The 288,358-nt window shown below is 43.1% G+C and overlaps 2 protein-coding genes and 1 pseudogene across 4 annotated transcripts; 1 reads left to right on the forward strand and 2 right to left on the reverse strand.

Moving 5' to 3' along the window:
• Positions 1 to 24,612: 24,612 nt before the first annotated feature.
• arhgef19 (Rho guanine nucleotide exchange factor (GEF) 19) lies at positions 24,613 to 156,112 on the reverse strand. 3 transcript variants are annotated; one of them, XM_034171930.1, is made up of 17 exons: positions 155,745 to 156,111; positions 78,985 to 79,372; positions 78,628 to 78,939; positions 71,116 to 71,607; positions 67,459 to 67,591; positions 67,204 to 67,283; positions 65,322 to 65,578; positions 65,066 to 65,226; positions 64,805 to 64,957; positions 56,194 to 56,323; positions 55,967 to 56,039; positions 55,793 to 55,884; positions 37,174 to 37,337; positions 28,632 to 28,790; positions 28,483 to 28,562; positions 26,016 to 26,120; positions 24,613 to 25,886 (listed from the first exon to the last, which is right to left on the reverse strand). In XM_034171930.1, exons 2-17 carry the CDS (start codon positions 79,349 to 79,351, stop codon positions 25,732 to 25,734), a joined length of 2,913 nt encoding a protein of 970 aa, XP_034027821.1. In that variant the 5' UTR covers positions 79,352 to 79,372; positions 155,745 to 156,111; the 3' UTR covers positions 24,613 to 25,731. The 3 variants fall into 3 exon arrangements, with proteins under 3 accessions (XP_034027821.1, XP_034027819.1, XP_034027820.1); XM_034171928.1 differs by having other exon boundaries at positions 78,628 to 79,372; positions 155,745 to 156,112; XM_034171929.1 differs by lacking the exon at positions 155,745 to 156,111 and adding an exon at positions 95,010 to 95,046 and having other exon boundaries at positions 78,628 to 79,372.
• Positions 68,934 to 69,052, forward strand: LOC117513141 (annotated as a pseudogene).
• Positions 156,113 to 242,972: 86,860 nt separating the features above from the next.
• ano11 (anoctamin 11) lies at positions 242,973 to 268,160 on the reverse strand. The gene is made up of 6 exons (XM_034171570.1): positions 268,057 to 268,160; positions 249,302 to 249,438; positions 249,163 to 249,220; positions 248,947 to 249,057; positions 248,699 to 248,864; positions 242,973 to 243,098 (listed from the first exon to the last, which is right to left on the reverse strand). Exons 2-6 carry the CDS (start codon positions 249,412 to 249,414, stop codon positions 243,004 to 243,006), a joined length of 543 nt encoding a protein of 180 aa, XP_034027461.1. The 5' UTR covers positions 249,415 to 249,438; positions 268,057 to 268,160; the 3' UTR covers positions 242,973 to 243,003.
• Positions 268,161 to 288,358: the final 20,198 nt, after the last annotated feature.

Here is a 288,358-nt window from a genome sequence, read left to right on the forward strand (position 1 = left end):
GACTAAGGGATGGTTCAGGGTCACCTGATCCAACCCTAACTATAAGCTTTAGCAAAAAGGAAAGTTTTAAAAGTAGAGAGGGTGTCTGTCTCCCTGATCCGAATTGGGAGCTGGTTCCACAGGAGAGGAGCCTGAAAGCTGAAGGCTCTGCCTCCCATTCTACTCTTACAAACCCTAGGAACTACAAGTAAGCCTGCAGTCTGAGAGCGAAGCGCTCTATTGGGGTGATATGGTACTATGAGGTCCCTAAGATAAGATGGGACCTGATTATTCAAAACCTTATAAGTAAGAAGAAGAATTTTAAATTCTATTCTGGAATTAACAGGAAGCCAATGAAGAGAAGCCAGTATGGGTGAAATATGCTCTCTCCTTCTAGTCCCCGTCAGTACTCGAGCTGCAGCATTTTCAATTAACTGAAGGCTTTTCAGGGAACTTTTAGGACAACCTGATAATAATGAATTACAATAGTCCAGCCTAGAAGAAATAAATGCATGAATAAGCTTTTCAGCATCACTGAGACAAGACCTTTCTAATTTTAGAGATATTGCGCAAATGCAAAAAAGCAGTCCTACATATTTTCTTAATATATGCATTGAAGGACATATCCTGATCAAAAATGACTCCAAGATTTCTCACAGTATTACTGGAGGTCAGGGTAATGCCATCCAGAGTAAGGATCTGGTTAGACACCATGTTTCTAAGATTTGTGGGGCCAAGTACAATAACTTCAGTTTTATCTGAATTTAAAAGAAGGAAATTAGAGGTCATCCATGTCTTTATGTCTGAAAGACATTCCTGCAGTTTAGCTAATTGGTGTGTGTCCTCTGGTTTCATGGATAGATAAAGCTGGGTATCATCTGCGTAACAATGAAAATTTAAGCAATGCTTTCTAATAATACTGCCTAAGGGAAGCATGTATAAAGTGAATAAAATTGGTCCTAGCACAGAACCTTGTGGAACTCCATAATTAACCTCAGTCTGTGAAGAAGACTCCCCATTTACATGAACAAATTGTAATCTATTAGATAAATATGATTCAAACCACTGCAGCGCAGTGCCTTTAATACCTATGGCATGCTCTAATCTCTGTAATAAAATTTTATGGTCAGCAAAAGCTGCACTGAGGTCTAACAGAACAAGCACAGAGATGAGTCCACTGTCTGAGGCCATAAGAAGATCATTTGTAACCTTCACTAATGCTGCTTCTGTACTATGATGAATTCTGAAACCTGACTGAAACTCTTCAAATAGACCATTCCTCTGCAGATGATCAGTTAGCTGTTTTACAACTACCCTTTCAAGAATTTTTGAGAGAAAAGGAAAGTTGGAGATTGTCCTATAATTAGCTAAGATAGCTGGGTCAAGTGATGGCTTTTTAAGTAATGGTTTAATTACTGCCACCTTAAAAGCCTGTGGTACATAGCCAACTAATAAAGATAGATTGATCATATTTAAGATCAAAGCATTAATTAATGGTAGGGCTTCCTTGAGCAGCCTGGTAGGAATCGGGTCTAATAGACATGTTGATGGTTTGGAGGAAGTGACTAATGAAAGTAACTCAGACAGAACAATCGGAGAGAAAGAGTCTAACCAAATACCAGCATTACTGAAAGCAGCTGAACATAAAGATATGTCTTTGGGATGGTTATGAATAATTTTTTCTCTAATAGTTAAAAATTTTATTAGCAAAGAAATTCATGAAGTCATTACTAGTTAAAGTTAAACTCGGCTCAATAGAGCTCTGACTCTTTGTCAGCCTGGCTACAGTGCTGAAAAGAAACCTGGGGTTGTTCTTATTTTTTTCAATTAGTGATGAATAGTAAGATGTCCTAGCTTTATGGATGGCTTTTATATAGAGCAACAGACTCTTTTTCCAGGCTAAATGAAGATCTTCTAAATTAGTGAGATGCCATTTCCTCTCCAACTTACGTGTTATCTGCTTTAAGCTGCGAGTTTGTGGGTTATACCACGGAGTCAGGCACTTCTGATTTAAGGCTCTCTTTTTCAGAGGAGCTACAGCATCCAAAGTTGTGCTCAATGAGGATGTAAAGCTATTGACGAGATAATCTATCTCACTCACAGAGTTTAGGTAGCTACTCTGCACTGTGTTGGTATATGGCATTGAAGAACATAACAAAGAAGGAATCATATCCTTAAACCTAGTTACAGCACTTTCAGAAAGACTTCTACTGTAATTAAACTTATTCCCCACTGCTGGGTAGTCCATTAAAGTAAATGTAAATGTTATTAAGAAATGATCAGACAAAAAGGGGTTTTCAGGGAATACTGTTAAGTCTTCAATTTCCATACCATAAGTCAGAACAAGATCTAAAGTGTGGTTAAAGTGGTGGGTGGGCTCAACTGAGTCTAATAATAGATTAAATGCAGTGTTGAGGCTGTCATTCTCAGCATCTATGTGGATGTTAAAATCACCCACTATAATTATCTGAGCTAAGCACTAAGTCAGACAAAAGGTCTGAAAAATCACAAAGAAACTCACAGTAACGACCAGGTGGATGATAGATAATAACAAATAAAATTGGTTTTTGAGACTTCCAATTTGGATGGACAAGACTAAGAGTCAAGCTTTCAAATGAATTAAAGCTCTGTCCGGGTCTTTGATTAATTAATAAGCTGGAGTGGAAGATTGCTGCTAATCCTCCTCCTCGACCCGTGCTTCGAGCATTCTGACAGTTAGTGTGACTCGGGGGTGTTGACTCACTTAAACTAACATATTCATCCTGCTGTAACCAGATTTCTGTAAGGCAGAATAAATCAATATGTTGATCGATTATTATATCATTTACTAACAGGGACTTAGAAGAGAGAGACCTAATATTTAATAAACCACATTTAACTGTTTTAGTCTGTGGTGCAGTTGAAGGTGCTATATTATTTTTATTTTTGAATTTTTATGCTTAAATAGATTTTTACTGGTTATTGGTGGTCTGGGAGCAGGCACCGTCTCTACGGGGATGGGGTATTGGGGGGATGGCAGGGGGAGAGAAGCTGCAGAGAGGTGTGTAAGACTACAACTCTGCTTCCTGGTCTCAACCCTGGATAGTCACAATTTGGAGGGTTTAATAAATTTGGCCAGATTTCTAGAGATGAGAGCTGCTCCATCCAAAGTGGGATGGATGCCGTCTCTCCTAACATGACCAGGTTTTCCCCAGAAGCTTTGCCAATTATCTATGAAGCCCACCTCATTTTTTGGACACCACTCAGACAGCTAGCAATTCAAGGAGAACATGCGGCTAAACATGTCACTCCCGGTCCGATTGGGGAGGGGCCCAGAGAAAACTACAGAGTCCGACATTGTTTTTGCAAAGTTACACACTGATTCAGTATTAATTTTAGTGACCTCCGATTGGCGTAACCGGGTGTCATTACTGCCGACGTGAATTACAATCTTACCAAATTTACGCTTAGCCTTAGCCAGCAGTTTCAAATTTCCTTCAATGTCGCCTGCTCTGGACCCCGGAAGACATTTGACTACGGTTGCTGGTGTCGCTAACTTCACATTTCTCAAAACAGAGTCGCCAATAACCAGAGTTTGTTCCTCGGCAGGTGTGTCGCCGAGCGGGGAAAAACGGTTAGAAATGTGAACGGGTTGGTGGTGTACAGGGGCTTCTGTTTAGAACTACGCTTCTTCCTCACAGTCACCCAGCCGGCCTGCTTTCCCGGCTGCTCGGGATCTGCTGGGGGACAGCTAACGGCGGCTAAGCTACCTTGGTCCGCACCAACTACAGGGGCCTGGCTAGTGGAGCCAAGTCTCCAATTCGCCCAGCCTGGCCTCCAAAGCTACGAACAAGCTACACTTATTACAAGTACCGTTACTGCTAAAGGAGGCCGAGGAATAACTAAACATTTCACACCCAGTGCAGAAAAGTGGGGGAGAGACAGGAGAAGCCGCCATGCTAAACCGGCTAAGAGCTAATAGCTGCGCTAAGCTAGCGGATTCCTAAAAACATACAAAGTGAAAATAATTTAGAGGTGATTCAGCAGAGAGAGTGCTTTAGTTAAGGCACGTGAAGATTACACTGTGAAATAAATCGTTATCTAGTTATCTAGATCAATGTAACTATGCAGTTTAAACAGCTAACAGATACAGCAAAACACAGCTGTGCTCCAGAACAGGAAGTGATACAATACCGCAGTGACAGCCAACCACCAGTAGAGGTCCGGACAATAAGAAAAAGCTCTGTGACCTGCAGACTTCTTATTCACCTTAGGGACACAAAGTAGTCCTGCACCCTGAGAACGTAAAGCCCGGACCGGTACGTAAGGTTTAATTAGGTCAGCTAGGTAGGGAGGTGCCACTCCATGAATAATTTTATAGGTTAGTAGCAGAACCTTAAAATCTGATCTCACTGGGACAGGAAGCCAGTGAAGGGATGCTAAAATGGGTGTAATGTGGTCGAACTTTCTGCTTCGTGTCAAAAGTCTGGCTGCAGCATTTTGAACCAATTGGAGACCCCTAATGCTAGACTGCGGTAAACCAGAAAATAGAGCATTGCAGTAGTCCAATCTAGAAGAGATAAATGCATGGATCAGAGTCTCAGCATCAGCCATAGACAGGATGGGACGAATCTTCGTTATATTTCGCAGGTGGAAGAAAGCAGTCCTAGTAATATTTCTAATGTGGAGGCCAAAGGACAACAAAGGATCAAAAATTACCCCAGGGTTCCTCACTTTGTCAGTGTGATGTATGACACATGAGCCGAGGCTAAGCGTTAACTGGTCAAATTGATGCCAATGTCTCACTGGACCAAGAACCATTATTCTGTCCATGACAATACGTGAGATGTATTTCTTGACAGATAGCTAACAAGAAGACCCAGCAGGCTTGATTCCAGGTTGAAAGATTTACTGAAATCCTCTGGTGCCTGCAACTGCAACACAATGAAATACAAATGTTACAATCAAAATAAAATATGTGCAAAAACACTGACAGCACAATAACATTTTTTCCTTCCTTTTCAGGTTGTTAATCAGGTAAGTATAACACACTGTTACCTAAACTAAACCTCTTTCCACAGTATCCTATGCTCACACAGGAAAGTCATATGAAACAGGTTGTTGTGAAAGTGTAGTGACACGGACCCACAACAGGGGGCGCAAATGAACGGACAATAGGAGAAGTTAAATTTGAACACTTTATTGTTGTGAATGCCACAATTACACACAGCAGATTATAGAACGAATACAAAGTCAATTAATAAAGGTGTCGTGTGGGCAGGCTTGACGATAGGAGACGTCCGTCTGGAGAAGAACCGGAACCACACGATTTCCTCCGCCACCGAACCAGGAGGATACTGGAGCCGCCAGGTCCCGAGTTCCTCAGGTGGCCACCGTCTCCGCGTGTCGGATCTGGTACTGCTGGCGAAGAGCAAAAACAGTCAGGTGTGGGTGTGTGTACACCCCGTAACAAGGATGGTGGTTATTCCACCTCCACCTCTAATCACACGCTCGTGCAGCTCCTGTCTAATTACTTATCTGGCGGAATGCAGAGCGAAGCAGTCGCAGCATACGCCGGTCCTTCGGGAAGACAGCTGCCACAATGTATCAACAGAAAACAACGTTTATGAATTCTCAGGCTGAGAGAGTTACCTCCTTGGAAGAACGATATCTCGGCGACGTGGTGGAGGTGTCGTCCTGCTTTTATTTGGGGTGAGGCGCAGATGATTGGTGACAGCTGTCATAGCCGATGAGTGACAGCTGTCAACCCGGCCGCTCTTGGGAGGTGGCAGCGCCCTCTCGTGCCTGAAGCCCACACTTCAGACAGGGCGCCCTCTGGTGGTGGGCCAGCAGTACCTCCTCTTCTGGCGGTCCACACAACAGGACCCCCCCTCAACGGGCGCCTCCTGGCGTCCGACCAGGCTTGTCCAGGTGGCGACGGTAAAAATCGGCCAGGAGGGCCGGGTCCAGGATGAAGCTCCTCTTCACCCAGGAGCGTTCTTCGGGTCCATACCCCTCCCAGTCCACCAAATACTGGAAACCCCGGCCCATTCGACGGACATCCAGGAGCCGGCGCACTGTCCAAGCCGGCTCCCCGTCGATGATACGGGCAGGAGGCGGCGCCGGACCGGGTGTACAGAGGGGTGAGGTGTGATGTGGTTTTAGTCTCGAAACATGGAACATGGAAACATGGATCCGCAGTGAGGCCGGGAGTTGGAGCCTCACTGCGGCGGGACTGAGGACCTTGAGGATCTTGTAGGGCCCAATGTACCGGTCCTTAAGTTTGGGGGAATCAACCTGGCGGGGGATGTCCCTTGTAGATAGCCACACCTCCTGCCCGGGCCGATATGCGGGGGCTGGGGACCGTCGACGGTCTACATGGGTCTTTGCCCTCGTCCGGGCCCTCAACAAGGCCGAACGGGCGGTGCGCCACACCCGACGGCATCTCTGTAGGTGGGCCTGGACCGAGGGCACACCGACCTCTCCCTCCACCACAGGAAACAAAGGGGGCTAGTACCCCAGACACACCTCGAACGGGGAGAGGCCGGTGGCAGAGGACACTTGGCTGTTATGCGCATACTCGATCCAGGCCAGATGTTCACTCTAAGCCGTCGGGTGTGCGGATGTGGTACAGCGCAGGGCCTGCTCCAGCTCTTGGTTAGCCCGTTCTGCCTGTCCGTTGGTCTGTGGGTGATATCCAGACGAGAGGCTCACGGTGGCCCCCAGCTCCCGGCAGAAACTTCTCCAAACCTGCGAGGAAAACTGGGGACCACGATCGGAGACAATGTCTGTTGGTATCCCATGCAGATGTACGACATGGTGGACCAGGAGATCCGCTGTCTCCTGGGCCGACGGGAGCTTCGGGAGGGCCACGAAGTGGGCCGCCTTGGAGAACCGGTCCACTATCGTGAGGATGGTGGTGTGCCCCTGGGACGGCGGGAGGCCCGTGACGAAATCCAGACCAATGTGGGACCAGGGGCAATGAGGCACAGGAAGTGGCTGAAGGAGTCCCTGTGCCTTTTGGTGGTCCGCCTTGCCCCTGGTGCAGGTGGTGCAGGCCTGGATGTATGCCCGGACGTCAGCCTCCAGGGACGCCCACCAGAAGCGCTGCCGGACCACTGCCACGGTCCTACGCACCCCTGGGTGGCAGGAGAGCTTGGACCCGTGACAGAAGTCCAGGACGGCAGCCCTGGCCTCTGGTGGGACATACAGTCTGTTCTTTGGCCCTGTTCGGGGTCCGGGCTCCATGCCAGGGCCTCCCAGACGGTCTTCTCCATGTCCCAGGTAAGGGTGGCCACGATAGTGGACTCCGGAACGATGGGTTCCGGTGGATCCGACAGCTCGGTTTTGACTTCATTTTCATGCACCCGGGACAAGGCATCCGACCTCTGGTTCTTGGTCCCGGGGCGGTAGGTAATCCGGAAGTCAAAACGGCCAAAGAACAGTGACCAGCGGGCTTGCCTGGGGTTCAGCCGCCTGGCGGTCCTGATATACTCCAGGTTCCGGTGGTCAGTAAAAACCGTGAATGGCACTGACGCTCCCTCCAACAGATGTCTCCACTCCTCAAGAGCCTCTTTCACTGCTAGGAGTTCTCGATTGCCCACGTCATAGTTCCGTTCTGCTGGGGTCAACCTGCGGGAGAAATAGGCACACTGGTGAGGACCTTATTGGTCTCTCCGCTCTGGGATAGCACGGCTCCTATCCCTGAGTCAGAGGCGTCCACTTCAACCACAAACTGGCGACTGGGATCGGGCTGCACCAAGACGGGTGCAGTCGAGAAGCGCTGTTTCAACTCCCTGAACGCGGCATCGCACCGATCCGACCAGGTGAAGGGGACTTTTGGAGAGGTCAGGGCTGTCAGGGGGCTAACTACCTGACTATACCCCTTGATGAACCTCCTGTAAAAATTTGCAAAGCCGAGGAACTGTTGCAGCTTCCTACGGCTCATAGGTTGGGGCCAGTCTCTCACCGCCGCGACCTTGGCCGGATCCGGGGCGACGGAGTTGGAGGAGATGATAAACCCCAGGAAGGACAAAGAGGTGCGGTGAAACTCACACTTCTCGCCCTTCACAAACAGCCGGTTCTCCAACAACCGCTGCAGGACCTGACGTACATGCCGTACATGAGTCTCAGGGTCCGGAGAAAAAATGAGTATATCGTCCAGATATACAAAGACGAATCGGTGCAGGAAGTCCCGCAAGACGTCGTTTACCAAAGCTTGGAACGTCGTGGGGGCGTTAGTGAGGCAGAACAGCATGACCAGGTATTCAAAATGACCTAATTTTGAACGACGCCAATTTCGTTCTAAACACAGCAGGGAAACTGTAAACTTAATAAGTGAGTGATCAGACACCACTGATGTAAGAGGCATGATGGCAATATTTGTGACAGCAATACCACATGCGAGAACCAGATCCAGGGTATTTCCACTAATGTGCGTCGAATCCCGAATGCATTGCCGAAATCCTAATGCATCCACAATTTCCATAAATGATTTGCAGAGGGGATCAGAAGGCTTATTTATATGAATGTTAAAGTCACCAATGATCAGAATGTTATCTAGTTGACAAGTTAGAGATGAACGCACCAAATTCATCTAAGAATTCAGAATATGGGCCAGGAGGCCTATATACAGTGACAAAATAATACGACTGATTTTTATTCTTCTGACCTTGGCAATGTGTAAATATCCTGAGCAGAGCGGAGAATCGGATGCTCAAACGAGTGATATTTGTAACCCCAACAGCTAATAAGCTAAACCTAGATTAATAAATAAGAGCAAAACACCCCTGCCTTGCTTTGCATCACGAGGGCCGTGACTAAATGTATATGCTGGTGGGCAGGCCTCATTTAAGGGGAGGACAGCTGTAGGTTTAAGCCAGGTTTCACATAGCCCAATCATATCTAAGTGATGATCAATAATTAGATAATTGATCAACAATGATTTTGAGGACAATGATCTTATGTTAATGAGACCCAGTCTAAGGACCTCAGTGGGGTTGACAGTTGAACTGTTTGGGTTTAGGGGTGGTTCCAGAGTAGCATATATAAGATGCCTAGAAGTAGGTTTAGGTTTAAGACATGCCACGCGCGTTGTAGGTAGCAGACACGAAATCTTTGCTATTGCTAGAACAACCACTGGGCCATCCTCAGTTTCAACATCATCCAATATAGTAATGGGTATTAAGTTTGGAAAGCATATCCCTCTATGATTTTTATGGACACGACTACGGAAGCAGGCCACAGACTAAACTTGTTGAAATTCCCTCCCTGGCAAATAAACTGCACCAACACCATAGTGGAGTTTCTGCACTAAATTCCCCAGTAAGCTAATGGATTCCACACCCACATTTGTCATAAGCCTTGCAGGGCCTCTAATCACCTGCTCCGTGGCCTGCTGTAGATTCCTAATGTTACCCTCCCTGTAGAGCTCTATCTATGTTCGCAGACAAGATGGCAGTGCCTTCCCCAGTAGGGTGGAGGCCGTCCGGCATCAGCAAGCCACGGCAGCCCCAGAACGAAAGCCAGTTATCGATAAAGCTAAAACCTTGCTGTCTACAAAACTGCGCCAGCCACCTATTTAACGATGTCAGCCTACTAAACGGACAGCTGTGTCCTGCAGAAGTTCTGTGATGTCTCCGCCCTCATTGGACTTATTATGGACGATGATGATGCGGAGTACAGAGGACTAACGCAGGACTTTGTGGACTGGTGTCAGAGGAACCACCTCCTCATCAACGCAAGGAGATGGTGGTGGACTCCAGACGCCGCCCCACTACACTCCTCCCAGTGAACATCCAGGGATGGGACATTGAGAGAGTGGACTCTTATAAGTACCTGGGTGTTCATCTGAACAACAAACTGGACTGGACTCACAACATGGACGCACTTTACAGGAAGGGTCAGAGCCGCCTCTACCTCCTGAGGAGGCTGAGGTCTTTTGGAGTGAGGGGGCCACTCCTGAGGACCTTCTATGACTCTGTGGTGGCATCTGCCATCCTGTATGGTGTGGTCTGCTGGAGCAGCGGCATCACAGAGAGGGACAGGAAAAGACTGGATAAGATCATCAGGAAATCCTGCTCTGTCCTGGGCTGTCCTCTGGACTCTGTGCAGGACATGGAGGACAGGAAGTTCCTGGCTAAACTTAAATCTATGCTGGACCACGAGTGTCACCCCCTGCTGGACGTTCTGTCTGCTCTGGAGAGCAGTTTCAGTGACAGACTCATCCACCCTCGCTGCGTGAGGGAGAGATTCCGTAGCTCGTTTCTCCCGGCTGCTGTCAGACTGTACAATGATCAACTGTAGTAACCATAGCAACCAGGACAATAATCATGTCACTACCTGCTGTATTTATTATTAATTTAACTTATGGTGCACTCAAGTCACTTTACATATATTACACTACATATTACATATATATATATTACTTATATTTGACCTGCCCATATTGTAAATATCAGAGTAACTTGTCGTACATTTCACACTGAAGTCATTTTACCTTGTCACTCTCACACCCGACGGTGTATATCATCCCAGCAGTGCAGCATTGAACTGAACAACGGTAGCGTCAGCTTTACCCGGCACTCAGTGCTTTTTTTTTTTTGGTTCTTGTTTTTGAGAGATGCTTGTTGTTTTGTTGCATGCCCTTCTATTCCTACTGTTCTATGCTGCAATGTGACACTGAAATTTCTCCATTGAGGGATGAATAAAGGCTTTTCTTATCTTATCTTACTAAACGCCTCATTAGTACCCTGGGAGGGGAGGGTACCAGAGACTATTAATCGATGCTGACACATCTTTCTGGCAAGGTTACAAGTCCTCTCTATGTCCATTTTTGTGACCTCTGAGTGCTTCATCCTGATATCATTGGTGCCAATGTGAATAACTATGTGACTATATCTCATGTCATGTTCCTTAGTCTGTCTTCCCTTCTGCAGCGTCAGCACCCTGAGATGAGATGCAATGTCAGGAGCTCTGGCCCCAGGAATACATTTAACATCAGCCGGCATCTGTAACCTGACTTTGCGGGTGATAGAATCCCCTATCACTAAAGTCCGGTGTTTCGGCCTGGAGACAGGAGTGGATTTCACTTGTGGGCTCAGAGAATTCACATCTGGCAAATCCAAGGGGGAGAACCGATTCACAGTTAGCACTGGTGAGTGTGATCGGGGTGCCACAACAAGGGCACCAAGCCCTACGGGGCTTCCTCCGCCTAGCCACAGTCCGAAAGCCATCCTCCACAGCTGGCGTTTCTAAGCTGATGCTAATTGACTCGCTAGCAGGCCCAACACTAACCTCATCTGGAGTACCCGTAACATCTAACTCCACTGCGCTAAGAAGCTGCTCTAACTTACGGACACGGCTCTCTAAGAGAGCCACCCTATCTTCCAACATCACGCAGAATTTACGGAGGGTGTAAAGTAGAATTAGTAGTGTACTTTGTGCACTAAGAAATGCAAGAAATGTAGCCAAGCAAACACAAGCTAACCAATAATGGATAAGCTAACCACTCCTAAGGCTCACACAGACGCAAATAAATTTCTTAAAATTCACAGCAGTTACACTGAAAAACTAACAGAAGTATTAAACAAATTATGATGGGGTCCGAAATAGCTAACGCATGCTAACCACTAGCGAAATTGCTAGCCGCTCCTAAGATTTTACACAGGAGTAAAAAAATTACTTAAAATTCACAGCAGTTCAACTGAAAAATGAACAGAAGTATTAAATGGGTAGAAAAGAAGCAGCTATAAAAAGTAACAACGGAGAGAGGAGGGGTCGACCTAGCTAGTGAATGCTAACCGCTAGTGAATACTAACTGCCAGCAATTCACAACAGGAATGTTGTTAAATAACGTTCAGAGTAGATACAATTAATAACTAGGACTGCAAGCAGTCATATACGGGCCCTCGTTCAGCGCGACCGCCTACCCAGGGCAGTGTGTTCCCTTGTGACCAGATGTCGGCATGTGTGTACAGGGGCAACCACTTATCCCACAGTTCAAATTTCAAGCAAATCACACAATGCATGAAGGAGTTATGACATGTTGATGGTTCATCCACTAGGGGGCAGTCAGTGTACAAACAGAGGGGCCAGGTGTGTTGAGGGGCCAACCGTCATCATACATGTGATGTTTCAAGTCAATCAGGCAAAGCATGAAGGAGTTATAATGACTTGATGTTCCATGGCAAAGGGTCAAAATGGCGGCACCATAGCGGCCACACCCTTCAACATAGAGAAAAGCTTTCGATAACTTTTGGTCACTGTCATGTGTGGATGGTGTAAAAGAAGTTTGAAGTGCATTGGACAAAATCCCTAGGAGGAGTTTGTTCAAAAACAACATGTGGAAATCACCCCAAAATGACAAGAAAATTCAAAATGGCCGACTTCCTGTTTGGAGTAGACCTATGAAGCAAGAGACTTTTTTGTACGTCTATGCAAGTCACACATGTGTACCAATTTTCATCTCCCTACTCCAAAAAAACCCCTAAGTGGAGGGGTTTTTGAAAGTTTCAAGGGGGCGCTATTGAGGCATTTTGCCCCGACCATGGGCGACGCCCCTATGAATTGTAAGAGGTTGTCATGCTTGACCTGTGTATCAATTTTTATGATGATGTGACAAAATTAAAGCCATCAAAAGGAAGAACGTAATTTCATGGCGAATGGGCAATATTCGGCACACCGCCACACAGTTGCCGTTACTCGTAACTTCACGGTGTTCATCGCCTACGTTCACCAATTTGTTGTGCATGTTTTAGAAGTGGAATGAAGTTGATTGGGTTAAGTATGTGACATCAGGACCTCTTAAAGTAAAAATAGGACATTTCCCACCACCACCAGGGAGCGCTATGGCGCAGGTGGGAACTTAAGATATGTAGACGTTCAGGGCGGAGCCCTCATCAAGTCCAGCAAGTTTGAAGGATCTACGATGAAGTATGTGGGCGTGACAGCCGTTTGAAGTGAAATGGCGTGCTCCGAAAAGCTCGCCAAAGTTTGATGACCCCTAGCAGCCTTAATTTGACTTAATTAGAATCTTTTGATAACTTTTGATCACCATTGTGTTGTGATGATTTTGACCAAATTTGAAGACGATCGGATGAAATCCCTAGGACAAGTTCATTCAAATGTAAGTAGTGGAAATAGCCAAAAATGGCAAAAATTTGCTCAAAATCGAAACTTAAAATCAAAATGGCCGACTTCCTGTCGATATTTCACCATGACAGTAAGAGACTTTTTCGTGCGTCCTGGCATGGTAAATATGTGTACCGAATTTCGTGAGGCTACGACGAAAAAAGCCCAATGCGGAGGGGTTTTTTGAAATTTCTAGGGGGTGCTATTTCTCGATTTTTCTGCGACCATGTGCGACGCCTCCAAAATATCGAATTTCGGATCCGGACGACTTTGGAAAGTTTGGTGAGTTTTTGAGCATGGGAAGAGGCCAAAATTTCGATTTCAAGAGTGAGAATAATAATAATAATAATAATAATAATAATAATAATAATAAACAGCGCAATTACAATAGGGTCCTCGTAGGACGTTGCCTACTCGGGCCCTAATAACTAGGACTGCAAGCAGTCATATACGGGCCCTCGTACCGCGCGACCGCCTACTCAGGGCAGTGTGTTCTCTTGTGACCAGATGTTGGCATGTGGGTACAGGGGCAACCATTCATCCCACAGTTCAAATTTCAAGCAAATCACACAATGCATGAAGGAGTTATGACATGTTGATGGTTCATCCACTAGGGGGCGCTCAGTGTAGAAACAGAGGGGCCAGGTGTGTTGAGGGGCCAACCGTCATCATACATGTGAAGTTTCAAGTCAATCAGGCAAAGCATGAAGGAGTTTTCATGACTTGATGTTCTATTGCGAAGGGTCAAAATGGCGGCACCACAGCGGCCACACCCTTCAACATAGAGAACTATGGAACTTTTGGTTAGTATCATCTGTGGATGCTGTTAAATAAATTTGAAGTGCATTGGACAAAATCCCTAGGAGGAGTTCGTTCAAATACAACATGTGGAAATCATTTCAAAATGAGAAGAAAATTCAAAATGGCTGACTTCCTGTTTGGAGTAGACCCATGGTGCAAGAGACTTTTTTGTACGTCTATGCAAGTCACACGTGTACCAATTTTCATCTCCCTACTCCAAAAAAAAAACCCCTATGGGGAGGGGTTTTTGAAAGTTTCAAGGGGGCGCTATTGAGGCATTTTGCCCCGCCCATGGGTGACGCCCCTATGAATTGTAAGAGGTTGTCGTGCTCGACCTGTGTATCAATTTTCATGATGATGTGACAAAATTAAAGCCGTCAAAAGGAAGAACGTAATTTCATGGCGAATGGGCAATATTCGGCATGCCGCCACATGGACGCCGTTACTCGTAACTTCACGGCGTTCATCGCCTACGTTCACCAAGTTGTTCTGCATGTTTTAGAAGTGGAAGGAAGTTGATGGGGTTAAATATGTGACTTCAGTACCTGTTTAAGTATAATGTTCATATGGCGAAGGGTCAAAATGGCGGCACCATAGCGGCCACACCCTTCGACATACAGAAAAGCTTTCAATAAATTTTGGTCAGTATCGTCTCTGGGTGATCTGTAAGAAATTTGAAGTGCATTGGACAAAATCCCTAGGAGGAGTTTGTTCAAATACAACATGTGGAAATCACGCCAAAATGAGAAGAAAATTGAAAATGGCCGACTTCCTGTTTGGAGTAGACCCATGGTGCAAGAGACTTTTTTGTACGTCTATGCAAGTCACACATGTGTACCAATTTTAATCTCCCTACTCCAAAAAAACCCCTATGGGGAGGTGGTTTTGAAAGTTTCAAGGGGGCACTATTGAGGCATTTTGCCCCGCCCATGCGCGACGCCCATATGAATTGTAAGAGGTTGTCGTGCTCGACCTGTGTATCAATTTTCATGATGATGTGACAAAATTAAAGCCGTCAAAAGGAAGAACGTAATTTCATGGCGAATGGGCAAAATCAAAAATCAAAATGGCCGGCTTCCTGTCGATATTTCACCATGACAGTAAGAGACTTTTTCATGTGTCCTGGCATGGTAAATATGTGTACCGAATTTCGTGAGGCTACGATGAAAAAAGCCCAATGCGGAGGGGTTTTTGAAATTTCTAGGGGGCGCTATTTCGCGATTTTTCTGCGACCATGTGCGACGCCCCCAAAATATCGAATTTTGGAACCGGCCGGACGACTGGAAAGTTTGGTGAGTTTTTGAGCATGGGAAGAGGCCGAAATTTCGATTTCAAGAGTGAGAATAATAATAATAATAATAATAATAATAATAAACAGCGCAATTACAATAGGGTGCTCGTAGGACGTTGCCTACTTGGGCCCTAATAATAATAAACAGCGCAATTACAATAGGGTCCTCGTAGGACGTTGTCTACTCGGACCCTAATAATAATAATAACTAGGACTGCAAGCAGTCATATATGGGCCCTCGTTCCACGCAACCGCCTACCAAGGCCAGTGGGTGCCCTTGTGACCACATGTGGGCATGTGCATGCAGGGGCAACCACTCATCACACATTAAAAATTGTTAACAAATCACACAATGCATCAAGGAGTTATGACATGTTGATTGTTCATCCACTAGGGGGCGCTCAGTGTACAAACAGAGGGGCTGGGTGTGTTCAGGGGCCAACCGTCATCATACATGTGAAGTTTCAAGTCAATCAGGCAAAGCATGAAGGAGTTATCATGACTTGATGTTCCATGGCAAAGGGTCAAAATGGCAGCACCATAGCGGCCACACACTTCAACATAGAAAAAAGCTTTTGATAACTTTAGGTCAGTATCATCTTTGGATGCTGTCAAAGAAATTTGAAGTGCATTGGTCAAAATCCCTAGGAGGAGTTCGTTCAAATACAACATGTGAAAATCATTTCAAAATGAGAAGAAAATTCAAAATGGCCGACTTCCTGTTTGGAGTAGACTCATGGTGCAAGAGACTTTTTTGTACGTCTATGCAAGTCAAACATGTCTACCAATTTTCATCTCCCTACTGCAAAAAAAACCCCTATGGGGAGAGGTTTTTGAAATTTTCAAGGGGGCGCTATTGAGGCACTTTGCCCCACCCATGGGCGAGGCCCCTATGAATTGTAGGAGGTTGTCATGCTTGACCTGTGTCTCAATTTTCATGATGATATGACAAAATTAAAGCCGTCAAAAGGAAGAACGTAATTTCATGGCGAAGGGGCGATATTTGGTATGCCGCCACACAGAAGCCGTTACTCGTAAGTTCACGGTGTTCATCGCCTATGTTCACCAATTTGTTTTGCATGTTTTAGAAGTGGAATGAAGTTGATTGGGTTAAGTATGTGACATCAGGACCTTTAAAAGTAATATAGGACCTTTCCCGCCACCACAGGGGGTGCTATGGCGCAGGTGGGAACTTAAGATATGTAGATGTTCAGGGCGGAGCCCTCATCATGTCCAGCAAGTTTGAAGAATCTACGATGAAGTATGTGGGCGTGACAGCCGTTCGAAGTGAAATGGCGTGCTACGAAAAGCTGGCCAAAGTTTTACGACCCCTAGCAGCCACGCCTTTTGACTTAATTAGAATCTTTTGATAACTTTTCATCACCATTGTGTTGTGATGATTTTGACCAAATTTGAAGACGATCGGATGAAATCCCTAGGACGAGTTCGTTCAAATGTAAGTAGTGGAAATGGCCACAAATGGCAAAAATTTGCTCAAAATCAAAACTTAAAATCAAAATGGCCAACTTCCTGTCGATATTTCACCATGACAGTAAGAGACTTTTTCATGCGTCCTGGCATGGTAAATATGCGTACCGAATTTCGTGAGGCTACGATGAAAAAAGCCCAATGAGGAGGGGTTTTTGAAATTTCTAGGGGGCGCTATTTCGCGATGTTTCTGCGACCATGTGCGACGCCCCCAAAATATCGAATTTTGGATCCGGCCGGACGACTTTGGAAAGTTTGGTGAGTTTTTGAGCATGGGAAGAGGCTGAAATTTCGATTTCAAGAGTGAGAATAATAATAATAATAATAATAATAATAATAATAATAATAAACAGCGCAATTACAATAGGGTGCTCGGCGGACGTTGCCTACTCAGGCCCTAATAATAATAAACAGCGCAATTACAATAGGGTCCTCGTCGGACGTTGCCTACTCGGGCCCTAATAATAATAATAACTAGGACTGCAAGCAGTCATATACGGGCCCTCGTTCCACGCAACCGCCTACCCAGGCCAGTGGGTGCCCTTGTGACCACATGTGGGCATGTGCATGCAGGGGCAACCACTCATCACACAGTTAAAATTTTAAACAAATCACACAATGCATCAAGGAGTTATGACATGTTGATTGTTCATCCACTAGGGGGCGCTCAGTGTACAAACAGAGGGGCTGGGTGTGTTCAGGGGCCAACCGTCATCATACATGTGAAGTTTCAAGTCAATCAGGCAAAGCATGAAAGAGTTATCATGACTTGATGTTCCATGGCAAAGGGTCAAAATGGCGGCACCATAGCGGCCACACCCTTCAACATAGAGAAAAGCTTTTGATAACTTTAGGTCAGTATCATCTTTGGATGCTGTCAAAGAAATTTGAAGTGCATTGGACAAAATCCCTAGGAGGAGTTCGTTCAAATACAACATGTGGAAATCATTTCAAAATGAGAAGAAAATTCAAAATGACCGACTTCCTGTTTGGAGTAGACTCATGGTGCAAGAGACTTTTTTGTACGTCTATGCAAGTCAAACATGTCTACCAATTTTCATCTCCCTAATCCAAAAAACCCCTAAGGGGAGGGGTTTTTGAAATTTTCAAGGGGGCGCTATTGAGGCACTTTGCCCCGCCCATGGGCGAGGCCCCTATGAATTGTAGGAGGTTGTCATGCTTGACCTGTGTATCAATTTTCATGATGATATGACAAAATTAAAGCCGTCAAAAGGAAGAACGTAATTTCATGGCGAAGGGGCGATATTTGGTATGCCGCCACACAGAAGCCGTTACTCGTAAGTTCACGGCGATCATCGCCTACGTTCAACAAGTTGTTCTGCATGTTTTAGAAGTGGAAGGAAGTTGATGATGTTAAGTATGTGACATCAGTACCTGTTTAAGTATAATGTTCCATGTCGAAGGGTCAAAATGGCGGCACCATAGCGGCCACACCTTTCAACATAAAGAAAAGCTTTCGATAACTTTTGGTCAGTATCGTCTCTGGGTGATCTGGAAGAAATTTGAAGTGCATTGGACAAAATCCCTAGGAGGAGTTTGTTCAAATACAACATGTGGAAATCACGCCAAAATGACAAGAAAATTCAAAATGGCGACTTGCTGTTTGGAGTAGACCCTTGGTGCAAGAGACTTTTTTGTACGTCTAGTCAAGTCACACATGTGTACCAATTTTCATCTCCCTACTCCAAAAAAACCCCTATGGGGAGGGGTTTTTGAAAGTTTCAAGGGGGCGCTATTGAGGCATTTTGCCCCGCCCATGGGCGACACCCCTATGAATTGTAAGAGGTTGTCGTGCTCGACCTGTGTATCAATTTTCATGATGATGTGACAAAATTAAAGCCGTCAAAAGGAAGACCGTAATTTCATGGCGAATGGGCAATATTCAGCACGCCGCCACACGGACGCCATTATTCGTAACTTAACGGCGTTCATCGCCTATGTTCACCCATTTGTTTTAGAAGTGGAATGAAGTTGATTGGGTTAAGTATGTGACATCAAAACCTCTTAAAGTAAAAATAGGACATTTCTCGCCACCACCTGGGGGCGCTATGGCGCAGGTGGGAACTTAAGATATGTAGACGTTCAGGGCAGAGCCCTCATCGTGTCCAGCACGTGTGAAGGATCTACGATGAAGTATGTGGGCGTGACAGCCGTTCGAAGTGAAATGGCGTGCTCCAAAAAGCTGGCCAAAGTTTGACGACCCCTAGCAGCCACGACTTTTGACTTAATTAGAATCTTTTGATAACTTTTGATCACCATTGTGTTGTGATGATTTTGACGAAATTTGAAGACGATCGGATAAAATCCCTAGGACGAGTTCGTTCAAATGTAAGTAGTGGAAATGGCCAAAAATGGCAAAAATGTGCTCAAAATCGAAACTTAAAATCAAAATGGCTGACTTCCTGTCAATATTTCACCATAACAGTAAGAGACTTTTTCGTGCGTCCTGGCATGGTAAATATGTGTACCAAATTTCGTGAAGCTACGATGAAAAAAGCCCAATGCGGAGGTGTTTTTGAAAATTTCTAGGGGGCGCTATTTTGTGATTTTTCTGCGACCATGTGCGATGCCCCCAAAACATCGAATTTCGGATCCGGCCGGACGACTTTGGAAAGTTTGCTGAGTTTTTGAGCATGGGAAGAGGCCGAAATTTCGATTTCAAGAGTGAGAATAATAATAATAATAACTAGGACTGCAAGCAGTCATATATGGGCCCTCGTTCCGTGCGACCGCCTACCCAGGCCAGTGGGTACCATTGTGACCACATGTGGGCATGTGCATGCAGGGGCAACCAGTCATCACACAGTTAAAATTTTAAACAAATCACACAATGCATCAAGGAGTTATGACATGTTGATTGTTCATCCACTAGGGGGCGCTCAGTGTACAAACAGAGGGGCTGCGTGTGTTCAGGGGCCAACTGTCATCATACATGTGACGTTTCAAGTCAATCAGGCAAAGCATGAAGGAGTTATCATGACTTGATGTTCCATGGCAAAGGGTCAAAATGGCGGCACCATAGCGGCCACACCCTTCAACATAGAGAAAAGCTTTCGATAACTTTTGGTCAGTATCATCTTTGGATGCTGTCAAAGAAATTTGAAGTGCACTGGACAAAATCCCTAGGAGGAGTTCGTTCAAATACAACATGTGGAAATCATTTCAAAATGAGAAGAAAATTCAAAATGGCTGACTTCCTGTTTGGAGTAGACTGATGGTGCAAGAGAGTTTTTTGTACGTCTATGCAAGTCACACATGTGTACCAATTTTCATCTCCCTATTCCAAAAAAATCCTATGGGGAGGGGTTTTTGAAAGTTTCAAGGGGGCGCTATTGAGGCATTTTGGCCCGCCCATGGGCGACGCCCCTATGAATTGTAAGAGGTTGTCATGCTCGACCTGTGTATCAATTTTCATGAGGGTGTGACAAAATTAAAGCCGTCAAAAGGAAGAACGTAATTTCATGGCGAATGGGCAATATTCGGTACGCCGCCACACGGACGCCGTTACTCGTAACTTCACGGCGTTCATCGCCTACGTTCACCAATTTGTTCTGCATGTTTTAAAAGTGGAATGAAGTTGATTGGGTTAAGTATGTGACATCAGGACCTCTTAAAGTAAAAATAGGACATTTCCCGCCACCACCGGGGGGCGCTATGGCGCAGGTGGGAACTTAAGATATGTAGACGTTCAGGGCGGAGCCCTCATCATGTCCAGCAAGTTTGAAGGATCTACAATGAAGTATGTGGGCGTGACAGCGTGCTCCGAAAAGCTCGCCATTGTGTTGTGATGATTTTGACGAAATTTGAAGACGATCAGATAAAATCCCTAGGACGAGTTCGTTGAAATGTAAGTAGTGGAAATGGCCAAAAATGGCAAAAATGTGCTCAAAATCTAAACTTAAAATCCAAATGGCTGACTTCCTGTCGATATTTCACCATGACAGTAAGAGACTTTTTCGTGCGTCCTGGCATGGTAAATATGTTTACTGAATTTCGTGAGGCTACGACGAAAAAAGCCCAATGCGGAGGGGTTTTTGAAAATTTCTAGGGGGCGCAATTTCGCGATTTTTCTGCAACCATGTGCGACGCCCCCAAAATATCGAATTTCAGATCTGGCCGGACGACTTTGGAAAGTTTGGTGAGTTTTTGAGCATGGGAAGAGGCCGAAATTTCGATTTCAAGAGTGAGAATAATAATAATAATAATAATAATAATAATAATAATAATAATAATAATATAAACAGCGCAATTACAATAGGGTCCTCGTAGGACGTTGCCTACTCGGGCCCTAATAAATAATAATAATAATAATAATAATAATAAACAGCGCAATTACAATAGGGTCCTTGTAGGACGTTGCCTACTCGGGCCCTAATAATAATAATAATAAATAATAATAATAATAATAATAATAATAATAATAAACAGCGCAATTACAATAGGGTCCTTGTAGGACGTTGCCTACTCGGGCCCTAATAATAATAAATAATATTAATAATAATAATAAACAGCGCAATTACAATAGGGTCCTCGTAGGACGTTGCCTACTCGGGCCCTAATAATAATAATAAATAATCATAATAATAATAAACAGCGCAATTACAATAGGGTCCTCGTAGGACGTTGCCTACTCGGGCCCTAATAATAATAAATAATAATAATAATAATAATAATAATAATAATAATAATAAACAGCGCAATTACAATAAGGTCCTTGTAGGACGTTGCCTACTTGGGCCCTAATAAACAGCGCAATTACAATAGGGTCCTCGTAGGACGTTGCCTATTCGGGCCCTAATAACCAGAAGATAAAAGCTAATAACAGAAATAAAAGAAGCTTATACAACCGTGTGAAGTTCAGAGTGGCGTCACAGCAACAAACAATCCGTCAGAAGCAAGTTGCCCAAAATTTGTGAAAAAGTTATGCAAAAATTGTTTGTTTTTTTCATGATCAATTAGTTGTTTGGGCCAGAAAATGTCAGAAAATAGTGGAAAAATGTTGATCAGTGTTTTCCAGATCCCAAGATTATGCCTTCAAATGTCTTCAAATGCCCACAACCCAGTGATACTCATTTTACAGCCAGACAAGAGAGGGAGATTTGTTTTCCTACCTGGTTTTAACATTTCCAGTTTTGGGTTCCACCCCAAAACTGATGGTTCTGAAGCTGTTAATAACGTTCCATTCATATGTTCCTATCTGTGGTGCTGTCACGCTCACACAAAAAAGGAACATACTGCAGCAGGCAGCACAAACTACAACTTTCCAAAACAGGACACTGAGTAAAATAAAGCAATTTAATAGAAAGAGGTCCACACTGATCACCTTAAATAGACTTATTACATATTTAAAGTGAAGCAGTGTGTTTGTGTATTTTTAAAAGACATGGTGCTGTGTTGCTCTCTGTCTCGCAGCGAAGCCTGGGTACCGGACCCAGCTAAAGCTACAGTCCTCACATGACCATTCCGACAGTTCGACTGTTTCAAATATTAAAACCATTCACACACTGGGTAAATATAAAGTCTTATCATTTCAGTTGGATTCATCATCACAGCCCGACGATAAGATGTTCTTGTTTTGGAAGACAATGTTTGGGAAATAGAGCATCAGAGACACTCCTTATTAATCCAGAAAAAGCCAGCATTCCTGCTGCAGACGGGACAGAGAACTTTAAAAGATTAACGTGTACGTCCACGTAATTGCATGGCCACAGAGTTGCAGAAGCATGAACTGGCCTTTAGGATTTTAAGGTACCATTCCACAGCACACTAAGAAAAAGAGTGACTCATCCAAATGTAATCTTTTTAATGCACATAATTTATATGCGCTTATTTAAGACAGGTGTTTATTTTTTTCAGACGAAGTTTTGATCCGGTCATGAATGAGGCAGGTCCTGATTCAGGATTCCCTGTAGATCATTCGGCGCCTCCTGACTGTAACTAATCCATTACATACATACAGTGGTGGGCACAGTTCCAATAATCCGATAATAGATAATTATCAAAAATAACGTTTTCATTATCGGATTATCTTTTAAGATAACTTTAAAGACCATCAGACTAATTAACTTCCAACGAATTTTTGTCCAATAACTTTTAAACTGATAAACAAAACTGAACAGCAATAAGGATTTTTAAAATTAGTTCAACACCCATCTGTTAAAAGTTTTGTACCAGATGCAGTTATAACCTTTGCAAACAGAAAACTGCTTGCATAAAAAGCCTCTCAATCCTCTGCAGACAAAGGAAAAACAGCCCCAAAAAGAAAAAAAAAATATTTCCTTTAACACCATACTGATATGCTGGCAATATGACCCAAGTCATCCAGAGGCACACATCTTTAACTTATGGTTCAAATTTTAACCAAACTAATTTTGGACAAGTTATTTAAAATTACTGTCATGTCTGAAGTTGTATAAAGTAAAAATATTCTAAGTAGGAGAACTTGTATAAAGTAAAAATATTCTAAGTAGGAGAACTTGCACAATCAGGGGCTGACTAAATACTTTTTTACCCCACTGTATAATGGATTTCGATTATAGCGGACAAAATTAGCTGGGCCACCTGAATCAATTATATGAGAGTTTTACTGTGCTTCTATTTTATCATTTGATTTTTAAATGGACCATAATGGAAATAAGTGTTTTCACTTTATAGTGTCATCCATGTATTTTTTAACATATTTATATTATGTACTTACACTGAATTTACTAAATAAAATGACACACACACGCACATGCATAGGCACACAAAGGCCACTTGGCTGTTATTATATAGATGAGGTTTTCAATGGCCACAAATCTGTACTTTGGATCAGTTCCGGTGTCGTCCCCCCCTAAAAATAGGTCCGCCTGCCTTCACTGCACATGCGTCATTTTGGACCACAGCAGCTCGTCTGAGTCTGACTCTCTTCACCCAAAGTGATCAAAGGGAATAATGTGATTATTAACCACCAGCTGACAAGGTAAAACCTCTTAAATCATCCTAAAGTCAGTTTTAAGCAGAAACAAGGCAGAACTTGATGACGCTTTGAAATGACTGACGCGCACATGAACTCATCAGCTAGAAGCTCGTGTAGCTGTGGCGATTTGATCACTTCATCCATATTTTATGATGAAATAATGCTAAATTTATGTGGAAATGATTGTTGTACAAAAGCTTCAGATATCTGTTGCTGTGATAAATGATGACTGGAGTGCAGTTTGAAGCAGAATCCAGGTAATAATCTGTGAACCGCAGATAATGACGCATGCGCAGTGAAGGCAGAGTGGACCAATTTTTAGGGGAATCATTAGATCAACGACACTGGATCAGACTTTTGTCAGTCGATAAAGGATACCATGCTACATAACGCTGTCAAATATGAAAGAAATTCTATCTTTTTTGACAGTTACGAATTTCTGAAAATTCATTCAATGTTAAAGGGAATTTCCAGTATTTTTTCCTGATTTTGACCAATGACCTTGAAAATTGAATCAGTTCTTGCCAATCAGGATATGAATCCTCTGTAAAAATGTCAAAATCATATATGAAAAATTGTGGGTTCCAGGCTGTTCAAAAACAGACAAATGAGTGAAAGCATAACCTCCGCCCTACTACAATGGCGGCGGTAATAATGACCGAATAAATGCAGTGTTTTTAAAGAATTCCCTCAGTGTTTGTCTGGTCTGGGTGCATTTCTCAGCATGAAACATGGGGTGCCAGTGCCTCATGCCAATAACAACCACAATAAATGACAGAAGTGAACCTCGTCAGTTCATTGCAAAAGGAAAGTTCTTCAAGAACAACAACAACAACAAAATAATAGCATTAACGTATCACTATTTTAAATAAACAGTTCTTCCAAAATATAAAAAAATATAAAGTTTCTGGTTTTTGTTACACAAACAGGTTAATATATGTACACATGCACACAAACACACGGATCTGATTCATAGATTTTAATTTAATTCACATACAGTGTACCGTAAAGATTAGAGAAGTCACTACAGTTTCTAATTCCCATTCGTTTTCGGATGGTTGTGCTCCATGCAGAGCACTGGAGGGCACCAAAATGCTGCAGAACAGAACTGATTATAGTGTTTTTGCACTTTCAAAACGTTTGCAGATAAATTGTTTCAGGGCACAAATGAGGCCATTGTTCTCACTGTAGGAAGAAGAATTAAAAAAAAGAAAAAAAAAAAGCAATGTTTACTGTTTAAGCACTCTGGCAAAACAGTTTCCTTTCTGGATTAAAAAAGTTCTTACTCTTACTCGTATAATGGCTACAAATTACCAAGAGACTGGGCAACTTATTTTTGTTCTTGATGGTATTCGCTATTGGGAAATAAAAACAACTAATACAACAACAACAAAGCATTTCCAGTAGTGCAGAATCCATTACTTGTGGAAGCAAAAAAACAAACAAATGAACTATACTGCTCTGTTGTATTTTTTGTTTGTTTTCCCATTTTCACATTTTTTCTGCTTTAGTTTTAAAACAGAAATAAAGATGCCTTTTTTATGATTTTGAAAAGGAAAATCAAATGATATACAGGGTGATCTGCCTCCAGTGATTTTGTGATATTAAAGAAATGTCCTGCAGATTGAGTCCACATGGAATATTAGAACCTTTTGTCATCAGTCCCTGTTGCCTGTATACTCATATGAAGCAAGACGTTCAGCGATTGTCCACACTTAACCTTTGGGATTGTTTACAATTACCATTTACTGGTAAACATTCACGTATGCTAGTAAGCTTAACATTTAAGATGCTGATGTATTATTGGATTTTAAATTAAGATGCGTTCACAGAAAGCAGTCATAAATTGGGAAAAGCTAATGCTAAAAGATAAAAACAAAAGTCCTAATTTCAAATATTTTTGTCAGCAGGCCCATAAAAAAAACTTGAAATGTGAAACATCAAAGCCTCTACACTGTGTGACAGCTAGCATGCTAATGGAAGCTGGTAGTAGCACGTGCACACTTTACATCTGAAGGTAAAACTTCCACAGATGTGAACATTATGCCGAATAAACACAGGAGGATACAGTTAAAAAAAAAAGTCAGTCTTCCCCCTTCAGCTTCTGTGTGACACATTTAATGCGGATATTTTCTCGGAGGTTGCGGAGGCGCGCGCTGCGACTTGTGATTTCCTCCATGTAGGTTTTGGGGAACCAGCCCCGTTCCCCATCCGACAGTCTGATACCTTCCACCCAGCCTGCAAAAACAAAGACAACAGCTTATAAACTGACCTCCAAAAATAGAATTCCCCTCCAAAACAGAAAAACCCACATTTCATTTCACTGTCAAATTTCGAGTGTTTTTGAAATTTATCAGAAAACCTCACCATCACTGGTGATGGTCTTTGCATGAAGGATGTCGGCCTTCTCCAGCGTTAACTCGTCATGCTCTTGGGCCTGATAGCTTTTGATGCACTGAACCTGCAAGATGTCTAAGAGGAGCAAACGGGAAACAGGGTTCAGTGACAGAATCAAATGATTTAGACTAGAGGTTCACACTCGTGTGTCAGCACACCTGTGCTGTACTATTCAGACAAGACTGAGTCAACAGTGAAACAAAGAAGGAGAGAAAAATACATTTCTGAGTCTTCTAAGGCTATACAGACTGGACCTAGGATTGCCACCTTTCAGAAAATAAAATACAGGACGCCCACCATGGCTCCTCAGGACCACTACAAACCACCCAAGGAGTGATATTTAATTTTGAAAAGAGCATTTTAGTCATACTTAAAGCTTTAAGTGCTTAACATGAAACTGTTAATGATAAACTGTGCAGTCACTGAAGTGTGCAATAATAAACACAAATATTAAGGAAAACAGACCAATAATTTAAATCTTTTAAAGTGAGGACATTTTTACTTTAAGAGGAAATTTAAAAAAATACTTGTTTGCCAACAGTTTGCCTTGTACCCATTGCCACTAAGACTGTCAAGCCAGGGGTTCGACTCTTCTCAGTTATGCCTGTATATTTGCAAACGTTTTTGCTTCTTTGGATGTGGTGGAGTTTTGGGTGTAGTTATGCCAGGCAACCAGGCAAACCATGACAGGACCAGAAAGGTGGGCACATGGAGATGCGGAAACTGAAAGTCTGAGGTCTATCTGTTGTACATCTCTGTATCTCGTGTCAGGTCCTCGCTACAGGATACAGAGATGACATTGGCAGCCCTTAATATTTCCTGTGTTTTATTTTGTTCATCATTCAGTTTGATGAATGTGTGTGGGACATTTATGAAAATACGAAAGAATTTACGTCAAAATACATCCTGTTTTGAATCAATATGGGGCGCAACAATTAATTGTCAAATAAAGGACAATTCTGTATTTTAAGGGACAGGTGGCAACCCTAACTGGACCATAAGTATTTGGACAATGACACGTTAGTTTCAGTGGGATTCATCTCAATAAATAATCCACATAAAGCGTCCTTTAAAAATCCAAAACAGTGTCTAAACGTGAAGAAAAGTCCCTCTGTACACACAGCTGCGCTGTGAGAGCTCCTCTCCCCCATCAAGTCTTGGTGATTAAATTACAGCCACAAGAAATAAAATAACGCTACCCACCATTCTCCCTGTTTTGACCAGCCAGTCACGTTTTGCGCTTAATGATGACGTCATCAGCAAGCGACAGGCAGCCAGTCTGCTACAAACAGACAACAGACGGACTAAAATGTTTGATTTAAGGGTTTACAAATGTTTTTGACCATTAAACTTTGCTCACTTTACCAGCAAAAAAAGTTAAAGTTATCGGAACTAAATTTATCGGAACATAATTGGTCCGATGATGGTTTTAAAACTTATCTGAAAAGCTAAATCGCTAGCAAAAACATTAGCTTTGATAATTATCTGTTATCGGATTAGCTGAACTGTACCCACCACTGGAAAATGGTGGATTGTCTCATGTATTTATTGTAATTGCTGCATTTTATTGATTATCCTGTTTTAATGTGTACGGCACTTTGGTCAACCTCGGTTGTTTTAAATGTGCTCTATAAATAAAGTTTGAGTTCAGTTGACTTGAGATTGTCCCGTCTGTGTCAGTGGACAGTTACTGCCCCAGGTGGAGGAGTTTAAGTATCTCTGGGTCCTGTTTACGAGTGGAGGTAAGTTAGAGTGTGAGACTGATAGACGAACTGGGGTGGTGTCTGATGTTTTACGGATGCTGTATTATCCCATCGTGGTGAAGAAGGAGCTGAGACAGAAGATGAGGCACCCAAATTACCAGTTGATTTACACTCCAATCCTCACCTGTGGTCATGAACTTTGGGTAATGACCAAAAGAATAAGGTCGCAGATACAAGTAGTGGAAATTAGATTTCTCCATCCAGTACCTGGGATTACACTCCTGGACAGGGTGAGAAGCTAGCTGGTTAGTCTGCTGCCACCACAACCCAGACCCAGATAAGTGGCAGAAAATGAATGAATAAATATTTTTATTTTTTAGCTTATTCATTTTACTGGTGTACTTATTTATTCATTAGGACTGCACATAATAAATTTGTTGTGCATGCTCCATGCACTGTATAATGGCAACAAACGGAATTGAACTGAAATGGAATTCAGACAGTGTGATCAGCTTTAATAACATTAAAAATGAGAGAACACAGAGAGTCATAGCCTGGCAGGGAAGAATCCAAAGTATCACTTGCACCTCAGCACCATCACGCCACCGTGTCTTCAGCTGATAGTTGGTAGTCAGGTGGTCGTACTTGAACTGTGTACCTCACAGTTTTTAGGAAGGCTTATTGTAACTGCACCAAAAAGGAGAGGTGTTCTTTTGACACCAATTCACACTGACCGTCGTTGTCACTGGCGTGCTCGATGTCTTCCAGCGGATCCGATGGGAACATGGCGGTAATCCATCTCTGCTTCACGCTCCTTGGTAGACACACCAGAGTGGTTTGAGATGGAGTTTGCTTGAAGGAGAGTGACAGTGTTGATACTCACTCAGTGTGGGCTTTTAGCAGGATCTGGTGTTTGAGCTGTCGGCCTTCACACAGCTGCAGGTGGAAGATGAAGCCGGAGATTCCCTGCAGCTTCTGGCTGAGGTCCTTCACTTTTAGCCCTCCGATCTTTGCGTGTACGAACACCATGAACTTCCACGAGCTGCAAACAATACATCATTTATCAAGGTCATCAGCAGAGAGCACATGGCCAACAAATGTTTTATTTTTGGTTGTCAGGTCTATATATATATATATATAGTATATATATAGGCACACAAATTTTGCCAAAACTTAAAATAGACTCCAAAGAACCTGTTAGGCACCACATGACCACAGAATTTATGTCAAGAGATCATAAAGTGCAGAATTATGCCTAAAGTTGTGTGGGGGTAGTTTGGTTCAAAGCTTTTTGGTATAGGATCAATCCTGGAGTATTTGTTTAATGTGCTCACATTCAGCATTTCAAGCATTCAAGTGCTCCAAAATGCATTGTGTAAACTGTAAAGGCTATTGAACAACTGGAAGCCCCTGACCTGAGCAGCAAGCAACACCAATAGATGTTCAGTCTTTATTTACAGCTATCAGGCCATTAGCAGTAGCAGGTGGCATGTAGCAGTGTCTGAGCAGGAACAACTGGAGACATGGTCGGGAACATAATGATGTCCACGATGGCAGTGGCAAAGAGAGAATCCAGGGATGTTAGCAGAAAGTCAGTGAAACATACCACATAGGAAATCAACCGGAGGGCAGGCTAAACTCTGAAAACCAGTCAATAACTGGAGATCAGAAACAGAATTTGAGAAAGCTGGCACACAGACGAGACACCCTGGCACACAGACGAGACTGAGTAAGGGCACTGTCAAAATAAAAGCACAAGGAGAATAACATGGAGTAGATACCAATGAGATGACTAACATGGAAACAATTACATGGGGAACAGATGAAGCGAAGGCATGGAGATGAAGAAGTGGAATGTTCAATGACATGAATACGAATGAGTAGCAGAGCTGAAGGCAAAATGCCACCAAAAACAAGCTGCAATGAAAGTCTGGTAGAACATCATCAGAGATGAAACCTGTTATCTGATGACACCTATCAGTTTCACACTTCAAGCGTATTTATAGGCCTGTCCCAACCAGCAAAATACAACTCCAAATCAGTAAATAGTTGAGATGATGGTTGGAAAATGCAAATAAATAATAGAACATCAACAACAATAAGAACAATGCATTTACTTTTACATTTACTTTGTCTTCTATTTCACGGCAGACAGTATGAACCCAAGATAATTCATGTTTTGTGTGGTCAATTTCATTTAGCCAGGTACCTCAAAAAAAAAAAAAAAAAAAAAAGAAACTGAGATAGAAACACACAGAAAATATAGTGGATCCAATTTCACAGTCAAGCGTATTATTGTGTGGAGTGCACCAGATAAATAGTCTAAATGTTTTAATCCAGTTCAGTGACCACAGGTCGAGCAGAGGCAGATTTAATAAAGAGTCTGATGGCACCAGGCAGGAACAATCTCATGTACCATTATTTTAGGCAGCATGGTTGTATGAGTCTGTTGCTGGAGCTACTCTTAAGATTGTCCAGTGTCTTTGGAGAGGGTATGGACAATGCCCCCACCCTTGTATAGACAATGGATGGATGGATGAGATTTATTGTCATTGTCATTACAAATGCAACAACAACGAGATTACGTCCACACTCACATTTCCACAGACAAACAGCAATTAATCCACAATTATTACTTGTTTACCGTAAAAATGGCACACATCAGAATTAAGACAACACATATATATTTGACATTGTTTATGTGCACTAAACTTGAAACAGTCCATTATCCAAATTGAGGCAATGTGAGTGTGTGGTAGCCGCTGCAACTGGAATCACTCCGCCGCTAGCTTGGGGGGAACGGGGACCTGCCACAGCTAAAACCGCGCAGCCCCCAGAGGGAAAAGGGGTGGCGTGAGCGGTGGCCAGGATGGGGTGTGTGATGGGAGACAGGAGGTGAGGTAGAAGGGAAAGTGGGGCATGCTTCAATCTTTGTCCATGTGTGAGTCTGTCTGTCCTTGTGTACTGGAGAAAGAAAGATGGGGAGGCAGCCAATCTTCCCAAGGCCATAGAAGTTCTTCTGGAGGATAAACAATGGGCATTTTATCCTTGACAGGCTGATAAGCCTGCTGTGTTTGTGATTGAGCAGTGAAAAACACTTTTCCAGTTTCACATGAACAAACCAAAACCCAATTCTGAAAAATTTCAAGGCCTCTGAAATCTTCACTTTCTCCTGCAGGGCACGCATTTTTTTAGAGATGTTATCCAATTTGCGTCTGAGTTCAAGGGTTAACACAGTCTGAGAATGCATCACCTCGCCCAACTCATTAATCATGATGGACAAGCGAGGGGTCCTGGTTTGGCGGCAGCCGTCTTGCCAACCTTCCGGTACGTCAGGGCAGCACATAAGCCAATAAGTACCAGCCCTCCTACTATGAATCCAAATATGAATAAATCCTCGACGTCCTCCACAAAAAAAGGCGCAAAGCATGCGACCAGCCAAGTCTCCCAGGCATCGAGAACATAGCCTGCAGGGTAAGTTCCATTCAGGCACGCAGGGTCCCCGGCCCTGATCCTCTTGTAGAAAAAATGGTGTCAATAGCATTCAGAGACCAGCTGATCAATTCCATGATTAATCCAATATAGTTTGAAGAATTCACAGCCTGGTGAAGTAGGGACTTTGAAGGTTGGAGCAGAGATAGAGGAGAGAGCAGGAGATGCGACCGCCTTCGCCGGAGTCCCAATGCCCCCACCCTCAATCGAATATCGATCAAAAGCCACAGCTACACAGGGCTGTGCACGATCAAACTCCACAGCCGTACAGGGCTGCGTGCGATCGAACTCCACAGCCGTACAGGGCTGCGTGCGATCGAACTCCACAGATGTACAGGGCAGCGTGCGATTGAACTCCACAGCCATACAGGGCTGCGCACAATCGAACTCCACAGCCGCCCAGGGCTGCGCGCGATCGAACTCCACAGCCGTACAGGGCTGCGTGCGATCGAACTCCACAGACGTACAGGGCTGCGTGTGATCAAACTCCACAGACGTACAGGGCAGTGTGCGATCGAAGTCCACAGCTGTACAGGGCTGTGCTCGCTCGAACTCCACAGCTGTACAGGGCTGCGTGCGATCGAACTCCACAGCCGTACAGGGCTGCGTGCGATTGAACTCCACAGCCGTACAGGGCTGCGTGCGATCGAACGCCACAGCTGCACAGGGCTGCGCACGATCGAACTCCACAGCCGCCCAGGGCTGCGCGCGATCGAACTCCACAGCCGCCCAGGGCTGCGTGCGATTGAACTCCACAGCCGTACAGGGCTGCGCGCGATCGAACGCCACAGCTGCACAGGGCTGCGCACGATCAAACTCCACAGCCGCACAGGGCTGCGTGCGATCGAACTCCACAGCCGCACAGGGCTGCGTGCGATCGAACTCCACAGCCGCCCAGGGCTGCGCGCAATCGAACTCCACAGCCGCACAGGGCTGCGTGCGATCGAACTCCACAGCCGCCCAGGGCTGCGCGCGATCGAACTCCACAGCCATACAGGGCTGCATGTGATCAAACTCCACAGAAGGACAGGGCTGCATGCGATCGAAGTCCACAGCTGTACAGGGCTGCGCACGATCGAACTCCACAGCTGTACAAGGCTGTGTGCGATCGAACTCCACAGCTGTACAGGGCTGTGTGCGATCGAACTCCACAGCTGTACAAGGCTGTGTGCGATCGAACTCCACAGCCGCCCAGGGTTGCGCGTGATCGAACTCCACATCTGTACAGGGCTGTGTGCGATTGAACTCCACAGCCACCCAGGGTTGCACGCGATCGAACTCCACAGCTGTACAGGGCTGCGCACGATCGAACTCCACAGCTGTACAGGGCTGCGTGCGATCGAACTCCACAGAAGTACAGGGCTGCGTGCGATCGAACTCCACAGCCGTACAGGGCTGCGCGCGATCGAACGCCACAGCTGCACAGGGCTACGCACGATCAAACTCCACAGCCGCACAGGGCTGCGCGCGATCGAACTCCACAGCCGCACAGGGCTGCGTGCGATCGAACTCCACAGCCGCCCAGGGCTGCGCACGATCGAACTCCACAGCCATACAGGGCTGCATGTGATCAAACTCCACAGAAGGACAGGGCTGCATGCGATCGAAGTCCACAGCTGTACAGGGCTGCGCACGATCGAACTCCACAGCTGTACAAGGCTGTGTGCGATCGAACTCCACAGCCGCCCAGGGCTGCGCGCGATCGAACTCCACAGCCGTACAGGGCTGCGTGCGATCGAACTCCACAGACGTACAGGGCTGTGTGCGATCGAACTCCACAGCTGTACAAGGCTGTGTGCGATCGAACTCCACAGCCGCCCAGGGTTGCGCACGATCGAACTCCACATCTGTACAGGGCTGTGTGCGATCGAACTCCACAGCCGCACAGGGCTGCGTGCGATCAAACTCCACAGCCGCCAGGGCTGCGCACGATCGAACTCCACAGCCATACAGGGCTGCATGTGATCAAACTCCACAGAAGGACAGGGCTGCATGCGATCGAAGTCCACAGCTGTACAGGGCTGCGCACGATTGAACTCCACAGCTGTACAAGGCTGTGTGCGATCGAACTCCACAGCTGTACAGGGCTGTGTGCGATCGAACTCCACAGCTGTACAAGGCTGTGTGCGATCGAACTCCACAGCTGTACAGGGCTGTGTGCGATCGAACTCCACAGCTGTACAAGGCTGTGTGCGATCGAACTCCACAGCCGCCCAGGGTTGCGCACGATCGAACTCCACATCTGTACAGGGCTGTGTGCGATTGAACTCCACAGCCGCCCAGGGCTGCACGCGATCGAACTCCACAGCTGTACAGGGCTGCGCACGATCGAACTCCACAGCTGTACAGGGCTGCGTGCGATCCAACTCCACAGACGTACAGGGCTGCGTGCGATCGAACTCCACGGCTGTACAGGGCTGCGTGTGATCGAACTCCACAGAAGTACAGGGCTGCGTGCGATCAAAGTCCACAGAAGTACAGGGCTGTGTGCAATCGAAGTCCACAGCTGTACAGGACTGTGTGCGATCAAACTCCGCAGCTGTACAGGGCTGTGTGGGATCGAACTCCACAGCCACACAGACTCCGTTAGAGTCCAGTATCTGTTCGTGTAACCACGTTTTGGTGGAACACATGATACTGCACTCTCTGTACTCCCTCTGGATCCTGACAGCGCTTCCAATTCCTTCATCTTATTCCCCATGACTGCAGGAATACTGGTCCCAAACCTCCTCTTCTTCATCCTCTGTTTAACCCCCTGCTACAGCCTCACCTTCTCTCCCTTAGCTCCTCTGAAATATCGGACCTCTCCAGCTACAAAGATTGGCCGGATCTGGGCGATCAACTGATCCTGAATGCCGGCAGTGTTATCAACATGTCTGCCAGAGTAGCATGTAAAAAATAAAAGCAAAAAACGTGATCAGTGTCCACCACTTAAACGCCATAGTGGCGTATATGTAGTGTATATGTAACGTCCAGCCAACACACACAATAACACTATAAAAACACAAATAAATGAGGAAATTGAGGACAACCACAAAGTGCGACAACAGGCTGCTGCTAACACAGCGACATCTTGCATGCATTAATATGCATCCATTCCTGCATTTCAGGCCTGCTACACGTGAGGTGGAATACTTCTAATTTTGAACTACGCCTTTTCCGTTCTAGACCTCTAGCCTTAGATGCAAGTAATCAGGGGCGTGGTTTTAATAAAGGTGGCACAAACATGTCGAGTGTAGTTTTGAGCGCTGAGTTTAAACTATCCACAAGACTGTCTATTGATTGGGCATTTTCCAAACGTGAAACTAAGCTATCAGGTAGTCTAGTTTCGAGTCGTAGTTCAGTCACAGTTGAGGAGTTGATGTGTCGCCGCAGTGGTTGTTGTTCCACTAAACACGGCAGTGATACTGTAAACCTAATAAGTGAGTGATCAGAGACCACTGATGCAAGAGGCATGACAGCAATACCACGTGCAAGAACCAAATCCAGGGTATTTCCACGAATGTGCGTCGAGTCCCGAATGCATTGCTGAAATCCTAATGCATCCACAATTTCCATAAATGACTTGCAGAGGGGTACAGAAGTAGGGATGAAAGAGTACCTCTATCTGTTCAACCATCTAAACTATCTGTATCTGTATCTGTACTTTGAGTGGGCGGGGCCTAAACCAGAAGTGGGTGTGGTTTAACTGGAAATCGGTACATTATTTTAAGCTTGAAATTGATATGGATTGATCAGAAGTTGCTATATTTATTGTTTATTTGAAAACTATTTACAGAACAGCCTCAAAACTGAGATTCAAATCAATGATTTTGATCACAAAAGTAAGAGAACTATTTACAGAACAAGTTTTTTATGAACTCAGAACATGAATATTCTTAAGTGTACAAATGAATATTTACAGAACAACCTCAGAATTGAGATTCAATGTTTTTGATCACAATTGTAAAGGAATTATTTTAGAGAACAAGTTTTTTAATAAACTCAGAACATGAATATTCTTAAGTGTATGAATGAATAACAGAACAGCCTCACAATTGACAGTCAATGTAGTAGGAAATTATGAACTACTAAGTATGCATGAACTAGAGTTGTCATACTCAACACAATTTTCTTTTTTATTATTATTATTTTTAATTTTATGATCAAACTGTGATCTTTTTTTATTATTATTTTTTTTTTTACTACCTAACGTTCTTGGCATTAAGTTAAACAATGGCAATGTTGATTAAGGTGTGTGTGCATGTGTGTGTGACTGAGTGAGAGGGAGAGAGAGGTTGTTCTAAGACTATTTTTTAATGATCAGTGTGAACTTGGTGATTCATGCAAACATCCAGTGATGGCAAACAGGGAAATAATATGTCAGCCTTGTTCACTATATTCTTCTCAAAAGCACCGTGTTCAGTACGAGCAAAGTTTTCCAAACGACTTTATATCACCAAGAAAATGAAGAGCATTGATTTGAATCTCAATTTTGAGGCCGTTCTGTAAATAGTTTTCAAATAAACAATAAATATAGCAACTTCTGATCAATCTATATCAATTTCAGACTGAAAATAATGTACAGATGTAAATCCTACCCATTTCCGGTTTAACCACACCCACGTCCGGTTTAGACCACGCCCACTCCGAGTACAGATACACAGATACAGATACCGGTGTACTCGCTCATCCCTAGTTATCAGGTTACAAAAACAGTGTTTTAATTTTTACAAGTGATTATTTCTCACTCACTATTTACACACAAATGGAACCGAGTTTTGCAGCTGGCTACCAGCTTGTGTTGTAACATCCATGAAAATGTCTTGTAAATAAGTTCAGAGGTGTTATTAGGTTCCAAAAACAGTGTTTTCAGTTTTAGAAGTGTTTATTTCCAGCTAACCTTTTACAAAATATATGACAGACATGCATATAAACACACAAAACGAAGTGAGTTTGGCGAGACCAGCCACTGATGTTATGGTGCAGCTCTACTCTGATTGGCCATCAAACTGAACAGATTGAAACAGAATGTGACATTTTAACCTCTTAAAATACCTCTTAAAATAGGTCAAGGTCAGCCATCTTTGAACTTGTCCAAGGTCTGTGTCCCAAGAATGTTCCCTGTCAATTTGAAGACCCTTGGAGTAATAGGACTGGACGTATGCTGAGTACAGACAGACAGATGGATGGATGGACGTTTGGACGGACAGACGGATGGATAAAAAGCCTTCGCAATACCTGACAGGCATGTTTGATGGACTCTGGTAAAAATGAAATGAACCTGACCACACAAAACATGATTTTTTTTTTTTTTTTTTTTGGTTCATACTGTCTGCAATTGAAGACTGCAGTCTCATTTGAGAGCGAGCGCTAAAGAGGTCAAATATGATGCATATGATGTAATTTCTCTACTTCTGGGGACCAACACAACATTTTCAATGGGTTTTTGGGCAAATTACATGCAAACAAAGTGAAAATGCAAAGAAAAAGTGGCGATGCGGTGGGAAAGTGGACATGTGTCGTTTATGATCCGGAGCACAAATGTGTTGAGGCAGTTTTGTAGGCGAGAGAAAGGAGCTACTCTGGTTAGCTGTGTAGGCTAACTCTTACCGACACAACGTCTCCCATCTGCCTCACCTTTTCTTCTCCACTGGAAACCGAAAAAAAAACCAAAACCTTTCGCGACTACTTTGGTGATTGCAACCGAAAACAAAACAGTACACCATTTGTCTGTGTGAAGTTATGCTGTGTATTATTGCGCAACAGAGCTGGCGATAATTACGCAGGGCTCAAATGAGACTGTGGTGCGAAGTCAAAGTAAATGAAAGATTCCATGCAGGTATTGTTGTGTGTGTTTTTTTTTACATTTCATTTGTTTTTCTGACAATCTATCATGTTTTCACTGATCTTCCACAAATGTTTGTGGTGTTGCTCTTTCAGATGTCACTCACTCCTTCTTCCTGGACAGCAGGAGACAGTCATTAAACAGGTGGAGATACACGGGCTTGGTGGGCAACTTGAGCTTTGATCCAGAAATACTCATCATCTGAGTGTTCACCTCAAGCAGTTCACCATGTTTCACCAGCCAGCGTGACTGAGAGATCAGGGGAAAGATCTATAGACAGACAGGAACAAATGATGACCAACACGCTGTTTATTATCATAACATAAACATATCAAATTGTCAATACAAGATCTTCTGGTCTCCCTTTGGCCTTACTGCCACACAATGTGTCAGTGGTCCTTAGCTGTTTTGGGTTTATCTTGATTAGAGTCTCTACCAGATCTCTGCATGATGGAAAACCCAGAAAGTACTGGTTAAGAGGTGTCATGGTTGGAGTGCGTACAGCTGGCACGTGTGCAACCCGTTTCATTCCGTGCTGTTTGTTTGCCCCACAGGTAGATCCTCTCTCTCAGCATCGCCCAGCAACCGCATTTCTCAATGCTTCTGATATTAATTGGGCACTATAGTCTTGTTTCAGGGTGGGTGAAAAAGGGGTTAAATAAAAGAGCATATGATGCAAAAAATATACTTTTTGGGCAAATTACATGGCAAACAGATTGACGATGCGGTGGAAAGTGGACATGTGTTGCGGACTGTTTATGACCCAGAGGTCAAGCTTGTCAAGGCGGTTGTGCAGGCGACGTTGATGAGAGACCACAGCTACTCTGTCCACCTTCAACTCCTCATTATTCACATTAAATTTCACTAAAACTCACCGACACAACCTCTCACATTTACCTTGTCTTCCCTTCTACACTGGAAACTGAAAAAAACCCCTGCACGTTTCACGACTGCGTCGGTGATTGCAGCCGAAAACAGAACAGCACACCATCTTTCCGTGTGAAGTGATGCTGTGTTTGTGTTGCGCAATGGCGGTCTGTCTCTGGAAGTGGTCAAATCCTGTGATATCACGCAGGGATTCAATTGAGACTGTGCTGCCCCATTGACAGCTGTCCTTTATAAGCACTGGCTTCCTCACTCATCACTGAAATGTTGTTTTGCTTCCATATCAACCGCGCCCACACGAGTATCCTCTGACAGTTTGGTAACTAATCTCTCTTTGTGTCTGTTTCTCAGTTTTTCCCCAACATCACTTTTGCAGCAGGACTGATAGTTGCGGAGCGAGCAGAGTTACTTTTTTTGTTCATGTTCCTTTGTGTTTCAGTCAAGCTAACCATCTTATCGGAAGCTAACCCAAACAGTCAATCACCACTTCTGTCTTTGTGCACTGTGCCCCCTGCTGAAAGCTCCTGTTTACTACATATTTTGCAACAGTAAAGCAGAAAGGCGTTAAGCTCAACTCTACCACAGCAAAAGGAGCCTGACCCTCAGGTTGTCACAAAAAAAGTCATTATTCCTTAACCGCAAACAGCAGTTCTGCCGTGAGGCAGAGGTCTTGGAAAATAAAGCAGTTTTGACTTATGATTTTAATTTATAAATCAAATTAATATGGATAGAATAACTACATTAATGACAATTCTGTCATTTGTACAAAGTTAAAATATAACACATATCTTTTAATTAATTAATTAATTCTGAAATTTTGTCACAAACACACACAGATGCCAAAGGGATAATGGGTAAAATGAGCCTCCACTAACACTGATTCATTCTATGTAAAAAAGAAACACGTTAATGTGACGTGTGTGGTGGTTTACATTTAAATGTGCTTTTGTAAAATATGCTATTTTTTCATATGTAAAAAAAAACATTTTCAAAAGTCAAAAGTCAAGTTATGATTAGACAACCATCTGATATAACTGGGGTCAAAATGCATAGAACACTGTCATCTACTGGCGTCCAGACGCTCAGACCCTAACCCATAATCCTTTGCGTGCCAGAGAGTTGCTGCAGTTTAAACAGCACAGAGAGAAAACACATGATGACAATTGTAAATGAACATTATACAACCAAAATGTACATTTTTATTTCTTTTCATCAGCTGTAGCAAGAGGCTGCAGCAACTCTCTGCCGCACAATAGATTATGGAATATCTCAATACTTAGGGCGAATACTGCCATGAACACTACTGGCCAGTAGATGGCAGTAGAGACCATGAAAACCTGCCAAAACAAATATTCCAAAGAAATAATCCGTGTCTGCTACGGTTAATCTGCGTGGAATTTAATAAACGCAAAGCGAATTTCAGACATCTTATACATATTACTTTGGAACTAAGATGACAAACGATAAGCAGGACATTAAACAATAAGCAGGACATTAAAGAGCAAACAGGAAGCGATTGCAGTTCACAGTGATTCCAAATGGAAATAATGAAGAAGCAACCTGAGCTTCTTCTGGCATTTTTAAGTAGAACAAACACAATAACAACGTCTATAAACCCAGAGAATATATTCACAAGAGTTTTAGGCAGAATATACAAAAGATTTAATGCTGTTGTCTGTGTGGAGCCTGATCAGAGTGTCTCAAATGCATTTCTCCTGTCGTACCCATAATACATTGCAGAGTGCGGACACACCATGCCCACACTAAAACCTTTAAAATTAGTGCAATACTTTAAAACAAAAACATATAGCTGATATTTTCACTTTATAAAACTTCAGATGTGACGTTAATTTAAATAACTTGTCTAAAATTAGTTTGGTTAAAATTTTAACCATAAGTTTAACTGTATGCCTCTGGATCACTTGGGTGATATTGCCAGCTAGTTAGTAGGGTGTCAAGAGAAATGATTTTGTTTGTCTTCTGTGATCAGTTCTCCTCTGATTGTAGAATAGAGCGATTTCTCCTGAAACCAGCTCTCCTCTGTCTGCAGAGGATAGAACTGTACATCTACGACAAATCATTGAACAGGTAAGCTCTAAAATCGTTATCAGACTTTTAAAAAGTTTATCAACTGTTAAAGCTTTATTCAGTAAGCTTGCAATAATATGTTAGCGCTCTAAAAATTATTGGACCAAAAATTTATTGGAAGATAATTGATCCAATGATGGTTTTCAGAGTTATCTGAAAAGCTAATCTGATAATGAAAACATTAGCTTCGATAATTAATGGTTAGCGGATTAGCGGAACTGTGCCCTCCACCGGGGGTTAACATTCTAAAGATGAAATCCAGAATGATCATTTCTACCAACCAATTATAAGCATGGCCTGTTGTGGTTCTGTCAGTTTTGGTGTTCTAGTCTCTTGTATCCTCTTTGTTAATCTGTTTCACATCTGTTACCAGCTTTTATCTGCTCTGATCACCTGTCTGCTCCCATCTCTTTAGGTTCCTTTTATATTATTTCCCAGCCTCTTATCTTGTATCACCTGTTTTCTGGTCTATCATTCTTTGCATATCCCAGCTTTTGTCTTAGTCATTTTCTGTCTGTCTCAGTAGTTTGTGTCATTTCCTTCTCACATTCGCTTCCAGCTCTGATATCACATCTTATCAATTTCACCCTTTTCTTGTCTAGTATTCTCTGCATTTGGCCTCTATCTCGCCTTTCAGTATTTAGCACTCTCTGCTTCCCTCTGGTGACTCTTTATGTCTTCACAGGTCTTAGTCTCTGTCTATGAATTAAGATAAGATAAGATAAAATAAGACTTTACTGATCTCACAATGGAGGAATTCACATTACGTCAGGTCTTAATAAACACAAGATGAGTGTGAGTAGAAGAAAATGTGCATCAAACAGTGTGTGCATGGTAAAGCAATAATACCTGTAACAATACAATAAAATGAGAAAATGAAGTAGGAATAAAATATATATATACATATATAAAAATATATGCATATATCTATACATGATCGGAATTAAAAATAGGAGCATCTTATTTACAATATCGAAGTAGGGTTTAGATGTGATCAGGTGACACTAGTGCTGGAATTTATAAACAAGTTGTTATCAGTGTTGCCACAGTTACTTTGAAAAAGTAATCCAATTACTGATTATTCCTTGAAAACGTAACTTAGTTACTTTACTGATTACTCAATTGGAAAAGTAACTAAGTTAAATTACTAGTTACTTTTTTAGTTACTTTCCCCAGCTGCCGACAACAACCCACGTCAACATGACAATGATACCTGTTTTGCCAAAACTCACTTTATAGTCACCCTTTCTTGACTTCAATGAAAATAAATACTTGTTTTATAAAAAGTAAAATAAACACCTCTTTCTTGACATCATATTTAACTGTTGACAGCACTGTAACAGTAAAACTTGCAATTTCTAACCTACATTGTTTATAAATGTAACTATTAAATTCATTCTAACATTTTTCTAACATTTAAATTCTCTCTAAACATTTTACTTGTCGAAATTATTATTATTTTAAGTTGTATTAGTAGTTGTAGTAAAAAAAGGCTTCAAAACTGGACCTTTAATCTAGGGGTGTTGTGAGGGGGGCACATCCTTGCCCCACGCCCCCATTCCATCTGGATTCGCCCCTGCTTTGGCGTTTGAGCACAAAGAATGGATAACATTTATTTATGCAGAAAAAATGACCAGATTTACAGGTAAGAAAGTTTTATTGCATTTTCACATCATATGGTCCTCAGAAAGAGAGTTTAGGTGCATTTGAGTGGAAAATAGTGTTAGTTGTCGACGCAGCGCGGAGGATCAGCTGATTTTAGCAACAGATACAGAGCGGCTCTGAGAAAAAAAAGCATAAAAATGTCTTTGTAAAGCTCAGTGCAGGTGTGCTGTTGTCACCGTGCTTTAAGAGGTGAGGAAGAGTCGTAGCTGCTGCAAAAAACTGTGGATGAAAAGCTCACAGCTCGCTTAAAGTGGGCAGTTCAGTCGAACCCCGACCTCCTGCCCATGGACCAAGTTTAATGCTGCTATCGACCCACAATTCAAAAATAACAGTAACGCACAGTGACTTGGAGAAGTAACTTTAATCTGATTATTGATTTGGAAAGATTAACGCGTTAGATTACTCGTTACAAAAAAAAAAGTGGTCAGATTAGAGTAACGCGCTACTAAGTAACGCGTTACCGGCATCACTGGTTGTTATTGCACATGATTTGTGGACATATAATTGCATGTGGTTATTTCACAGTGTTATTGTACAGTCTGACAGCAGCAGGGAGGAACGACCTGCAGTATTGTTCCTTCTTGCACTGACTATGCCACAGTCTGTCACTGAAGGAGCTGCTCAGCTCCATTACAGTCCGGTACAGAGGGTGAGAGGAGTTGTTCATGATGGATGTGAACTTGGCTAACACCCTCCTCTCAGTCACCTCCTCCAGAGAGTCCAGAGGACAGCCCAGGACAGAGCAGGACTTCCTGACCAGCTTGTTCAGTCTCTTTCTCTCCTGCTCTGTGCTGCCCGGGGCCCAACAGACGACAGCATAGAGGAGAGCAGAGGCTACAACAGAGTCTTAGAAAGTCTTAAGCAGAGGCCTGCTCACTCCAAAGGATCTCAGCCTCCTCAGGAGGTCGAGGCGACTCTGGCCTTTCTTGCACAGGGAGTCTGTATTATGATTCCTGTCCAGTTTGTTGTTGAGGTGAACTCCCAGATATTTAAAACTGTCCACAGTCTCTATGTCATCCCCCTGGATGTTCACTGGTGTTTGAGGTGGTGGTTTCCTCCTGAAGTCGATCACCGTCTCCTTCATCTTACTGGTGTTGAGACACAAGTGGTTGCTCTCACACCAGTCCACAAAGTCCGTGATGACCAACCAGTACTCCAGCTCATTCCCCTCAGACACACGACTCACAATGGCGGAGTCATTAGAGAATTTCTGGAGATGGCAGCTGTCCGTGTTGTAGGTGAAGTCCGAGGTGTAAAGGGTGAAGAGGAAAGGCGAGAAGATGGTGCCCTGGGGGCCCCGGTGCTGCACCTTACCACCTCAGATTGACAGCCACGCAGCTGCACGTAGTGCGGGCCGTTAGTGAGGTAGTTGGCGGTCCAGGCGGCGAGATGTCCATCCACTCCTGCGTCCTCCAGCTTTCCCCGCAGCAGTGCCGGTCTGATGGTGTTGAAAGTGCTGGAGAAATCAAAGAACATGACTCTCACAGCACTCCCGCCAGTCTCCAGTGAGTGCCAGCTGCAGCAGGTAGATGAAAGCGTCATCTACCCCGATGTTGGGCCTGTAGGTGAACTGCAGCGGCTCCAGGATGTCACTCACCACGGTGCGGAGCTGAGACAGGACGAGCCGCTCCATGGTCTGCATGAGGTGGGAGGTCAGGGCAACTGGTCTGTAGTGGGCCGGTTCCTTGGCGTGCGGTGTTTTGGGAACCGGGACCACACAGGAGGTCTTCCACAGCATGGGGACCACCCCCAGGGTGAGGCTCTTGTTAAAGATGTGGCTGAGGACCTCACAGAGCTCATCTGCACAGGTCCTCAGCAGCCTCAGGGAGATCCCATCAGGTCCTGCAGGTTTCCTCTGCTTCAGCCGCAGGAGCTGGCCTCTCACCTCAGTCGGAGTCACAGTGGGGGGCTGAGGTGTGAGCCGAGGTGGGCTGGTGCTGAATACAGCCCGAGGAGAGGAGGGACAAAGTCCGGGGTGCAGTGGAAGTGCAAGGGGGAAGGAGGTGGGCGATCTGAGGGACTGGAGGGCTGGCTGTTGGAGACGTGGAGAGCTGAGAGCAGGCAGAGGGGCAGGTGTGGAGGAGCCAAAATGGTTACAATAACTGTTTAGCTCCTCTGCAATCCGAGAATCTCCATCTGCAGTCCTGCTGGCACCCTGCCCAAATCCGGAGGCGGTCTTGAGGCCTCTCCACACATCCCTAATGTTGTTCTGGGCCAGCTGCTCCTCCATCTTCTTTCCGTACTCCTTCTTGGCTGCCGGGATCCTCCACTGGAGTTCCTGTTGGACTCTACGCTGCTCCTCTCTGTCTCCTGAGTGGAAAGCACTCTTCTTCTGGTTCATCAGGACCTTCAGCTCGGGGGTCACCCAGGGGTGGTTGTTAGGAAAGCACAGTGCTCTCCACACAGAAGTTCATGTAGTCAGCGACACACTGGGTCAGGCCGTTGATGTCTTTACTATAAGAGTTTTGAAACATGCTCCAGTCTGTGGTTCTGAAACAGTCCCTCAGCCTCTCAGTGGCCTCTTCAGTCCACAGTTTCACTGACCTTTTCTGTACTGGCTCCCTTCTCACCCTGGGTGTGTATTGGGAGAGCAGGTAGACGAGGTTGTGATCAGAGTGTCCGAGCAGGGGAAAGGGGCGGAGGTGTAAGTGTCTTCCACATTAGCATAAAAAAAGGTCCAGTATTCTATTGTCCCTGGTTTTACACGTGACGTACTGGGTGAACCTGGGGAGGGTGGCGGAGAGGGAGGCGTGGTTAAAGTCCCTGGTGATGAGGAGGAGAGCGCGGGGGTGTTGTGTCTGCTCTGCAGCCGTGTCACTGAACTGTAAATCCGCTCACAGGCAGCGGTGGCGTCTGCAGAGGGAGGAATATACGCGCAGAGCACAGTCACACTCCCAAAGTCCCGTGAGAGATACGGCCTCATGCTCATCGCGAGTAGCTCCACGTCCGAGGAGCAGATCTGATCCTTCACGTGAATATGAGCTGCGTTACCACATCTCTCACTCACATAAACAGCGAGCCCCCCTCCTCTTTTCTTCCTGCTCTCCAGCAAAGTCCTGTCCGCACAGATGACTGTGAAATCATCCATGTTAATAATAGAGTCCATGTTCATCCAACCACGTCTCTGTGAAGCACATGAGACTGCAGCCCCTATACAGCCTCTGGAAACGGGTTAGCGCTGCTAGCTCCTCGGTCTTGTTGCGGAGAGACCTTACATTCCCCATGACCACAGACAGAATCTAAGTCCTTCTCTGCTTCATCCGGCCACCCCTGCAGCCTCTTCGTCTCGTTCGTATGTCTGCAGGTATGTCCAGGTGCTCAGCATAGTGGGGACCCAGCCAACTGTACATAGAGTCTCTTAAGCCCCTTTCACACCAGGGCTGCTCCCAGTTGCTTCCTGTTGCGTAATGACGATGTAGGAATTTCTGCCTCAGGTGCGCGCAGCAGGGGGCAGCCTGCAGGTTCTCTGCACAGAGAAGTTAGACAGACTGTGCACTCTGATTCCTCTTCTACTTTATATTTGTTCTTGTGGTGAGCTGCAGGTCTGTGCTCTGAGTTCTGTCTGTCCTTTGACCATGAAATGCATGCATGCATGCGCGTGAACAAACCGTCTGTGAGCAAATGTGGAGATGTCTGGAGTTCTACTTCATGTGGACATGTCCCATCTCTGCCAATCAGTCTGTGAGCAGGACGTTTATGGATTTTATTTAAACACATTTGTGAGAGAAGAAGCTGCAGCTGCTTCACAGTGCCTCTCTTCACCAGACAGCTCCACACAGAGAAGGATCTGCAGCTGCAATCTGTATTTTTTTTTTCTGTGCTCTTTTTTGAGCATGTAGTTTTACTGCATTGAGTACACAGTATAAAAACAATCCTGCATGATTTATACTGCGGGAACAATGGAACACAGCAGGAATCATAAATTGGTGTCAGGTAACGTTGTCTTGTGAGTGTGTGGCTTCCAGTCATGCTGAGTACCGTCCTGTTGATCTGACTTGCGCTGAAACCACTTCATTCTGCGTCGAGCAGAGGACGCAAACAAAAATTAAACTAGGTTGCTTCCACACGGCATCATCATAACAACACATGACGCACCTGGGAGCAACTGGGAACAGCCCTGGTGTGAAAAGGGCTTTAGTCCAAACAGTTGATCCCGGCTGTAAACAACGGGGCGTCCGGAGCCGGAGACAAAGGGATTTCCCCGCGTTGCCTCAAAAAGTGCCAAAAGAATCAGAAAACTAATCACAAGAGTTACAAAAGTAGGTTTCCCATGTGCACACTTGCACAGGGTACTGCACACTACAAATAAAACAATAAAGCACTATTAAAAAGTATTAAAAATAGTGAAAGTAGAAAAAGAGGAGGCAGGGCTGAAGTAACAGGCTGCTGCATCGACAGCGCATCTTCAAAAACTCCTGTCTCTGAGCTCATACCTTTTTGGAAAGAAGAAAGGACTGTTTTTGTTTAACCCTGTCATTGAGTTGGAATTCCCCATCAAAGAAATGAAACATTCCTCAGTTGAACAAAGTCTGTTTTTTTTCCTCTCATTTGAAGCAGTTTCTTCAGGTTGTGTGTCACCTGTTGTTAAAGAAGCCTCCAGCTTTGATTTCCACCTAAGGAGAAAGATTTTTCAGTTTGAATTCACTTTTATGAAGAAGCTAAACCTCAGCTTGATTCAGTCTGTGACTCTCACGATCATTGAAGAAAGGAGATGTGCTAAGTTTGAATTCTGTCTGGCACAGCCCTTCCATGAAAAGAGGTTTCTGTTCGTTCTCACTTTTCATTAAGAGTTTGTCCACTCCTTTAAGTAGATTTCCTGAGTTGGTCCACACCTTGAAGAAGAGGATTTCCTGAGTTTGTCTACACCTTTATGAAGATTATTCCTCTGTTTACTCACGCCAGTGTCAAGACTATACTGCAATTGAACTCCGGGTTGGTGTTACTCACCTGAGTAAATAAACTGTTATTTATCCTCACCCTCGTGTCTGAGCTGTCCCGCATCCCAGGGTTCTACACTGTTTACCTAAGTCCTGGTTTCAGTTAGCTGCCATAACTCCTAACCCTAACAATGGCCTTTCTTTTCCATTGTGCTCAAGGAGGCAATTTTTTTTTTTTAATGGACCACATCAGGCTCCATCTCTGCTTGATGCACTATGAGGTGTCTCAACCCAAAAAGTGACTTTTGGTTTTGTTCTCTCTGTACTGCAGAGAGATGGCTAATGTAAAGGGTTTCATGAAATTCAACTGGTTTTGACACCTCATAGTGGTACAGCATAGCTAAAATTTAAATGAAAAATTGTTCATTTTGTGATAAAAGCATGGTTTTGGCACACATATTCTAAATTAACTATTTATTTTCAGATATGGAGCCATCCTGGAGCTGACCTCCAATGAGCTACAGGGGTCAAACTTTAAAAATGCTCCAATCATGTTGAAAACATACCACATTTCTGATCATAAAGATTCCAAAAAGGCATAGTTTGGACTATCTACGACTGAATTCCATGGAGTTATGAGGTAAAAACAACAAAAATGGTGACAAAGTTAACTTTGTACAGGGGTCAAAAGTTAAGGTTGCTCCAATTTTGGTAAAAAAAAATTATGCAAATTGAGTTAATAGCATTTTAAAAAGGAATAGTTTGCACCATCTGTCTTGCTTAGTTACGTTACAGGGTAACGTATGCCCTGTCATACGTTACCATGTCATAACGGCATAGAATCCAATGGATGTCGACCTTGTTTGACCTTTTACTTTGGAGACCAAGCATTCAACACAGTCAAAACTATTCCATTTATTTCAACCAATAATTTGCATCACTTTTTACCAAAATTGGCGCAAATTTAACTTTTGACCCCTGTACAAACTGAAACTGATCTTTGTCATCTTTTTTGGCTGTTTTTACCCCATAACTCCAGAACATTCAGTCATAGTCCAAACTACACCTTTTTGGAATCATTATGATCAGACAAATGCAGTATAGCTTTCAACATGATTGGAGCATTTTTAAATTTTGACACCTGTAGCTCATTAGAGGTCAGCTCCAGGATGGCTCCATACCTGAAAATAAACATTAGCTATATGTTTGCCAAATTCCATGCTTTTATCACAAAATGAACAATTGTTTTGCTATGCTGCCCCACTATCAGGATCAAGCTCATCCTTCTCCATGGCAACAGAGACCATACTCTATATTTAGGGATTAAAGCCGCCAAGTTTGGCACTGTGTCATGCTGTAATGGGCCAAGTAACCCTGGCTGATTTTCCCCAACCAGCTTTCATCTGGCTATGTTCAGTGCTGCTGAATCCTCACAAGCAGTCAGACCACTTGTGAAAATCTGATTAAAGTTTGAACTATGGTGGCAGTGATTCTGGCTGCTGAAAACTTTAAACCTGTTCAATCTGGCTTTGAGTGAGGAGTGGTCCAGCCCCCTCATCGTTGTTTCATTGTCAGGAAATGGCGGAATGATTTGGGCTTTTTTTCCATCAGACTTTTTTCAGAAACTGTTAGAGACTGGCAGCTGGAAACCATTACAAAAATGTATCTGGCTTTCGGTGAAAATGTTATGGGCTTGGTAGAGAATAAGGAATGTTATTGTCGCTTTAAGGACGGCCCCCAGCGGCTGTGGGGCGCGCCGCGCTCCGAAGCCGCCATCGACAGGCTGAATGACCATTTCATTTCTAAACGGATGGCTGTCTGGATCCGTGACCATCGTGTGCCATTTCCCTGGTTATCACAAGAGCTGGACATCAACCATTTTCCAGCAGATTTCACTTTTAACAAGAGATTTTGTCATGGAAAGCCGAGCGGAGGCTTCGCGCGTCATGATGGATTCGCTACTGGAGCGAGACAAAACCACCTCCGTTTTGGTCTCACAGGACGGCTTTGAGATGGTGTTGAGACAGCTGTCGGTGGTTTTTCTATCGAGTGATTATCCGAGAAATTGTGGATGTGCCTGGACATGCCAGAACATGTCGATGGCGGCTTCGGAGCGCGGCGCGCCCCACAGCCGCTGGTGGCCGTCCTTAAAGCGACAGTAACACTCCTTATTCTCTACCAAGCCCGTTACATTTTCACCGAAAGCCAGATAAATTTTTCTAATGGTTTCCAGCTGCCAGTCTCTAACAGTTTCTGAAAAAATTCTGTTGGAAAAAAAGCCCAAATCATTCCGACATTTCCTGACAATGAAAATCCGCCGAGGGGGCTGGACCACTCCTCACTCAAAGCCTGCTCACAGGCGAATGACGCAACCGACAGGCGTGGAAAATCTCACGCATGCGCACAAGGGTTCAAGCTTGTCTGACGCAATCACACATGATTCAAATCCATATGGTTTTTGAAAAAAATAATAAGGTCGGATACTTTTCTAATAGACATCGTATATAAATTGTCAAGGTGGTCTGATAATTTTTTCCAAAACTGTATATTGTAGAGGATGAGCTTTTGGCCATGTGGCACATTTTTCTGTACATGATGCAGCACATAGTTACCTGAGTGTTGTGAACCCCAGTGGCCAGAGAAGACCAAGGGGATGCTCACACTTCACCTGGTGGGCATGGATCAGTTGTCTGCCTGGGTGGTTGCCATCCTTGACCCAGGAAGATTATGTGATATCAGGAATGCAGCAAAGCACGACACCAGCGCATGCTCCCTGAATTGACTTGATTCATGGAACAAGTCTTCAGAATCTTCTACACCATGTGGGATATAAATGAGGCACCTTGATCTGTCAGGATCCCCTTTGGGATACTGCCTGTGTTCCAAGATTTGTGTCAGTGGATTTATCAAAACCAGCAGCAGATGGCAGTGTCTGCAAAAACAAAGAGGAAAAAGAAGCAGCAGCAGCAGAAGAAGAATAAGAAGTAGTCAGGTGCAGGAAAGAGAAATGGGCTGATCAGTGTGGTGTGGTACTCCTCCACCTCCTCCTGAAAGTAGTAATCCAGTTCACTGCTGCTAGTCCCTCGATGAACTTCTTGAGGATGACAGGATTTCTCTGACAGTGCAGCCGTCCAGCTGTACCCTGACAATCTGTAGGGTTGACCAGTCTAACTGTTCCAAATGCAGATCCTAGAAAGCTTACTGACGTTACGGGGATTGTCCTAATCCATTGAGGATGGCTTTGTGGAGCACTCTGTAACATGAGGGAAGCCGCGGGACACTTCAGTGCCACTCCTGTAAGCAGTCAGAGGAGGTGCATGGCATACTGCATGACTAGCCAGCCAAAGGACGTAGCCAGTTCTTTGGTACAAGTCCAGGACAGTTTCTGAGTCATCTTGTTCTACAATCTTCTTCAGGATGATGACAAGGAAACATCCTGGGATGGGCTGCAGCTGCTGTCCTCTGGCTGCTAAAGGATGGCATAGTCAAAAGTGTTGGACCTAATCCAACTCCACCAGCTACGTCTGGACCTCCTGTATATGCTGAGGTACTCCAGGACGCACAGATTGATATCAGCATAGTTGCCACTCCATGTCGTCCATGGAAAAACCAACTATAAATAAGAAAAAAATCTGCTGTCTGTAACCCCTGCGTTAACCACTACTGCAAATATCTCCACTTCAGAATGTTGCTTTGAGAGCATCTACTCTTTGTGGCCTCTCACTCTCAGTGGTTTAACACAGCTTTTACTTGGCCAGTATAGGTGGAATCCTCCTCTCCTTATCTGACTCAGACGTGTCTAGATCAGGGTCTCATCAACATCCTAGCACGAGGATTTACAGACACGTGACCCAGCCACCTCCCGGCCTCGCCCCATTGCCATGCTGCCGGTCATGCGCAGGGATTCCAGCATTGTTATACATGGGGGACAAGCTTAGAGATAAACTAATGTCTGAACCCGATAGTGGAGTAAGCGAACAAACCAGGCAGCTTTCTGGTGCTGAATTACAGCGATACAAGGATAAAAATTTTTGGGCACTTGGGACCTGCAAACAGCACCAGGCGTGTTGTTTTCTTTGCTGACCGCACCTGGAGCAACATTGCCAGCCTTGGAGTTCAGCGACATCGTGGTGTACCTGGTGGAGAACCTTTCACCGTACACCTTACGGTGAAATGAAAGCCCACAAAAGTATGGACAGCTACAACTTCTTCAGAGCAGGCTAGGTGAATGACCCCAATATCTGGAACCTTCGCTCCAAGAAGCTCCATGTTATTACCACACGTGTAAGTACACTCAGGCTTAGCATGGGGAGGTGATGGTCTAGTGGTTAAAGCATTGGTCTTGAGACCAGAGGATCCTCGGTTCAAATTCCAGCCTTCAAATACCATCCTTGGGCGATGTCCTTAATCCCCTAGTTGCTCCCAATGTGTAGTGAGCACTTGTATGGCAGCACCCTGTGAATGTGAGGCATTAGTTGTAAAGCACTGCAGTTCATTTACCATTTAGCATGCTAACCTCGCTCAGTATGCTAACGACTTAATATGTTCATTGAGGACTGCAGACTGACGTGTTATAGTATTTAGTGATAATGTTCATTAACTTTATTCGAGTTTGCGTACACTGCTGTGGAGCAAAACTCAGCCGTCTCACTTTCTTTTTTTCTTTTTCGGTAACATTTTTTGTGATGTGACATGGGGTGTTTTTTTTATTTTTCTTTTAGCAACTCTACCCTTAGTGATGATGTTCGTCATTAACTTTATTGGATTTTGTGTTCACTGCTGTGGGATTGTTGAGGGAAACTCACCCGTCTCTTTTTTTTTCCACTGTCCTGTCGGTCACAAAATGAGCAACATTTCTGTGGTGAAGCAGGTTTTTTATTTTCCTATTTGTGTTCGCTGCTCTGGGATTTTGGAGGAAATCTCAGCCGAATGTTTTTCTGTGGTCCATCGTGGCTTGCATGACGAAATAAGCAATATTTTAGTGGAGCAGTTTTTTTTTATATTTTAATATTTGTAACCCTACCGATGGTGTAATGGTGGAAAAAATGGTGAAAATCATAGGAAAGACAAGTTGAGATGGCTTGTTTACACAGCCAAGAGTATTGTGACCTGCTCAAGTTGACCTGCTGCTGCACGTGGCATCGTCTTGCACGTGACCTGTGACGTCACATGCAAAGCCTCTATAAAAGCCCATGTTTGCCTTTGAGCCTAAAAAGAATCTGAACAAATGAATAACTGCTACTGGCACAAGAATGGCTCACAAACACTCATTGGTTGTTTCTCTAGAAACAACAAAAAACCATGCCCCCTCCACAGCATGTACGTATTTTCATTTGTATGTGTATTTTGATATTTGTAGCATTTCTGGATGTGTAGTACATGAATGTTTGTCCTTCTGTTCGAGCATGTGTTTTGTCTTTAGAGACGACCACAACTTACATCAAGAATGCAAGTGGCAATTATTACAGATGCCAACCATCAGGGTAGATCATATGTGATGGACCTGTCTGCCTATGTAAATGATAAAGGGGTGAACACACCTACCATAGTCTGCAGTACAGCAGTAATTAGGACACACCACCACACAAAATGTCCCCGGTGTGTCGGGAACCCTGTATGTGTCTGGGTGGTTGGAATGTCTTCCAGACACAACCACAATGTGTCCACCACATCATGTTTCATTGTGGCTGTGGCTGGAGTTTGCCAACATGTTTTTAGGACAATTGTAGGACATGCTTGTCCTTGTGTGTCAGAGTTTCACAAGGGCCAAAGGTCTGTGTGTCAGGTTCATTGTGGAACAATTTAACTTCACTATGTTGGAGGTGTGAGTAGGAGGGCACAAAAAGAGATGGACAGCTCTGATGCTGAAATTTTGGAAGGCGCTCCTTGGGCCATGATGCAGACATCATACATACAGAAACAGACAAGTTTGGACTAAACCAGAACCGTGGACTATTTTGAAAGTAACAATGTAGGTGGGCCAAAGATGCAAAGTATCTTCTTCAAATGCATGTTTTTGCATTATGCCAGACATAAACAGCGGAAAACTCCTTTGACACAGACGCTTGTGCTCACACAATATGAATAGGGCCTGAGGTAATTTCTATGGATCGTTTTACAGAAGGTAAAATGCACCTCCCGATATAAAGCCTAAATATTTTTTAGGAATTTTTTTAGGAACAATTTAATCAGTTAGTTCACAAAATGTCAAAAAGACATTTAAAATACCCACCATGTTTGCAAGAGCCAAAGGACATAAGCAGACGTTACTTAAGCAAAATACAAGGATATATTTATCTCTTTTGGGGAGGTGATGGTCTAGTGGTTAAGCGCTAGGCTTCAGACCAGAGGATCCTCATTTCAAAACCCACCCAAACCAGAAAATCAAGAAGGGCCATTGGGCAAGGTACCTCAATCCCCTAGTTGCTCCTGGTGTAGTGAGTGCCTTGCATGGCAGCACCCCGATATTAGTGTGTGAGTGTGTCTGTGTGAATGTGCTTTGAGCTTCTGTTGCAGGTGGAAAAGTGCTATAGAAATGCAGTCCATTTACCATCTCAAATTTAACCATTTTAAAACCAGTTTAAGTCACTTTGTATTGGCTCCATTTCAAAAAAGCGACTTGAAACACTTTAAATCACTTTAAATCAGTCTCTCCATAATGAGAAATGGTTCAGAACCAATTTTGTTTAGTTTATCTATAATATAATTAACCAGTTTTATCTAATAATTTAGATGGAATAAATCAAGTTCAAGACTCTTTTCTACTGCCAAAATAACTAATATATAATTTTATACATGTAAAATGGCTATTATTTATATATAAACATGCAAATTTACAGTGTCGTCCGAATATGCTGCTGACAGTGTTTGGCTTGTTCACTTTCTTCATCTCCACTTGCTAACAGATGGTCCGGTGTCGCTAACCAAATGGTCCCCTCTAAAAATTGGTGCCTTCACTGCACATGCATCTGAGACTGACTTTCTGAGTCTGACTCTCTACACCCAAAGAGATCAAAATGAATAATGTGATTATTAACCATCAGATGACAAATTAAAACCTCTTAAATCATTCTAAAGTTAGTTTTAAGCAGAAATGAGGCGATAATCAGTGAATCGCACTGACACTCCGAAATGATGCTGTGGCACTGTGATCAGTCCCCTGTCTTTAGTTATGAAATGATGCTGAGTTTATGTGGAAATGATTGTTGTACAAAAGCTTCAGATATCTGTCGATGAGATAGATGATGACTGGAGTGCAATTTGAAGCAGAAATGAGGTGATAATCAGTGAATCGCTGTTGACACTCACAAATGACGCTGCTGATTGTCCAAAATGATGCATGCAGAGTGAAGGCAGACTGGACTGATTTTTAGGCGGGACCATTCAGTCGGCAACACGGTCGGATTTGTAACAAAAATACATGCTGTGGACCGATTGTCATGGTAACTGGTCTGATATGGGAAAATATCCGACTGGTAACCAGTCAATCAGAGCACATGTAGCGTCGCAGCCATATAATAATGCTTCTTAATTAATAAGTTATTAATTGACAAATGTATGATTTGTGCAGTGTTGGAAGTACGTAAGTTGTTTTGTGAAGGTCTTGGTCTCAAAGGCCTTGTCATTTGCATTGTGTCTTTTGGACTCATTGACTTGGACTGTTACCAGCAATTTTGACCAGTTTATAAAATGACAGTCAGTTACATGTTTGCAGCCAAATCTGGGATCATATTATTTATTATTACTTAATATATCATGATGTATTTGGTTGGTTATGCGACTGAGCTTGCTCTTTAACTTGTGTTTCCAGTGGTCATTAAATGGTTGTTCAAATTTGACAATCTAATAAACATGCATTATGTCATATCTAAGGAGAACAATGTTCTGGTTCTTTTAGCATTTTGCCACATGAGACAAGATAGGTGTTGAGGTCTAAGGAGACTCCACAGAAAGGTTCTAAATATTTACAGACTGATGAAACCATTAAATGAAACAAGCGTGTTGCACTGTGTTCATCTGTACATGAAACTAAATGTATAAAATGTTATGTGTCTCAAGAACTTCTCATCTCAAGTTAGGTAAGGATGTCTATTTTGGGAAACTCAGGTAAATCAACTTATATTTGGCATAAAACACAAATAAAGCCATCGCATTTCAATTTGACTTCATGTAATCAATACCAAATGCGAGGTGAGAAGATGTATTAACAGTACGAAACTCAGTAGTAGAGCCATTCTCTTATCACAGTCTAGGACTGACTGCCAGACGGAACAAATAGTGAGGCAACGTTAATTGCTGTTCAAGTTGGAATAGTTATAAATTATCAAAATTTGATTGCAAACCTTGTCCACATCTGCTGGCAGCGTGTCCAGCCGGCCCCACGCGCATGTCCTGCCCAACATGTGGATGGCACGCTGCAGGACAGACACTGCATCATGTGGAACAGAGCTCACGTGAGTGGCGTGACATTCAGATCGCATGCTGCGTGTTATTATCTGATGGTCCGTTTCACCTGGGGTAGCCTGTCAATGTGGGTGCACTCGCTGCAGCCCATTGCAACAGCAATATGTTTTTATGTATGTCCACGTGATGACAGGAAGCAGACACACGCACATCACAGTGGACAGTTGTTAGTTCATGTCCATCCAAACACACTATGTGTTCCCCAGCCGTGACATCCAGAACCACACATCTGGCCGACACCTACCATGAGAGGGCTCGATGCACTCTCACAGTGCACACTCTATCTTTCAGCCACTGGTGTGCGCAAAAAGTTGTAGCAACAGGTGAGAGGCAGCTACAATTTTACACGTATTGCATATGATTCCTGCTTCATGCGCATTTGTGCTGTATTTGGTGCTTGTATCACCATTTGAAGGATTTCTCTGTAAATATTCTGTTATCTGCTGCACTATGGCCTTGACCTCAGATTTAGGTAGCATGGGTTTGATCTTTGATCTAGACTGGTGTCCTGTCCAGGGTGTACTTCGCCTCATGGCCTATGACTGCTGGTCTTGTCATTTTGCCTCAGACATAGGTGGTGTGGTTGTGACTTTGCACTCAGACTTAGGGGGTGTGGCCTTGGATTTAGATGTAGGTAGTGTGGCCTTAGTCTTGGCCTTTTGCCTGTCAAATGTTGCATTTGAGGAAATTAAAATGGTACTAAAGACAGGAAAATCATGCCACAAAATATGTCATCATTGCTGTTACCTTGCCCTCAAAGTGAATTTTCTTGTTGAGGTGAATCAGCTCCTCCATCCTCTTCATGGACTGCACACTGGAGTTACATTCTTTGATGATCTGTGAAGACACATCACAGCAAATTTGTCACTGTGGCTGACAATGACACTCATTCAGAAGAGATTATGGGTAATTATCACAACCTTTTGAGTTCACTGAAAGCCTTTGTGGCAGTATCTTCATCTCTTGAGCCTGGGGCTGTCCTTTTTAAGATATTCTGAAAAACAAAGACTGTTTTTGATGCAAAACTGTGACCTTGCTTGCTGTGCTGTGAAAAGCCCTGCCGCAGTCAACTGTTTGGCCATTATAGTTCCACATAATTTCACTTCAAGTGCAAACATGAATTCAGCAGTGAACATTAAAATGTGTACCTCCACCAGCATTTTAAGGCGTGTGATCCTCTGGAAAGGGAGGATTAAGAAGGAGGTCAGAGGGAGTCTTTGGCAGATAGGATCTTCCTCCAGACGAGCCAGGACACCTGGGAAACGAGTGTTCTCATGTCTGACACAAGAAGAAGTGAAATGTTGGAGCCAGAAGCACAGTTTAACTTTAACTAGCAGAATTATGATTAATTATTTTTTGTCTGCAATAAATTATAGAGTGATCAACTGTTTACAGCTCATGTCAAGTAGGTGAAGGCTAGTGGAACAGAATGACGACAAGGACTGAAACTAAAAGTACAAAAAGTCACATTTATCTATCTATCTAGCTATCCAGTTATTCACAAACTCTTCTCTTATTTAATCAGTTAGTTAACAACATGACAGAAAGACATTTAAAATACCCATTATGTTTGCAAGAGTCACCAAAGCCAAACTGGTGACACTTGCTGATTTTTAGCTCCAGTTTCCATCCTGTGATCTAACTTGAAATTTTGCCAGGTTTTTTTTTTTTTTTGAGATAGTAGGCAAAATTTGTAGAAACTATACTTTTTATATCTGCTTACATGTGAGTCCAACCGGATATTGTTGTATGCACCTGAATCTTGCCAAATTACATTAGATGGAGCTTTACTGATCCCTTGGGAAGACATCCTCAGAAACCCCCCAAGTGTGTTGGGGGGTACTTAATGAAATGTACAAATAGTGGGAAATTTGTTGATCGTAGCAAAAAACGGATTTTAGCTAACGTTTCCTCAGTATTGTCAAGTTAAACTCAGTTGCAAGGAACACTGACAGCATGCATTTCACAGTAAGAGAATTTGCTGGGTTGCTGGCATTAAATGTTTTATTGTGAAATGGTGCAAGCAACATGAACTATCAGATGTTGTTTAACTTTGCTAACAGTAACATCAGCGAGCCACGCCATCTTGGAAGTACGAATGTTACAATCACCCTGCTCAGTGTGCCACTCTCATTAGACCAACATATCTGCTATTTTGGCATTGTGGGATAGCTCGCGCCCACAGGTTGAGCTCGCCGGCTACTTTCGTCACCCTGCTCAGTGTGCCGCTCTCATTGGAGCGACAACACACAGAATGTGTCTCTTCCCAGATAGGAATATGCCTTATTTTGTTATCACTTAAATGTCTAAAGGAATTGTTTTCTTTAAAGTATAAGTAACCCTGTTTTCCATACGCAGTGTTCAGATACATAAGATATCTGAGATCTTTGTCTCACTTAGTCAGAGCAACAAGAAGTCTCTCATGGCGTGATTAATGCAAAGTGTCTGTTTTTCAAAACGCAGTGTTCAGATACATGAGGATATCTGAGTTTTGTTTTGTTTAGTCAGAGCAAGTAGAAAAATAAGCTCTTGCCACACATTCGCACATGGTATTTGTCATCTTATTTTGCTGATGTTGACACTTAACTAAAAATTGAAACCGTTCTTGTTCCCGGGAGAGACTGTGCTGATCGTTTCTGCTTTGTAACCATGGTGACGACATCCTTGTTTGCTTGAATGAATAAAAAGCGAGGTACAGTGTCACTCAGGAGAGAGACGGAAGGAGAGAAGGAATGCTCGAGCCGTATACTCTCTCTCTCTCTCTCTCTCTCTCTCTCTCTCTCCTCGCGACCCAACACTGCTCGCAAGCAAAGTGACTTCTGGTGTGTTTCTTTGATATCAAGTTGTCTGTGATTTCTATTACAGGGTGAACCTGACAGTCTCTTTCAGTGCAGCTTCTTGTTCTGACTTTAACACGAAGTTAACACCCAAGTTAACACCCATCGCCAACTGTAAATGGTAATCAAAACATTCCAATCGTATCTTTCTGAACTCTTCCGCATCAAACTCCATCGTGTCAATGTTTACAATGTACTTGAGCAATAACAGGTGAAGCTGCTCATAAACTTTAAGTTTCTTAAATATTTATTACAGCCACTCTTTAAAGTACAGTTATCTTTATAATTTTAATACTGGTAACTTTTAGAATTAATTTAGATGAGCTATACTCATTATCTCACAGGAATATATCACAATTATCTGGGAACTACTTTTTGCGCAGGAATTCATCAAGCACGTCAGCCGCTGGCACTTACTAACACAGAATACCCAGAAACTGGACAGTTTCGACCATAACGAGAGCGTCCACTTTTAGCTTGCCATAAGCTAAGCTTGTGGTGCTCATGAGTGTGTGTTACAATGTTAGTCCAAATAAAGGTTTCAAAATAAAAGTTTTAAAAATTATTCCCAAAAGTTTTCATAACAAAGGATGTACACCATCATGCCATGCGCAAGCCATGTCCAAAAGCTGAGGTCAATCTGACAAACAGTCAGAGAGATATGTGAGTCACATACCCACACACAGACACATGTCTCTGCTGCAGTGAAGTTATTGATGCTGAGTTGCATATCGGCTTCAGATCCAATGTTGAGAGCACAATCATCAGTGAATAAAAAGACTCTGATGATGTCTCACTTTTACAGTTATACATCCAGGAATGTCACAATCTACAATTTTGACAACTGTCATGTGAAGGTTACATCTGCCCAAAAATGTCATCTGGCATGTCAGCCCAGTCTCATGTTTTTTTTGTTCAAGCTGCTGTGATGAAATGAGTCAAATTTTTGTGACAGGGTTTTTTTTTAACTCACTATTCCCAACCCTACTCCTACCCCGACCCTAACCTTAACCATAACCTAATCTTACTCTTTCCCCGACCCTAACCATAACCTAATTCTGCAATACAGATCAAGATGCAGATCAAACTTAGTCTTTTCATTGAGAGTACCAGTTTTCACCTCACTGTCACAAATGAGAGTGATTCAGGCACTTTTGATTGAGATATAATGTAAAATGTACACCATATGTTTTTTTCAATATTAAATTCAAATGTCCACAAAATCTATAATCTGGATCAGATACAGATCAAACTGTGTCAGTTGATAAAGGATACTATCCTACATAACACTCTCCAATATGAAAGAAATTTGATCTTTATTGACAGAGTTATGAATTTTAGGAAAATCGGTCAGTGTTAAAAATAGGGATTTTGTTGGGGAAAGTGTAATGCACGGACCCACAACAGGGGGCGTAAATGAACGGTCAATAGATAAGCCAATAAATACAATTTATTGCAGCAAATGTGCACAACAGGTCAAATACTGCTTTTAGTCAGTCAATCACAAAATACAGCAGGTGACGTGTGGGCAGGGTAGGATACGCCTATCCAGAGAAGAGCCGGGACCCACAAGGTTCCACTGCCAACGGAGACCTGCAGTACGCCGAAGCCGCCAAGTCCTGAGTCCCCAGGTGGCCTCTGCTTCTAGCTGTCAGATCCGGTACTGCTGGCAGGAACAAAAACAGGTTAATGGTGGGTGTGTGGACACCTAGTAAGCAGTCAGCAAAAGATAACAGTTCCTTCCTGAGGGAAAATCCACCACTCCCAGAAACAGGAATGCTGAGAACGTGCAGTACCAATTGTATACTTAAAGTTCAGGAAAGTGAGGAGTGGGAAATGCCTACTCCCTCCAACCTCCACAAAACCCAGCTCCAAGCTGCGAGCATACCAAGGTTACAACTGCAAACTCAGTAGCAAATAATGTGCGAACGGCACAGAAACGGCTGAGAGGTTACCTGCGTGGTAAGCTGATATCTCGGCAGAGATGTGGTGTCTCCTCCTGGCTTTTATGGTGCAGCTGATGGTGATTGCTGACAGCTGTCAGTCCTGGCTCCTGGATGGCAACTGCGCCCTCTGGTGCCTGAAACCCAACAACAGGCAGGTCGCACTCTGGCGTTGGCCAGCAGTACCTCCTCTTCGGGTGGCCCACACAACAGGACCCCCCCCTCAACGGGCACCTCCTGGCGCCCGACCAGGCTTGTCGGGGTGTCGCTGGTAGAACTTGGCCAGGAGGGCCGGATCTAGGATGAAGCTCCTCTTCACCCAGGAGCGTTCTTCAGGTCCGTAACCCTCCCAGTCCACCAGATACTGGAGACCCCGACCACTCCGGCGAACATCCAGGAGCCTGCAGACTGTCCACGCAGGCTCGCCATCGATGATGCGGGCAGGAGGCGGCGCTGGTCCGGGGGTGCAAAGGTCCGAAGTGTGATACAGTTTGAGCTTGGAGACATGAAAAACTGGATGGATCCACAGTGAAGCTGAAACTCTCAGCTTCACTGCGGCTGGACTGATGATTTTGGCAATCTTGAATGGTCCAATATATCTGTCCATCAGTTTTGGTGACTCCGTGTTGAGCGGGATGTTCCTTGTAGACAGCCAGACCTCCTGCCCGGGCTGATATTCGGGGGCCGGGGCGCATCGGAGGTCTGCATGGCTCTTCGCCCTCGTCCGGGCTTTCAGCAGGGCAGAGCGGGTTGTTCGCCACACCCGACAGCACCTCCTGAGGTGGGCCTGGACCGAGGGAACCCCGACCTCTCCCTCCACAGCCGGAAACAATGGGGGCTGGTACCCCAAACACGCTTCAAACGGGGAGAGGCCGGTTGCAGACGAGATTTGGCTGTTATGAGCGTACTCGATCCAGGCCAGACGTTGACTCCAGGCCATCGGGTGCGCAGATGTCACACATCGCAAGGCCTGTTCCAGCTCCTGATTGGCCCGCTCTGCCTGGCCGTTGGTCTGAGGGTGGTACCTGGACGAAAGGCTCACGGTGGCCCCCAGTTCCCTACAGAAACTCCTCCAGACTTGCGAGGAGAACTGGGGACCACGATCTGAGACGATGTTCGCAGGGATACCATGCAGACGTACGACGTGGTGGACCAGGAGGTCTGCAGTCTCCTGGGCCGTCGGGAGCTTCGGGAGGGCCACGAAGTGGGCCGCCTTGGAGAACCGGTCCACTATCGTCAGGATGGTTGTCATTCCCTGGGATGCAGGGAGACCCGTGACGAAGTCCATGCCAATGTGGGACCAGGGGTGACGAGGCACTGGCAGCAGCTGGAGGAGTCCCTTCTCTGGTTGGTGTACTGCCTTGCCCCTGGCACAGGTGGTACAGGCCCGGACATACTCCCGGCCGTCGGCCTCCATAGACGCCCACCAGAACCGCTGCCGGACAACTACCATGGTCCTTCGCACCCCTGGATGGCAGGTGAGCTTAGAACCATGACAGAAGTCCAAAACTGCAGTCCTAGCGTCTGGTGGGACGTACAAACAGTTTGATGGTCCACCGCCGGGGTCCGGGTGACGCGTCAGGGCCTCCCTGACAATGTTCTCCACGTCCCACGTCAGTGTGGTGATGATAGTCGACTCCGGGATGATGTTTTCTGGTGGATCTGACAGCTCCATTTTGACTTCTTCTTTATGCACCTGGGACAGTGCATCTGACCACTGGTTCTTGGTCCCGGGGCGATAGGTGATCCTGAAGTCAAAATGTCCAAAAAATAGAGACCAACGGGCTTGCTTGAGGTTCAGACACTTAGCGGTCCGAATATACTCCAGGTTCCGATGGTCAGTGAAAACCGTGAATGGAACCGCAGCTCCCTCCAACAAGTGTCTCCACTCCTCCAGGGCCTCCTTCACCGCCAGGAGCTCCCGATTGCCGACGTCATAATTCCGCTCTGCCGGGGTCAGCCTGCGGGAGAAATAGGCACAGGGGTGGAGAACCTTATCTGACTCCCCGCTCTGGGACAGCACGGCTCCTATCCCTGAGTCAGAGGCATCTACTTCCACAACAAACTGGCGGCTAGGATCGGGCTGCACCAGAACTGGTGCAGTAGAGAACCGGCATTTCAACTCCCTAAACGCGGCTTCGCATCGATCCGACCAGGTGAAGGGAACTTTTGGGGAGGTCAGAGCTGTAAGGGGACCAACACCCTGACTATAGCCCTTGATAAAACTCCGATAGAAATTAGCGAAGCCGAGGAACTGTTGCACCTTCCTACGGCTTGCTGGTTGGGGCCAATTTCTCACTGCCGCTACCTTGGCCGGATCGGGTGCGACGGAGTTGGAGGAGATGATGAACCCCAGGAAGGACAAAGAAGTACGGTGGAACTCGCACTTCTCGCCCTTCACAAACAGCCGGTTCTCCAACAACCGCTGCAGGACCTGACGTACATGCTTCACATGAGTCTCAGGATCTGGGGAGAAGATGAGAATATCGTCTAGGTATACGAAGACGAACCGATGCAGGAAGTCCCGCAAGACGTCATTTACCAATGCTTGGAACATCGCGGGGGCGTTAGTGAGGCCGAACGGCATGACCAGGTACTCAAAGTGACCTAACGGGGTGTTAAATGCCGTCTTCCATTTGTCTCCCTTCCGGATCCGAACCAGGTGATACGCACTCCTAAGATCCAATTTTGTAAATATTTTGGCTCCATGCAGGGGCGTGAACACTGAATCCAATAGGGGCAACAGGTATCAGCTGCGAACCGTGATCTCGTTCAGCCCTCTTTAATCAATGCATGGACGGAGTCCGCCGTCCTTCTTGCCCACAAAAAAGAAACCAGCACCTAACGGGGAGGAAGAGTTCTGGATCAACCCGGCAGCTAAAGAGTCCTGGATGTAGGTCTCCAATGATTCGCGCTCGGGGTGTGAGAGGTTGTACAGCTTACTGGACAGATACTCAGCGCCCGGGATCAAATCAATGACACAATCATACGGTCAATGCGGGGGAAGCGTGAGTGCCAGATCTTTGCTGAAAATGTCAGCAAGATCGTGGTACTCAGCTGGCACCGCCGTGAGAATGGGAGGGACTCGAACCTCCTCTTTAGCAGTCGCACCGGGTGGGACCGAGGATCTTAAACACTCCCCATGGCAGGTTTCGCTCCATTGAGCCACAACCCCAGACGGCCAGTTGATTTGGGGATTGTGCTTACTAATCCATGGATAGCCCAAAATAACTCTGGAGGTAGAAGGTGTTACAAAGAACACGATCTCCTCCCTGTGGTTTCCAGACACAACCAGTGTTAAGGGCTGTGTCTGGTGTGTGATTAATGAAAGAAGGGTGCCATCTAGTGCCCGTACCTTCACTGGAGAAGGAAGGGCCACTAGAGGGAGCCCCACTTCCTTAGCCCATCTGCTGTCCAGCAGATTCCCCTCTGACCCCGTGTCGATAAGTGCAGGGGCATGAAGGGTTAAATCCTTACTGAGGATCATGACTGGGACTTGTGCGGATTTACGTGCAATCGAGCAGTATGTTCTGCTCGGTCACCAAATCCAGCCGAGCAGTGAGGGTGGTTAATATTTGCTGCAACTCTCCCAATCTGCCTCCTGCTGGAGCCTGTGCACCTTGCATCTCCATTGATCATTCAACAGATGGTATGAGCCCCACGGAGTCCATGACGCTGGCCGAGATATCCTGTTGGGGAAAGTGTAATGCACGGACCCACAACAGGGGGCGTAAATGAACGGTCAATAGATAAGCCAATAAATACAATTTATTGCAGCAAATGTGCACAACAGGTCAAATACTGCTTTTAGTCAGTCAATCACAAAATACAGCAGGTGACGTGTGGGCAGGCCCGAGGATAGGAGACGCCTATCCAGAGAAGAGCCGGGACCCACAAGGTTCCACTGCCAACGGAGACCTGCAGTACGCCAAAGCCGCCAAGTCCTGAGTCCCCAGGTGGCCTCTGCTTCCAGCTGTCAGATCCGGTACTGCTGGCAGGAACAAAAACAGGTTAATGGTAGGTGTGTGGACACCTAGTAAGCAGTCAGCAAAAGGTAACAGTTCCTTCCTGAGGGAAAATCCACCACTTCCAGAAACAGGAATGCTGAGAACGTGCAGTACCAATTGTATACTTAAAGTTCAGGAAAGTGAGGAGTGGGAAATGCCTACTCCCTCCAACCTCCACAAAACCCAGCTCCAAGCTGCGAGCATACCAAGGTTACAACTGCAAACTCAGTAGCAAATAATGTGCGAACGGCACAGAAACGGCTGAGAGGTTACCTGCGTGGTAAGCTGATATCTCGGCAGAGATGTGGTGTCTCCTCCAGGCTTTTATGGTGCAGCTGATGGTGATTGCTGACAGCTGTCAGTCCTGGCTCCTGGATGGCAACTGCGCCCTCTGGTGCCTGAAACCCGACAACAGGCAGGGCGCCCTCTGGCGTTGGCCAGCAGTACCTCCTCTTCGGGCGGCCCACACAACAGATTTTTTCCCAATATTGCAAGTTTTTTCCTGACTTTGCACTTTGAGGTATGACCTTGAAAACTGAATCAGTTCTTGCCTATCAGGATATGAATCTTCAGTAAAAATGTCATAGCAATATATGGAAAAATGTGGCCTACGGGCTGTTCACAAACAGACAAACAAACAAACAAACAGACAGACAAACAAACGGGTGATAATATAACTTCTTCCAACTTCACTGGCGGAGGAAATAAACTCTGGGGAACCTGAACCACCTGCGACTGTTCAAGGTGTACCCTACCTCTTGCCCAATAACCATGGGGATAGCCTCCAGCACACCCATGACCCTTAATTGGAATAAGTAGGTGTAGCAAATGGATGCATGGATGGAATCAGTACCATGCATGGCAGTCACTGTGACAATGTGAACATGGCTTTAGCCTCCACCTTTGGTGAACAATAACCATAAAAATGTCAGAAATTATATTTCTGCACACACTGCAAAAACAGTGACTCACAGCAATCTCTGGTATGTCTGCTCTTGGTAAGCCTGGTTGGTCACATAAGGTAAATAAACCCTTCGCAGTGCCGGGCAGTGGTCCAGGACGATGTCACACACATCAAAACGAAGAATGTCCTCCTCCAGCCTGTGCTCCAGGTCTTCAAGGAACCTAGAGGCCGAGTAAGTGGAAAGCCCCATTTGAGAAGGACAAAAATGATCTCAGTAATGAAAAAGTACTTGCCAGTGACAGAGGCACATAAGCAACATGTTCCTTTACCTCTCGCTGACATCTTTGACTTCAGGCAACTTGGAGAAGAGCCACTGTCTATCCTGAGCTCCAAGGCACTCCACAAGTTCCTGAGACAGCATGAAGTGGTCCAAAGCGATTGTCAAACTGCGAATGTACGAAGCCTCAGATGTCACCAGCTCAAACTTTGCCTGAAAAAAGGTGCACAAACACATCCACTGTATGTGAGAGAGAAAATAACCACAGAAATCCTCAAATTCTTGTTCCTTAAATTTCTGGTACTTGCCTCCTGTAGTTTTCGTTCCTCATTTGTGAAGTTGTCAAGCTGACCACTGGTCCTAACGTCTGGAATATCCTGCCACAGTGCAAAAGCTGAGCCTCGCGATGAGCAAAAGGAGCTGGATGGAGATAGACTGGATGGAGATGGGGTACCATCTGACCCGTCATCCCTAAGCCCCTCCTCCTCGGTGCCCAGCTCCTTCCCTTGCTGCCTCTGGATCTCTCTGTTGATGGCAACATCGCTGTACTCCTGGTACAATATCGCTGGAGGGTGTCACACAAATGACATGTCGGTAATGTGGAGTCAAGTCTCAGACTGAGCAGCTACAACCCCAATTCCAATGAAGTTGGGATGTTGCGTAAAATGTAAATAAAAACAGAATACAATGATGTGCAAATCCTCTTCAACCTATATTCAATTGAATACACCACAAAGACAAGATATTTAATGTTCAAACTGATAAACTTTATTGTTTTGTGCAAATATTTGTTCATTTTGAAATGGATGCCTGCAACACATTTCAAAAAAGTTGAGACGAGGAAACAAAGGACTGGGAAAGTTGATGAATGCTCAAAGAACACCTGTTTGGAAACAGGTGAGTGTGATGAAAGGGTATGAAAGGAGCATCCCCAAAAGGCTCAGCCATTCACAAGCAAAGATGGGGCGAGGATCACCACTTTGTAAACAACTGCGTGAAAAAATAGTCCAACAGTTTAAGAACAGTGTTTCTCAATGTTCAATTGCAAGGAATTTAGGGATTCCATCATCTACAGTCCATAATATAGAAGAGAATCTGGAGAACTTTCTACACGTAAGCGGCAAGGCCAAAAACCAGCATTGAATGCCTGTGACCTTCGATCCCTCAGGCGGCGCTGCATTAAAAACCGACAGCATTGTGTAAAGGATCTTACCGTGTGGGCTCAGGAACACTACAGAAAACCATTGTCAGTTAACACAGTTCGTGACTACATCTAGAAGTGCAAGTTAAAACTCTACCATTCAAAGTGAAAGTCATACATCAACACCATCCAGAAACACTGCTGCCTTCTCTGGGCCCGAGCTCATTTGAAATGGACAGACACAAAGTGGAAACGTGTGCTGTGGTGTGATGATTCCACATTTTAAATTGTTTTTGGAAATCATGGACGTTGTGTCCTCCGGACAAAAGAGGAAAAAGACCATCCAGATTGTTACCAGTGCAAAGTTCAAAAGCGAGCATCTGTGATGGTATTGGGGTATGTTAGTGCCCATGGCATGTGCAACTTACACATCTGTGATGGCACCATCAATGCTGAAAGGTACATCCAGGTTTTGGAGCAACACATGCTGCCATCCAAGCAACGTCTTTTTATTTCCTGCTTATTTCAGCAAGACAATGCCAAGCCACATTCTGCACGTGTTAAAACAGCGTGGCTTTGTAGTAAAAGTGTGCGGGTACTAGACTGGCCTGTTTGCAGTCCAGACCTGTCGCCCATTGAAAATATGTGGCGCATTATGAAGCGCAAAATATGACAACGGAGACCCCAGACTATTGAACAACTGAAGTCATACATCAAGCAAGAATGGGAAAGAATTCCACCTACAAAGCTTCAACAATTAGTGTTGTCAGTTCCCAAACGCTTATTGAGTGTTGTTAGAAGGAAAGGTGATGTAACACAGTGGTAAACATACCACTGTCCCAGATTTTTTGAAACGTGTTGTAGGCATCCATTTCAAAAACAATAAAGTTTATCAGTTTGAACATTAAATATCTTGTCTTTGTGGTGTATTCAATTGAATATAGATTGAAGAGGATTTGCAAATCGTATTCTGGTTTTATTTACATTTTACACAACGTCCCAACTTCATTGAAATTGGGGTTGTACAATGTTGGAATGACAAAACTTACAGGTAGGCAAAAACCTTGATAAACGATTTGAAGTAACAACTGGAAGTGAACTTGAGTCTTCTACAGATTTTTTTCGCATTCTGTGAAGAAAATTGAAATAAATTTCTGAAGATTTCAGAGTAAAATTAAGTGTTAAAGCAGCAAAAGAAAAGAAATAGGTATTAAATGATATGCAACACGACTTAAGTGTGTACTGTTGTACTGAATAATGTGAAACAGAAAATATATCAAACTATTTTCAGACACCATACTTACCCGAGTTTTGTGCTCCACCTATTCAAAGCTAACCCGTTGTCAGTGTTGGAGAGCGGAGATGCAGGTCCTACAGGACTGTGGGGGGCACTGTCACTTGAACTGCCTGAACAGTGGTGCTTAGAGTTGAACTTATCTGAAAAGAATCAAACACAAAAACCGCTGATGTAAGGTCAAAAGACTGTTACAATCAGACTGAAGTTTTGTTGCATGTGGATGTGCATGCATATGTAACTTTCAGCTGAGTGTAACATGTCAGCTGTTTATATGACTGTGCTATGGCATCTTTTTTCCTGTGTTCATAAGAGCATCATGGTTGGACAGCAAAAATGTAGATGACTGGGTGAGGAGTTACTCCATCCCTGCCACCTTATGCAGGCAATAACTCAAAAGTACAGCTTCAATGTTTTTGCAGTTCTCTAAATTAAAATCAGCCGATTAGCTCGTAGTTAACATTGATGCACCAGATCAATCCCAAACGAAATTTTGTTTTGCTGATGTTACGTATATCCCATAAACGTTTCTGCTACCGGCTGGATGTTTTGGCGATGCTGGATAGATTGTGGCAAATTCTGAACAGTTGCAATTCAATTTAAATGTTGTTTAGTTGTCGCTTGTTGAACACTGTGTATGTCATATGGTCTGCCCACCTGTGCCTTCCCATCAGTGTCAGCTAGCAAGTACTGCTAGCAACTCCAAGGAGAAACACAACAGAAACTGAATGTGAAAGTAAAACTGGAATTAAAGAATGGATAGAATGTTTGCCTGGGGATGGTGCCAAAACCTTTCATTGGTACTGTAAATTAGTGATGTCAAACTGGAAACACTATTCAAGAACATTTCTAAACACTGATTTGGAGTACTTTTCAAAAGGAAAACACACAGAACACTTGTGTCTCCTGGATGGCTCAGGTGGTTCAGTCATGATTTTTCTTCTTTCTACAGAAGGTAGGTTAGTGTGATAACATGTTCATACATTCTCTGTACCTGCTTACTCCAATCAAGAGTCACAGGAGCCTATCCCAGCATTCATAATAGTGCAAGAGGTGGGGTGAACCCTGGACGGGACCCAAGCCCACATATACTGTACACAGACAGACAAACACTTCCATGCACACCTACATTCAATTTAGAGTCACCAATTCACGTCTTTGGAACTGGGTGGAAGCCAGAGCACCTGGAGGAAACTCATGTGGACATGTGGAGAACATGCAAACTGGTGGGAAGCGATCCCACAACCTTCTTCCTGTGAGGCAACAGTACTAACCACTAAGCCGCCGTGATAACACGTTGTGTTGATATATAGACCTGATTCCCAATCATGGTACCTGTCTGTGTCCTTGGATAAGACAATTCATCTGCATTGTCCCAGTGTATCTATCTTTTAATGGGTACCAGCCATGGCTGGGAAAGTATCCTGCATCTCATCCACATAATGCTATAGAATCTGGAAATAAGGACCAGCACCAATAGACCTCAGAAGCAGCCACTCTGCTCTGTGTCAGCCTGATCCCGTCAGATCTCAGCAGCTAAGCAGTGTGGGTCCTGGTTAGTACTTGGATGGGAGACCTCTTTGGAACGCCAGGGGCTGTGTGTGTTTCTCCGAGTAAAACTGGAGTTGCATCAGGAAGGGCATCCGGTGTAAAACTTGTGCCAAAATACAAATGTGGATCTGCCTGTATCTGCTGTGGTGACCCCAAACAAACAGCTGAAGGGACAACAGCAACAACAACTAATAGACCTCAGAACCCTTCTTATTGTTTTTCTTTGGTGCCAATTCCAAATATGCAGTGATGCGTGAGATATCGCACATTCCCTATTTGGTAAACGGCACGGTTCATAATACATAGGAGCCAGTCCTGAAAACCAGCTCAACATTGCAAATATAGAATATGGAGCTGCTTTGGATTTTCCCAAGCAAACGCAGTGTAAAAGGCAGGCAAATTGAATGTCAGTGCCATTAACCTTTTAACCTTCTTAAAAGAAAGAACCTAAAAGAGTCCACTGATAGTGAAACAGTGAAGGGATCCCACATGAGTAAATCAGCTACAAACATGCGTAGCCAGAAGCTATGCGGTCAAAATACACAACTTTAATGACAGCATTTGAGAAAAACGCTCTGCATGACAAGACATGTCAGTGCTCATACAGTGATATTTTTACAGTTTCTGACCAATAATAGAAATCCTAATCAAAGTAAAATTTGTAAAATCATGATTTCCAAAGACTGGTCAAAAGTGTTGATCTGTACACCTCAGGAGCAGCGGTATAGTTTGTTTCTTGCTGAAGTCACACATAGATCTTGTGTTGCAAGTAAACCTCTCCAAACAGAACTTGCTGCTCATGATTACCTGTTTTTGCAGCCTTGCTATTTGTTCATGAGGTTCTTCATTATGGTCAAGGGACAAAACCAGTGCTGCAAAATCAGTGACGGTGGCAGAGAAAAGACCACTAGACAAACCGTCAAACTGCCCACCATCATCAGCAACCAAAGGAGCCTCGTGAACCACGGACTGCTCCTTCCCAAGTGCAGGACCAACAGACTTTGTCCCTCAGGTTATGAGACTGTACAACTCCTCACTCAGGGGGAGGGGGAGTAAGAGGAAGACAGAGGATGGGAAGGAGAGGAACAGTAGTTGCCAGTAAACCAGTATGTCTGATATTTATATTTATGTATTTCTATTTCTATTTGCAAACTGTTTTTTGTTGTTGTTGTTTGTTTTTACTTTCACATTTGATACTCTGTGTGCTTCTTACTCTGTTTGCTGTCATACAATGCTGCTGGAACCTCAATTTCTCTGAAGGAGTCTTCCCAAGGGATTAATAAAGTTCTGTCTAATCTAATCTGATCAGTACTGGCACAGTAGTCATGGCTGGGATTTTCTACATCCACAGACAGGTCATCAGTCTGCATTGTTTCTGTGTTTGGTTGCTCTGTCCTTTCTCAATCTCTGGGTCATGGGGCTGGAAGACTGAAGTTATTCCACTGAAAAAGGACTGGGACGTCTACGTCCAGCTAGAGTTATAGGCTCAATCAGGTCTGTAATTTGGAAATGTCAGCTACAAACTCGTGAATTGTTTGTAACTGTAAAGTTGTGTCATCGGATGTTAATTACCCACTGTGTCTTGAATTTCTTGTCTTTGCAGGCGTAAAGTGTGCCAAAAGTGTGGTGTCAAATGTAATACATAGTGTCTCACTCTGTTACATTTAAAACCCATGTTCCTAAACTGCAAATTTATTCAATAAGTAAAACTCCAGTTGTGTTGTTTAAAAACACCACTCTTGAGAGCCTTAAACCCATGGGGAGATCAAATTTAGTTGAACAATAACGTAACAGTCATCAATTATTTGCTTTATAGTTGTTTCATGCTGGAGTCCTAATATGTATAGCTGCCAAAAATAGCACTCTGGGGCTTTCCCGTGAGCCCATCCAAAAAAAAGTATAACATGACTTAGCTCAATAGTAGATTTTATGTATTTCCCATGGTATGTATATTCATATCTTACAGTCTATAGCACCTTGCTAGGAAATTTAAAAACTGACCCTCACCCCTTTTCATGAAATGACCCAAATATGTTTTGGGTGACTGTTATCATACAGTGAGCTCACTTCCAGAATGCCTTTTGCAATGTAACATGAACACGATGTTGAGACTCACATTCAGGGTTGTGGTTGAGGCTGCTGGAGCTCTGTCTCTCTCTAGATGATACCCGAGCAGACAACGACTTCCCCAGCTTCAAAGTGAAGGAGTTCTTCCTCTGGGAAAGCTGCAGTCTCGATATCAGTTCTGAAGCGGAGAAACGACGCCTTTCTTGGTCTCCTTGGCGGCTGCGTGTTAAAAAGCTCCCTCCTGTAGAATTTGGTGTCAGTACATTGACACTGTGTTCCTCAACACCTGGTATGGAGTCTTCTATTATCTGCAGTGGTTCCACAGTAAAGTTTAAATTAGCATTGTGGTTGAGGTTTGAATGATGTGTAACACCATCTGTGGATGGAGGGCGAAGAATGGCCTCAAAGGAAGATATTTCCCTGAGGTCCTCCTCCAGGAAAGATGCGAAGGATCCTGGAAAAATGTAGTCTGAATCCAGAATTGGGCTGCAGAGAGATTTGTCGCTCAAGCTGTCTGAGGAATAAACTTGCACTTTTCGACCTAAAAATAAGAACATAAACACTGTCAAAAGATTAATTTATCAATGGCCAAGCAAGCCATAATTTATCCTCCAGGCACATTTATGCTCCATTCATATATTAAATCTTTATGTGTATTCCAAATTACGTAACTGTCACCAGTGTTGCACAGTTACTGAATGTAACTAGTAACTAGCAATCTAGCTTAGTTACTTTTAAAACTGAGTAATCAGTAAAATAATAAGTTACTTTTTCAAGGAGTAATCAATCATCAGATTACTTTTTCAAAGTAACTGTGGCAACACTGATTGTCACTATCCACATACTTCCATGTGTCCTTCACATTGGCATGGATGTTAAATAATACATCCACTAGAGGGAACTGCAGGGGTTCAAAGGCTTCGGACAACATCAAGGATGGTGATGGTCAAAGAAGTCTTAATAATGTATCTACTGCAAATGAGATAAAAGCGTAGGCAACAATGGAGCTGGAGGAAGTCTGTGAGGCCATTAAATACCTATTATATAAAACCCTGATCAAAATATTCTGGCATTGTTAACGGTCTCCACCATGTCCTTTTGCCAAAGGTTTGTCTTGAAATTTGCACTACTGACCACCACCCTAGAGAAGCAGCTTTTGTCCCAGCGTTTATCACCCAGGCAGACTGACTGTCCATCCCAGTCTTTTGAAAACAGTTACCAGAATTTATCTACCAAAGCTAGGTGACACTTTGGCATTGCCTTGGCTTTTTCCATTTTCTGGGGTCCTCAGTGTTGAGGCACATGGACATTGTATCATGTTGAGGAAAACATCAGTCATAGTGTCAGTATTGCTATTCCCCCACAATATAAGTAGTATGCCTAATCTTGCCTGCGACTAGTTTCTCCATACAGGAGGCATCTTGAAGCTTCATTACAAACAAAGGCTTCTGAACAAAGTATTAAATAATTTTCAGTAAGCGTGTTCAACTTACTTAATTTCTGTACCTACACTGAAGGAAAATATAAAACCAACATTTTAGTTTTTGCTCTCATTTTTCATGAGCTGAACTCAAAGATCTAAAACATTTTCTATATACACAAAAGACCCATTTCTCTTAAATATTGTTCACAAATCTGTCTAAATCTGTGTTAGTGAGCATTTCTCCTTTGCTGAGATACTCCATTCCATCTCACAGGTGTGGCATATCAAGATGCTGATTAGACAGCATGATTATTGCACAGGTGTTCCTTAGGCTGGCCACACTAAAAGGTCACTCTGAAATGTGCACTTTTATCACACAGCACAATGACACAGATGTTGCAAGTTTTGAGGGAGCGTGCAACTGGCATGCTGACTGCAGGAATGCCTTCCAGAGATGTTGCCTGTGAGTTGAATTTTCATTTCTCTACCATAAGCCGTCTCTAAAGGCATTTCAGAAAATTTGGCAGTACATCCAACCAGCCTCACAACTACAAACCTCATTTAACCACAACAGCCCAGGACCTCCACATCCAGCATGTTCACCTTCAGGATCGCCTAAGACCAGCCACCCGAGCAGCTGTTGTCTGGGTTTGCAGAATCAAAGAATTTCTGCACAAACTGTCAGAAATCGTCTCAGGGAAGCTGATCTGCATGCTCCTTGATCCTCATTGGGGAACATCACCTCATGTTGCAGCAGGATAATGCATGGCCCTGTGTTGCAAAAACCTGTACACACTTCTTGGAAACTGAAAATATCCCAGTTCTTGCATGGCTGGCATACTCACTGGACATTTCACCCACTGAGCATGTTTGGGTTGCTGTATATGTTGTATATGTCTGGATCAACATATACAACAGCATGTTCCAGTTCCTGCCAATATCCAGCAACTTCACACAGCCATTGAAGAGGAGTGGACCAACATTCCACAGGCCAAAATCAACAACCTGATCAGCTCTATGCAAAGGAGATGTATTTCACTGCGTGAGGCAAATGTTGGTCACACCAGATATTGACTGGCTTTCTGACCCAACCCCCCACCCCGACTCCCCTGATAAAGCAAAACTGCACATTTCAGAGTGGCCTTCTATTGTGGCCAGCCTAAGGCACACCTGTGCAATAATCATGCTGTCTAATCAGCATCTTGATATGCCACAGCTGTGAGGTGGGATGGATTATCTCAGCAAAGAAGTGCTCACTAACACAGATTTAGATAGATTTGTGAAAAATATGAAACAAATAGGTATTTGTGTATATAGAAAATGTTTTAGAGCTTTACGTTCAGCTCATGAAAAATTGGAACAAAAACAAAAGTGTTGGGTTTATATTTTTGTTCAGTGTATTGGTTTGTATTTCTTTGTATGTATGGATTATGTACGGGTTGTTACTGACATCTGATGAAAATTTCATGTGAATTTCATGTCAGTATATTTGCTGAAAAAAAATGGTTATTTTACCCGCTGTACTTGCACCTGCTCCCCATGCGATCATCTGTTAATCTATTTTTCAGTGGGATATTGAAGTTCTGGTCACACAGAGCTAAGACTGTGTTGATGAGAAGCCTCTCCCTGCAGAGAGACATACTTCGCTCAGTGCTTCCAGCTCCAGTACACAAGTATGCCAAGTGCCGACATACACCTCTGTGTTCCACTGTTGCACATTTCTTGATCATCAAATTGTAAAGTGGGAGGAGTTTCAAGATATTTTAAACGTGTCAAAAATATGTCCGCGGACTGGTTTTCCCCAGCGCCACAACTTGTTTTTCTTCTTTTTTTTTTAATTCAAACTCAAAATTACATTAAAACTCTATTTATTAATGTTCTGTCCCAATATTCAGTGGAGATTACATAGGAAGTCCTGACAGGAGGTTTTGAAAGTAACAGTTAGTTGTCATGAACTTGGACAGAAATCCAACAAATGGACTGAATCATGTATAGTACCGGTGAAAACGTTTGAGTGGTAGTGATAACCTGGAATTTTGATTATTTACTAAAGTGCATGTAGACATGTCAAATAGGATTATTGCCATTACCCGTTTAATCCCAGTTATCAGATTAATGTGGTCATGTAAACATAGCCATTGTTAGAAGATATCTCTTACCAAAGATAACGATTAGTTATTGTCTTAGGTCACAGCTTAGCACTTGGACCTTTGTCCATTTGCAAAGATATTGGCATCACCACCCCTTTGCAATTTTACTGACAATCTTGAGGTTTGCACCTGAACACAAACTCATGAAATAACCTGAATGTAATGTGACCATTCTTCTGGGACAAGTCAGTGAAAGCTGACAGAGATTGCAGTGGAATTGCCAATGTTCACAGCAGGTGTTTCATCTGGAGGACACTCCATCCAAAAGACTCATCTAGAGGAGTGGAGATATGAGGTAAAAAGACATTATCAAACGTGGCACGTGCAGGTCATACCGGCAGGCATACCATGCCAGATCCATGGTCCTCAGACTGAACATGTACATCACACTCGGGGCTGCCAGCCGATTCACATGCTTGCTCATGTGGGGTCGTTTTGACCGTTGGGGTTTTTCCGTAATTATTGTATGGCCTTGCCTTACAATATAAAGGGCCTTGGGGCAACTGTTTGTTGTGATTTGGCGCTATATAAATAAAATTGATTTGATTTGATTTGATTCTGACCAACTGTGTGGACTTCCGCAGATGGCTGTGAGAATGTTTTGGAACTGAAATCTGACACTTTTCACATGTGTGCCGATTCATAATTCTGATGCCATTCTGCGTGTTTCTGGCTATGTGTCACGGGGGTATAAGGCTCTTGAAGCATGGTGTGTTGACAGCCAGCTAGAAATCAATGTGTCTAAAGGAGCTTGTTGTTCATACAAAGCAAGAACTGACAATACAGCCAGTTTCACTTGACGGCCAGTGTGTTGAAACTGTGGAAACCTTTAAATATCTCAGTACAGTCATTTGAGCTTCTCTGAAAACATTGATTTTATCTTTAAGAAATGCTCACAGTGACTCAGTCTTCTTAGAAGATTAAGCTGTCTTGGTGTCAAGCCACAGATTTTAGATCTTGTGTATTCTGCACATATTGAAAGTATCTTAACATTTCATCTCTGTGCTTGGTTTGGTCACTTCAGTTGCAAGTGTAAGGTCAAGCTAAACAGAATTGTGAAAATGTCTGAGAAAATTGTGGGAAAACCCCAGAAGCCTCTGGCCCACTGAGAGTCCTGGCAGACAGCTCTCATCCTCTGTCCTGTCAGTTTGAGCTCCTGGAGTCTGGGAGGCGCAACAGAGTTCCTCTGGCCAAAGGTTCTTTGAAAAAAAATCCTTCATACCAAACGCCATCGCCATCATGAACTCGACCAATCCACAGATATAACCTGAACTGCTCTACCTCTATGTTTTACCTATTTTACTAGATCTTATTTGACTTCTTTTATTCCTATGAATTTTACCATATCTTACCTCTGTTTTTATTGTGTCTGTTGTATGATGTTTGTATTTTAGTGCTGTCTGTCTCCTGTGCTGGTGAGCCAAAGACAATTTTCCACCTCAGTGGACAATACAGAATTATTCTATTCTATTCTATTCTTTGCAAGAGTGTGACCATGAAGGCTTGGAGAGGAAGCAACCTTGGGTTATTAATCTGATTGAGATAGCTGTGATATTGACACGGGATTTTGAAGCAGTTAGCATTGCTAGCTGTTAGCCATGTCTGTGCTTACCGGTGTCGCAGACCGAACGGTCCCCCCCCTAAAAATTGGTCCACCCTCCCTTCACTGCACATGCGTCATTTGGGGCCACAGCAGCTCATCTGAGAATGAGTCTCTTCACCCAAAGCGATCAAAGGGATTAATGTGATTATTAACCATCAGATGACAAAGTAAAACCCCTTAAATCAATCATAAAGTCAGTTTTAAGCAGAAACGAGGCCATAACCACCTCATTTTGCTACTGACGCACCGAAATGATATAGGTACAGCTGCACGTCACACATCTGTCATGCTGCTGCTGCTGCGCTCTGACCGGTCCGCTGTCTTTTATTATGAAATAATGCTGAATTTATGCAGAACTGATGATTGTACAAAAGCTTCAGATATCTGTCGATGAGACAGGTGATACTGGAGTGCAGTTTGAAGCAGAAACAAGGTGATAATCAGTGGATTGCAGCTGATGATTAGAAATGACGATGATGACGCTCCAAAGTGATGCATGCACAGTGAAGGCAGGGGGGAATGATTTTTCGGAGGGACCGTTCGGTCGGCGACTGGCTTATTGACTGTGGCTGGACAAATGAAAGACTCAAATGACACAAAGGTGACAATGACTATCAAATGTTTCATGAACGTCATGTGGAATTTGTGGAACTTTAAAATACTGAAGGTTTTGAAGTCCTACGAAACTAAAAGCAACATTGGACAGCAGGTTTATATTCTTCCCAGCTGCTGTTTGCCACTTAAGGAGAAGTAAAATCAGCAGGATGCGATTGGGTTGGAAAGTATGTATTTATTATTTGCCATTTAGTTTGTCCAGTCTGCTTTACACTTATTGGATGCATTTTTAATGCTGACCAGGAGAACAGCTGCATGTAAATCTCTTCAAAATAAAGCAAATAACAATGTGCCCCTTACAGTGTTCTGGATATGGCTATATTGTCATGCTCTGGCCCTTCTGGGCCATCTGTTATTAGTCTGGGTCCTTAGCCACTACCTTGCTTGGAGCCTTCTGTGGTTTCATTCATGTCTTGTCATGTCTTGTCAGGTCTTTTGGGTCATGCTCAGTTATTACTGGTTTTTCATTTATTCTCTGTGTATCTTTTCTTTGCCATGTATTTAGTTTTGCTTTATTTTTTTATTGTTTGCTTTCACTCTTTGTCCCTTATTTTGCTTTAGACTTAGTTTAATTCTGCTTATCACATTTATTGTATTATGCTTTAGTCACGGGTTTTTGTTATTATTTATCTTCAGTGATGCTTATCTTATTATGTTCCATTTATTATTTATTGTATTCTCGGTTTATCATCTTGTTTTATTTATTGCACTATTCTATAGTCACCGGTTTTGTTTATTTACTGTTTAACCAATAGTTTGTTTTGCCACCTGCTTATTTTTTATTTCTTCCTCCAGCCATGATTAGTTTCCATTCTAGTTTTGCTTTTATTCTGATGAGTCACTTTTCAGTTCATATGTTCATACTTAGTTCATTCCTGGTCATAGTTGTATTGAATTCTGTCCGCGGTTTCTGATTTACCTTTGTTCTCAGTTTATGCTTCATCTTATTTGATTGCCCCTGCACCAGCTCTTGTGTCTTTGTCTCTCACAATGACTCTTCCTTCTCTGTGTTTTCATCCACTCCCACTCTTGCACCTGCTCATGTGTCTTCGTCTCTTTCATCACTCCACTCATTGTTTTCCTTCTTCATTATCTTGCACCGTGCACAATCTTTGTCTTCCCCGGCCACGGCCCCACAGACTTCCACACAGCTGCTCCACATCACCTTTTATAGTTTGCTCCTCATTTAAGCCTTCACTGTCTCACAGTTCACTGCCAGATTGCTGAATGTATTTCACTTTCCAGCCCTCATGCCTTGTCCTGTTTTGTCTTTGTATCAGCCTGCTGGTATTTGACCTATTTCTGTCCACGACCACATTTTTTTTTTGCCTTTGCCTCCGAACGCCACCACACCTTGTGTTTTGACCTCAGCCTGTTTATTCAACCTAGCCTCAGCCTGCCATCTGTCTGTACCTTTGCTTCACTGCTGGACCACCTGTGTACCGAATCCCTGCCTGTTACAACAATTAAACCTAATTCTATCTGCATCTGCTGTGAGTTTGCATTTGCGGCCACCCGGTTTGTGACATTTCCTGACATGTATGTGGTAGGGAGAAACTGAAGGTGGGTAAAGTTGCATGGGTCTGCGGTACTGAGACTGAATTTCCTGAGGCAGGTGGAGGTTCTTTTACCTGGGCTTAGAGTCATGCCACTTTGAGAACACCTGGTCCTGCCCGTCTGCTCTTCTGTCATTTGCTCTTGTGCACACCTCCTCAATTAACTGATATCGCAAACATTTTACAGTTTTAACAGTGAACTGACAACACTTACGAATAGACTTTTCCTTCAGTGAACCCTGTGCAGGTCTCCTCTGAGGCTGGAAGGAGTCTAGGCTTTGAAATTCTGGACCCTCAGGTGAGGATGGGGAACAAGGTAACTGAGAGTCACGAGAGTCTTGGTTTGTGTAGATGGAGGACAAAGGGAAAGCCAGAGGGAGGTTAAGAGCTGCATGCAGAGGTCGGCAAACAGTTGTGACAACACGTGTTTGCTCCTGAAAGGAAGCTGTAGCTCTGATGTCATTGTGGAACTCCAGCTCACCATCATGTGAACTTCTACAAGAGTTCAAGTTCAAGGCTGTTTCATCGCTACTGTGTGACGTACTCCTGTGTGATGTGCCCCTGTGTGATGTGCTCCCGTGGCAGCTATTCTGTCTGTCATTAAGTTCATTTAATGTGTGTTTGAAACTGTTCCAGGGCAGCGGATGTGTCATGTTTTGTGCCTCTGGCAGAGCAGTTTGCCTTGGAGTGCCAGCACAGTTTAGTTTAGGAGCGCCTGCTGGTTGTAGCTCAATAAAAGCCAACGTCTCCTGCTGGCACACAGCCACATGTTTGTGTTGACAGGAGTGTAGGAGGGGCCGGCTGTCTTGTGCCTCCATCACAGCCTGAGACTCCCCCGATGCAGAGATCCACATGCTGGTACCCTGTCCTCGGCAGTACAGAGTATGAAGATGTATCTGGAAATCAGGAAAAGGTGCCAATCCATAACCAGGGATCATGGCTAAGTGAAGGCACTGGAGCTGCAGGAGGAGAGACAAAAATAAAATGAAAAGTTACACTCAGGTTTTACTGACTGTGTCGTGGCAAGTGTGGTCAAACACATCAAAACACCATGAACAGCACATGAGACAACAGACGCTCAACTGAACGGAATGGCAATGCTTGTATTATTAACAAAGTTAAGGTTAAGTGTATCAATATTTAGACATTGACAAAGTTCTTCGTTGTTTCAGACATCTATTTTAACCTATAGTGCCAACTGCCCACTTAAATTTGTTATGATACAGCCTTATTCCACATTGGAGTAAATTCATTTTTTTCTCTCGAAATTCTAACAACACCCCATAGTGACAACATGAAAAAAAGTTTAGTGTTTTTGGCAAATTTATATATACAGTGGCTTGCAAAAGTATTCAGCCCCTTGGTATTTTACACATTTTAATTTGTTCGTGGCATTTTAAATACAAAAAGTAAATAAACGAGGCTTCTCAATATAAAATTTTCTAAAATTATCTTTCTTAAATTCAAACTGAAAATAAATCTCTACAACTTGATATAAATTAATTAAAAATATAAAAGCCAAGATGATGGGTTGCATAAGTAATGGGCCCCTTGGTGTAATACGTGTAAATAATCAGTTTTATTTCCAGTTTTCTTCAGACAAGTCAAGGGATGGATACATAAACATTACCAAGTCACTGAATATGTCTTGGACTTTATTTACATCAACTATGAAGAAATACAAACAGATTGGCACTCTATGGTAAATCTGTGTGGAGTAGACAGTTCTCAAAAACCGAGTGACTGTGCAAGAAGGAGAAGAGTGAACAAAGCCACCAAGACATCTAGACAACCCAGAAGAATTTATAGGCTTCTGTGGCTGTGATTGGAGAAAATGTGCACAGTGCAAGTTTTGGATTTTATATCTCCAGTTATAGTTTCATGATGAAGTGGAGCAGAGGAGGGTTTTCTTAAAAAGAAAACCTAAAAGTTCACCTACAATTTGCCAGAAGTTACATCTGAGATGTAAGCCTAGATTTGATGTTTTAGTGAAAGAAGACCCTCGTCTATACCACTTCATCATGAAGCTTTATAACTGGAGATACAAAATGTAGAATTTGCACTCACCTTTCTGTCTAACAACACTCAATAAGCATTTGGGAACTAAGGACACTAATCTCAAAGTCACTTTTTACTACACTGAGCAATCTAAATACTACTGTGTGTACACAACATATGATTTGGTCTAATGTTCTGAATAATTTATTATGTTTTGATTGATTCATTACCAGGTTTTGACTAATTTGTTCTTATGTTTTAAAGAATTTGTTCACAGGTTTTGACTAATTTATGCGCACAACATAAATAATGAAATAATTTTGGCAGTGCTTAACCCTCTGGGCTCCGAGGGCATTTTTTCGACAGTTCACTCGCCTGGCATAAATGTTTTATTGTTGTTGTTGTTTGTTGTTAACAGCTCTCCCAGCATCCCACAATCAAGTTTTATGTCTCTTTTTTTCAGGACAACCTGTACTTTCAAAATATATATGCTATAGTTGTGTTTTATAACTGTAATAAAGGTTTACAATCAGAAATATGAAAGGAAAAAGTAAAGCGGAAAATAATTTTCCACATACATTTATTTAAAACACACAGCAAACTATAATAAACTAGTAACACATCACTCGTAAAAACAATCTTTGGTGTGTCACGTGAGGTGAATCTGACCTACAATTGGATTTTGGAAAACCATGTGACGGTGAACCAATTCTGATTGGACACTCACATTGTTCATGTCATCACACAGCTTCTATGAGGAGTACAAAGATGGTGGACGGTGGCTCAAAAGTCAGCGGAGTTAACTTTTCAGCAAAAAAAAAAAAAAGTAAGTTTCTATCTCATATCATTAAAAAGTTATTTGTAATTGAGTAAAACTTGGTCTCAGCCATCATATACGATGGCGTCGGCCCCAGAGGGTTAAGGCAAAACCATTTATTCAAGCTAGATTCTGCTTAATGTATTTGTCATGCCTTTTTGCAGTTTGAACGTAATACACATTTTTCCACTTTTATTAGAAGTTCCAAGCCCAAACAAAGCCTTCAGTTTATACTGTGATGATTTTTCACCAGTTAGCATGAAATCACATTTCTTTTTCTTCCATAGCTGTGGCTGTTCTGGAATATCCATGAAAATAAAAATTATGGGACAAGTACTTACTCTGGGTTAATCAAAACACAATAATCAAAACGTGTGAGGAAGGTGTATATTGTATGCTCAGTGTATTAAAACAGACTGATATACAGAGGTTAAAATATGTATTGAACACATCACCATTTTTCTCAGTAAATATATTTCTAAAGGTACTATTGATGTGAAATTTTCAACAGATGTATATTTTGAGTAACAACCCACAAAATGCACATATACAAAAAACAAAACAAATAAGTACAGAATTTTTTGTAATAAAGACATTTTGTGTAATAAAATGGAATGACACAGGGGAAAAGTATTGAACATGCTTACTGAAATTTATTTTTTTTAAAAAGTCTTTGTTGGTAATGAATCTTCAAGATGCCTCCTGTATGGAGAAAGTACTCACATGCATTGCTCAGGTGTGATTCTGTCTCATTCTTCCACAGAAACAGTCTTCAAATCTTGAAGGTTCCCTGGACCTCCTCTATGAACTCGTTTTAGTTCTTTCCACAGATTTTTATTGGACTAAAAGTCAGGGTGTGTGTTTGGGATCATTGTCTTGCTGAAATTCCACTCTTGTTTTATCTTCATCACCCTGGTAGATTTTTATCAAGAATGTCTTGGTATATTTTTCCATTCAACCTCCCTTCAATTATATGAAGTTTGCCAGTGCCGTATGCTGAAAAACAGCCCCACACCATGAAGTTCCCACCAAACGTCACTGTTGGTGTGGTGTGTTTGGAGTGATGGGTGTATTATAGCATTCAAAGACTTAAATTTTGGTCTCATCTGACCAGACTATATTCTCATAGTATTTCACATGCACTTGTCTAAATGTTGTGCAGCAAACATTGAAGTTTCAACGTGCTTTTTCTTCAGTAATGGAGACTTGTGTGGTGAGTGTGCATACAGGCCATGGCGGTTGAGTGTATTACTTATTGTTTTCTTTGAAACAATTGTACCTGCTAATTCCACATCTTTCTGAAGCTCTCCACAAGTGGTCCTTGTTTCTTGTACAACTCTTACAATAATTCTTTTCACTCCTCTGTCAGAAATCTTGCAATAAAGATCTGGTCATGTCTGGTTTATGGTGAAATGATGTTCTTTCCAATTCCAGATTATGGCCCTGACAGTTGGAACATTCAGAAGTTTAGAAATCCTTCTCTAACCAATACCATCAATATGTTTTGCAACAATAAGGTTGTGAAGATCTTGAGAGAGCTTTTTGCTTTTACCCATCATGAGAAGTTTCTTGTGTGACACCTTTTGTCATGAGACACCTTTTTATAGGCCATCAATTGGGACTGATCCAGCTGATATTAATTTGCACTGACAAGGGGCAGAATTGCTTTGCAATTACTGATAGATTTCAGTTGGTGTCTGATGCCTTTCTGATGCCTTTTTGCACCTACCTTTCTTTATGTGTTCAATACTTTTCCCTGTGTGCTTTCACATTATTACACATAAGTTAATCTATGAACATCTGTGCTTTGATTTCTTTGTATGTCAATCAATCAATCAATCAATTTTTTTTTTATATAGCACCAAATCACAACAAACAGTTGCCCCAAGGCGCTTTATATTGTAAGGCAAGGCCATACAATAATGATGTAAAACCCCAACGGTCAAAACGACCCCCTGTGAGCAAGCACTTGGCTACAGTGGGAAGGAAAAACTCCCTTTTAACAGGAAGAAACCTCCAGCAGAACCAGGCTCAGGGAGGGGCAGTCTTCTGCTGGGACTGGTTGGGGCTGAGGGAGAGAACCAGGAAAAAGACATGCTGTGGAGGGGAGCAGAGATCGATCACTAATGATTAAATGCAGAGTGGTGCATACAGAGCAAAAAGAGAAAGAAACAGTGCATCATGGGAACCCCCCAGCAGTCTACGTCTATAGCAGCATAACTAAGGGATGGTTCAGGGTCACCTGATCCAGCCCTAACTATAAGCTTTAGCAAAAAGGAAAGTTTTAAGCCTAATCTTAAAAGTAGAGAGGGTGTCTGTCTCCCTGATCTGAATTGGGAGCTGGTTCCACAGGAGAGGAGCCTGAAAGCTGAAGGCTCTGCCTCCCATTCTACTCTTACAAACCCTAGGAACTACAAGTAAGCCTGCAGTCTGAGAGCGAAGCGCTCTATTGGGGTGATATGGTACTATGAGGTCCCTAAGATAAGATGGGACCTGATTATTCAAAACCTTATAAGTAAGAAGAAGAATTTTAAATTCTATTCTAGAATTAACAGGAAGCCAATGAAGAGAGGCCAATATGGGTGAGATATGCTCTCTCCTTCTAGTCCCCGTCAGCACTCTAGCTGCAGCATTTTGAATTAACTGAAGGCTTTTTAGGGAACTTTTAGGACAACCTGATAATAATGAATTACAATAGTCCAGCCTAGAGGAAATAAATGCATGAATTAGTTTTTCAGCATCACTCTGAGACAAGACCTTTCTGATTTTAGAGATATTGCGTAAATGCAAAAAAGCAGTCCTACATATTTGTTTAATATGCGCTTTGAATGACATATCCTGATCAAAAATGACTCCAAGATTTCTCACAGTATTACTAGAGGTCAGGGTAATGCCATCCAGAGTAAGGATCTGGTTAGACACCATGTTTCTAAGATTTGTGGGGCCAAGAACAATAACTTCAGTTTTATCTGAGTTTAAAAGCAGGAAATTAGAGGTCATCCATGTCTTTATGTCTGTAAGACAATCCTGCAGTTTAGCTAATTGGTGTGTGTCCTCTGGCTTCATGGATAGATAAAGCTGGGTATCATCTGCGTAACAATGAAAATTTAAGCAATACCGTCTAATAATACTGCCTAAGGGAAGCATATATAAAGTGAATAAAATTGGTCCTAGCACAGAACCTTGTGGAACTCCATAATTAACTTTAGTCTGTGAAGAAGATTCCCCATTTACATGAACAAATTGTAATCTATTAGACAAATATGATTCAAACCACCGCAGCGCAGTGCCTTTAATACCTATGGCATGCTCTAATCTCTGTAATAAAATTTTATGGTCAACAGTATCAAAAGCAGCACTGAGGTCTAACAGAACAAGCACAGAGATGAGTCCACTGTCCGAGGCCATAAGAAGATCATTTGTAACCTTCACTAATGCTGTTTCTGTACTATGATGAATTCTAAAACCTGACTGAAACTCTTCAAATAGACCATTCCTCTGCAGATGATCAGTTAGCTGTTTTACAACTACCCTTTCAAGAATTTTTGAGAGAAAAGGAAGGTTGGAGATTGGCCTATAATTAGCTAAGATAGCTGGGTCAAGTGATGGCTTTTTAAGTAATGGTTTAATTACTGCCACCTTAAAAGCCTGTGGTACATAGCCAACTAACAAAGATAGATTGATCATATTTAAGATCGAAGCATTAAATAATGGTAGGGCTTCCTTGAGCAGCCTGGTAGGAATGGGGTCTAATAAACATGTTGATGGTTTGGATGAAGTAACTAATGAAAATAACTCAGACAGAACAATCGGAGAGAAAGAGTCTAACCAAATACCGGCATCACTGAAAGCAGCCAAAGATAACGATACGTCTTTGGGATGGTTATGAGTAATTTTTTCTCTAATAGTTAAAATTTTGTTAGCAAAGAAAGTCATGAACTCATTACTAGTTAAAGATAATGGAATACTCAGCTCAATAGAGCTCTGACTCTTTGTCAGCCTGGCTACAGTGCTGAAAAGAAACCTGGGGTTGTTCTTATTTTCTTCAATTAGTGATGAGTAGAAAGATGTCCTAGCTTTACGGAGGGCTTTTTTATAGAGCAACAGACTCTTTTTCCAGGCTAAGTGAAGATCTTCTAAATTAGTGAGACGCCATTTCCTCTCCAACTTACGGGTTATCTGCTTTAAGCTACGAGTTTGAGAGTTATACCATGGAGTCAGACACTTCTGATTTAAAGCTCTCTTTTTCAGAGGAGCTACAGCATCCAAAGTTGTCTTCAATGAGGATGTAAAACTATTGACGAGATACTCTATCTCCCTTACAGAGTTTAGGTAGCTACTCTGCACTGTGTTGTTATATGGCATTAGAGAACATAAAGAAGGAATCATATCCTTAAACCTAGTTACAGCGCTTTCTGAAAGACTTCTAGTGTAATGAAACTTATTCCCTACTGCTGGGTAGTCCATCAGAGTAAATGTAAATGTTATTAAAAAATGATCAGACAGAAGGGAGTTTTCAGGGAATACTGTTAAGTCTTCTATTTCCATACCATAAGTCAGAACAAGATCTAAGATATGATTAAAGTGGTGGGTGGACTCATTTACTTTTTGAGCAAAGCCGATAGAGTCTAATAATAGATTAAATGCAGTGTTGAGGCTGTCATTCTCAGCATCTGTGTGGATGTTAAAATCGCCCACTATAATTATCTTATCTGAGCTAAGCACTAAGTCAGACAAAAGGTCTGAAAATTCACAGAGAAACTCACAGTAACGACCAGGTGGACGATAGATAATAACAAATAAAACTGGTTTTTGGGACTTCCAATTTGGATGGACAAGACTAAGAGACAAGCTTTCAAATGAATTAAAGTATGTGTGGATTACTTGAGTTGTCACCAACATCTAGTAAAAATCTCATGTCAATAGCACCTTTAGAAATATATTTACTGAGAAATATGGTGACGTGTTCAATATTCATTTTACCCGCTGTATATTTCCTGATGTCATGACCACTCTGGGGCTCTGAAAGTCTTGTCATAATCATTGTGGGTGTTAATGATACAATATGTGGACACAAGGGGTTAGTGTTGTTGTTTCAGTATTTTTGGAGGGATGGAATTAAATTCAAATAAAAGCACAAAAGGGTGAAAGTAGAATGTCTCAACAAAAAATTCACCACACAATTCTGATACTTTCATTTAAGGCGCATTGACAATACACTGCTTTTGAAAACAGTCAACTGGGCATGACCTGCAACACTTTGTCTTCATGTGACTGGAGGGCACACACACACACACACACACACACGGACACACACAGTCTCTTGAGGTGCGTCTTCCTAGCCTTATTAAAGACTTCTCAACACAGCACTCAGCCCCTGTACTTAACATCTGTAGACACAAGCACACACACACACACACACACACACACACACACACACACACACACACACACACACACACACACACACACACACACACACACACACACACACACACACACACACACAGCAGACAGAATACAGCAACAGATAGTACACTCTCACCTTTCAACCTGACATCTACAGCCATCAATCACGCCGCCCGTCAGGTTGACTTCCTGTCATGTCCTATCAACTAACACACAGGCAGATTAAATATTTACAGTGTGTCTGTGAGCAGCCAGCAGTGGATGATAAAAATATTAAATGTGCACTCGAGCATGCTGGCTGTTTCCCTACTGCTTCCTGAGCAGAAACTCCTCATCTTAAGCCTTAACCAGGCGATAAATGAAGCCCTCACATTCATGTGACACCAAGACAAAGCGAACCAGGGATAACCTGGCTGTTAACCTTTACTAAGGATGTTGTGTTTTTGCTCAGGTTTGAGAGTTTGCACATCCTGTTAACATATTTACTCAACATCAAAAGCCATGATTTTCAAGAAGGATGGGGGAATTTTTAAAAGCATTATGACTTGGGGCAGGAACAGAATAAAAAGGCATAATTTGTTTTATTATATTGTGACACACTGTGTGTTTCTGGAAATGAGTTTTATAAAATTCAGAGAAAGATCCAGTTAGCAGCTGCCATTCACACACACACCCCTTTGAACTGGACAAAACTCTCTCTTCTTTAAGTGGACCAACAGAAACACAACTCACTTTTCTTTGTGTACACATTCAAAGGCCGAGGTGATTTGGGCTGTGCCCGAGTACAATTTGTCTGTCTGCCTGTCTATCTATCTATATATTTGTATAACTGTATAATAGCTGAGTGGATCCTTGTCATTTGATTGGTGCTTTGTATGTCACATGACATACAAAGCACCAGTGGATTATTTGTCCCATTTGTGTTGCTTTGCATTTAGAGTGCAGTTGTATGAAGAAAAGTTATATTGGACGAGGCGCAGCCGAGTCCAATATAACTTTTCTGCATCCAATATTTCTCTATGTTGGACGACTTGCCATCCATCAATTGTTATGTTCTCCACCCCCCTCCCAAATTAAGCAAACAACAAAGAGTCAAGTAAATTAGATCAATTTATTTTGTTGTAAACAGCATATGAATGCTTCTTAAACATCAGTAGCGTTGCTTGTCTACCTTCTTAGTGTTTTTGGCATCCTTGGAGTTCAATATTTCCACCAGTTCCTCCTCTGTGAAGTCAGCAAACCTCGCTGGCAGACGATTTTCTGCTGTTGTTGACATGTTTGTAGCCATTTATTCAACCAGCGTCTGTCAGCTAGTTCCTCACCTTCCGCGCTCTGATTGGCTAGCTGTTGGCAGTAAGATCTAACGCCTTCCACCTATCCCAGATTCCAGTGAATTGTTGGGGCATGACGAAAACTGCCTCAAGAAGAGACAGAAGAGACAGCCAATGATGCAGCACTAGTGTGCATCATCGGCAAAAGTGTCTCTCTCCTTAACTGCTACTGCTACTACGACTACTCCTACTACTACTGTTACTTGAAAAAATGAAGAGGTAAAATGTTAAAGGAAAAATAAGAGAATTGGAAAATTATGACACCAATCTTTTGCAACTTTTTAGCAAAAGCACAAAAGTGTCTGCCCTCTCAATTTCAACTAAACTGCTCAATAGCCTATGTCACTCCCATATGTCATTGTATGTGTGCCAAGTTTCAGTTCTGCAGCACAAAAGTGTCTCTTTGTTTACTATAACTACTACTACTGCTACAAAAGTGTGCAGTAGCCTATGTTACTCCCCATATGTGTCAAAGTATATGTCTGCCAAGTTTGGCTCAATTCCAAGGTGACGTTTGGACAGTTTGGACAGGAGAGGAACATATACACTAACACACACACACACACACACACACACACACACACACACACACACACACACACACACACACACACACACAGAGTTGTCACTTAGTGTGTATATATATATATATATATATATATATATATATACATATACACTGTATTTTTTTTTCCTATGTGCTAAAGTGATGACTGGATATATTTGGCATTATGTGCTCAGAGAAGTATGCCACATGACTAAAGTATCATGAGCCAGCACATAGATGCCTCAGTGTTGTGGAAATCAGCAATGGGAAAAGACAAAGGGGACCTGGATGATGGTTATTTTCAAGAAGTGGAGATGAGCTGGTTGTCTATCTGGGTGGTTGCTACCAGTGGTGGGCACAGTTCCGCTAATCCGCTAACCGCTAATTACAGTATCAAAGATAATGTTTTCATTATCAAGATAATGTTTTCATTATCTGATTAGCTTTTCAGATTATTTTGAAAACCATCATCAGACCAAGTATCTTCCAATAAGTTTTGGTCGGTTCATTTTTAGACTGCAGACGTAGCTTTCTGTAGTAGATGGTTCATTTTTAGACCACAGATGTGGTTTTTTGTAGTAGATGGTTCATTTTTAGACCGCAGACATGGCTTTTTGTAGTAGATGTGCAGTTCTATCCTCTACAAACTAGAAGATACTGCTCTATCTTCTGCAGGCAAAGGAGAACTGGTCATAGAAAAGAAAAAAAACTAATTTCTTTTGACCCCATACTAATACACCTTCAATAGCACCCAAGTCATCCAGAGGCATACAGTTTTAACTTATGGTTACAATTTTAGCAAAACTAATTTTGGACAAGTTATTTAAATTAAGGTCACGTCTGAAGTTTTATGAAGTGAAAATATCAGATATATGTTTTAGTTTTAAAGTAATGCACTAATTTTGAAGGTTTTAGTGCGGACATGCTGTGCCCAGTGCATTATGGGTATTCACGACAGAAGATATGCATTTGAGACACTCTGATCAGGCTCCATGGAGACAACAGCATTAGACTCTGTATACAATGTCTGTTAGAAAAGTATCCGACCTTATTATTTTTTTAAAAAACCATATGGATTTGAATCACGTGTGATTGCGTCAGACAAGCTTGAACCCTCGTGCGCATGCGTGAGTTTTTTCATGCCTGTCGGTTGTGTCATTCGCCTGTGAGCAGGCTTTGAGTGAGGTGTGGTCCACCCCTCTCGTCTATTTTTTATTGTGAATAAATGTCTGAATGATTTGGAGCTTTGCTGCATCAATTTTTTTCCAGAAACTGTGAGAGACCTCCAGGTGGACACCGTTCGAAAAATTAATATGGCTTTCAGGGACGATTTTATGGGGATTAAACAGATTACGGAGTGTTAGTGCCGCTTTAAGGACTGCCCACAACTCCTGAGAGCGCAGCGTGCTCCCAGCCCCCATCGACAGGCTGACACCCCACTGGAACAACCAGATCATTTCCAACGTGAAAGCTTTGTTGATCCGGGACCTCGTCTGACTTTCACAAAAAGGCAGAAGATGTGGACATCAGCACTTTTTCGGCACATTCCACCGTTACAGGAGTTTTTTTCATGGAAAAAGAAGTGGAGGGATGCGCCACCGTGCCGCTCTTGGCGCAGCACAAAACCACCTCGGTGTTGGTCTCTCAGGACGGCTTTGAGATGGATTTCAGACGGATTCCGGTTGCTTTCCAGTCGTGTGAATATCCGATTGTGATTGTGCATGAGCGGGACATGCCCAAACATGTCCTATGAGGCTTCATCATGGCGTTTCTTTGCGCCATGCAGCTCCACCGCGAAGCGCGGTGGAACCGCTTCTCTTTCCATGACAAAAACTCCTGTAACAGTGAAATGTGCCATTCATTTTTAAACTGGACGCTGTCTTGATCCGGTATGTCATCTGATTAGCACAGGAATTGTGAAAAGACATGGACATCAGCACTTTTTCGGCACATTAACACAGACGTGCGGAGGAGTTCCGCGCATCGCGGTGCAGCCGCTCGATGCATAGAAACGCCGTGATGAAGCCTCACAGGACATGTTTGGGCATGTCCAGCTCATGCACAATCACAATCGGATATTCACACGAGTGGAAAGCAACCGGAATCCGTCTGAAATCCATCTCAAAGCCGTCCTGAGAGATCAACACTGAGGTGGTTTTGTGCCGCGTCCCTCCGCTTCTTTTTCCATGAAAAAAACTCCTGTAACGGTGGAATGTGCCGAAAAAGTGCTGATGTCCACATCTTCTGCCTTTTTGTGAAAGTCAGACGAGGTCCCGGATCAACAAAGCTTTCACGTTGGAAATTATCTGGTTGTTCCAGTGGGGTGTCAGCCTGTCGATGGGGGCTGGGAGCGCGCCGCGCTCTCAGGAGTTGTGGGCCATCCTTAAAGCGGCAGTAACACCCCGTAATCTGTTTAATCCCCATAAAATCGTCCCTGAAAGCCATATTAATTTTTTGAACATTGTCCACCTGGAGGTCTCTTACAGTTTCTGGAAAAAATTGATGCAGCAAAGCTCCAAATCGTTCAGCTATTTATTCGCAATAAAAAATAGACGAGAGGGGTGGACCACACCTCACTCAAAGCCTGCTCACAGGCGAATGGCGCAACCGACAGGCATGAAAAAACTCATGCATGCGCACGAGGGTTCAAGCTTGTCTGACGCAATCACACGTGATTCAAATCCATATGGTTTTTTAAAAAAATAATAAGGTCGGATACTTTTCTAATAGACCTCGTATTGTGCCTAAAAATCTCGTGATTATATTCACAGGGTTTATAGATGTTGTTATTGTGTTTGTTTCATGTAAAAATACCAGAAGAAGCCCAGGTTGCTTCTCCAAAAGCCGAAAAGTCTGCTAAATTGTGATTCAGGCCGTGTGATATAACCAGTGTCAAAATGCATAGAACACTGCCATCTACTGGCGACTGGTTATATTACAGTGTTGACACGGTTAGAAAACGAACAGCACACAAATTCCCACAAAGAATCAAATCCAGAGTCTGACCCAGAGTCAGTTACTGTAACAATTCTAGTACAAAGATACAGAAAGCAGAGGGTGTAACCTCATGCACGAGACATGACACCTGGACTTGCATTTGTTTATGAGTCACATGGTTAAGTAATGAGGGGTTTTGACTTTGGTCAAATATATCCTGTGAGTTAAACCCAAGGCGCCATGTTGCAGTGGTCGCGCAGCTTTGTTACTTTTAGCAGGTGCAACTTTGGTCTACGTGAGAGGACTCAGTCACTTTGTCCACAGAAGGCTGACATGAGGCGGCTCCGTCTCTAGGGGCTGGAACTCCCAGCTGTCAGCATAACTGTTCTTCTGAAAATATGTGTTTATTTGGAAGACTGTCTGTTGACGTCATATTCAATCACCTGCTGTGGAATTACACATGTACAAGAAAAAAAAAAAAAACTGACTTCACAGGCTTTTTTAATAGATTTGTTTAAATTGAGATTTCAGTGAATCTTTGAGTGTTTTACTTCAAAACTTGGTTGCTTCTAGTAAGTCCATTTGTGCACTCTGCACTTGCTGTGCGGGGGCACACCTCTTGGTCCCGTCTGTGTCTGTGTCAGCCTTCATGTTTGTGTTCATGGTTGTGTGTGTGTGTGTGTGTGTGTGTGTGTGTGTGTGTGTGTGTGTGTGTGTCGGTATTAGTATGCATTCCCTTAGGGTTGTGTGCGGGTGCATATGTTGTTCCATTGTCTGTGGGTGTGGGAGAATTGTGGGTGAAGGTGTGTATGTGTGTGAGCCCTTCTTGTGCACTGGCTGTCTGCATTAGTTGTCATTTGTGCAGGAAGATGGCGGCTGCACGCTCAGCGCATGATGTGCGGGTACGCTACCCCTCCCTCTCTGTCGATATGTGAGTCTGGTGTCTGTGGGTGTGCGTGTCCACCACTGTCTGTCTCCGTCACGTCCCATCTGTCTTCTGTATGTCCTCACTCCCTGGTTCCTGATCCTGTTTGTCTCAGTGGTTCACATCTGTGGTGTCTCGGGTTCCCCCCATCCTGTGCTCCGTGTCCTTTGTCCCAAGGACTCTGTGGTTTTTGTTCTTTGTTGTTATTTATCATTCCTTGTGTTTTGAATCCCTACCTCTCTGAGATTCTGTTTTTTTTTTTTTCTTTAGAATGTATTTCAGTTATGTCTTTTGGTTTCTTTGGTAACTCCATGTCAAGGTCAATCTGTTTTTCACGTTGTGGCAGCATTTGAATTTCTGAGATGTATTTGTGGTCATGTGTATGTGTACTGCACCTGCCAAGCATTTACTTGTAGTTAATATTTTTAAGCCACTCCCATTTGTCTTTCCTTCGCCGGTCGATTCCTTTCCAGTTTGTCACACGTGTTGCCCGTCACCTCCTGCCTTCAAGCAGTAAGTGTCGTCTCACTGTTGGTTTTTATGACAGTTGCTTTTCTTTGTAGTTTAATCACCTTGTCAGTTATTTTTGGATCACTTGGGAGTTTTGTGTCACCTGGATATTAAAACACCCTTTGTTTTTGCACTTACCTCTTGTGTTTGGCTACCTGCATCCTGGGGTCCAATCCACTCTCCTAGTGGTTCCAACCATAACATAAATTTACTTAATTTTATTTTTTTGCATAATAAAAGTGGCATGTCTTTTTTGAATGTGATGTCTAAGCTCAGCATTACTGTCTGTTTCGGGTTCTAGCTTTAAAATCAGGTCAGTTAGAATGAGGGAAGCCAAAATTATGAAAATGATTACAGCTCTCGTGGTGAGTAATCTTATTTAACAAACATGTAGGTTTTATATCAATTCTTGTTAAAGGCAAAGAAAAAGTGAAAATGTGCAAAATAAAATACAAATACAACTAGAGCACAAACCTCTGCCAACACTAGTTTCCAGTTATGCAATATGTGACCTTGGAAAAAAATTCAAGGTCAAAGTCCTGTTAGATGTAACTTTTCATAAGCTAAATTAGATGTGATCAAATGTCAGGAGTATGTATATAATTTATCACTTGAATTGAAGTTTTTTGTGGTGTTGTCAAGTTTTTTCAGCTTTTTCAGTTTCTGAATTCTTTATCAGATAACTTTCACAGCACATTGATTTTCTCTCCTATGCACAATTTGTCATTGCTTTTTGTTACTTGGTTTATGACTGATTAACTGGAAGATAGACAAACAGGAATAAAATTGGAACCTCCATCCCATTTTGGTGATCAAGGTAAATCTATGACAGAAAAATGAGGGTGACTGAGGCACTTTTGATTGAGATATAATGCAAAATGTACACCAATATGTACACTTTTCAATATTAAATTCAAATGTCCACATAATCCACAATCTGAGTCAAATCCGGTGCCGGCGACCAAGCGGTCCACCTTGCCTTCACTCCATATGTCATTTTGGAGCGTCAGCAGTAATTCACTGATTATCGCCTCGTTTCTGCTTAAAACGTCACTCCAGTCATCATCTGTCTCAGCGCCAGATCTCTGAAGCTTTTGTACAACAATTATTTCCACATAAATTCTGCAATATTTCATAATAAAAGACATGGGAGGGATCAGAGCGTCACATCAGCACGTCTGAGTCTGACTCTCTGAGTCTGACTCTCTACACCCAAAGCGATCAAAGGTAATAATGTGATTTGTAACTGTCAGATGACAAAGTAAAATCTCTTAAATCATTCTAAAGTCAGTTTTAAGCAGAAACAAGCAGTTTTAAGCAGAAATGAGGCAATAATCTGTGAATCGCTGTTCACGCTCTGAAATGACGCATGCGCAATGAATGCAGGGGGGGACGATTTTATGTGGGACCATTCATGTGTGACACCGGATCAAAGTTTTTCAGGTGATAGTCAGTGCCCATCTGCACCTCACTTTCAAATATGAGAGTAATTGGGACACGTTTGATTAAGATATAATGTAAAATATACATTGAATGGGGTTTTCAATGTCAAATTTAAATGGCCACAAAATCTGTCATCTGGATCAGATCCGGATCAAACTTTCTCAGTAGATAAAGTATACCATCCTACATAAAATGCAAATCAAGATTTTTTTTTTTTTTTTAAATCTAAGGCTACATTTTAAAGTACACTTGGTTTTGTCATTTTCCATTGTGAACCAAATACACACTCAAGACTCTGAAACAGTCTGTGGTAAAGACAGAGATGGTCACATGCTGTTAATTGTTAACTTTTAATCTGTGTCCATTTCTTCAGTTTTAAACACACTGCAGTCTTTTGGCTGTGCATAATTCTAATTTGTGCCGTTCAGCCTGGGGGGTTTAATTTGTGAAATCAGTTTGTTTCTGACATGTTATAAACCTTTGTGGCAAACACTTTGATACTATTAATGATCATGTAGAGTGCACACCTGTAATTTGCAGAGGCAAGAGTGCACAAAAAAGTTGAAGCAAAAAGTCATACTTTTCTGTGTCACTGATTTTGTTTATTTTCATGCAGAACCATAGTTTACCTTCATTTTTCTCACATGTAGCATGCAGTGCAAAAAATAAAAAGCCACACCTGTTCTTGCAGCCCAGTCAGTCCTGACGCTCGTTCTAGTTTGTGTGTCTCGCATACATTTGCATGCTTGTACGCACATGTACACACATGCACACACATGCTTGTGCTGGACAAATGGTTACCTGTTCCTTGTAGACAAAGGACGCCTTTATCTGTACGCCTGGGCCAGGCTGCCCTGAGCACAGGACACCTGAGAGGGTGTGGGAACTCGCATAGTGCAGCCACTGAGCAGCGTGAACACATGCAGGCTGCTGATGTATCATGACGTTTGCCATTACCAGCTGCTCATGTTGTAATACTTCTATGTGCAACATTCATGTCACTTTAGTTAAATGAATGAACAATTTATTTTTATAGTTCTTATGTGCAGAAATTCACTGCTGTCTGCTGCTGTTCATTGCTTATGCATTGGTTTATTGACTTTTCACTCATCACCAACACATCCAGAATGTGCATTTTACCTTAAAGGATTGTGATTGCCCCCACCACCACCCCACTGAAAATCAGAAATTGTACTTGAACTTAAACTTATTTATTTTGGCACACAAACTCGACAATAACAAAAACTGATACACAAGACAATTCCACGTGTGTGACCAAAAAGGGGGTGAGCAGAAGCAAAGCTTATAAACGCCCACCCCATATATACATACATATATACACATTACCAACCCCCAGAGCAAGCACACAGGCGACAGTGGTAAGGAAAAACTCCCTCTGATGTATTAAGAAAGAAACCTCAAGCAGACCAGACTCTAAGAGGTGTCCCTCTGCTTGGGCCATGCTACAAACACATTTAACAACACAAACTCAAATCCCATCATCATAAACATATCTAGTGAACACCGTGTCTTCGTCTACATAAATATTTACATACATATACAGTCTACATGTATACACACACCAACATACACCTACACATACATATAATTACACACACACACACACACACACACATATATATATATATATATATATACACACACACACATACATACATAAATACATATACAGTGGTCCCTCGCTATAACGCGGTTCACTTTTCGCAGCCTAGCAGTTTCGCAGATTTTTTTTTTTGGTGCAATTTTGCATGCTTTTTTTTTTACAGCGCATTGTGTTCTGCGTCCTTATCAGGCGGGCCGATCGCGGCACCAGTCGGCATCACCGCGATTGCTCTCACTGCCTCCGATGCACTTACTGAGTCTGCAGGCTCAGTAAAAGCAGCAGCGGGCCACTCACACCGCCCTCCTGTCTGCTGCGCGGAGCTGCGCCAAATCTGGCAATAGGTCCAGAGACTACGCTCACTGTTTTGATGCTGATGTTGACCGCAGTTGCAGAGCTCCGTGGCCACCGAGAGAGGACTTGGATTCTTTGCAGGTCCCGCATCCATACCTCCGGAGGCAGTGAGCGAAGGGAGAGTTCTGCATGTGTCTGTTTATAATCTTTTCGCCCAGAAGAAAAAAGAAAGTGTTTACACAGGAGAGAAAAGTGAGAAAATGTTAATGCCTGTTTGAGAAAAGTGTATAAAGTGTGTAGTGAGGGGTTTTACAGCCTTAAAACATCTATAATGGCAAAAACTAGCACTGACTACTTCGTGGATTTCGCTTATCGCGGGTTATTTTTAGAACGTAACTCCCGCGATAAACGAGGAACCACTGTACATACAGTAGTGTTCAGAATAATAGTAGAGCTATGTGACTAAAAAGATGAATCCAGATTTTGAGTATATTTCTTATTTTTACATGGGAAACAAGGTACCAGTAGATTCAGTAGATTCTCACAAATCCAACAAGACCAAGCATTCATGATATGCACACTCTTAAGGCTATGAAATTGGGCTATTAGTAAAAAAAAAAGTAGAAAAGGGGGTGTTCACAATAATAGTAGCATCTGCTGTTGATGCTACAAACTCAAAACTATTATGTTCAAACTGCTTTTTTTAGCAGTGCTGTGAATCACTAAACTAGTATTTAGTTGTATAACCACAGTTTTTCATGATTTCTTCACATCTGCGAGGCATTAATTTTGTTGGTTTGGAACCAAGATTTTGCTCATTTACTAGTGTGCTTGGGGTCATTGTCTTGTTGAAACACCCATTTCAAGGGCATGTCCTCTTCACCATAAGGCAACATGACCTCTTCAAGTATTTTGACATATCCAAACTGATCCATGATACCTGGTATGCGATATATAGGCCCAACACCATAGTAGGAGAAACATGCCCATATCATGATGCTTGCACCACCATGCTTCACTGTCTTGACTGTGAACTGTGGCTTGAATTCAGAGTTTGGGGGTCGTCTCACAAACTGTCTGCGGCCCTTGGACCCAAAAAGATCAATTTTATGCTCATCAGTCCACAAAATATTCCTCCATTTCTCTTTAGGCCAGTTGATGTGTTCTTTGACAAATTGTAACCTCTTCTGCACGTCTTTTATTTAACAGAGGGACTTTGCAGGGGATTCTTGCAAATAAATTAGCTTCACACAGGCGTCTTCTAACTGTCACAGCACTTACAGGTAACTCCAGACTGTCTTTGATCATCCTGGAGCTGATCAGTGGGTGAGCCTGTGCCATTCTGGTTATTCTTCTATCCATTTTGATGGTTGTTTTCTGTTTTCTTCCACGCGTCTCTGGTTTTTTGTCCATTTGAAAGCATTGGAGATCATTGCAGATGAACAGCCTATAATTTTTTGCACCTGCATATAAGTGTTCCCCTTTCTAATCAACTTTTTAATCAAACTTTTTTAATCATTGTTCTTCTGAACAATGTCTTGAACGTCCCATTTTCCTCAGGCTTTCAAAGAGAAAACCATGTTCAACAGGTGCTGGCTTCATCCTTAAATAGGAGACACGTCATTCACACCTGTTTGTTCCACAAAATTGACGAACTCACTGACTGAATGCCACACTCATACTCGGACTGATGATCTGTGATTTTGGGCATTTGCCCGGTGGGCCAATGCACGTTTTCACGTGCGTGGGCAGGCCCTCCCATATTTATAGAGATTATGGAAATACAGTGTTCTCGAACCGCGCGCTGCTGTCAACACGAGGAAAGTTCGTGATCAGTGAAGCTACAGCATTTAATCAGCGCAGCTGCAGAACCACTTCCTGAATTTGTGTCAAAATAAAAGTTCTGTGGTGTTTCATACACGGCGCAGTCTTATTCTAGGTTTCAGTTTTGTTTCCGTTTGATCACACAACGGTGACTTACATTGAGCACAATGATTGACATGACCAACAGCCAATGACAATTGGAGAAGCATACAGGGTGGCCAATCAGATTGCAGGAAGGGCAGGCGGCTGCTCCCGCCCCTCTGGTATTTTGATTTCACTTTACACGTTATGAGGATCAGTTCACAGAAGTGAAATAATCTTTGGAGTATTCCACACTCTAAAACAATTTATTTGCTCAGTTTAAAAACAAAACAAAACCCTAAAATAGCAATTTGCATGTTTTTTTTAAAGAAATTCTAACTCAGCCACTGAGTACACACAAGACACTTATAGTCAGACAAACCCAAGTTTAGCAACACATTTAATGAAGTGGTTTTGTAAACTTAATTTGCTTTGTCCTCTACACTGTTAATTAATTTTAACCAATTTAATTTAAAGGTTTTGGTGTGCTTAGTTAGTCAAATGATTTAATTTAAGTTTTTCAAGCTTCTTTTTTGCCTCCATTCCACTCAGTAATGTTCATGCAAAATATTACCTTAATTTTCTCTCTCTCTCTCTCTCTCTCTCTCTCTCTCTCTCTCTCTCTCTCTCTCTCTCTCACTCACTCACACACTTTGGAGACACAAAAGCTTTTTTCCACCTGTGTGCTTTTGCTTCCGTTTTGTACTATGATCAAGGTGAAATGACAGTAAAAGTGTGTGTTTAGGTGTGTGTTCATGGTGTTTAGGTGTATTATTAGTATTTGTTCATTGGGGGTTCGGTATGGACGGGTGGGTGTGCGTGTTTGGGGGTGGATTTGTCGGGCCAATAGTGGGCTGGTCCAGAGGAAAAATGCCAGGGACGAAATTTGTTCCCAGTCCGACCCTGGCCACACTACTATTATTGTGAACACCCCTACTAATACTTATAGCTAATACATAGCCTTAAGAGTGTGCATATCATGAATGCTTGGTCTTGTTGGATTTGTGAGAATCTACTGAATCTACTGGTACCTTGTTTCTCATGTAACAATAAGAAATATACTCAAAACCTGGAGTAATCTTTTTAGTCACATAGCACTACTATTATTCTGAACACTACTGTACATGTACATACACATATACATACATGCACATACACAAATGAATGTTACTGAACCAGTTCACAATTACAACTGACAACACGAAACTCATCGTACTTCATTAGATACATAACTTGAAAACATCATTTTTTTATATTGATTTTTAAACTGATTGATATTTGGACATCATTTGAGTTCATCCGTCAGGTTATTCCATAATCTAGGGCCACACATGGAGACACAGAAACCTTTCCTGGTCCTTTCCTTGTATGTAATTGTTACAAGCTGTTTCAACCAACATTTTGCAAATACACAGTTTCTGGTTGGACACTTCAGTGACTTTGTATTTCTAAAACATATTTCACATTCTGATATATGACAGTGAAAAGCAGCCAGCCACACCCCTAGCTTACACCTGGCACAAAGCTATGCACAATGCAGTATCATTGCAAGGGCTGCATTATTGTTTTTTGTTGTTGTTGTTGTTTGCAATACAGTAACTGATCATTTTTAAACTGTGCAAGTGTCTATATGGCGCTGACATGTTTTAAAATTCCAACATGAGGATTAAGAACATGAAATAATGGGTTTGTATTAATAACAATATATAACCTAAAATATATACAAAAAATACGCAACAAATGTATACATCTTCAAATACTAAATAAAATCTAACCCAACAATAATTTTAAATTAGTTTAAATCAAAAATATTAATGACATATATCGATGACTTTTAGGGCTTTTATATTTGTTTATTGATGTTACAACCGCTCCAGTTACTTCAGTCTAGTATTTCATATTGATTTTAAGTTTTTTTTATATATAAATCATGTGATTAAAAGCAATTGTAGCATATATATATATATATATATATATATATATATATATATATATATATATATATATATATATATATATATATATATATATATAATTTAAAGGGGTTTAGACATAATTGCACAAAACATTGGCAAATTAAAAACAGAAAAACAGACTTTTAGTCTAAAATTCAATAACCCAACACCAGAGCCAATCTCTCATGGATGTGCCCCTGAAGACAGTTTGTTTAATGTTGCCCACACAGAGCAGTTACAGCAAGGATAAACTTTTATTCAGCTTAACTACTTTCTGAAACATGATCCAAACTGTGGAAAATGTTTTTGTGTTAACATCAGTGCTGCTTCTTTTTTTTAAAGCAAGCACCAAACCTTACAAGTGATGTATTATCACATTAGAAACAATTACTCAGATGGTGTGACTTTCCCAACGGATGTTTTTGCAGTAACACTCGCCCTGTTTTTATGTTTAAATGCATTTTAAAGCCTTTTTAAGCTTTTTGAGTTATCCAAGATAATATGTATATGTTGCTGACATGAACGAGCGAAGCTCTTTAGCCTCTCACTGTGTCATTTAGGTCCTTCAGCTTTTTTTTTCAGAAGAAGCAGCTGGGGAGCATTAGCATGGCTAAATACATTCAGCTTCTGGGGGTCCAAGCCCATCAGACCCCCCAACTACAGCCCTCTTAACCCCCCGCCATTTTAACCATTTTTCTTTATTTGCGTCTCACATGCCTGGAAAACCCCCACCATCTCATTTAGGTACTTCACACTTTATTTTCAGTAAATGCTTCTGGGGGGCATTGTCATGGATAAAAGCCTTCACCCAGCTAACAATTTGACATTGCCGTAACGTTGCACAGAAGTTGCAATGACGTTGTAGCAACATGAATTTGTAGACTCCCCACAACGTTGCTGCAATGTTGTCAGCAACGTTGCTGACAACGTTGCAGCAACATTCGCATTGCTGCAACATTGTCAGCAACATTGCTGACAACGTTGTAGCAACGTTATGGGGACTCTACAAATTCACGTTGCTAAAACATTGTCAGCAACCTTCCAGCAATGTTGCATTTATGTTGTGTGTTACCTGGGCAGCTTCTGGGAGGCTTTGCCCCCAAGTTCTCCCTAACTACAGTCCTCTTAACTTCCTGCTACTTTAAGCATTTTTAAAAAATATAGATTAAATTAATATTCAAACTTCACAGCTAGCAAATTGTCAATATTGAAGCTAAGTACTATATCTCCATCGATATGATATACGATATGACTATGATTTCACACAAACTGCTGCAACAGTGAAAATTAAGCATTCTTAAACAAAACAGTAATAATACCACACTCATTCGGCACTCATCATAAGGTTAGGATACTGTGCCCTCCAAAAGTATTGGAACACTTGGTATTTCACACATTTTAATTTGTTTATGCCATTTCAAATACAAGAAATACAAAAAATATAAAAAAATAAAAATTTCTAAAATTATCTTCCTTAAACTCTGAAAGCAAATCTCTAAAACTTGATAAAAATTAATTAAAAATATAAAAGCCAAGATGATGAGTTCCATACGGGCCCCTTCACACATAACACGAAAGACGCAGAAACCGGAAGAAAATCTGCAAACCAAAAATGAAATGAGGAACCGCGCCATGCCATCACCCTTATGTGGTTTATTTAATTTCCACTCTTTGTCTGTCATGTAAAGTTTAGACTACAATTTATGTGGTGGAAGCAACATCAACCGGTGTCCCGTCGAGATGAGGTGCGTCGTGCTACTGTACATGTGGAGATGATGAAACTCGCTCAGCGTGCAACTGCACATGCACATTTTGTTTTTTTCTTTGGTTTTTCCGTCAAAGTTTTTTTTTTTATTAATTGTATTCAGTGTATTTATAGCCTAGTAAGTAAAACATTTTCTATATCTTGTGTATATTTTTCCTGTCAAAATAAGCTAACTCCAGGTTAAAAATACTTATTGTTTTATAGTGAGTAGATTTTATACATTACTACGTGCGGATGAACAATGTATACATTTACTTGTCCATCAAAATAAGCAAACTTCGTCAAGTAACTTTTTTAGTGCACACATGTGCAGTTACGCGAGGAACCTCATCTTGACGACGCACCTCATCTCGGCAGAGCACTGGCCGGCCGGCTTCACACGGTGCCATGTGCTCAGACGCTGGCTGGTCCACATGAGGGCGTGAGCGCCCGTGCACACATGTGCACTGAGTGTTCTCCAGCAGAGTTGCAGGACACAGCTGTCAGCTGGTCTAGCAGCGCAGGATGTTTAAAAAAAACATCCAACATTTGACATTTCCTGTTTCACTGTGGACTCAAAATTTGGCACTTCTTGTTTCAGTCACAACTTACCACTGAATTTCCACAAGATCCCACAAGATCTCATCTCTTGTCAATCCAGGAAGTGTTGACCCAGGAAGTGTTCAACATTTGACATTTCCTGTTTCACTGTAGACACAAAATTTGTCACTTCCTATTTGTGACGCAATGTACCATGAATGAGCTTTGTGCCGCTGCATGGCGCTTCGAGGCGCGGCACTTCGCGGCTGCTCACACTGCCATGAACACTGCCAACTACTGGCAGGAGATGGTAGTGTTCATGGCAGCGTGCCACACATTCTCTAAAAGTGATGAAGGACTTAACGAACGGAATTTTCAGTTTTCAAATTGCCTTTTTTTTACAAATGAAAAAGACATATTTACAAATACAGATTTATTTGTAAAACCCACCACACGTTTCATGAACTGTGTGTTATACCGACCAGCCAACCACTGACGTCAGGAAACTAATGTACCTATAATGCAATGCAACATGTGTGTCTAAACGCTAAAACCTTCATAATTCGTGCATTACTTTAAAACTAAAACACATAGCTGATATTTTCACTTTGTAAAACGACAGACGTGATGTTAATTTCAATAACTTGTCTGGAATTAGTTTGTTTAAAATTATAACCATAAGTCAAAACTGTCTGCCTGTGCAAGACTCCAGTGAAATGACCGGCAGGTCTGTATGGTGTGAAGAGCAATTATCTTTTTTTTCCACTCCCTCCTTTCTCTCTGGTCACCAGGTCTCTTTTGTTGAGAGAAGGCTGATCTGAAACAGAAACGTTGCCTCATTGTGTCAGTAGCTGCTGTGTACTGAAAGTTATTGGTTTAGCTTTTATCTGTAACTTCTGCTAATTTTCTTTAGGGATTTATTGGTTTAGCTTTATAAAAGTTAACTTTTAAGTTAGTGGAATAACAGTTATCAAAGCTAACTTTTTGCTTAGCTGTGCCCACCACTGATTATTTCTGAGTTAAAACTAAGGGCTGACAAAAATCACTTTTTCTAACAGTAACATGGAATAAAATGGATGCACACATATTCTGCATGACAAGCTGAACCCGTCATCAATCAGCAGCCCCTTTTTATAAAATAACATACCTGCTCATTTGATCAGGAAAAAGCGCCAAAACTGACAACAAGCCTTATCACATTCATCAAGACACCAAAGTGTCCGATTACACGGATGGCACATTCCTGTCGCTGGTACAATTATATCACAGTATTAAAATTGCAATTCCAAAGCTATGTAATTTCCCTTGTCATAGCAGGGTGTTATTTGTGCCTGTTATGGACTTTGCTGCCAGTGTTTCCTCCCTGTAATTTGACTAGGCTGCTGTAAGACGACGTGTCTGCGCCTTAACGCCAGCAGTCACCAGAGGAGCATTTTTAATAGTGATATAGTCTTCTCCTTAGAGGATCAGGATAATCTTTTAATGCACACTATCACCTCAGCTCGAACAGAAAGCCAATGGTGATTCAGCTTCATGACAGTCCCAGATGTTGTCAAGTCACATAAATAAACTTTGATGTTTGCCAGAAATAGATGCCTGAATAAAGATAATAGTGTCACTGTTAACCCCTTAACGCCCATCGTCACATACGAGGTCTATTAGAAAAGTATCCGACCTTATTATTTTTTCAAAAACCATATGGATTTGAATCACGTGTGATTACATCAGACATGCTTGAACCCTCGTGGGCATGCAAGAGTTTTTTCACGCCTGTCGGTTACGTCATTCGCCTGTGGGCAGTCTTTGAGTGAGGAGTCGTCCACACGCTCGTCGATTTTTTTCATTGTTTAGGAATGGCTCAGAGACTGTTGCTTTGTTTGATAAAAATTTTTTCAAAACTGTAAGGCACAACTGAGTGGACACCATTCAATAAATTCAGCTGGTTTCGGTAAAAATTTTAACGGCTGATGAGAGATTTTGGTCTGGTAGTGTCGCTTTAAGGACGGTCCACGGCGCCTGACGGCGATCTGCGCTTCGAGGCGGCAGCGTCTCGCCGTTTCAAGTTGAAAACTTCCACATTTCAGGCTCTGTTGACGCAGTAAGTCGTCAGAGAACAGAGAACTTTCAGAAGAAGTCGGCATGAGGAGTTTATTCGGACATTCCATTGTTAACGGTCATTTTGTAATGAAAGAACGTGCGGGCAGAGTCGCATGTCGGGCCAGACCCGACCGCGGGGGGTCGCGGCAGGAAAAACACCTCCGTTGGAAACCTTAATGGACAAGTTGGAACATGCCCAAGCTGTTAAACAATTTCTCAGTTACTCACTTGTTGAAAGCCATCAAAAGCCGCCTGAATTTTACAAATGGTCTTCAACACGGAGGTGTTTTTCTGGTCGCGGCGCACACAGATTTGCGTCGTCGTCACGGAAACGACTCGGCGAATTTGCGCGCACGTTCTTTCATTACAAAATGACCTTTAACAGTGGAATGTCCACATAAACTCCTCATGCCGGCCTCTTCTGAATCTTCTCTGTTCTCTCACGACATCCTGGGTCAACAGAACCTTAAATTAGGATGATTTCAGCTCGAAACAGCCAGACAACGGCGCCTGGAAGCGCTGCGCGACATCCCGCTCCGTGGGAAGTCCTTACACCGACAGAAACACCCCATAATCTCTCATCAGCCGTTAAACTTTTCACAGAAAACCAGCTTAATTTCTCGAATAGTGTCCACTCGGATATTCCTCACAGGTCCAGAAAAAATTTTGATAAAGCAACGCGCGCCGTCTCGAGCAGCGTGTGAAACAAAGGAATTCAGCCGAGAGGGCGGGACCACATCTCACTCAAGGCCTGCCCACAGGGAAATGACGTCACCGACGCGTGAAAAAACTCACGCATGCGCACGAGGGTTCAAGCATGATTGGTGTAATCGCATGTCATTCAAATCCATATAGTTAAAAAAAAAATAAAAGGGTCGGTTTATTATCTAAGAGACCTCGTATATGCTACAATCTCTGACTCAAATATGCAACTTACCAAATTGACCTGTATGCCCGTTGTCGCAAATTTGCAACATACCATCACTATTATTATAACATTATAACATAAAGTCATTACCAGAATACCCAATACTACTATCTAGTTTTTGTGCAAAAGTGAAATTAATAATCTCAACATTATTTACCATCTACTTAAAGGCAAAAACACACACAAAACATATTTTTATATACAGCTATATAAATTCGGGCGTTAAGGGGTTAAACCTGCACAGTGCAGCTATGTGACAACACTTCTCATTTTTGCAATTTGTCAAAATTCTTGTGTCCATACTTGAAATGTACTATTGGTACTGCATGCCAAGGATACAGAGAGGTCCATCAATAACTGGACAGTGACAGCCATCTCTGTGCACTACTAAAAGGGATTTGAAATCAAACAATCAAAACATGGTTAAAGTGGAGACTTTGATTACTGTGAAATTTGTAGGAAATCTTTTTTTTTTTTTCCAGAATACCCTGAGCCTCAATTTTGGAGACTCAAAAGTAATTGAGCATCTAGTTGCTCAACTGCTATATGTCTGAGTGTGCTATATAAATTTATTACATCCACCATGGACGTAATAAAATCATCAGCATTTATTTATTTGTCTGTCTGTCTGTCTGTCTGCCTGTTAACATGATTATATCAAAACTACTGCACAGATTTTGACGGAATTTTCACCACAGACAGATGTAAGGCCATGGAAGACTCCATTGAATTTTGGAGATTGGTGGACATCAGAAATCTCTGATTGCTGTTGTTTAAAATTATGTGGATCAGTTTATCTGGAGTTGACATTTGCATTTAAAATCTGTTTCTGTCAGCTCTCAATATGAAATCCCAAAAGTGGTAAGTGTCAGTAAACACAGCTGCAGTGCCTCGCCACTGACTGCTCATTTTTCAACTTTGTTTGGCATCATTGCATGGCGTCTTAAGCCTGGTTCACACGGCAGGATAATTAGTCCGATATCAGACTCGATCTTCCCCTTCCAACAATCTTAAGGACGCCCCGACAATCGTGATGACGCTATAGATAATCTCATCAGATATTCCTTCCGTGAGTGCTCTGATCTGCTCGGAAGGATGTCAGGAGCGCTCTGATCGCAAATTGGAATATTCAACATGTTGGACTTACCAGAAAGTCCGGTGGTCGCGCCGTCTCCACTCCTTTAAAGAACACCTTTTCTTTTTCTTTTTGTATTGTTTTTTCCCTGTGTTTTAAATAGACCATAAAGTATCTCCGTTTGTTTACTCTGAAGTCACGTTTAATCTCGAGAGATTTTGTGAGATTTCCTGTCTGAACTGGGAATGTTCGTGTGTGAAATCTGTTCATGTGGTGTTGTTGTCCTCACTGTGTGGCTGGACACCACACACTGTATGACCAAAACTGTTAGATCTATGATTTTTTTTTTTTTTTTATCTTCACGTGTGTGGTCTCTCAGGTTTTGGAAACCTAAAGATAATTTTAAAATCCTGTCGTGTGAACCAGGCTTTAGACATCAGATGTCTGATACATTTAAGTCCCAGAAGAGTAAACATCTGTGCAGAAAACTACTTCATAAAAATTCATGTAGTTCCAGAGATATGGTGATCTCCGATGTGACACTGACCTTCGACATATCACGTTGACATGACCGGTGTTGCGAGAGGATGGTCCACTGAATTTATCCACTTTACTTGACATTGCTCTGCGTTTATAAAATATTGCTGCAGACAGAGACACAGACAAACAGACAGTCTGTCTTCATGAAGAGGCTAATGAAGCCGTGATCTCAGTATGTTTTTATGAGTTTCTATGTAGAAGTGTGTTCTCTCTGAGGAACCCTGTTCAACTTATTCTTCCACAGCTAAAGTCACACAAAATCCATTCCACAGGCTAGTGCGGAGGCATGGCTCTGTTTTTTGAGTTTTAGAACATTACCACTACAAAAATAATCAAATAGTAACAAGTAAAAGCAGAAAGGGATAGCACATTGGTAAGGAAAAAAAAGAGCATGGCTATTTAAATTGATCTGGAGCATCAAAGCTCAGCTAATTCAAAAGGAATTCATTATGACCTACTGAGTTAGATGCAGGGGCGGTGACCAAGCAGTTAATTGTGCTTGTTTCCAGTGTGGAAGGTTCCCAGTTCAAACCCCACCCCTGCCCATTCTCTAATATGGAAGGGCATCTGGTGTAGATCCTGTGCCAAGTCAACATTCAGATCCACCTTGGACCTGCTGTGGCGAACCTGACTGAAAACCAGCAGGTTGACTTCTCTATCTCTCTACCAAGGGCGCAATTTAGAACTAGAAATTGGGGGGGGACAAAGTGCGAGGCCCGCAGGGACGAAGCCCATAGGCCAGGGGTCTGGGGGCCGCTTTAGGCCCCCTGAAGCCAACGGTTTCTAGATAAGCTCAGATGCATTCTGAGCATCCAGAACAGTAATTTTAATGTTTTGAGAAGACCATAAAGTGGACACCATTTGACTTATACAATTTGAAACTGTGGATATACAAGTACTTTATTCTGAGAATAACCAGCATTGATTTTATTAACATCCTGGTGTAAATAAGGTATCACCACATGTGTAGAACTCAAAAAGAATGATAGGTTGAGTTTTCATTTTAAAAAAAAGAACTGCAGTGTGGAAAAATGTATTCATAAATATGAAAGAACAGGCTCTTAATAATTATTAACTATCGCATACTGTATTTTTTTCTCAAGATTTGTTTTTGCATAAGTTTGAAAAAACAACAGATCATAAGTTTAGGATAAATTACTTATCATGAATTTAATTTTTGAAGTGGCACTAATGACAACACTCATACTGAACATAATTTCGCTTGCATAGACTGATTTTGGAGATCAAGCAATAATTGCAGATGGGCTTTCTGAGGTCCCAGATAGCTTTTCTGATTTCCTTTTCTAACTTTCAGAATTTAGTAAATTAGCATATGGTCCATTGATACTTATGTGTAGACACTAGTCCCTAGAGGCAACTATTTTTGGTTTCAAATCTGGGCAAATGCAGTCACAGAAAATTCCAAATGTGACAAACAAGAAACAGGTGTTGTAAACAAGTCAATGCTGCTAAAAATACAAACTTGCAGAAACAAAGATACTATTCTGACATGGTTTTGCACATAAGACCGACATGGTTTGCACATAAGACTGGCATATCTTGTTTCAAGTACACACATATATGTCAGAAGGTGGGGGGGGACATACCATATTCTGTCCCTCCTGGTTGAAAAGGTGGGGGGGGACATGTACCCCCTATCCCCCACCAAATTGCGCCCATGCTCTCTACTGCTGAGGTTCCAAACTGACAACTGAACCTTGCTGCCTATTTCCTACAAGGCGTGTGCTCGTGTGCTTGCAGGAAGGCTGCAATGGAGCTGTGACACACTAATGTGTAAATAAAGATGTCAGTGAATTTACGCTGTTGTTGTTGTGTTATGCTGATTATAAACTTTTTCAGATGATGAAACGTCAGCGTTAGTCAGTTTTGTTGTCACTGTCTGGCTTTCGTGGAGACTCAGAAATGTCTGCAAAGCTGAAGTTACTGAATGATAATGCACACATGCTGAGTGAACTCAGCAACACTAATCCTAATCTGATGTGGATTATAAATAATATGATTCAGTGGGACGGAGGGGTAATCGCTCACTGGCTCTGCTGTACAGACACTCAGGAGTGCATGTGAACATTCAGCCTTTGTAACCTTGTGGAATTTACTTCTTGCGCCCACCAGTGTACTTTTCAAGAACAGAATTCTAGGGTATTGGATATGCAATCTAAAACCCGACCACAACAGGTCATCAAAATTTATATCAGGCTGCTTTAACAGTACATAAAAAAGCAGCCTAGACCGCACCAAGGTCCACCCTAAAGCCACTAATGCGTCTCAGTCCAGAGATCCGGAACAGTAGTGCACCAGAAGAATCAGGGCCATGTGATGGTCGTTCAAAGTGGCCCCACTTTCATCTGGGTTTCAACTTCACTCACTCACTCACTCACTCACTCACTCACTCACTCACTCACTCACTCACTCACTCACTCACTCGCTCGCTCGCTCGCTCACTCACTCACTCACTCGCTCGCTCGCTCGCTCACTCACTCACTCACTCACTCACTCACTCACTCACTCACTCGCTCACTCACTCACTCACTCACTCATCTTCAACCGCTTAGTCCAATTAAGGGTCGCAGGGGGCTGGAGTCTATCCCAGCAGTCACAGATGAGACAGGGTACACCCTGGACAGGACTCCAGTCTGGCACAGGGCCACATGTAGACAAAGAAACACATTCACACCTACACGCACACCTACGGACAATTTAAAGTATCCAATCCACTAACCTACATGTCTTTGGATGTGGGAGTAAACCGGAGCACCCGGAGAGAACCCACACAAACATGGGGAGAACACGCAAATTCCACACAGAAAGGCCACAGGTGGGAATCAAACCCATGGCCTTCTTGCTGTGAGGCAACAGTGCTAACCACTAAGCCACTGTGCTGCCGGGTTTCAACTTATCAATGCAAAAAGGCCCAATATCAGTGGCTACTCTGGGAACTTACTTTCCTGAGGGGCCACAAAACATTTGGCTGATTTTCTTCTCCTGAATAAAACTTACACACGTATAGGACATGACATCTTGTACCAGAAAGATGGAGAAAAGAATGAACCGAAACACAGACCATGACGTGTGACACACGGTAAAGGTCAGGTTCGGGCGTGACGCTCTCCGGTTCTGTTGTATTTATAGATGACGTAACATCTGACTACCTCAGCTGGATGAATCCTGACGCATATCAGGCTCTGTTATCTGCTGACATTCAGTTACATTTTTCAAAAGTCATTGTGCAGAGAAACAGTGACTCACAGCACACTGCAAAAACAACCCAAGACTTTCTGATGACAAGGAAGAAACAAGGTAGTAACAGTCACGAACATGACCTGAAGCCTACTGAACACACCTTTGGTAGTTTAAAGTTACACTGATGTCATGGTGCAGGTGAATAACTGTCGAAGCCTCATCACCAACTCAGTGTCTGTAGGCTTCAGTCACTGAATAAATCCATTTCATTTTGACAATTTTGGTTTTCACTCAGAAAAAAAAAAAAAAAAAGACTCATTGGATGAACTCAATTCAATTCAATGAGCAGGATTTCCATCTGATCAATATATGTAGCTACAATCAAATCAAGCACATCCATGCAAGATAATGTATTTTAATTTATTTGGGACTATATCTGTTTATTAGATGGTTTATTGTTTTCTTTTGTTTTATGAGAGATTCTTTTGTTAAGTATGTGTGTGCACTCTGAAAAAAAAAAATCATTCAAAAAGTCTGTGATTAATCAGATTCATCCAAAAAAAAAAGGGTGTCCAGCACAAAATACCTTTTGACTGAGTGATTTTTCACATTATCAACAGAAGGAAAAGATGCTGCACCTGTTGTTTCCAAATAATGGCAAAGTGTTAAAATCTCAAAGATTTCAGAAGCGATTTTAGTTCTAAAAAGTGTGATTTTTAACTCTTTTGCTGTTAACCCCTCTGCAGTATTGGAGTTGTTTAGCGTTGCCGATCATATGGGTGTTGTGAGGCTGTAATAGTGACGTCCACTCACAAACAGAAGAATATGGGTTCAAACCCAATTTGAGACCCATATAGATTTGTCAAAGGTGTTAAAATACTCCCCATTGTTGAAAATACACTTTCACATGGGGGAAAATTAACAATATTAGAAAATCAATGTTAAAACAGTCTTGAAAGTGTAGTAACCACCTCCAGTCAGGTAATGTTTTCACTGGCGTTTATCTGTTTGTCTGGTGATCAGAAGAATGTTTGGCACATAGTAACACTTTATTCAAAAAGTTGTGAGGTGATGCTGAAATTTGGTGAGCAGATGGATAATATCCTAAAAAAAAATATATTTTTTTGTTTTGTTTTATTTTCTGTAATGTATGTGTCCTCTCTCTATGTGCTTTTTAGTTTTAATTTGGAAATGTGAGGGTTACCAAAACTCAGGAATAGTTTTTATTTCAACACTATGCAAGTTGAAGTAACCATTATTCATGGGGCTTTTTTTGTTTGTTTGTTTTGTTTTTTATTAAACCTATTTGTTTTCATTCCGCCCAACTGTAAGCTACAATTGGCTCAGCGCGGAGCTGATAGCCCGCATCAGGTGTCTGACACATCAGGAACTGAACTCGAGTCCACAGCTCTGTAGGAGAGCGTCTCTAACCGCTGTTCCACCTGATCGGGACATTATTCATGTTTTTAAAATGTATAATTTGGTTTTCATTGGCATCATCATTCACTGAATTTATTTTGTGAATAATACTATGGAGTAAAGAGGCCATGCAGCTGTCTATGCTTACATCCCTATCTCACGTACTATCTCACTGGGCTATAATTGTTAGAAAACAGTTGGAAATACAACTTAGCGACCAAACACACAAATGAGCAACAGTTTCGCAGTTGATATCTCACTGACGTGGCCACTTGCAACTGAAATGATGACACATTCATGCACAAACTGTTCAGCTCCATGTGAACAGACTGTGGAAATTCCCTTGACTGTAGCCAGTAAGGAAAAGGAAAAAATAAAATAAATGATAAATAAAATAATATTAAATGCTAGCATAGCTCCATGGTGCTGGGGGGAGGACTGGAATGAAAGTGTGGATAGAGCATTGCTGGATCAACTGTATACCCGTTGTCATTCAAGCCCTCTTGAACAGATCAGAGACCTGGAGAACGTACCGCTACCCAAAGATCCTACAGCAAGTCCATCAACGCTGCCTAAGGAACATCCTACAAATTGGCTGTGAGGATTACCACAACAACATTAGCATCCTGGCCAAAGTGAAACAAGAGAACATTGAGTTCATCATCATCTACAGTGAACTGCGGTGGGCAGACCATGTCATCAGGATGGATGACAGCCGACTCCCCAAACAAGTCTTCCAAGGGAAGTGGACCAGGGGAGGACAGAAAAAGCACTACAGAGATCTTATAAAATCAAACCTGAAGAGCTGCAACATTGACTGGAAGACTTGGGAAGAGCAAGTTAAAGACCGTCTCAGCACAACGCTTGCAATGCCCCACAAGTGAAGTGAGAGAAGAGCACCACCCAGTTAACGTCATGCGGAATCAAGTCATTCCCCTTGCAATTGCTGTTCGTACACTGTTATAGCTCGGTGAGACAGTACTCCAAACTATATAACAAGACACTTTTTAAAATGGATGTTTTTCTATATGTCCAACTTGACTGTGAGGTTGTGAGTGGAGAAGTGACAGATAGAACCTGTTGTCTGTACCATCTCTCCAATCACAGCCACTGAAGCATTTGAGTCCATCAGCATTATGGGGACTTTCCTCCTTTGTGCATGTTGACCCGTTTAACAGATTGTCTGTACTGTGTCATAGTGTCCACATTACTTTGTGATTGACTGAATTCTAAGGTAAATGTTCTTGTATCATCTACTGACATAGGTCACGTGGACGTAAACAGAATGGTTTCTATTATTAAATGATACACATAAGTCAGCGGTATCAAGCATAATTTGTTTAAATGCGTTTGAGGTGAAGATTAAAGTGTGTGCAGTTTTTTTTTTTTAATAAAACTGGATCAGCCTGCAGTTTCATGTTGTTGATGATGAAACTTTGGATATACTTGTTGATGTGTGACTCTGAGAGGAAACCCGTGATGTTGCCCTGCAGTTTTGTCTGTGTGAGCTGTGTGTTTGTTGAGACAGACTGGAGCGTCCTCACAGTGTGCTGTGATCAGCTCGTGTGTGTGTGTGACAGGGAACTCCGACTCGGTCACATCACACCTCTAATTGCCACCAGTAGACTGAAGAACGCAGTGCTGTCTACTGAGAAAAGACATAATGCTGTCTTAAGTCAGGAAAAAAAAAACTTTGTTCCCAGACTTTGTCTACTGCAGTCACATTTTATAACATTTCCTAATCATGGTGCCTTTAATGAGGCAACAATGAAAATTTAACATGGTATCATTAAAATAAAAAGAGTGCAGTGCTCCAAAGGGCGTGTCCTCTTAAAACTGAATTTAACACACAGGCTTTTTTTTTTTTTTTTTTCCTGCATACTGGAGACGTTTACGAGCCTTACATGAAAATCATCTAATGAATCAAAAAGTACACACTGATCATGTTGGTACATGTTGATCAAAGTATTTATAACTGGTAGTTTTTGTTGTTGTTGTTGTTTTGGTCAGTACATAAACAAATGATTTCAGAATACTTTAAAGGATTCAAACATCTCTCCATGCTTCATCCCACAAACACAGATGTTAGTAAGAATACTTAATGAGCTGTCTCAGAGAAAATCATGCAGGGGTGGCTGGATGGCCAACTTCGATTTTGATGAAATTTTCACCATATGCCCTTCAAGTAGACTGATTAGGAATGGTAAAGTTAGTTTTTCCATCAGGCAAAATTTTACTTAAATTTTAGTCAGTTCAAAATTTGATGTCAAAATGGCCTCAGATTGTTACATAAAAATATAGTAAAAATGGCCAAATTTGACATATCTGTTCTCAATTCTCAACATGTAGATAGAAAATGTGAGTGTGATTCCTCATATGGGGTGCCAGTGACCTTCAAAAATCATTGTTTGTTCTGTGGCATATTTCCTTATGTTTCTGTAATTGACACTTTTTGAATCCTATAGGGGCAGCACGGTGGCTTAGTGGTTAGCACTGTTGCCTCACAGCGAGAAGGTCATGGGTTTAATTCCTGCCTGTGTCCTTTCTGTGTGGAGTTTGCATGTTCTCCCTGTGTTTGCGTGGGTTTCCTCCGGGTGCTCCAGTTTCCTCCCACATCCAAAGACATGTGGGTTAGGTGGATTGTAATCTTTAAATTGTCCATACGAGACACTCGCATTAAAGAATGTGAGTGGGTGTCTATGTGTTTGTCTGTTTGTGGCCCTGCAACATACTGGCGTCCTGTCCTAGGTGTACCCCACTTCACACTCTATGACTGCTGGGATAGGCTCCAGCCCCCCGCAACCCTTGATTGAAGCAGTTGAAGGAGAGTTTGTGTGTGTGTGTGTGTGTGTGTGACTCCTATAGGTGAGCATTTTCAGAGCCGGAAATTTTTAATTTCTCATAAATCAGTAATTTTCTGCTTATTTCATTAAATAAGATGCCCTTTCTTATGTTTTCCAGTATGCAGAATCAATTTGTACAGTTATTTTGGTGTTTAGAGGTCCAGGTCATTGACATAGGTCAATGTCATTTTCAAATTTTAGAATTTTTTACTTTTGTGCTTAACAGGACCTTTTAGCACCTGAAATGATAAAATTTAGTTTGTGACTACATCAATTGATAGAACATATTGTTAGCATAAAGTTAATTGCTAGCATGCACATTTTTAAGTATCTTCGCATTCCGTGAGGTTATCAAATAGAGCATTCTAAACGCAGATGAAGTTGAAAAACTTGTGTTAAACACCTCCAGTTTTGATATGTACAACCCCTGGCAAAAAATTATGGAATCACCGGCCTCGGAGGATGTTCATTCAGTTGTTTAATTTTTTAGAAAAAAAGCAGATCACAGACATGACACAAAACTAAAGTCATTTCAAATGGCAACTTTCTGGCTTTAAGAAACACTATAAGAAATCAAGAAAAAAAGATTGTGGCAGTCAGTAACGGTGACTTTTTTAGACCAAGCAGAGGAAAAAAATATGGAATCACTCAATTCTGAGGAAAAATTTATGGAATCACCCTGTAAATTTCATCCCCAAAACTAACACCTGCATCATATCAGATCTGCTCGTTAGTCTGCATCTAAAAAGGAGTGATCACACCTTGGAGAGCTGTTGCACCAAGTGGACTGACATGAATCATGGCTCCAACACGAGAGATGTCAATTGAAACAAAGGAGAGGATTATCAAACTCTTAAAAGAGGGTAAATCATCACGCAATGTTGCAAAAGATGTTGGTTGTTCACAGTCAGCTGTGTCTAAACTCTGGACCAAACACAAACAACATGGGAAGGTTGTAAAAGGCAAACATACTGGTAGACCAAGGAAGACATCAAAGCGTCAAGACAGAAAACTTAAAGCAATATGTCTCAAAAATCAAAAAATGCACAACAAAACAAATGAGGAATGAATGGGAGGAAACTGGAGTCAACGTCTGTGACCGAACTGTAAGAACCCGCCTAAAGGAAATGGGATTTACATACAGAAAAGCTAAACAAAAGCCATTATTAACACCTAAACAGAAAAAAACAAGGTTACAATGGGCTAAAGAAAAGCAATCTTGGACTGTGGATGACTGGATGAAAGTCATATTCAGTGATGAATCTCGAATCTGCATTGGGCAAGGTGATGATGCTGGAACTTTTGTTTGGTGCTGTTCCAATGAGATTTATAAAGATGAGTGCCTGAAGAGAACATGTAAATTTCCACAGTCATTGATGATATGGGGCTGCATGTCAGGTAAAGGCACTGGGGAGATGGCTGTCATTACATCATCAATAAATGCACAAGTTCACGTTGATATTTTGGACAATTGAAAGGATGTTTGGGGATGATGAAATCATTTTTCAAGATGATAATGCATCTTGCCATAGAGCAAAAACTGTGAAAACATTCCTTGCAAAAAGACACATAGGGTCAATGTCATGGCATAGGGTCAATGTCAACAAGCAGATCTGATTTGATGCAGGTGTTAGTTTGGGGGATGAAAATTTACAGGGTGATTCCATAATTTATTCCTCAGAATTGAGTGATTCCATATTTTTTTCCTCTGCTTGATCTAAAAAGTAACCGTTAATGACTGTCACAATCTTTTTTTCTTGATTTCTTATAGTGTTTCTTAAAGCCAGAAAGTTGCCATTTGAAATGACTTTAGTTTTGTGTCATGTCTGTGATCTGCTTTTTTTCTACAAAATTAAACAACTGAATGAACATCATCCGAGGCCGGTGAATCCATAATTTTTGCCAGGGGTTGTATTTGAGGTTGTTGTCCTGTTGGGAAATCTCAACTGGGAGTTTCAGCTATCTAGCAGATGGTTTGATGTTCCAGGTGAGTGCATCAGGCTGCTTTATCTGCAATCTACAGTCCACCCAGCTGTAAATGGGGCTTGGCTGGGGAAGTAACAATGGACTGGTATCCCGTCATCTGCTTAATGGTATTAGGAGGATAAGTACCGGCACAATAGGCCTCGGGGCCTCTACAGGACTTACTTTGCGCAATACAGCAGTTTCACTGACAGTGAAACAAGTTCAGAGTTTGATGCTCCCACCACCATGCTTAGCAGTCAGTCCAGTCTAACTTAATAAATAAAATTGCATGGCTGCATACACGTAGATGCCACTTCGCTTTTAATATATAGATGATTTACTGCCCCCTGCTGGAATGGCGTGTGAGTCCAGAATTTAATAATCATCATCCATTGTTCACTGTTGTTAGCTAATATTAGTAATTTCTCCAAAAATATTAGTCCCAAAATACATTAGCATACCAAATGGCAAATGTCAGCTCTCCCCAGTTTCTCTACGCACAGCGATCAGTGAAAGCAGGAACAGACGGAGAGCCTCTGATGACAATCTCACGTGCTCAAACAAAGAGTGTGTAACTATCAGGATTGCTCCACCAGTTTGCATGTGAATGTTACTGGATAACTCTGTTGCTTTCGCTGCGTAAAGCACTGTTTACCATATCAATGGACAACAAAACGCATAGACCATTTTGTATATATTGTTCAAAATGTGCATTTGTGTTTACTGTTTGAACCTTTTTGTTGTACAGACTTTCACACAAGACCTCAAATTACCTTTATAAAGTGTCAAAACAGTTGTTTATTATAGTTTTCTGTGTGTTTTGAATAAATGTGTGTGGAAAATTATTTTTCGCTTTATTTTTTCCTTGCCTATTTTGATTGTAAACCTTTATTATACTTATAAAACACAACAAAAACATATATATTCTGAGAGCACAGGTTGTCCTGAAAAAAAAAGAGACATAAAACTTGATTGTGGGATGCAGCTCTCTCTGCATCCCACTATATATATATATATATATATATATATATATATATATATATATATATATATATATATATATATTAGGGTGGTCCATAAAAATGGTCAAAAAAGTTTTTTAAAAAAACTTCAAGTCTCACCCTCTAAATTTGTTGTACCTAACATAAAAACACATCATGTACAATTTCATAAAACTCTAATAATTTTTACTGGTAGCACACAGCCCTTAAAGATTTTGCTGGCAATAACTTTGTCATATAGTATGGTCATTTCCAGATATTTCCAAATTATTTCTGTCAGTGTAATATTGATATGTCAGGACAGAAATTATGGCAATACATTGGAAAATCAAATCTTTTCATATCCCATAAAATAGTTAACACTAAAACATGAATTGTGAGATGCAGCTCTTCTCGTACATGTATCATGCTCCTACAATACCTACATACTGGGATAGCGAAGATTTTGTAACAATCAAACATTGCATTTTCATTTTATTGATGAAATACTGTTTCATTATTGATAAATTTAAATAAGTCTATGCTTTATATATTTCCACATATATTTTGATCTAGCTCCAAACTATAATATTCTTTATGCCTTGCAGTACTTAATATTCAAAAATGTATGAATCAGCACAAGAACCAGTTATACAGCTGTGTAACATAAGAGAACATCCTTTACATGATAATGATATTTAAGTTGCTTGCATCATGACCAAGACTTGCTGCCGTTTCAGTCAGAATATAGGTGGCACTTCTGTCTGATGTTTTGGTCCTATCCAATGCTGCTGCAAGTCCTGGTGTTACAACAGCTTTAATTTTACTGGCTTTTTGTGGCACTGGCATAACAAATTCTTCATCTGGACTTTCTGTGTTCTCTTCACTCTGGCTGGAGACAGTGTCAGGTAGTGAGACATTAGATGGTCCAGGCTCCTCCAGTTTCTCTTTGTATTTTGCTTCTGCAGCTTTCCTTTTTTCTGGTCTTTGTTCTTTGGCAGTTTGTATTTTATCTATGCCTGCCATGCATCCTGTACCTTTCTCTCGCTGAGCAAGTAGGAACTGTCTGTCATCTTCAAACTTTATCATTGTTAGGACATCCTGATGTGCCATGTCAAACAAGTCCTCCAAAGATTCACAAAACACTGTTTCATCTTTCTTCTGCTTGTCTGTATTGCGATTCTTGGTCTTTTTCAATGTTTTCCATTTTCCGAACACCTTTTCTAACTTTGTGATCAGATGCTGCTTTGCCCTCAGTGGGATTCTAGCTCTCTCCCCAAAAGGAATTGCCATGTCTATAGAGGTCACAGCAGCATCATGGACAGTTTTCTTCAAATCAGTGTGTTTGAAGAAAAATACCTTGAGTATTTGCCCATTTGAGGGCAATTTGTTTCCCTTTATTTCAGTAGGTGGAACCAATAAGGTATACAAATGTTCTACTTCTAGTAGCTGACATGTTTTACTGAAGTTTCCAGTTAATGGTTAAGCATGTTAAGTCAGCAAGTGTCTCTTTTTCAGAGGTGTCAAGTAACGAAGTACAAATACTTCGTTACTGTACTTAAGTACACTTTTTAGGTATCTATACTTTACTCCATTACTTATTTTTCTGCCTACTTCCGACTTCTACTTATTACATTTTCACACAAGTATCTGTACTTTCTATTCCTTACATTTTTAAAACAAACAGCCTCGTTACTCTTGGCTTCAGCGCCGGTGGATGTGCGCTGACGCCTCAGCGCACATCCACCGGAAGCTCGAGGTGCCAGCACACATCCATTGGCATTGTTAAAACAGGGACGGAAACTCAAAGGAACAAACGTATTCATCAATGAACATCTGACCAAAAGAAACGCAGACATCGTCAGGAAAGCTCGTCTCTTAAAAAAGCAGGGAAAAATTCAACAGACATGGACATCCAACTGCAAAACATTCATCAAACTGAACGGAACACCAGAACAAGCGAAGGTTATGGTAATCAGGAACATCAAGGAACTGGACAAATACGACCAATAAGGTATGAGGACACAAACACATCACAACACCATGACACAGACCAGAGGAACCTATTCATCTACTATATCATCTACATCTGGAGACAAGAAGGATATAACTCACAGGATTGCTGATCATGGAAAACTAGAACTGAGAACATTTAAATACACAGACCACAATGTACTGGACTTGGAGCACGATATAGACCCGGACAATAATTTCTTCTCAAATATTAATGACAGTTGTTGCTATTATACAGATGAACAGTTTAATCGGATTATTAAAACGGATAACAAATTATCAATAATCCATTTCAACAGCAGAAGTCTATATGCAAACTTTAACAACATTAAAGAATATTTAAGTCAATTTAAAAAAAAATTAACATAATTGCTATATCAGAAACATGGATCAATGAAGATAAAGGAATGGATTTTGAACCAGTCGAAGCAGTGGTTTGCAGATTGAAGCAATGCTTCAACCTATTGTTTCGTTTATTCTTTCTTTCTTTCGCTTAATTTTCCCCCACTAAAACCCTAAAGAGCATACTTCTGTGAGTATTATTTACCTTTTCTATGTTAAACCGACCTGTTATGGTCTTCTGAAACAGTTGATAGATGTATTTTATAACTTAAAAATGGGAGCGACGCTAACACGTTAGCATGTCTATGGCATTTTCAATGTTAAAAGTTAGCATGAAGCAGTTCCAGCTGTCTTCACGTTCGGGTGCATTTGTTTTCAAATTTTAATATTTCTTAAATTTATTTTTGTTTATATATTAATAATCTAATGATAATTATTACATACAATTTCAGAGAAAGAGACAAAAAGAACCTGAATAGAAACACAACAGAAAATAAAATATAAAAGCAACTAACAATGAACATACATATACATACATACAGAATTAAATGTTTCCTGTGAACACCGAGTGACTCTTACACCTCCATTTCATCCCTGTTTTATTTAAGTTTAATGACAGTTTGTTTCGGTCAAACCATATTGTCAATGTGTTAATTTCTTCAGTGATTTCCTCCAGAACTATCTGCCAAACTAGAAAACTGCTGCATCCTAGTAAGAGCAGAATACTACTGGAATGAATCTGAATAAGGAAAGTTTTTTTTTTCTCACTAAATGGATGCTGCACTCACTGCAGTTTATTGTCTGGAATAGTCCCAGATTGCATTTCAGAGCTTCTAGAATTGAAACATTTTCATGCAGGTGGTGTTGGGGGGTAATTTTGGGTTTTGGGTCTTGGGCCACATGTAGAACGAATCAGTTTTTAAATTAAGTTTTCAATTCATATAGTGGCATCTACCTTTTTTTTTTTTTTTTTTTTTTTTAAGGTTACTTTATACTTTTATACTTTAAGTAGGTTTGGAGCACATACTTTTTCACTTTTACTTGAGTAAAGAGGTCAAGTTGATACTTCAACTTTTACCAGAGTGTTTTTAAACTGCAGTATCTATACTTCTACTTAAGTAACAAATGTGTGTACTTTTGACACCACTGCTCTTTTTACATTTATCTCATGTTAGATTCACCATCACCAAAGATCTGAAAGAAAAGAAGCTGTAAATTTAAGCAAAATTTTCAGCTTGTAGCCTAAAATAACATTTTTGAAAGTATGTTGTTTGTGAGAAATATTTAAACCCAGGTATAGTTTTAAATTGAATATAAAATTATACTTTAGTTACACTCAGGTGGTTAACTTCTATCCTCTTTATAAGTGATGTGATTAGATACTGGATAATGGATAACCTATTGCACGGGCACTCGGGCAGCGATAACTGATATATTTACAACCTTCAGCTATGATGTGCTACCTCTAAATATTAATGTATGACAAAAATATTTGGCAGGCTTTCTTTTTTCCCCAAAGCATCATAAAATGAAGGGGTGAGAATAATGAATTTCCAACTTTTATTTTTTTGAACCACCCTAATATATATATATATATATATATATATATATATATATATATATATATATATATATATATATATATATATATGTGTGTGTGTGTGTGCGTAAAGAGAAAGAAAGAGACTACAGAGAGATTTAGAAATGGCTACAAGAGACATTTGTAATTTATGTAGCTCTACAATGGTCTTTTTCAGATCTGCAGTGATCTCCTTGGACTTTCTCCATTGTAATTTTTATGTTGGCGCAGAGAAGCGACCAGCTGTAGTCCACAATCCTAACTAACAGCAAGTTCAGCTGTCTTGGCAAGTTATCAGACATTTTGGAATCGTTATCACTGATAACAATTTAAGAAAAAAAATGCCTGCCTGTCTATCTTGTGTCTATAACACTGACCCGATGATAATGTAAGAAAAGATGAAAAGATAATGTTATAATAACTGATTTGGAAACAAAACGTCGTACGCAAGGGTGGTGGATTCTGGTGGAGCCAGTGGGGAGGATGCACCACCTGAAGAATTACAAACACTAGAACAGCAAGTTACAAATTTTTTAAATCAAAAAGGTGTTGTCATACATCAAGACACTATTTCAGACTGTCACACAATTCCATCCAAAGACAGTAAAAATAAACTACCAAATATAATAATATGATTTATAAGCAGAAAATACACAAATTAATTATTAAGACAGGCAAAGAATCTAAAAGGAACAAATGTATATATAAATGAGCATCTAACGAAAAAAAATGCAGATATTGCCAGGGAAGCAAGACTATTAAAAAAACAAAAACATATTGTTGCTACATGGGTCTGGAACTGTAGGGTTTGGATCAGAGTGAGAGAAGGGACAAAGGGTATACAAATCAGAGACATGGAGGACCTTACAAAGTACAGACCTGAGTAGACAAATGAATATGACGTCAGTTGGTAGTATGACCAACAAAAAATCAGATTAAACATGGAAACAGATGATAAAATATATGACATAGACACCAATATTGATGAAAGTATATTTGACTTGACTACAATTGGTTGTGAGTATTATATGGAAAAACAGTTAAATAGTGAAAAAATTACTGAAGATACCCTGTCACTCATACATATAAACATTCGAAGCTTGTACTATAAAATGTCAAAAATAAAAGATTATTTAAACCAGTTTAAAAATAGATTCAGTATTGTTGCAATCACAGAATCTTGGATTAAAAATGACCTCATGGCTGATGTTCAAATGGAGGGATATGAGTTATATTTTGTAAATAGAAGAGAAAAAAAGGTGGAGGTATTGTTTTGTACATAAAAACAGATCTGACGTGTAAAATTGTAGAAGAAATGACAATTATAGATGATGTCATAGAAATTGTGACAGTGGAAATTGTACGAGGTCTGTCCATAAAGTATAGGTCCTTTTAATTTTTTTCAAAAACTATATGGATTTCATTCATATGTTTTTACGTCAGACATGCTTGAACCCTCGTGCGCATGCGTGAGTTTTTCCATGCCTGTCGGTGACGTCATTTGCCTGTGAGCACTCCTTGTGGGAGGAGTCGTCCAGCCCCTCGTCGGAATTCCTTTGTCTGAGAAGTTGCTGAGAGACTGGCGCTTTGTTTGATCAAAATTTTTTCTAAACGTGTGAGACACATCGAAGTGGACACGGTTCGAAAAATTAAGCTGGTTTTCAGTGAAAATTTTAACGTCTGATGAGAGATTTTGAGGTGATACTGTCGCTTTAAGGACTTCCCACGGTGCGAGACGTTGTGCAGCGCTCTCAGGCGCCATCATCAGCCTGTTTCAAGCTGAAAACCTCCACATTTCAGGCTCTATTGATCCAGGACGTCGTGAGAGAACAGAGAAGTTTCAGAAGAAGTCGGTTTCAGCATTTTATCCGGATATTCCACTGTTAAAGGAGATTTTTTTAATGAAAGACGTGCGGGCGGATTGCAGCGTATGCTCGCAGCCGCCGCGACGCTCCGCCACAGGAAAAACACCTCTGTTGGAAGCCTTAAGGACAAGTTGGAACATGTCCAGCTGTTAAACAATTTCTCATATACTCACTCCACTGAAAGCCATCAAAAGCCACCTGGATTTTACAAATGGTTATCAACGCGGAGGTGTTTTTCCTGTGCCGCCGCACCGCGCCGGCTGCGTCTCGACGCGCGGACCCGTCCGCACGTCTTTCATTAAAAAAATCTCCTTTAACAGTGGAATATCCGGATAAAATGCTGAAACCGACTTCTTCTGAAACGTCTCTGTTCTCTCATGACGTCCTGGATCAATAGAGCCTGAAATGTGAAGGTTTTCAGCTTGAAACAGGCTGATGACGCTGCCTGAGAGCGCTGCGCGACGTCTCGCACCGTGGGAAGTCCTTAAAGCGACAGTATCACCTCAAAATCTCTCATCAGCCGTTAAAATTTTCACTGAAAACCAGCTTAATTTTTCGAACCGTGTCCACTTCGATGTGTCTCACAGGTTTAGAAAAAATTTTGATCAAACAACGCGCCAGTCTCTCAGCAACTTCTCAGACAAAGGAATTCCGACGAGGGGCTGGACGACTCCTCCCACAAGGAGTGCTCACAGGCGAATGACGTCACCGACAGGCGTGGAAAAACTCACGCATGCGCACGAGGGTTCAAGCATGTCTGACGTAAAAACATATGAATGAAATCCATATAGTTTTAGAAAAAAATAAAAAGGACCTATACTTTATGGACAGACCTCGTACATGAAACATCTAAAAATATTCTAATCAGTTGTGTATACAGAGCACCAGACTCTTGTGTTGTGAAATTTACAGATAAAATAATAGAATTATTCCATCAAATCAAAAACAAAACGCTCTTTATGTGTGGAGACTTTAATGTTAATGTGGAAAGCTCCAGTTGCCAAAGAGCAAGTGATTTTGTGAATTCAATGAATAGCTTGGGTTTATTCCCCTTGATAACAAAACCAACCAGAATTACATCGCAAAGTGCAATATTTGACAAAAATTGACAATATATTCACAAATAGAACAGATGAAATTATTATGAATGGGATATTGATGACAGATCTCAGTTATCATTTACCAGTTTTTCAATATTTAAATATAAAAATAGGTACAAAAAAAAACTGTTATAAACTTTAAAAGAAATAAGTCATTAAAAGCCTTAGAGGCATTAAATTATGACCTTAAAAATCAAAATTTGGAAGAGGTTTATGTCGGTGACGTTAATGTAGCATATAGTTCATTCACGAAAATACTGATGAAATCATATAATAAAAATTGTACATTAATAAAAACTAGTAAGAAAAGAGTAAATAAACCATGGCTGACCAAGGGAATAAAAAACGCTTGTGTAAAGAAAAACTATTTATATAAGTGCTTTTTAAAAATGCAAACAAAGGAAACAGAACACAGATACAAAAAATATAAAAATAAACTATTGACAATAATTAGGAAACAAAAAAGATTATTATAGTGAACAATTGAATAAGAGTAAAGATAATATGAGGGCAACATGGGGAATTATAAAAAGTGTGATGGAAAGTGACGGAGTGAAATCAACTTTTCCAAATTACCTTGTCAAGGAAAATAAAGAGATAAATGATATAAAAGAAGTTGTAAATGAGTTTAATGATTATTTCTCAAAGGTGGGATCAAATCTGGTGGGAAATAAACCAATAGTAGAAGATAAATTAAATCCAGTTGTAAATACGGTCAGTAGTATTTTCCTTGACAATGTGGAAAAAGATGAAATAAGGAATATTGTAAAAAACTGTGTAAGCAAAAGATCAATTGACTATGAAGATTTAGACATGATGACTGTAAAAAGTATAATAGAAACTGTTATTGAACCATTCACTTACATTTGTAATCTGTCTCTGTCAACAGGAATTTTCCCAGATGAAATGAAAATTGCCAAGGTAGTCCCGTTATATAAAAATGGAGTATACATAACGTTTCAAATTACAGGCCAGTGTCATTGCTTCCACAGTTTTCTAAAATTATGGAAAAGGTTTTTGTGAGAAGGTTGGATAAATTCATTGAGAAACATCATATTTTAAATAATGCTCAGTATGGATTCAGAACAAAAAATTCGACAGATATGGCAATTATGGAATTAACAGAGAAAATATCAACAGCAATAGATAATAAGGATTGTATGGAATAAGAGCGATTGTACATCAGTGGGTAAAAAGCTACTTAGAAAATAGAAAACAGTTTGTTCAGATAAATAATACTAAATCAGAATTGTGTAATATTATACTCAACAAAAATATAAACGCAACACTTTTGGTTTTGCTCCCATTTTGTATGAGATGAACTCAAAGATCTAAAACTTTTTCCACATACACAATATCACCATTTCCCTCAAATATTGTTCACAAACCAGTCTAAATGTTGTGAAAGTGTAGGAACACGGACCCACAACAGGGGGCGCAATGAACGGACAATGGAGAAGGTAAATAACAAGGTTTACTATTGTGAAACGAGCACAATAAATACAACAATCACAATTTGGGGTCGAATCCGCTGGTGTCGTGTGGGCAGGCTCGAAGGTAGGAGACGTCCGTCTCAGTCGAACCGGAACCACCCAGATCTCCTCTGCCACCGAACCCTGGAAATACTGGAACCGCCAAGTCCCGAATTCCCAGGTGCCCACTGCCTCCGCTCGTCGGATCCGGTACTGCTGGCGGGAGAGAGCAACAACACACAGGTGTGGATGCGACCGCACCCAGTAACGGAGAGGGGAGAAGCCGCCTCCACCTCTTGTCAAAGTACAGCAGGAAGGTGAGTACTTATCCAAGCAATGAAGCTATCAGTAGTCAACAGTCCTGAAAAGGTTTAACAAGTTTAGCTGGTTGTTCAGAATATAAATGCAGAGAATATTACCTCAGTCTTAGGCGATATCTCGGCACTGAGGTGGAGACGCCGTCCTCCAGATATACCTCTGTGCTGAGTGGAACAGCTGTGTCTGGTGATGGGTGACAGCTGTCACCCAGGCTACTCCCATAAGGCGGCAGCGCCCTCTGGTGCCTGGAGCCCGCACTCCAGGCAGGGCGCCCTCTGGTGGTGGTGGGCCAGCAGTACCTCCTCTTCAGCGGCCCACACAACAGGACCCCCCCCTCAACGGGCGCCTCCTGGCGCACGACCGGGCTTGTCCGGATGGCGACGGTAGAAGTCGGCCAGGAGGGCCGGGTCCAGGATGAAACCCTTCTTCACCCAGGAGCGCTCCTCGGGTCCGTACCCCTCCCAGTCCACCAGATACTGAAAACCCCGGCCCATCCGACGGACATCAAGGAGCCGGCGGACAGTCCAAGCCGGTGCTCCGTCGATGATCCGGGCAGGAGGCGGCGCCGGACCCGGGGTGCAGAGGGGTGAGGTGTGAAGGGGCTTGATCCGGGAAACATGAAAAACTGGATGGATCCGCAGTGAGGCCGGAAGCTGGAGCCTCACTGCGGCGGGGTTGATGACCTTGAGGATCTTATACGGTCCGATGTACCGTTCTTGGAGTTTCGGTGAGTCAACCTGTAGAGGAATGTCCTTGGTGGACAACCAGACCTTCTGCCCAGGACGATACTTGGGGGCCGGGGCTCGCCGCCGGTCTGCATGTTTCTTCGCCCTCGTCCGGGCCTGCAACAAGGCAGAGCAGGCGGCACGCCACACCCGACGGCACTTCCGTAGGTGGGCCTGGACCGAGGGCACACCGACCTCTCCCTCAACCACCGGAAACAAGGGGGGCTGATACCCCAAGCACACCTCAAACGGGGAGAGACCGGTGGCTGATGACACTTGGCTGTTGTGGGCGTACTCGATCCAGGCCAGGTGGGTACTCCAGGCCGTCGGGTGCGCGGCTGTCACACAGCGAAGTGTCTGCTCCAGTTCCTGATTCGCCCGCTCTGCCTGCCCGTTGGTCTGGGGGTGGTACCCAGACGAGAGGCTGACCGTGGCCCCCAGTTCCCGGCAGAAGCTCCTCCAGACGTGTGAGGTGAACTGGGGACCGCGATCGGAGACGATGTCTGATGGTATGCCATGCAGACGGACGACGTGGTGGACCAGGAGGTCCACTGTCTCCTGGGCCGTTGGGAGCTTCGGGAGGGCCACGAAGTGGGCCGCCTTGGAGAAACGGTCCACTATCGTGAAGACGACGGTGTTTCCCTGGGACGGCGGGAGACCCGTGACGAAGTCCAGACCGATGTGGGACCAGGGGCGATGAGGCACGGGCAGTGGCTGTAGCTGCCCTGAGGTCTTTCTGTGGTCGGCCTTGCCCCTGGCGCAGGTGGTACAGGCCTGGACATAGTCCCGGACGTCGGCCTCCAGGGATGCCCACCAGAAGCGTTGCCGGACGACTGTCACGGTCCTTCGCACCCCTGGGTGACAGGAGAGCTTAGAACCGTGACAGAAGTCCAGGACTGCAGCCCTAGCCTCTGGTGGGACGTATAGTCTGTTCTTTGGTCCGTTCCGGGGTCCGGGACACGGGTCAGGGCCTCCCGGACGGTCTTCTCCACGTCCCAGGTGAGGGCGGCCACGATAGCGGACTCCGGGATGATGGGATCCGGGGGATCCGACGGTTCCGTTTTGACTTCGTCTTCGTGCACCCGGGACAATGCATCCGACCTCTGATTCTTGGTCCCGGGACGGTAGGTAATCCGGAAGTCAAAACGGCCAAAGAACAGTGACCAGCGGGCTTGCCTGGGGTTCAGCCGCTTGGCGGTCCTGATATACTCCAGGTTCCGATGGTCAGTGAAAACCGTGAATGGCACGGCTGTTCCCTCCAACAGATGTCTCCACTCTTCGAGGGCCTCTTTCACAGCAAGGAGTTCCCGATTGCCGACGTCATAGTTCCGTTCAGCGGGGGTCAACCTGCGAGAAAAATAGGCACACGGGTGAAGGACCTTATCGGTCTTCCCGCTCTGGGAGAGCACCGCTCCTATCCCTGAGTCCGAGGCATCCACTTCAACCACTAACTGGCGGCTAGGATCGGGCTGCACCAGAACTGGTGCAGACGAGAAGCGCCGTTTCAACTCCTTGAACGCGGCTTCGCACCGATCCGACCAGGTGAAGGGGACTTTTGGTGAGGTCAGGGCTGTCAGGGGGCTAACTACCTGACTATAGCCCTTAATGAACCTCCTGTAGAAATTAGCAAAACCGAGGAACTGTTGCAGCTTCCTACGGCTTGTAGGTTGGGGCCAATCTCTCACCGCCGCAACCTTGGCCGGATCAGGGGCGACGGAGTTACAGGAGATTATAAACCCCAGGAAGGACAAAGAAGTGCGGTGGAATTCACACTTCTCGCCCTTCACAAACAGGCGGTTCTCCAACAACCGCTGCAGAACCTGACGGACATGCCGGACATGAGTCTCAGGATCCGGGGAAAAGATGAGTATATCGTCCAGATACACGAAGACGAACCGGTGCAGGAAGTCCCGCAAGACATCGTTTACCAACGCTTGGAAAGTCGCGGGAGCATTAGTGAGACCGAACGGCATGACCAGGTACTCAAAATGACCTAAGGGGTGTTAAATGCCGTCTTCCATTCGTCTCCCTTCCGGATCCGAACCAAATGATACGCATTCCTAAGATCCAGCTTGGTGAAGATTTTGGCTCCATGCAAGGGGGTGAACACTGAATCCAACAAGGGCAACGGGTATCGGTTGCGAACCGTGATTTCGTTCAGCCCCCTGTAATCAATGCATGGACGAAGCCCGCCATCTTTTTTACCCACAAAAAAGAAACCTGCACCCATCGGAGAGGTGGAATTCCGGATCAACCCGGCAGCTAATGAGTCCCGGATGTAGGTCTCCATCGATTCACGCTCCGGCCGTGAGAGGTTGTACAGCCTACTGGACGGGAACTCACTGCCTGGAACCAAATCAATGGCACAATCATACGGGCGGTGGGGAGGAAGCGTGAGAGCCAGATCCTTGCTGAACACGTCAGCGAGGTCATGGTACTCCGCCGGCACCGCCTTCAGATTGGGCGGGACTCGGACCTCCTCCTTAGCTTGGGAGCCGGGAGGAACCGAGGAACCTAGACACTCCCGATGGCAGGTTTCGCTCCACTGAACCACTACCCCGGACGGCCAATCGATCCGGGGATTGTGCTTTAGCATCCAGGGAAAACCCAAAACCACACGGGAGGTGGCCTGAGTCACAAAGAACTCGATCACCTCCCGGTGGTTACCTGACACCACCAGAGTTACTGGAGGTGTCTTATGCGTGATTGGTGGGAGTAGGGAGCCATCTAGCGCCCGAACCTGCACAGGCGAGGTAAGAGCCACCAGAGGGAGCCCTATCTCCCTGGCCCATCTACTGTCAAGCAGATTCCCCTCAGAGCCCGTGTCCACCAGTGCTGGGGCCTTCAGGGTTGAATCCTCAAACAGGATCGTGACTGGGAGTCGTGTAGCAATGTGGGTGTGTCCCACGTGAATGTTTTGGCCCACCCCTGGCCCAGTCTCTAGGGGCGGGCGTTTGGCGTTTGACCGCTCGGGGCAGTCTCTCACATGGTGCTCTATTGAACCACAAACAAGACACGCTCCGTGGGTCCATCTCCTCTGTGCATCTGGTGCCCTAAATGTTGCCCTACTTGTGTCCCTAGCTTCGTCAGTAGGGGGAGCTGTGACCCCACGGAGCGCAGGGGCTGTGGAGCGTGGGGAAGGCGGAGCTCGATCGGAACCGGAAGGGAGAGGGACGACGCGTGCCTGGCCACGCCCTTCGCCTCGTTCCCGACGGCGTTCTTCTAACCGGTTGTCGAGTCGTATGACCAGATCGATGAGCCCGTCTAAGTCCCGCGGTTCGTCCTTCGCCACCAGGTGCTCTTTTAGGACCAATGACAGTCCGTTTACAAAGGCGGCGCGGAGGGCAGTGCTATTCCAGCCGGATCTCGCCGCCGCGATGCGGAAGGCGACTGCATAGGCAGCTGCGCTCCGACGCCCCTGTCTCATTGATAGTAGCGCGGTTGAAGCGGACTCTCCTCTGTTGGGATGGTCGAACACCGTTCTGAGCTCCCGTACAAACCCAACGTATGTATGAAGGAGCCGTGAGTTCTGCTCCCAGAGCGCTGTAGCCCAAGCGCGTGCCTCCCCGCGAAGCAGATTTATTACATAAGCTACTTTGCTAGCATCAGTCGCGTACATCACGGGACGCTGTGCGAAGACGAGCGAATACTGCATCAGAAAATCCGCGCACGTCTCCACACAACCTCCGTACGGTTCTGGAGGGCTTATGTATGCTTCTGGGGACGGAGGAAGGGACCGTTGAACGACCAGTGGAACGTCACTTTCACGCGCAGGGTCCTCGGGAGGGAGAGCCGCAGCGGCGCCCGAAGGGCGCGCCTCCACTTGTGCGGCGAGAGCCTCCACCCTGCGGTTTAGGAGAACGTGCTGCTCGGTCATTAAATCGATCCGAGAGGTGAAAGCGGTGAGGATCCGCTGCAACTCACCGATTACCCCTCCCGAAGCCGCCGACGCGCCTTGGTCTTCCATTGGCCGTTCAACAGCCGGTTGACGCCCCTCGGGGTCCATGACGCTGGCCGAGATATCCTGTTGTGAAAGTGTAGGAACACGGACCCACAACAGGGGGCGCAATGAACGGACAATGGAGAAGGTAAATAACAAGGTTTACTATTGTGAAACGAGCACAATAAATACAACAATCACAATTTGGGGTCGAATCCGCTGGTGTCGTGTGGGCAGGCTCGAAGGTAGGAGACGTCCGTCTCAGTCGAACCGGAACCACCCAGATCTCCTCTGCCACCGAACCCTGGAAATACTGGAACCGCCAAGTCCCGAATTCCCAGGTGGCCACTGCCTCCGCTCGTCGGATCCGGTACTGCTGGCGGGAGAGAGCAACAACACACAGGTGTGGATGCGACCGCACCCAGTAACGGAGAGGGGAGAAGCCGCCTCCACCTCTTGTCAAAGTACAGCAGGAAGGTGAGTACTTATCCAAGCAATGAAGCTATCAGTAGTCAACAGTCCTGAAAAGGTTTAACAAGTTTAGCTGGTTGTTCAGAATATAAATGCAGAGAATATTACCTCAGTCTTAGGCGATATCTCGGCACTGAGGTGGAGACGCCGTCCTCCAGATATACCTCTGTGCTGAGTGGAACAGCTGTGTCTGGTGATGGGTGACAGCTGTCACCCAGGCTACTCCCATAAGGCGGCAGCGCCCTCTGGTGCCTGGAGCCCGCACTCCAGGCAGGGCACCCTCTGGTGGTGGTGGGCCAGCAGTACCTCCTCTTCAGCGGCCCACACAACACTAAATCTGTTATAGTGAGCACTTCTCCTTTGCTGAGATAATCCGTCCCACCTCACGTGTGCCATATCAAGATGCTGATTAGACACCATGATTAGTGCACAGGTGTGCCTTAGACTGCCCACAATAAAAGGCCACTCTGAAAGGTGCAGTTTTATCACACAGCACAATGCCACAGATGTCGCAAGATTTGAGGGAGCGTGCAATTGGCATGCTGACAGCAGGAATGTCAACCAGAGCTGTTGCTCGTGTATTGAATGTTCATTTCTCTACCATAAGCCGTCTCCAAAGGCGTTTCAGAGAATTTGGCAGTACATCCAACCAGCCTCACAACCGCAGACCACGTGTAACCACACCAGCCCAGGACCTCCACATCCAGCATGTTCACCTCCAAGATCGTCTGAGACCAGCCACTCGGACAGCTGCTGAAACAATCGGTTTGCATAACCAAAGAATTTCTGCACAAACTGTCAGAAACCGTCTCAGGGAAGCTCATCTGCATGCTCGTCGTCCTCATCAGGGTCTCGACCTGACTCCAGTTCATCGTCGTAACCGACTTGAGTGGGCAAATGCTCACATTCGCTGGCATTTGGCACGTTGGAGAGGTGTTCTCTTCACGAATGATGCGAAGGAGATGTGTTGCACTGCATGAGGCAAATGGTGGTCACACCAGATACTGACTGGTATCCCCCCCAATAAAACAAAACTGCACCTTTCAGAGTGGCCTTTTATTGTGGGCAGTCTAAGGCACACCTGTGCACTAATCATGGTGTCTAATCAGCATCTTGATATGGCACACATGTGAGGTGGGACGGATTATCTCAGCAAAGGAGAAGTGCTCACTATAACAGATTTAGACTGGTTTGTGAACAATATTTGAGGGAAATGGTGATATTGTGTATGTGGAAAAAGTTTTAGATCTTTGAGTTCATCTCATACAAAATGGGAGCAAAACCAAAAGTGTTGCGTTTATATTTTTGTTGAGTGTATGTGTGGAGTACCACAAGGGTCGGTACTTGGACCCAAACAGTTTATTTTGTATATCAGTGATTTTGTGAATATATCTAATGTACTTGGTAGCATTTTATTTGCTGATGACACAACATTATTTTACTTTTTTGGATCAGATATACAGGAAGTAGCACAAGTGATAAATACAGAGTTGGAAAAAGTGAAATATTGGTTTGATATAAACAGATTGTCACTTAATCTTAATAAAACAAATTTCATATTGTTTAATGACAGAGTTAAAAAAAAATGATGTGTCATTAAAAATAGATGGAATGGACATTCAAAGGGTAAAAGAAACGAAATTTTTAGGAGTTATGATTGATGAAGATTTTACATGGAAGTCACACATAAATTACATAAAAGGAAAGATAGCGAAAGCCATTGCTGTTTTGCATAAAGTTAAATATTCATTAAATAGTTATGGATTATTAACATTGTACAATTCATTGATTGTTCCATATTTGACTTATTGTATAGAAATCTGGGGATCAACATGTACAACTTATACACAACCTTTATTTATTTTGCAGAAAAGAGCTTTAAAAGTAATTGGGAACAGTCGATTTAGAGATCCATCTAATCCATTGTTCATTAAGTGTAGGGTACTTAAATTTCATGATTTAGTTGATTTGAAATTACTACAAATAATGTACCAAGCGAATAACAATACCTTACCAATAAACATTCAAAATATGTTTGAAAAAAGAGTAAGTAGTTATAATTTGAAGGGCATAGAAGTCTTTAAAATACCAAGATTCAGAACCAAGATAAAGCAATGGAGTATTGCAGTGAATGGTGTAAAATTATGGAACAACCTCAACAAAGAAATCAAAGAATCAAGGTTGCTTAAATTATTAAAAAAAAACGTATTAAACTTGATGTATTTCGTAAGTATGAAACAATGAAATAAGTCAGTGGGCAGTGACAAAGCCAAAAATGTAATCTGTTAAAAATGTTTAGAATGCTTGAAGTTTAAAATGTAATCTATTAGGGATGTAGTCTTTTAAATAATGGTTAAAATTAGGAAAGAAGTCGGTGGCATGTGACAAAGTCATAGAAATGCAATGATGTCGATTGATGATGCTTTGCAAGATTGTATTGTAAAAAAGGGGCAGAATATATGACTTGTTCTTCCAAACTGCTCCTTTTCGTTCAATGGTTTGTAATGTTTTGTTAATTTTGCTTTTCTGTTTTTCTTTTAAATGAATGAAATAAATCCTCAATAAATAAATAAATAAAAATAAATAAATAAATAAATAAAACATAAATTACAACCTGGCTGTAGCAGATACTTTGCAGATGGTTCATTTTGAGAAGTGGGGATCAACTGGTATAGTCTGCCTGGGTGGTCACCATCCAGGATCGGGGCAGTTCTGTGGTGTGTTGGGTGCAACACAGAATGGAACCATTGCAACGTGCAATATTAATATGTCCACAAATCATGTGCAATAACAACTTGTTTACAAATTCCTGCACTAATGTCACCTTATCACATCTAAACTCCATCTCACATATTGTAAAGAAGATGCTCCTATCTCCTTTTCAATCCCAATCATGTTTATATGTATGCACATGTATATGTGCATGTGTATAGGTATGTGTGTGCATATGTGTATGTGTGTAATGATAATTACTAACGAGCAAAGGACCCTGAGGAAGTGTAGCTGCAGGTGGGCCAGTTATATACGGAGCCTATTCCCCATAATGAGCAGTATGAGGATATCCCCCGCAGCAAAACCCTGACAAGAATAAGGAGGGAGAACCCCATTCAACAGCCCAAAGTGAAGTGGCCTAGAGCCAATGACAAAGAGGCAAGGAGAGGGTTTGATCATGATCTGTATGTCAGCCTGAAGTCAGTGCGAGGCAATGTGTCCACCAAGCTGAACCTCTTTGGTAACATCATATATGAAGAGGGTAGGGCAAGGTTTGAGGAAAAAGTGGGGAGGAAGAACACGGCCAGGGAGCCAGGGAGAAGAGAGAAGGAAATATTCAATCTAGTGAAGGAGAGGAGGTCCCTTAGGAAGGCTTGGAGGAAAGCTGGAGAAAATGAGAAAGAGGGACTTAAAGTACTGTGGGTCCAAATTCAAAGGAGGCTTATAACCTTGCGGAGAGCTGAGCGGATTCGAAAGCGGAGAAGAAGGAAGGAGAGTGAGAGAGCAAGGTTCTTCCGGGATCCTTTTAAGTTTGCCAGGAGCCTCCTCGAAGAGAAAAAGAATGGAAGACTGAAGGCTACGGCACAGGAGCTTGAGGAGCACTTGAAAAGTCAGTTGAGCGATCCTGCGAGGAACATTCCGCTAGGGTCACCAGGATATGTGCCCCGTCCTGCCGAGCCCGAAGTTGAGTTCGATATAACACCACCAAGGTGGGTCGAGATAAGACAGGTGGTGGACAAGGCGAGATCTGCGTCAGCCCCAGGCCTGAATGGCGTGCCCTATAGGGTGTATAAAAGCTGCCCGACGGTGCTGAAGTTTCTTTGGAGGTTGATGAGAGTCGCCTGGAAGACCAAAGTTATTCCAACTGAGTGGGCTAGGGCAATAACTATTTTTATCCCAAAAGAACAGGACTCTGGTAGCATCAATCAGTTTAGAGGAATTGCCCTATTGAATGTGGAAGGGAAGATTTTCTTTTCAGTGGTCGCAAAGAAAGTGACCAGTTATCTCCTAGAAAATAACTACATTGACACCAGTTGTCAAAAGGCAGGCATTCCTGGTTTTCCAGGTTGTGTGGAGCATTCAGCTATCATTTGGAACCAGATTCAGTCAGCCAAGCGGGAGAAGCGCGATCTGCATGTTGTCTGGCTGGATCTGGAAAATGCCTATGGTTCGGTCCCTCATCAGGTCATTGCTTTTTCCTTGGAATTTTTTCATATTCCATCTTGTATTCAGAAGCTGGTATCCAATTACTTTAACTCTTTGCAAGTTTGTTATGCCACACAGGGTATTACCACCAATTGGCAACAGCTTGAGAAGGGCATCGCAATGGGATGCTCAATTTCCCCCATCATTTTCACGGCAGCTTTTGAGGTGATTCTGAATGGCAGTAGGCAGATGGGGCGAGGGTTAAAAACGGGGTCAGGACAACGGCTACCAGCTCTGCGAAGTTACATGGATGATGTAACTAGCCTACTGCAAACAGCGTCATGTACTGTTTGTTGTGAGAGTGTAGGAACACGGACCCACAACAGGGGGCGCAAATGAACGGACAATGGAGGAAGTCAAATAACAACACTTTACTGTTGTGAATGAGCACAACAAACACGGCAGGTCACAATAGTATGCAATGAAGTCAATTTACAGAACGTGTCATGTGGGCAGGCTCGAAGATAAGAGACGTCTGTCCAAAGCAGAACCGGAACCACACGATTTCCTCCGCCACCGAACCCCGGGAATACTGGAGCCGCCAAGTCCCGAACTCCCAGGTGGCCACTGCCTCCGCTTGTCGGATCTGGTACTGCTGGCGAGGAACAAAAACAGTTAGATGTAGGTGTGTTTATACCCAGCAACACGTATGGTGGGAAATCCACCTCCACCTCTCGTCGAAAAGTCTGCTGTCAAAAAACACAAAGCAACAATATTCTTCTGTCGAAAAGACAACTTGATTGGCTGAGCTCGTTACCTCCTAAGCATAGCGATATCTCGGCAAAGAAGTGGAGATGTCGTCCTGCTGATATACGATTGAAGATCAGATGATTGGTGACAGCTGTCACAGGTAATAAGTGACAGCTGTCACCCCGGCTGCTCCTGTGAGGCGGCGGCGCCCTCTTGTGCCTGGAGCCCGCACTCCAGGCAGGGTGCCCTCTGGTGGTTGTGGGCCAGCAGTACCTCCTCTTCAGCGGCCCACACAACACTGTTAGGTTTTTAAGGAGGTTTGAAGAACTCCTCAGATGGGCAAGAATGAGGATCAAGCCAGCGAAGTCCCGCAGTTTGTCGATCCAGAAGGGAGTTAGGAACGACCGTATCTCCTTTACAGTGGATGGAGGAAAGATCCCGTTGTTGGTTGACCAACCAGTCCGCAGTCTGGGAAGGCTGTATACGGCGGAGTTGTCTGACACTCACATGCCTGCCGTCATTTTGCAGCAGCTTACGGATGGGCTGGAGAGGATTGATAAGTGCCACCTCCCAGGGAAGCTGAAAGTCTGGTGTTATCAGTTCACCCTCTTCCTGCGGTTAATGTGGCCTCTGAAGCTGTGCGAGATCACTTCATCCGTAGTAATGAAGATGGATGCAAAAGCCAATAGCTTTATACGCAAGTGGCTTGGGCTACCTTGAAGCTTCTCCGATGTTGCCCTGTTTGGGAAGACCGTGTTGCAGTTGCCACTGAAGTCTATTAATCTAGGCTACAGGCAAGAGAAGGCCAGGCTTGTTCTGGAGTTGAGAGAGTCAGCCGATCCACTCATAAAAAACAGCAAGGTGCCAGTGCGAACAGGACGAAAGTGGAAGGCTGAGGAGGCTGTTAACCAGGCCATCAGCAGGCTTGAGCATAAAGAAGTGGTGGGTAGGATACAGTCAGGGAGAGCAGGCTTGGGGTGGGGAATAGCCCCCAAGTTTTGGTCCAAGGCTACAAGAAAGGAGAAGAAAGGGTTGGTGATTGAGGAGGTGGTCAGGCATGAGGAGGAGAAATATAAGATCAAGGCCCTCAGCCAGTCGCGGCAAGGGCAATGGACAAGGTGGGAATGAGTTGTAAGTAGGACCATCAAGTGATCCGATGTGTGGAAGATGCCCCAAATAAGGCTTAGCTTCCTCATTCGGGCCACGTATGATACCCTCCCCAGCCCAAGCAATGTGAGTCTGTGGTATGGCTTGGAGGAAAGCTGTCAGCTCTGTAATGTCCCAAACCCAAGCCTCCAACATATCCTGTCTAGTTGCAAGACAGCTCTGGCGCAGGGTAGGTATAGGTGGCAGCACGATCTGGTTCTGCGGAAGCTGGCAGAAGTCCTTGAAGTGCAGAGAACGGAGGTAATTAAAGAGCTTCCTCCTAAGTCTTGGACTTTTATCAACTTTGTTAGACAAGGGGCTGGAGTCCAACCTGTTGCTCAGAGGACAAGGTCACTGCTAACACCTGGATGTAGCTGGAACTTGAGGGTGGATCTCGATACGCAGCTCAAGTTCCCCCCAGAGATTGTTACCACCTCTTTGAGGCCAGATGTTGTGCTGTGGTCCGCTGATGTTAAGTCTGTGATTTTGGTGGAGCTAACGGTCCCTTGGGAGGGAGGAATGGAGGCTGCCTGTGAAAGGAAGAGAGATAAATACACTGACTTGGTAGCGGAGTGTTGGGAAGCGGGATGGTCCGCAGTTATCTATCCCGTGGAGGTTGGCTGTAGGGGGTTCATCGGAACATCCATTCAGCGCCTCCTTAGGAAGATCGGAGTGTCTGGAATAAGGCTGAAGAGGGCATGTAGGAAGCTGGCAGAGGAGGTGGAAAGAGCCAGCTTCTGGCTGTGGTTGCGTAGGAAGGATAGGTCGTAGGGGAAAGAGGGGTTCTAGGGGTGGCTGCAGGGGGCGGCAGGGAGACGTCCCTGCCATTGCTCCACCACCGTGAGATGTTCCGGGATTAATGGAGCGAAACATCAATGAAGCGTGGCTCCCGGCTGATGACCCTGCAGTTACCCCACCGGCATTGGTGGAGGTGCGTCAGGCGGAAACGCCAGGCAGGTAGAAATTACCTGTGTTTCCAACTAGTTTCGCTGGATTTCCAGTGACCACTGCGAATAGGGCAGTTGGCAGCCAGGAAAGACTGGAGGGCGGTCAGGGAAGACTGACAGACAGCAGGAAAGACTGCACTAGGCATGGACGGGCTAGTTACCCACCCCACAAGTCCTTGTCAAGATGACGTTGGACAGCCAATTTAACTATGAGTAGGAGAAAAGAAAGACAGCCCGAAGGTCCACCGAGAGGCGGGATGGAAGATGGACCAAACTGGACGGACAACATGGTACGAACTGGAATGATAATTACTAACGAGCAAAGGACCCTGAGGAAGTGTAGCTGCGGGTGGGCCAAGGTGACATGTATATATACATACCCACCCAAGTACATACTTATATATATGTATTATTATATATATATATATATATATATATATATATATATATATATATATATATATATATATATATATATATATATATATATATATATATATATATATATATATATATATATATATTCTATTTCTACCTCATTTCTTATGTCTTGTACTGTTTGCTACAAGTATTATTATTATTATTGCTTATCCTTGCACACGCTGTTTGATGAACATTTTCCTCTACTTGCACCCACCTTGTGTGTTTTTTAAGAGCTGACGTAACATGTGAATTTCTCCTCTGTGAGATCAATAAAGTTTATCTTTATGCTTGTCTTTATGCTCCTAGGCTTGCTACAGATTCCTACAGAGGTAACCATGTGCATATTTCTCATCCTAAATGTAAAAAAATAAAAAATTTTAAACAGCCAATTATACACTTAGCAGCTTAAAGTAGCCTCACTGTCATCTGGCAGCACTGTTAGCCACTAAGTCATTACAAGTTAAGTGCCGTTGAGGGGCTTGGTCATTCTGCAGCATTCTGTAAGAGACCTGCTACAAAGTGTGTAATAGTATACAAATAATGAATGTTTTCAATTTGTGAAATGGTAAGAATATTGAAAGATGACATGAAAATTCAGTAGGGTATATCTTATATATTATATTCCAATTCTAAAGTGGAACTATGCCAGTATACAAAGGTATATCTAAATATCTAAAAAGGAAGAGTAAAATAGGAGAGTAGAAAAGAGTAGAGTAGAGCCACTTAGGTGCCTGGTCACACACACACACACACACACACACACACACACACACACACACACACACACACACACACACACACACACACACACACACACACACACACACACACACACACGAGTGTGACCAGAGGCAGCGATTCTTTCCTTGACCTGCATGACTTGAAAGATGCAACATACCATTGAATGGTATATTGCATCGTTCAAGACATGACATTTTTCTTTCCACTGAATAAATGGAAAACATTCATTCATTATTTGTTTTATATGAAACCTAAATAAACCTGTGTCATTTGATATTGTACTGAAAATTAGACAGGTGTTTCTTCTTGGAGCAGGAAATGGACAGCAGCCCTACAGTTCACTCCGCCCTGCAGGTGACTAACCAACATGCAATTGAGCTCAGTGAGCACCATATCTGCTTTCTTTGATCCAGCAAAAACTACAAGAAGAACTTGTCCAAACCTTCATGTGACAGCACTTCAACAGCCGCTAAAGATGTCCCTGTGAGTGCTGAGGCTACTGGATTTTACTTCCTCCTACCAAGTAGCATTTTTAAGAGCTGTTAATGGAAGCGTTCAGTAGAGCAAAACCTATGGAACAAAGATGTACAAAGTAACTTAATTTAATTTGCTAATTTAATCCATTCCTGCATTTCAGGCCTGCAACACATTCCAAAAAAGTTGAGACTGTAAAGCATTTACCACTTTTTAATGTTGCCATTCCTTCTCACAACACTTCAAAGACATTTTGGCACTGAGGATACAAGTGAGGGAATGTTTCAGATGATATTTCTCCCCTTTCTTCCCTGAAACACATCTTAAGGTGTGTAACAGTACAGGGTCGTTGTTGTTGCATTTTTCATTTCAAAATTCGTATTCTCATTGGGGCCAGGTCAGGACTGCAGGGGCAGGCAAGTCTCATATCCATACCCTCTTCCTCTGCAGCCATGCCTTTGTAATGTGTGCAGAAGGTGGTGTTTGCATTGTCTTGTTGAAAAAATGCATAGATGTCTCTGGAAAACATGCACTGTAAACCTAAATAAGTCATCAGAACTCAAAAAAATTGAGGCAACTGACTGCTTTACAATTTTTATGTTGACTAACTTAAATGTCAAAGTTTTTCAGAGCTTAAATATTTGGAGTATCTGCTGAACTCCAGAAACACAAGTAAGCTCTGGAGCTTTTTTGTTTAGGGTCACTACAGCAGATCCAATATGTACCTGATTGATTCGATACATAGAGTTGGATACAGCGAAGCTGGAGTGCGCTATACACAAGTGCACGTTACGCTAGTGGTTCCTATACTGCTAACGTAAGGCTGCCGTGCCGACATTGGGGCATGGCCGCCATTACCAAAGAGGGCAAAAAGGATACAAAGTACCCAGATACATCGTGCATGTTCAGTGACAGTGCAGCAGATAAGAGAATATTTAGAGCTGAATCCTGCAAATAGTGATAAAAGCATCAAATTTGGCAGAAATACTCCTCAGACACTCCTCTTTTGAAAAAAAAAAAAAGGATTGGCCACTTGAATTTTGAATTGGTGGTCAAGTAGAGGTCAATTGAAGAATTACACAGAGGTCAAAATTAAAAGATGCTCCAATCATAATGAAAAATATTCCACATTGTTATCACTTTACCGGGGCATTGCTAGGCCGGTATCATAGATTTACGTCGCTGATATCTGGCTATACCCGCCCGCTGTGCGTAAACAAATGACTTCATAGCGCGCAGCCCAAGAACTGTCCACGGGGGGGAACTGTCCGCAGAGGAAAAGATGAAAAGGCGAGAAGTGTGTTTTGGTTCCAATATGGATATTCCGGATGATTTTCTCATGGATAGTACGACAATGAACAGCTGCTAAAGCAGCCAGCTTGATGAGGATGCACTGGCTAAATTGGAGAGCAGCGCGCACCAGCTAGCCGACATGACAAAAGTTAAAGTGAGCCAACTTTTTATGTACGCATTACATGTTGTGTATCTCAATAAAAAGTGATAATAATGCAAATAACATGCTGTTGTTGTGCGGCATGCATTTTCTGAGTCCCTCCGTTCACGCCCAGTCGCCCAAAATGACATTCGCCCTCGTCTAACTCGGGCGAAATTCTGTCATTTTGGGCGACTGGGCGTGAACATCGGGCCTCTGAAAATGCATGCCGCACAACAACAGCATGTTATTGTATTATTATTTGTCTGATCATAAAGATTCCAAAAGGTATAGTTTGGACCATCTGTGACTGAATTCTATGGAGTTATGGGATAAAAATAGCAAAAATGGTGACAAAGGTGAGTTTCATTTTGTACAGGGGTCAAAAGGTAAAGTTGCTCCAATTTTGGTAAAAAAGTGATGCAAATTACTAGTTGAGTTAACATGGTTCTAAAAAGGAATAGTTTGGACCATGCATCATTCTTACTTATCACGTTACGGGGTAACATATGTCACATGTCATAGAATCCAATAGACGTAGACCTTGTTTAACCTTTACTTTGGAGACCAAGCATTCAACACTGTCAAAACTATTCTATTTATTAATCCTATTAGCTCAACCAATAATGTGCATCACTTTTTACCAAAATTGGAGCAACTTTAACTTTTGACCCCTGTACAAAATGACACTGACCTTTGTCACCATTCTTGCTGTTTTTATCACGTAACTCCATAGAATTCAGTCACAGATGGTCCACACTATACCTTTTTGGAATCCTTATGATCAGGCAAATAATGTGGAATATTTTTCAATATGATTGGAGCATCTTTTAATTTTGACCTCTGTGTAAGTCTTCAATTGATCCCTACCTGACCACCGATTGAAAAGTCAAGTGGCCAATTATTTTTTTCAAAAGAGGAGTGTCTAAGGAGTATTTCTGCCAAATTTGATGCTTTTATCACCATTTGCAGGATTGTTTCACTTATCTGCTGCACTATGAATGTGGGTAATCCTCCAAGTGGCGTACACAGACCATGAATGCCATACCTACCTGTTTTTGGTTCACTTTTTTAATTAAAATAATATTATTAATTAAATTAGAATAAAAAGAGTTCAATTTCTTACATTCTTGGCATAAATAGCGGGGCTTCAGGATCATAACACCCAGGCATAACACCGACATGGAAACACACTCGCAACTCGATCATCGCTCAACACAGTACAGTGCATCATGATGTGTAAATAAATCCACGCATGAATTCTTGTGATGTCATTGTCCCAAGATCCTAGTAAAATGAAATTTCCAGCTTGGCAAAAAAAATAATGCTCACTACACACTCTGGAGCTGACCGTGGGATTAACGAGAATGAAATGCAGGGACGCATTTAAGTACAATCCACACAGAGTATAACACGGTTGGTTGCAATATCCTCAATGAACAAATATTAATCCTTGGTTTACAGCATTTGCAACAGTCAATGCAATTACATGAATACAGCATTTTGGGTGATTTTTTTCCATCTTAAAACATGACAGTGTGATCACACCATGTCACTTGTAGCGCTGAACTCTGCGGCTTTTTGCCCTCTTTGGTAATGGCAGCGCATGCTCCTTGATGGCACACGGTCAGGCATGACTTTGTCCTTTAGCTTCGCTATATCCGACTCTATGAGTCAACTTGTTTCACACCAGATGCCCTTCTGGGTACAACTCCACTTTACATGAAGAGGAAGTACAGGGAACCCTTTGATCTGGAACCAAACACAGGAACCACCATGCCGTATTACACACTTCATTTCAAAATCATGTGATTCCACTTAAACTTGAGTAAATGTCACATTCGGCTTATTCTTGTGGTGCTCTGGTTGGGAGTGTGGCTCAAAGATGAAATCCTATCTACTAATCATGGTTGTCAAATAAATCTCCACTGCTCAAACCAGTCAGATTAATTGAAAATGAATGGAAAAAACTTCATATACTGTCTTTCTTAATCGTAAATAATGTAATATAATTTGTGATTGCATTTGTCATAGTCTCAGCGCAAAAATCAACGGGATGCTTTGCTGTTGGGCTTGTCCCTCACTACACACACAAACTACACCACACACACACACACACACACACACACACACACACACACACACACACACACACACACACACACACACACACACACACACACACACACACACACACGACACTGCTGCACCTGATTTCAGATGTGCTCCTTTTCACAAAAGTAATAAATAAAGTGAAATTATACTTTTAAGTGGTGTTTACTTAATCCATAACAGAGTTCACACTAATTAAACCGCAGAGGGCACTGTGGGTTAGAGCAGACTATCTTAGTAAAGTTAGACCATGTAGCAAGTTAACAAAAATGACTGAGCAGAGATCAAAGTCATCAGAGTCACAAGACCTAAAGCCAAGAAACAGATCTGATAAAAGTTGGTCAAACAAAAATAAACCCACTTGGTTTTGCTGCTGTTTCTGAGAGCAACAACTAGTTTGTTTTCACCAAAAAAACTTTGATTTTCAAGAGCGCAAAAAGGCCTCAAACCCAGTTTCAGTGAAGGAACCAATCTGAAACCAAATAATCTTGCATGAGTGCAGATATGAAGCCCACACTGAAGTCTGTCGGCAGGGCTGCAGCGGCAGACAGGTGTGCGGCGGCACAAGCAGGCAGTCGCCTCCAGGCTCAAGTTCCTCACGTCTGCTTTGACCTTCACCTGTGGAGCCAAAACTCCAACATGCAGCTTAACCAACATGCTTCACCTGAGCCATTTTTCAACTACTTACAGCTTCTCTGACTGCTTAAAAACCCAAACACATTATAAAGTGAGCACACACACACACACACACACACACACACACACACACACACACACACACACACACACACACACACACACACACACACACACACACACATAACTGTTATGGAACATAGTTAAAGACAACCTCAGAAACGTCTGACCCCTTGATAAGACACCCAGAAACACTTTTCTACATTCCCTGAATGACTCAGTGCTCTCAGTCCCCCCGAAACTGAAGTAGAAGGTAAAAAAGTAGAATGTGCGTAAGCCACTGTGAAGTTAGGCTCAAGCCAAAACATGTCGTGGCCAAGCCTCTTCAAAATATGACATTCACTTTAAAGGGCAGACGCTTTCAGTCAATGGCAGCTAATGATTTTCCAGTCAGCCGCCTCCCGTGGAAGCCCTGTAAAGGCTTCAATCTGCACAAAGAATCATCACTGAACCTACATGCACTCACACCTGTGCACTTTCCTCTGTATCAATCACAGCTCAGAAGCACGCAGCCTAAACATCTCAACACTCAACATAAAGAATTGAATGTACATCAGGTAACATACTGATAAATGTGCAAATGACGCGCAGGCGTCACAAATAAGTTTTCTGCTCCAAACATATTACAGTTTTTTGCCGATTGCTTACACACATTTTTGCAAAATTTGGCTCACTGTCTCAAAACTACACACAAGCAAGATAAGACACAACACTTGTTGTAAAACATAATCTCTTGTAAAAATGTCATTCTAGCAACAAAGTCATCCACACATGCACCATTTTGAAACACTTTGCAACACACTGTGTTTTGCACAAAACACTGAAGTCAGTATATTTTTATTTACTTTTTCTCAAACAAGAGCTAAAAGCTACAGTAGTGAGCAACAAAAGTGTTATTTCCCTGTTTTTATTTGTATTTATTTATTTTTTACAAAGAACTAGAAATTCCTTACAAATACCTAAAGAAAGCTAGAGTACTGTACAATTCAAATTCTAAACACAAAACAAAACAATGAAAACAAGTGTTTGCAGTACTGTAGTTTACATTACATGGTAAAGTAAGAATGATATTGCACTTGACAGTACTACCCACTGTGTGGTTTGAGTTGACCCTTTGTCCACACTCTAAAAAATGAACCGCTGTTTCAATGAGAAAAAGTGATGAAACAATTTGCATTGATTTTAAGTTATTTTCCTGTAACTTCACTACGTAAAGTTATTTCAGCTTATGTAACTAGAGAAGTCTTGTGGCGTTGTGAAATAACTAAACTGAAATAACAAAAGAAAAAAAAATATGCAAATTGTTACATCTTTTTTTTCTCATTGAGACACCACCTTTTTTAGAGTGCAGCTTCCCTCAGTGAGGTTTATCACATGGTCCACCAAAATTGCTTGAATTTCACCTGAAACATTTCTCCTTCTTGCTCTTCTTTGTCTTTGTCCACGTATCTCTCTTTGTCTTCTTCCTCTTTCTCTGGGTGTTATCGCCTCCATGATTGCAGATTTGACAAAATGTCTTACGTGAGCTCTATTTGTGCCAAATGTCAGACTGATTGGTGGTGAGTTTTCTGTGTGTGTTTTCAGATGTGTGCATAAGTGTTTCCAGTTGCCAGATGTGTTTTGCATTTTTATTAAACGTGTTTTCCCAATGATAGCAAAGGTATTTTATCTTTGAGTTCAGTGTCTAATGTAGGAAACTGTGTGTAATGTTCTGCAACAACTGTGTTGAAGAATTGCAAGCAAAGTGCAAAGCAGAAAATGTGTTTAAGGTATTGTCATATTGTGTTTTAGCTATTGTTACAAGAAGTTTTGGATTTGACGTTTTAGTCTAAGCATTCACTTTTTGGGTGTAAGCAGTTGGCAAAAACTGTAAGCACTGTTCTTACTTCCATATGCATACTGGAAGTTCACAGTCTACAACTGTGAAAATCACAGGTGCCCACAAATGCGACCTTGCACATGGTTTGATTATGTAACATGCCAAGCATGCACTATGTGCAAAAGCAACATACCGTGATAGAGTGTAAGTCCAGTTTATTTACTACTTTACAAGGTCCTGCAACTCCAGTGTGACTTATATACTGAAAAAATTGTCCATTCTTCATTGATAATAATAATTATGACTGTTTATATATGAGTCTCCCAGGAATCAAAGCACTAAACAAAAATAAATTCTAATAATAAAATAATAAATGACAATAAAAAGAACTCTACAACAGTTCACATAAAAAACTAAACAAATTAAAGCGCTGATAAAGCAGAAAAAAGGTATGACTTATATATGTTTTTTCCCCCTCTTCATTAGGCTTTTTTAACAGGTGGTTTTAATGCTGTAAAATATGGTAAGTACAGTAGTGTTCAGAATAATAGTAGTGCTATGTGACTAAAAAGATTAATCCAGGTTTTGAGTATATTTCTTATTGTTACATGGGAAACAAGGTACCAGTAGATTCTCACAAATCCAACAAGACCAAGCATTCATGATATGCACACTGTTAAGGCTATGAAATTGGGCTATTAGTAAAAAAAAGTAGAAAAGGGGGTGTTCACAATAATAGTAGTGTGGCATTCAGTCAGTGAGTTTGTCAATTTTGTGGAACAATCAGGTGTGAATTGGGTGTCCCCTATTTAAAGATGAAGCCAGCACCTGTTGAACATGCTTTTCTGTTTGAAAGTCTGAGGAAGATTGGACATTCAAGACATTGTTCAGAAGAACAGCGTAGTTTGATTAAAAAGTTGATTGCAGAGGGGAAAACTTATACGCAGGTGCAAAAAAATTATAGGCTGTTCATCTGCAATGATCTCCAATGCTTTAAAATGGACAAAAAAAAACAAAAAAAAAAAACAGAGACACGTGGAAGAAAACGGAAAACAACCATCAAAATGGATAGAAGAATAACCAGAATGGCAAAGGCTCACCCATTGAGCGCCTTGGGGCAACTGTTTGTTGTGATTTGGCGCTATATAAGAAAAAAGTTGATTGATTGATTGATTGATCAGCTCCAGGATGATCAAAGACAGTCTGGAGTTACCTGTAAGTGCTGTGACAGTTAGAAGACGCCTGTGTGAAGCTAATCAGTTTGGATATGTCAAAATACTTGAAGAGGTCATGTTGCCTTATGCTGAAGAGGACATGCCCTTGAAATGGGTGTTTCAACACGACAATGACCCCAAGCACACTAGTAAACAAGCAAAATCTTGGTTCCAAACCAACAAAATTAATGCCTCGCAGATGTGAAGAAATCATGAAAAGCTGTGGTTATACAAATAAATACTAGTTTAGTGATTCACAGGATTGCTAAAAAAAAGCAGTTTGAACATAATAGTTTTGAGTTTGTAGCATCAACAGCAGATGCTACTATTATTGTGAACACCCCCTTTTCTATAGTAGAGAAGCTTGAATCTTCGACTGGACTGGGTTGCTTGACGTGAGGACGTTTCGCTTCAAATCACAGAAGCTTCCTCAGTTAAAATTCTTGCTCTGGTAGTCTGACTTCTGTCTTGACTCTTGTACAGAAGAATAAACCAGAAGCCAACAAAAGCTGGAGTTTTTAACCTAACCAGACCCCTCCTACCGAGAGGCCGACTGCTATAGGCTAGTGACTAAACAATAGCTCTAATTAGCACCTATTGTGCACTCTCCTAATGATGGAAGCCTCCCCTGATGGCTCCCTTGACGACTGTCCTGATGACGTGAATGACTCATTACCATGAACAAAAGACTGAAACTGCTTTGACCTGAGTACCCCATTGTAAACAGGGGACAAAGTTCATCATAGATTCAAGCTTCTCTACTATGGAAACCACCTGGACAACTGAGAGCCTACACAGAAACCCCCTTTTCTACTTTTTTTTACTAATAGCCCAATTTCATAGCCTTAAGAGTGTGCATATCATGAATGCTTGGTCTTGTTGGATTTGTGAGAATCTACTGAATCTACTGGTATCTTGTTTCCCATGTAACAATAAGAAATATACTCAAAACCTGGATTAATCTTTTTAGTCACATAGCACTACTATTATTCTGAACACTACTGTATAGACACCATATCACAACCTTGGTGCTCCCAAAAAATGTTCCACCATGTGTGCCGGCACTACAGAAATGCAAAAGTATGTCAAAGTTTGTGACAGAAAAAATGTTTTTTTGAACTTCTTGAAAATCCTGCCACAGTTAAAACAAGACCGCAGCACCATGTGTATATATCCAAGTTCATTGTACCAGCACACTCTCTAAGGCAGTGGAGAAGAAGAAGAAGAAGAAGAAGGAGAAGGGCCTTTATTGTCATTATACATACATATAACTAAATTTGTCCTATCCCATCCTAATTACTTTTAGACATAATCCAACCACTAGGAGCAGTAAGCAGCCACAGTCCAGCACCTGGGGACCAACTCCAGATGTAGAGATGCTCACAAACAAGTTCACAAACCAAAAAACTCGCAAACAAGCTCATTTCAAATTACATGAAACTTCAAAACCACATGGAGAGACAGAAAGAATGAAGAAGTGCCTGTTTCAGCTACACCCATATCAAATCAAACAGTCTGTAAATAAAGGTTTATTTCTGTGACTTTTCTGGGCAGAATTGGTTCTCTTTCTCACAGACCACATTCAATGCATATCTCAGTCAACCATCTCCATCAGACTCTTTTTCTTTCACTGGAAAACACATTGTGTGTGGGTATGACTGTGTTATTTAAGTTTAAGAATGTAACTGCTGTGAAACAATGAGAAATTGATGCTTAATTCTCTGATTTAGTATATTTCGATGCAGAAACAGTCTCTTTCCAACTGACTACCGCACCTGTTCCTAATCCATCATCAATCCAGCATTCAATAACCATCCAGCAGGTGGCAGACATAGCTATGGAATATTGCATAGGCAAAATAAATGTACTTTTTGGATTTATACAGTGTATCAACAGATCTGTCTGTCTGTCTGTCTGATTGAGATTATTATTGAGTTGCCTGTGGGGATCCACGGGCTCTAGATTGAGTAGTGATTATAAAATAGGTAGCTGACATTTTTCAAGAGTGGTAATAAGTTATGCAAAGTTTCTATAATGAGTTGGAATGGTGTGTGAGTCCAGAATTTTTTAGAACCTTCGACCTCAGTTTTTAGAGGAAGAACTCAACCCTTTTATTTCCTGTTAATTACGTAACATTTTAATGTTACTATACTGTCTTAATGTATTTATAAATTGTTTAGGTTCTTGTTATCATATACACAATATGATGATGATGAATATTATTATTTATTATTATTATATTTTATTATTACTTCTATTTTGACATTTGATTTTTAAATGGACCAAAATGGAAATAAGTGTTTTCGCTTTCTTGTATCATCCATGTACTTTTAATGTATTTACAGTTATATCATATACTTATATTGAACTTACTAAATAGAATTTGGCACGCACACACCCATACACACTTTTAATATATAGAAGGCTTACCACTCCCTGCTGGTGTGTGAGTCCATAATGTAATTATCAATGTTCATTGTTCAGTGCTGTTAGATAATATCTGTAGTTTCTCTAAAAATATTAGTCCTATAAACATTCCGTTTTGGCGGCATTCATCCTTTACCCAAAATACGTAAGCATACCAAACGGCAAATGTCAGCTATCTCCAGTTTGCCCATGTTAAAAATTGCATGCATGCATGCACGCACTTATTTTTTACACACCGACAAACAGAGATGGTAGCGGAAGACATCCAACACACTATCCTTCTCACTCATGGTAATGGCAACATGACACAACTAAACTGACTAAAGCAATTGAACTACAAAACGCAAATCAATAACACTAACAACACTCTTAAACTAACATGAACCACAATAACATTTAAAACCCCAAACTCCCATGGTGCAATTCAGCACAATGTCCACTGTTAACTGTTGTTAGTTAATATCGCTAATTTCTCCAAAAATATTAATCCTATCAACTTTCCATTTTCGCAGCATTCATCCTTGAACCAAGATACATAAGCATATCAAATGGCAAATGTCAGCTCTCCCCAGTTTCTCCATGACCTAAGCCATATACACGCATGCACATATGCACAGAGCCCACTTGATTATTAGAATATAGATTATTATTATTATTATTATTATTATTATTATTATTATTATTATCATCATCATCATGATTATTGTTTTTAATTTTATTATTACTTCTATTTAGTCATTTGATTTTGAAATGGACCACAATGGAAATAAGTGGTTTTACTTTCTTATGTCATCCATGTATTTTTAACATATTTACAATTATATTATGTACTTACATTGAACTTACTAAATCAAATCATGCACACACGCTTTTAACATATAGACAATTTACTGCCCCCTGCTGGAATTGCTGTGTGAGTCCTGAATGAAATTATTACATTGTTCAATGTTGTTAGCTAATATCCGTAGTTTCTCGAAAAATATTAGTCCTATCAACTTTCCATTTTTGCAGTGTTTATCCTTGACTCAAATTACATAAGCATACCAAATGGCAAATGTCAACTCTCCAGTTTGTCAGTGATTGAAGTTATATGTACCCACGCACACAAAGGGTTTTTTTTTTTTGTTGTAGTTGTTTTTTTTTCCTGCATTCTGCTGCAAGCAGGTCCTTTTAATTTGACACACCCACAAATGGAGATGTGGCAGATGACATCAAAAGCACTACACTTTTCACTCATGATACCGACAACATGATACTGAACTCACTCATGGTAAAAGCAACATGAGACTTCACAAACTGACTAAACTAATTGATCTACAAAAACACAATAAATCAATAACACTAACAACACTGTTAAACTAACATGAACCACAATAACAACATTTAAAACCCCAAACTCCTATGGTGCATTGCAGCACAACATCCATTGTTCACTTCTTAGCTAATATTGCTAATTTCTCTAAAAATATTAGTCCTATCAACTTTCCATTTTTGCAGCATTTATCCTTGACCCAAAATACATAAGCATACCAAGCGGCAAATGTCAGCTCTCCCCAGTTTCTCCGTGATTGAAGCCATACACATGCATCAACGCATACATGCACACAGAGGCCACTTGGCTATTATAATATAGATTTTCAAAGTTGGTCATTGGCTAGTCAACAGACCAGACCACATAATGAACTGGGAAGATAGACAGGGAAGAATGTGAGGTGTGGCTCCAGGATTGCTTACCTAAAGAGCACAAGCACACACGCATGTGCACGCATGTGCGCCAGCACACACACACACACACACACACACACACACACACACACACACACACACACACACACACACACACACACACACACACACACACACACACACACACACACACACACAGACAGCCACTGTCTGAGTGGCAGGTGATGGGGCAGGTGCTCTGCAGACAGTCAGGTCGGCAGAGGAGGAACTCGGTAATGACTGTGTGTGCAATCTGAGTAGGCACGCAGACAGAAATCAAGCCTGACACATGAACACACTCAGCAGTCAGAAATGTGCTCACTGTTAAAGGAGTGAGAACTTAAGTGATGCTTTAGGCACAACTCAAGGCTTCAAAGTTGTTTTGCATTTTCATAAAAAATCTAATCAAACGTGATTGTCAGAATGGTTCTGAGGATCAACTCCTCTAAACACATGCAAAAGAGTTCAGTGTTCAGTTGTTTTGCTATTGTTGTTGTTGTTGTTGTTCAGTGCTGGTTAACCAAAGTGTAGGTGGTGCATTTGAGGCAGACATACCGTAATACAGCAAATCAGATATTCAAGAAAGCACCCACAGCTGTCTGTCTGTGCTCCAGCCAAAATCTGTAGTTTCAGACAACCCAGCATGCACTCACACATACGTACACACCCGCACTCACACACACACACACACACACACACACACACACACACACACACACACACACACACACACACACACACACACACACACACACACACACAAAATAATACAAACACTTCTCGAGCAGAGCAGACAGAAAAGTCACCTCAGCTCATTGCTGTTTCACTTGTGTGGTTTAAATAATGAGCAACCCAGAAAAGAAAAGAAAAAAAAACAAAAACCTTGTATGTCATAAACAGTTTATAAGCCATTTAGTGAAACATTACTGAATGTCATAATTGCTGTTTTCCCACCGTGACGTGTAAAAATACAACAAACAAACAAAGAAAAAGCTAATTAACTTGGTATAGAAACAAGAAGTGACCAGGAACCAAAGTGTGGGCTGATGAAAGAAGACAAGAGTTTCTGCTTCAGTTTCTAAAGCACCTCTCTCCAGTTCCTGCTCCTTATCTTCAGTTTCGTCTTTACCACGTGAAATGCAAACACAAATGATTTCTTGTCAGGTCAGTGGCTTGGTCATTGCAGAACATTTCAAAAAAGTTTCTCAGTTTTGCTTTGGGCTGCTGTCCAGCTGCACTTTGAAGGACCTTTTGAAGTTTTTGAAGTTTGAAGGTATAATTGACGGTTAATACACTCCTACTCACAATTATTGTGTAGGATTTAAAATATGTTCAGACATAAATGCAAGTGAGCAATTTTTACTGAAGCAGAATATTTAATAAAATGTCCAAAGCTAATTCATTTTGTATAGTAAAACTATATCAATAAAAATACTTGTGTGAGTAGTACCTGGCACCCTTTGATGAATTTACAGTAAATCATCACTTTTACAGACAGTTTTCTTTAGACGAGTCAGGGGATGGACACATGAACACTTCCAAGTCACTGAATATGTCTTGAATTTCATTTCCACAAATCATAAAGAAATGCAAACAGTATATTACTGTGTGGTAAATCTGACTGGAGTGACTGTACAAGAAGGACACAAGTGAGGGACGTCACCCAGACGAACCTCTTTAAGGACTTAGAGGCTTCCGTAACTGTAACTGGAGAAACTGTGGACAGCACCCCTTTTATGTCCTGTATAACCAGTCCCAGCTTCATGGTGGAGTGGAACAGAGGACTATTTGAAAAGAACAGGTGAAATTTGAACTAATGTCTGCCAGAAGGAGCATGGAAGGCTCTTGTTGGGTATTAGTCTGTTTTCTTGTATAAATATTCTTCTCTGCTCCACCATGAAGCTGCATAACTGCTGATACAACACACAGAAGTTACACTTTGCACAATCTCACCAGTCACAGTCACAGAAGCCTTTCTCTTCTTCAAAGTTGTCATGGGCATCTTGGTGACTCACCCCACTTGTGTCCTTCTTGCGCAGTCACTCAGTTTTTGAGAACTACATACGTCTATTAGTTTTAGACAAATTGTGCAGTTGAGTGCCTTTAATTAGCAGCACCCTGACACGTGTGTGTGTGTGTGTGTGTGTGTGTGTGTGTGTGTGTGTGTGTGTGTGTGTGTGTGTGTGTGTGTGTGTGTGTGTGTGTGTGTGTGTGTGTGTTACCATACAATTCCATACCATTTGTGTTACATAATGACTGATAATTGTAAATTAAACTCAAGACAACTTCAGTAACTTGGACATGTTCATGCATCCTTCCCCTGGCTGTAAAAGTGAAGATGAACCATAAATTCATTGAAGACTACCAATAACTGCTACAATTACATTATATGCATTATTGGACTATATTGGACTGACAAGTTGATATTTTTTGGGTTGTCTTGAATATGACAACTTGATATTAATCAAAGAGACATTCGGATGTTGTCTTTGGCCTTTTTGGTCTTCAGTTGTATGCCAACTTGTCAACTTGTCATTACAAAAACTGAATGACACTTAATGACAGCAGTCATACACATTTGTGACATTGACGTAATGTTTATGACACATTCATGACTGTGTCATGTAACAGTTATGACAGTTATGTCACTATTATGACGATACCTTCAAGTAAAGTGTTACCAAAAATCAATTGTTGATTTACCTCTGTGTTGTGTTTATTTTGTTTTTAGGGTAATGATGACTCATGACAACTTGCTTCGCTGGCTGTGACTGGTCTTTGGACTTCATGTGGGGGGACAGATTCCAAATACAAGACTTGAAATCAGGGTCTCATAAGCACATGGTCACATTTGGCCCTGTGGAAACAGGCAACTGCATATAAAAGTGGTGTAAAGCCTGTGCCCTTGATTTGAATCAAAATACTGAAGATATATTATGGTTATAATCATACTTGCTTGTGCTAAGGCTAGCGGTTTAATTTCATAATATGCTGTTTGAACTAGTTTTGTTATGTTTTTCTGATTTTTCTATGTACCCATTGTCAAAGTGCTGTAACCTGATGTGACCTTTATTGCTATGCTGTTGCTAAGTAGATATGCTGAAAGAACAATTCATTGTGTGAATATATGTTTCTGTTGCAGGAATGTGAAACTCAGGTGCACGACAGTAGATTAGTGAATTGTTGGTTTCAGTTACCAAGGTCAGATAAAACCATGAGTCATGTGAATATCTGCACACATAACTTTTTTCTTAAGTAATGCCGGAGAAAGATGGGAAGACAGCGCTTGTCAAGAAGGCGGCCATGAAGACCAATCTGACAGGACAACGTCTAAGATAGTCACGCAATGTCAGTTTAGGGAGGGATCAAGAATTCTACAAAAGAAAGGTAGAAGCGATAAGCGAGGTTCTTTACTGGGCTATAGATTTACTCTGTCAGGCCTGTATTGAACCAAGCAGAACTTCTGTTATTACAGTTTGACTCAGGCTGTTAATTAAAACTGTGACGAGGTCAACCTGAGCAATGGTCTGAGTCGTAGTCTCCTCTTCTCATTAAATGAACGCGCAGGGGCGACCGAGGTAAATTGTTTGATATTTACATGTTGATGCTTTGGGTTCACAGTTGTGTGATACTGTGGTAAAAAAGGACCACTCCAACCATACCCTCAGATCAAAGCTGACAGCGTGAATACTTATTCATGATTTGCATTCTGCTCCAAATGCTATAGCAGAAAAAAAAATAGAATGCCCAAATATTTATTCATGAATGCATCAACTAATTCATGCATTCACCTGAGGGCATGCATTCTCAGAGAAGGTGTACATCTCGTGGTAAAATATTCAGCAGAGAAGAAGAGTGAAGAGTGTGAGCTGTGGCGCCAGGTTTCAGCTGAGTACAGTTTTGGAACAAGCCTTTCATCCAGCATACTGCAGACATGCACTTACCTGCCCCACTGTGCACAGGAACCTCACCTCACTGTGCACCGCCTAACAAGCACATTACTGTTGCAAGCATCGGCTCCTTCAAAAACAATGTTTTTATCTAAGCCCTGCACCGGCAGCATTTCTGCATTTGTCACAGATAGAGTTTGGATCACTACAGCTGCACAAACACAGAAAGAACCAAATCCGCTTGAAGAGCTAATATCCACTTTAGTGCATTTCAACCACAGTGTTACTGTCGCTGCTCGTTGAGCTAGCAGAGGAGAAACAATGATCACAGAATGATGGGGTCCACCTGACACACATCCTGTCTCACATCAGTATTTTAGCGATCCTGTGTGAACACAGCGCCTGAGTTTGCTGTCACATAAATGATGTGATTTACCACTTTGCAGCACGAAACAAACAAGAGCTCAACTTTCCTGCAGACAACACTGTCCCACTCTGCGGCGGTGTGTTTGTGTCGAGGTCACTGCTGTGACCGGTGCGTTGCTCTACCTCACTGGTGTTGGCGGCCTATGCGCGCTGGGCGCCGGCCAGCAGCAGTGAGTGGATCCAGGCCATCCCGGGGTCAGGCTGAGTCACTCTGTCATCCATCGGTGCCTTGTGTTCCTCCCGGCTTCTCTCCTCCCCGTTCAGCTGTTCCAAAACTCCTTCATACGCTCTGTAACCTGGACACACCTGAGCTGAGAGTGCGCCACCTACTGCTTCCCCATCTTCTTGTTGTCGTCTTCAGAAAGCTCAGACTGAAAACAGCCAGTACCACGTTTTGCTGTTTTCTGAACTACGTACTATGCAGATCTCGTCTCTGAACTCCTCTGCTCTGCTTCTCACTCCTGCTCCCTCCCTCCCTCTCTCCCTTTGCCACTGTTGGGGAAGTGCTTTCTAGTTTTCTCTCACTCTCCTCCTTCTTGCTTGCCCTCCCTCTAATAGTAATTTAGTGTCTCATTTCAGCACCTGCTTTGACAGAAACAGAGAGAGGAGGGAGGAGATGCAAGCAACAGCATGTGAAGAAAAATGTTGGGGAGACTGGAGTATGGGAATGTATTAATGAGCGTCGTGACGCCAGTGAAACCATGCCAGTGGTGCAGCTGCCCAGCCATGTCGTGGTATAGCAGTGCAGCTTTGCAGCCATGTCATGGTATAGCTGTACACCGCTGTGCACCACTGTGCACCACTGTGCACCACTGCATAGCTATACTGTGACATGGCAGCACAGCTGCACCACTGCACAGCTGCACCACTGCATAGCTATACTGAGACAGCTGTGTAGCCATGTTTTGGTGTAGCTGTGCAGTGATACAGCTGTGCAGCTGTGTAGCTGTGCAGTGGTGCAGCAGTGTAGCCATGATGTGGTATAGCTGTGCAGTGGTACAGCTGTGCAGCCATGACGTGGTATAGCTGTGCAGTGGTACAGCTGTGCAGCCATGTCGTGGTATAGCTGTGCAGTGGTGTAGCTGTGCAGCCATGACGTGGTATAGCTGTGCAGTGGTACAGCTGCGCAGCCATGTCGTGGTATAGCTGTGCAGTGGTACAGCTGTGCAGCCATGTCGTGGTATAGCTGTGCAGTGGTACAGCTGTGCAGCCATGTCGTGGTATAGCTGTGCAGTGGTACAGCTGTGCAGCCATGTCGCAGTATAGCTATGCAGTGGTGCAGCTGTGTAGCTATGTTGTGGTATAGCTGTGCAGTGGTATAGCTGCACAGTGGTGCAGCCATGCTGCGATGCAGCTGTGCAGCCATGTCATGTTATTGCTGTGCAGTGCTGTAGCTGTGCAGCCATGTTGTGGTACATCTATGCAGTTGTGCAACCGAGCAGCTGTGCAGGGAATTGAACTGCGTGCATTGGTGTGCTGCACATTTCAGCACATGGTTATTTGAATGTATGATGTGAGCATTTACACTTAAGAGTTCACATACACATACAGATATGTGTCTACATGTACCTGAGTGAAGTTAAAATTTTTGGATCACTGTGAGTCATGAGGATATGAAAGCAGCGTGAAACAATGCAGCATGAAAGGATGACAGGGGAGGTGATGATCGTAATGGTTAAGCATTGGGCTTGAGACCAGAGGATCCTCAGTTCAAATCCCAGCCTCACCGGAAAATCACTAAGGGCCCTTGGGCAAGGTCCTTAATCCACTAGTTGCTCCCGGTGTGTAGTGGGCACCTTGCATGGCAGCACCGTCACATCAGGGTGAATGTGAGGCACTGATGTTTAAAGCGCTTTGAGCAGCTGATGCAGATGGAAAAGAGCTATATAACTCTCTTGCTTGCCTCTACTGGTGGTTGGCTCTCACTGCGGTATTGTATCACTTCCTGTTCCGGAGCACTGCGGTGTTTTGTTAGCTGTTTAATCTGCGCAGTTAGATTGATCTAGTTACCTAGATAACGATTTGTTTCACAGTGTTATCTTCACATGCCTTAACTAAAGCACACCCTCTGCTGAATCACATCTAAATTATTTACATGTTATTCACTTTGCGTGTTTTTAGGAATCCGCTAGCTTAGCGCAGCTACTAGCTCTTAGCCGGTTTAGCATGGCGGCTTCTCCTGTCTCTCCCGCACTTTTCTGCTCTGGGTGTGAAATGTTTAGTTATTCCTCGGCCTCCTTTAGCAGTAATGGTACTTGTAATAAGTGTATTCCCTGAAAACTCCCTTCTGTCTGATCATTTCTTAATAACATTTACATTTACTCTGATGGACTACCCAGCAGTGGGGAATAAGTTTCATTACACTAGAAGTCTTTCAGAAAGCGCTGTAACAAGGTTTAAGGATATGTTTCCTTCTTTATGTTCCCTAATGCCATATACCAACACAGTGCAGAGTAGCTACCTAAACTCTGTAAGTGAGATAGAGTATCTCGTCAATAGTTTTACATCCTCATTGAAGACAACTTTGGATGCTGTAGCTCCTCTGAAAAAGAGAGCTTTAAATCAGAAGTGCTTGACTCCGTGGTATAACTCACAAACTCGCAGCTTAAAGCAGATAACCCGTAAGTTGGAGAGGAAATGGCATCTCACTAATTTAGAAGATCTTCACTTAGCCTGGAAAAAGAGTCTGTTGCTCTATAAAAAAGCCCTCCGTAAAGCTAGGACATCTTACTACTCATCACTAATTGAAGAAAATAAGAACAACCCCAGGTTTCTTTTCAGCACTGTAGCCAGGCTGACAAAGAGTCAGAGCTCTATTGAGCCGAGTATTCCTTTAACTTTAACTAGTAATGACTTCATGACTTTCTTTGCTAATAAAATTATTATTTTCATTAGTTACTTCATCCAAACCATCAACATGTCTATTAGACCCCATTCCTACCAGGCTGCTCAAGGAAGCCCTACCATTATTTAATGCTTCGATCTTAAATATGATCAGTCTATCTTTATTAGTTGGCTATGTACCACAGGCTTTTAAGGTGGCAGTAATTAAACCATTACTTAAAAAGCCATCACTTGACCCAGCTATCTTAGCTAATTATAGGCCAATCTCCAACCTTCCTTTTCTCTCAAAAATTCTTGAAAGGGTAGTTGTTAAACAGCTAACTGATCATCTGCAGAGGAATGGTCTATTCGAAGAGTTTCAGTCAGGTTTTAGAATTCATCATAGTACAGAAACAGCATTAGTGAAGGTTACAAATGATCTTCTTATGGCCTCAGACAGTGGACTCATCTCTGTGCTTGTTCTGTTAGACCTCAGTGCTGCTTTTGATACTGTTGACCATAAAATTTTATTACAGAGATTAGAGCATGCCATAGGTATTAAAGGCACTGCGCTGCGGTGGTTTGAATCATATTTATCTAATAGATTACAATTTGTTCATGTAAATGGGGAATCTTCTTCACAGACTAAGGTTAATTATGGAGTTCCACAAGGTTCTGTGCGAGGACCAATTTTATTCACTTTATACATGCTTCCCTTAGGCAGTATTATTAGACGGCATTGCTTAAATTTTCATTGTTACGCAGATGATACCCAGCTTTATCTATCCATGAAGCCAGAGGACACACACCAATTAGCTAAACTGCAGGATTGTCTTACAGACATAAGGACATGGATGACCTCTAATTTCCTGCTTTTAAACTCAGATAAAACTGAAGTTATTGTACTTGGCCCCACAAATCTTAGAAACATGGTGTCTAACCAGATCCTTACTCTGGATGGCATTACCCTGACCTCTAGTAATACTGTGAGAAATCTTGGAGTCATTTTTGATCAGGATATGTCATTCAAAGCGCATATTAAACAAATATGTAAGACTGCTTTTTTGCATTTACGCAATATCTCTAAAATTAGAAAGGTCTTGTCTCAGAGTGATGCTGAAAAACTAATTCATGCATTTATTTCCTCTAGGCTGGACTATTGTAATTCATTATTATCAGGTTGTCCTAAAAGTTCCCTGAAAAGCCTTCAGTTAATTCAAAATGCTGCAGCTAGAGTACTGACGGGGACTAGAAGGAGAGAGCATATCTCACCCATATTGGCCTCTCTTCATTGGCTTCCTGTTAATTCTAGAATAGAATTTAAAATTCTTCTTCTTACTTATAAGGTTTTGAATAGTCAGGTCCCTTCTTATCTTAGGGACCTCATAGTACCATATCACCCCAATAGAGCGCTTCGCTCTCAGACTGCAGGCTTACTTGTAGTTCCTAGGGTTTGTAAGAGTAGAATGGGAGGCAGAGCCTTCAGCTTTCAGGCTCCTCTCCTGTGGAACCAGCTCCCAATTCGGATCAGGGAGACAGACACCCTCTCTACTTTTAAGATTAGGCTTAAAACTTTCCTTTTTGCTAAAGCTTACAGTTAGGGCTGGATCAGGTGACCCTGAACCATCCCTTAGTTATGCTGCTATAGACTTAGACTGCTGGGGGGTTCCCATAATGCATTGAGTGTTTCTTTCTCTTTTTGCTCTGTATGCACCACTCTGCATTTAATCATTAGTGATTGATCTCTGCTCCCCTCCACAGCATGTCTTTTTCCCGGTTCTCTCCCTCAGCCCCAACCAGTCCCAGCAGAAGCCTGCCCCTCCCTGAGCCTGGTTCTGCTGGAGGTTTCTTCCTGTTAAAAGGGAGTTTTTCCTTCCCACTGTTGCCAAGTGCTTGCTCACAGGGGGTCGTTTTGACCGTTGGGGTTTTTCAATAATTATCGTATGGCTTTGCCTTACAATATAAAGCGCCTTGGGGCAACTGTTTGTTGTGATTTGGCGCTATATAAATAAAATTGATTTGATTTGATTTGATTTAAATGCAGTCCATTTATGACAGTTTATGACTTCCCCTGGATGAGATGTCATATATATATATATGCCAGGTGGAAACCATTCGGATGATTCAGATGGCTTTCAGTGACTTTTCAGTCGTGTGACTATCTGAGAAATTGTGGAAGAGTTGAGCATGCCACAGCATGTCCTGTGAGACTTCAGAACAGAGGCGCTTTTGCTCCGCCGTTAGCAGTAGCATGAATTTCACAGCAACTCTTTTCATGGCCAAATCTTCTGTCACAGTGGAATGTACCGAAAAAGTGCTGATGTCCACCTCTTCCGCAATTTCTCGGATAGTCACACGATGGTCCCACATCACCACAGTGTTCACTTTGGAAATGATCTGGTCGTTTCAGCATGTTGATGGCCGACCGGAGCGTGGCACGCTCTCCACCGTTGTGCGGACGTCTTTAAACTGGTTGTACCACTCCTTAATCAATCAATCAATCAATTTTTTTTTTATATAGCGCCAAATCACAACAAACAGTTGCCCCAAGGCGCTTTATATTGTAAGGCAAGGCCATACAATAATGATGTAAAACCCCAACGGTCAAAACGACCCCCTGTGAGCAAGCACTTGGCTACAGTGGGAAGGAAAAACTCCCTTTTAACAGGAAGAAACCTCCAGCAGAACCAGGCTCAGGGAGGGGCAGTCTTCTGCTGGGACTGGTTGGGGCTGAGGGAGAGAACCAGGAAAAAGACATGCTGTGGAGGGGAGCAGAGATCGATCACTAATGATTAAATGCAGAGTGGTGCATACAGAGCAAAAAGAGAAAGAAACAGTGCATCATGGGAACCCCCCAGCAGTCTACGTCTATAGCAGCATAACTAAGGGATGGTTCAGGGTCACCTGATCCAGCCCTAACTATAAGCTTTAGCAAAAAGGAAAGTTTTAAGCCTAATCTTAAAAGTAGAGAGGGTGTCTGTCTCCCTGATCTGAATTGGGAGCTGGTTCCACAGGAGAGGAGCCTGAAAGCTGAAGGCTCTGCCTCCCATTCTACTCTTACAAACCCTAGGAACTACAAGTAAGCCTGCAGTCTGAGAGCGAAGCGCTCTATTGGGGTGATATGGTACTACGAGGTCCCTAAGATAAGATGGGACCTGATTATTCAAAACCTTATAAGTAAGAAGAAGAATTTTAAATTCTATTCTAGAATTAACAGGAAGCCAATGAAGAGAGGCCAATATGGGTGAGATATGCTCTCTCCTTCTAGTCCCCGTCAGCACTCTAGCTGCAGCATTTTGAATTAACTGAAGGCTTTTTAGGGAACTTTTAGGACAACCTGATAATAATGAATTACAATAGTCCAGCCTAGAGGAAATAAATGCATGAATTAGTTTTTCAGCATCACTCTGAGACAAGACCTTTCTGATTTTAGAGATATTGCGTAAATGCAAAAAAGCAGTCCTACATATTTGTTTAATATGCGCTTTGAATGACATATCCTGATCAAAAATGACTCCAAGATTTCTCACAGTATTACTAGAGGTCAGGGTAATGCCATCCAGAGTAAGGATCTGGTTAGACACCATGTTTCTAAGATTTGTGGGGCCAAGAACAATAACTTCAGTTTTATCTGAGTTTAAAAGCAGGAAATTAGAGGTCATCCATGTCTTTATGTCTGTAAGACAATCCTGCAGTTTAGCTAATTGGTGTGTGTCCTCTGGCTTCATGGATAGATAAAGCTGGGTATCATCTGCGTAACAATGAAAATTTAAGCAATACCGTCTAATAATACTGCCTAAGGGAAGCATATATAAAGTGAATAAAATTGGTCCTAGCACAGAACCTTGTGGAACTCCATAATTAACTTTAGTCTGTGAAGAAGATTCCCCATTTACATGAACAAATTGTAATCTATTAGACAAATATGATTCAAACCACCGCAGCGCAGTGCCTTTAATACCTATGGCATGCTCTAATCTCTGTAATAAAATTTTATGGTCAACAGTATCAAAAGCAGCACTGAGGTCTAACAGAACAAGCACAGAGATGAGTCCACTGTCCGAGGCCATAAGAAGATCATTTGTAACCTTCACTAATGCTGTTTCTGTACTATGATGAATTCTAAAACCTGACTGAAACTCTTCAAATAGACCATTCCTCTGCAGATGATCAGTTAGCTGTTTTACAACTACCCTTTCAAGAATTTTTGAGAGAAAAGGAAGGTTGGAGATTGGCCTATAATTAGCTAAGATAGCTGGGTCAAGTGATGGCTTTTTAAGTAATGGTTTAATTACTGCCACCTTAAAAGCCTGTGGTACATAGCCAACTAACAAAGATAGATTGATCATATTTAAGATCGAAGCATTAAATAATGGTAGGGCTTCCTTGAGCAGCCTGGTAGGAATGGGGTCTAATAAACATGTTGATGGTTTGGATGAAGTAACTAATGAAAATAACTCAGACAGAACAATCGGAGAGAAAGAGTCTAACCAAATACCGGCATCACTGAAAGCAGCCAAAGATAACGATACGTCTTTGGGATGGTTATCAGTAATTTTTTCTCTAATAGTTAAAATTTTGTTAGCAAAGAAAGTCATGAACTCATTACTAGTTAAAGATAATGGAATACTCAGCTCAATAGAGCTCTGACTCTTTGTCAGCCTGGCTACAGTGCTGAAAAGAAACCAGGGGTTGTTCTTATTTTCTTCAATTAGTGATGAGTAGAAAGATGTCCTAGCTTTACGGAGGGCTTTTTTATAGAGCAACAGACTCTTTTTCCAGGCTAAGTGAAGATCTTCTAAATTAGTGAGACGCCATTTCCTCTCCAACTTACGGGTTATCTGCTTTAAGCTACGAGTTTGAGAGTTATACCATGGAGTCAGACACTTCTGATTTAAAGCTCTCTTTTTCAGAGGAGCTACAGCATCCAAAGTTGTCTTCAATGAGGATGTAAAACTATTGACGAGATACTCTATCTCCCTTACAGAGTTTAGGTAGCTACTCTGCACTGTGTTGTTATATGGCATTAGAGAACATAAAGAAGGAATCATATCCTTAAACCTAGTTACAGCGCTTTCTGAAAGACTTCTAGTGTAATGAAACTTATTCCCTACTGCTGGGTAGTCCATCAGAGTAAATGTAAATGTTATTAAAAAATGATCAGACAGAAGGGAGTTTTCAGGGAATACTGTTAAGTCTTCTATTTCCATACCATAAGTCAGAACAAGATCTAAGATATGATTAAAGTGGTGGGTGGACTCATTTACTTTTTGAGCAAAGCCAATAGAGTCTAATAATAGATTAAATGCAGTGTTGAGGCTGTCATTCTCAGCATCTGTGTGGATGTTAAAATCGCCCACTATAATTATCTTATCTGAGCTAAGCACTAAGTCAGACAAAAGGTCTGAAAATTCACAGAGAAACTCACAGTAACGACCAGGTGGACGATAGATAATAACAAATAAAACTGGTTTTTGGGACTTCCAATTTGGATGGACAAGACTAAGAGACAAGCTTTCAAATGAATTAAAGCTCTGTCTGGGTTTTTGATTAATTAATAAGCTGGAATGGAAGATTGCTGCTAATCCACCGCCCCGGCCCGTGCTACGAGCATTCTGACAGTTAGTGCGACTCGGGGGTGTTGACTCATTTAAACTAACATATTCATCCTGCTGTAACCAGGTTTCTGTTAGGCAGAATAAATCAATATGTTGATCAATTATTATATCATTTACCAACAGGGACTTAGAAGAGAGAGACCTAATGTTTAATAGACCACATTTAACTGTTTTAGTCTGTGGTGCAGTAGAAGGTGCTATATTATTTTTTCTTTTTGAATTTTTATGCTTAAATAGATTTTTGCTGGTTATTGGTAGTCTGGGAGCAGGCACCGTCTCTACGGGGATGGGGTAATGAGGGGATGGCAGGGGGAGAGAAGCTGCAGAGAGGTGTGTAAGACTACAACTCTGCTTCCTGGTCCCAACCCTGGATAGTCACGGTTTGGAGGATTTAAGAAAATTAGCCAGATTTCTAGAAATGAGAGCTGCTCCATCCAAAGTGGGATGGATGCCGTCTCTCCTAACAAGACCAGGTTTTCCCCAGAAGCTTTGCCAATTATCTATGAAGCCCACCTCATTTTTTGGACACCACTCAGACAGCCAGCAATTCAAGGAGAACATGCGGCTAAACATGTCACTCCCGGTCTGATTGGGGAGGGGCCCAGAGAAAACTACAGAGTCCGACATTGTTTTTGCAAAGTTACACACCGATTTAATGTTAATTTTAGTGACCTCCGATTGGCGTAACCGGGTGTCATTACTGCCGACGTGAATTACAATCTTACCAAATTTACGCTTAGCCTTAACCAGCAGTTTCAAATTTCCTTCAATGTCGCCTGCTCTGGCCCCCGGAAGACAATTGACTATGGTTGCTGGTGTCGCTAACTTCACATTTCTCAAAACAGAGTCGCCAATAACCAGAGTTTGATCCTCGGCGGGTGTGTCGTCGAGTGGGGAAAAACGGTTAGAAATGTGAACGGGTTGGCGGTGTACACGGGGCTTCTGTTTAGGGCTACGCTTCCTCCTCACAGTCACCCAGTCAGCCTGCTTTCCCGGCTGCTCGGGATCTGCCAGAGGGGAACTAACGGCGGCTAAGCTACCTTGGTCCGCACCGACTACAGGGGCCTGGCTAGCTGTAGAATTTTCCACGGTGCGGAGCCGAGTCTCCAATTCGCCCAGCCTGGCCTCCAAAGCTACGAATAAGCTACACTTATTACAAGTACCATTACTGCTAAAGGAGGCCGAGGAATAACTAAACATTTCACACCCAGAGCAGAAAAGTGCGGGAGAGACAGGAGAAGCCGCCATGCTAAATCGGCTAAGAGCTAGTAGCTACGCTAAGCTAGCGGATTCCTAAAAACACGCAAAGTGAATAATGTGTAAATAATTTAGAGGTGATTCAGCAGAATGAGTGCTTTAGTTAAGGCACGTAAAGATTACACTGGGAAACAAATCGTAATCTAGATAACTAGATCAATCTAACTGCGCAGATTAAACAGCTAACAGATACAGAAAAACACCGCTGTGCTCCGGAACAGGAAGTGATACAATACCGCAGTGAGAGCCAACCACCAGTAGAGGCAAGCAAGAAGAAGCTTAATCTGTGTGATACCCATAGGATCGTCACTGAAAGCCGTCTGAATCTTCCAAATGGTGTCCACCTGGCTGTTGCCCAGTTTCTGGCAAAATTTGATGCGGCACTGCTCCAGTCATTCTGTCTTTTTCCTTGAAATGAAAATCTGCCGAGCGCACAACACACGTCCCACACAAAGGCTGCTTACCAGGAAATGAAGCAATCGACAGGCGTGAAAAAGTTCACGCATGCGCACAAAGGTTCAAGGTTTGCTCATGCAAGCACACGTGATTCAAATCATCAGGTTTTTGCAAAAAATAAAAAGGTTAGATATATATATATACGAGGTGTGTGAAAGTCAGACAAGGTCCCGGATCAACAAAGCCTTCACGTTGGAAATGATCTGGTTGTTTCAGCGGGGTCTGAGCATGTCGATCGGCGTTCGGAGCGCGTCGCGCTCTCAGCAGCTGTGGGCCATCCTTAAAGCGGCAGTAACACTCCTTAATCTGTATAATCCCCATAAAATCATCCCTGAAAGCCATATTAATTTTCCGAAAGGTGTCCACCTGGAGGTCTCTCACAGTTTCTGGAAAAAAATTGATGCAGCAAAGCTCCAAATCGTTCAGACATTTATTCGCAATAAAAATCTGACGAGAGGGGTGGACCAGTGCTCACACAAAGCCTGCTCACAGGTGAATGACGCAACCGACAGGCGTGAAAAAACTTACGCATGCGCACGAAGGTTCAAGCTTGGCTGATGCAATCACACGTGATTCAAATCCATATGGTTTTTGAAAAAAATTAAAAGGTCAGATACTTTTCTAACAGACCTCGTATATATATATATATATATATATATATATATATATATATATATATATATATATATATATATATATAGGTTTGGGCACCCCTGATTATTTCTGTGTAATTCTTTTTGTCAGCTGTTCTTTGTCTTGTTTCCTCACATCTCACCTTCCCAGATTCCTCCTCCCTAAGTTAGGGTTGAACTGTATTTTTGTTGCAACCTTCTCCACACTTGTTTGTATTTTGGAGTCCCTCACCCACTTGGGCTTTGAGTTGTCTTTTTGTTGTTTCCCCCCACACCTGCCTTTGTTACCATTTTGCATCACCTGTCAATATTAAAGCACCTTGGAACTTTAGAACTTTACCCTGGTTGTCCTGCATTTTTGGGGTTCTATTTGCTAACTCCTGGATAGTAAAATCCTAACACAACCACGTGTTGGGAATCAAGTAGAAGCACATCAGTGCCGCATACAGACAGAAGGCCGCAGTTGTGGTTGATGTGGAAATCCTAGCTGACAGCAACATTAGAAAGAAGAAGCATGAGCAAATCAAGAAATGCCAAAGGCTGAAGGAGCAATTGGAGCAGATGTGGAAGGTAAAGTCCAAAGTGGTCCCAGTGGTAATAGGAGCACTAGGAGCTCGATGGAAGAGAGGCTCCAGCAGATTCCAGGCACAACATCAAAGGTCTCTCTCCAGAAGAGTGCAGTCCTCTGAACAGTTGAGATACTGCTTCGAACCCTCAACCTCTGGTAGAGGATCTGAGCTTGAGGAACATACATACTGTCCTCCCCAGTTTTGTAGTATGTCCCCTGTCCGGGTGTTATGTCTTATCTGTTAGTTGTGGTTGTGGTCTGTCCCCTGTCAGTATCTTGACTGTTGTGGTGTCTTCCTGGTTTGCACACTTAAGCTGTTTTTGAGTTCCACTTTAGTTTTTAGCCTTTGTTCCTTGGTTTTGGACTTTGCCACTCTGTGGTTTCTCCTTTTAATTTGGTATTTAGTTATGGTATGAGTTTGTTTCCACTCACCCCCAGAGTTCTTTGTGGTTTGTGTCACTGTCTCTGTCAGTTCCTGTGTGTGTTTGCCTAGGTGTCTTTGTCACCTGTTCTCCCTTACAGCTGTTTCACATTCCCATGCACATCACCAATTTCAATTTATTTTCATTTATATAGCACCAAATCACAACAGAGTTGCCTCAAGGTGCTTCATCACTATTCCGAACTTCACTGTTCCCCCCTTATGTTTGCTAGGTTATTGTAATTACTACAGTTTTGGCCTCAACACTTTGACCCCTACACTTTGATTCCTACACTTTGATTCCTACGTTGTGACTCCTACTCATGACTCCTGTTGTTTGGCTTCTGTGATCCAGTGTCTGGTTATTCAAAATGTGTTTAGTTGTTAGCTTGTCGACTCCTCTTTCCAGCCACCTGTACATGTCGATAGAAAGAAAAGACAAAAATTTCCTGTGAGGAAGCGTAGCCCTAAACAGAAGCCCCGTGTACACCGCCAACCAGTTCACATCTCTAACCGTTTTTCCCCACTCGGCAACACACCCACCGAGGAACAAACTCTGGTTATTGGCGACTCTGTTTTGAGAAATGTGAAGTTAGCGACACCAGCAACCATAGTCAATTGTCTTCCGGGGGCCAGAGCAGGCGACATTGAAGGAAATTTGAAACTGCTGGCTAAGGCTAAGCGTAAATTTGGTAAGATTGTAATTCACGTCGGCAGTAATGACACCCGGTTACGCCAATCGGAGGTCACTAAAATTAACATTGAATCGGTGTGTAACTTTGCAAAAACAATGTCGGACTCTGTAGTTTTCTCTGGGCCCCTCCCCAATCGGACCGGGAGTGACATGTTTAGCCGCATGTTCTCCTTGAATTACTGGCTGTCTGAGTGGTGTCCAAAAATGAGTTGGGCTTCATAGATAATTGGCAAAGCTTCTGGGGAAAACGTGGTCTTGTTAGGAGAGACGGCATCCATCCCACTTTGGATGGAGCAGCTCTCATTTCTAGAAATCTGGCCAATTTTCTTAAATCCTCCAAACCGTGACTATCCAGGGTTGGGACCAGGAAGCAGAGTTGTAGTCTTACACACCTCTCTGCAGCTTCTCTCCCCCTGCCATCCCCTCATTACCCCATCCCCGTAGAGACGGTGCCTGCTCCCAGACCACCAATAACCAGCAAAAATCTATTTAAGCATAAAAATTCAAAAAGAAAAAATAATATAGCACCTTCAACTGCACCACAGACTAAAACAGTTAAATGTGGTCTATTAAATATTAGGTCTCTCTCTTCTAAGTCCCTGTTAGTAAATGATATAATAATTGATCAACATATTGATTTATTCTGCCTTACAGAAACCTGGTTACAGCAGGATGATTATGTTAGTTTAAATGAGTCAACACCCCCGAGTCACACTAACTGCCAGAACGCTCGTAGCACGGGCCGAGGCGGAGGATTAGCAGTAATCTTACATTCCAGCTTATTAATTAATCAAAAACCCAGACAGAGCTTTAATTCATTTGAAAGCTTGACTCTTAGTCTTGTCCATCCAAACTGGAAGTCCCAAAAAACAGTTTTATTTGTTGTTATCTATCGTCATCCTGGTCGTTACTGTGAGTTTCTCTGTGAATTTTGAGAACTTTTGTCTGACTTAGTGCTTAGCTCAGATAAGATAATTATAGTGGGCGATTTTAACATCCACACAGATGCTGAGAATGACAGCCTCAACACTGCATTTAATCTATTATTAGACTCAATTGGCTTTGCTCAAAATGTAAATGAGTCCACCCACCACTTTAATCATATCTTAGATCTTGTTCTGACTTATGGTATGGAAATTGAAGACTTAACAGTATTCCCTGAAAACTCCCTTCTGTCTGATCATTTCTTAATAACATTTACATTTACTCTGATGGACTACCCAGCAGTGGGGAATAATAATAATAAAATAATATAGCACCTTCAACTGCACCACAGACTAAAACAGTTAAATGTGGTCTATTAAACATTAGGTCTCTCTCTTCTAAGTCCCTGTTAGTAAATGATATAATAATTGATCAACATATTGATTTATTCTGCCTTACAGAAACCTGGTTACAGCAGGATGAATATGTTAGTTTAAATGAGTCAACACCCCCGAGTCACACTAACTGCCAGAATGCTCGTAGCACGGGCCGAGGCGGAGGATTAGCAGCAATCTTCCATTCCATCTTATTAATTAATCAAAAACCCAGACAGAGCTTTAATTCATTTGAAGATCTTGTTCTGACTTATGGTATGGAAATTGAAGCCTTAACAGTATTCCCTGAAAACTCCCTTCTGTCTGATCATTTCTTAATAACATTTACATTTACTCTGATGGACTACCCAGCAGTGGGGAATAAGTTTCATTACACTAGAAGTCTTTCAGAAAGCGCTGTAACTAGGTTTAAGGATATGATTCCTTCTTTATGTTCTCTAATGCCATATACCAACACAGTGCAGAGTAGCTACCTAAACTCTGTAAGTGAGATAGAGTATCTCGTCAATAGTTTTACATCCTCATTGAAGACAACTTTGGATGCTGTAGCTCCTCTGAAAAAGAGAGCTTTAAATCAGAAGTGCCTGACTCCGTGGTATAACTCACAAACTCGCAGCTTAAAGCAGATAACCCGTAAGTTGGAGAGGAAATGACATCTCACTAATTTAGAAGATCTTCACTTAGCCTGGAAAAAGAGTCTGTTACTCTATAAAAAAGCCCTCTGTAAAGCTAGGACATCTTACTACTCATCACTAATTGAAGAAAATAAGAACAACCCCAGGTTTCTTTTCAGCACTGTAGCCAGGCTGACAAAGAGTCAGAGCTCTATTGAGCCGAGTATTCCTTTAACTTTAACTAGTAATGACTTCATGACTTTCTTTGCTAATAAAATTTTAACTATTAGAGAAACAATTACTCATAACCATCCCAAAGACGCATCGTTATCTTTGGCTGCTTTCAGTGATGCCGGTATTTGGTTAGACTCTTTCTCTCAGATTGTTCTGTCTGAGTTATTTTCATTAGTTACTTCATCCAAACCATCAACATGTCTATTAGACCCCATTCCTACCAGGCTGCTCAAGGAAGCCCTACCATTATTTAATGCTTCGATCTTAAATATGATCAATCTATCTTTATTAGTTGGCTATGTACCACAGGCTTTTAAGGTGGCAGTAATTAAACCATTACTTAAAAAGCCATCACTTGACCCAGCTATCTTAGCTAATTATAGGCCAATCTCCAACCTTCCTTTTCTCTCAAAAATTCTTGAAAGGGTAGTTGTTAAACAACTAACTGATCATCTGCAGAGGAATGGTCTATTCGAAGAGTTTCAGTCAGGTTTTAGAATTCATCATAGTACAGAAACAGCATTAGTGAAGGTTACAAATGATCTTCTTATGGCCTCAGACAGTGGACTCATCTCTGTGCTTGTTCTGTTAGACCTCAGTGCTGCTTTTGATACTGTTGACCATAAAATTTTATTACAGAGATTAGAGCATGCCATAGGTATTAAAGGCACTGCGCTGCGGTGGCTTGAATCATATTTATCTAATAGATTACAATTTGTTCATGTAAATGGGGAATCTTCTTCACAGACTAAGGTTAATTATGGAGTTCCACAAGGTTCTGTGCTAGGACCAATTTTATTCACTTTATACATGCTTCCCTTAGGCAGTATTATTAGATGGCATTGCTTAAATTTTCATTGTTACGCAGATGATACCCAGCTTTATCTATCCATGAAGCCAGAGGACACACACCAATTAGCTAAACTGCAGGATTGTCTTACAGACATAAGGACATGGATGACCTCTAATTTCCTGCTTTTAAATTCAGATAAAACTGAAGTTATTGTACTTGGCCCCACAAATCTTAGAAACATGGTGTCTAACCAGATCCTTACTCTGGATGGCATTACCCTGACCTCTAGTAATACTGTGAGAAATCTTGGAGTCATTTTTGACCAGGATATGTCATTCAAAGCGCATATTAAACAAATATGTAAGACTGCTTTTTTGCATTTACGCAATATCTCTAAAATTAGAAAGGTCTTGTCTCAGAGTGATGCTGAAAAACTAATTCATGCATTTATTTCCTCTAGGCTGGACTATTGTAATTCATTATTATCAGGTTGTCCTAAAAGTTCCCTGAAAAGCCTTCAGTTAATTCAAAATGCTGCAGCTAGAGTACTGACGGGGACTAGAAGGAGAGAGCATATCTCACCCATATTGGCCTCTCTTCATTGGCTTCCTGTTAATTCTAGAATAGAATTTAAAATTCTTCTTCTTACTTATAAGGTTTTGAATAGTCAGGTCCCTTCTTATCTTAGGGACCTCATAGTACCATATCACCCCAATAGAGCGCTTCGCTCTCAGACTGCAGGCTTGTGTATTTGTATTGCCAATTGTGTCGGTAGCATAGCCCAAGCAGAGGGCCACCCCATTTAGTCTGGTCTGCTTGATGTTTCTTCCTCAAATCAGAGGGAGTTTTTCTTTACCACTGTCGCCTGTGTGCTTGCTCTAGGGGTTGGCAAGGTTAGACCTTATTTGTGTGAAACGCCTTTAGGCAGCTTTGTTGTGATTTGGCGCTGTATGAATGAAATAAAGTGAAATTGAATTGAAAAGGTGTAAAAAAAACAAACAAACAAAAGAAACAAACAAACAAGTAAATAAATAAACTGGACGCTACACCACCATCTCCCACAGTGGACAGATGCCAGGAGGAAGGAGTTGTAATTATAGTATTTTCTTCAGTTCTTCACTTTTTCTCAGTAGATCTATCAGCTCCTTCTCCTCCATACATCAGTCTTAATGCTCTAACTTCAAGCCACATCCAGCTTCTTCTCCTGCACTCCTTTCACTGTCAACATCATACATCCATGTCTTTGCTGGTTGATGTTGATTTTCTGCACACCCAACACTTCTGATGCAGTCTTCCACTTTTTCAAATCCATCATCAGTTGTCATTGAGCCTAGCGATTTAAATGTACAGTAGTGTTCAGAATAATAGTAGTGCTACGTGACTAAAAAGTTTAATCCAGGTTTTGAGTATATTTCTTACTGTTACATGGGAAACAAGGTACCAGTAGATTCAGTAGATTCTCACAAATCCAACAAGACCAAGCATTCATGATATGCACACTCTTAAGGCTATGAAATTGGGCTATTAGTAAAAAAAAAAAAAAAAAAGTAGAAAAGGGGGTGTTCACAATAGTAGTAGCATCCATCTGCTGTTGACGCTACAAACTCAAAACTATTATGTTCAAACTGCTTTTTTAGCAATCCTGTGAATGATTAAACTAGTATTTAGTTGTATAACCAGTTTTTCATGATTTCTTCACATCTGCGAGGCATGGAGTCAACCAACTTGTGGCACCTTTCAACTGTTATTCCACTCCAAGATTCTTTAACAACATTCCACAATTCATTCACATTTCTTGGTTTTGCTTCAGAAACAGCTTTTTTATGTCACCCCACAAGTTCTCAATTGGATTTAGGTCCAGGGATTGGGCAGGCCACTCCAAAACATTAATTTTGTTGGTTTGGAACCAAGATTTTGCTCATTTACTAGTGTGCTTGGGGTCATTGTCTTGTTGAAACACCCATTTCAAGGGCATGTCCTCTTCAGTATAAGGCAACATGACCTCTTCAAGTATTTTTACATATCCAAACTGATCCATGATACCTGGTATGCGATATATAGGCCCAACACCATAGTAGGAGAAACATGCCCATATCATGATGCTTGCACCACCATGCTTCACTGTCTTCACTGTGAACTGTGGCTTGAATTCAGAGTTTGGGGGTCGTCTCACAAACTGTCTGCGGCCCTTGGACCCAAAAAGAACAATTTTACTCTCATCAGTCCACAAAATATTTCTCCGTTTCTCTTGAGGCCAGTTGATGTGTTCTTTGGCAAATTGTAACCTCTTCTGCACATGTCTTTTATTTAACAGAGGGACTTTGCGGGGGATTCTTGCAAATAAATTAGCTTCACACAGGTGTCTTCTAAATGTGACAGCACTTACAGGTAACTCCAGACTGTCTTTGATCATCCTGGAGCTGATCAATGGGTGAGCCTTTGCCATTCTGGTTATTCTTCTATCCATTTTGATGGTTGTTTTCTGTTTTCTTCCACGCGTCTCTGGTTTTTTGTCCATTTTAAAGCATTGGAGATCATTGTTGATGAACAGCCTATAATTTGTTGCACCTGTGTATAAGTTTTCCCCTCTCCAATCAAGTTTTTAATCAAACTACGCTGTTCTTCTGAACAATGTCTTGAACGTCCCATTTTCCTCAGACTTTCAAAGAGAAAAGCATGTTCAACAGGTGCTGGCTTCATCCTTAAATAGGGGACACCTGATTCACACCTGTTTGTTTCACAAAACTGATGAACTCACTGACTGAATGCCACATTACTATTATTGTGAACACCCCTTTTCTGCTTTTTTTTTAACTAATATACCAATTTCATAGCCTTAAGAGTGTGCATATCATGAATGCTTGGTCTTGTTGGATTTGTGAGAATCTACTGAATCTACTGGTATCATTTCTTCAACACTTCTCCCTGCAAACTAACATAACTTCCGAATCCTGATCATTAAGAAACTTCAAATATTCTGTGTTCTCTCTTCTTCTTTTGGCTGCTCCCGTTACGGGTCACCCTGTCTTATCGGTTCATTCTCCTTGCTTCTGCCTGATATCTATCATGTCTGGTCTGGTGCTACACAACCAGTGGTGGGCCTGTCCTGGAAAATGAAAAAAGAAAAAGTGTAAAATCTCTCAATAAACTATTTAGTTTGTAATTGATTTGTGTAATCTACAATTGAGTTGCTTGTATTGGTATTGGTAAGGTTTAACTGTAATTTCCTACTTTAAAAAGTGCCTTGAACACCCCCTGTCGAGCTGTCCCTCCTCAGGACTGGCTGCACTGATTCAGCTGCCTTTTTGTTGAAAGGTCACACATATGCGTGATAGCTGGCATAACTGACAGAATTATCATTTGGCATACAATGACAGTGCCTCCCCCAGGCCCTGCTGGGTGCCAAGAGCTCCCCCCAGTATTTTCCCAGGGTGCTGCACTGAACTTGATTTTTTTTAAAAGGCAGCTGCATCCACTTCAGCAACGTCAGTTGACCTCATTGTTGATCTACTAAAATCACCTTCAAAGCATTCTTTCACAGATAAAAAAAAAAAAAAAAAAAAAATGGAAAACCCACACCAAACCTGGATTTGCTAACTCAGGCCAGTAAGAACTTTGTAAGGCATTTTAAAGACTGTAACTACAAGCGCGTGGCTAACAGCTAGCACGGAGCACAACAAGCTGTTCTGCTGGCCGTGTTTACGTTTCAACTCCAACAGCGGGACATGGAACTACACTGCTTTTAGCAGTTTGAACAGCTTCACAAAGGCAGCGCTTAAACACTAAAACTCTGAGCGGCACATTTGAAAACATTTGGTGAATATCGAGTGGAATTGCAGCTGTATGCGCAAAGGAAACGAGAGACGAGCGTTCACAACGAGAAGGTCAAGAAGAACCGTTACATCCATAGGCATATATATGAATAGACCCCGCATTGGCTGCTGTGGCGCAAGAAATGCGGCCGCCATCTTGGAAGGGGCATCCTACCAATTAGTCCTATTGTAAACAAGCATCGACAACCATCATTCCGACTTGTTGTCATTGGTTGTGTCTGAGTTTCATAAGATAACGCTGCACCACATTGCCAAACACACCTCTCTTGATCTGCAGAAACATAGCACAAGAAAAAAGCTTTACAAAACAGTCCTCTTTCAGGGTTATTAGCTCATGAGCTACTTTGTACACATGTAAATATGGTTTGGGGTGGGTGTGTCATTTTCTTGTGTTTAACCTGAGGATTTACATCTATTTTGCTTGCAGTGTTTGTAGCTGCTTTGGGCTTTAATTTTTCGTGAGCTCTTCCCTCATTTCTCCAGCAGTCAGCTGCTGTCCATGTTGCAGTTGTGCTCATCGACATGTTGTAACGCACTCTACCTGCAGGCCATGGCAGAGGAACACACGGCAAGCACAATAATCACAAGATGAATGTGTCAAAGAGAGAACACAGTGCATCTAAAATGACACAGGTGAAATAACACAAAGGGAGGAGACAGTAAAGGGCGGAGCTGGTGTGAGGAAAAGTGGGAAGAAGATGACAGAAAAAATGAGTTGCTGAAGGCTACAAAACACTATCGTTTATGAGGGGAGGGGAGAGAGGACGAGAGATTAACATCATCTTCTGCTGGTAACTGATTCAAATGGAATCTTCATTCATTTGCACCTCCCTGTTTGGAGAAGACTGCAGTGTGTCCGTCTGCAGGAAGATGCACAGCACAATTTCATAACTTCAAACTATGCATTCATCAAACTAAAGATCTATTTTGGAAAAATGAAAAACAGCTCTCTCTCTCTCACACACACACACACACACAAAATGTGTCCTACATTGAGGTAGTACTTTATAGCATTTACAGTAAGTACTGTAGAGCCAATGTACAATCAGCTGAAATTACGTTTTCATTAATATTGTGCAGAATATTCAAGTAGAAGTGCACACAGAAAACAAATATACAGTATATGCCGCATATGTTTGCAGATGTTTCATCACATATTGAGCTCTGGACATTATACAGCAAAATCAGCATATAATATATTGGAATAGCAGGAATTTGAGGTTGTATTTACAGCTTATAAAAAATATATATATATAATAAGGCTCTACCGGGAGAATTTTTATTTATTTATTTATTTATTTACAGCTTTTTTAAGTAAATAAAACTCTACTGGGAGAATTTTTTTAATATGTTCTTCATGAACCAGTTAGTGATATAAGCAAACAAGCAAAATTCTTAAAATATAGTTTGCATTGAGGTATATGATTATGATAGTGATAATATATATATTTTAATTTGTCTCTGTATCTCACAACAATGAAATTGAAATGAAGCAAACAAGATGTGCTTGTATTGTAGATGTTGTGAAAGTGTCGTGACACGGACCCACAACAGGGGGCGTTAATGAACGGACAATGGATAAGCCAAAAGTAACAATTTAATGTTGTGAATCGCACAACGACGTACAGACAATAACAATATAGTGACTGTCAATCATACACCAGGTGACATGTGGCAGGCTCGACGATAGAAGACGCCTGGCGAGAGAAGAGCCGGATCCCCACACAGCTTCCACCACCAACGGAGCTGAAGAACACCGGAGCCGCCAAGCCCTGCGCCCCAGGTGGCCGCTGTCTTCAGCAGTCAGACCCGGTACTGCTGGCAGAGAACAAAGACAGTCCTGATGAGTGTGAGGACGCACACTCAGTAATCCCACAGTCAGTGTTTAGTTAGGAGGGAGCACCTCCACCTCCAATCACACACTCGTGCAGCTCCTGTTTCACCACTTATCTGGTTTGGGGTGTGAGGCGAAGCCGTCGCTGATCACACCAAACGCCAATCCCACAGATAAGGACACACCAGGAAAACGGCTGCAAAGAAGTTCAGATTAATACTTAATGTTTTGAGTCAGCAGAGAAAATTACCTGAATGGTAGCTGATTTCTCGGCGGGGAGGTGGAGTTGCAGTCCGGCCTTTATGGTGGTGGTGATGAGTAGTGGATGAGTGACAGCTGGTACGGATGATGTGTGACAGCTGTCACTCCTGGTCGCTCGACGCCCTCTCGTGCTTGAAGCCCGCACTTCAAGCAGGGCGCCATCTTGTGGTGGTGGGCCAGCAGTACCTCCTCTTCGGCGGCCCACACAACAGTAAACTTCCAGCTTTGATTCAGTGGATTTAATCAAAACATCACGTCAGACACTTAGTTCGTATTAAAATGTCTTAAATCAGACTTTCAAATGTAAAAATACCAAGACATAGGAAAAGGGATTTTATTCATGTTTTCTTCTGACATTGCAAATAAATAAAAAAAAGTAAATTCTTGCAGCTTCCCCCCTTGTTCCATTCACGGTCACCGCAGCAGATCCGAGGTGGATCTGCATGTTGATTTGGCAGAGGTTTTACGCCAGATGCCTTTCCTGACAAAACTCTCCATTACATGAAGAACAGGCAGGAGTGGTTTTGAACTGGGAACCTTCTGCGTTGGAAACAAGCACACTAACCAGTTGGCCACCACCTCTACCTTCCACCAACAGAAATATCAAAATAAATGGCAATATATTTTTTGTATATACAGTACAATTCACTGAAAGTCCATTGTAACAATACAGACATCGAGACGGTGTAATGGACAGATTGCAGAAGTGGGTTCGCAAGTTACAATTGACTCTGCTCCGTGGGCCAGGTAGGCCATCCCCCCCCCCCCCCCCCACTACTCTCCGCCATTGGGTTCAACTACTTCTTTGGACCTTCTAGAACACCAAAATCAGGTGCCATCATCGTCAAACACATTTGGTCCTTCCCGTGGTAGCCATTTTCAAAATGGCCGCTACAAACTTGACTAAAGCACAATAACCTATTTCTGGACCTCTTTTTTTTTTTTTTTTACTGTTAATGACTTTTAAATCCATATTGGAGTGTAAGAGGGGTATTTTGGGGTTTGCTGGAAAAATGTGGTGTTTGGTGGCCGTATTGGATTTCAAAATGGCTGCCCAAAAATAAAAAAAAATGCTCTATTTTGAGTATTAAGGCACATAGAGACATGATCTTGGTGTCTAAACATAGGTTTTCAGACCCAAGGAATCCATTGGTACCAACTAAAATGGTCTGCTGTCAGTGGCCATCTTGTATTTTCAAGCTGGCTGCCTGTTAATTACATTTCATGGGCTACGTATTGTTATTTTAAACCATATAATCTTGATATGACAATGTTTCTGCATAGTTTATTAACATATTGCACTCTTATTACATCAGATGGTACCGGTATATGACTAAAGAGGAATAAAATACAATACATACTAACAAATACAAATTTAGACAGTTTAAACATATTTACCATTGTTACTTAATGTTGTAATACATAACTCTAATATGTAACACAACTCTAATATTACAGTTCCATGTCATTCACAATTTAGTTTTCATCCTTACTGTCACTCTCTTCTGGGATAACATAACTGTCACTCTTACATGAAATTACATCACTCGATATATACATTGCTATTCAAAGCGTGTTATATGTGACACATCAACTCTAATATTCGAATACCATTTCTTTCACAGTTTAGTTGTCATCATCACTGTCACTGTCTTCTGACAAAACATCACAGTCACTTTCATCTGAGATCACATCACTCTCTACTGCATCATCCTCATCAGAGCTGTAGTCATCATTCTCTACACCATCATTCTCTTGCGTCACATCATGGGGGATAAGAGGTCCTTCAAGCCATAATGGTTGTAGTTTGCCATCCAAATATGTCCAGCCATGACCCTCTGTAGGCTTGGGGACTGAGAGTTGAGCAATGTGGGCTCGCTTCCAGATGGCTACCTAATAGTTTGCTCTTCTTATGTGTTGTATGAGAGCTTTCCTGCATGGAGGCAGTTGGCACAGGTCAATATGTCTGTCAACATTTATTGTTCCATGTGGGGCCCCACACTTTTCTTTCAAGCTGTCATGACGCAGCTCATCAACTGAGGTTGAATGTGGTTTGCCATACATGATACAGGTGAACTTCTCTATGTTTGCATATAGACTGTCTTTAACTTCCCAGTTCTCTCCAAGTTCATCAATACCATGGAACTCATGAGACCTCAACACTTGCTTGAGAGGCCTCACTTTGCCAATACCTTTGAAGGCACTTGTTGAGTCACAATGAGTGAAGGCATGGAGTCCCAACAGAGCTGTGCAAAGTGGTTGCCCATATGTGCCTGCAAGCTCGGTTACATCAATCAGTCTTTTATTGTCACCTGTACCTGTATCAAACAGCACTGTAATGGTCATCTTTGAAGCATGGTGAAGAAGAATGGAGAAGATGTCACTGTCAGGAGACCGTACACGTACTGTTTTGTACCCTTGAGCTTGTGCATAGAGGCAGTAGGGTTGTACTCTACTGCGTTCTGAGTTCCATGGTATTGATGAACTTGGAGACAACTGGGAAGTTAAAGACAGTCTATATGCAGACATAGAGAAGTTCATCTGTATCATGTATGGCAAACCATAATGTAAGTAGGGGAAACCGGGGCACAGTGGATCAGAAATGTTGTTTTGTGGCAGCATAAACACATTCCCCGGGCGCCTAATGGCGACTTCTGCTCCTACTGGCAATTAGGATGGGTTAAATGCAGTAGACACATTTCATTGTGCAGGGAACATGTTCTTCTGTGCATATGACAATAAAATTCTTTTGAATCCTTGAATCCTTGAATCCTTATGCATAGGTTTAGGTCATTCTATTGTGGATTTAATACAGTCACTTGCCCAGTTATGGATCATCGTCGGTTCTGGATCACTGGTGTAGTATTTGCGCTGCCGTTTCTCGTAATCAGCGCGAATAAGCTAATACTTGGTACCAATGGAAAGATTGATGTTTTGTCTACAAACGACCACAAGCTCGACCGGATCCAGCCATCTTTGTGATCAGCAGAGGAATCAAAACATCCCGGTCTCCGTGGTGTGCGCGCGTTTTCTGACTCACTCATTCGTGCAAGTAATGATGTCTATTAAGTAGCAAAGGTGAGTTAGCCATTCAGTGTTTTTGGTTCTAGAGTGGGAAAATACTTACTTACTTGGGTAGAAAATGTCAGTGTGTTATGTCTTGCTGTTTAATTGCTGCATGCATTTATCTCTGACGCAAAAATTTGCCGGTTGTGGATCACTGAAGCAGCAGCCTCGGTGTCAGTAGTTGTGAGCCTTGTGTACTTTGGGAGTCATCTCAACATCACGAATGGGCATGAATGTGGGGGCTTTTACTTTTTAATTCGGGAGAAATCTCACCTCCACACATTTAAAACCCTCCTTTGCTCTCCATCTCTAACAATATAAGGTGCGAAATGATAGCAAGTTGGGGCATCTTGTCCTATCCTGACCCACTTTATTGAGTTAAAAGCTTAGTGGGAGATGTCAAAATCCAAGAATGTTTATCACCACAGATTTTATTTTAACTTCATTTATTTATTATTTAAAAACTTAATTTTTTGCTCGTAAAAACGTATAACAGTGCCTTTCAAAACTAAGTAAATTCTCATTTAATAAATATAATTTATATAATTTTGTGTTCAAAACACATTCTCGGGCACAGTGTGTATCATTTTGCATTAGAAGGGCTCCAGCCAGATGCCAGGAATGACCCCAAAGTGACACAGAGTGTCGTGATCCAGAACCGGGCAAAGTGATCCATTTCCAGCAAATATGTGCACCACACATAATGTGGCTTCAAACTTTAAGGAGAAGGGCTACCCCATCCAGACCTCTTCAGCTAGATAACATCCAAATACCCAATACAACAATACGCAATAAAGGACATTCAGTTGCATTATGGCTCTGTATAGCGGGACTTTCAAAAAAGTGATCCAGAACTGGGCAAATGACTGTACAGCAAGTTATTGTTTATAAGGCTGTGTTATTTATGTCTCCCAAAGTGTAATTTACAGGTGTCTAAAATCAATTTAAAAAATTTTGATTCACTGTGCCCCGGACACTAATTCAATCAATCAATCAATCAATCCATTTTTTTTTTATATAGCGCCAAATCACAACAAACAGTTGCCCCAAGGCGCTTTATATTGTAAGGCAAGGCCATACAATAATTATGTAAAACCCCAACAGTCAAAACGACCCCCTGTGAGCAAGCACTTGGATACAGTGGGAAGGAAAAACTCCCTTTTAACAGGAAGAAACCTCCAGCAGAACCAGGCTCAGGGAGGGGCAGTCTTCTGCTGGGACTGGTTGGGGCTGAGGGAGAGAACCAGGAAAAAGACATGCTGTGGAGGGGAGCAGAGATCGATCACTAATGATTAAATGCAGAGTGGTGCATACAGAGCAAAAAGAGAAAGAAACAGTGCATCATGGGAACCCCCCAGCAGTCTACGTCTATAGCAGCATAACTAAGGGATGGTTTAGGGTCACCTGATCCAGCCCTAACTATAAGCTTTAGCAAAAAGGAAAGTTTTAAGCCTAATCTTAAAAGTAGAGAGGGTGTCTGTCTCCCTGATCTGAATTGGGAGCTGGTTCCACAGGAGAGGAGCCTGAAAGCTGAAGGCTCTGCCTCCCATTCTACTCTTACAAACCCTAGGAACTACAAGTAAGCCTGCAGTCTGAGAGCGAAGCGCTCTATTGGGGTGATATGGTACTACGAGGTCCCTAAGATAAGATGGGACCTGATTATTCAAAACCTTATAAGTAAGAAGAAGAATTTTAAATTCGATTCTAGAATTAACAGGAAGCCAATGAAGAGAGGCCAATATGGGTGAGATATGCTCTCTCCTTCTAGTCCCTGTTAGTACTCTAGCTGCAGCATTTTGAATTAACTGAAGGCTTTTCAGGGAACTTTTAGGACAACCTGATAATAATGAATTACAATAGTCCAGCCTAGAGGAAATAAATGCATGAATTAGTTTTTAAGCATCACTCTGAGACAAGACCTTTCTAATTTTAGAGATATTGCGTAAATGCAAAAAAGCAGTCCTACATATTTGTTTAATATGCGCTTTGAATGACATATCCTGATCAAAAATGACTCCAAGATTTCTCACAGTATTACTAGAGGTCAGGGTAATGCCATCCAGAGTAAGGATCTGGTTAGACACCATGTTTCTAAGATTTGTGGGGCCAAGTACAATAACTTCAGTTTTATCTGAGTTTAAAAGCAGGAAATTAGAGGTCATCCATGTCTTTATGTCTGTAAGACAATCCTGCAGTTTAGCTAATTGGTGTGTGTCCTCTGGCTTCATGGATAGATAAAGCTGGGTATCATCTGCGTAACAATGAAAATTTAAGCAATACCGTCTAATAATACTGCCTAAGGGAAGCATGTATAAAGTGAATAAAATTGGTCCTAGCACAGAACCTTGTGGAACTCCATAATTAACTTTAGTCTGTGAAGAAGATTCCCCATTTACATGAACAAATTGTAATCTATTAGACAAATATGATTCAAACCACCGCAGCGCAGTGCCTTTAATACCTATGGCATGCTCTAATCTCTGTAATAATATTTTATGGTCAACAGTATCAAAAGCAGCACTGAGGTCTAACAGAACAAGCACAGAGATGAGTCCACTGTCCGAGGCCATAAGAAGATCATTTGTAACCTTCACTAATGCTGTTTCTGTTGTTGTGTGTGGGCCGCCAGAAGAGGAGGTACTGCTGGCCCACCATCAGAGGGCGCCCTGCCTGAAGTGCGGGCTTCAGGCACGAGAGGGCGCTGCCACCATGGACGCAGCAGGGGGTGACAGCTGTTACTCATTACCTCTTGACAGCTGTCACCCATCTACTCAACGTCCTCTCACTCCATAAAGACCAGACGTCATCTCCACCTCGTTGCCGAGATATCATACTTCATTGGAGGTAATATCCTCAGCCTTTGTGATTGCAATATTTGTATATTGTGAGTGTTTGCAGGAGTACTGGTACCTCCGTCGGTGAAAGCTGAGAGAGCGTTGAAGGCACTCTTTTCCCCTGAGGAATCTACAGTACTCTGCAGTTATTGAGTGAGAGGTGGAGGTGGCATTCCCACCGCTGTTGTTACTGGGTGTACACACACCCACACTTGACTGTCTTTGTTCTCGCCAGCAGTACCAGATCCGACAGTCGGGGACGGTGATCACCTGGGAATTCGGGACTTGGCGGCTCCAGTATTCACCAGGTTCTGTGGCGGCGGAAATCGTGTGGTTCCGGCTCTTCTCAGGACAGACGTCTTCTATCCTCGAGCCTGCCCACACGTCACCTTTGTGGATTGACTGTGATTATATTCTGAGATTGTCTGTATGTTCGTTGTGCACATTTCACAACATTAAATTGTTACCTTTTGGCTCATCTATTGGCCGTTCATTTGCGCCCCCTGTTGTGGGTCCGTGTCACTACACTTTCACAACATCTGTACTATGATGAATTCTAAAACCTGACTGAAACTCTTCAAATAGACCATTCCTCTGCAGATGATCAGTTAGCTGTTTTACAACTACCCTTTCAAGAATTTTTGAGAGAAAAGGAAGGTTGGAGATTGGCCTATAATTAGCTAAGATAGCTGGGTCAAGTGATGGCTTTTTAAGTAATGGTTTAATTACTGCCACCTTAAAAGCCTGTGGTACATAGCCAACTAACAAAGATAGATTGATCATATTTAAGATCGAAGCATTAAATAATGGTAGGGCTTCCTTGAGCAGCCTGGTAGGAATGGGGTCTAATAAACATGTTGATGGTTTGGATGAAGTAACTAATGAAAATAACTCAGACAGAACAATCGGAGAGAAAGAGTCTAACCAAATACCGGCATCACTGAAAGCAGCCAAAGATAACGATACGTCTTTGGGATGGTTATGAGTAATTTTTTCTCTAATAGTTAAAATTTTGTTAGCAAAGAAAGTCATGAAGTCATTACTAGTTAAAGTTAATGGAATACTCAGCTCAATAGAGCTCTGACTCTTTGTCAGCCTGGCTACAGTGCTGAAAAGAAACCTGGGGTTGTTCTTATTTTCTTCAATTAGTGATGAGTAGAAAGATGTCCTAGCTTTACGGAGGGCTTTTTTATAGAGCAACAGACTCTTTTTCCAGGCTAAGTGAAGATCCTCTAAATTAGTGAGACGCCATTTCCTCTCCAACTTACGGGTTATCTGCTTTAAGCTACGAGTTTGTGAGTTATACCACGGAGTCAGGCACTTCTGATTTAAAGCTCTCTTTTTCAGAGGAGCTACAGCATCCAAAGTTGTCTTCAATGAGGATGTAAAACTATTGACGAGATACTCTATCTCACTTACAGAGTTTAGGTAGCTACTCTGCACTGTGTTGGTATATGGCATTAGAGAACATAAAGAAGGAATCATATCCTTAAACCTAGTTACAGCGCTTTCTGAAAGACTTCTAGTGTAATGAAACTTATTCCCCACTGCTGGGTAGTCCATCAGAGTAAATGTAAATGTTATTAAGAAATGATCAGACAGAAGGGAGTTTTCAGGGAATACTGTTAAGTCTTCTATTTCCATACCATAAGTCAGAACAAGATCTAAGATATGATTAAAGTGGTGGGTGGACTCATTTACATTTTGAGCAAAGCCAATAGAGTCTAATAATAGATTAAATGCAGTGTTGAGGCTGTCATTCTCAGCATCTGTGTGGATGTTAAAATCGCCCACTATAATTATCTTATCTGAGCTAAGCACTAAGTCAGACAAAATGTCTGAAAATTCACAGAGAAACTCACAGTAACGACCAGGTGGACGATAGATAATAACAAATAAAACTGGTTTTTGGGACTTCCAATTTGGATGGACAAGACTAAGAGTCAAGCTTTCAAATGAATTAAAGCTCTGTCTGGGTTTTTGATTAATTAATAAGCTGGAATGGAAGATTGCTTCTAATCCTCCGCCCCGGCCCGTGCTACGAGCATTCTGACAGTTAGTGTGACTCGGGGGTGTTGACTCATTTAAACTAACATATTCATCCTGCTGTAACCAGGTTTATGTAAGGCAGAATAAATCAATATGTTGATCAATTATTATATCATTTACCAACAGGGACTTAGAAGAAAGAGACCTAATGTTTAATAGACCACATTTAACTGTTTTAGTCTGTGGTGCAGTTGAAGGTGCTATATTATTTTTTCTTTTTGAATTTTTATGCTTAAATAGATTTTTGCTGGTTATTGGTGGTCTGGGAGCAGGCACCGTCTCTACGGGGATGGGGTAATGAGGGGATGGCAGGGGGAGAGAAGCTGCAGAGAGGTGTGTAGACTACAACTCTGCTTCCTGGTCCCAACCCTGGATAGTCACAGTTTGGAGGATTTAAGAAAATTGGCCAGATTTCTAGAAATGAGAGCTGCTCCATCCAAAGTGGGATGGATGCCGTCTCTCCTAACAAGACCAGGTTTTCCCCAGAAGCTTTGCCAATTATCTATGAAGCCCACCTCATTTTTTGGACACCACTCAGACAGCCAGCAATTCAAGGAGAACATGCGGCTAAACATGTTCTCATTCACAGGGCACAGTGAATCAGTGCCCGGGGCACAGTGAATCAACTTAGAATACAATGAAAAAACACAATTATAAAGATTTCTTCAAAATTATTTAATATATGCTGATGCATATAAACTATCTAATCCAGGAAACCAGCTATGTAATGTGTGAGTGTCTCATATAGTGATATAAGTCCTTTAGAAACGATTATAAATGCAACTGTCATAATTTCTGTTCCAACATGAAAGTAGTTGTTTATATACACAAATTGCAGAAATAATTCATGAAAAAATAAATGTATAAGCTCCAACAATTAATATTTGTCATCCACTTGATACTGGGGTTTATTAAATCACTTTCTAGACTGATTCACTGTGCCCCAGGTGCATGTGACACACATGAGTCATGTTACAAATAGCTGATATTCTGGAGAAGACATAACACATGCTCATCAGTTGGACGGGGTAGTCTTCTAACTAATAACAATTTTTTTTGGCCACCTTTCCTCTGTTGTGAAACATAAATACAAAGACACTGTCATCCACAAAATTTACTTTTGATAGGAAAAAACTGACTTCACTTGCCACTTATTTTTTTCCTTGATGTATCCAAAAACAAAACACTAATTTATAAGGGTGATGTCTTTATGCATAAAAATGTGGCATAACTGCTGCAAATATATATGTAGTTTTGCAGATATAGCTACTGATTCACTGTGCCCCTTGATTCACTGAGCCCCGGTTTCTCCTACAAGTTAGTCAGATGTGTCACGACTTTACTAAGGTCTAGAAGAGGACCAAAACTGTCACCCTTAAATGACATCAATTTGGTTAGGATGTTCAGGAACAACTCAGGAACCACCAAGGCTCAGGCCTGGAACAGCAGTGTCATTGGCCAAAGTGAAGTGAGTCTTACAGCATCATGGACTGAGAGGGAGCCAAAAAAAAAAAAAAAAAAAAAAAAAAGCTCATGCTCCAAAATTGGCATCTTCAAAGTAGACTGGAATTTGCAGCTGCCTGCATGGACAAGGTTTTATAGTCCGATGAGACAAACACTGAGCTATTTGGCCGCAATGGCAAGAGGTACAGTGGGTAAAAAAAAAAAAAAAAAAAAAAAGTTTTGACCACGTCACCATTTTTTCAGGAAATATATTTCTGTTGATTTGAGGTGACATTGAAGAATTCGGAGGTACCACTGGCAGCAAAACAGCCCCAGAGCATGATGCTACCACCATCATGCTTGACAGTTGGTACAGTGTTCATCCTCACCTTTATTCCTCCAAACATGCAGCGGGTAAATTAAATATTGAACACGCCACGCCAAATGCATTTCTAAAGGTACTATTGATATGAAAATTTCAGCAGATGTCAGTAACAACCTAAATAATCGACACATGCAAATTAAACCAAAATAAATAAGTACAGAAATTAATTTATGTGTAATAAAATGGAATGACACAATGAACACACTGAAATTTATTGCTCAGGTGTAATTTTTTTCTCATTCTTCTACACAAATGGTCTTCAATTCTTGAAGGTTCTTGAACTCTCATCTTTAGTTATTTCCATTGATTTTTCTATTGGATTCAAATCAGGTGATTGGCTGGGCCATTCTTGCAGCTTTATTTCATTGTCTGAAACCACTTGAGAGTTTCCTTGGTTGCGTGTTTGGGATCATTGTCTTGCTGAAATTTCACCAGTGTTGTAATGTAATGAAGTACAAATACTTCGTTACTGTAGTTAAGTAGAATTTAGATGTATCTGTACTTTACTTCGTTATTTACATTTCTGGCAACTTTCACTTATACACCACTACATTTCCTCAATAAAATGTATACTTTTACTCTGATACATCTCCCTTAAACATCTTTGTTACTTGTTATTACAATATAAAATTTGAAGAAAATTGATTGGGAAATGCCTGTTTGCAGAGGTGAAAGTAAGCCGGAGCGCAGCTGTACATCGGAAAGAAATACAGTCCTCTACAGCTGGAGAGCAGCGCCTTCCACCCCTGCTGCATCAAGTGTCATGTTTGACATAAAACAAGTTTAAAAGACAAATATTATAAAAGATGACAGGTTGAATCTGCACCCCCGCTGAGGAAGAGGAAGACTGTGGAGGGTGAAAACCATTTGCGCTTTGGACTCCAAATGTGCACATCTTGACATACACACACACATACACATGGACTGGCACCCGCTGGAGTTCAACCTATGATCGGAGTTCAGGGGAAAAATTCAGTGCCAACAAAACTGGCCAATGTGACTGTTTCGTTTCGTTTCGTGGAGAAGTGCTGCGTAAAAGCGGTCCTGTGTTTTGGATTCAAGAGCAAAAAGAATGCCATGTTTGGTTGCTTTGCAGTGGTTGGTGGTGGAGATGCTTGCATTGTTTTTTTTGTTGTTTGTTTGTTTGTTTGTTTTAAACTTTTCCTTAAATTTGGCACAACTGTGTAGCTATAAATGACTGTTCTGTTTCATAAGCTCTTGCCTTTTAAAGGACCTGAGGCCCGGTCCTGGTTTATCCAGACACCATACTGGTTTTCTTTTTGTGTCGCTGTTTCACTCTCCACTCGTTTTGGATTTTACTTTTACTCAATACTTTTACTTAAAGTACATTTTATGAGACATTTACTTTTGATACTTAAGTACAGTAAGTGTCAGATACTTTAAAACTTTTACTGAAGTAATATTTTTAAGGGAGACTTTAACTTTTACCAAAGTAATTTTATGGTAAGATACTTGTACTTTCACTCAAGTATCACTTTGAGGTACTTTATACAAGACTGAATTCCACCCTCCTTTAATCTTCATCATCCTGGTAGATGGCAACAGATTTTTATAAAGAACGTCTCAGTACATTTTTCCATTCATCCTTCCTTCAATTATATGAAGTTTGTCAGCGCGGCATGCTGAAAAACAGCTCCACACCATGAAGATCCCGCATCCAATCTTTACTGTTGTTATGGTGTTTTTAGGCTGATGTGTAGTGCCATTTGAACTCAGCCACATGGTGTTGTGATTAAAACCACTCAAAACAAGGTTGGACCCCAAAATGCAAGGCAGCGGACACAGGAGGATTGAAGTGCTCAGGGTTTTATTTTACCCAGGTGATTAGGAGAATTAGAAGTCAACACAATCCAATGGCAAAATCCAAGGTGCCAACAAAACAAATAATGGCAACAAAAGTCTTTAGTAAAGAACCAAAAATCCAAAGTGACAACTCAAACAATTATTGCAACAAGAGTATTTAATAGAGAAACAAAAATCCAAAGTGACAACTAAAATAATTGAATGAATGAATGGATTTATTCGGCACACACACAAATCCGAAAGAACAGAAACATACCAATAATATGAATGTTATGTAAACAAGCCTGTGAGTCCGAAAGGGTGTGGGCAGAAGCAAAGCTTATCAACGCCCACCCCTGCTAGAATGAGTCCAACAATTATAACAGTCATAACAACATATACACAAATTCACAACACACTACATATCAACACAGACATACACTTCAATATTCAATTACATTTCAATTCGTGTATAAGTATGTTATGTATAAAGCGCCAAATCGCAACAAACGTGGCCAAAGTCACTCCATATTAACCCTGCCGACCCCCAGAGCAAGCACTAGGCAACTGTGGTGAGGAAAAACTCCCTCTTAGGAAGAAACCTCAAGCAGACCAGGCTCTAGGGGGTGACCCTCTGCTTGGGCCGTGCATATATACCTGTATACGTACATACATACACACACATTATATACATATATACACTTATACACACATATACACACACTCACATATATACCTATATACATACCCACTAACACATAAATAAATATACAATACATATATATACACATACATACATTTATACCTACACATACATATACATACCCCTACACATATACACATATATATACACGCACACATATACATACATACACACACACACATGTATACATATATACACATACATACTACATATATGCATATACATATACACACACACACATATACACGTACATATACATACATATTGACTGATTGATCATTTATTTTGAGTTTTACAAAATAAGCATTTCTTTGACATCTACATTTACCCACATTGGGTTGAAAAGAACAGGAGATACAAACATACACACATACATACCCGCGCACTTGGGATGAAGACGAATTTATTTAATCCCACCCCCAAATACCCATACGTTATTACGACTACCGAGTGTGACCAATATTCCTTTTTTATTACTATGTAAATGTTATCATATATTAGTGATGAGTATCTATAATAATAATAATAATAATAATAAAAACAATTCCCACCATAATAGACAGTAATAATGACAATAATTATTGTCAATCAAAAATGTTTTATTTTTTATTTTTTTTATTTCTATTATTATTATTACTACCATTTTTTTTTAATTGCTATTGATATTGCTGGTGTCATTCCTTAAGCCATTTTCATATGTCAATAAATTCCCCACATTTACTCAGAAAATGACTATTTAAAAGGACTATTCTTGTGTGTGTCGATGGTTATTCTGTCTCAATATATACATATAAACATACATATACATACAATATATACATATATATATATGAGGTTGGCTCTCACTGCGGTATTGTATCACTTCCTGTTCCGGAGCACAGCGGTGTTTTGCTGTATCTGTTAGCTGTTTAATCTGCGCAGTTAGATTGATCTAGTTAACTAGATAATGATTTGTTTCACAGTGTAATCTTCACGTGCCTTAACTAAAGCACTCCCTCTGCTGAATCACCTCTAAATTATTTACACATTATTCACTTTGTGTGTTTTTAGGAATCCGCTAGCTTAGCACAGCTACTAGCTCTTAGCCGGTTTAGCATGGAGGCTTTTCCTGTCTCTCCCACACTTTTCTGCTCTGGGTGTGAAATGTTTAGTTATTCCTCGGCCTCCTTTAGCAGTAATGGTACTTGTAATAAGTGTAGCTTATTCGTAGCTTTGGAGGCCAGGCTGGGCAAATTGGAGACTCGGCTCCGCACCTTGGAAAATCCTACAGCTAGCCAGGCCCCTGTAGTCGGTGCGGACCAAGGTAGCTTAGCCGCCGTTAGTTCCCCTCCGGCAGATCCCGAGCAGCCGGGAAAGCAGGCCGACTGGGAGACTGTGAGGAGGAAGCGTAGTTCTAAACAGAAGCCCCATGTACACCGCCAACCCGTTCACATTTCTAACCATTTTTCTCCACTCGGCGACACACCCGCCGAGGAACAAACTCTGGTTATTGGCGACTCTGTTTTGAGAAATGTGAAGTTAGCGACACCAGCAACCATAGTCAATTGTCTTCAGGGGGCCAGAGCAGGCGACATTGAAGGAAATTTGAAACTGCTGACTAAGGCTAATCGTAAATTTGGTAAGATTGTAATTCATGTCGGCAGTAATGACACCCGGTTACGCCAATCGGAGGTCACTAAAATTAACATTGAATCGGTGTGTAACTTTGCAAAAACAATGTCGGACTCTGTAGTTTTCTATGGGCCCCTCCCCAATCGGACCAGGAGGGACATGTTTAGCCGCATGTTCTCCTTGAATTGCTGGCTGTCTGAGTGGTGTCCAAAAAATGAGGTGGGCTTCATAGATAATTGGCAAAGCTTCTGGGGAAAACCTGGTCTTGTTAGGAGAGACGGCATCCATCCCACTTTGGATGGAGCAGCTCTCATTTCTAGAAATCTGGCCAATTTTCTTAAATCCTCCAAACCGTGATTATCCAGGGTTGGGACCAGGAAGCAGAGTTGTAGTCTTACACACCTCTCTGCAGCTTCTCCTCCCCTGCCATCCCCTCATTACCCCATCCCCGTAGAGATGGTGCCTGCTCCCAGACCACCAATAACTAGCAAAAATCTATTTAAGCATAAAAATTCAAAAAGAAAAAATAATATAGCACCTTCAACTCCACCACAGACTAAAACAGTTAAATGTGGTCTATTAAACATTAGATCTCTCTCTTCTAAGTCCTTGTTAGTAAATGATATAATAATTGATCAACATATTGATTTATTCTGCCTTACAGAAACCTGGTTACAGCAGGATGAATATGTTAGTTTAAATGAGTCAACACCCCCGAGTCACACTAACTGCCAGAACGCTCGTAGCACAGGTCGAGGCGGAGGATTAGCAGCAATCTTCCATTCCAGCTTATTAATTAATCCAAAACCCAGACAGAGCTTTAATTCATATGAAAGCTTGACTCTTAGTCTTGTCCATCCAAATTGGAAGTCCCAAAAAACAGTTTTATTTGTTATTATCTATCATCCACCTGGTCGTTACTGTGAGTTTCTCTGTGAATTTTCGTTTTTCCTGTGCCGCCGCACTGCGCCGGCTGCATCCCGACGCGCGGACCCGTCCGCACGTCTTTCATTAAAAAAAATCTCCTTTAACAGTGGAATATCCAGATAAAATGCTGAAACCGACTTCTTCTGAAACTTCTCTGTTCTCTCACGACGTCCTGGCTCAATAGAGCCTGAAATGTGGAGGTTTTCAGCTTGAAACAGGCTGACGACGGCGCCTGAGACCGCTGCGCGACGTCCCGTTCCGTGGGAAGTCCTTAAAGCGACACTATCACCTCAAAATCTCTCATCAGCCGTTAAAATTTTCACCGAAAACCAGCTTAACTTTTCGACCCGTGTCCACTTCGATGTGTCTCACAAGTTTAGAAAAATTTTGATCAAACAAAGCGCCAGTCTCTCAGCAACTTCTCAGACAAAGGAATTCCGACGAGGGGCTGGACGACTCCTCCCACAAGGAGTGCTCACAGGCGAATGACGTCACCGACAGGCGTGGAAAAACTCACGCATGCGCACGAGGGTTCAAGCATGTCTGACGTAAAAACATATGAATGAAATCCATATAGTTTGTGAAAAAAATAAAAAGGACCTATACTTTATGGACAGCCCTCGTATAATGCATTATGATCCAGAAAATATTTTGCACATAATATTTTGTACATAATAGAGACATTCTTGGAAACTTTTTTATGTATGTGGCTGATATGAGACTTCCAGCTTAATTTACTTTATTAATTTAATTTAATTTATTTACTTAATTTACTATTGATGGTTATCCCTAAAAATTTGACTTCTGACACTTTATCTATTTCGACACCGTCTATATTTAATGGTAAATTAGAATTGACATTATGATTTCCAAAAAACATGTCTTTAGTCTTATTTATATTTAGGGATAATTTATTAATATTCAACCAAGTTTTCACCTTAATTAATTCACTATTTACCACATTAATAAGTTTGCTATAGTTATCACTGGAATAGAATATATTGGTATCATCTGCAAATAATAAGAATTTTAATAATTGTGACACATTAAATATGTTATTTATATAAAGATTAAAAAAAATGTGGACCCAGTATGGATCCCTGTGGGACCCCACAAGGGATGCCCAAACACCCAGATTTAAATGCACCCATCTGCACAAACTGATGTCTCTCCGTTAAATAGCTTTGAATCCAGTTCCAAGCCACTCCCCTGATACCATATCTTTCCAATTTATTGAGTAGAATTGAGTGATTAAGTGTGTCAAACGCTTTCTTTAAATCAATGAATATTCCAACTATATAGTTTTTACTATCTAAGGTGTTTGTAATCTCTTCTATTGTGTTATGTGTTGGACGCGGTCGGAGCACCAACCCAGCGTTTGACAGGACCCAGCTTAAAATAAGCAGAGCACGGTTCAAAAGGTAACAGAATTTAATACACATAATAGTGAGTGGAGTGATAAACAACCCAAAAAGTCCGCGGTCTGGTGAGGTGGAAACACGGCGCGCTCTCAGCAGCGCAAACGGTCCGGAGCCACAGCAGTTCGGACCCAGGGACCCCGCCGACACCCCCCAGGTGGCTGCGACAAACTGAGTCTGTGAAGGAAGAAATCATGAGGTGAGTCCAACACTCTCCACACAGAGAGACACAGCTCAAAGGTGCACACAATCAGCAAACACTTCCTGGCTTTAATATAACTCAGCTTCTCACCCTGCAGGCACGGAACAACTCAGTTCAAATCTCCACTGCAGCAGAAGCTGATTAGGTGATTACCATAGCGTAACAGCTCAATATAACAAGGTGTGAGGGACACTAAATCCACTGTCATTACTTCATGAAAGTCACCAAAACCAAATTGCCTCAGGAAGTGTGCTGAGCGTGAGACCTCACCCAATCCTCCTTCACAGACTGTGGCGTCAAACCTGGAGCGGTCTCTGCGTCCGTAATGGTGAGATTGTTCTCCTGACGTCGATCTCACACATCTGCTCACAAGGTTGACTTTCTGGTAATCACACACTGTGCATTCAAGGTTTAAGTGCAGCAAGCTCTGATCAAGACAGACACACCACAGCTGTGAGTCCTGATGACCTACACGTGATAACAAGCCTCAGGTGTTCAGGGTGAGGTCCTAATACTCAGCCACACGTCAGCCACTCAGTCCTGAACGCATACTACCTGGTGGGAGAAACAGAAAACAAAAACAAAGCCAGCCAAACACCCCAGCCCACAACATATTGCTTCAATTATTGCAAGTGAAGTTTACCTACCAGACCTAAACCCATATTGACATTCATTAATTATGTTATATTTTTTTTATAAAGGATCCTAACCTGTTGTTAAAAAGCTTTTCTAAAAACAAAAATCCAAAGTGACAACTAAAATAGATAATGCAACAAGAGACTTTTGTGGAAAAACCAAAATCCAAAGTGACAACTAAAATAGATAATGCAACAAGAGACTTGTGTGGAAAAACCAAAATCCAAAGTGACCAATATTCACAAGACAGTCAAAGTAAAACAAGCACTCAAAATGATGAGGACATAACTTACAGCAGGAGAGCGTGGTTCCAAACTGACAAGCAGACAAAACTGACCGGCAGAGAAGAACTGAACTTGTGAAACTAAATACCAAACTAATTACAGAGCAGCAGGTGACATACATCAAGACCAGAACACCCCTGAATACTGATTAACTCCTAAGAGTATGTGAAAAACCAAACACAACCACAAGTTGGCAGCAACAGCAAAGAAAAACATCAAGTGCAGCTGTAGAATAAACCAATGGACTGAACAGAAGACTCAAATCAGAAAGTGAACATCAAAAGTAACTCACATAGAAATAAACAGAATTACAACACAATCTAAACTCAACTCTAACAGAAAACCATACTGTAGGAATAACACATGTGGAAGTAAATGTGGACACACCCATAAACACACACCCTCAGTGATCGGCACAAAGAAACACACACGCTCACAATCCTGCACATACTCTGATCCACACGGTACATACACCCACAAAACAAGCCATCTAGGAGACAGACTACACAAACGGACACATACTGGAACCAAACCCCAACAGTACCCTCCCCCACGGGCTGACCCCAACAGCCCAAAAAAACAGCCCCCCCCCCCCCCCAAAAAAAAACAGACAGGACTAGACCAAAAAAAACACTGAACCCGGGACACAGACAGGAACACCAAACAACAAACCCAAAAAATTCCCCGAGCCCCAAAAACCCATACCGGGTGGGAGGTGTGCAGCGGAAATGCGGGAAATCCACAAACTGGATTCACACCACTATTTCCCAGAGACTCCCAATATAATGGTAGGCACTCCCTCCAGTTTGGCTTACCATTCTTCTGGTTCCCTCAGGAAGAGGTTTTAAATCTGCCATAAAGTCAGACTGGCTATACCTGTTAGTTTTTGATGTAGCTTTTGACTTATGGGTGATAATCTCCTGTGATAGTTCCTCTTCCTTGAAGTGGTGACTCGTGCCCTCTCGAGGGTCTTTAATCTTTAGGTCCCCCAATCTTCTGGGTTCACAGAATGATGAATGATAAGGGACTTTCCCTGGTACCTCTGGGAAACTCATCCTTTTTGCTACCCTTTCGGCTAGCTTCTTGGTCTGCCTTCGGACCTCTGGTACCTCTAGTACTCTCCGAAGGTAAGTCAACAAAGCTTGTCCGAACCGGATTTATACTATCTGCTTCATTGTCGCTCCCTTCTTGGTCATCTTCTTCAGGGATAACTCAACCAATCGCATTTATGTCTATGTTTCCCTCAGACTCCTCATCTATGTCATTTTCCTTATAAAGATGAGACTGACTCCCAGTCTCTTCTTTGTCAGGATACCCCTCCTTGAGCTTCCTCCCCAATTCCTTCAACTGTTCTGCTTTGTGATTGTTATACAAGGATTCCACCCTTGAATTAACATTATCCAGGATTGGCTCTACTCCTAATAGTTTAGCTGTCATTTTTACTATGGGATCATAATTCTTCTCTGGGCTTATCAGGACAGTGATCTGCCCCCTTTCCCACTCATCTCTCAGAAGGTCACACCACCACTCAAGCCATACCTTGACTTCTTTTTTGCTTTTTGGGACTGACGGGCATGCCATAACCATCAGCACCTGTCCTTCCTTCTGAAGACCTGGGAAGTACACCCCCATTCCACCCATAGCCGTGCTTATTTCTTCCTTCAAAAGATCTTCATTCGATTCCACACTGTGGTCTTTTACATGTTGTCGGACTGATTCTGCCCAAGTATCTTACCCCTTTCCATACAGCACAATCATATGAGGTGGATGAGGGACTGTTAAGGACTCTTCTGGATTTTCCGTCTTTTCCCCATTTTCAGATTGCTCCTCAGGGGTTGGTATGTTAATTTCAGCCATGTTTTACAGCTTATTTTCAATACTAAAGTTGATATTAACGATTATAGTCTTCTCTCTTCATCTCTTTCAGTTTTCTCTCGGTTGCTGAGATTGTCGATTCCGCCACTGCTGTCTTCTTGACTTTTACAGCTACAGTCTTTGTCGCCTCGAGTCGTCTGCCTCTTAAAGCCTCTATTAGCACTACGAGTCAGAGATAACTGACATACTAACTGGCTATTCAACGCTGACTTCAGGACTCAACTTAACTGCTCCTCATCAGTCGCTCCTTCCCCCACTTTTCCCTCAGGAATTATCAGGGGATGGTGACTCTACACTCTTGTAGATCACAGATTAGTACGGTATAGCTCTCGTACCTGCTTTCTTGACGATCCGATCCAGCAGTCATCTGCTTCTCGTCCTCGCCTTTGATGACGATCCAGCAGTCACATGCCTGCTTCTTGTCCTTTTCCCCAACTCCTTGGGATGATCAATCATGTCGTCTTTACTTCGCCCCCCTGGTGGTTGCCCCCCGGGTTTTCACACCTCCAGAAGACAGATCTGTGTCAAGCCGTTGCTGGACCCATAAGCCGTCAGCCAACACCCTCCACAACACTGTCTCCTTTGGTGATCTACGCTGGGGTTTCCCACCTGGGTGACGACAAAGACTCTCCTTTGGCCCGGATTATTCCTCAGACCTAACGACTCTTCGTCAGGTCCCTGTTCGGGCACCAAGTGTAAGATCCCGGCAGTTGTAGCACCACCTGCACGCACAGAGGGCACTCGAACCAGCTCTCCGTCACAAGGGTCTGACCCTCGAACCCCCACGGGTATTACCCGGCAGGGCCGCTTGAAGGCTGTTTAGGCTGGTGGCAAGGACATTCGTCTAGCTGCTCACTGCCTCCATCTAGACGTCCACCCCGCTGAAGCTGGACTTGCACCCCGGTCAGATAGCCTCCACTGGAACCAGGATACAAGCCGGCCACGCCCGTTAACGGCAGCTCTCACTCTAATGGATTAGGGCTCTTGGAAAGTTGCTAGAATTATTTTTTAGTGGTCCGTACAGAGGACCTCAGGGATGTGTTATTTTCATTAAACCAGACCAACCTTTAAGAGCGGTTTGATGTTATACACCCAATGTACTTCATTTTTACACCTTAATGAGATGTAATAATCCAGTGTCCAGAATCAGCACTTTAACTGCAGTTTAGGAATTTATTGCAGATTATGCAAGTCCAGGCAGCATAGTCAACATGGATTATATTTCTGATGATAATACAAAACTGATTAAAATATAATTACCTCCACCAAGGAGGTTATGTTTTCGGTCACGTTTGTTTGTTTGTTTGTCTGTCTGTCAGCAGGAGAAACTCAAAACGTTTTGAATGGATTTTGATGAAATTTTGTGGAGTGGTTGGAAATGACAAGAGGAACAAGTGATTAAATTTTAGTGGTGATCCGGATCACGATCCGGATCCCGATGCTAACGCATTAGCATGTCTATGGCATTTTCAATGTTAAAAGTTAGCATTAAGCAGTTGCAGCTGTCATCACGTTCGGGTGCATTTGTTTATATATATATATATATATATATATATATATATATATATATATATATATATATATATATATATAGCAATAAATACATTTTTAGATTCAGATAGTGTTATTTTAATACATTTTAGATTGCTATCTTTATATTCATTTAGCTATTTGCATAGCTTTGCATGAATTTATATGTTCAGTTAGCTGTTTTTCAGTTAGCTTTATATACATTTAACTGTTTTCATAGCGATAAATACATTTTTAGATTCAGATAGTGTTATTTTAAGTAAATTTTAGATTGCTATCTTTATATTCATTTAGCTAGTCACATAGCTTTACATGAATTTATGTTCAGTTAGCTGTTTTTCAGTTAATTTTATATACACTTAACTGTTTTCATAGTAATAAATACATTTTTAGATTCAGATAGTGTTATTTTACATCAATTTTACAATTTTTACTTTGTTAGCTTTATATCCATTTAGCTATTGCTTTGCATGAAATTATGTTCATAGTGATAAATACATTTTTAGATTCAGATAGTGTGATTTTAAGTACATTTTAGATTGCTAGCTTTATATTCATTTAACAATTTGCATATCTTTGCATTAATTTATGTTCAGTTACCTGTTTTTCAGTTACTTTCAGATTCAGTTAGCTTTATACACACTTATCTGTTTTCATAGTGATAAAGGTTTCGACTGTGATTGTTTTAAGTGCATTTAGATTTGGTTAGCTTTATATTCCCTCAGCCTCAACCAGTCCCAGCAGAAGACTGCCCCTCCCTGTGCCTGGTTCTGCTGGAGGTTTCTTCCTGTTAAAAGGGAGTTTTTCCTTCCCACTGTCGCCAAGTGCTTGCTCACAGGGGGGTCAATTTTGACCGCTGGGGTTTTTCTGTAATTGTTGTATGGCTCTTGCCTTACAATATAAAGCGCCTTGGGGCGACTGTTTGTTGTGACTTGGCGCTATATAAATAAATAAATAAATTTGATTTGAATTGATTTGATATTCCGTTTGTTAGCTTACAAGCTATAGTTACATTGCGCTAGATGAATTGTTTTCAGTTTAGATTAAGTCAGATTTATTTTCAGTCAGTTTTAGATTGTTTCAGGTAGGTTTTCCTGGAGCTGCACTCACTTTGGTTTTGATTAGGTTGGCTTTGTGTTTTTGTTGTTGTTGTTTTACAACACAGATATTGTTTATTCAAGTATGGCAGTGGTAGGTCCATGACCTATATGGGATCTAGGCGCTCCCGCCATCACGAGCCTCCCAGCTGACTGGGTTATAGCAGTGGGTAGATGGGACTCATTAGCCCTGTCAAGGCGGTCCACCTAGGGGAAGGAAAACCCTGATGTTAAACCCCCAGCCTGGGTTACTGCCCCCGTGCCTCCGAGGAAGGTTCTTTAGCCAGAGGCTAGGAGAAGGTCACTCTAATGTAAAACCTACAGCCTGGTGGTCGCCACAGCCATCTCAGCTTGTCTGTGCCCCTGTGGAGTGCCACCTTGCCTAAAGAGTGGAATTGGTGTGTGCGAGCTGATCCCCACTTTAAGCAACGAGCGCAGGCGGGAAGGAAAGCCCTGCAGCGATGGGAAGAGGCGAAAACAGCAGGTGCATGATGGCACTGGGAGCTGCAGTCTCGATCCTGCATGTAGGCGCTTAGGAGCTATGGTCGTTTGATTGCTGACCCGAGACAAGAGCATCATCTGGCACGGCCCTGGGTGACCAAGCAGCCCTGTTTAGGTATAGCCCTGCTTGCTCCACATGGAGACAGACCTAGAAAAGGTGGTCTAAACATGGCTTGTCTCACTAGACCCGGTTGGCTCACCGCTGCCAACGGGCATCACTACACGCGGTGCGAAAAGAAAAACAAAGAACCTGAAAATTGCCTGCTGGAATGTACGCACAATGACGGACTCAGACAATAGCGATCGTCCTCGAAGACGCTCAGCCTTAGTCGCCAAAGAGCTAGCAAGGCTTGACATAGACATTGCTGCACTCAGCGAGGTGTGCTTTGCAGACCAACGGTCACTCACCGAGGAAGGCACAGGCTACACACTATTCTGGTCAGGGAAGGCTAAAGAAGATCATCGACTCTCAGGGGTTGGGTTCATGATTAAGAGCGCCATAGCACATAGGTTACACAGTTAGCCAGTTGGACATTCTAACCGACTCATGTCACTCCGGCTCCCCATCAACAACAAGGATTTTGCCACTATTGTTAGTGTGTATGCCCCAAACATGCAAGCTGACATCGGAGTTAAGGAGGCTTTCTATAGCGATCTGCACAACCTTCTACAGTGCGTCGACACCCAGGACAAGCTCCTCATCATGGGAGATTTCAATGCCAGAGTGGGCCGCGACTCTGATGTATGGAAGGACGTGCTAGGGAAACATGGCATAGGCAACTGTAACGACAATGGCCGTCTGCTGCTGGAGTTCTGCTCTGCACATGACTTGACGATCACCAAAAGCCTGTTCCAACACAAAGAGAGATTCAAAGCAACCTGGAGACACCCACGCTCCAAACACTGGCACCTTCTGGATTACGTTCTGACGCGACAGCGTGATAGAAGAGACATACTACATACCAGGGTGATGCCTAGCGTGGATTGCTATACGGATCATCGCTTGGTCCGTTCCAAGATTGCTTTCACTTTAAAGCCCCCTCCTAAGAAGAAAGGCCCACAGTTTAAGAAGCTACAAGTCCACAAGCTGCAAGACATTGACACAAAAATGGAGTTCCAGGCCAAACTAGAGGAGAGACTGGGTGGAGAAGAAGGCCTGCCTGACGACCCTGAAAAACAGTGGATGAGATTAAAAACCATCCTTCAGGAGACGGCAGCAGAAGTAGTGGGCTTCTCAGCCAGGAAAAAAAAAAGACTGGTTTGATGAGTCTGATGCACAGATCCAGGAACTACTAGAAAAGAAACGTGCATGCCACAAGACTCTTTTAGCTAAACCTGATGACCACTCTGCCAAGACAGCTTACAGAAATACCTGCTCCACACTGCAAAGCAAGCTCCGCATACTGCAGACTGACTGGTGGCTAGCTTTTGTGGAGAAGACACAACAACATGCCGATGCCAGAGACATGCGCTCCTTTTATGAAGCCCTTAAGACCATCCATGGGCCAGCACATTAAGTGCAAGCACCCCTGCGCTCCTCAGACGGCTCCACCCTTCTGACAGACAAGGAAACCATTATGCAGCGTTGGTCAGAACACTTTGAAAACCTCTTCAGTGACAAGCGCACTGTGCAAGAGTCATCAATCGAGAAGATTCCCCAGGTGGAGGTGAAATGGGAACTTGATGACCCCCCAACACTTGAAGAGATCCGAAAGGCTACCACGCAGCTGAATCCAGGGAAGTCTCCTGGCATAGATGGCATCCCAGCAGAGGTGTACCAAAATGGAGGTGAGGCAGTCCTCGACAAGCTTCAGATTCTCTTCTTCAGTTGCTGGGAAAAGGGAATGGTGCCACATGAACTTCGGGATGCGGTCATTGTCTCCCTGTACAAGAACAAGGGCGACAAGTCCGACTGTTCTAATTACCGGGGCATCACTCTCCTCTCAATAGCAGGTAAGATTTTGGCTTGAGTGCTGCTCAACAGGCTTACCCCTACCATAGCGCATGAAAATACTCCCGAGAGTCAGTGCGGATTTCGGGCCAACAGGGGAACCGCCGACATGATCTTCGTCCTGAGACAGATCCAGGAGAAATGCAGAGAACAGAACATGGCCCTTTATGCAGCCTTCATAGAGCTAACCAAGGCTTTTGACACGGTCAGACATGAGGGTTTGTGGAAGATTCTTGCACGCCTTGGCTGCCCTCCAAAGCTCCTCACCATCATCCGCCAGCTGCATGAAGACCAGATGGGACAAGTGAAGTACAATGGGACTCTGTCCGGCAGCTTCCCCATCTCAAATGACGTCAAACAAGGTTGCATCCTCGTGCCCACTCTGTTCTCCATCTTCTTCAGCATGATGCTTCATGAGGCCAAAGAAGACTTGACAGACGGCATCTATATCCGCTTCAGAACCGACGGAAGTCTGTTTAACTTGCGGCGCCTTCTGTCCCACACTAAGATCACAGAACAGCTAATCATGGAGCTGCTCTTCGCAGATGACTGCGCCCTCGTCGCCCATACGGAGCAAGCCTTGCAGCACATTGTCAACTGTTTTGCTGAAGCAGCAAGAGCCTTCGGCCTGACCATCAGCCTGAGAAAGACAGAAGTGCTATATCAACTGGTCCCCCATACAGCATATACCCCACCCCAAATCAATATCGAGGGTACCAGCCTGAATGCAGTAGAGCACTTCACGTATCTCGGTAGTGTTATCTCAAACGACGCATCTGTTGCCAAGGACCTAGACAGTCTCCTTGCCAAGGCCAGCAGTTCTTTTGGTCGACTCTCTAAGAAAGTCTGGCAGAATCATGCACTGCGCCTTTCCACAAAAGTGCAGGTCTACAGAGCCATTGTGGTCCCTACTCTCCTGTATGGAGCTCAAACCTGGGTTCTGTATCGCCAGCAGATCAGATTAGTGGAAAGCTTTCATCAGCGTTGTCTCCGAAACATCTTCGGGATCAAGTGGCAGGACTACGTCTCAAATGAGGACATCCTTACCAGAGCCAAATTGCCCAGCATGGAGTCTATTATACTCAAACAACAGCTTCGTTGGGCAGGTCACGTAGCCAGGATGGATGATACACGCATGCCGAAATTAATTCTCTTTGGCAAGCTCAAGGAAGGGAGACGAAACCAAGGGGCCCCCAAAAAGCACTATAAGGACCAGCTGAAGAAACAGCTCTCCCTTGCAGGCATTCAGCATCAGTCATGGCAGCATCTAGCTACAGATAGACTCAGCTGGCGTTCCAGCATCAAATCCGCCAGTCTGAAGTTTGAGGCAGAAAGAAGTGAGGCCTCACGTCAGAAGCGTCAAAGACAGAAAGAGCAGGCAGCAGCACAAGCCCAGCCTACTCAAGTGTTCATTTGCCCCAAGTGTAACAGGTCTTGTGCATCCCGTATCAGACTTTTCAGCCACCAGAGGGCTTGTAGAAAATAAACTAAAAAAAAAAAAAAAGGCCTTCCCACTATCCTCGCAAGCGAGGAAACCGCCAACTATATATATATATATATATATATATATATATATATATATATATATATATATATATATATATATATATATTAACTCAGCCACATGGGGTGTGCAGCCAGTACATTCTGAGTGCCGGTCCCAAGTCCGGATAAATGAAGAGGGTTGCGTCAGGAAGGGCATCCAGCGTAAAACAAGTCAACCCGACTATGCAGACTAAGAATCGAATTTCCATACGGGATTGGTCGCGGCCCGGGGTTAACAACATCCGCCACCGGTGCTGTTGCCCAACAGGGTGCTGGTGGAAATTGGGCTACTGCTGGGCGAAGATGACAAAGAAGAGGAGGAGAACGTTTCCACAAACAGCAGGGGAAGAAGAAAACTAGAAGGGTGGAAATGAGAGTAGGGACTTTGAATGTTGATAGTATGACTGGTAATGGGAGAGAGCTGGCTGATATGATGGAGAGGAGAAAGGTAGACATATTGTGTGTGCAAGAGACATAGTGGAAGGGAAGTAAGAGCAGGAGCATCAGCGGTGGGTACAAGTTGTTGTACCATGGTGAGGACAGGAAGAGAAATGGTGTAGGGGTCATTTTAAAGGCAGATGTTAAAAGTGTGTTGAAGGTTAAGCCAGTGTCTGACAGGGTGATTAGTGTGAAGTTGGAAATTGAAGGGGTGATGATGAATATCATCAGTGCATATGCCCCACAGGTAGGTTGTGAGATGAAGGAGAAAGAAGATTTCTGGAGTGTGTTAGATGACGTGGTGGAGAGTGTGCCCAAGCATGAAAGAGTGGTGATAGGAGCGGACTTCAATGGCCATGTTGGTGAAGGGAACAGAGGTGATGAGGAAGTAATGGATAGATATGGTATCAAGGATAGGAATGGGGAAGGACAGAGAGAATACTGAGAGACCTTATGTCAAAAAGTGATTAATGGCCCTGTCAGCCAATCAGAATCGACTATGTCACTAAGCCCCGCCCCTAATCCCGCCCCCTTATGACATCACAGCCGATCAGAATCGATTGCGTCCCTATGTCCCGCCCCTAAGCCCAGCCCCTAACCCCTCCCCTAGTCCTGCCTCCAGGCCCCACTCCTGGCTCCTCCCCTAGTCCCGCCCCTGGCTCCTCCCCTAGCCCCACCCCAAGCTCCTCCCCTAACCCCGCCTCCAAGCCCTACCTCCCCTCCCACCCGGGTCTAATATTTTAATGTCATTTTATTTCATGAATTAAAGAACGATTAAAAAATACCTAGATCTTTTTAATGTATTAAAGAATTAACTAATTCTGAAATAATTAAACATAAATCAGTGTCTATTATTTAATACCCCTTTAATATTTTTAATTCTTAAATTAAAGCGTGTCCTTTTATGGTTTTTAATGCCTCAATTAAAGAAGGAATAAAAAATACCGTATCTTATGCATAATTATGGGAGATTTTCTTCAATTTAGTGATTAAACACGAATATTTTAATACGCCTTTAATATTTTTTAATTCTTAAATTAATGCGTCTCCTTTTCTGTTTTTTAATTCTTAAATTAAAGAAGGGTTAAAAATAACCGTCTCTCGGCTGCAACGGCTGTCTTTGCAGCAAGACGGTCAAATACCCACGCATAGAGCTCCTCACGGAAACATGACCCCACGGCTGTAATACCTGTTGCAGACGCTAGCTGTGTGTTTCGGAGGTGTGTGTGTGTTTCGGAGGCGTGTGTGTGTGACCTGCGGAGCAGGGGTGTCACGCCGGATGGTCTTTTATAACATAGTAGAGAAGCTTGAATCTTTGGTTGAAGCTTGAATGTTTTATTACATCCGATTTCCTGATGACGGGATCGTTCGCTGGGCTTGTTTGAAGATGGAAAAACAAAGTCCCTTCTCAGTCACGCCAGATGCAGTTTCTTTTAAGATATTACCCGATCGATCAGGGGTTGCGGGACACCCGCTGATCGGAGATGCCGCCCCGAGGTGATGAAGCCAGAAAAAAACAAAGTTCCTTCTCACTCACGCCAGATGCAGTTTCTTTTAAGATATTACCCGATCGATCAGGGGCTGTGGGACACCCGCTGATCGGAGATGCCGCCCCGAGGTGATGAAGTCGGAAAAAAACAAAGTTTCTTCTCAGTCACGTCCGTGGGAAGGAGTCACCGCTCATTTCCACTACGACCAGTGAAGAGTGAAGGCGCCTGGACCCCGCGATGGGTATAAAATAGAATTAATTTGCGGAAAAAAAAAAAATCCTGAAAAAACATGTTGTTTAATTAAGTTTTCTTGTCTTCGAGCAGAGTGCGAAAACCGCGTCAGCTTTCAGGGTAAGTGATTTAAGTAATCTTTTTTGATAGAAATGACTGTTTTTAAATGATGCACGCCGTCTGAAACTGTCTTTTTTAGACAAAACCACACAGATGGTCCAGAGTGCGTTCGGACCCGGCCTCGGTAATATATTTGAAATATTACAGAATATCTGCTTGCGAGGGTGCTGCTTTTTATTTATTTATTTATGTTAATTCTAGAAATAAAGTCAGAGCCCCCTGAAGAAGTTTGAAGGCTGGAAGCCCCGACTTCATCACACAGATGTAAGTACACCGACTGAAATTAAATCACGGTTAAAACTCTGGAATAACCCGATTTTTTCTGTCACAGCCCGTGGAGAAGCGGGTCAGCGGCAGAGAACCGTAAAACGATCCACGGATTTACACGGTAAGGAGTCGGAGTTTATGTATTTATTTATTTTAAATATTTAATAACTAACGATTTTCTCTTTTTTCAGCACGCGGTGGAGGGAGACCGTCTATTTTCCACCGAGACGCAAGGCTCGAAGATATTCTGAGCTGGGATTAACCTCATCTCGCAACTTTTTTGAAAATGTGTATTCTGTTTTTTTTTCTTATTCCGATGGAACGGGAGAATTCATTTTGAAGAGGTATATTAATTGATTTTGAAGAGGTATATTAATTGATTTTCTTGAGGCAGATTCATCCTGGTACGGCTTTTAAAGATGGAAGGAGAGAATTCAGGTCGGGAAAATAACTTCGGACATGTATTGGATTTAAACGCTTCAATAATCGACTCAACGGGGAGCGCTCCTGGAACAGATGGTCCATTACCCGAGGCGTTAAATTCACCGCCTCGAAATAACATCGAGTCCGGAGAGAGACTTTTAAGCCGTGTTCGTTTAACACTGCTAAATGATGCTCTTAACAATTTGGCGGCTGAACGAGAATCGGAAGAAATTAACCCCTACATCATTTCTGCGATTAACGCTATAAATTCGACGGTCCAGTCTGATACTGAAGAGCCCCCTGACCCCCCGCACACCCCGCCTCCAGACGAGTCCGGTCCCGCGGCATTGAACCAGGTGCGTTTGACTCCTCTAAATAACGCCGTAAACCTCCTCGCGTGTGAAGTTAATCCTCACGTCCAATCCGCGGTGGATGAATTAAATCAAATGCCTAACGACGCGCGCGTTTTTTCACCTTTAACAAGTCCCTCCCCACGCAATGCGCACGGAGAAGAGATTTTAAACAGAGCTCGTTTAACCCCGATAAACGCGGCAATCTCTGTTTTGATGGAAGGCGGGGATGATGCACGACCGGGGTCCAGCCGACACTCTCCCATGACGGGCGGTGGGGCTGCTAACGTCATCAGGAGACCTGCTTTTAACAATATCGAAATCAGGCAGCCTCTAAATTTCCAGCGCGTCAATGAAATTCCCGACTACGCGGAATTTTATCGGAACATCGTAGGGACTCTTCAGAACTCGGTCGAAAAGGCTTTAACACACGCCAGGGCCGGGGACTTTATCCAAATGGAGATTCGTGGGGACTCAGTCTACAACGAGGCCGCTTTGATCAGCTCATATAACGACGCGGGCGATGTGACAGGCTTCGAGAATCTGCTAGAACGATTGATACAATCGAATTCCAATGTTTTATCTGACGAGTCTCTGGAATTAGTGGTCCAAGTCACCCGCAACCAGAACGGCGCGGGGAAGTGCAGAATAGATGACCTCCTCCATCACGAGGTTCTGAGGAAAAATCCAAATGCCTTAATATCGTGTATAATCCTGACAACAGTTTATGTTTTGCGATAAACCTCGTTCAGTTATTGAATCCTCATCTGACTACGCACGAGGCGGAGCAGCGCGGGCAGGCATTACAAATTAGCGTTGGATTATCGGCTGCTACGCCGGTATCTTTAGAGCAGGTGGGAAAATTTGAAAACGTTCTGGGTTGTAAAATTGTGGTGTTTTTCAGAGCTGAAGGGGAGCGAAAGCTGACAAAATTCCAGACAGGAATACCGGCGCTGCAGAAAACTCTTTTCGTTTTTCTGTTTAATAATCATTTTTACGGAATCACCGATTTAAAGAGATTTTTGGGAGTGAAATATGTATGTGAGTTTTGCTTTGAGGGGCACAATAACCCCGCCTCCCATAATTGTCCGTCATATTGTAAAATTTGTGAATCCACGCAGTGTTACGAGAAAAATAACCCTGTATTCTGCAGCGAATGTAACAAGAAGTGTCGCTCGCCCGCCTGTTACAGCCTGCATAAACAGCCGAAGTATCGTCCTTCCGCCGGTAAGTTCGTTAATGTGTGTGATAACAGAAAAAAATGCTCTCGATGTAAGCGCGAGTATTACATAGCGTTTTCTAAAAACAGCGCTCCGCACGTGTGTAAGCAGAAGAGGTGTCATATATGCGGCGAGGCTCTCCAGGAGCTGAGCGAGGGTCACCTGTGTTATATGACGCCGGTCAAAGCTGAAGAGACACATTCAGAGAAATATGTTTTTTATGACTTTGAAACGTATGTCGATAATAACGGGGAACACGTACCGTTTTACGTCAGCGCTGTAACAAAGACGGGTGATTTTTGGAGCGCATGGGGGACAGACTGCGTAGCCCGCTTGTTTAAACATTTTAGAACGAGAAAATTCAAGGAATACGTGTTCATCGCTCACAACTCAAAAGGTTTTGACGGCTATTTGCTTCTAAAGTATTTAGTCCAGCAGGGCGTAACCCCCGCTGTGATTATGACCGGGAGTAAACTATTACTCATGACAGACGCCGCCTTTAAACAGAAATATATAGATTTGTTATCTTTCCTTACAATGCGCTTATCTCAGATGCCTAAAGCCCTGGGAATCCAGCTGAAAGACGAAATCGTCCGCAAAGGTTACTTTCCGCACCTGTTCAGTTCAGAAAAAAATCTGAACTATGTCGGTCCGTACCCTGACTCTGCGGCTTACGGGGTCGCAAATATGTCAGAGGAAGAAAGAGAGGAATTTAACGCGTGGTACGTGCGCAAAAAAAATGCAATTTTCGATTTTAAAGCCGAGGCCGTTATGTATTGTGATAACGATACAAAAATCCTGGCTGCAGCCTGCTCCAAATTTATGTCTGAATTCATCGCTGAAACACGCGTGGATCCTTTTACCTGCGTTACAATCGCCTCGGCGTGTATGAAAGTCTTCCAAACTAACTTTCTTGCTCCAAAAACGCTGGCGATCCCCTCCGCCGTCAATTATAGAACGAAGCATAAAAAATATTCGGACGTGGCCGTGCAGTGGTTAGAATGGGTTGCTGAGACGCAAAACATTATCATCGATCACGCTCTAAACAGGGGCGAGAAAAAAATAGGAGGTTATTATGTTGATGGGTATGCTCAGATTGACGGGCGGATAAAAGTGTGGGAGTTTCCCCGGGTGTTTTTACCACGGGTGTGCAACGTGTTTTACACAGCACGAAATAAACCCTCTCACAAACACCTCATTTGGAGAGCTCCACACAGCGTGTCAGAAAAAAATAGCCTTTCTGCGGGCTATGCCGGGCGTCACCCTCAGCGTAATTTGGGAACATCAGTGGCTTGAAATGAGGCTGAGGGATGAGAGCGTTCGGCGTTTCCTCGCCTGCAGGGGGTTACCGTTGCCCCTCGAATCTCGCGACGCTTTATACGGCGGTCGGACTTGCGCGTCCCGTCTGAGGTACACGACTAAGCAAGATGAGAGGGTCTATTACGTCGACGTGACCTCACTGTATCCTTACGTTAACGTAAATTTCACATATCCCATGGGGCATCCGGAAATTATCGAGAGAAATTTCCGAGAACCCAGGACTTATTTTGGGCTCATCAAAGCCGTCGTGTATCCACCCCGGGGGCTAAAATTCCCCGTCCTCCCACACAGAACTCCTAAACTGGTGTTTACTCTGTGTCGCACCTGCGCTGATGAAAATAATCAAGCAGGAGTGTGCACACACAGTCTGCAGCAGAGAGCTCTGTCTGGGACTTGGATGACCCCGGAATTCCACAAAGCTCTGGATACAGGCTATGTTGTAGCTAAGATTTTTGAAGTCTGGCATTTTGAGGAAAAAAGTGATAAAATCTTTGAGGGGTACATAAACACCTTCTTAAAACACAAGCAGGAAGCCTCTGGTTTCCCTCCCGAATTTGATAAAGACCCCGAGAGCAGAGAAAAATATATCACGGACTACTGGCTGAATTAGAAGATTCGTTTAGACCCAGAAAAAATCAGTCACAATCCGGCAAAACGACAGATGGCTAAGATCTGCCTCAACTCCTTCTGGGGGAAATTCGCCCAGAGGTCAAATCTGACGCAGACCGCGCTCGTTAAAAACGCAGACGATCTGTTCAGGTATCTGTTTTCTGAAGAGTACGAGGTCACATATCTAACATTCCTCAGCAGTCAGGCGGCTATGGTTCAATGGAGGTACGGCCCGCGGTACGTCAGCCGACCGGGTAAAGCCGTCAATATTTTCATCGCAGCGTTTACAACGGCGTACGCGCGTTTGACCTTGTACGGTTTTATGGAGGCTGTGGCAAATCCTGACAGGATTCTGTATTATGATACCGATAGCCTGATTTACGTTTGTAGGCAGGGTGAAACCCCGCTGCCTACCGGTAATTATATGGGGCAGCTCACCGACGAGTTGAACAGCGACGTCATCACAGAGTTTGCAGCAGCGGGGCCTAAAAGTTACACATATAAAACCGTACGAGGTAAAACGGTCATGCGTGTGAAGGGGATCACTCAAACCCACGAGAGCTGTCAGAAAATAAACTTTGACAGCGTCAAAGATCTGGTCGAGGGTTATATAAAAGACCCCGCCCTCGCTGCATCTATCAAAACACCGCAGCAGGGAATTAAACGTCATGAAAGCAGTTTCAGTTTGACAAACGTGTCATTTCAAAAATCCTTCAGGGTGGTGTATGACAAGCGGCGTCTTTTAAAGGACGGGGAAACCGAACCGTTCGGATTTTGAAACATGTCTCACTCGGGAAATACGGTGGAGATTGACCCCAGACTTCAGCCCCCATTCTCCTGTCTCATCGTTGGACTGAGTGGTTCGGGAAAGACTGTGTTTGTGAAAACATTGCTGGAAAATTGTAGCCACGCTATGAGATATGTGCCTGACAACATTGTATGGCTGTATATGTCTGAACAACCTCTGTATTCTGAACTGAAGAATAAAAATATTAAATTTGTAAGAGGACTCCCTGACTCATTTCTGGACGACAGCCTTTTCCCTGAAGGTCAGAGCCATCTGGTTATTTTGGACGATCTCATCTTTCAAACAACGGATCATCCTGAAGTTGTACGAATTTTCACCCAGTACAGACATCACCGGAATATGAGCGTCATCATGATCACACAGAACGTGTTTCATAAAGGGAAATACAGTCGAACCATCAGTTTGAACTGTAATTATATGGTGCTGTTTAAAAACCCCAGAGACAAGTTACAGATGAACATTCTCGCTCAGCAAATGTTTCCCGGCAGAAAACAATTTTTTTTGGAGGCTCTTGATGATGCTACGAGCGTACCTTACGGGTATTTATTACTGGATTGCACGCAGGAGTGTCCAGATCAGTTCAGACTGAGATCGGGATTACTCCCGCACGAGTGGCCCACTTACAGAAAGATAAACGGATATGAGCTCTCTTTTAAAAAGGAACGCCCCCGCTCTTAAAGCGCTAATCAGAGCCGGGGCGAGGGAGCGTCACCACAGCCTGAAGACCTGCAGGCCGGAGCTTCTGAAAACTTTATCCGAGATCGCTTTGAATATATTAAAGGGGAATATCGCCTTGAGCGACTCTCAATTCCGTGCCTTGAAAAAACGAAAAAGAGTTTTACGTCTTCTGGCCGATAGAAAAACCAGTTACAAAATGAAGCGGGGAGCGCTGATTCAGACGGGCGGCTTTCTCCTGCCTCTGCTCGCCGCGGCCCTGCCCGTTATAACGAGTCTAATAGTACACAGAGGATAATGGCGTTCAAAGCGGCGCAAAAGATGTTTTTACTGACTCCTCAACAGATGCTTCAACTCGGACATTCCGTTCCGCCGAGCGGAAATAACATCAGACAAACGGCGGAAAATGATTTAGACTCGCGAATGCGGGCCGTGCTGGAAGAACGTACTCACTCCCCTTATGAAAAAATTAAAAAGTATGAGGCTCTGCTGCAGCGCTATTTAACCCTGATCAAACAGGGGGAACTCGAATCACGCGTTTCACCCCTGCAAGAGACTCGCGTCGCTAAGCAACCTGAGGAGGAGGGGGTGGAGGAGGAGGAGGAGGAGCTGGATGAGACTGTCACAGAGGTCCTGAAGAATATCCCCTCCAGAGAGCGTAGAAACGCTGAATATATTATGAGGAAATTGTCGGTGGGTGATACGCGCTGGAGTCCGTCGGGGGAATTTATTTACAAGGGGAAAGTTGTGAGGGGGTCTCACGCCATAGATCTTATGAAACATCTCGGATCCTCGTTCAAGAAATCGAGCCCCCCTACAGGCTGGGTGAAGTTCCTCAATATTTTACAGGAGTGGAACATTCCGGTGGCGTGCGTATCAAACCCGCAAGCCCGCGAGCAGTTTCAGAAGCTTAAAAAAGGACGGAGCAGCTCGTCGGATGAAACCCTTCTTTTAACCGATTACTTGGGCAAAATACGGATCGAACGTGTAAGTTAAACGTTCGAGCCCCTCCAGGCCGTACGTCAAATCTTCCTCTTGTATCGGCTGACTCAAGCGGCTGACGTACATCCTCGCTTTTTTTGGAGCGAGCGAGCCCTCTGTCGTCATGGTGATGTTGACGGGCGTCTCACAGATGTAGCGGAGGATTGGAGTTCGTCTCGCCATGGTGAATACTGTATGTCACTCTGTCATCAAAAAGGGGATTTTTAAACACAGACTTCGCCCGCGGGGCATAATTCATCACCTCGGATGAATAAAAACACCATCTGGCGTGACTGAGAAGAAACTTTGTTTTTTCCGGCTTCATCACCTTGGGGCGGCATCTCCGATCAGCGGGTGTCCCGCAGCCCCTGATCGATCGGGTAATATCTTAAAAGAAACTGCATCTGGCCTGAGTGAGAAGGAACTTTGTTTTTTTCTGGCTTCATCACCTCGGGGCGGCATCTCCGATCAGCGGGTGTCTCGCAACCCCTGATCGATCGGGTAATATCTTAAAAGAAACTGCATCTGGCGTGACTGAGAAAGGAGCCAGGGGCGGGGCTTGGAGGCGGGACTAGGGGAGGGGTTAGGGGCGGGACATAGTGACGCAATCGATTCTGATTGGCTGTGATGTCATAAGGGGGCGGGATTAGGGGCGGGGCTTAGTGACGCAGTCGATTCTGATTGGCTGACAGGGCCATTAATCACTTTTTGGCATAAGGTCTCTCAGTATTCTCTCTAAGGACAGATGGTAGTTGATTTTGCAAAAAGGATGGAAATGGCTGTGGTGAATACCTACTTTAAGAAAAGGGAGGTGCACAGGGTAACATATAAGAGTGGAGGAAGGTGCACACAGGTGGACTACATTCTTTATAGGAGGTGTAAGCTAAAATAAATCAGAGACTGTAAGGTGGTGGCAGGAGAGAGTGTCTTTAAACAGCATAGGATGGTTGTTTGTAGGATGAATTTAGAGGTAAAGAAGAAGAAGAGAGTGAGAGCTCAACAAAGGATCAGATGGTGGAAGCTGAAGGAGGAAGACTGTTGTGTGAAATTTAGCGAGCAGGTGAGAGAAGCACTGGATGGAGGGGAAGCAATTTTGGACAACTGGAAAAGTACTGCAGATGTGGTGAGGGAGACAGCTAGGACAGTACTGGGTATTACATCTGGACAGTGGAAGGAAGACAAGGAGACTTGGTGGTGGAATGAAGAAGTCCAGGAAAGCATAAGGAGAAAGAGGTTGGCAAAAAAGTTTTGGGATAGTCGTAGAGATGAAGAAAGTAGATGGGAGTACAAGGAGATGCGCTGTTAGGCAAAAAGAGAAGTGGCGAAAGTGAAGGAAAAGGCATATTGCGAGCTGTACAAGAACTTGAATAGCAAGGAAGGAGAAAAGGACTTGTACCGATTGGCCAGACAAAGGGAAAGAGCTGGAAAGGATGTGCAGCAGGTTAGGGTGGTAAAAGATGCACATGGTAATGTGCTGACAAGTGAGGAGTGTGTGCTGAGAAGGTGGAGGGAATATTTTGAAGAGCTGATGAATAAAGAAAATGAGCGAGAGAAAAGGTTGGATGATGTGGTGACAGTAAATCAGGAAGTACAAGAGATTAGTAAGAAAGAAGTTAGGGCTGCTATGAAGAGGATGAAGAGTGGAAAGGCAGTTGGTCCAGATGACATTCCAGTGGAGGCATGGAAATGTCTAGGAGAGATGGCAGTAGGGTTTCTAACCAGATTGTTTAATAAAATCTTGGAAAGTGAGAGGATGCCTGAGGAGTGGAGACGAAGTGTGCTGGTTCCTATTTTCAAGAACAAGGGGTGATGTGCAGAGCTGCAGTAACTACAGAGGCATAAAGTTGATCAGCCACAGCATGAAGTTATGGGAAAGAGTAGCAGAAGCTAGGCTTAGAAAACAGGTGAAGATCTGTGAGCAGCAATATGGTTTCATGCCGAGAAAGAGCACTACGGATGCAATGTTTGCTCTGAGAATACTGTTGGAGAAGTACAGAGAAGGCCAGAAAGAGTTACACTGTGTGTTTGTGGACGTAAAAAAAGCTTATGATAGGGTGCCAAGAGAAGAGCTGTGGTATTGTATGAGGAAGTCTAGAGTGGCAGAGAAGTATATTAGGGTAGTGTAGGACATGTACAAGAATAGTGTGACAGCGGTGAGATGCACAGTTGGAATGACAGACTCATTCAAGGTGGAGGAGGGATTACACCAAGGATCAGCTCTGAGTCCTTTCTTGTTTGCAGTGGTGATGGACAGTTTGATGGATGAGATCAGACAGGAGTCCCCATGGACTATGATGTTTGCAGATGACATTGTGATCTGTAGTGAGAGTAGAGAGCAAGTTGAGTCTAGTCTGGAGAGGTGGAGATATGCATTGGAGAGAAGGGGAATGAAAGTCAGTTAAGTAAGACTGAGTACATGCGTGTGAATGGGAGGGAGCCCAGTAGAATAGTGCAGTTAAAGGAGTAGAAGTGGTGAAAGTAGACGAGTTTAAATATTTGGGGTCAACTGTTCAAAGTAATGGAGAGTGTGGTAAAGAGGTGAAGAAGAGAGTGCAGGCAGGGTGGAGTGGGTGGAGAAAGGTGGCAGGAGTGATTTGCGACCGAAGAATATCAGCAAGAGTGAAGGGGAAAGTTTACAAGACAGTAGTGAGACCAGCTATGTTGTACGGCTTAGAGACGGTGGCACTAACAAAAAGACAGGAGGCAAAGCTGGAGGTGGCAGAGCTGAAGATGTTGAGATTCTCTTTGGGAGTAACAAGAATGGACAAGATTAGGAATTAACATATCAGAGGGACAGCTCAGGTGGGACGATTTGGAGACAAAGTCAGAGAGGCGCGATTGAGATAGTTTGGACATATGCAGAGGAGGGACCCAGGGTATATAGGGAGAAGGATGCTGAGGATGGAGGCACCAGGCAGGAGGAGAAGAGGGAGGCCAAAGAGGAGGTTTATGGATGTGTTGAAGGAGGACATGCAGGTTGTTGGTGTGACAGAGGAAGATACAGAGGACAGGGTGAGATGGAAACGATTGATCTGCTGTGGCGACCCCTAATGGGAACAGCCGAAAGACAAAGAAGATTAATAATCTAATTATTATATACAATTTTAGAGAAAGAGACAAAAAGAAATAGATCACTGTGCCAAGGAGGGAATCTCTTTAGGGTCAGTGACCCTATGGCCTTGTTTAGAGAAGTGTTTCATAAATGTTAAAAAATTCATATATTTGCAGTTTAGTTGAATAATAAATTGAATTTTGTCTCTTACTTGTTTTTGTCTATAAGCACATGCAATATCAATATCAGTGCTCAGATGACTGTAGCTTCTGGGAAAGGTGCAAGTTGCAATAAACTGTGATGCCAAGCGCTAAGGATACATGCTATCCAGTCACAGCAAACTTTTTTTACTACTGAGCAAACATCATTGTTAGACTTTTTTAGGTTCAAAGATTTCACGGCGTGTAGATGTTATGGCGTCAGTGACCCCATGGCATTGGTGGAGGTTTGCACTCTCTGAGTGCGTCTAGTTAGAAATATGATTGGCAGAAATTATTTGATTCTAACACTCTAAACTGATCACTCACTTTAGTAGGGACTGTTCTGATTCCAAAAAATCATTTGGAGGTGAGTATGAGGATATGAGATCAAGCTCCCTGGCCAGGGGACCTTGACCTCGGATTGATGAGTTGAAAATCCTCTTCAGTTGACTACATACAATCTAAATCCAACATCAGTATGCCGAATGATATTCCTTCAGTTGACAACAGTCAACCTAAATCCAACATCCATATGCCGAACGTTGACCTGTCTTCAGCCGCCTGCCACCGGCCAGAACACCCGTCTGCCGAGTGTCGGTCCGTGGATCGTTGGGAGCAGAGAGAGAAATCTTAGATCAATTATCACACACAGGTTACAGGCCAGTGGTCATATTCCCCGTCTGTGGCTCCTTTCCTGGATTGTCCATGTGTGTGCATGTAGAAATCTCTCTCCTTGATGTTTCCTGCTCCAAAACTCTCACTCTCGATGTTTAAAAGTCCAGTTGATCACCACAGGTTGGTCAGCACCTGTGTATTCCTTCGGAGCCTTCACAGAGGTCTGAAGAATAACCTCATTTCCTGTTTCCAACAGTTTTTATATGCCATTGTCCTCAGTCACCAAGGAGCGCTGACTCAGACCCCTACACCTCCCTCTCATCTGTTTCAAGGAACCCCTATCTCAACCAACAGTTAAACACACTTCTTTTCAACAGCAACTCAGCTCCTGTTTTTCTCTTAAAAACAATTCAGCCTGCCTAAACCTAGATTTGTTAAAAACACATAAACATCACAACACAAAACATTATATTGAATTACCCATAAATCACTTCTTCAATCATTTCTCAAGTCAAACAAGTTAATCATTGATTAATCATTTCATTATTATAACCTTTTCCAAATCAGTTCTCATTGTTGTGTGTTGGGGGGGTGTGGCTGGACATTTTGGTGTTCTTTTCTTTTCTTTGCTCTCCAGGTGGTATGCAGGCTGGTTTGTTGTCTGTGGGGGGGGTGCTGGCAGAGGAGTCCTTCACCCTCATCGGCGTGATGTGCAGTGCCTGTGGATGGTGCTCACGTGCAACCTTAAAGACTTTCAGCTGGGGCAGATGATGAGATGGCGTTCTGCATTTAAGTCATGTGTGATTCAGGCGGAATTGCCGGGAGCTCGACCTTGTGATGTTCGTTTGTGAGACGCTGAGGACCGCGCCTCTCAGCACACATCAGAGGTGATTGATTGTCTGGGTGGTTGTTGACGGTGGCTTGGTATTTTGTTGCGCAGTGTATTTGGGCTTTGGTGGGAGTTGTGCGGCTTGCTTCTCGCTGCCGTGGCGTGCGGACTGATGGTCCTCCACCTGTTGTGAGAAGCTGCTCATTTACATAAAGCTTGAATTCGGACCTGAATGTGTTGCTGATAGTGTGTGCCTTTTGAAGGATATTAGTTGTAGCTGCTGACTTACCTCACCTTTTCTATCCTTCGCAGAGTCGGTTTGTCGTGTCCACCTGGGGGGTGTTTGGCAGTGAACGTGGTCCAGAAGCGCCGGGCTTCGATCCTTTTGGGTGCTGGAAAGCGTGCCATCCTTCACTCTGCCAGACCGACGAAGTTTTTGTTTGTACACTTTGTTATGCACCAAAGGGGGAAAATAAATTGTTTTGTTATTGGAACTGCTTTCTGGTTGTTTTAGCGCTGGGTTCCGTCAGACGCAGGTCCGCTCCTCAACCCGCGTCGACACATAACAGTAGTTCCCGGCCATTCCATAATGGACCCAGCGGCAGAGGCGGTTCCATTCGCCGAAAGAGTTCAAGAACACTTGGAGGAAATATGGGAGCAATTACAGCATCTCACAAACCAAATTAAACAAACAGATGTCCGCGTTACGGAGCTTGCAGCGCAAGCCGTTCCACTTCCTGCTGCTCCAGCTGCAGCACCATCGATACCGGTGCAGATAACTCCGTCACCCAGAGATTCGGCTTCCGAATTGATTATTTGTCGTCTGGAGCCTTATGCGGGAAATGTTGAAGCTTGTGCTCCGTTTTTGATGCAATGTTCTCTGGTTTTTGCTCATACCGTCGCCCAGCCGTTGCTGAATCACAGGCAGGGGAGGCGGAGTGCGGCGGATTATTCTGTGGATTTCTGAATTTTTCCTGCTCAGTCCGGTTGGAATGCCGCAGCATTAAGCGGAGTGTTTGTGGATGGTTTAAATGATCCATTAAGGGACGAGCTAGTAGTCCGTGACGAGCCAAATGATTTAGATGAGCTAATATCGTTGGTGATTCGTCTAGATGATCGGATGAAGGAGCGTGGATGCGAGAGAGGGCGGCCATCAGAACGGGTTTTTTTGTCTCGGGGCTTTCCCCGACACAGATCTGGGCTGCCTCTTCTTTGCCCCACTGAGACTCCTCTGACGGGACCTCTGGCTCCTCTTGCAGATGAGCCCATGCAGCTTGGACGAGCTGAAGCTGCTATATTGCCCCGTTATAGAAGCGTCAAGAAAAATAGTGGCGACGTCTCTCCAGGTGTTCTGGGACAGGCGAAATAATACACACACACAAAAAAAATTGTTTGGGCTAATGTTTTTTTTTCTTTTTCTGAAAGGGGTTATAAATTGTTTGGGGATTCAGGGGCGTATCTGGTGGAGTGAACGACAGGCGGTTCGAAGCCCGTCCTGGACTCAGTTAATCGTTGGTTTTCATTATTTGTATTTAGGTATTTTCTGTTTGGGTCTGGGGTCATTTTGTTTTGTTGTTTTTTATTTCCCTACTTCCCTAACCCCAACCTCACTCGCCCCAAGACCGTTCGTCTTGTGGGTTGTGGGGTGGTGCAGGTTGGTCACGCTGAGCGTTCTCAGAAGACCTCTGCACCTTGGGGGGGGGGGGGTTGTTAGGGGCGTTTTTTCTGGTTTGGTTAGGGCCCGGTTCCACTGCAGCCTCGGTGGGCCTTTGTACTGTTCGTCATTGGTGTTGCCGGGGTGTGGTGCAGCGGGAACATACCTCAGTCGGAGGGGTGAGCCGATCTGTTGCCGTTCGCCATTTCGGTAGTTCCACCCCTCCCGATAGGCTGGGGTATGGTCGAGTTGGGGCACCGGATGTATTTCCGGTTTTCCGCTGTGCCTTGGGGTTGGGGCCGGGTTAGTTTTTCCTGTTCCCTTCCCCTGCTTGATGTTTTGTGCCGTTTGCCAAAATGAGCCGCCGAAAGGCTCTGGGAGGGATCTGGGGTCTTTTGGGTGCTGGGGAAGTTAACAGGTTTATCGGTTGTTTTATTTGCCCCCGGGGTTGTTTAATGTAGTCCAAAGGGGGTTGGACTTTTGTTTTTTTTTGTTTCCTTCCAGGTTCCACCTCCAGGGATGATGGGACGGTCCTCTGGGGGAGAATTGGCTTGTGGGGCCGACTAGCCAAGTGTGGCCGGGTCTGGGGTTCCTGGGTTGTGGGGAGGGTGCCTCCTGGGGTTTGATGGTACGGTCCTCTGGGGGGCGCCATTGCTCCATGTGTACCTGGGGACCTCTGTGGGATTCCGGCTTTGGCTATTCCTCCTGGAACCGGCGGTGAAGGCCTTCTGGGGGGGTGTTGGGCTCTGCAAGTCGTTCTGGGGGGGTTGTTATTTTTCTTTCATGCATTTATGTTGTATTGTGTTTGTGGGGCTGTGTTGGGCTTTTGCATTTGGGAGTTTTTCTTTTCTTCCCGGGGTTGGATGGGACAGTCCCCTGGGGAGGTTTTGGGTGGGTTTTATGTTTTTCTTGTATGTTGGATTGTACTAGGGACTGTTTTGGGGTTTTTGTTGATGCCAGCCGGCCTTCCAGCTGCGGTGTCCTGTCCTGTTGTCTGTGGTGGACCTTGGGAGTGTTACGCTATCTGCTTCCTGACGAGGACCCCGGAGGGAGGTGCTGTTCTCGGACCTGGTCTGTTCGGTCGCCGGGAGGCTTCCCGTTAAAGGGGGGGGTACTGTTGTGTGTTGGGGGGTGTGGCTGGACATTTTGGTGTTCTTTTCTTTTCTTGCTCTCCAGGTGATATGCAGGCTGGTTTGTTGTCTGTGGGGGGTGTGCTGGCAGAGGAGTCCTTCACCCTCATCAGCTTGATGTGCAGCGCTTGTGGATGGTGCTCACGTGCCAACTTAAAGACTTTCAGCTGGGGCAGATGATGAGATGGCGTTCTGCATTTAAGTCATGTGTGATTCAGGCGGAATTGCCGGGAGCTCGACCTTGTGATGTTCGTTTGTGAGACGCTGAGGACCGCGCCTGGGTTTGACACATCGTGCCTGTGAAGGAGGAAGGGTGAGGGACACATGCTGTCAGCACACATCAGAGATGATTGATTGTCTGGGTGGTTGTTGACGGTGGCTTGGTATTTTGTTGCGCAGTGTATTTGGGCTTTGGTGGGAGTTGTGCGGCTCGCTTCTCGCTGCCGTGGCGTGCGGACTGATGGTCCTCCACCTGTTGTGAGAAGCTGCTCATTTACATAAAGCTTGAATTCGGACCTGAATGTGTTGCTGATAGTGTGTGCCTTTTGAAGGATATTAGTTGTAGCTGCTGACTTACCTCACCTTTTCTATCCTTCGCAGAGTCGGTTTGTTGTGTCCACCTGGGGGGTGTTTGGCGGTGAATGTGGGTCCAGAAGCGCCGGGCTTCGATCCTTTTGGGTGCTGGAAAGTGTGCCGTCCTTCACTCCGCCAGACCGACGCAGTTTTTGTTTGTACACTTTGTTATGCACCAAAGGGGGAAAATAATTGTTTTGTTATTGGAACCGCTTTCTGGTTGTTTTAGCGCTGGGTTCCGTCAGACGCAGGTCCGCTCCTCAACCCGCGTCGACACATAACACTCATTACCCCTCTCAACAGCTTAGCTTGTCTCACTTTTGATTCTTACACATTTTAAAAACAATTCATATGATCATCATTGTTAATCATTCATAATCACATTTCTTAATAATTTCTTACATTTAACTCATGTTTTATTAAACTATTATTTGATTAAAATACTGTTACATTTATAATGATATAAGCACACATCATTGTTTTCACCACGACAGTCATTTTTGGAAATTCCCATTTGTAATGGAAAGTCCAGCGTGATCTTACTTGCTTCTGGAAAGCACCAAACTTTCTGCGGGTTAAATCAACAACATGTCACCCCATGCTGAGGTGAAATTTTGAGCTGAAAGACACCTTCTCTGACAAATATTAGACAAAACATCATGATACCGAGAACCCAACCCCAAAGTTGGAGACTGACCAAAAAGCGGGCTGGATGCTCCCATGGGAGCACGACCAAGGGGCTGGCTGGAAGATTCTATGAAGGTGTTCGGGACCCTTCTCCTCGGCCAGCAGGAGGCAGATGTGAGGTCTTGAACCATAGCAGGGACAGGGGCATCCAGCCCTGTCCCACTGGGGTCTTTCTCAGGCATTGGGACTTCCAGCCCCAGCCCTCCAAAGCTGATGGGTGCGGAGATTGACAACTCCCCGATCACGTCATCTGTTGCAGGAGCAGACAACTCCCCTCTAACGCTGTCAACCTTTGAGGTGTCTGGGCCTGCAATGACATCCTCGGAAGGTGGGATTGATGGTTCCACGCCAGGGGTGGGCAATTATGTGCCATGAAGGGCCGAGACACTGCAGGTTTTCCTTGCTACCAATCACATCAGCAGGTGATTTCATTAATGATCAGGTGTCTCACAGGTGATTTTCTTGACGATCAGGTATTTATGTTCAAGGGAGAAGCTCATCAGCAACCCACCCGCTGAGGTGACTGGCTGCAAAGAAAACCTGCAGTGTCTCGGCCCTCATTGCCCACCCCTGTTCCACGCATATGTCTTCAGAGGCGGAGGCAGGTAACCTTGTCATGACACATTCGGGGAGGAAGACTGGCAGCTCTTCCAGGACTCCATTCAAGACCAGAAAGGCTGACTCCTCAAGACCATCCTCAGCTGTGGAGATAGCTGGGTCTGAGCTGTCATCTGCAGACTTGTGAGCTGGTATCCCCACGGGTGTCGGAAGCAGCGATGCCAGAAACATGGGCAGGTTTGAAGACAGACTGATCTACAGCAATGTCATCAAGGACTGGAAGTGTTGCCCCCTTGGTGAAGTGTCCTGGAACTAGGACGTGCTGCTCTGCCTCCTCCGATACCATGTCGGATCGGGTTACCAAACTGCAAGAAAAGGCACATTCATTAGACCACCCCACCCCGTTCCAGGAACCCAGAGGTGGCTCAGATGAGGGGCCTGGCAGCTCCTCTGGAACATCAGCAGGTGGCAACATCGATGACCCCTCTTTGGCGTCCTCTAGCGAGGTGACTGGTTCCACCACCGTGATGTCAGCCAGAGCTGGAAAGGAAATCCCTTGGAGGAGTTTGTGGAAATATAGTTGGTCTCGTTCATCTCCCTCCTCAACTCTGCAACCAATCTGCAAAACACAACACAGCTATTACTGTTCTCCCCACCCCCCCTGGAGTCAGTGAGTGACTTGGAGGGAGAGCCATAGGTCCCCTTCTGGAAAGGCCCCGACATTGGTGAAGGGACTGTAGCAGCTGTCTCTGTAGCAGCCAGCTGGAGCTCCCCTCTGCTGGCTTTGATCGGTCCTTTTTCTTCTTTTTCCGGGTCCCACCAGAGCCACAGATGGCGGCTGGAGATGGCAGCGACCTGGGGTGAGTGACCAAAACTAGCCAACTGCTGGGATGTGGAATTTCTAGGTGGCTGGAGAAGTGGGGGGAAAGTCTACTGTGGAGGATCCAGGAGTGTTGGAGGTACCATTGATTCAGAGGTGAACACCATGTCTGATGGATCAGGATGTAATATAGCAGGAGAAGGAAGAGCTGACTTGAGAGTGTGGAGAACTAGATTAAAGGCTGATATAAAATTGGAAACTGTGGTGGGATTGGGCGTGGTGGACGATGACAGGAGTTCGTCAGTTAGCCGCCGCAGAGTGGCTGTATGGTGGAGCAGGGAGACCAAATCCAAAGACAGCAACACCTGTGCAGAGGCTAAAAGTGGCTGAAGAGGAGCAAGACTGGTACCCACAGATGGGTCTGCTCTGACTGGTACATCGAAACTATGGTCTGTGCTGGATTGAGAAAAGGAGTTCTGCGGAGTGAAGTCACTGTTCTGGCTGGTGTGCTCCACCAACAGTAGATGTGTCCCTTTGGAATCAGAATGACAAAAATCAAGTGATTGCGGATACTCCTCTGTCTTAAACACCCATTTCGGGAGTTTCTCTTGTTCAAATAATCCTTCAAAGAATACAGTTCAGGAAAAAAAGTCCAACACCCAATGATGGGACTCAGTTAAGTCCCAAGCTTGATCCAAGAAATTTGCTCTTTTCTTCTTCTGAGAACAACAGAAAAAACAAGTGTGCAACAGTCTCAGTTGTTCACAAAAGTTCTTTAAAGAAGGAAGGTCTGGAATGCTGTTTGCAGAGTCAATCATTTTGGCCGGTCAGTTCTGTTGTGATTAAAACCACTCAAAACAAGGTTGGACCCCAAAATGCAAGGCAGCGGACACAGAAGGAATGAAGAGCTCAGGGTTTTATTTTACGCAGGTGATTAGGAGAATTAGAAGTCAACACAATCCAATGGCAAAATCCAAGGTACCAACAAAACAAATAATGGCAGCAGAAGTCTTTAGTGAAGAACCAAAAATCCAAAGCGACAACTCAAACAATTAGTGCAACAAGAGTCTTTAGTAGAGAAACAAAAATCCAAAGTGACAACTAAAATAGTTAATACAAGAGACTTTTGTGGAAAAACCAAAATCCAAAGTGACCAATATTCACAAGACAGTCAAAGTAAAACAAGCACTCAGAATGATGAGGACACAACTTACAGCAGGAGTACGTGGTTCCAAACTGACAAGCAGACAAAACTGACCGGCAGAGAAGAACTGAACATGTGAAACTAAATACCAAACTAATTACAGAGCAGCAGATGACACACATCAAGACCAGAACACACCGATAAACCAAACATAACCACAAGAGGGCAGTAACAACAAAGAAAAACATCAAATGCAGCTGTAGGGAGTGTAAATAAATCAACGGAGTGAATAGAAGACTCAAATCAGAAAGTGAACATCAAAAGTAACTCACATAGAAATAAACATAATTACAACACAATCTAAACTCAACTCTAATGGAAAACCATACTGTAGAAATGCTGACACACCCACAAACACACACCCTCAGTGATCGGCACAAAGAAACACGCACGCTCAAAATCCTGCACACACACTGATCCACACGGTACATACACCCACAAAACAAGCCATCTAGGAGTTAGACTACACAAACGGACACACACTGGAACCAAACCCAACACATGGGGTGTGCAGCCAGTACACTCAGAGTGCCAGTCCCAAGCACAGATAAATGAGGAGGGTTGCATCAGGAAGGGCATCCGGCGTAAAACAAGCCAACCCAGCCATGCAGATTAAGAATTTAATTTCCATACCGGATCAGTTAACAACGACCGACTGCTGGGCGAAGAAGAAAATAGCTTGGTCTTTTACTACAGGTTTGCTTTTGTTGTTTACCTCAAAATTTCCTGGATTAGTCATTCAGCTGATTACATTCCGCTCTTCCACACACCACCTGTGTCAACAACTGTAACTTGAACTTGAGCGTTCACACTGTGCTTGCATGCTCACACGCACTTCATCTTACCTGTGCCTTTTGTCCTCCTCAGAATCCACTCCTCGACAGCTCCGCTGCATGACCACCTGGCTCCGGTTCTGCACATCATCAATTCTGGTTCTATGTCTCACCTCCATGATCCTGGTTCCTGGTTCAGTTTCCACCAGGATGCGGCTTCCTGCTTCCACCACTGGGTGGGCCGTTTCTCCATGCTCCAGGCCTCCAAGTTCAGTCCAGTTTACATTATTTGTGGAATAAAACCAGTTGGTTGTTCAGTCACTCTCTCTTTCATGCTCCCTGCATTTTGGGTCCTACAATCCGGTCCAGTCCTGGTTCTAGCTATAACAGGCCAGGGGTTACAATGTGTGTTTGTGGGTTTAGGGAAAGGTTTTAGGGGTGCCAAGAGAAGCGTTGTGGTATTGTATGAGGAAGTCTGGAGTGGCAGAGAAGTATGTTAGGGAAGTACAGGACATGTAAGATAGTGTGACAGTGGTGAGCTGTACAGTAGGAATTACAGACTCATTCAAGGTGGAGGTGAGATTACATCAAGAATCAGCTTTGAGTCCTTTGTTGCTCGTGAGGTTGACAGATGACATCAGACAGGAGTCTCCATGGACAATGATGTTTGGAGATGAGAATGTGATCTGTAGTGAAAATAGAGAACAGGTTGAGTCTACCCTGGAGAGGTGCAGATATGCTCAGGAGAGAAGGGGAATGAAATTCAGTAGGAGCAAGGCTGAGTACATGTGTGTAAGAGCGAGGCAGCCCAGTGTAACAGTACAGTTACAAGGAGAAGAAGTAAATATTTGGGGTCAACTGTCCAAAGTAATGAAGAGTGTGGTAGAGAGGTGAAGAATCGAGTGCAGGCAGGGTGAACTGGCTGGAGAAAGGTGGCAGGAGTGATTTGTGAACGAAGGACATCAGCAAGAGTGAAGGTGAAAGTTTAGAAGACAGCAGTGACACCACCTATGTTGTACAGCTTAGAGACAGTGGCACTAACAAAAAGACAGGAGGCAGAGCTGAAGATATTGTGGTTTTATTGGGAAGTGATAAGAATGGACAGGATGGACTCTTGCTTGCCTCTACTGGTGGTTGGCTCTCACTGCGGTATTGTATCACTTCCTGTTCCGGAGCACAGAGGTGTTTTGCTGTATCTGTTAGCTGTTTAATCTGTGCAGTTAGATTGATCTAGTTAACTAGATAACGATTTGTTTCACAGTGTAATCTTCAATCAACTTCAATCAACTTTTTTCTTGTATAGCGCCAAATCACAACAAACAGTTGCCCCAAGGCGCTCCACATTGCAAGGCAAGGCCATACAATAATTATGAAACACAGTCTACGTCTAAAGCAACATAACCAAGGGATGGTCCAGGGTCACCCGATCCAGCCCTAACTATAAGCCTTAGCGAAAAGGAAAGTTTTAAGCCTAATCTTAAAAGTAGAGAGGGTATCTGTCTCCCTGATCTGAATTGGGAGCTGGTTCCACAGGAGAGGAGCTTGAAAGCTGAAGGCTCTGCCTCCCATTCTACTCTTACAAACCCTAGGAACCACAAGTAAGCCCGCAGTCTGAGAGCGAAGCGCTCTAATGGGGTAATATGGTACTACGAGGTCCCTAAGATAAGATGGGACCTGATTATTCAAAACCTTATAAGTAAGAAGAAGAATTTTAAATTCTATTCTAGAATTAACAGGAAGCCAATGAAGAGAGGCCAACACGGGTGAGATATGCTCTCTCCTGCTAGTCCCCGTCAGTACTCTAGCTGCAGCATTCTGAACCAACTGAAGGCTTTTTAGGGAACTTTTAGGACAACCTGATAATAAAGAATTACAATAGTCCAGCCTAGAGGAAATAAATGCATGAATTAGTTTTTCAGCATCACTCTGAGACAAGACCTTTCTAATTTTAGAGATATTGCGTAAATGTAAAAAGGCAGTCCTACATATTTGTTTAATATGCGCTTTGAATGACATATCCTGATCAAAAATGACTCCAAGATTTCTCACAGTATTACTAGAGATCAGGGAAATGCCATCCAGAGTAACGATCTGGTTAGACACCATGCTTCTAAGATTTGTGGGGCCAAGTACAATAACTTCAGTTTTATCTGAGTTTAAAAGCAGGAAATTAGAGGTCATCCATGTCTTTATGTCTGTAAGACAATCCTGCAGTTTAGCTAATTGGTGTGTATCCTCTGGCTTCATGGATAGATAAAGCTGGGTATCATCTGCGTAACAATGAAATTTTAAGCAATACTGTCTAATAATACTGCCCAAGGGAAGCATGTACAAAGTGAACAAAATTGGTCCTAGCACAGAACCTTGTGGAACTCCATAATTAACTTCAGTCTGTGAAGAAGATTCCCCATTTACATGAACAAACTGTAATCTATTAGACAAATATGATTCAAACCACCGCAGCGCAGTGCCTTTAATACCTATGACATGCTCTAATCTCTGTAATAAAATTTTATGGTCAACAGTATCAAAAGCAGCACTGAGGTCCAACAGAACAAGCACAGAGATAAGTCCACTGTCCGAAGCCATAAGAAGATCATTTGTAACCTTCACTAATGCTGTTTCTGTACTATGATGAATTCTAAAACCTGACTGAAACTCTTCAAATAGACCATTCCTCTGCAGGTGATCAGTTAGCTGTTTTACAACTACCCTCTCAAGAATCTTTGAGAGAAAAGGAAGGTTGGAGATTGGCCTATAATTAGCTAAGATGAGAGTGGTAAACCGGCAGTGAGCAAAGCAGAAAGTGAGGTAGAGGTACAAGACTTTGCCTCAGTCTTACACCAATCTAAATGAGGACTCTGGTACCAATATATAATTGTTTGAATATTAGATGCCCAGTAGTAGTTTCTCATATTAGGTAGTGCCAGGCCACCCTTATCCCTAGGCCTTTCTAAAAACTCTCTGCGGATTCTAGCATTTTTATTTGCCCAAAGAAAAGAGGAGACTAATTTATTTAAAGATTGGAAAAAAGACTTAGACAAAAATATTGGGAGACATTGAAACAGGTATAAGAAACAGGGTAAGACATTCATTTTTATACAACTAACTCTACCTGGAAGAGATAAGTAAAGAGATAAGTAAAGACCAACTGTAAAGCACTTTGACCATGAAAGTGCGATATAAATGCAGTCCATTTTCCCTTGTGTGTAGTTGGGGGGGGTTGAATTTAAATGTTTTGAGGCAACATGTCTGCAACTCTAACTTAGTGTTGACCTTGCAATAAGTGAGAACCATAATCATTTGGAGAAGAGCTGCGGCAATTTAACAGAATTTTAAAATATGTTTCATGAAAAATGATGCACAGGTTGAACAAGTTCAGAATGGATACTGTTCATTTTTGGGGTGGCCCTGTAGAAAGGGGGGGAGCCAGGACTTTTTTTGTGGGGTATGTAACCTAACGTGAGCTCTATTACTCACTTTGTGGAAGCAAAGGGATTCTGTGATTTAACTGGAGTGGATTGTGTGTGCACGCACGAAGGCGGCATGTTGATTCCCGGCTGAGTGAAGACAACAAAACAGATGAAAGACGAAGAAATTAAATTAATAGCTCACAGCCAGAGAAAGCAGCTTCGGCACTTTCCCTTATTACCGTTAATGGAGGACTTACTGAAACCATGGTGACCAATCAGACGAGCTACACAAACACACAGGGGCAGGTTTATCCTCATTGTTTGTGCAACAGAGAGATGATTCTCCGCTAATCATCCATTATCACGAGAGGCCTGCGGCGAGTCCTCCTGCACTAATCAATGGCTTTAATCTACAGAGTGCCTCGTGAACCCTCGTTCACAGCAGTTCTGTGATGTATCGACCCTCCTTCTAAATGCCCTCATTATTTGCAGAGCGGATTCATTGAATCAACAGGATGCCGTGGAACCAGATGAAAGACAAACACAATAACATCATCTGCTGAGCAAAAGAGAACGATTCCACGCCGCCGTTAAGACAGAAAACACCTGTGTACCCCAAAGCCGTGTGTCTGAACGCACTCAAAAAACTGACTCATTGGATTGGATTTCCATCTAATAAATATAAGTAGTCCCAACTAAATTAAATTAAAGTCTCTTGCATGGATGTGCTTTATTTGAGTTGGGGCTACATATATTTATTAGATGGAAATCCTGCACATAACTTAATTTAGTTCATCCAATGAGTCATTCTTTTGAGTGTGAGACAGATGTCATTCAGTTGAGTCATTAATGTCACAATAACTCATCATTATTTAATTTAACCAGGTTAGTCCCAATGAGATCGAGATCTCTTTTGCTAGGGAGACAATTATAACGTTTCCAATTCACCTAACCTGCATGTGTTTAAATGTGGGAGGAAACCCACACAAACACGGGGAGAACATGCGAACTCCACAGGTGGGAATCAGTCCCATGTTCTTGTTGCTGTGAAGCAACAGTGCTAACCACTAAGCCACCATGCTGTGCTTTGAAGATGAGAATTCAAGCATTTTATTGACCTCTTTGACTGCACAAAGTAGCCCTTAGCAAAAAGAAGTTTATTCAAGTGTCGTATGAGTATACTTAATTTTTACTAAAATTGAGGAAGTATACTTGAAGATGACTTTTTATAAACTATATTTTATATACTTAAGAATAGTATAGTGAAGGATACTTGGCTTATACTGAAAAGTATAAACAAAAGTCTAGACTTACACTTACACTTAAACTTTAACACTAAAACATACTTATACTTTAGTATACTTTTTACGTCTTTCTGGCACAAAGTACTAACACTTATCATGCACTTGGAGCAAGATATACTAAGTCAAGCCATTGACTCAAGTAACTGAAAAGAAGTGATTTTTGTGATTTTTTTTAAATGCATCTCACTCTTGTGTACAAACAGTATGAGTAAATTTTAAGAATACTTTAAGGAGTAGATTTTAGTAAGCTACATGTAATATGAGAAGCAAAATTAAAGTATAAAAAGTAAAATAGTGAAATAACCAATGTGTATAACAGTATACTTTAAGTATACAATAATAAACTAAAAATAGGGACTCAAAGTATACAACTAGTACAATGGCAGTATATCGATAAGTGCAATTGTGGTATATGAGTACTTTAAGCATAGGAGAGGGATATATCAAGTACATTGATAACTGTACGTGTGGTATACTTTAAGCATACAAGAGGGATATACCAAGTACATTGATAGTATATAGATGAGTGCACTTGTATACTTTAAAGTGTACTTTTGCAAACTTAAAACAAACTTTAAAATATACTTTTATAAACTTGAAATGTTCCAATTTAGTCCGAAAAAGTATTAAATTTGTGTACTTTGTAGTATACTAACAGTACATGGTCTGTAGTATACTTGCTATACTTATACTTATAGCATACTTAATAAAAAGAACTTTAAGTATACTACTTTTTGCTAAGGGAGTGGATGGATTTTAGTGACACTGGGCCTCATGTATCAACGTGCGTACGGCGATATTTGAGCGTATATGGGGTGTACGCCAAAACGGCTGCGCTACTTCCCTTACCAAAAAATAGTACTGATAAGTATATAAAAAGTAAAGTGGAAGTATACTTGAAACATACTTGCATGTACTACTTTTTGGTAAGGGTTGGCATTTATCAATGTGGTCGTTGGCGTACGCTGCGCTGAAAATATACACCAGGTCGAGAGGTGGTGTAAATTATACACCAAAATGAATCAGCGCTGGAATCCACATAAAAATGTAAATGATCAACATGATAAACAACGCCATTATACAAATCAATGCATATGTTACATAAATAACACTTTCCTGATTATACTACATAATAATCAATACAAATCCCGCTTTTGCGGGATTGTTGGTCTCGAGCACGATCCGTGGCTACAGCGCTGACTGCAAAGAAAATGCGTGGACGTCCCTGGAAAAGACGTCTTCTTGAAGGCAGCAAGTATTGCTTCAAATTTCAATTTTTTTTTTTTCTGTATTAAAGCTGCCATCACTGAAGTGTAAATTACACGTGCTATGGGCACTGACAAAACCGCATACCTGGACAGACCCTCTGATTTGGGATTATAGTAAAGTGGTTAAATAATATTAAAAGGCAACACTGAGACCTGTATAATTATGCTGCTTATGTTCTGGTGCAACAGACAAAAGCTGCATGAGGCACCGTTTCTCCAACCAGCCACAGAAACCTGTAACTCCTTCAGAGCTCTCATGGGTAGCTTGCTGGCTTCCCTCACTCGTCTCCTTTGGGTACAGAAGACAGATTTACCAGGTTGTACTAACATGTTTGTGTTCTTTAATGATTGATGTAAATGAAACTCAGTGACTTGGGAATGTTCATGTACTGTATCATCCCATGACTCCTCCAAAGACAACCAGCCGTAAAAGTGATGATTTGAATGAAAAATAACAATTTGCCAAATTAATTAGTCAAATTACTTATGGCCTCTGAAAATGGAATCACTATTTATAAATTCAGTTGTAACTCCAAAATGGTGAATGCAATGTTTTCAGTAAATCCCTTGAATTAAAGATAAAAGTCTAAAATACAACCACTTCTTGATTTTATTTATTTATTTATTTATTTATTTATTATTATTATTATTATTATTATTACTACTACTACTACTACTACTACTACTATTATTTCAGCTCCATTGTGATGTACAGAGGCACAATTCCAAAAATTGTATGTATGGGGGAGGTGATCTAGTGGTTAAGGTGTTGGGCTTGAGACCAGAAGATCACTGGTTCAAATCCTCGCCTGGCCGGAAAATCACTAAGGGCCCTTGGGCAAGGTCTTTAATCCCCTATTGCTCCTGGTGTGTAGTGAACACCTTGTATGGCAGCACCCTGACATCCGGGTGAATGTGAGGCATAATTGTAAAGTGATTTGAGCATCTGATGCAGATGGAAAAGCGCTATATAAATGCAGTCCATTTACCATTTACCATTTTACTAATATCGTACCAAATACAGTATATCAAAAATTCAATGCAGGGGTGACTTGTTCATGAGGGCGAATTGGGCGACGCACTGCCAAATGGGAAAAGGAGGGAATTATTATTATTATTATTATTATTATTATTATTATTATTATTATTATTATTATTTCTGTTGGGAAAGTGTAGTGACACGGACCCACAACAGGGGGCGTAAATGAACGGACAATGGATGAGCCAAAAGTTTAACACTTTACTGTTGTGAAATGTGCACAAGGAAATACAGACAATTGCAGATTTTGGAATGCAGTCAGATATTCAAAGGTGACATGCAGGCAGGCTCGAGGATAGAAGACGTCTGTGCAGAGAAGAGCCGGATCCCACACGATTTCCACTGCCAGCAGATCTGGAGTATACTGGAGCTGCCAAGTCCCGAGTCCCCAGGTGGCCACTGTCTCCAGCTGTCAGATCTGGTACTGCTGGCAGGAAGCAAAAACAGTTAATGGTGAGCGTGTGGGTACACACCCAGTAATACAGTCAGCAAACAGTCTCTCCTTTTTCTGGTGGGAAAAACACCTCCACCTCCGAAACAAGAACACAGTTTATGCAAAGTCTGAGTCACTACTTATCGGAGTCCGGAGTGAGGAGTGAAAGGCGTCACTCCTCCACCATCCGCGAACCCAGCCTCCAGCTTCAAGTAGCGAGAATCAGGACACCTGCAAACAGTTCAGAAGAGAATCACGTGCGTTGGGCACCAAACACGGCTGAGAGAATTACCTAGAAGGTAAGACGATATCTCGGCAGCGAGGTGGAGATGCAGTCCGGCATTTGTGGGGTTGATGATGATGATGAGTGGCACCTGCCACTCCCGGCTGCTCCCTGGAGGTGGCTGCGCCTTCTCGTGCCTGAAGCCCGCACTTCAGGCAGGGCGCCATCTGGTGGTGGGCCAGCAGTACCTCCTCTTCAGCGGCCCACACAACAATTTTAGCTCCATTGTGATGTCTTCTTTGTCTTTTGGCTGTTCCTGTTAGGGGTCGCCACAGCAGATCAATCATTTCCATCTCACCCTGTCCTCTGTATCTTCCTCTGTCACACCAACCACCTGCATGTCCTCTCTCAGCACATCCATGAACCTCCTCTTTGGTCTCCCTCTTCTCCTCCTGCCTGGTGGCTCCATCCTCAGCATCCTTCTCCCTATATACCCTGGGTCCCTCCTCTGCACATGTCCAAACCATCTCAATCTCGCCTCTCTGACTTTGTCTCCAAACCATCCCACCTGAGCTGTCCCTCTGATATGTTCATTCCTAATCTTGTCCATTCTTGTCACTCCCAAAGAGAATCTCAACATCTTCAGCTCTGCCACCTCCAGCTCTGCCTCCTGTCTTTTTGTTAGTGCCACTGTCTCTAAACCATACAACATAGCTGGTCTCACTACTGTTTTGTAAATTTTCCCCTTCACTCTTGCTGATATTCTTCGGTCACAAATCACTCCTGCCACCTTTCTCCACCCACTCCACCCTGCCTGAACTCTCTTCTTCACCTCTCTACCACACTCTCCATTACTTTGAACAGTTGACCCCAAATATTTAAACTCATCTACTTTCACCACTTCTACTCCTTGTAACTGCACTGTTCCACTGGGCTCCCTCTCATTCACACACATGTACTCAGTCTTGCTTCTACTGACTTCCATTCCCCTTCTCTCCAAAGCATACCTCCACTTCTCCAGACTAGACTCAACTTGCCCCCTCTCTCACTACAGATCACAATGTCATCTGCAAACATCATAGTCCATGGGGACTCCTGTCTGATCTCATCTGTCAACCTGTCCATCACCACTGCAAACAAGAAAGGACTCAGAGCTGATCCTTGGTGTAATCCCACCTCCACCTTGAATGAGTCTGTCATTCCGCCTGCGCATCTCACCGCTGTCACACTATTCTTGTACATGTCCTGCACTACCCTAACATACTTCTCTGCCACTCCAGATTTCCTCATACAATACCACAGCTCTTCTCTTGGCACCCTATCATATGCTTTTTCTAAGTCCACAAACACACAATGTAACTCTTTCTGTCCTTCTCTGTACTTTTCCAACAGTATTCTCAGAGCAAACATTGCATCTGTAGTGCTCTTTCTCGGCATGAAGCCATATTGCTGCTCACAGATCTTCACCTGTTTTCTAAGCCTAGCTTCTACTACTACTCTTTCCCATAACTTCATGCTGTGGCTGGTCAGCTTTATGCCTCTGTAGTTACTGCAGCTCTGCACATCACCCTTGTTCTTGAAAATAGGAACCAGCACACTTTGTCTCCACTCCTCAGGCATCCTCTCACTTTCCAAGATTTTATTAAACAATCTGGTTAGAAACTCTACTGCCATCTCTCCTAGACATTTCCATGCCTCCATTGGAATGTCATCTGGAACAACTGCCTTTCCACTCTTCATCCTCTTCTTAGCAGCCCTCACTTCTTCCTTGCTAATCTCTTTTACTTCCTGATTTACTCTCACCACATCATCCAGCCTTTTCTCTCGCTCATTTTCTTTATTCATCAACTCTTCAAAATATTCCCTCCACCTTCTCAGCACACACTCCTCACTTGTCAGCACATTACCATGTGCATCTTTTACCACCCTAACCTGCTGCACATCCTTTCCAGCTCTTTCCCTTTGTCTGGCCAATCAGTACAAGTCCTTTTCTCCTCCTTACTATTCAACTTCTTGTACAGCTCGCAATATGCCTTTTCCTTTGCTTTTGCCACTTCTCTTTTCGCCTTACGCCACATCTCCTTGTACTCCTGTCTACTTTCTTCATCTCTCCGACTATCCCAAAACTTTTTCGCCAACCTCTTTCTCCTTATGCTTTCCTGGACCTCTTCATTCCACCACCAAGTCTCCTTATCTTCCTTCCACTGTCCAGATGTCATACCCAGTACTGCCCTAGCTGTCTCCCTCACCACATCTGCAGTACTTTTCCAGTTGTCCAAAATTGCTTCCCCTCCAACTAGTGCTTCTCTCACCTGCTCGCTAAATTTCACACAACAGTCTTCCTCCTTCAGCTTCCACCATCTGATCCTTAGTTGAGCTCTCACTCTCTTCTTCTTCTTTACCTCTAAAGTCATCCTACAAACCTATGCTGTCTAGTGACACTCTCTCCTGCTACCACCTTACAGTCTGTGATTTCTTTTAGCTTGCATCTCCTATAAAGAATGTAGTCCACCTGTGTGCACCTTCCTCCACTCTTATATGTTACCCTGTGCTCCTCCCTTTTCTTAAAGTAGGTATTCACCACAGCCATTTCCATCCTTTTTGAAAAATCAACTACCATCTGTCCTTCCCCATTCCTATCCTTGATACCATGTCTACCCATTACTTCCTCATCACCTCTGTTCCCTTCACCAACATGCCCATTGAAGTCTGCTCCTATCACCACTCTTTCATGCTTGGGCACACTCTCCACCACCTCATCTAACACACTCCAGAAATCTTCTTTCTCCTTCATCTCACAACCTACCTGTGGGGCATATGCACTGATGATATTCATCATCACACCTTCAATTTCCAACTTCACACTCATCACCCTGTCAGACACTCGCTTAACCTCCAACACACTTTAACATACTCTTCCTTTAAAATGACCCCAACACCATTTCTCTTCCTGTCCTCACCATGGTACAACAACTTGTACCCACCGCCGATGCTCCTGCTCTTGCTTCCCTTCCACTTGAAGGCATTGCGCTGCGGTGGTTGAATCATATTTGTCTAATAGATTACAGTTTGTTCATGTAAATGGGGAATCTTCTCACAGACTAAAGTTAATTATGGAGTTCCACAAGGTTCTGTGCTAGGACCAATTTTATTCACTTTATACATGCTTCCCTTGGGCAGTATTATTAGACGGTATTGCTTAAATTTTCATTGTTACGCAGATGATACCCAGCTTTATCTATCCATGAAGCCAGAGGATACACACCAATTAGCTAAACTGCAGGATTGTCTTACAGACATAAAGACATGGATGACCTCTAATTTCCTGCTTTTAAACTCAGATAAAACTGAAGTTATTGTACTTGGCCCCACAAATCTTAGAAGCATGGTGTCTAACCAGATCGTTACTCTGGATGGCATTTCCCTGATCTCTAGTAATACTGTGAGAAATCTTGGAGTTATTTTTGATCAGGATATGTCATTCAAAGTGCATATTAAACAAATATGTAGGACTGCCTTTTTGCATTTACGCATATCTCTAAAATCAGAAAGGTCTTGTCTCAGAGTGATGCTGAAAAACTAATTCATGCATTTATTTCCTCTAGGCTGGACTATTGTAATTCATTATTATCAGGTTGTCCTAAAAGTTCCCTAAAAAGCCTTCAGTTGGTTCAGAATGCTGCAGCTAGAGTACTGACGGGGACTAGCAGGAGAGAGCATATCTCACCCGTGTTGGCCTCCCTTCATTGGCTTCCTGTTAATGCTAGAATAGAATTTAAAATTCTTCTTCTTACTTATAAGGTTTTGAATAATCAGGTCCCATCTTATCTTAGGGACCTCGTAGTACCATATTACCCCATTAGAGCGCTTCGCTCTCAGACTGCGGGCTTACTTGTAGTTCCTAGGGTTTTGTAAGAGTAGAATGGGAGGCAGAGCCTTCAGCTTTCAGGCTCCTCTCCTGTGGAACCAGCTCCCAATTCAGATCAGGGAGACAGATACCCTCTCTACTTTTAAGATTAGGCTTAAAACTTTCCTTTTCGCTAAGGCTTATAGTTAGGGCTGGATCGGGTGACCCTGGACCATCCCTTGGTTATGTTGCTTTAGACGTAGACTGTGTTTCATAATTATTGTATGGCCTTGCCTTGCAATGTGGAGCGCCTTGGGGCAACTGTTTGTTGTGATTTGGCGCTATACAAGAAAAAAGTTGATTGATTGATTGATTGCACACACAATATGTCTACCTTTCTCCTCTCCATCATATCAGCCGGCTCTCTCCCTTTACCAGTCATACTACCAACATTCAAAGTCCCCACTCTCATTTCCACACTTCTAGTTTTCTTCTTCTCCTGCTGTTCGTGGCAACGTTTTCCTCCTCTTCTTCGTCATCTTCGCCCAGAGGCACAATTCCAAAAACTGTATGTACTAATATTGTACCAAATACAGTATATCAAAAATTCAATGCAGGGGTGACTTGTTCATGAGGGCGAATTGGGCGATGCACTGCCAAATGGGAAAAGGAGGGAATTATTATTATTATTATTATTATTATTATTATTATTATTATTGTCTGTCTGAGTCTGTCCCAGTTACAGAGGTTATGTGTTCCAGACCGTTTGATCTGCCTCTGAATGTCATTGTCCAGTCAGTTCTTGCCCATTCTGGTGTGATGTCAGTCAGGTTGAAAATTGCTTCACCACATCTCTCACACGCTCTCATGTAAAACCAATATTTTTTCAAAAAGCTGAGCTTTCAATGCTTTTCCGAGTGTGCACAGCACATTAAGGTGTTCACATCATACGCAGCTGTGAAAAGTGCAGACTGTGGCGTCCATCAATGCTGCATTCCAAACCCCTGAGAAGCTCAGAGCCTTGGACTCCAAGCTAAATAAATGGATTTACCCAAAGACATTATAATGAGGAGACGTCTGCCAAACTCACCTCTCTTGACCTGCAGAAAGGAAGCACAAGAAAGAAGCTCTGCATACAGTCCTCTTTCAGGGCTTTTAGCTGGAAAACATTCACGAGCAAATCTGTACATGTGTGAATATGTTTTGGGGCGGGGATATGTTCTTGTGTTAATTTGACAAATTACATTTACATTTTATTCTCTCTCTCTTTGTACAGCCTTGGAACTCTGTCTTTGTCTCTCTGACCTGATATGAAGTATATTAATACACTATGTGATTTATATATATTATCATTTTCTGATATATATATGTAATAACTTCAGTTATTAACATCACTTTGAGCAGGTGGGATGAGTTCATCAGTGAAATCACCTGCTGAAGTCAGTGGCTGCAAAGAAAACCTGCACCCTCTTGGCTCTTTCTGGAATATTTTGGACACCACTGGTCTAGGCTACATCAGAATATTCTATTACTGTTAATCCCACTATGAATATTAAAATAAGACAAACCATTTGTCCTGCATCATCGCTACATGTATGATGTTTCCAGAAAAAAAAAATGTGTGAATATCAGTTTAGTATTCAGAGAGTTACGATGGATTAAATAAATGGTAAATGGACTGCATTTATATAACGCTTTTCCATCTGCATCAGACGCTCAAAGCGCTTTATAAATAATGCCTCGCATTCACCCCAATGTGAGGGTGCTGCCATACAAGGCGCTTACTACACACCAGGAGCAATAGGGGATTAAAGACCTTGCCCAAGGCCCCTTAGTGATTTGTCAGTCAGGCTGGGATTTGAACCAGTGATCTTCTGGTCTCAAGCCCAACACCTTAACCACTAGACCATCACCTCCCTCTAAATGCGCTGACACTTAATTGTGCTGCCAAACAGCACTGAGTGGAGCGGGTCGGATGACCAGTCTAAGATGGTGGCCCCACAGCTCGTCAGTGCCAATAGGCGGTAGTGGTCAGTGCGGCATCTACTCTTTATAATGTCTGTGGATTTACCGACGAGACAGGCGGGGGGGGGTTCATTCTGCTGGTTTCTGCCGGTGAGTGCGTTACCATCACTCAAACCATTTGTTATTTGTTTTATTATGTTATTAGCTGAGGTACCCGGTGCTGCCCAGGTTAACCTGTTTTAGACATAAGCCAAATGCCAATCATTTTAATCAAAACAATTGCCCAACATTTGTTTTTGTAATGCTGATGTCTTATAAATATAATAGTTAATGGGCTAAAGTTTGTCCAGCAGAACTATAAGAGGTGGACTCTCCAAACTAAGTGGCAATACTTGGTTAAAAGACAAACACATTTGAAGTCCTTCATGCAGACTTTGTTTTGCAATCAAATTTATAACAAAATTACACACAAAAGGTAGGTAACAGTAAATGTAAATATCAATGACTCAAAATTGACGTAGTGGTGTATTTCATTGTTTTTACATTGCAATTTTACAAACATAAAATGAATGTATTCAGACAGGAAGGCAAACTGGGTTGTACAGGACAGTCAGGTGCTTAACAGTTGAGAACATAAAGTAGCTAAAGAAATGGATTAAATAAACAGAGATGGCCAACACATATACAGGGCTGGAAATTTGAATCTGCCTGGTCATACCCACAGCCTCAGTCTAAGCATGTTGTTGTTTTGCTGAGTGTGCTGGGGCTGTGCTGTGCTGAGTGTGCTGTAGAAAGGGATTAAATAAACAGAGATGGCCAACATATATACAGGGCTGGAAATTTGAATCTGCCTGGTCATACCTACAGCCGGCTATTTTGCAGGTAATTTTCAGTTCACCTTTTTAAAAAATGGTACCAGTTTGTTCCCCATGTCATGAGGCTTCAGAATATATAGTTTTTAGGGCTACATATTATAGTTTGGGAGTTTATCACACATGGTACAACACTGTATGGTCTTACATAAATGGCTATTTTGGGGGTAATTTTCAGTTCAACTTTTTAAAAAGTGGTACCAGTTTGTTCCCCATGTCATGAGTATTCAGAATATATAGTTTTTAGGGCTACATATTATAGTTTGGGAGTTTATCACACATGGTACAACACTGTATGGTCTTACATAAATGGCTATTTTGGGGGTAATTTTCAGTTCAACTTTTAAAAAAGTGGTACCAGTTTGTTCCCCATGTCATGAGTATTCAGAATATATAGTTTTTAGGGCTACATATTATAGTTTGGGAGTTTATCACACATGGTACAACACTGCATGGTCTTACATAAATGGCTATTTTGGGGGTAATTTTCAGTTCAACTTTTAAAAAAGTGGTACCAGTTTGTTCCCCATGTCATGAGTATTCAGAATATATAGTTTTTAGGGCTACATATTATAGTTTGGGAGTTTATCACACATGGTACAACACTGCATGGTCTTACATAAATGGCTATTTTGGGGGTAATTTTCAGTTCAACTTTTAAAAAAGTGGTACCAGTTTGTTCCCCATGTCATGAGGATTCAGAATATATATAGCTTTTAGGGCTACATATTACAATTTGGGAGTTTATCCCGGACAGACAGACAGACAGAATTAACCCTTTATGTATATAGATTATGGTTGACAAAATAACATATTAATTTACATTACAGCACCTATAACGTGTTCATTTGTTTTAAATCGCAATTGATCATGATTCCTCTGTTTAGTTTAGATCACTGACTTGGTCTTTCCACCTGATTAACTCATTCCACCTGCTCAAAGTGATGTTAATCAGTGAAATCACCCGGTGGAGTGGGTGGTTGCAAAAACAATCTGCACCCTCTCAGATGGAACGAATCTGAGACCTATAATCTTCTTTGCCCCTTCACTGGCATTGTGTTGAACGTCTGTGCGCATGTGACGTCACATACCGCTGTTATAGCAGACAGCACGGCCGCCTGCTGGTGGCTTTAGACCAGCCATACAAAAACGCTCTTGACGTTAACATAAGTGATCACACATGCCTACATCTTGTCATATGGACTCTCAGTATCATAATCTACCAGCCAAATCGTAAATTATCAGTGGGTTTTCTTTTCCTTTAAGGATTGTTAATTAACAGCTTCATGGCACTCCAAGAGATTTAAAACAGGTTTAAAAATATTTGATTCATGATGCTTTTCATCCTGATTTTAATGCTCAATGGACAGATTTAAAAATGAAATGGTCTTGTAGCCAATAAGATAATTATTAAAGGGCTCATACTGTGCAAAATCACCTTTTACATAACATCTCCAAAGTCCCACAGTTCCATGAGTGTTTTCACAGATATTCTCCTGATTTCAGATGAATTTATGACACACCTTGTTTAACACCTCTGTGACATATGTAACAGAAATAACCCAGATAATCCCATTTTACATGAGAATATTACACACACGTCCACACTATATAGCACTTTTCCATCTGATAATCACTCAGGGCTCTTGGGCAAGGTCCTTAATCCCCAGTTACTCCCAGTGTGAATAAGCAGGCTGATTTATTGTGGGACCACTTCATTTTGATTAACATTTTGCTTGTGAACATTCCTGGATGCAACTTTCTTCCATTTTGCTTGTGAACATTCCTGGATGCAACTTTCTTCCACACCTTTCCACCTGTAATTTATGTAGCAAGAGTGGAAAATCTGTTTTATGATGACATCCAGTGGAGATATTGCTGTATGAGTTAATCAGCTAACAACAAATTGATACGATCAACTTGCTTAATGTATTTACTCAATGGGTCGCCTTAATCATGATCAGAACAATTGCCCATATTTACTGTCAAAGTCCAAAAAAAACTAAAAAATTCAGTTTTTCCCTTTCATTTCAATAGAGGCCCTCCAGGGAGCGTTACCATACATGGTATGACTTAATTACTCTGGGCATATGGCACCAAATAAAATAAAAAAATGCAACCATCAATATTTTCATAATCCTTGATTTATTTAGAATGTCACTTCAGGTGACATTTTATTGACTACTGATATGCACTTTAAGGGTGTTTTGAATGAAATACTGAAAAATTCGCACTTTTGTCTCCATAAAATTGGCAAGATGCCGCCTGTCTAAAATGTTCTATGATGGACATCAGGCCAGGGCGTGGAACAAACAACATACCAATTGTGAAGGAATTCACACTGGACAGAAGGATGGACATTCTAATATTCCCATGCAGATCTCTCATGCAGCAAGAGATGAAAATATATCACCTGGAGTGTCGCATCATATCACTAACCATCAGAAACACTGTCAACAGAATGTGCATGCATTCAGCCACCAGCTAGTTTCTCTTTGCAGATCACCACAATCGTCCACACAAGAACCTAAAGTGATCCTCATCCAAGTTCCCTGGTTATTGTATTGCTGTGATTTTCAGTTAAAGTTTTGATTAATAAATGAACTTAAAGTGTCCCTGCCACGCTATGATGTTTTTACATATTCTTGAAGAATAAAAAAGTTTTTTCCACATGTTGTCTTTGTTTTTGTTTTTTTACCATAAAACTACACTGAACAAGTTTTTTTTTTTCTTCAGGTGCTCGTGAACATAGTCAGCCGATGCCACTCGTGATCGAGTCTTGCTGTTGCATGGAAATTTCTGCAGTCTTGGCTGAGATGCAACGTGGTTGCAAAAATCCTCAGTGTGTCACACAGCTGGCGAGTTTCTCGATTGTGTGTTTGGATGCAGATGTCCTCAGAGTGGCACACTATGCCTACATGATGCTCCACAGTATGAGTCAGCACATGAAATAGAAAGTTTCATTTACATGCTTTATAGAAAAAAGTAAAAAATATTCAAATACAAAAAGAGTGAACTGTTGTTTTGAACATAAATCCATGCTATATTTTGTTGCAGAAAGTATCGTCATATCGCATATTGGCAGTTTGTGCGGTTGTGCTGGGGACACTTGGGAAGGCACAGAAGGGTGCCACTACCAGCTTGTGTTGTATTCAAAATAAGGAGTACTTTTCCATCACCATCATCCGACTACACTGGCTTCCAGTTTCCTCCTCTGGAGTGAGGGGTCGGGCTCATCGGTGGTACCTGGTCCGCTTGGCAGCATCAGCCTCAGCTTTGTCCGTTCACGTTGGCTGCTCAGTGGAGGAGAATCATTGGTGGGGATTTCTGGTCGGTTTGGTGTTTTGCAGATCTGAAGAACCTCTTTTGCTAAGTCACTCACATAGACTGAATAAAATGTTTTTTAACAAATTGTAAAACACTTCTCATTTGAATGAAACAATGTGAAACTTTTTATTCATTTTATCATGCTATATAAAAATATACAAATAACAGTCTGTTTTGTTTTGTTTTTTTATTTTCCACATATCACATGTTGGATCTGTGGCTAACTTTCTCACTGTGAATCCTCCTCTTTTCCACTAAGGAAAGTATATTCTGAACCTTGGTCTCTCTTGCTTTGTCTGCTTTTGTTGTCTCCCTGCATTTTCATTAAAATGAAGGGTTGCCACCAAAGTCCTAAAACAGAAGTTAAAACAACATTAATAAAAACATTGCTTATATACATTAAAAATGCTGTTTGAAAGTTTGGGTGTTTTTGATATAACAGACAACTTACCTGCAAAGCTGACCCTGATATGAGAAGGAGACTCGATCACGAGTGGCATCAGCTGACTGTGTTCACATGAGCACCTGGAAAAAACAGAACATTGACATTTTTGTGTTTTTCATATATACATATGCATGTAAACTGAACAGCCTGTTTTTTGTTCAGACGTCTGTTCATTCAAAGTAGATTAGACGTGATACAATTTATGATTAATTTATGATGATTTTTTTTTATTTAGAAATCTTTTTCCCTCATCCCATGTGGGTCTACAGCTTTTCAGATAAAGATTTGCAATCATTTGCTTTGAATAAAAAGTGAAGAATTAGCAATCACAAGAAACTGACTTATAAATGATTAAATATATACAGAATGTACAGAAACTTTATTTTCAGTGATTTTAGAACAAACTCCTGAATTTAAGCACACTGTGCTGCTCAAATATTCTTTTTCATACACAAACACACTGTGCCAGGAATAAATGATCATTTATAAGAAAGTGGTGAGTGAACAAACCATTCAGCAGCTTATATCGTCCTCCTTAACACTGCTGCTGTCAGCTGCACTTCATCCTCTTTCTGTCGCGTTCAGCTGGAACATACACGATTTGGAGCCGTCATTATTTTTACCGTGGCTTCCTTTCATCAGAAACTTCCTCATCTTCTTCAGAAACAATCGATATGTCACTTAAATCTTCGCTATAATCACACACTATGCCTTCGCTGTCCGTGTCTGCTGTGTTGATAAACAGAGCGGGAGACATCTACTCGAATGACGTCACATCTGTCGCAGCGAAAAAGTAGGTCAACTCAGAGACGGTAAATTCAAATTCTCAGATGGTAACGAAACGTCTAAATACTTGTTCAGTGTAATTTTATGGTAAAAAAAAAAACAAAGACAACATGTAGAAAAAGCTTTTTTTTATTCTTCAAGAATATGTAAAAACGTCATAGCGTGGCAGGGACACTTTAATGTACTGTATGAAGGAATTTTCAGTGTCGTGTGGACTCACGCTGGTGTGTTGGTGCCCATAGATATGACTCCGGATATGAAGACCAGAGTTCCTACGACCGCTGCGGGCAGCAGCCAGGCTGTGTAGAAACCTGCAGACACGTAAACCTCCATTTGTCCCATGTTGGTTTTGGTTGTGATCTGCTGTCTCTTGCTGAGACAGCATCAAAGAAAAGGTCACATCTCACACTGACGACGGCAGACTTAAAAGTTATTTACGGTAATCTTCTGGCTCCTCGTGATCCCTGCTGCTGTTGTTTGCATCCATTTCCTGATGTAATGAAAAAATAATATTTTGGGAAAGGATCTGGATAATGATGCAGAAATTTGTTTAATGATTTTTCTCTGCATGTTATGCTGATGTCATGGTTGGGCCTGTACCTTGAAGCCACAAGTGTTGGCTGACAGACCACTAAAAAGGAGATTTAGCAATAAATATGTGGTAAATGTTCTCGTTCAGAATGTAACAGCGTCATCATGCCTGAAATGGATTTTATCTGTCAAAACCAATGGTCAAAGCACAATAACAGGACCGTGAGACAGAACCCAAAGTTTAACATTTAATGTCAGCATTTGGAATCTGTGGACAGGTACTGGCAGGCCAAAAGGACTGCTGCCTCAGTGGTGGCTGAGGCAAAAATTCAGGTGTGGGAGGAGTTTTGAGAGGCCATGGAGAATGAGTTCTGGCAATGCTGCTTCCTGAAAGGGAGGCAGTTCTTACCCCAGTCTGTGTTCAGCAGGGGAGGAGAGTTGCTAAACTGGACTGAGGATATCGTCAGGTGGTGGAAAGAGCGTTTTGAGGATCTTCTCAACCCTACTGACATGCCCTTTGTCGAGGAGGCAGGATGGAAGACTTGGGTGGATCTGGTGCCAGCACCAGAGCAGTCACCGGGGAAGTCAAAAAACTCCTTGGTTGCAATTCACAGAGGGGACAAGATTCTTCCTGAGATGCTGAAGTCTCTGGATGGTGTTGGGCTGTCATGGCTGACATGCTTATACAATGTTTCATGGAAGTTGGGGACAGCACCTCTGGATTGGCAAACTTGGGGTGGTGGTCCCCATCTTTTTAAAAGGGAACTGGAGTCCTGCAGGGCACAAAGGGTCCCCCTGCTCAAGCCAGCACATGTCCAGGCCTGTTTGAAGTTCACTACTGGCCAACTGGATGATCCAGAGGAGGCATGGGAGAAGGTCATGTGGTCAGATGAGACCAAAATAGAGCTTTTTGGTATCAACTCCACTCGCCGTGTTTGGAGGATGAGAACAACCCTAAGAACACCATCCCAACCGTGAAGCATGGGGGAGGAAACTTCATTATTGGGGGTGCTTTTCTGAAAAGGGGACAGGATGACTGCACTGTTTGAAGGGAGGATGACCGGGGCCATGTATTGCGAGATTCTGGCAAACAACCTCCTTCCCTCAATAAGAGCACTGAAGATTGGTCATGGCTGGTTCTTTCAGCATGACAATGACCCCAAATACACAGCCAGTGCAACTAAGGAGAGGCTCCATAAGAAGCATTTCAAGGTCCTGGAGTGGCCTAGCCAGTCTCCAGACCTGAACTCAATAGAAAATCTTTGGAGGAAACTGAAACTCAAAACTGAAAGATCTGGAGAAGATTTGTATGGAGGATCCATCCATCCATCCATCCATTTTCTTCCGCTTTATCCGGAGTCGGGTCGCGGGGGCAGCAGCTCAAGCAAAGCCGCCCAGACCTCTCAATCCACACACACCTCCTCCAGCTCCTCGGGGGAACCCCAAGGCGTTCCCAAGCCAGCCGAGAGATGTAGTCCCTCCAGCGTGTCCTGGGTCTTCCCCGGGGCCTCCTCCCAGTGGGACGTGCCTGGAACACCTCTCCAGCGAGGCGTCCAGGGGGCATCCGGAAAAGATGCCCGAGCCACCTCAACTGACTCCTTTCGACGTGGAGGAGCAGCGGCTCGACTCCGAGCTCCTCCCGAGTGACCGAGCTCCTCACCCTATCTCTAAGGGAGCACCCAGCCACCCTGCGGAGGAAACTCATCTCGGCCGCTTGTACTCGCGATCTCGTTCTTTCGGTCATGAGCCAAATCTCATGACCATAGGTGAGGATCGGAACGTAGATCGATTGGTAAATCGAGAGCTTTGCCCCCCTACTCAGCTCTCTCTTCACCACGACGGTCCGATACAGCGACCGCATCACTGCAGATGCTGCACCGATCCGTCTATCAATCTCACGCTCCATCCGTCCCTCACTCGTGAATAAGACCCCGAGATACTTAAACTCCTCCACTTGAGGCAAGGACACTCCACCGACCTGAAGAGGGCAAAGCACCTTTTTCTGGTTGAGAACCATGGCCTCGGATTTGGAGGTGCTGATTTTCATCCCGGACGCTTCACACTCGGCTGCAAACTGCCCCAGTGCACACTGAAGGTCCTGATTTGACGAAGCCAACAGAACCACAGGTTTGACTTACTACCGGCAATGCGAACCAAGCTCCTGCTGCGGTTGTACAGGGACCGGATAGCCCTTAGCAAAGGACCCTGGACCCCGTACTCCCGGAGCACTCCCCAAAGGGTGCCCCGAGGGACACAGTCGAATGCCTTCTCCAGATCCACAAAACACATGTGGACTGGTTGGGCAAACTCCCAAGAAGCCTCGAGCACCCGATGGAGCGTGTAAAGCTGGTCCAGTGTGCCGCGACCAGGATGAAAACCACACTGCTGCTCCTGAATCCAAGGTTCGACCATCGGTCGAATTCTCCTCTCCAGTACTCTGGAATAGACCTTACCGGGGAGGCTGAGGAGTGTGATCCCCCTATAGTTGGAACACACCCTCCGGTCCCCCTTCTTGAACAGAGGGACCACCACCCCGGTTTGCCAATCCAGAGGCACTGTCCCCAATCACCACGCGATGTTGCAGAGGCGTGTCAGCCAAGATAGCCCCACAACATCCAGAGACTTAAGGTACTCAGGACGGATTTCATTCACCCCAGGAGCCTTGCCACCGAGGAGCTTTCTAACCACCTCGGTGACTTCGGCCTGGGTAATGGATGAGTCCGCCTCCGAGTCCCCAGTCTCTGCTTCCTCTTCGGAAGACGTGACGATGGGATTGAGGAGATCCTCGAAGTACTCCTTCCACCGCCCGACACTATCCCCAGTAAGGGTCAACAGCTCCCCACCCGCACCACAAACAGTGCTGGTGGAGAGCTGCTTCCGCCTCCTGAGGCGTCGGACGGTTTGCCAGAATCTCTTCGAGGCTGACCGATAGTCCTCCTCCATAGCCTCCCCGAACTCCTCCCAGACCCGAGTTTTTGCCTCTGCGACCGCACGGGCTGCGGTACACTTGGCCCGGTACCTGTCAGCTGCCTCTGGGGTCCCACCTACCAACAAAGATAAGTAGGACTCTTTCTTCAGCTTGATGGCATCCCTTACTTCCGGTGTCCACCACCGGGTTCGGGGATTGCCGCCGCAACAGGCACCAGAGACGTTGCGACCACAGCTACGAGCAGCCGCATCGACAATGGAGGTGGAGAACATGGTCCACTCGGACTCCATGTCTCCAACTTCCCCCGGGATCTGGGAGAAGCTCTCCCGGAGGTGGGAGTTGAAGACCTCACTGACAGAGGGTTCCGCCAGTCGTTCCTAGCAGACCCTCACGATACGTTTGGGCCTGCCAGGTCTTACCGGCTTTCTACCCTCCCAGCGGATCCAACTCACCACCAGGTGGTGATCAGTCGACAGCTCTGCCCCTCTCTTCACTCGAGTGTCCGAGACATGTGGCCGAAGGTCAGATGATACGACTACAAAGTCGATCATTGACCTCCGGCTCAGGGTGTCCTGGTGCTACGTGCACTTATGGATACCCTTGTGCTCGAACATGGTGTTCGTGATGGACAAACTGTGACTAACACAGAAGTCCAACAACTGAACACCACTCGGGTTCAGATCGGGGAGGCCGTGCTTCCCGATCACCCCCTCCAGGTCTCACTGTCGTCGCCCACATGGGCGTTGAAATCCCCCAGGAGTACAATGGAGTCCCCAGTCGGAGCGCTATCTAGTACCCCTCCCAGGGACTCCAGGAAGGTCGGGTACTCTGCACTGCCGCTCGGCCCGTAGGCTGAGACAACAGTGAGAGACCTGTCCCCGACCCGAAGGCGTAGGGACGCGACCCTCTCGTTCACCGGAGTGAACTCCAACACTTGGCGACTGAGCTGGGGAGCAATAAGCAATGCGACCCCAGCTCTCCACCTCTCCCCGTGGGCGGCGCCAGAAAAATGAAGCGTCCAGCCCCTCTCCAGGAGTTGGGTACCAGAGCCCAGGCTGTGCGTGGAGGTGAGCCCGACTATCTCTAGTCGGTATCTCTCAACCTCCCGCACAAGCTCAGGCTCCCTCCCCCCTAGCAAGGTGACATTCCACATCCCAACAGCCAGGGGCTGTGAGCATGGACCGGGCCGCCGGGCCACCCGCCCTCGACCGCCACCCAATCCTCTCTTCACCCGACCCCCATGGCCCCCTCTGCAGGTGGTGAATCCACAGGAGGGCGGGCCCACGTCACTCTTTCAGGCTGAGCCTGGCCAGGCCCCATGGGCTAAGGCTCAACCACCAGGCGCTCGCGCGCGAGCCCCAACCCCAGGCCTGGCTCCAGGGTGGGACCCCAGCTCCGCCATACCGAGCGACGTCACGGTCCTTGATCTTTTACTGGTCATGGAGGTTCTGAACTGCCCTTAGTCTGACCCATAACCTAGGACCTGTTTGCCTTGGGAGACCCTAAAGGGAACACAAAGCCCCCGACAACATAGCCCCTAGGATCATCCGGGTATGCAAACTCCCCCACCACGATAAGGTGGCAGCTAGAGGGGGAGGGCTGTATGGAGGAGTGGACCAAAATCCCTGCTGCAGTGTGTGTAAACTTGGTCAAGAACGACAGCAAATGTCTGACCTCTGAAATTGCAAACAAAGGTTTCTGTACCAAATAGTAAGGCCTGTTCACATATTTCATGCAATAAAATGCAAATTAATTATTTAATAATCATGCAAAGTGATTTTCTTTTTTTTTTTTTTCTTTTTTTTTTTTTAGTTCTGTCTCACAGTTGAAGTATATTACAGACCTCTCCATTCCTTGTAGGTGAGACAACTTGCAAAATCGACAGTGGATCAAATACTTATTCTGAACACGAGATGGTTAATGGGGTTTTGGTGAAAAAAGAAGTCCTCAACAGCGGATCAGAACGGAGGAAGCGATGCCTTGTCACCCAACGGCTATGAAGATGGATGAATGGTCATCTACCCATACTTGTGTCTGTCTAGTAATCGATGTATGTGTGAGTGTACTCGTGTACTAGGCTTTGATTTGGTGGATGTGTGTTCTCCAACAAGTGCTTTTTGCTGACTTCATTCTGACTTTTCTTTACTGATCAGTTAGCACAGTCTATACTGACTGTGGTCATGATATCAAAATGGCCACAGTTTATCAATATTTTATGACTTTTGCATCAGAAAACCCCGTTCAGTTTTTTCACCAATATTAGGCCTTCTTGTTTTTGTGTGCAGTGAACGTTGGCCAACTTTGATATAACAGAAATTCTTTGCAAGTGCACTTCATGATTGCAATTGTGAAGGAACTTTGTGAAAATAACTCCTGTACATTCCAAAGCAGCAAAACATCAAAGCGGTCATAGACAGCATTCGTCTCATAGTAACTGTACTGCACTAGTACCTAGCCAGGCAAAGTAGAATGCAATCTTCTCTCCAAAGTACTCCCTGATGTGGTCCAGCGGTTGGTACTTGTACCATTTGCACCAGAGGGCCCAGTAGTGATAAAGAATCTGCCTCTGGTTCAGCTCATTAGGACGGACGTTAAACCCTGGTAGCTGGAACGGGCCCTGGTGGTGGGGACATGGTATCATGATTAGACAAAGAAAATGGAGTAGATTTTAGATAAGGTTCCACTTCAGAATAACTGACCTCATGTAAAGGGAAAGCAGCGGTGTACGCTCCTTCATTTATCAGTCTGTCCACGCCCACCTCAGCCCTCTTACTTTTGCCGTACACCGTCCCGGCAAGAATCTCATACACCTAAAGTTGAGCAAAAACTCCGACTGAAGGAGAGAAACACTTCATAGAGTGCATGTAGCTGAAAACATCTGCACAGCACTGTGGATGGAACTTTGTGTCACTCACAATACGGTGTCTCTGTGTATTTGTGAAGTACATTTCATGATTGTCACAATCGAGGAATCTGTAACAGTAATTCATTGATTCATTTATTCACCTTTAATATCGCAAAGTCTGAATACTGCTAAAAGGTAACGAACCTCACCTGTTCATCTTCGTCTTACGAAAGGCACACGTGTAATAGTCGAGTGGCCTGTTTGGTACCGACTCCATCATTGCATTTGGTATGCACATGCAACTCAGCACCCGTGCAGACATGTTCAAGTCCAAGTCTGACTGCGCCTGTGAACCAAATAGCCCAGTTTGTCAAGGCCATGCATCCCCATCAAAATTTAATAACACACAACACCACACAAATTTAGATTTAAAAAAGAAAAACTTACATTCATTTATTCAACTGTAGTTAAAGTGATTTGTTTGGGAGCACAGAAATATTTAGTCCATTGATAAATAGGTGTAGTGAATAAAAAACAAATAAAAAATAGAATATGAAAAGTTCAAACTTTTGTCAGTGTGTCTCACACACACAACCACATTCTAGACCAGTGGTTCTCAGTCTTTTTACAATAAGTACCACCTTACCAATTCCATTCAATTTATTAGATTTATATAGTGCCAAATCACAAAAATGCTGCTTCAAACAAATAAGGTCTAACCTTACCAACCCCTAGAGCAGGGCTATTTAACTATTCAGCGGCCCATCTACCCGTAAATAATAATAAATACGAGGTCTATTAGACAAGAAACCGACCTTTTTATTTTTTCAAAAACTATATGGATTTGAATCACGTGTGATTGCGTCAGACAAGCTTGAACCCTCGTGCGCATGCGTGAGTTTTTTCACGCCTGTCAGTTGCATCATTCGCCTGTGGGCAGGCTTTGAGTGAGCACTGGTCCACCCCCCTTGTCGGAATTCCTTTGTCTGACTTCTTCCTGAGAGACTGGCGCTGTGCTTGATCAAAATTTTTTTCTGAAACTTTAAGGCACATCCAAGTGGACACCATTCGAGAAATTCAGACGGTTTTCGGTGAAAATTTTAACGGCTGATGAGAGACTATGGAGTGTTACTGTCACTTTAAGGACAGCCCATGGAGCCGGACGGCGCGCCGTGCCCCAAGCCACTGTCGTCAGCCTGTTTCAAGCTGAAAACTTCCAAATTTAAGCCTCTGTTTACCCAGGACATCGTGAGATAACAGAGAAGTTTCAGAAGAGCTCGGGATCAGCAGTTTATCCGGACATTCCACTGTTAAAGGAAATTTTGTAATGAAAGACGTGCAGACGGATTCACGCGTCGGCACCCAGCCGCTCATTGCACGGCGCCACAGAGAAACACCTCCGTTGGAAGCATTACAGGACAAGTTTGAACATGCCCAGCTGTTAAACAATTTCTTGGATACTCACTCGACTGAAAGCCATTGAAAACCACCTGAATCTTACGAATGGTTATCAACACGGAGGTGTTTTGCTGTGGCGCCGCGCCATGAGCGGCTGGGTGCCGACGTGCGAATCCGTCCACACGTCTTTCATTACAAAATCTCCTTTAACAGTGGAATGTCCGGATAAACTGTTGATCCAGAGCTCTTCTGAAACTTCTCCGTTCTCTCACGACGTCCTGGGTAAACAGAGGCTTAAATTTGGAAGTTTTCAGCTTGAAACAGGCTGATGACGGTGGCTCGGGGCGCGGCGCGACGTCTGGCTCTGTGGGCAGTCCTTAAAGCGACAGTAACACTCCATAATCTCTCATTAGCCGTTAAAATTTTCACCGAAAACCGTCTGAATTTCTCGAATGGTGTCCACTTGGATGTGTCTCACAGTTTCTGAAAAAATTTTGATCAAGCAAAGCGCCAGTCTCTCAGGAAGAAGTCAGACAAAGGAATTCCGACAAGGGGGGTGGACCAGTGCTCACTCAAAGCCTGCCCACAGGCGAATGAGACAACCGACAGGCGTGAAAAAACTCACGCATGAGCATGAGGGTTCAAGCTTGTCTGACGTAATCGCATGTGATTCAAATCCATATAGTTTTTTAAAAAAATAAAAAGGTCGGTTTCTTTTCTAATAAACCTCGTACACGTTCAAAAGCCGACGACAAGCTGAAACAGCAGGTACTGTCTTCAGTCAAGTCAATCCCTCTGTCAGATACAACAGCTGCAAGACGACTGGATGTTTTAGCTACAGACGTTTTTGAGACTCTTCTAACTCAGTTGAAGAAAGCTGAATTCATGTCGCTGGCTGTGGATGAGTCAACTGACAGCTCCAATACAGCACAACTTTGTTTGTATGTGCGGTTTTTCAATGGTGACCGTTTCAAGGAGGATCTGTTGGGCCTAATTCCACTGGAAGGACAAACAACAGGGGAAATAATTTTCCAAAAGAATATTGCTTTTTTTTAAAGACAATGGACTGGACCTGGAGCATGTTAACCTGCTGGTTACAGATGGAGCTCCCTCGATGGCAGAAAGGGTCAAAGGACTGTTTACACGACTGTCTGCTGTTGCACCAAAACTACAGTCTCTCCACTGTCTCGTTCACCAGAGTGTCCTCTGCTCTCAGCTTAGTGGTGAGTTGAAAAGTACCATGGACTCTGTGATTGCTGCAGTGAACTTTATTAGAGCAACATCCAGTCTTCAGCACAGGTTGTTTCGCAGACTACTTGCTGATATGTCAGCTGAGCACTCTGACCTACTTTTACACAACGTCAGGTGGTTAAGCCGGGGCAATGCACTTCAGGGAGGAAATGATCACCTTTCTTCGTGAATGCAAGCACAAGAAGGCTGAAACATTTCTGACAAAAATGCTGGATGAGAAATTTGTCTCAGAAATGTGCTTTTTAAGTGATATCATGCATCATTTGAATGGCCTTAATCTGAGTCTTCAGGGGAGGGATAAAACAGTGGCTGATGTGGTTGAAAAGCTAACTGCTTTTATTAAAAAAACTAGACATTTTCACGTGATCTTAATGACAGGCTGCTGCACTTTCCCACACTCAGTGAATTCATTGTCATCACAATGTGCCAGCATCACAAAAGTAATGTCAGATTTTCTATTTTCTATAAGCTGAGGCACAACTTTGCACAGAGATTTAGTGATTCTGGCATCCCAAAATAGCTGCTGGATGTAGTGAGGGACCCATGTACCAATACAACACACATTTCTCCCAAAGCAGGAGACTTCCTCAGGCTGCATGACATTGATGAAGGGCCCATACAGCTGGAGATTGTTGACATACAGGCATTAAGTGAACTGAAAGATGCTTTTAAGCAACAGGGCTGTGCAGAGTTTTGGACCAGGTGTGTTGTTGCAGAGAAATTCCCCAAAATGAAAAGGTTGGCTTTCTGTGTGTTAACGATGTTTGGTTCAACATACACCTGCAAATCCAGTTTCTCTCACACGAATGCCATAAAAACAGACAATCGTGCCTCTTTGACAAATGAGCTTCTGCATCATTGTTTGCGGATCGCCCTCACTCCATACAAGCCTAATTTTTCTGCCCTAGCTCAGTCAAAAAAATGCAATTTCTCTCACTAATATCAAAAAAACATGTAGAGTTGTAATCTCTTATTTTGTGTTTGTATCTCTTCAATATACACACTCTAACACACAAAGCTTTTATTTTTTTTGCACCATGTACAAAAATGGCCATTTTTGTTTTTAGTTTTGAACCGAGAAAGCTCATTCTCATACATGTCAGCAGTGACAGTTATTTAAACCAGAAGTTAGTTGTGTTTAATTTTTGTTGCACATAAAGTCAGCAGCTGCTATTGGTTTTTGTTGCTGTTCCGTATAATGAGCTGTTTGTTTACTTTTTTGCACTAAAAACAGCGTTTGGGGTTACTGTGATGCTGTCGACCCAGAAGTTGATTATCTTCTCTTTTTTGCACATTAAGCCTGAAGTAGTTATTGTTTTGTTGTTAAGCCAGAAGATGGTTTTGTTTACTTTTTATTTGCACTAAAAACTGTTATTCCTGTTGTGACTGTGATGTTATTATACCAGAGGCTGCTAATGTTGGTTGAAACCTGAACTTAAAGTGTGACTTTTGATGTTCTGTTAAATAAAAAGGGAAAAAGAAATGTAGTAGCATTTGTCTCAGTTGTACATCCAAGAGTAATAGTACAGGTCACGAGACTGTCCGGCCCGCAGGTCATAGTATTCTGGCAAGGCCCCTGGAAAAAACTAGTTGAATAGCCCTGCCCTAGAGCAAGCACACAGGTGACAGCGGTAAAGAAAAACTCCCTTTGATAATATTGAGGAAGAAACCTCAAGCAGACCAGACTCAAAGGGATGATCCACAGCTTAGGCCATTCTAATAGTCACAAGCAGAGGTGGGAAGTAGTCACCATCAAGTCACTCTCAAGTCATCAATCAGCAAGTCCCAAGTCAAATCTCAAGTCATAATGACCACCAATTATTTACAAGCTGACTTGAGATTTGACTTGGGACTTGCAGATTGATGACTTGAGAATGACTTGATAGTGACTTTGTCCCACCTCTGGTTACAAGGTTTTTACAAAGTTTTATAAAGTTTTATAAACATCTGCTGCAACAATTTCAGGCATGGGTTCCTGCCGTCAGTGCAGCATCCAACTGTCCACGGACGCCACTCCCATGTATGTCACTCCGCACCTTGGACGGAGAGAAAAAGAGCAGAATCAGTCGGCCAGAAAACTATACCTACAGTATAATTCATCAGTATTAAATCAACAGGAAAGCAGAGAAAATAGTAAGGTGATCGCCGACCGCTAGCCCAAACTCCACTAACAGACCCAGAATTTAGATAAAGTTGAGACAGAGACCTGTTCTATTACTAATAAACTGAATTTAAAAGGACAGGAAGCATAGTTCCATGCTATGCCAGTATGTTAGCCATACAAAAGTGAGAATAAATGTGTCTTAAGTCCAGACTTGAATGCCTCTACAGAATCTGACTGTTTGATCTCCATAGGGAGATCATTCCACAAAACAGATGCATGATAAGAGAAGGCTTGGTGGCCCACAAACCAAATATTTGGCTTTCCATGTACCACCATTACAACCAGAATTAAAATAATTCAATTCATCTCAGTTTATTTATATAGTACTAAATCACAAGATAGTTGCCCCAAGGCACTTCACAAGGCTAAGGTCTAACTTTACCCACCCCCCGAGCAAGCATACTGGCAACAGTGGTGAAGAAAAACTCTCTCGAAGAATTAAAGTCTATGAAGAAACTAGGCTAGCATAGAGCGATTTGAACATCTCGACTTGCCCACTACATTGTGGTTACAACACGATGGTTACAACACAATAGTTTGAAATAGTAGAAAGCATATGGTTTATGATTATTTAGAGCAGTTTAAACTGAATTTGATGGCTTAAAGCGTTTTTGTATTAGTCTTGGACCGCGTGTGACATCCAGGACTGTGTCTGGCAGTAAAGAAAAACTGATTTCTTTCACATACACAGCATTGGACCAGAATCTGCTGTGCATTTGACAGAGGAGGAGGACAGAGAAGTTGTCAAAATGACTGCATGTCCTTGCAAATTAGAGAGTGTATACACGATCCAGGCCCGACGGGTTGGGTTAGGTGCGGACAAATATTTCAAAATGATACTCAGGTTGGGTTGGGTTCAGCCGCATCCACACAAAGAGACTGAATGTACAGAACCTTTGTGAAACAATGTCATAGCCATGCCTCTGTAACCTCAGCCGCTCATAGTTAATGGCATATTATTCTGTATATTAAAAGCCGTGTGTGTGTGTGTGTGTGTGTGTGTGTGTGTGTGTGTGTGTGTGTGTGTGTGTGTGTGTGTGTGTGTGTGTGTGTGTGTGTGTGTGTGTGTGTGGCTTCAGTGAACAGTGAACAATGGACGCTGATAATTAAATTCTGGGCTCAGATGCCATTCCAGCAGGGGGCGGTAAATCATCTATATATTAAAAGCCAAGTAGCCTCTGTGTACATGTATGTGTGCGTGGGTGTACCTTTGATCACAGAGAAACTAGGAGAGCTGACATTTGCCGTTTGCTAAGGTTATGTATTTTGGGTCAAGGATGAACGCCGCCAAAACACAACATTGATAGCACTAACATTTTGGAGAAATTAAGGTATTATGTAACAACAGTGAACAATGGACATTGATAATTACATTCTGGACTCACACGCCATTCCAAATCATAGAAACTTTGCATAATTTATTAACACCCTTGAAAAATGTCAGCTGCCTATTTTATAAACACTACCCAATCTAGAGCCCGTGGATCCCCAACGGCAACACGCTAGTTGTTGTTAACAGTGTTGTTAACAGTATAATTTTTTTTTTTTTTTTTTTGTCTTAGTGGACCGTAAATAGGATTTATTTTCATCATGAGCAGACTGCTGAAGTGTGGCAGTTGGCATTATGTTTGCATTGTTGTGTTGTGGACTGCCTTGGTCCCTATCTGGTTCTGCCTCTGGTTTCTCTCTCTCCCCCAGGTGGTGTGCCGCGGGTCGAGCTGATCGAGCCACCTGTTCCTCATCATCTCACCTGTATTTAAGCTCTAGTTCATCCATCCCACAGACACCAGAAACTCAGTTTTCTCAAAGTGATAACTGGCCCCTCTAACCTGTTGGAGTTTTTCAGTGCATACATACACTATTTTTGGGAGCTCCCACACTCCCTTATCTGTTCTTTGAGCTGCGCTTCCATGCGTAGTATTTTTGTGCGAGCGTTCCACCGCTCCGCGTGTCCAGCACGCACTCATCTGTCTGTGCCTCTCCTCCACAGTCGCCTTCCTCGACGGCTCCGCAGGTGGCAACCTGGGTCATCTCCATCGGACTTCTCACCTCTCATTCACTGTGGTTCACTCCAGCCTGGTTCCTGGTTCCAGCGGGCTGTGGCTCCCTGCTTCTACAGCTGTCCAGCCTGGGTCTCTGATTGCCAGGGTCTCCTACTGCTCCAAATTCCCCTGCAGATTTGCACTTTTCTTTGTGCAATAATTCCTGTTCTTTTAGCCATCCAGCCTCCAGTTTGGGGTCCACAACTCATTTTGGGTCCAACCATAACATGCATTATGTGAAGCAGCACACAGAGTAAATAAAAAGTCTTATTCTGACCTGTTGCATCCTTTCGGACAGATTCATCACATCCTAACGGGAACTGTTGTTCACGTAAGATGCCCTTGTTTTGGAAGACAATGCTGGGAAATAATTTAAATCTTTATCATGGAAACTGAACAAATGATTCATGTTTTAAAAGCTTGAGAATAATTAATTGCCGTGTACCAACATGTATTGACAATGACGGATAACTTTTTTATATTATATTTCTATAATACACCCCTTGGGCTGAGACTCTTACAAAGCACTGCTTCATTTTGCTTCGTTTGCAGAGTCGATTCCGACTCTTATGACGTATTGCTTCATTTCACTTTGCATACCACCAGTGGTATGTGTAGCACAGTATGAGAACTATGGTCCTAGACTCATTACATACAACCCAAAATCAGAAAAAAGATGAAACAATATGTAAAACACAAATTAAAAAAACAAAACACATTGAAACTTACATTTACCATACACACTTATCTTCAACCACTTATCCAAGATCGTGTTGCAGGGGGCTGGAGCCTGTCCCAGCAATCATAGGGCATGAGGTGGGGTACACCCTGGACATGACACCAGTCTGTCACAGGGCCACATATAGACAAACACATTCACACCTGCATGCACACCTACGGTCAATTTAAATTTTCTAATTCACTTAACTTGCATGTCTTTAGATGTGGGAGGAAGCCAGAGCACCCAGAGAGAACCCACGCAAACACGGACAGAACATGCAAATGCCACAAAAAAAAAAAGGCCACAGATGGGAATCAATCCCATGACCATCTCGCTGTGAGGCAACAATGCCAACCACTAAGCCATTGTGCTGCCTCAGAACTTGCATTTAATTTGACTTTATTTCACTGCAGACAGTATGAACCAACTCAGCCACATGGGGTGTGCAGCCAGTACATTCTGAGTGCCGGTCCCAAGCCCAGATAAATGAGTAAGGTTTCATCAGGAGGGCATCTGGTATAAAACAAGCCAAAATAACCATGCAGAGTACAAATCAAATTTCCATACTGGATCGGTTGAGGCCCGGGTTAACAACTACCACCACCAGTGCTGTTGCCCAGCAGGGTGCCGATGGAAATTGGGCTACTGATGGGTGAAGAAGAAGAGGAGGAGGAGAATGTCTCTACAGACAGTGGGAGAAGAGGAAAACTAGAAGGATGGAAGTGAGAGTAGGAACTTTGAATGTTGGCAGTATGACTGGTAAAGGGAGAGAGCTGGCTGATATGATGGAGAAGAGAAAGGTAGATATATTGTGTGAGCAAGAGACCAAGAGACGTAAGAGCAGGAGCATAGTCAGTGGGTTCAAGTTTTTGTATCATGGTGTGGATAGGAAGACAAATGGCACTGGGGTAATTTTAACGAAAGAGTATGTTAAGTGTGTTGGGGATTAAGCGAGGATCTGACAGGGTGATGAGTGCAAAGTTGGAAATTGAAGAGGTGATGATGAATATCATCAGTGCATATGCCCCACAGGTACTGTAGGTTGCGAGATAAAGGAGAAAGAAGAACTCTGGTTAGATGAGGTGGCAGAGAGTGTGCCCAAGCATGAAAGCATGGTGATAGAGTGGACTTCAATGGGCATGTTGGTGAAGGGAACTGAGGTGATGAAAAAGAAGTGCCTAGATATGGTATCAAGGACAGAAATTTGGAAGGACAGATGGTAGTTGATTTTGCAAAAAGGATGGAGATGGCTGTGGTGAATACCTGCTTTCAGAAAAGGGAGAAGTACAGGGTGATATATAAGAGTGGAGAAAGATGCACACAGGTGGGCTTCATTCTGTGTAAGAGATGTAAGATCAAATAAGTTGGAGACTGTACGTTGGGGACAGGGGAGAGTGTAACTACATGGCATGGGATGGTGATTTGTGGGATGACTTTAGAGGTGAAGAAGAGAGCGAGAGCTCAGCAAAGGATCAGATGGTGGAAGCTTAAGGAGGAAGACTGTGAAATTCAATGCGCAGGTGAGAGAGGCACTGGATAGAGGGGAAGCAATTTTGGAGAACTTGAAAAGTACTGCAGATGTGTTGAGGGAGACAGCTAGGAAGGTACTGGGTGTGACATCTGGAAGGAAGACAAGGAGATTTGCTGGTGGAACGAAGATCTCCAGCAAAGCATGAGGAGAAAGAGGTTGGCGAAAAAGTGAGCTGTACAAGACATTAAATAGTAAGGAAGGAGAAAAGGACTTGTACTGATTGGCTAGACAAAGGGATAGAGCTGGAAAGGATGTGTGGAAGGTCATACCACAGTCATACTCAGCCCAGTCTCACGTTTGTTTTTTTTCGTGCTCCGTGACGAAATAAGTCAAATTTTCGTTACAAGATTTTTTTTAACTCACTATTGCTAAACCTGTGCCTACCCCCAACACTAACCTTAACCATAACCTAATCCTACTCCTTCCCCCCACCCTAACAATAACCACCCGACTCCCCCCGCTTCACTTTTGATTTCATGCAGCCATCACAGAATGAATTAGAATGAATTTGTACTGCCGTGACGCAAATGAGGCGCTTTTCGTCGCAATATCACGAACCAATAGATTAATGTATATTTCGTGCTATGGAATCACGACTTGCCATGAGACTGGGTTGGTACTGGAGGCCGAATGAGCCCGAATGCCATCCAAATGAAAATTTGACCTCCATTCGGGCAAAGTCAATTGAAAACCTCCGACAGCATTCCGAGTGCACTCCAAACAGTTGGGCATAGTCATGTGGCCAGCCCAAATGTAGAGCCCATGCTCTCTACTTTTGTGGTGCATATCATTTCAACACCTGCCTTGACACTTCTCAGGATTACGTATAATATCCAATATATGGCCCGGTACATGTAATCCAGCTTCTCCAGATTATGGGTATACTGTGATGCATCACGGGCTGGAGGCTATCACTGCTGGACCGGTAATAACGCGTGTGCACATCAGTAATCTGATGGCTGTAGTAGTCTGATCACACGTGTGTTCATGCACTACAGTGATGTGATAGTGAGTGGATCTTGGTTTACATGTCATAAATTCATAGGCTGGATGTCATTCAACATCTAGCAGAGAGACACGGCAGGTATCCAACAGATAACAGACCACCATACTCGAATTGCCACACCCCTCCCCTTAATTGCCTTCAACCCAGACTTTGGCTGGCGTTCAAACCACAGGTGTACGGCATTTGAGGTGCATTCATAATGTCCTCACTACAATCTAGCAGCATTCTAGGTATTTGTACTGTGTTCCAGCTACATTTGGACTTCATTCGAAAGCTGATGCACACCGAATATGCACAAATCAGTCAAAGAAGGATCCGCCTATATTCTAGCTAATCGAATGACATTTGTACAGAATATCTGTCCCTCCCGATTGTGGCTCGAATTGTGGCTTTTTTACTCATTCGACCTTATACTTATTGATTCCTTCTCATTCTTGCTAAGTGTAACAGGGCCCTTAGGATGATAAAAGATTTAGATGGTAATGTGCTGACAAACATGGTGAGTGTTGTGTGGGCCGCTGAAGAGGAGGTACTGCTGGCCCACCACCACCAGAGGGCGCCCTGCCTGGAGTGCGGGCTTCAGGCACGAGAGGGCGCTGCCGCCTCACAGGAACAGCCGGGGTGACAGCTGTCACTCATCAACTATGACAGCTGTCACCAATCACCTGGTCATCACCCACACACACAAAAGCCGGACGACATCTCCACCTCGTCGCCGAGATATTATCTACCTTCACGGTAAATTCTCAGCCGTTGTTGTGTTGTCGCACGTTACTTGTTTTCGTGTGTGTTGAACTATTTGCAGGTGTCTTGATCGCTACTTTCAGCTGGAGGTTGGGTTCGCGGATGGTGGAGGAGTGACGCACTTCACTCCTCACTCCGAACTTCAATAAGTAGGATTACAGACTCTGCATAAACTGTGTACTTGAGGTGGAGGTGTCTTTCCCACCCGACTAATACAAAAAGAACTTGCTGACTGTTTACTGGGTGTGTTTTCCACACACTCATTACTTCTGTCTTCTGCTTCCTGCCAGCAGTACCAGATCCGACAGTCGGAGACGGTGACCACCTGGGGACTCAGGACTTGGCGGCTCCAGTATCCTTCGGGTTCGGTGGCAGTGGAAATCGTGTGGGATCCGGTTCTACTCGGGACGGACGTCTCCTATCCTCGAGCCTACCCACACGTCACTTTGTATATTTTGATTATGAACCAAATTCTGCATTTGTCTGTATTTCGTTGTGTACATTTCACAACAGTAAAGTGTTGTATTTTTGACTCATCTATTGTCCGTTCATTTACGCCCCCTGTTGTGGGTCCGTGTCATTACACTTTCCCAACAGTGAGTGTGTTGAGAAGGTGGAGGAAATATTCTGAGGAGCTGATGAAGAGAGAAAAGGCTGGCTGATGTAGAGAGGGTAAATCAGGAAGTGCAAGAGATTAGTAAGGATGCAGTGAGGACAGCTATGAAGAGGATGAAGAGTGGAAAGGCAGTGGGTCCAGATGGCATTCCAGTGGAGGCATGGAAATGTCTAGGAGAGATGGCAGTAGAATTTCTAACCAGATTGTTTAATAAAATCTTGGAAAGTGAGATGATGCCTGAGTGGAGATGCAGTGTGCTGGTTCCTATATTTAAGAACAAGGGTGATGTGCAGAGCTGCAGTATCTACAGAGGCATAAAGTTGATCAGCCACAGCATGAAGTTATGGGAAAGAGTAGTAGAAACTAGGCTTAGAAAACAGCTGACAATCTGTGTGCAGCAACATGGTTTCATTCCGAGAAAGAGCACACTACAGATGTAATGTTTGCTGTGAGAATACTGATGGAAAAGTATAGAGAAGGCCAGAAGGAGTTACATTGTGTGTTTGTAGATTTTGAGAAAGCTTATGACAAGGTGCTAAGAGAAGAGTTGTGGTATTGTATGAGGAAGTCTGGAATGACAAAGAAGTATGTGAGGGTAGTGCAGCACATGCACAAGCATGGTGTGACAGCAGTGAGATGCGCAGTAGGAATGACAGACTCATTCTAGGTGGAGGTGGGATTCCACCAAGGATCAGCTCTGGCTCCTTTTTTGTTTGCAATGGTGATGGATAGATTGATGGATGAGATCAGACAGGAGTCTCCATGGACTATGATGTTTGCAGATGGCATTGTGATCTGTAATGAGGGTAGACAGCAGGTTGAGTCTAGCCTGGAGAGGACAAGATATGTTCTGGAGAGCGGGGGAATGAAAGTCAGTCGTCGTCGTCATGGCTATCCCTCGTTGTCGAGGATGATGGTCTCCTAGTTGTTGGCATGGACTCTTAGGTGATTTAGGAGTCCCATTCGCGTAGTGCACTACCTCCCACAGGTTGGACAGGTGGTAGCTGGTGAGAGTTTCTGCCTGTTGGAGTCTTGAAGCCGCTCTTTTCTTCTTCTTCTTTTCTCTTTTGTGTAGGAGATCCTAGCCTCTTTTAGCCTCTTTTGCAATTCTTCAGATTTAGTTTGAGCAGATCTTTGTATCACTTCTTCTGTCCTCCCCTGGTTTGGTGGCCCAGTTCCAGTTCGGAGTAGACGACTTGTTTCGGCAGAAGTTGGCTTTTGATGACAAGAGATTCAATGCTAGACAGTTTGGCATCTTCAAGGATGCTGACGTTTGTTCTGTAGTCCTCCCAGGTGATGTGGAGGATGCCTCTCAGGCAGCGTTGGTGGAAGCGTTTCAGCGCTTTGATGTGGCAATGGTAGGTGGTCCATGTTTCCGAGCCATACAGAAGAGTTGGGATGACAATAGCCCTGTAGACTCTGACCTTGGTCTCAGTTCGGAGGTCTCGGTTCTGAAAGACGCAACTGCGTAGTCTACCGTAGGCTGCGCCAGCGCACTGAAGACGGTGCTGGATCCCCGCATCGATGTCTGCCTTGGATGACACATGGCTGCCAAGGTAGGGAAAGTGGTCGACGTTTTCAAGGGTTTGGCCCTGGAGTACGATGGTTGGAGGTTGTGGATTGGCATCATTTGGGTGCGGTTGCTGGAGAACCTGCATTTTCTTCAGGTTGATGTGAAGGCCGAGCTTTGTGTAAGGAAACTCGAAGGCTTCGAGGGTGGTCTGGAGTCCTGCTTCCATGTGTGATGCAACACTGTTGTCATCTGTGTACTCGAAGTTACAGAGAGATGTTGTCTTGGTCAGGTTCTTGGATCGAAGTCGGCTCAGATTGAAGACCTTCCTGTCCATCCGGTATCTGCTCTTGATCGCCGGTGGGAGTCTGTCTTTAGTCAGGTGGAGGATGGCGGCCACGAAGATGACAAAGAGGGTAGGGGCAATGACACAGCCCTGTTTGACACCAGAGTTGACTCTGAAAGCATCTGATCTTTCTCAGTTGGCTTGCTCGGATGCCGTCATGTCATCATGAAGCAGTTGTACAACCTTGATGAACTTTTCTGGACAGTCGAACTTGGCTAGGATCTTCCAGAGAAGTGTGCGAGAGACACTGTCGAAGGCTTTTGTGAGTTCAATAAACGCCATGTACAGTGCGAGGTGTTGTTCGCGGCACTTTTCCTGTAGTTGTCGGACTGTGAAGATCATGTCCGATGGATGAAAGCCAGTTTGACTTTCTGTTAGAAAGGTTTCTGCCACTGGTCGGTTAAAAATTAAACGGTTGTTGTCGATTCAGGCTAGGACTTTTCCCGCGATCGACAGCAGTGAGATGCCACGGTAGTTTCCGCAGTCTGCCCTGTCCCCTTTCTTCTTGTTCTCCGCACGTACATGCGCACACTCCGTCATGTGAGACACACGCACTCCTGCCAGCGCACCCTCTTCCTGATGAGAGGTCGGTTTAGCGCTAAAAATGTGAGGACGAGTGAAGATTTGATTGCGTGCGTGAGTGAGTGAGTGAGTGAGTGACAGCTCCATTGTCAGTGGCGTCTGACGGCAGTCTGTGTCATCTCACTGTTGTCTGAAATATGTTTGGGCTGCCTCCTGCAGGTGTGCAGGAGGCAGCCTGGATGCGTTCTGACACGGCTGACCATGCCTCTTCCTCCTGACTGCGTCCGGATTATGACCATATTTGCTGTGTCGGCCTGGTTCCTGCACATTCTTGCTATGTGTGACGGGGGTTTCACATTTGAAATGAAGCTGACATACAAAACATGAAATATCTTTGGTTCATACTGTCTACAATGAAATAGAAGTCAAAACAAATGTAAGAATCGCTGCATTTTAAAATTTGCATTTTCTATATTATCTCATCTGTTTCTTACTGGGGTTACAAAAAAAATGTCATTTTCTGAACTGACAAAAAATATAGAACTTTTTCCATGATATTCTAATTTCTTAAGATACACATATAAGGTAATTTTTCCTTTGTAGGTACTGATTGATTTATTTTTCTGAGGACAGAACATTCACAACACATGTGTCTCTCTGTGCACTTACAGAACTCAAAAACTATGAACCATATCTTAAGGATCTGTAATGCATGGTCTAAAGTACATGGCACAAGTGCATTGGGGTCTGTCCAACTCCACTTGTTATTCCTATGGCATGCAACCTGAATGCAAAGCCAGGAGCAGTGTTGTATGGCTGGGGGGCCTGGCTGCCTTTTTGTTTCTGTCTTTTGTTTTTCCTTCCAGGTGGCTTGCATTTGGGACTGAGTGGCTGTGTTGCTGAGGTTATCAGGACCTCACCCTGATCACCTGCGGCTCGTCAGGACTCACAGCTGAGGTGCATCTATATGGATTGGAACATGGTGGCATTTAAGACTGGAGTATACAGTGTGTATTTGCCAGAGACTCGACCTTGTGACCAGACGGGTGAGATCGTCGTCTCGGGAGCCATCTCATCATCAGTGGATGCAGAGAACGTCCAGGGTTTGATGCACGGTCTGTGAAAGAGGAGGGGGTGAGGTCTCACGCTCGTCAGCACACTTCCTGAGGTACGTTAGATTTTGTGACTAACATTTATACAGTCAGTAAATGTGGTGTCCCTCACACCTTTTTATATTGAGCTGTATGTTAGTCATGTATCGGCTTCCACTGCAGTGGAGTTTTGTGAACTGGATGTTCCATGCCTGCAGGTTGGGAAGCTGATTAGTAATCAAGCCAGGAAGTGTTTGCTGTTTGTACACCTTTAAGTGTTCTCTCTGTGTGTAGAGTGTGGACTCACATAATGGTTCCTTCTTTCACAGACTCGGCTTGTTGCGGCCACCTGGGGGGTGTCGGCGGGGTCCTTGGGTCCGAACAACTTCTGGCTCCGGACCGTTAGCGCTGCTGGGAGCGCACCACGCCAGACCGCACTTTGTTATTTTTTGTATCACTGTTATGTATTAAATTCAGTTAGCCTTTGTACTGGGTCCTTCAAACGCTGGTCGGTTCTCCGAGCTGCATCCGACACATAACAAGCAGGTCACAATGGTGTCATCTGGCAATGTCTTGGAGTTTTGTGTGTAAATCTGGGATGTTGTTATTTTGATGGCAGACTCAGCTGGTGATAGACCTGAAAGATTTGGTGCAACTCAGTGCTGCAGGTTCAGTTGGACTGGAGTCTGGATGCCACATGTTTTACTGAGCAATTAGGCCATTCTCAACAAATTCCATCTTCAGTGAAAGTTTGGGGCACCCTAAAATTTGGTTCAAATAGACACCCCCCCCCCCCCAAACATCTTCACCATGGCCAAAAACACAAATGTTAACAAAGTGTGGAATTTCATTATTATACAGTAATTATATACAAACCTGGTTTTCAAACAACTTAATTTCTTTTCAAATAACTGGAAAAATCTGATTAAATACAATTAATTTTCTTACAAATTGCAGAACACCTAAAATAATTTATATGGTTTTCTCACCTCAAATTAATTATGTGTTTTGGAAGCTGAAAAGTGGTAATATTTTAGTTAAACAATAAATGATCTGCATTTCTATCTGATGTACACACACAAAATGCGTCCCAGTAATGCATCTCTCTCACACACACACACACAAACACAAACGTGCTGAACTAGCAACGTCAGGACCTTGTTTAAGGCCCTTGCGTGATTGCCTCAGGGATTTGAACTGAGGATGCTCTGGTCACCTTTATACTGTAACAGTACCCTGCATCTGTGTTGCAAGCAAGGTAATGTTAAACTATAGTGTTAGTGTACTGTAACATACAACCCCAATTCCAATGAAGTTGGGACATTGTGTCAAATGTAAATAAAAACAGAATACAATGATTTGCAAATCCTCTTCAACCTATATTCAATTGAATACACCACAAAGACAAGATATTTAATGTTCATAAACTTTTTTGTTTTTGTGCAAATATTTGCTAATTTTGAAATGGATGTGGGCAACACGTTTCAAAAAAGTTGGGACAAAAGACTGGGAAGGTTGATGAATGCTCAAACAACACCTGTTTGGAACATTCCACAGGTGAACAGGTTAATTGGAAACAGGTGAGTATCACGATTGGGTATAAAAGGAGCATCCCCAAAAGGCTCAGCCGTTCACAAGCAAAGATGAGGCAAGGATCACCACTTTGTGAACAACTGTGTGAAAAAATTGTCTAACATTTTAAGAACAATGTTTCTCAATGTTCAATTGCAAGGAAGTCCATCATCTACAGTCCATAATATAATCAGAAGATTCAGAGAATCTGGAGAACTTTCCAGACATAAGTGGCGAGGCGAAAAACCAACATTGAATGCCTGTGACCTTTGATCCCTCAGGAGGCACTGCATTAAAAACCGACATCACTGTGTAAAGGATCTTACCGCATGGGCTCAGGAACACTTGTCAGTTAACACCGTTTGCCACTACATCTACAAATTCAAGTTAAAACTCTACCATGCAAAGTGAAAGCCAAACATCAACAACATCTAGAAACACAACCACCTTCTCTGGGCCCGAGTTGAAATGGACAGATGCAAAGTGTAAAAGTGTGCTGTGGTCTGATAAGTCCACATTTCAAATTGTTTTTGGAAATCATGGACGTCGTGTCCTCTGGACAAAACAAGAAAAAGACCATCCAGATTGTTACCAGTGCAAAGTTCAAAAGCCAGCATCTGTGATGGTATGGGGTTGTACTAGTGCCCACGGCATGGGCAACTTACACATTTGTGATGGCAACATCAATGCTGGAAGGTGCATCCAGGTTTTGGAGCAACACATGCTGCCATCAAAGCAACATCTTTTTCAGGGACGTCCCTGCTTATTTCAGCAAGACAATGCCAAGCCACATTCTCCACGTGTTACAACAGTGTGGCTTTGTAGTAAAAGAGTGCAGGTACTAGACTGGCCTGCCTGCAGTCCAGACCTGTTGCCCATTGAAAATGTGTGGCACATTATGAAGCGCAAAATACTACAACGGAGACCCTGGACTGTTGAACAACTGAAGTTATACATCAAGCAAGAATGGGAAAGAATTCCACCTACAAAGCATCAACAATCAGTTCCCAAACGCTTATTGAGTGTTGTTAGAAGGAAAGGTGATGTAACACAGTAGTAAGCATACCGCTGTCCCAGCTTTTTTGGAACGTGTTGCAGGCATTCATTTCAAAATGAGAAATATTTGCACAAAAACAATAAAGTTTATCAGTTTGAACATTAAATATCTTGTCTCTGTGGCGTCTTCAATTGAATATTGGTTGAAGAGGATTTGCAAATCATTGTATTCTGTTTTTATTTACATTTCACACATCATCCCAACTTCACTGAAATTGGTGTTGTACAACAGTTTATTACTGTAAAAAGATTACAGTACTGTCCCACTGTTAAATTACAGTGGGACAGTAAATTACTCCTCTGTAACTATTAGACAGAGTAATTCTGTTTAAAAAATACAGTAAAACACATCACTGAGATTTCTTTGGGTTTCTTTCTTTTTGCCCCGCATCACCACAGGTGTTTTGATTTGGGATCCACATGTTGATTTGCCTTTTCTAACATAACTCCACCTGTACAAGTAGAATGGGGCACGGCTGGCCTGTGTGAGCCACCATGCACTGCACAATGCACTAATGTATTGGTCATCTTAACTAATCGATTTAAGTTTCGTAATGTAGCTTACTTAATTTTAAACATGAGATTTTCAAAACTCTTTATGTTAATATGAATAATTTTGAAAAATAGCATGTCTGTTTAGAATCGAGTTGGCTATATCAGGCTAAAACAGATGAGTTAAGTTGACCAGTACATCAGTGCTGTGCACAGTGGCACCTGCAGTTAGAGGACTTGCCCCCAAACAAAATGTCCCTGGTTCAACAATGGACATGTCCCATTCTATCTGGAGTTGTGTTAGAAAACCCAAATCGATACAACGGTATAATCGGTACAATGGTGGTGTAATGGTGACCCTAAACAAAATGGAAGAAGTCCAGTGAAATCTCACTGAATTTTTTTACAATTTTGTTTTGTGTTTATTTGTTTGTGTGTCATTTTTTTATATAATTATTAACACCTTACTGTAATTTAACAATGGGACAGTACTACAGTCTTACAGTAATAAACTGCTGCATGTTACTGTAGGCACACTAAAATAAAAGTACCCTACAACAACAAAATAGAAATCTGTTAAAGTGTATAGTATCCCTCTCCATACTTACAGTAATTGGTAAATATTTGATGTGGATTTGATTCCCACTATTTTTCAAAATTTCCAAGCACATGAAATGTGACTAAACAGTTTGTACAGCAAAGTGAGCAGCTGGCATTCAACAAATTCTAGAAATGACTCAAATGACATAAACCCACTGGATGTTATGAAGAGAAATATGTTTTCAGATATCAAACTGTTGTGGCGTTTCACAGTGAAGTGATCAGGATTGGAGGTCCAACTGCTTGTTTTCAAAGTAATTCACTTTCAGTTGGCCTTTGAGTGATAAATGTGCAGCACAAACCTGTAACGGAGCTCTCAGGCAGAGTTGTTCTGCATAATACACCAACAAATCCCAGGGGGCACTCAGCTTCTGGAAATGGATAGTTTTCTTTTCATTTGCTGTTTCCTCCTAAAGGGTTGAAAAAACAACACAGAAGTACGTGATTGAGAATACTATAATGTGAAAAACATTTGTTTGTCTGTTTAGCATAGTTTTGGGCTGTTTCCTCCAAACTACAGTACTTTCTGGAGTATAAGTCCTGTTTTTTTTGTTGTTGTTGTTGTTTTTTTTAGTTTTACTAGTTTAGGAGGTCCTGCGATTTGTAATCCAGTGTGACCTAGGTATGTACTAAAAAAAAAACACGTAATAACAATAATAATAATTGCTGTTATTATTATTATTATTATTATTATCATTATCATTATTATACCTATTCATATAGAGCTTTCCCCTAATCATAGCCCCAAACAAAATAAACTAGTAATAAAAAAAATAAACTTCAACTTTATTATTATATTACAATTTCAAAGAAAATTGATGTACTTTAGGCATCAAGATATCACACATAAAACATGGAACGATAAAAACAAGTATAAATGGCAATAATAAAAATAGATATTACAACAAAGCAATAAAATCACAAATTAAAGAGTTGATGATCAAGAAAATATGTGAGACGTATACACTGATGCAACTTAGATGCTGGAAAATACAGTGTGTGTGTGTGTGTGTGTGTGTGTGTGTGTGTGTGTGTGTGTGTGTGTGTGTGTGTGTGTGTTGTCAACAGATGATCCTAGATTTGTTGCTGCAGCAGTTTTAACCCGCATGTCAGCTGTTTTATTGCTGCTTTGTAGAAGGACGTGGAATGTCTCTGTGACATTGTTTTTCACAGGCAACATGATGACACAGATACAGTGGCTCGCAAAAGTATTCAACCCCTTGGTATTTCACACATTTTACTTTGTTTTATGGCATTTTAAATACAAAAAGTAAACCAGGCTTCTCAGTATAAAAATTTCTAAAAATATCTTCCTTAAACTCAAATTGAAAGTAAATCTCTACAACCTGATATAAATTAATTAAAAATATAAAAGCCAAGATGATGGGTTGCATAAGTAATCAGTCCCTTTGGTATACGAGGTCTGTGATGGAAAAAAGCGGTCCTTTTTATTTTTTTCAAAAAATAAATGGATTTGATTCATATGTTTTTACGTCAGACAAGCTTGAACCCTCGTGCGCATGCGTGAGTTTTTTCACGCGTGTCGGTGACGTCATTCGCCTGTGGGCAGGCCTTGAGTGAGGAGTGCTCCACCCCGCCCGTCGGAATCTCTTTGTCTGAATAGCCGCTGCGGACGGCGTGCGTTGCTTTATCAACATTTTTTCTGGACCTGTGAGGGATATCCGAGTGGACACTATTCAAGAAATTAAGCTGGTTTTCGGTGAAAAGTTTAACGGCTGATGAGAGATTATGGGGTGTTTCTGTCGCTGTAAGGACTTCCCACGGAGTGGGACATCGTGCAGTGCTTCCAGGCGCCGTCGTCGGCCTGTTTCAACCTGAAAGCATCCTAATTTAAGGCTTAATTCAGCCAGGACGTCGTGAGAGAACAGAGAACATTCAGAACAGGCTGGCATGAGGACTTTATGTGGACATTCCACTGTTTAAGGACATTTTGTAATGAAAGACGTGCGCGCAAATTCTGTGTGCGCCGCGACAGGAAAAACACCTCCATGTTGAAAACCATTTGTAAAATTCAGGCGGCTTTTGATGGCTTTCAACAAGTGAGCAACTGAGAAATTGTTTAACAGCTTGGGCATGTTCCAACTTGTCCGTTAAGGTTTCCAACGGAGGTGTTTTTCCTGTCGCAACCCCCCGCGGTCGGGTCTGGCCCGACATGCGACTCTGCCCGCACGTTCTTTCATTACAAAATGTCCGTTAAAAATGGAATGTCCGAAAAAACTCCTCATGCCGACTTCTTCTGAAAGTTCTCTGTTCTCTGACGACTTACTGGGTCAACAGAGCCTGAAATGTGGAAGTTTTCAACTTGAAACAGCGAGACGCTGCTGCCTCGAAGCGCAGATCGCCGTCAGGCACCGTGGGCCGTCCTTAAAGCGACACTACCAGACCAAAATCTCTCATCAGCCGTTAAAATTTTTACAGAAAACCAGCTGAATTTATCAAATGGTGTCCACTCAGTTGTGCCTTACAGGTTTCGAAAAAGTTTTTATCAAACAAAGCAGCAGTCTCTGAGCCATTCCTAAACAATGAAAAAAACGGCGAGAGGGTGGATGACTCCTCACTCAAAGACTGCCCACAGGCGAATGACGTAACCGACAGGCGTGAAAAAACTCTCGCATGCCCATGAGGGTTCAAGCATGTCTGATGTAATCACACGTGATTCAAATCCATATGGTTTTTGAAAAAATAATAAGGTCCGTTACTTTTATCACAGACCTAATAATATCTGGAAATAATTAGTTTTATTGCCAGTTTTCTTCAGATGAGTCAGGGGATGGATACATGAACATTTCCAAGTCATTGAATACATCTTGGACTTTATTTACATCAGTTATGAAGAAATACAAACAGTATGGCACTCTATGGTAAATCTGCATGGAGTAGACCGTTCTCAAAAACTGAATGATTGTGCAAGAAGGAGAAGAGTGAGGAAAGCCACCAAGACACCCAGACAACCCAGAAGAAGTTATAGGCTTCTGTGGCTGTGACTGGAGAAATTGTGCACAGTGCACGTTTTGGATTTTATATCCCCAGTTATACACCTTCATGATGAAGTGGAGCAGAGGAGGATTTTCTTAAAAAGAAGACCTGAAAGTTTACCTACAATTTGCCAGAAGGTATATCTGAGATGCAAGCCGAGATTTGATGTTTTAGTGAAAGAAGACCCTCCTCTGCTCCACTTCATCATGAAGCTTTATAACTGGAGATACAAAATGCAGAATTTCATGTATCCATCTCCTGACATGTCTGAAGAAAAATGGCAATTAAACTGATTATTTACAGATATTATACCAAAGGGGCTGATTACTTATGTAACCCATCATCTTGGCTTCTATATTTTTAATTAATTTATATCAAGTTGTAGAGATTTGTTTTTAGTTTGAGTCTAAGGAAGATCATTTTAGAAATTTTTATGAGAAGCCTGATTTACTTTTTGTATTTGAAATGCCATAAACAAATTAAAATGTGTGAAATACCAAGGGACTGAATACTTTTGCAAGCCACTGTATATATATTTGTCATATATATGACACTTCTAAGCTTTTGTTTTTATTTTAACAGGCTGTGTTTATGAATAATCGCTGTGCAGGTGCACTAAGCCTTCTCAGGTCTGCATCAAAATGAACAGTTATCACTTAAAAGTGAGTCGTCATAACACGACATCTGTTGTGTGGGCCGCTGAAGAGGAGGTACTGCTGGCCCACCACCAGAGGGCGCCCTGCCTGAAGTGCGGGCTTCAGGCACGAGAGGGCGCCGGAGCAACCGGGAGTGACAGCTGTCACTCATCATCAGCACCAGCTGTCACTCATCATCACCACATCACCATAAAAGCCGGGCAGCAACTCCACCTCGCTGCCGAGATATCATCTACCGCTTAGGTAATATTCTCTGCTGTATCCAAACAGTGACTTATGTCTGATCTGTTTTGCAGCCGTTTTTCCTGTGGTGCACTCTCTGCTGGGTTGGCGTTCGGTGAGAGAAGCGACGTCTTCGCCTCTCACTCCATCCAGATAAGTGGTTAACAGGAGCTGTTAGTGTGTTCCTACTTCAGAGGTGGAGGTGCTCCCTCCCGGAGGAACTGTATCAGTGTCTGAGGATTTACTGGGTGTGTATCCACACACCCACCATTAACTGTCTCTGCTTCCTGCCAGCAGTACCAGGTCTGACAGCTGGAGACGGTGGCCACCTGGGGACCCAGGACTTGGCGGCTCCAGTGTTCTTCATATCCGTTGGCGGTGGAAGTCGTGTGGGGACCCAGCTCTTCTCTGGACAGACGTCTTCTATCCTCGAGCCTGCCCACACGTCACTTTTCGTATAATTGACTGTCATTCTCAAACTGCTTTTGTCTGTATTCCGTTGTGCACAATTCGCAACATTAAATTGTTATATTTTGGCTTATCCATTGTCCGTTCATTTATGCCCCCTGTTGTGGGTCCGTGTCACTACACTTTCCCAACAACATCACACTCATGTAAACTTTGGAATTAATCTGTACCTCAGTTCTTAACGTTAGCAGCTACATTCCATTGAAGCATGTGCTGGGATGCTTCTAATAGTCACGTCACCTGTCGAAAACACACAAGTACTCACGAGTACTTTGTTTTTGGAAGTCGATAGCTGTTTGTTGCGAATGCCATATACTTTAAAACCAGTCACGGAAGTGCACAAAGTAATTCCGGTGGATCATTGGATGGTTACTAACAGCCTAAATCTATCACCATAACACGTCCTTTAAACACAAAATTCCAATTATCTACATCTGACAAAGATGGACCAGAATTATTTTTCAGCATACACATTTTCCTATGGTGTGTTGCCATTGTGAGAAGTTTCATTCAAATCCACCAAACAGTTTAGGAGAAGTGGAGTTTACAAGCTCAGTATAATGAGATGGAGCAATTAAATATAAAATTGCAATTATTTCATATTTCCCTTCATGATGACAGACTTGAATTATTTTCCTTCATCCACATTTTCATGCTGTGTGCATCAAATAGTTTAGAAGAAGTTGTGTTTACAAGATTCATGAAGAAATGGACTTACAGACGAGGTGATTGCTATATGCCCCATCCTCTCCCCGCCTCCCGTCCCCATATCTTTGTTTGCAGGGAATTATTAAGTAGATTCTACAACCCGTTGTTGTGTAAAATGTACATAAAAACAGAATGATTTGCAAATCCTCTTCAACCTATATTCAATTGAATACACCACAAAGACAAGATATTTAATGTTCAAACTGATGAACTTTTTGTTTTTGTGCAAATATTTGCTCATTTTAAAATGGATACCTGCAACATGTTTCAAAAAGCTGGGACAGCGGTATGTTTACCACTGTGTTACATCACCTTTCCTTCTAACAACACTCAATAAGCGTTTGGGAACTGAGGACACTAATTGTTTAAGCTTTGTAGGTGGAATTCTTTCCCATTCTTGCTTGATGTACGACTTCAGTTGTTCAACAGTCTGGGGTCTCTGTAGTCGTATTTTGCACTTCATAATGCGCCACACATTTTCAATGGGTGACAGGTCTGGATTGCAGGCAGGCCAGTCTAGTACCCACACTCTTTTTTTACCTTTCAGCATTGATGGTGCCATCACAGATGTGTAAGTTGCCCATGCCATGGACACTAACACGCCCCCATAACATCACAGATGCTGGCTTTTGAACTTTGCACTGGCAACAACCTGGATGGTCTTTTTCCTCTTTTGTCCAGAGAACACCACGTCCATGATTTCAAAAAACAATTTGAAATGGTAGAGTTTTAACTTGCACTTGTAGATGTAGCAATGAAATGTGTTAACTGACAATGGTTTTCTGAAGTGTTCTTGAGCCCATGTGGTAAGATCCTTCACACAATGATGTCGGTTTTTAAATGCAGTGCCACCTGCGGGATTGAAGGTCACGGGCATTCAATGTTGGTGTTCGGCCTTGCCGCTTACATGTAGAAAGTTCTCCAGATTCTGTGAATCTTCTGATTATATTATGGACTGTAGATGATGGAATCCCTAAATTCCTTGCAATTGAGCGTTGCGAAACATTGTTCTTAAACTGTTGGACTATTTTTTCACGCAGTTGTTCACAAAGTGGTGATCTTTGCCCCACCTTTGCTTGTGAACGGCTGAGCCTTTTGGGGATGCTCCTTTTATACCCAGTCATGACACTCACCTGTTTCCAATTAGGTATTCTTTGAGCATTCATCAACTTTCCAAGTGTTTTGTTGCCCTGTCCCAACTTTTTTGAAACATGTTGCAGGCATCCATTTCAAAATGAGCAAATATTTGCACAAAAACAAAAAAGTCTATCAGTTTGAACATTAAATATCTTGTCTTGTGTCTTCAATTGAATAGGTTGAAGAGGATTTGAAAATCGTATTCTGTTTTTACTTACATTTTACACAATGTCCCAACTTCATTGGAATTGGGGTTGTACATACAGTATGTGCTCAAAGCTGTCGACCAAAGCACTCCTTTATACTCACTGCACACGGACAGAAAGCTCCTTTTAATGGCGTTGAACCATTAAGTACTTCAATATAAAAGCCTCCACTTAGCAATAATGACTCTAGAAATATGAGAAAAGATAACTGGGCTGCGATGACTAACATGTTTTTCAAGAGAAAGCATTTTTTTAAACTTTTGAATATATATATGATAAAACCATTGTACAACTTAGAAAAGCTCAAACAATTTTTACTTCTCACGTTGCTCTATTTTAAGATTTTTTTTTTGTTTGTTTGCATGAAAGATAACAGGGAAAAATGTGACAATAAAAATCAAAAACATTTATACAGTACATTAAAAAACTTTTAAAATTACAGTTGGGACTATGTATTATTTATAGCTCTTCACCACAGCTTATTAGACAAGAAGTTAAATGTTGACCATTATCCAGAAATACAAGGACACCAGTTCTACAACCCCTGGCAAAAATTATGGAATCACCGGCCTCGGAAAAACAAAAGAACGCTCCAACACATCACTAGTATTTTGTTGCACCACCTCTGGCTTTTATAAAAGCTTGCAGTCTCTGAGGCATGGACTTAATGAGTGACAAACAGTACTCTTCATCAATCTGGCTCCAACTTTCTCTGATTGCTGTTGCCAGATCAGCTTTGCAGGTTGGAGCCTTGTCATGGACCATTTTCTTCAACTTCCACCAAAGATTTTCAATTGGAATAAGATCCGGACTATTTGCAGGCCATGACATTGACACTATGTGTCTTTTTGCAAGGAATGTTTTCACAGTTTTTGCTCTATGGTAAGATGCATTATCATCTTGAAAAACAATTTCATCATCCCCAAACATCCTTTCAATTGATGGGATAAGAAAAGTGTCCAAAATATCAACGTAAACTTGTGCATTTATTGATGATGTAATGACAGCCATCTCATAATGACAGCCAATCTCATTGGAACGGCACCAAACAAAAGTTCCAGCATCATCACCTTGCCCAATGCAGATTTGAGATTCATCACTGAATATGACTTTCATCCAGTCATCCACAGTCCACGATTGCTTTTCCTTAGCCCATTGTAACCTTGTTTTTTTCTGTTTAGGTGTTAATGATGGCTTTCATTTAGCTTTTCTGCATGTAAATCCCATTTCCTTTAGACAGTTTCTTACAGTTCTTTCACAGACGTTTACTCCAGTTTCCTCCCATTTGTTCCTCATTTGTTTTGTTGTGCATTTTCGATTTTTGAGACATATTGCTTTAAGTTTTCTGTCTTGAGGCTTTGATGTCTTCCTTGGTCTACCAGTATGTTTGCCTTTAACAACCTTCCCATGTTGTTTGTATTTGGTCCAGAGTTTAGACACAGCTGACTGTGAACAACCAACATCTTTTGCAACACTGCATGATGATTTACCCTCTTTTAAGAGTTTGATAATCCTCTCCTTTGTTTCAACTGACATCTCTCGTGTTGGAGCCATGATTCATGTCATTCCACTTGGTGCAACAGCTCTCCAAGGTGTGATCACTCCTTTTTAGATGCAGACTAACGAGCAGATCTGATTTGATGCAGGTGTCAGTTTTGGGGATGAAAATTTACAGGGTGATTCCATAATTTACTCCTCAGAATTGAGTGAGTCCATATTTTTTTCCCTCTGCTTGGTCTAAAAAAGTAACCGTTACTGACTGCCACAATTACACTCAACAAATATATAAACGCAACACTTTTGGTTTTGCTCCCATTTTGTATGAGATGAACTCAAAGATCTAAAACTTTTTCCACATACACAATGTCACCATTTCCCTCAAATATTGTTCACAAACCAGTCTGAATCTGTGATAGTGAGCACTTCTCCTTTGCTGAGATAATCCATCCCACCTCACAGGTGTGCCATATCAAGATGCTGATTAGACACCATGATTAGTGCACAGGTGTGCCTTAGACTGTCCACAATAAAAGGCCACTCTGAAAGGTGCAGTTTTGTTTCATGGGGGGGGATACCAGTCAGTATCTGGTGTGACCACCATTTGCTTCATGCAGTGCAACACATCTCCTTTGCATCATCCGTGAAGAGAACACCTCTCTAACGTGCCAAACACCAGCGAATGTGAGCATTTGCCCACTCAAGTCGGTTACGACGACGAACTGGAGTCAGGTCGAGACCCCGATGAGGACGACGGGCATGCAGATGAGCTTCCCTGAGACGGTTTCTGACAATTTGTGCAGAAATTCTTTGGTTATGCAAACCGATTGTTTCAGCAGCTGTCCGAGTGGCTGGTCTCAGACGATCTTGGAGGTGAACATGCTGGATGTGGAGGTCCTGGGCTGGTGTGGTTACACGTGGTCGGCGGTTGTGAGGCTGGTTGGATGTACTGCCAAATTCTCTGAAACGCCTTTGGAGACGGCTTATGGTAGAGAAATGAACATTCAATACAAGAGCAACAGCTCTGGTTGACATTCCTGCTGTCAGCATGCCAATTGCACGCTCCCTCAAATCTTGCGACATCTGTGGCATTGTGCTGTGTGATAAAACTGCACCTTTCAGAGTGGCCTTTTATTGTGGGCAGTCTAAGGCACACCTGTGCACTAATCATGGTGTCTAATCAGCATCTTGGTATGGCACACCTGTGAGGTGGGATGGATTATCTCAGCAAAGGAGAAGTGCTCACTATCACAGATTTAGACTGGTTTGTGAACAATATTTGAGGGAAATGGTGATATTGTGTTTTATATCTTTGAGTTCATCTCATACAAAATGGGAGCAAAAGCAAAAGTGTTGCGTTTATATTTTTGTTCAGTATATTTTTCCTGATTTCTTATAGTGTTTCTTAAAGCCAGGAAGTTGGCATTTGAAATGACTTTAGTTTTGTGTCATGTCTGTGATCTGCTTTTTTTCCTACAAAATTAAACAACTGAATGAACATTCCCCGAGGCCGGTGATTCCATAATTATTGCCAGGGGTTGTAGGTAGGTAGGTAGGTAGGTAGGTAGGTAGGTAGGTAGGTAGGTAGGTAGGTAGGTAGGTAGATTGTTGTGTGGGCCGCTGAAGAGGAGGTACTGCTGGCCCACCACCACCAGAGGGCGCCCTGCCTGGAGTGCGGGCTCCAGGCACTAGGGGGCGCTGCCGCCTTGCAGGAGCAGCCAGAGTGACAGCTGTCACCCATCACCTGCGACAGCTGTCATCAATCATCGGATCTGCAGGGGTATATCAGCAGGACGGCATCTCCACCTCATCGCCGAGATATCGTTTCTACCGAGAAGGTAACGTGCTCAGCTGACTGTTTAACAGTGATCTTTGTGACTTTTGTGCTTTGCTCTGAGAGTATTTTCCAACGAGAGGTGGAGGTAACTTACCTGCCGTTCGGATTCCTGGGTGCGAACGCGCCCTCCTTTAATTGTCCTTTGTTCCTCGCCAGCAGTACCAGGTCCGACACGCGGAGGCAGTGGCCACCTGGGAGTTCGGGACTTGGCGGCTCCAGTATTCCCGAGGTCTGGTGGCGGAGGAAACCGTGTGGTTCCGGTTCTACTTTGGAGAGGCGTCTCCTATCTTCGAGCCTGCCCACACGACACCTGTGTGAATTTGACTTTGTCCATTATTGTAATCTGTTGTACTTGTTGTGCATATTCACAACAGTAAAGTGTGTTATTTGACCTATTCCATTGTCCGTTCATTTGCGCCCCCTGTTGTGGGTCCGTGTACTTACACTTTCCCAACAGGATATCTCGGCCAACGTCATGGATCCCGAGGGGTGTCAACCGGCTGTTGAACGGCCAATGGAAGAACAGGGCGCACAGGCATCCGCAGGAGGAGTGATTGGTGAGTTGTAGCGGATCCTCACCACTTTCACGGCTCAGTTGGATCTAATGACCGAGCAGAACGTCCTCCTTAACCGCAGGGTGGAGGCTCTCGCCGCGCAGGTGGAGGCGCGCCCTCAGGGTGCTGCTGCGGCTCTCCCTCCTGTCGACCCTGTGCGTAACAGTGACGTTCTACAGGTCGTTCAACGACCCCCCCCACCTTCCCCGGAAGCATACATAAGCCCTCCAGAGCCGTACGGAGGTTGTGTGGAGACGTGCGCGGACTTCCTTATGCAGTGTTCGCTCGTCTTCGCACAACGTCCTGTTATGTACGCGACCGATGCTAGCAAGATAGCTTATGTAATAAACCTGCTTCGCGGTGAGGCACGCGCTTGGGCTACAGCGCTCTGGGAGCAGAATTCACGGCTCCTTCAGACATATGATGGGTTTGTGAGGGAGTTCAGAACAGTGTTCGATCACCCAAATAGAGGAGAGACCGCTTCAGCCGTGCTGCTGTCAATGAGACAGGGACGCAGGAGCGCAGCTGCCTATGCAGTCGACTTCCGCATCGCAGCTGCGAGGTCCGGCTGGAATAGCACTGCCCTCCGCGCCGCCTTTGTAAACGGACTGTCATTGGTTCTTAAGGAGCACCTGGTGGCTAAGGACGAACCGCGGGATTTAGATGGGCTTATTGACCTCGTCATACGATTAGACAATCGGTTAGAAGAACGCCGTCGGGAACGAGACGAAGGGCGTGGCCGGGCACGCGCCATCCCTCTCCCTTCCGGTTCCGACCGCGCTCCGCCCTCCCCACGCTCCACGGCCCCTGCGCTCCGTGTGGTTACAGCTCCCCCTGCTGACGAAGCTATGGACACGAGCAGGGCCACATTTAGGGCACCAGCTACACAGAGGAGGCTGGCCAGCGGGGCGTGTTTTGTTTGTGGCTCGGTAGAGCATCAGGTAAGAGACTGCCCCGAGCGGTTAAACACCAAAGCCCGCCCATAGAAACTGGGCTAGGGGTGGGCCGAGACATTCACGTGGGACACACCCACATTGCCACACGACTCCCAGTTACAATCCTTTATGAGGATTCAACCCTGAAGGCCCCAGCACTGGTGGACACGGGCTCTGAAGGGAATCTGTTAGACAGCAGATGGGCCAGGGAGATAGGGCTCCCTCTGGTGGCGCTTACCTCGCCTGTGCAGGTGCGAGCACTAGATGGCTCCCTACTCCCTCCAATCACGCATAAGACACCACCTGTAACTCTGGTGGTGTCAGGAAATCACCGGGAGGAGATCGAGTTTTTTGTGACTCCTGCTACCTCCCGAGTGATTTTAGGGTTTCCCTGGATGTTAAAACACAATCCCCGGATCGACTGGCCGTCCGGGGTAGTGGTTCAGTGGAGCGAGACCTGCCATCGGGTATGTTTAGGTTCCTCGGTTCCTCCCGGTTCCCAGGCTAAGGAGGAGGTCAGAGTCCCGCCCAATCTGGGGACGGTGCCGGTGGAGTACCACGACCTTGTTGATGTGTTCAGCAAGGATCTGGTGCTCACCCTTCACCCCCACCGTCCGTACGATTGTGCCATTGATTTGGTTCCAGGCGGTGAGTTCCCGTCCAGCAGGCTGTACAACCTCTCACGGCCTGAGCGCGAATCAATGGAAACCTACATCCGGGACTCCTTAGCCGCCGGGGTGATCCGGAATTCCACCTCCCCGATGGGTGCAGGTTTCTTTTTTGTGGGTAAAAAAGACGGCGGACTTCGTCCATGCATTGATTACAGGGGACTGAACGAAATCACGGTTCGTAATCAATACCCGTTGCCCCTGTTGGATTCGGTGTTCACGCCCCTGCATGGAGCCCGAATATTCACCAAGCTCGATCTTAGAAATGCGTATCACCTGGTTCGGATCCGGAAGGGAGACGAGTGGAAGACGGCATTCAACACCCCCTTAGGTCACTTTGAGTACCTGGTCATGCCGTTCGGTCTTACAAACGCCCCCGCAACGTTCCAAGCTTTGGTTAATGATGTCTTGCGGGATTTCCTGCACCGGTTCGTCTTCGTATACCTAGACGATATATTCATCTTTTCTCCGGATCCTGAGACCCATGTCAAGCATGTACGTCAGGTCCTGCAGCGGTTGTTGGAGAACCGGCTGTTTGTGAAGGGCGAGAAGTGTGAGTTCCACCACACTTCTTTGTCCTTCCTGGGGTTTATCATCTCCCCCAACTCCGTCGCTCCTGATCAGGCCAAGGTTGCGGCGGTGAGAGACTGGCCCCAACCCACAAGCCGTAAGAAGCTGCAACAGTTCCTCGGCTTTGCAAATTTCTACAGGAGGTTCATTAAGGGCTACAGTCAGGTAGTTAGCCCCTTGACAGCCCTGACCTCACCAAAAGTCCCCTTCACCTGGTCGGATCGTTGCGATGCCGCGTTCAAGGAGTTGAAACGGCGCTTCTCGTCTGCACCCGTTCTGGTGCAGCCCGATCCTAGTCGCCAGTTAGTGGTTGAAGTGGACGCCTCGGACTCAGGGATAGGAGCCGTGTTGTCCCAGAGCGGGAAGACCGATAAGGTCCTTCACCCGTGTGCCTATTTTTCCCGTAGGTTGACCCCGGCCGAACGGAACTATGACGTCGGCAATCGAGAACTCCTTGCGGTGAAAGAGGCTCTTGAAGAGTGGAGACATCTGTTGGAGGGAACGTCCGTGCCATTCACGGTTTTCACTGACCACCGGAACCTGGAGTATATCAGGACCACCAAGCGGCTGAATCCCAGGCAAGCCCGCTGGTCACTGTTCTTCGGCCGTTTTGACTTCCGGATCACCTACCGTCCCGGGACCAAGAACCAGAGATCGGATGCCTTGTCCCGGGTACATGAAGATGAAGTCAAAACGGAGTTGTCGGATCCACCGGAACCCATCATCCCAGAGTCCACTATCGTGGCCACCCTCACCTGGGACGTAGAGAGAACCGTCCGGGAGGACCTGGCATGAAGCCCGGACCCCGGAACTGGGCCGAAGAATAGACTTTACGTTCCACCAGAAGCTAGGGCTGCAGTTCTGGACTTCTGTCACGGCTCTAAGCTCTCCTGTCATCCAGGGGTGCGAAGAACCGTGGCAGTTGTCCGGCAGCGCTTCTGGTGGGCGTCCCTGGAGGCCGACGTCCGGGATTATATCTAGGCCTGTACCACCTGCGCCAGGGGCAAGGCCGACCATCGCAAGGTGTCAGGATTGCTACAGCCGCTGCCCGTGCCTCATCACCCCTGGTCTCACATCGGCCTGGATTTTGTCACGGGCCTCCCGCTGTCCCAGGGCAACACCGTCATCCTCACGATAGTGGACCGATTCTCCAAGGCGGCCCACTTCGTGGCCCTCCCGAAGCTCCCAACGGCCCAGGAGACAGCGGACCTCCTGGTCCACCACGTCGTCCGGCTGCATGGGATCCCAACAGACATCGTCTCCGATCGCGGTCCCCAGTTCTCCTCGCACGTCTGGAGGAGCTTCTGCCGGGAACTGGGGGCCACGGTCAGTCTCTCATCCGGGTATCATCCCCAAACCAACGGGCAAGCAGAACGGGCCAACCAAGAGATGGAGCAGACCCTGCGTTGCGTGACAGCCGCGCACCCGGTGGCCTGGAGTACCCATCTGGCCTGGATCGAGTATGCCCACAACAGCCAAGTGTCGTCAGCCACCGGCCTCTCCCCTTTTGAGGTGTGTCTAGGGTATCAGCCCCCGTTGTTTCCGGTGGTTGAGGGAGAGGTCGGTGTGCCCTCGGTCCAGGCCCACCTGCGGAAGTGCCGTCGGGTGTGGCGAGCCGCCCGTTCTGCTTTGCTGAAAGCCCGGATGAGGACAAAGGCCCATGCAGACCGTCGGCGGACCCCGGCCCCTACGTATCGTCCAGGGCAGGAAGTGTGGTTGTCAACCAAGGACATTCCACTCCAAGTGGCCTCCCCGAAACTACAGGAGCGATACATAGGTCCCTTCAAAATCCTCAAGGTCATCAGTCCCGCCGCAGTGAGGCTTCAGCTTCCGGCCTCACTGCGGATCCATCCCGTGTTTCACGTGTCAAGGATCAAACCACATCACACCTCACCCCTCTGTACTCCGGGTCCGGCACCACCTCCTGCCCGGATCATCAATGGCGAGCTGGCTTGGACTGTGCGCCGGCTTTTGGATGTCCGACGGATGGGCCGGGGCTTCCAGTATTTGGTGGACTGGGAGGGGTACGGCCCCGAAGAACGCTCCTGGGTGAAGAAGAGCTTCATCCTGGACCCGGCCCTCCTGGCCGGCTTCTACTGCCGCCACCCGGACAAGCCTGGTCGGGCGCCAGGAGGCGCCCGTTGAGGGGGGGGTCCTGTTGTGTGGGCCGCTGAAGAGGAGGTACTGCTGGCCCACCACCACCAGAGGGCGCCCTGCCTGGAGTGCGGGCTCCAGGCACTAGGGGGCGCTGCCGCCTTGCAGGAGCAGCCAGAGTGACAGCTGTCACCCATCACCTGCGACAGCTGTCATCAATCATCGGATCTGCAGGGGTATATCAGCAGGACGGCATCTCCACCTCATCGCCGAGATATCATTTCTACCGAGAAGGTAACGTGCTCAGCTGACTGTTTAACAGTGATCTTTGTGACTTTTGTGCTTTGCTCTGAGAGTATTTTCCAACGAGAGGTGGAGGTAACTTACCTGCCGTTCGGATTCCTGGGTGCGAACGCGCCCTCCTTTAATTGTCCTTTGTTCGTCGCCAGCAGTACCAGGTCCGACACGCGGAGGCAGTGGCCACCTGGGAGTTCGGGACTTGGCGGCTCCAGTATTCCCGAGGTCTGGTGGCGGAGGAAACCGTGTGGTTCCGGTTCTACTTTGGAGAGGCGTCTCCTATCTTCGAGCCTGCCCACACGACACCTGTGTGAATTTGACTTTGTCCATTATTGTAATCTGTTGTACTTGTTGTGCATATTCACAACAGTAAAGTGTGTTATTTGACCTATTCCATTGTCCGTTCATTTGCGCCCCCTGTTGTGGGTCCGTGTACTTACACTTTCCCAACATAGATAGATAGATAGATAGATAGATAGATAGATAGATAGATAGATAGATAGATAGATAGATAGATAGATAGATAGATAGATAGATAGATAGATAGATAGATAGATAGATAGATAGATAGATAGATTGATTGATTGATTGATTGATTGATTGCCAGGGGTTGTATTAGTCATACATGACCACACCATACCACAACCTGCATATAATTCACAGATGACATGTTATGTTGCAGATTATATGCTGTCCCCATCCTGAGAAATTTCCTCTTCCTATCATTGTGGAACATGTTTTTTTTTTGGTCACAGTATAATCTAATCAACCTGGATTTTTTGAGATCTTCTCTTTTTACCAATGCAACACCAATAACCAATGTGGCAAAAGTCAGCCTTTATATAGGCTGAGGCCCCCTGCTGGTTCCTTCTGGACACCACAGCCCCCCTCCCCGAAACTCTTTACTGCACACCAAAAATAAATAAATAAATAAATAAATTCTTTGGTGTGCAGTATCCCTTTTTACAGGCTCAGTCTGTCCGGTGGTTTAATTGTCCTTTTAGGCCTTCCCTCAGTCTGGTTCCCTGACCTCCAGAAGAACTGGCAGCATCCCACAGTTCCCAGGTTCCTTGTTCTGAGGTTCTTTTCTCTCACTGAGTTCAAAATCAAAAACAGAAGCATCATCAGAAACATAAATATTGTTTACATCACTTCCTGACTGTTTGTCTTTTCTTTCCAACAACTGGTTAACAAGTCACCGAACCCAGAACTCGGGTAATTTCACCATTCACCCATTTCTCTCCTCCCCTGTAGTTCTTAACTACAAGTAGCACTGCTTGTTCTACAGAGAGGTTCCTGAGTCTGCATTTACTTTTTGACTCTTTCTGTGCCAGTTGATCTTGGACCACTTCAGCAAAATTTGGTTTCACAAAAGACAGCCTTGTTCAAGTCTATCATAAAAACAATTCAGCTGGATTTCAAAATGCCAGCGTAGAGAGAAGTCAGGTCCAGGAGTACTGGTGAAGCAATTCATTAATATTTTCACATAACCCTATGAAAGACCATAACTTCATTCATCTGGTGATAGATCTGCTTAAGATGAGCATTAACAGCTATTTTCTGAGACAAGAAGTGTGACCTCAGAGGAAAAACACGGTTTTGGACGCTGCTGACGAACAGCAAGTAAGCATGGCCGAAGAGGGTGCTAATAAAGTTAATGTGGTGGAGGAGCATGCTAGCGCGGAACGGCGGAACGATGGAACGACGCCGGACTCCAGGCTGCGCTGCACGACGTGGTGTATGAGGTGTGCAAGGTGACAGGAAGTGTCACTAAAGCTGTGGATGAGAAACTTACGCCAGTATGATTCTCCAGCCTATCGAGTACAATATGATGATCCATGGTATCAAAAGCAGCACTGAGATCTAACAGCACCAGAACCGTAGTGGTGTCCAAATCCATTGCAAGCAGAAGGTCATTCACTACTTTAGTGAGAGCCGTCTCTGTGGAATGATATTTTCTAAAAGCAGACTGCAGTGGCTCAAAAAGATTATTCTCAGTAAGGTCCATGAGCTGCCATGAAACCACCTTTTCCAGAATTTTAGAGCAAAATGATAGATTTGATATCGGCCTATAATTTTTCCAATACCCTAGGGTCAAGATTTGATTTCTTAAGCAATGGTTTAATCATTGCAGATTTGAAACATTTAGAAACAGATCCAGAGGTTAATGAGAGATTAATCATTTCCAGCACAGTCGGCCCAAGAATGGGTCATGTTTGCTCATTAACTGGATTCAGACCAGATTCCCAATAGGACACAATGGCATAAGACTGTTTTCAGTTACGTTTTCATGGACTGTGTTATATGCCGACTGCACACGTTTGTTTGTTGTTTGGTTTGTTCATTACTTTACGTGTTGTATTATTTCTGTTTATTATCTCTTTGTATGACTGTGTTTATTAAATAAAAAAGGCAATAAACAGATTTTGAAAAAAAAAAACAATTACACTGGGGTTTTCCCAGCTGTCACATATGGCATGTTTCTGTAACCAAATAAGAAATTTGCAACAGTGTTGTAATAACTGACCACCAAGTGCTTTGTATTTAGCCAAGGACCTTTTAAAATTTTGCACCAGTCATTCAGCCAGTCCGTTTGAGGTTGGATAGTATGATGGAATTTTGATGTGTTTGACCACTTTCAGGTTTAGGAATGTTTCAGATTCACTCACACTGAATTGAGGCCCATTATCAGTTACCATCTCTTTAGGTAACCCATAAGCAGCAAACAAGTTTCTCAAAATTTCTATGGTCTTGCACGTGGTAGTAGTCGAAATATCTGAACCTTTGATTTTGCAAAATCCATGTGTATCCATTCCAATGGAACTGATGCCCATTTCCAAGTGTGCACTGGTGCTTTATCAGGTGCACTACGCTGATACTTACAGACTTCAAACTGATTCACTTCAGTTTCAATGTCCTCATCTAATGAAGGCCACCACATTAAGCTTCTGGCCAGGGACTTCATTTTGACCATGCCCCAATGGCTGTTGTGTAGTTCTGCAAGTAACCTACTTTTCAGGCTATCTGGAATGATTGGTCAAAAACTCCAGAGTAAACAATTGTTTTCTACTGTTAGGTCAAATTTTCTCCTCCAATACTGCCACGTCTTTTGGCCATGCTGACAATCAAACTGCTTTAAGGCCTCCTGACACTTGCACGACTTTGATGCACTTACTTGCACGCACATCGTCATGACAACCCCACCTGATGTGTATAAAATCATTATTTTGTAGTGGATTTTCATATTCTCTGTGAGTTGTTTGTTGAAAATGGCTCTAATCGCTTCCTGAATCACAGAGGACCACTCCAACCGGAGCTGTTCTCACGCACGTGTGCTGATCAAGCTGGAGTAAGCATTTAGAGCCATCTAAAAAGGTAATTATTTGTCATGTTTACATTGTCTTGGCTTGGTAAAGCAGTTGCATGTGCTTTCCTTCTTATGAGCAGCTGTAAAAGTATGTTTATGATAAATTTAACATCTCGTTCTAATCGTTCAGATGAGCTGTGGTCTGATGTGGTGCACTGACGCAGTCACACACTGTTCACTTCTTCTTTACTCAACTTGACGAGCTGCATGTAGTGTTGGTGAGAAGATCACGCAACATTGAACGACATTTATGAGTGAAAGATTTTTTTGAACATTTCAAAATTCTCTGCGCAATTCTCGTCTACTGAAAAATTATAGGCCAATATCAATCCTATCATTTTGTTCTAAAATCCTTGAAAAAGTAGTTTCACAACAGCTTGTGGACCACCTTACTTTGAATAATCTCTTTGTGTCACTGCAGTTTGCATTCATAACGCGCCATGACATGAAGACAGCTCCCACTAAAGTGGTAAAAGCTCTTCTGCTTGCAATGGATTCAGACACCATTATGTTTGGGTTGCCGTTAGATCTTAGTGCTCCGTTTAATATGCTGGATCATCGATTGATGGGAATGTCCTGGCATAGTTGACATCATACCCAACCAGTCGCTCTCACTGTGTCCTCTAACTTTGTTAGAGAGTAAACTGAGCGACCTTATGTCAAAAACTGATTTATGGCCCTGTCAGCCAATCAGAATCGACTACGACACTAAGCCCCGCCCCTAACCCCACCCCCTTATGATGTCACAGCCAATCAGGATTGACCCCTTTAATATTTTTTAATTCTTAAATTAAAGCGCATCCTTTTATGGTTTTTAATGCCTCAATTAAAGAAGGATTAAAAAATACCCGTATCTTTTGCACAATTATGGGATGTTTTCTTCAATTTAGTGATTAAACATGAATATTTTAATACCCCTTTAATATTTTTTAATTCTTAAATTAATGCATCTCCTTTTCTGTTTTTTAATTCTTAAATTAAAGAAGGGTTAAAAATAACCGTCTCTCGGCTGTAACGGCTGTAAGTCTTTGCAGCAAGACGGTCAAATACCCACGTATAGAGCTCCTCACAGAAACATGACCCCACGGCTGTAATACCTGTTGCAGACGCTAGCTGTGTGCGTGTGTGTCTCTCTGAGGGTGTGTGTGCTTGTGTGTGTTTCGGAGGTGTGTGTGTGTGTGTGTGTTTCGGAGCGCTGTGTGTGTGTGTGTGTGTGTGTGTGTGTGTGTGTGTGTGTGTGTGTGTGTGTGTGTGTGTGTGTGTGTGTGTGTGTGTGTGTGACCTGCGCAGCGGGGGTGTCACGCCCGATGGTCTTTTATAACATAGTAGACAAGCTTGAATCTTTGGTTGAAGCTTGAATGTTTTATTACACCCGATTTCCTGATGACAGGGTCGTTCACTGGGCTTGTTTGAAGACGGAAAAACAAAGCTTATTCTTAGTCACGATAGATGCAGTTTCTTTTAAGATATTACCCGGTCGATCAGGGGCTGCGGGACACCCGCTGATCGGAGATGCCGTCCGAGGTGATGAAGGCGGAAAAAACAAAGTTTCTTCTCAGTCACGCCAGATGGTGTTTTTATTCATCCGAGGCGTTGAACTAAGCCCCGCAGGCCGAAGACAGGGTTTAAAAATCCCCTTTTCGATGACAGAGTGACATACAGCATTCACCATGGCGAGACGAACTCCGATCCTCCGTTACGTCTGTGAGACGCCCGTGAACATCACCATGATGACAGAGGGCTCACTCGCTCCAAAAAAAGCGAGGATGTACGTCAGCCGCTTGAGTCAGCCGATACTGGAGGAAGATTTGACGTATGGCCTGGAGGGGCCCGAACGTTTAACTTACACGTTCGATCCGTATTTTGCCCAAGTAAGTTTCTTCACTCTGGCTGAGGGTGAGACTGCCACTCGAGGAACCCCGCGGGTGGCGCTTACTTCCGCCGACTGGGGAGTGTTCTCCGCAGCTGCAGGGTCGATGATTCGTAACACGGTCAACCCTGAGCCTCCAGGCGATCGGACGCCGGAAAAGAGGAAAACTCACTTCCAACTCACCTGGCTCAGCCCCCAGGGGCCGCGCTATAGGGTGATATTTCAGCAGGGACCTCCTGACGCTGACTCTGAGGGTGAAATTAAATTGGAGAGAGTTAGTGCCAGCGGCCGCGTCAGATCCATCACAGCCGCGGCTCAGAGCTGGGACGAGTTGTTCAACACCTGCAATGAGAGGATTACGGGCCTTTTTACAAGGTGTCTGGCCTGGAGGGACGTGATCGAAGTCCGAAAAAACTTGGCGCCTCTTTTTACTTAGCCGTAGCTCCTCCCCCGCATGCACGGGGATTTCTATAAAAAAACCAGCGGACCACATCTCATTTAAGCATCGGACGATGGACCAG

This window comes from Thalassophryne amazonica, chromosome 6 (assembly GCF_902500255.1).
Source record: "Thalassophryne amazonica chromosome 6, fThaAma1.1, whole genome shotgun sequence".
Classification (NCBI taxonomy): Eukaryota; Metazoa; Chordata; class Actinopteri; order Batrachoidiformes; family Batrachoididae; genus Thalassophryne; species Thalassophryne amazonica.

Excerpts from the sequence above, each read along its gene's own strand:
- arhgef19 (XM_034171928.1), bottom strand. The coding sequence starts at position 79,351 with ATGATCCCTGGTTATGGATTGGCACCTTTTCCTGATTTCCAGATACAT. Across the intron at positions 65,227-65,321 it reads AGGAACGAAAACTACAGGAG|GCAAAGTTTGAGCTGGTGAC; the intron begins GCAAGTACCAGA and ends ACCTTTTTTCAG. Across the intron at positions 56,324-64,804 it reads CAGACATACCAGAGATTGCT|ACATGAGAACACTCGTTTCC; the intron begins GTGAGTCACTGT and ends TTCTTGTGTCAG.
- ano11 (XM_034171570.1), bottom strand. The coding sequence starts at position 249,414 with ATGTCTGCACGGGTGCTGAGTTGCATGTGCATACCAAATGCAATGATG. Across the intron at positions 249,221-249,301 it reads CGTAAGACGAAGATGAACAG|ATTCCTCGATTGTGACAATC; the intron begins GTGAGGTTCGTT and ends TTACTGTTACAG. Across the intron at positions 243,099-248,698 it reads ATTCTACTTTGCCTGGCTAG|GTTTCTACACAGCCTGGCTG; the intron begins GTACTAGTGCAG and ends ACGTGTCTGCAG.